General features: G+C 42.6%; 1 protein-coding gene across 4 annotated transcripts; it reads right to left on the reverse strand.

Annotated features, from left to right (window-relative positions):
• Positions 1-4,400: 4,400 nt before the first annotated feature.
• ZHX2 (zinc fingers and homeoboxes 2) lies at positions 4,401-230,190 on the reverse strand. 4 transcript variants are annotated; one of them, XM_043977624.1, is made up of 6 exons: positions 230,092-230,190; positions 177,690-177,736; positions 122,647-122,716; positions 25,550-25,735; positions 22,021-24,750; positions 5,654-5,790 (listed from the first exon to the last, which is right to left on the reverse strand). In XM_043977624.1, the coding sequence occupies exon 5, from the start codon at positions 24,545-24,547 to the stop codon at positions 22,025-22,027; it is 2,523 nt and encodes an 840-aa protein (XP_043833559.1). In that variant the 5' UTR covers positions 24,548-24,750; positions 25,550-25,735; positions 122,647-122,716; positions 177,690-177,736; positions 230,092-230,190; the 3' UTR covers positions 5,654-5,790; positions 22,021-22,024. The 4 variants fall into 4 exon arrangements, with proteins under 4 accessions (XP_043833561.1, XP_043833559.1, XP_043833560.1 ...); XM_043977626.1 differs by lacking the exon at positions 25,550-25,735 and having other exon boundaries at positions 4,401-5,790; positions 22,225-24,750; XM_043977625.1 differs by lacking the exon at positions 25,550-25,735 and having other exon boundaries at positions 122,665-122,716.
• Positions 230,191-288,358: the final 58,168 nt, after the last annotated feature.

A 288,358-nucleotide genomic window follows, 5' to 3' on the forward strand; every position in this document is an offset into this window, starting at 1 on the left:
AGCTCTGTCTGACTCTAAATCTCTCATCTTATGAAGGAGCCTAGTTTTGCATGACTAGTTAAGAAGCAGCTGTAAAGTGGTACAAATAGCATACTAGGAATCAGGAGGCCTGGCAGGATCCATAGTCTGAGCAGTCACTTAACCTCTGTTTCATCCCCTTTGAATTGTGGGGGACCAGGACTAGGTGAGCACTCATCTCTAAGGAACCTTCCATTTCTAAGATTCTATGAAAGATAATTCTTCTTCTTCTTTTTCTTCTTCTCCTCCTCAGTCTCATCTTCTCCTCAGTCTCCTTCTTCATCATCATCACCACCACCACCACATTCATCTTCTGTCTCCTCAGTCTCCATCATCATCTTCTTCTTCTCTTCTCAATCCCCATCATCATCATCTTTTCTTCTCTTCAGCCTCCATCATCATCATCATCATCATCATCATCTTCTTCTTCTCCTTTTCTCTTCCTCAGTTTCATCTTCTTTTCTTCTCCTCAATCCCCATCATCATCTTTACTTCTCTTCAGCCTCCATCATCATCATCTTCCTCTTCTCCTCAGTCTCCATCATCATCTTCTTCTCTTCTCCTTTTCTCTTCCTCAGTTTCATCTTCTTCTTTTCTTCTCTTCAGTCTCCATCATCATCAATCGTCCATCTTCTCTCTCCTTTTCTCCTCCTCCTTGGTCTCATCTTCTCCTCAGTCTCCATCATCATCATCTTCTCTTTTTCTTCTTCTCTTCTCCTTTTCTCCTCCTCCTTGGTCTCATCTTCTTCTTTTCTTCTCCTCAGTCTCCATCATCATCATCTTCTTCTTCTCCTCCTCATTCTTCTTATTATTATTGAGAGGATGGTAAGACTCCTCCCTATCTTTCCTTGCAGAATGAGCAGAGCCTATTTGATAAAAAACAAGTGTCTACAACCTGAACCAAACAGGTTAAACCTGACATATGCCAGACAAAGTCATGCCATTGCCATTGACCGCCCCCTCCCCTTTGGCCCCAGTGGAGAGAGTTCGGGAATAGCAATGGCCTTAAGACCATGGATCCTGCTTCCAGCCATACCCATCATTGTGGGAAACTCACAAAAATACCAGGAAGTAGGCTGGAAGGAACCCCAGAGGCCATCTATGTTAACCTATGCCTGAAAAAGGGACAATTTTCCCAATAAATCTTTATAAGGTCCCCCTTTAAAAACTTGTTGACAGGGAACACACAGTGGAAAGTTCATTACCTCTGAAGTCAGAGGACCTGGGTTAAATGCTGCCTCTGGTATGATGTATGACCTTGAGTGAGACCCAACTTCCCTGGGCTTCCTCAGTTTCCTCATCTGCAAAATGATGGGGCTAAATCAGATCGATCAGTGAATCAAGTGCTAGAACTGCAGTAGGGAGGATCTAAGATCAGATATAGCCTTGCTAGCTGTGTGACCCTGGACAGGTCACTTAACCTATCTGCCTCAGTCTCCTCATCATCTATAAAATGAAGATAATAACAGCATCCACCTCCCAGGGTTGTTGTTAGGATGAAATCTTTGTAAAATGCTTTGAAAATCTAAAAGAGCTATACAAATGCTAATTACCATTATTATTTTATTATTAATTATATCTCTGAGATCCCTTCTAGTTCTATGATCCTACTTCCCAAAGCATTCCATTCAATTTTTGAAAAGCTCTACTTTTTTTTTTTTTAAGTGAGGCAATTGGGGTTAAGTGACTTGCCCAGGGTCACACAGCTAGTAAGTGTTAAGTGTCTGAGGCTGGATTTGAACTCAGGTACTCCTGACTCCAGGGGGCTGGTGCTCTATGCACTGCGCCATCTAGCTGCCCCCCAAAAGCTCTACTTTTTAAGCAAGTTTCCCCTTGTATCCATCATGAATCTGTTTCATTTTAATTCCCTCCCTCTTCCCCCAGTATTCCTAGTTCTGTCCTTTGTGGGGCAAGTAGGAAGTCAAAGTGAATCCCTCTTTCAAATGATAGGTATTCATGGACTTGACCCCTTCCCCTGCACCTGAACCCTTCAGGTTCTTATAGGATGAAGAGCTGGAAGGGACCCCAGTGAGGGCGCTATTCCACTCTATGTCTGAATAGCACTCTTCTCCAGTGTACTTGACAAGTGGTCACATCCCCCCCACTTCAGGATCTCCAGTGAACCCTCTATCCACTCCACTTCTAATTATTCAGAAGTTTTCCCTTATAACAAGCCATGATCTACTATCTACTTCTCTGTAATCTCTGCTTTGTGTGTGTGTGTGTGTGTGTGTGTGTGTGTGTGTGTGTGTGTGTGTGAGAATTGTGGTTAAGTGACTTGCCCAGGGTCACACAGCTAGTAATTGTTAAGTGTCTGAGGTCGGATTTGAAGTCAGATCCTCCTGAATCCAGGGCCGGTGCTAATCTCTGCTTTTAAGGGTAGGGATTTTTGTCTTTGTATCTCAAGAGCTCAGTACAGTGCCTGGCACATAGTAGGTATTTATTTTTTGGGGGGGCAGGAGGCAATCAGGGTTAAGTGACTTGTCCAGGGTCACACAACTACTGTCTCAAGTAAGATTCAAACTTGGACCCTCCTGACTCCAGAGCCCATGCTCTATCTACTGCCTCACAAAGTAGGTATTTAATAAATGCTTGCTGATTGATTGCTCCAAGTTCTGCTCTGAGGCCAAGCAAAACAAGTTGACACCCTCTCCTAATCTGGTAGCCCTTCAAAAATTTGAAGACAAGCAAGTATGGTGCACTGTAGTGGTATCCAACTCAAATAGAAATGGGGTCTACATAAAGATCCCAGTGGGGCCCATAGTGACTTAGTTTCAAAATGTAGCATTTATGCTTAGGGGCAGCTAGGTGGTTCAGTGGAGAGAGAGTACTGTGCGTGAAGTCATCTTCCCGAGTTCAAATCTGGCCGCAGACACTTACCGGCTGTATGACTCTTGTGTTGTTCATCCTTCCTTTTTAAAGAGGACCAATGACATCATGGGGTGATGTCTGGACTTGTTCATGAATTGGATCTAAGTGAGGCAGAGTTGCACAAACAAGGAAAGTAATTTAACTCTGTTTGCCTCAGTTTGCTTATATGTAAAAAGAGCTGGAGAAGGGAGTGGCAGACCACTCCAGTGTTTTTGCCAAGAAAACCCCAAATGGTGTCACAAAGAGTCAGACATGAATGAACAACACTATCTTTGCTTCATTGTATTTTTATTCATTTAGTTAAATGTTTCCCAACTGCATCTCAATCTGGTTCAGCCCCACACCAGTGTTGTAGGCCAAATATTTGACACCTCTAGGGGTGTCTAGTGCAGTGTATAAAGAGCCAGGCTTGGCACTAAGAAGACCTGGGTTCAAGTCTTTTGCTGGCCGTGTGACCCTAGGGGTCTCTACTTCAGGGGATTTGGTTACAAAGTAGGTCCCCACTTGGATTGGTAGAGGGAATTATTTGCCTATACCAATGAAATGACAGGTCCAATCCCTATCCCTTATTATGGCCCCTAAGGAAAATAAGTGATATGGAAATATTCTATGAAACTTAAAATTTTAAGAAATATTTGAATAAAATTGCAGTTTCCAGAGAGACCTTAGAAATCCTCTCTACCAACCCATATAGAGAAAGAACCCAACATGGTGGCACATGAGGCTGATGGGGGCTTTGGGAGTTCTGAGAAACAGAGGCTAAGTCAGTCAAGTGTCTGAACTAAATTTGGCAACAATCCCATGAGCCCTGTGGAATGAGGGGTAGGACAGGGAAGGCATGAGTATGCCTAAGGAAGAACCAACTAGCCCAGGTCAGAAAAAAGGGAGTTCATGAAAACTTCTGAGCTGTTCAATAGTAGGATCAAGGCCTCTGGGTGGTCCCTGTATTTCCTGTCTGGGCAAAATAGGGAGACCCAGTCTTTAAAAAGAAAACAAAAAAACCCTATAGCATACAAGTGGACCTATTCAGCTCTTGCCTAAAGACATCAAATTATTGGGAGCCTTTTATTTCTAGAGGTGGCCCATTCTACTTTGGGCTGGGATTTTTTTTTCCCGACCTCAAGGCCAAATCTACCTCCTTGTAACTTCTATCCATTACTCCTAATTCTGACCTGGGGGCCAAATTTAACTAGTCTAATACTTCTATGTGGCCTTTTAAGTACCTGAAGATAACTACTATGTCCCTGTCCCCCCCAGTCCCTCCCTACGAATTCATCATAAGACTCAGAGAGACCCCAACAGTTATGACTCGCTTGCCCTGCCTTCAAGAGTCACTCTGGCCATAATGTCCATCTCTCTTTGTGGCCAGTCTGGTTATGGTCACCTTTGAACTTAGCTAGCATGGTCCAGTGGGGGAGAAAACAACCAAGCCCCTATTCTAAGGGACCCTACTGTAAGAGAATAAAATAAAGAAAAGCAGCAGAGGAAAAGGTTATAAAAATGTTTAGTCTTTGTTTTATTGAGTTACAACAAATGAGCAACAAGTTATAAAAGTTGGTTTTATCCACACTCCCTAGACGGTCTGATTTGTGCGGTGTGCTGAAGTAGGGGGTGGGGGTCGGGGGGAAGTTTGCCAACACAACTATTCATATTGCAACATTTACATCAGATATCTTTCATCTTATTTTTCCAAGTTAGGGGCATTTGAAAAAAGTGCACTCAGGGATCTAAAATTGCTTAAAAAAAAAAGAATAATAAACGGTGAAGGCTTATACAGAGATCTTGTCAATTATCACACCCACAAAAAGGCAGTTAAGAAAAAAAAACAAGACCCCAAACAGTTCATCTTGGTACCATCCAGGTATAAATTCCATCTTAGAAAAAAAATTCCTAAAAAACAATGGAGATTTTTCTTCCATTTCATCTTGGTATCATCCAGGTATAATGAATTCCATCTTTGAAAAAAAATTCCTAAAAACCATCAGAGCCCTTCTTCCAGTTCATTTTGGTACCAATCAGATTTGATGAATTCCATCTTAGTAAAAAAAATCCTAAGAAACACTGGAGCCCTTCCTCTTTTTATATAAAAAGGTGCTTAAAAAGGACAGGTGCATGCCATGCAGCTCTTGGGATGGTCGCTGAGGCAAGAGCGTGGCTGGGGACATACAGTAGTTAGGCAATCAGCCCCCGCTCCCAGCAGTGCAGAAAGCCTTCTATGGAGAGCTTACAGCAGGGAATCCCATGCAAACAGCTGGGAAGGAAAGGGGGCTAAGGACTGGGTTTGAGGCTGCTCTGATTATAAGCCACCTCTGGGGTAAACTAAAGGAGATTTCTCTGCACACCCCATTGGAAAATCTGCCCACCCTATTCCATACTAGGTCTAAAAAATGAAACAAAATCATGAGAATCCCTCCAAAACCCAGATGCAGATATAGTGGTTGCTAATTCTAAAAAACAAAAACCAAGAAAAAAAGAGGAAAAAAGCAAAAAATAAAACAAAACACACATTACCAGCCTCCCCCAAAAAACCTTGCAAGCGTATGATCTGTAAAAGCAACTCAAGCCGATTTAAAAAGGTAACAAAATGGCCACGTTGTACAAATCAATTCCAGTATCGCAAGAGGTTGGGGGCATAAGTAGGGGGTGGGGGAAGGGAGGAGCAATCTATTTACAAGGACCCTTTGAAAATGCAGTAGTAGGACTTTGGCACTATGAACAATTCCATCCGATGATGAGTGCTCCTTGGGGGTAGAGCCCATGGACAGGCAGACCCCAGAGCAGCTCAACTTGGAGTCAGTGGTCCTTGGTGATCTTGTCCAAAGGCAGGAAGAGTGAAGTTCTCTGCTCTTGTCACAGAGAGAGCCCCACTAACAATTGGGATCGTAGGTTTGACTGGTTTCTCTGAAAGGGAAACACAAAACACAAGGAGAAAGTTATCAGTGAGATGCCCATCATTCACTGGGAAGTGAGCTATGAAAGTGTCTTTGCTGATCTTCCAAGCTGGATCCCTTAAAGATTCTTCTCAGGAACAGGAAAAACAAAACAGTATTCAAAGACTTTTCATAGTGTCAGAGTTTGGAAGGGACCTCAGAGACCATCTGGACCAATCTGTACTCGAACATACATCCTTTCTAAGACATTGCCCACTAATCCAGCTTTCACTTGAAGATTTCTACAGAGGGAAGGAAAACTCACGAATTCCCAGGGCAAGTCATTCCACTTTTGGATAGCTCTAACAATAATAGTGGGGAGCTAGGTGGCACAGTGGATAACCAGGCCTGGAGTCAGGAAGACTCGTCTTTCTGAGTTTAAATCTGGCCTCAGACACTTACTAGCTGTGTGATCCTGGGCAAGTCACTTCACCCTGTTTGCCTCAGTTTCCACATCTGTAAAATGATCCAGAGAAGGAAATGGCAAACCACTTTAGCACCTTTGTCAAGAAAACTCCCAAACAGGGTCACAGTAAGTGTCAGATACATCTGAAATGGTTGGGAATGCAGAGCCTGGATGTCAAAATGATCTTAAATCAGGATCATAGATCTAACAGTTTAAAGAGCCCTTAGAGGTTATCTAAGCCAAGTCATTCATTTTAGGGATGAAGAAAATGAATCCCAGAGAGGTGAAGTTACTTAATTAAGGGAATCAATAGAATCTGACAGCTAGAGGATACACAGTACTGGGCCAGAGTCAGGAAGAACCAAGTTCAAATCTGGCCTTACTGGCTGTGTGACCCTGGGCAAGTCATGGCCTTTGTCTCTCTTACTTTCTTCAACTGTAAAATGGGGAAAATATTAGCATCTACCTCTCAAGGTTATTGTAAGGACCAAATAAGATGACATTTATAGAATACTTAGCACAGTGTCTGGCATACAGCAGGTGCTTAATAAATGCTTGTTGTCTTTCTTCCTTCCCCCTTGTGTGGCTGTTTTGGGTTTTTTTTTAGAAACTAATACACTTATCGTTTAATATTGTATAATGGCTATTTGTGGCGTTATATACCTCTACAAAAAACTTTAAAAATCACATCTAAACTTTATAATTGCATACAGTGGTATTTAATGTTTGTTGCATTAGGTTGTATTTCAACTTCATATCCCTAGTAAGTTGCCCAAAGCAGACACTTAAATATTTAGTGAATTACATTCAGTGGCTAATACCCATTTTTTGTTGGGTGATTTTTAACAATTATAGAATCCAGAGTTCACTTCCAGCAGAGCTAGGACAAATAGCTAAAAAGAGGATTTAGAGTAAGGACCAAAGGAGTGGACATTATTCACTTAAAGGAGGCTAGTGTTTGGCAAAGATAATAAAAGATGGAAACAGTGCTGGAGGGGCTGTGGGAAGACAGGCACATCAGTATACTGTTGGTGAAACTCTTAAGTCAGCCCAACAGTTCTGGAAAAGACTGTGGCATTTTAAAGAAAGGTCACTGAACTGTTTACATCTCAGAGAGGTGGCCTAGTGGATACAGTCTTGGACATAGAATTAGGAAGACCTGAGTTCAAATCCTCTTTCAGATACTTACTAGCAGTTTCCTCATCTAGAAAATGGGGATGATAAAAGCACCTATCTTGCTGGGTAGTTTTGAGGATCAAACATATGTCGGGTGTTACAGTTAAGGTTTACAAACTTTAATGAACTATATAAATGCTAGTTATTATTAGACACACTTTGATCTAGTGATACAATTCTTGGGCATGTATTTCAAGGAGGTCAAAGACAAAGAGTCCCATATCTAGCAAGAATTACAGCTGCACTTTTTGTGGCAGCAAAAAACTAGATACAAAGTGTGTACTTTTTTGTTTGAGGAATAGTTGAAAAAATTGTGGTTTAAGAATTTAACAGGCTATTATTACACCATAAGAAATGACACAAGGGAGAGCTAGGAGGCATAGCAGATAGAGCACTGGTTCTGGAGTCAGAATGACTTGAGTTCGAATCCAACCTCAGAAACTTACTAGCTGTGAGACCCTGGGCAAATCACTTAACTCTGAAATCCCCCCCCCCCCAAGAAACAATACAGGAGGATTTCAGAGAAATATGGGGATGACCCAAATGGCTGTATGTGGAACAAAGGAAACAACCAACAGAACAAAAGCCATTGCAGCTACCAAAATGAAAATGAAAGACATCAGAAATTGGATTCCACGCAAGATCCAGTTTTGGTTCCAAAGAACAGAAGATACAACACATTTCTGTCTTATCTGTGGAAAGATGGTAGACTATGGGTTCAGAATGTTGCATATGCTAAGTGTTAAGTTTAGCTTACTTGCCGGCCATTGTTGGAAGGGAAGACTTTATGGGACTGTGGTACAATCAACAAAAGGCATTGATAAAAGAAAAACAAAGTCGATTGAGGGATATTGTAGAGATGGTTAGTTTTTATTAGGTCCTATTTGTGGCTTCCTGTATTAGAGGTTAATTGAAAATTATTTCGAAGTGTCTCACAGATCAGGCTGGTGACTAAGTGTGAGAAATAATTTTACCTGATATTGTATCAGGAATGTTTGCAAAACTGTCCAGTTGACAGAGAGTGTTCACATATGGTGCATTATTAGCAAAAGAGGGTCTGCAGGGTACATTATCTGTGTAGGTAAAAATAACCTGTGCTATTTTCTGAAGCTCCTACAGCAGCCAAACTAGCTTAGCATGCTGCGTTCTAGCCTCTAGAGTCATTCTATCCCATTCTATTTAGCCCCAAAATGAGTCCATTCATTAAAGTATCTCTAGTCAGGAAATGGCCAATTCAAAGTACAACACTGGAGAAAGAAGGTGTGGTATAATGCCAAGAGCAATGGATTTAGCGCTAGACTTGGGATTGAGCCCTGACTAGCGAGGGGTGACCTTTACTCCTCTGTAACTCAGTTTCCTCATCTGTAAAATGAGAATACTGTTTGCGCTTCCTACTTTACAAGGTGGTTGTACAAATTAAACGAAGTAGAGTCTGGGGAAGGTTTTGGTAAAGAAAAATTTCCTAACAAATTTGTCCCAAAGTAGAATGATATGCCTTGGAAAGTAGTGAATTAGCTATGACCGAAAGAGAAAAGGCTTTAAGTGGAGGCTGGATAACTCTAGGTTTTAAAGTGTTGTAGATCAGATGTGTACAATGCAAAGAGAAATGGGCAATACTGCATATTGACTTAGAAAGCCACGTAATAATATTTGTTGTTGTTTAGTCATTTCAGTTGTTTCCGACTCTCTGACCCCTGTTTGGAGTTTTCTTGGCAAAGATACTGAAGTGATTTGCCATTGCCTTCTCCAGATCATTTGACAGATTGGGAAACAGAGGCAAACAGGGTGAAGTGACTTACCCAGGGTCACACAGCTAGTAAGTGTCTGAGGCCAGATTTGAACTCAGGAAGAGTCTTCCTGACTCCAAGCCCAGTGCTCTATCCACTGGGGCCACTGAGATGCCTCTAAAATGGATGATCTCTCTCAAAGCACCCTAAATCTAGAGCTGGTGGGTCCTAAGAGGTTGTTATCTCACAGATGAAGAAAATGAGGCCCAGGGAGGTTAGATTTGCCCAAGTTCTGGCAGGTCCTAAGCGACAGGGGTGGGGATGGAGGAACACAACTCCGAAGCCAAGTCCCCTGACTCCAGAACAAGGGTTCCTTCCATTGGACCAAGACATCAGTGTCTTGCAAAAGGAGTCTGGACAACCTTTGGAAGGTAGGATATTCTATACTCAAATGTGGATGTGTGATTTCATCTCTTTGGGAGTTCCCTCCATCTATGTAAATCAAAGGTGTCAAAATCTCCCATTAGATTGTGAGTTTCTGCTGTCTTTTGCTTCTTTTTGTATTCCCAGTATCATTACAGTGCCTGGTACACAGTAGGTGACTATTGACTGACTGCTCACTATGTGCAGCACCAAATTATTTTACTGAAGAAACTGTTCATGATACAGAGGCACACAGCTTCTGCATAGCATCTAAATCATTGGCTTTCATTCCTTCTTCCTGAGCCAAGCTCTTCCAATACGTTTTCCCCCTATCGTCACCTTTTTCTAACTTTGCACCGAAGTTACCAAGTATCAGAGTGTAAGTTGAGTTTGATTTGGAAGATTTTACCAAGTTTTCCCTAGAATTTCTCTATTGCTTTATCTTCAGCAACTGCTATTGGAGAATGAGCTGCAGTTCTTTTCATGGGGGTCTTTTTGTTTTCAAATACTTATATTTAATCCTGTAATATTTAATGACCACATCCAATGAAATAATGCTTTTGTAGTCTTTAGGCATAGAAAACCTATTCTGCTGACTCTTCTTTGCCTCTCCAGGGTGCCTGTGAATTAGCAATCCATTAACTGCAATTTCCTTTTTTCTCCGGGTTTCATTTATAGCAAGAAGGTCAAGCTTGCTATGACTCAGTTCCTCCGGCAATATGTCCACTTGTTGGACAAGGATCTCATGTTTGGAATACAAATAATCAAATTAAAATTTATTGATAGTTTAAAAATGATGATTCTTAGCACTGGCTGCTCATCTCCCCACCAGTATCCCACTGTCACTTCAGAGATGGAGTGAGGGCCATACAGGGATGAAGGCCATTATCTGTTTTTCTGTTTCGTGATGTTGCCATGGATCCTACCGAAATTCATCATCAGGTGGCCAGACCACTGATGATGAGCCTCTCTACTTTTAAACTTAGCTCTCAGGAAAATGCATCTGACTTGTTACCTGGGTGGGGGTGGGTGGGACATAATTAAAGGTCTTCCTGGCATGGTAGAACCCGTTAGGTCTTACACTTCACTGATGCAGCCCACAAAAATCCAGGAGTCCACTCTGTATGAGGATGAGGCATCAGAAGCTGGACTATATATATATATGTAGGGCAATGAGGGTTGAGTGACTTGCCCAAGGTCACACAGCTACTAAGTGTCAAGTGTCTGAGGCCGGATTTGAACTCAGGTCCTCCTGAATCTAGGGCTGGTGCTTTATCCCCTGTGCCACCTAGCTGTCCCCAAATCTAAGTTTCTTTTTTTCTTTTTTTTAGCTGGACTATATCTTTGCAAACTTTCAAGACTTGAGCGAATGTCATGACTATGAAATGGGGTTAAGTTTCCAGAGGAGGCCAGGTCACATAGGCTGAAGAAAGTAAATTATCCCAAGGCTGGCAAATACATACACAAAATCAGCCAAGAGCAGGGGTATCTTATTCTAGGATCTGTGAACTTGTGAAAAAAATTTTTTAACTGTACTTCAATATAATTGATTTTCTTTGTAATCCTGTGTATTTTATTTTAGGCCTTTAAAAAACACAATTCTAAGAATAGGATTTACCTAGTCTGCCAAAGGGGTACATGACATGGAGGAAAAAAAAAGGTTACTATTCTCTGATCTAAAGGTTCTTTTCAATATCAGATTGCATATGGTATTCATGTTTAGGCATGGAGATTCAACTAGGGCAGGGTTTCTTAAACTTTTTTTGTGTCCTGGCCCCCTTGGGGAATCAGTCTGAGGAAGGCTATGGACCCCCTCGTCAGAGTAATGCTTTTAAATGGATAAAACACAGGATTGATTACCAAGGAAACGAATTACGTTGAAATATAGTTATCAAAATAGGGAAAAACAAGTAATAATACAAAACAAGGTCAAGGACCTCAGGTGGCGAATTCCTGATTTACTTACAGGAACCTAAAGGCCTCTTCTGATTGAGACATTCGATCTAGAATTCAACTTCAGACAGGGCTGGTAAAAAGTACTAGGCAATGGCAAAGCCCAACAGAAATGGAAGTTATTATGAGGTTTAAAAGGTAGTTTGCTCAGTGTTTGCATGTGCATCTCTCCAGCCCCTTTCTGAACACCCCACATATGCATGTGCCCACCAGCTAAGCAAATCACCCTGAAATCTATCTTTTTTTGCAAACTGATTGGAAAAGTCAGTCTCTCTCTCTCTCTCTCTCTCTCTCTCTCTCTCTCTCAACCCCTTTCTGGACGTCTCTCAATGCACGGCCCCCTCTCCATCTGGCAAGTGAGTACACTTTTAGGTTTTCTGTCTCATTGTACATGGTCTGAAACAAACACTATCTTTCCATGCTGCAAACTAGCAATGAGAGAAGCTGAAAAGGGCTCTCTGTTTACCCGATCAGAAGGTCAAAAGGGAGGCAGGGGAGAAACTATGTCTGGAATGGAGTTTTTTTTTCCTCTTGCAAAAAAATCACAGATGATGTTTGTGGGTAATTCAGTGCATTAACAGCTACGCCCCTGAGTTTCAGTATTTGGGTTGTGTTTCTTCTGGGAGCTTCCTTAAAGGAGCAACAATGAATGAGTCAGGAACTACAGGATTGGGGGAGGTGAGCAAGGGGGCTGGAAGGGCTGGGAGAATGGCAGCCAGGTGCTCCCAAGGAGGCTGCCTCTTACCAAATGCCAATAGAAGAGAGCATTTGTTCTCACACTGGAAGGCTGGGCTTGGGCAAGAGCCTGTGATGGGGTTGATAGAAAGGTGGCAGAAACCCCAAGAAAAGCTGGTTTTCCTTATCCAATAGCAGCAGCTTCTATTTTTCAGAACTGAATTTTGAGAGTCTTTATATTACATTATATTGTTTCCATTGATTCTTGTAGCAAGTCTTTTTGGGGAGATAGTGTAAATATTATTATCCCCATTTTGTAGATGAGGAAACAAAGGCATAGAAAGTTTAAACGAATTACCCAAGGTCACATTGCTACTGGGAATGTGGGATCCAGCTTTTAAAAATTAATAATACATGATGATTTATTAAATAATAATATATGATGAAAATAATATGTATATTTGATAACATTATATAATCACACATAATATTTATATAGCCATTATTATGTGCTAAATTCTTTACTGCTATTATCACATATGGTCCTTATAGCAACCCTGGAAAATGGGTGTCATTATTATTCTCATTTTACAGATGAGGAAACTGAGGCATACAGAAGTTAAAGTGACTTGCTCAGGGTCACACAGCTAGTAAGCATCTGAGGACAGATTTAAACTCAGACCTGCCTGACTCCAGGCCCAGTGCTCTATCCACTGTGCCACCTAGTTAACCCTGGTCAGCTTTTATTTCCCCCCCATGCAGAGGTGTAACTAGGGCAGGGAGAATAGGACTTTGCCCCAGGTGCTGGCATGGGTCATGACTGAATGGGAGAGAGGGTCCCCAAGAAAGAGCAAAAAAGGCAGGGAGTCAGATGACAGGTTCCCCTTTCTCTCACTATGACTGCTCTCTATGTGTCTCCATCCCCCATCTCCTGCAATGCTACTTCCCCTCCCAGACTATTCTTTATATTATATTGGCATCTAAGAACCCACAGATTTCAAAGTAAGACTCACTTCCCTTTAATAAATGATTCAGGGGAAATTGAATTAAACAAGTAGCACCTGTCCCTAGAGCAGAGGCGTCGAAAACGGGTGTTATAAGAAAAACAACAAACAAAAATACACTTACCTCCAAAATAAAAATCAAACCCAAACTCTTGAACAAGTCAGATTTTTCCCCTTAGCAGGCCCGAGTTCCAAGCAGGAGATCCAAACAAGTGTGTGAGCAGAGGCCTCTGACACATCTCACCCAGCATCCCTCCTGTTGTTCAGAAAGGATCCTGTTGGATGGCTTAAAAGGCAGCTATCAGAGTCCAGGCACTTGAGGATCAAATGTGGCCACAAGGGAAGGTCTTCTCCAAGTTCTCAGTAACTGCTTAGATGGTCTCTGAAGTCAGATACCACCAGGAAGAGGAGAGACCAGAAAGCAGAGCACAGTCTCCAAGCCCACTCTCTTACCTGTAGCTGTGAGGAAGAACCTTCAGGAAGGAGATGACCCAAGGGGATGGGTAAGGATGGAAGGGAGAGAAGGAGCTCTGCATTGTCAAGTGTCAACAAAATGAGGGCATGGAGGGAGGGGTCATGGTTCTTTGAAATCTCTGTATTCACCACTGTTTAAATTTTAATGCGTCCCACAATTTTTTTTTGAGGGAGAAATATACCATTTCTTTCCAAGTCTCCCTAGTTTAACTTGGTGTGGGGGTCACGTCTATGTATACATACCTCACAGTTACAGAACTGTTGTGATTATAGAATTACAGTGGAAAGGACCTCAGCTGTCATCTCATCACCCTTATTTATCTACACAGACAAGGAAACTGAGTCACAGAGAAGTTCTGTAAATCAGTTGTGCAAGGTCAGTTAGGATCAGGGACTAGAACTCAGGTCTGTGAGTACTTGGGGCACTGATCTACCCGTATCATTATCTACCTCAATTTCAATCTCTGTAGAATGGGGATAATACTTGTCCCACTTGTCTCACAGGATTGCTTCTAGGATCAAAAGAAAATTTTTTAAGATGAAAGACCTTATGACATGGAGGACAAAGACCTAGACTTAAGAAACAGAAAGATCTGAATTCAAGATGGCGGCCACTACGGAAGTCACTGACTCCAATCTCAATGGAAATTCCTTTCACAAAGACTTTGTAATTTTTTGAATGAGAATTCCTTTTAAAACATCTCCAAGAGGGCAGCTAGATGGCACAGTGGATAAAGCATCAGCCTTAGATTCAGGAGAACCTGAGTTCAAATCTGGTTTCAGACACTTGATACTTATTAGCTGTGTGACCCTGGGCAAGTCACTTAACCCTCATTGCCCACCCCCCCACCCCCCAATGAGCTGAGCTTGATAAGGAAAACTAAGGATAACAAAAATGGGTGTGTATGTGGGGAAAAGAGGATCATAGATAATCTTTTTAGCATGGATGAGAATTTCTTTTTGTTGTTGCCAGTTATTTCAGTTGTGTCTGACTCTTCATGACCCCATTTGGGGTTTTCTTGTCAAAAAAGATTGTCATGGTTTGTCATTTCCTTCTCCAGCTCATTTTACAGATGAGGAAACTGAGGCCAACAGGGTAAAGTGACTTGCCCAGTGACTTGCACAGCTCGTAGGTGTCTGAGGCCAGATTTGAATTCAGGAAGATGAGTCTCCCTGACTTCAGGTTTGGCACTCTGGCTACCAACACCTAGCTGTCTTATGAGACAATTACAACATCCTTATATAGACACTGAGGCACAGTAATGGACCTGGAATTGGGAAGAACTGATTTTGAATTCTACCTCAGAAACTGATTAGCTTCGTGATCCCAGACAAGTTTCTTCAACTGTAAAATGGGTTAATAGGTGTTATTGCACCTACTTTCCAGGGTTGTTGTAAGGATCAAATGAAATAACATATGTAGAGTATGGTGTAATGTTAGCTATTATTATTGCTATTACCTTTCTATTTTCTTGGATAAGATGATCCTGTGGATTGGAAAGTACAAAAAAAATGAATAAAAGAAGCTAAAACCCAGGATAAGTGGGTCTCTACCTATCCTCGAGGAGTTGATTCAACAGGTCTGAATGAACTATATTTCAAGACGCCAAAGGTCATTGAGTTACTGTTTGAAAGATCACAAACAATAGGAGAGGTTCCACAGCATTAGAGAAGGAAAAATGTTCTCATTTACAAAAAGAACAGAGAGTGGTGTCTACATACTATGGGCCACTGAGCTTGATTTTGACCTCTGGCCCAAGTCTAGGGAATATTATCAGTCACACACATTCCTCGGAGCTGGAAAGGACCTTGGAGGTCATCTAGTACCACCTGGATCTGAGCAGGAATCTCAACAACACCAATGATAAATGGTCACACAGCCTCTGCCTGAAGGACTCCAATGAGGAGGAACCTCGTAGCCCATTCTACTTCTGAACAACTCCCACTGTTAGAAGTTACTCCTAAAGATTCCTAGTGAGTCACTCTTTCTGTGGCTTCTAGCCAAAGAAGCAGTCACTGAAAAGGGCACTGGGCTTGGTATTCAGACTCCTGAATTCACACCTCACTTCAGACACTTAGAAGTATTGTGATCATGGGCAAGTTCCTAAAATGCAATAGGCCTCTGTTTATTCATGTGTAAAATGGAAGGAAATAAGGAAGGAAAGAGGGAGAGAGGGAAGGAAGGAAGGAAGGAAGGAAGGAAGGAAGGAAGGAAGGAAGGAAGGAAGGAAGAAAAGGAAGGATAGAGGGAAGGAAGGAAGGATGGAGGGAAGGAAGGAAAGAGGGGGGAAGGAAGGAAAGAAGGAAGGATGGCAGGAAGGAGGGAAGGAAGGAAGGATGGCGGGAAGGAGGGAAGGAAGGAAGGATGGAGGGAAGGAAGGAAAGGAAAAGGGGAGGGAAGGAAAGAAAGGAAAAGGGGAGGGAAGGAAAGAAGGGAGGACAGAGGGAGGAAGGGAAGGAAGGAAAAGGGAAGGGAAGGAAAGAAATTAAAAGGGGAGGGAAGGAAAGAAGGGAGGATGGAGGGAGGAAGGGAAGGAAGGAAGGAAACAAAACAAACAAGCTTGTATTAACCAATTACTATGTGCCATGTATTGTACTAAGTGCCGGGGATACAAAAGCAAAAGGAAAGACAGAGCCTGCCCTGAGGAGTTTACATTCTGGTTGGGGAAGATGACTCATAAAAGGAAGCTGAAACACGAGGAGTTGGGGTAGAAATGGAGGTACTGGGCATGGCCCCATGGTTTTAAAGTCAAGGACCAGGGCCAGGAGGAGCATGAAGGCCAGCATGAGCCCTCTACAAAAAGGAAGGCCCAGGAGGAATTCACCCATGGGAGAAGGGGGTGGGCCTTATGGAGGGATATGACACAGTGAGAAGGCAATAGGGATAGTTCGATGTTCCGGGGGTGAGGGGGCTCCAGGTGCTGAAGAAAGTTGTTGTAAAAACAGGGGTTTTGAAGTCTGGAAACCAGGAACAGAGTCAGGAAGGGAATGAATGGGGGTGAAAATACTAGCGTTCAGGACTGCCTACAGGGGCTATTCTGATGAAAGCTTTTTGACAACTTTAGAACCAGGTTCTCTGACTTCAAAGACAGGGCTCCTTCCAGGATAATACAACTGACTCCCATTCCTCATGGCACACAGAACAGTAGCACCCAGCCCCAAAGTCACTTCTTACAGGAAGCTCTCCCTGATTGCTACAGTCAGAAATTATCTTTCTTGCCTGAGACTTTGCCTAGTATTTTGTACCATCTTCTGTTCTGCCTTGGGAGAGGCAACGTGCTATAGTGAAAAGAGCTCCTTACTTGGGGACAGAAGCCAGATATCTCAGACTGGGCTCTGTTACTTTAGTGATCATACAGGGAAGAAAAGGGAGCAAGTATTTAAGTACCTACTATGAGCCAGGTCAGGCAGTTAGGTGGCACAGTGGATAGAATGTCAGGCCTGGAGTCAGGAAGACTCAAATTCCTGAGTTCAAATCTGGCCTCAGACACTAGCTGTGTGACCCTAGGCAAGTCACTTAGCCCTATTTGCCTCAGTTTTAAAAATCTGTCAAATGAGCTGGAGAAGGAAATGGCAAACCTCTCCAGTATCTTTGCCAAGAAAACCCCAAATGGAGTCATGAAGAGTTGGACATGACTGAAATGACCAAACAAATGAAAGGCACTGTGCTAAGTACTTTATAAATATTATCTCATTTGATCTTCACTACAACCCATGAAGGTAAGTGCTATTATTATCCCCATTTTACAAATGAATAAAGTGAAGTAAACAGAAGTTAAGGACTTGCTCAGGGTCACACAGATAGTAAGTATCTGAGGCTGGATTTGAACTCGGGTCTTCTTAACTCCAGGCCCACCGTCTTACACACTGTATGGCTTAGTAGCTAGTACAGACAGATAATACTGAAAGAGAGTTAGGATCCCCAAAGGTCCTGACAGACTAGAACAGTGAGGCAAAGCTAGTAAGATAGAATTAAATCAGGATAAGTATAAAGTCAAACATCTGGGTTTAAAAAAAATCAACTTCATAAGCACGAAATGGGGGAAGGCATTGGCTAGACAGCAATCTGAGAAAAAATCTGGTCTGCTATATCGCTATGAATTAACACTGTGACTTAGCAGCCTAAAAAAGCTTAGAGGATCTGGAAGATGAAGTAGGGGAGGAGGCAGGGAGGAGACACAGTGTCCAGCACTTAGGGATGTGATAAGCCTCACTTATGCCGTCGTCAGACACCACATGGAATATGAGGTTCATTTTCGGGTACTAAATTGAATTTCAAGGGTGATGAGGTGGAGGTAGAGGGGATTAGATTGCTCTTCTTTGACCCCAAGGGCAAGATGAAGAAAAAGGTATAGAAGCTGCACAGGTAGATTTGGTCTGAAGGCAGGGACAGTTTCAGGCCGGCCCCAAACAGAAATGGCCTGCCTTGGGAGGTGGCCCTTTCAAGGAGGTTTTTTGAGCAAAGTCTGGGTAGGATATAGAGGGGATCCTTGAGGAAGTACAGGTGGGAATAGGGAGTCTTTGAGGTCACTTTTAAGCCTCAGATTCCATGGGTTCCTATGTGAATTCACATGTGAGGGGAGTCCCTTGGCCAGGACAAAAGGGTTACACCCTGATTCTGCCTCTGTAGGGCTAGCTTCTACCTGTCATGAATTTCTGTATTTTTCCTAAAGTCATCTTTTAGTGGTCTGGTACTGAATAAGTATATTAGTTTAGGTAGTCGCTGTCACTTTTTATATTTACACAGTCCAATCGTAAGCAATTTAATATTTCTCTCTTTAGGCATGTCTTTACTTCTACACCTATCTGCCAGGGAAAATAACAGTAAAAAAGTTTTCCTTTTTACTCATTAAAGCTATTTTATTCAGCCTATTTCTTAGAAAGGGGCAGATCTAGTCCAGATTATTGTCTAACTTAGTGATTGTCAGAGGCAGCTCGGTAGCTCAGTGGACAGAATCCTGGGCTTGGAATCTGGAGGACCCAAGTTTGAATTTAGCCTCACACACTTTATTAGCTATGTGAACCTGCACAAGTCACTCAACCTCTTCCTGCCTCAGTGTTCTCATCTGTAAAATGCGGAGAAGAGAACTTAGCTAGATTTATCTGTCTCTCTATTGATCACTTTCCAAACATTAATGTGTGAAAATTGTAGCTATTTAACCAACTCCACAAAAAATCCCCATGTATACATGTCTAAAGGAGCTGAAAGTAACAGAGGTAAGAGGAAGGGAAGCTAATGGCTTCCCTTATGGCTTATGGCTAATGGTTTTGGTTTTTGAAATCACCACCTCATTTTGATGAAACATTTTCCCCTGCTCAAGGGATCTGTGGGATGGGCTAACACTGTCTCTCTTTCTCAGGGAGATTTATCACTGACACCCAGGAGCAACCGCTGATGAAACTTAACTGCCTGAGAAAGGGAAAAAAATAATTCTCAAAGAACTCAGGCATATGCGAGGCCTGGATTCGGCTCTCACCCATGCTCTCTCCTCTGGGTCTCTGCCCCACTGGCTCTATTACTGCTCATTCACTTGATACCCATTAGCACCTACACCAGAAGGTGGACAGCGAGGAGGGAGAACAGTGAAATTCAGACTGGCCAGCTGGCTGCTAATTAAGCTGTTCTCGCAAAGGCAGGGTGGGTGGGACTGAGCCACCGGCTGGCTTCCATGTCTCTCTCTCTCTCTCTCATTCTCAGTCCTGCCCAAGTTTATTCATCAAGAGGAAGTGAGCATCTCTGGTGCTTCATTTAGATACAAACTGACATGGAGATTCCTACTCTTCTTTTTAAAGTAAGGCGTGAGATCTTCACAGCTGTTAAACTTAAGTGGTTCCCTTTTAAGGAGGTATATGGGACTTAAGAGACTAGAACAGCTCAAGCAGAGGAGTGTTCTTCCCTTCCTAGGCCTGGGCCTGCCTTGTAGTGTTTGGGCTGTAGGGAAGAAGGTGGATTTCCATCTGTGCATCCATCTCCTCTTCCCACTTTGCATCCTCTACATTCACCACCACACTGGTGATGGCACAGGAGGGACTCCATCTGCACTGACCTGTTGAGAAGCACCAGCCTGTATCTGATTCCACGAGGAAGTCCATTAGGTGGAGGGTATTATTATTATTATATTAGTAGCTATGGTTACCTCCTTCGCTTCTCCTCTTGTGGCTCCCTGGGTCTAAATTACACCAATCTAGTCTAGATTTGCAAGAGTTATGGGGTGACCAACTCATGGTAGAACATGGCTACTTAACTAGGACATGAAGCTCATACTTGGTTATCCATGCCATAGTATATACCAAATACTTAAAAAGTCTTTAAAAAACATTCTGGGTTGAAGGAAACAACTTTAAATCCTATCTAACTACCCTGGGTACTTACTCTTAAAACCACAGCATTCTCTGTCTAACAGTAGCCAACACAAAACACATATAGGATGGATTCTTAACAGCTGACATTAGAAAAGGAATGAGGAGAGAAGGCAAGTGGGACTTTATAGACTGGGCAGAGAGTCGATTTCATAGATGAATGGCAGCCACAGATATTGATTATCTTATCTTTGTAAATAAGGACATAAATTTAGCAGTCCCAATTAAATGTACATGCATGTGTGTGTGCATGTGTGTATGTGGAGGAAACACGGGGGAAAGTCCAAAGAGGGAAAGTGGGAGGGGGCAAACAAAGGGAAGATGGGGAGGGAGGAATGAAGGGGTGGGGAGAGACAGAGACACAGAGAGAGAGAGACAGAGAGAGACAGAGAGAGACAGAGACAGAGACAGAGACAGAGAGAGAGAGAGAGAGAGAGAGAGAGAGAGAGAGAGAGAAAAGAAGAAGATCTCTCTTTCTTGAACACATCAGAGATGGGAAGATTCAGGTCTAAGTTCTCTCTCTGACACATACTGGCTGGGTGATCCGGAGAAATCACTTATTCTCTAATATTACAAATTTCAAACAAGGTACCAAGTTTCCATTGATTTGGAGGGGTTTTTCTTGGGAGCTTCTAACATTCATGAAATAAAAGGTCCAGTTTTTGAAGAGTATGTATGTGTATTTTATATATACACACATATATACTTTTAATAAGAGACTAGAATATAAAATTATGTATATGTTATATCTAAATTAAAAATATATGCTTTTAATAATAATTTTAATAATCAATATATTAACTATATTTAAATCATAGGTCTGGTAGAAGATATATATATATATATATATCTGCATATATATTTATATACATTGATACTAGTATACCTACACACATTTATGTCATTATAGCTATCTCTCTATCCATCCAAATCTCAGGTCTGTCTGGTTACTAAAAGTATATGCACACACATTTATTAAATAAATATATTAAATATAAAATATTTTATATAACACATATAATTTAATATTATATAAAATATAGAAATATATTTAAATTTCACATCTGGTAAAATATAGAGAATTCCCAAAGCTTTAATAACTTAAAACAGCACCAATGCCTTTGGCATAACCTATGTGGGTAAATGTGCATATGTGTATATATTATGTATAGTATGTTTTATTTTGTTTGGTTTTTTTTTTGTTTAGTGAGGCAATTGGGGTTAAGTGACTTGCCCAGGGTCACACAGCTAGTAAGTGTTAAGTATCTGAGGCCGGATTTGAACTCAGGTACTCCTGATTTCAGGGCCGGTGCTTTATCCACTTTGCCACCTAGCTGCCCCCATTATGTTTTATTTTAAAGATGCTTAATTACTCTTATGATATACACAGATAAACTCTATATTGTAAGAATAACTAAGAACATTTAAATCACAGGTCTCATAAGATATATAATATCTGTCTATATCTCTATTGTTGTTGTGGTTGTTCATTCCATGAACATGTCCAACTCTTTGTGACCCCATTTGGGCTTTTCTTGGCAAAGATACTGGAGTGGTTTGGAGCTCATTTTACAGATGGGGAAACTGAGGCAAACAGAGTTGTGACTTGCCCAGAGTCACACAGCTAGTAAGTGTCAGAGGCCAGATTTTAACTCAGGAAAAGGGATCTCCCTGACTCCAGGCATGGTGTGTATCCACTGTGTCACCTAGCTGCCCCTACATCTCTATATTTTGATTTAAATATGTTTATTTAATATACTGATACTAGCTATATGTGTATATGAACACATATGCCTATGTACACACACATACATGCATGTGTATATATTGTACATAATCATTATTTTAAAAACTGGACACATCCCACAGTCTCCCTTCATTCATTTTACCTAATGGAAATATACCAATGGTTTAAGGAAATGACAAAAGTGCCCTCTCTCTTTTCCTCTGACTCTCTGCCTAGGAGTGATTTAGACAAGTTTCTACTTCCAAGGCTGAATTACCTGTCTAAACGTGGCCAGTGTCTTCAGTTACACCTTCAGAATCAGAATCATAATTGGTCGACTCCGCTCGACCCTCTGGTGCTGCTTGACTCCAGCTATCTGTACAGTCTGAGATGCCATCGTCCTCCCCAACCGTCACCTCTACCCAGTCCACAACATCAGATGACTCATTCTCATCACTGCCATGACCATCCCGGCTGTTACCTTCAGATCTGTCCGAAGCGGCCTCTGTTGTCTTGCCCGGCAAGGAGTCTTTGGTCTTTTCGCAACCCACTTTTGCCCTGGTCACCAGTTTGTCCAAATCCTCTTCGCTCAGCTTTTTGTGGTCCTTGAAATATTGCTGAACCAGCTCACCCCCATTTTTGGGGTTTTCAGCGAGGTGCGGTGTTCCCTTTCTCAGGACGGACTCGTTACTGTGGCCATCCACAGCATGCTGCTGTTGGTACTGGTCAATCCACTTTAAGGTTCCAGTCTTTAATGAACATCTGTTCTCTTTGAACCAACGCACAATTTCAGTTCTGACCAGACCAGTTTTTGCTGCTAACTGGTCGTACTCCTGTGGGGTAGGCCACTGGGTTCTTGCAAACGTACTCTTCAGGAGGTGAATTTGTTCCTGGTTCTTCATCATTGCCGGGGAGGGGCTGGAGAGAGAACCGGCCAGTTGGGCGCTAGAGAGCTGGTCCAGCCGAGATAAAGTACCATTGGGGACCACTACTTCTTTGCTCTTTTTGTTGGATCCCATTGAGTCTAATACGGCTTGCTCCATGCTATCCCTAAGCTTTCTTCTATCTGAAAACCAGGCATCAATTTCTCTTCTGCTCAGCTTGGTTTCTGATCTGAGCCGATCTAGTTCTCCTTGGGTGGGGAAAGAGCTTTTCATGAAACTATCTTCCAGAACTTTAAGCTGACCTTGTGTTTTTTCTTTGAATTTTTGCGGGGCAAAGTCTGGATACGCATGGTAGGAACGTCCATGCCGGGCAGCTGCGATGGCCAACTGGTCTTTGGCAAGGGACTCGCTGGTGATGTGGACGATGCCCCTTTGGCTCCGGTATCTGTGATCGCTGAACCATTTCTTGATTTCGCTCCTGGCGAGGCCGGTGACCTCGATGAGCCGGTAGACTTCTGCGTCATCAGGGAACTGACTCTGGAGGAAGCTTGCCTTCAGCTCAGCTATCTGTTCTTTTGTCTTTTTCCGATCATTTGTCGTGGGCAGTGCGGTGGGGGTTACCTTTGGTGGGGGCTCAGGAACCTGGGCCACGTGGGCCCGTTTGGGCTCTGGAGCCGCTTGGAGACTTGGTAAAGGTCTCTTCTGGCCGTGATTGGTCACCCCAGCAACAGCAAGCGTGATCGGGGAGCACGAAACCGTCGATCCATTAGTCACTTGGGTCAAAACAAGGCCGGTCTGGCCAAGGATCTGGCAAGGTAAAGCAGTCTGGATGATGGGCTGAGACATCTTGGTGGATGCCAACTGTGCCGGCAACACAGTGATCGTCTGGGGGACTGACTGGATCGTCCCATTAAACATCTTCTTCCTCGCCTCCTCTACCTCTTCTGGGGACCAGCTTATGCCATGCTTCAAGCGCTGGGTGGCAAACCAGATTCTGATGTGCTCCTCGGGATGCTTGGAGGCAGCTGTTAACCATGACAGTTCTGCTTGGGTTGGGTAAGGGAACTTGTTGAAGGAGTTAATCATGGTGGCATTGGTGTCCAGGGCACAGTTATATTTGGTACTATTTAATGGAACGGGGACCTTGGGGACAAGATTAATATTTGGTGGTAGCTGTACAGAAGGCATCACGTGCCCTAGTGAGTCTTGGAGCAGTTCGATGCCATTAAACCTTGCAAAGGCCTCAGCAGCCTCCGTCACCACCCGGGCGGTGGCGTTCCCTTCCACGTGGTTATCAGAACCACTTTCTTCTGGTTTCCTGGGTGCCTTCTTGGCATCAACTTTGGGTTTCCCCAGTTTCATGATAGGCGTCTTACTCATAGAGATCCCAGGGTCGCTGTCGCTGCTCCCCAGGTTGCCACCACTGACGGTCACGCCGTGGTTGGCTCCTTCTATGGACTGTTCTAAAACAGTTTGGTTATTGCGTTTAATCAACTTCAGCTTAAAGTTTGCCTCCCCAGGGTGGAACTTGGCATTGTGGTCGGACAAGGAGTCATACTTTTTGGTGGTGAAGTTACATTCTGCACACACATAGAGTGGGTTGAGGATCACGTTGGGATGCTGCATGTCCACATGCTCTGTAAACTCGTTCAGGTTTTGTGTAGAGTATGGGCAGTATTTACATTCATATCCCCCCTGGAGTTTTTTGGATTGGTTATCCACTGCCGACTTCACCTCCATCAATTCGCTTTCTTTGGAAGAGCTCTCAGGCTCAGCGGTCCAACCATCTTTACTAGAGTCAGGCTGGGGAGCCCCAGCTTCTTTATCTTTGCCTCTGTCAACATCCTCGGCCACTTCCTGTTCCACTACTTGAGATGTCCGGACCATACACGGAGTTGTTGATTTTCTCTTGCTCGCCATACTGTCTGGTGTGCAATGTCTTATTTAATATTTTTTGGGGGGTGCAGTAAAATGTGGGGAATGATCCAGAAGGACTTTGCTTTTGAAATGGCTTTGGCTTCCTTCAAACGTTCAAGTCTTGTGTTTACGTTTTCAGAAGGATTTCAGCTCAGAAAATGATTCCTTCCACTTCATTCATTAAACACCATCAGACCGCATTATATCTGTGGAATAAGAACAAAAGCAGGGTCACTTTCTCTTTACAATGCACTTAAATTTAACAAAAAAAAAAAATGAATAAGCATTTGAGTTGCTTACATAACCCATCCCAATTGCCATCCCAAATAACTAGGCAACCACAAAAAAAGAACTTGGGGGGGTTGGGGGTTCCAAACAAGAATAAAAAAATCAATTTTGTGGGATCAAAGGAGAAAACGGGCCCAAAGCAAGGAACAGGGATCACAATAATCATTCCGTGGCTCAGGAGAAGATAGAACAAAAAAGGATAAAGGTGTCGAACACTTCTCTTTGGAGGGATGATTTGGGGAATGATGGGGAAAGAGAGAAACATCAGGTGAGCCATTTCTCCTCTTGTGTGCCCAATGATTCTGCCTAGTCCAAGAAGGCAGAACCAAGAATGAGTGACAGCTATAAAAAGGCAATTGTGGATCTGCTGCTAGTTTGATTTTTACAATTAGCGCTATCCCGAAGTGGAAGGGATTGTTTTGGGAGGAGTATGAACTCTCAGTGGATGTGGGAATTCCTCATTCACGTGGGGATGAATTAGGTGGCTACCGGGTCCCTTGTGATTGTCTAATCTTGTGACTAACAATTTAAGGTACCTGACATGAGACATTTCCTTTGCGCCACTGACTATAGACAGAGTGCTAGGCAGCTGGAAGACCTAAAGTAAAGGCTAGGAAGCTAGGCCTCGTTGCCACCCCTGCCCCTAACTTAAGTCTCCTTGGCCTCATTTTTCACACCTGCATATTGAGGTATGTAATAAGAAACTGTACTGCCTACCACATGAAATCCCCTTCTGTTTTGGTCCAGACTTATGATTTCTCCTCTGTAATGCAGGAAGGTATCTGAAGACACTAACAAGTTAGATCATTTGCCCCTGGTCACATAGTGTCAGGCCTTGAATGTGGATCTTCATGCCTCTGAAGCCAGCCCTTTTCACCTTATGCCCTTGGGTTGTTGTGGCACCTGGGTGATACAATGGATCTGGAGCCAGGAAGATCCGAGTTCAAATCTAGCCTTAGACACTTACTAGCTGTGTGACCCTCGACAAGTCATTTAACCTCTGTCTGCCTCAGTTTCCTCATCTTTAAAACAGGGATAACAATAGCATCTATATCTTTCAGGGTTGTCATGAGGATCAAATGAGATAATATTTTTAAAAAGAGCTTAGCACAGTTCTTGGTACATACACAGTAGGTGATTAATAAATGCTTGTTCCCTCCCTTCCTCCATTTTGAGCCTTCTTTCCTACAGCTGGGAATAGCATTCTGCTTCAAGTCTTTCCCGACTCTGCTGCCAAAGGGATTTTTCTGAAGCACAAATCTAACCATATGACACCCTTCCTTACTCCAGTAGCTAGCTCCCTTATTACCTTTGGGAACAGATAGGAAGCTCTTTACAACATGGCTCCAACATTCTATTTCCAGCCCTACTGCACATTACTCCCCTCCCCACTCACTGTGAGCTAGCCAAATGGGCCTTGCTGGTTCTCACTTGCAGCAACACAATTCCCACCACCATCCCTTTGCATGCACCTTCCTCCATGCCTGGAATGCTCTCTCCTCACTTCTATTTTACAATTCCTTACTTCCTTCCAGGCTTAGCTCAAACACCATCTTAAACAGGAGGCTTTCTGGATTCTGTCTGCCCCCCTCCACCCACCTTGGGGGCTACTGCCTTCCCCCAAGTCACCTCATAACTATCTATTTTCAGACAGGTGGCGGCGCAGTAGATAGAGCGCTGGACTTGGGAGTCAAATCCTGTCTCACAAAGGCTGTGTGACTCTGGGCTAGTGACTTAGCTCCTCTCAGCCTCAGTTTCCTCATCTAATAAATAGTACCTTCCTCTCAAGGCTGCTGTGAATATCACATGATGTAACATATATAAAAGCACTCATATGTTGTTGTTCAGTTGTTTTCAGCCATGTTGGACTGTTCATGACCCCAATTTGGAGTTTTTTTGGCAAAGACACTGGAGTGGTTTGCCATTTCCTTCTCCAGTTCATTTTACAGCTAAGGAAACTGAGGCAAACAGGGTTAAGCGACTTACCTAGGGTCATGTAGCTAGTAAGTGTCTGAGGCTAGATTTGAACTAAGGAAGATGAGTCTCCCTGACTTCAAGCCTGGTGCTCTATCCACTGCACCACCACCTAACACATAATAGGTGTTTTTTAAAAAGCTTGCAGATTGATTGGTTGATCCTAGGGGTTCTATGTAAAGACACAAGAATGTATATGGCTTCAGGGCCTTTGAGGAAAACCACTTCTTTAGGTCTGGTATAGCCTACTTAATGGATGAAACAATAAATAATCACCTACCAAGTTATTTCTGTCTTGGGTGGAGGAAGTCACATTAAACCTGTGTTCACTAAATCACTCTTTGAACTCTGGGCCAGACTTGCTAGTGTCTCTAAATTAGAAAATAGCAAACTGTGTGCTGACAGAAAAAAAAAAAAAACTTCACTTAAATGAAACACCTAATCGTTTCTCATGGACTCTTTTGGTGGCAGACAAAATTAGTCTTATTCCAGTGACCAGACCATTGCCTCTCAGGGATTACAGGACATTCAGGAAAGATAACTGGGGAGTTGGATGAAGTTGGAGAAAAGCAACCAAAACATTGTATGTGGCTGAAGTAGATATATGTGTTTGTTTTTTTCTAAGAGTTTAATTTTCCATCTACGAATCCAGGTATTATCTTTCACTGGGAGATGCCTTCCACTCTACTGAGATGTCTTCACTAGTCACATCACATCTGTCTCAGGTGGCTCCTGGAGAGCTGACATTTTTTATTCCAATCTTTCTTTCATTCTGGGCAGATGGGTGGAAAGGATAGAGTTGTGACAAGAATCCGGAGAGGATCATGGTTTAGTAGAAGGAACTAGAATCAAATCTTGGTTCAAATCCCACCGAGATTTACTACCTGCATGTTTTTAGGCAGGTCACTCTACTGTCCTGGGCTTTTGTTTCCTCCTCTATAAAACCAAGGGATTGGGGAATATGGCCTCTGAGGTTCCTTCCAGCTCTAGAATCTCTGATCCAATCGACAGTCTAAGATCAATAAATGGAAGTTCTAGGAAGGTAGGGTTTGGGTCAGTATCTGATCCAATGCTGTCTCATGGGGCAGTAAGTTCTCTATCATTAGAAGTATTAAAGTGGGGGCAGCTAGGTGGTGCAGCGGATAAAGCACTGGCCCTGGATTCAGGAGGACCTGAGTTCAAATCCAACCTCAGACACTTGACACTTACTAGCTGTGTGACCCTGGGCAAGTCACTTAATCCCCATTGCCCCACCAAAAAAGAAAATAATAAAATAAAAAATAAAAGTCAGTATGGCTTCATCAAGAGCAAATCATGTCAAACTGACCTCATTTCCACTTAAAAAAAAAAAAGAAGTATTCAAGTGGAGACTAGAGAAGACCTTTTGGGAAAATTCTAGTGGGAATTCATGCGTCAGGTAGGGGTCATACCAAAAGACTTCAGGGGTACCCCTTCAGGGGCACTGTTGCCCAGAAATACATATCGGGACGGTTGTGTATTTTCAGAGTGGAGATAGGTATAAAAAAATGGAGCTTCTCTAAGTTGTTTGTTGAGGAAGCTAAACTTTCCCAACTTGGTGCTTTTTCATTTTGGTTAGGTGAAAGAAGTTGGGGTATGGGAAGAGAAGACACAGGGACGAAGGCTCTAGGAAATGTGATGGGTTAAACTAAATGTGTGTGTTAAGGTCAACCCATGCTCCTTCAGCAGGGGGCCCCTGGTAATAATATTCTCACAGAAGTCATGCTTATGAGTTCCAATGATAAACCATATGAGTACGGGATGGAGGAAGGATGTGATGTAACAGTGAAAAACAATGACAAATCTAATGATGCATTAACTGGTGCCCAGGACATAGTCCCCCTGTCCTCTGTCACATCAGAATACTCCGGAAAGCTTGGGAGGTTCAACTCTGGATGTTAATATTTTAGAAGAGCCATCACCCGTGTCATATCCTAATCAGCTGATCTAACTAGGAATTTTTATCCTGGAGAAGTCATTTCTTTTGGAGGGGGGGGGGGATTGGGAAGGGGAGAAATCATAGGTGTCCTCAGGAAACTGAAGGGCTGTAGGGCCCAAAACAGGACCCTTTGTTCTGTTTGGCCCCAGAAGGCTGGAACGGGAACAGTGGTTGGAAGCTGCAGAGAGGTCTAATGTAGGGAAAGACTTCCCCACAATTAGGGGCTGGCTCTCTACCAGTGGAATGGGGGTGTTTCCGGAAGGGGTGGATGATCAGGACGTGGTTATACTGTAAAGCATGTATTCTTTTTGTTCCTTTTCCTTTTTCTTTTTTTGTAATTTTTTTTTACATGTACGGTTATGTAAAACATTACCATGTTTGTCATTTTGTTCAAGAAAACTTGATTAAAAGAAAAAAAATGAAAGAAAATGAAAAATAGCCTGCTTCAGTCTGTTCCATCAGTATCAGTTCTTTCTTTGGAGGTGGAGAGTATGTTTCATCCATAGTCTTTTGGGATTGTCTTGGATCATTGTATTGCCAACAATGGTTAAGTCATTCACAGATCTTCATCAAACAATATTGCTTGCTGTCTCTGTGTACAATGTTCTCTTGGTCCTGCTCACTTCACTATACATCAGTTCATACAAGTCTTTCCAGGCCTTTCTGAAATCATCCCGTTTGTCATTTCTTATAGCACAATAATATCCCATCACCATCATATACCACAGCTTGTTTAGCCATTTCCCAACTGATGGGCATTCCTTTGATTCCCAATTCTTAGCCACCACAAAAAGAGCTGCTATAAATATTTTTGTACAAATAGGTCTTTTTCTCTTTTGGGGATGTCTTTGGGATATAAATCTAGCAGTAGCATTGCTGGATCAAAGAGTATGCACAGCCCTTTGGTCATAGTTCCAAATTGTAGAGCAATGTATTCTTAACCTGGAGCCTGGGAATTTAAAAAAAAATGTTTTTTCTGATAACTGCATTTCAGCATAATTGGTTTCTTTTTAAATCCTCTGTATTTTATTTTATACATTTAAAACATTCTGCAAAGGGGTCTGTAGGTTTCACCAAGCTGCCACGATGTGACACAAAAATGGACGAAAACCCCTTTGGCAGAGGGATACCTTTTTAGGAATGGGTTGGACTAGGCATCTTACAATGTCCCTCCCAACTCTGAGGATCTGTGATTCCATCAATGAAATCCCAAACTGGGCCCACAGATGAGGTCCTCGGCAAGTCCTCAATTAAAGCATCAGCTGGCTCTATCTATGGAAACTATTTTGGCCAGCAGACTGCCGAGTGATTTTAAAATTAATTCTAGGAGGTGCTTATTATTATTTGGGGCATTTATCCTCCCAGTTTAACCCACTCACACTTCCTCACCAAACTAAATTTACAAAAGGTTGACTTATAAAATGGCATAACTGAGTTTTTCCCAAGTAACCACTTCACTATCTCCTGGGTCCTTTGGAGTCTGTCCGTCCTTCCTCACTGTGGTGTTATTCTGAGAACAAGGCTTCTTCCACACCAATGACACAGGCATTCCAGCCTTGTGACATTTCTTGCTCTTTCCCCAAAGTGGCCTGCGGTCTTAGGGGCTGGAGAATATAGGCCAAAGAGCCCGACAGCCCGTCTCCAAGCAGGCGACACGTGGCTTAGCTGTCAGGATAAGGGAAATACCCCTGACATTTGAACTCTCTAATGAAGCATTTAAAGTCCTGAGACAGTGAGCAGCCAGACCTTGGAGGTGCTCGACATCGTCAGGACCCCGCATTAAGCTGAAGAAGGTCAGAACTGAGCACCCTGTACCCTAGAGGTACCTGTCAGTTCTCAGCCCCCCCAAAGGGGCAATATGCCAGATTTCAAAGCCTCCCAACCTCATGGCTTTGGAGGGGGTGCCACTTCTAATTTAATGGCTTTTCCCCGGAACTGTCAGGGAAAATAACAGCGCTGTCCGGGAGCTTGCAAAGGATCTACCCTGTCAAGATATCAAAGCCACCAAAAGGAGGCTTCTAGCTTCTTGTGGTCTTCCTAATGGACTAGTTACCTGATTCTGTCTAGGTGCCTGTGGAAGGGCAGAGCCCTGCAGGTCCTTTCTCTACCTTGTGGGGCGGGCCTCAAGAAGACACACGGCAGAGGAAGGGTACCATCAGGAAACAGGGCACCACCAGGAAGAAACCAGTGGTTCTGCCTACTGTTCCTGGCCCCCGGCTCTATTCTCATAGGAACCAAAGAAGAGGAAGTGAACCTAGAGATCATCTAAGTTCATTCCCTTCCATTTTACAGTGGAGCAACCTGAGGCCAGGGAGGTGTAAAGCACTAAGTGCCAGAGAAGGGATTTGAACCAGAGCCCTCTGACTTCTGAGTATGTTGATCTTTTTATTTCTGACCTTCATCTCCCTTATTTTACCCATGTGTAAAACAGACAGGTTTGTAACCTGTAATAAAACCACTATAAGTTGCATCTTTAGTTTTCTAAGTGTTGTTTCTTCACATGAGGATATGAGCAGGGACTGTCTTATTCTGTTTGTATCCCCAGGAGGTGGGGAAGGGAATAAGTATTTATTAAGTACCTACTAGGTACCGGGCACTGTGTCAGGAGCTTTACAAATATTATCTCATTTGATTCTCTCAAAAGCTTTGGGAGGTAGGTGCTATCATTATCCCCATCATGTAGCTGAGGGAACTGAGGTAGAGGTCACAAAGCTTGTAAGTGTCTGAGAGCATATTTGAACTCAGGTCTTCATGACTCCAGGCCCACCACTCTATTCACTGTACCACTTAGTTACAGCTTTTGGACAGCTTTAAATGTCAGGAAGGGTAGCTAGGTGGTGCAGTAGATAGAGTGCTAGGCTTGGAGTCAGGAAGACTCATCTTTCCAAGTTCAAATCTGGCCTCTGACACTTAGTAGCTATGTGACCCTGGGCAAGTCACTGAACTCTGTCTGCCTTAATTTCCTCAACTATAAGGGCAGCTAGGTGGTGCAGTAGATAAAGCACCAGCCCTGGATTCAGGAGGACCTGAGTTCAAATCCAGCCTCAGACACTTGATACTCACTAGCTGTGTGACCCTGGGCAAGCCACTTAACCCTCATTGCGCCCCCCCCAAAATTTCCTGAACTATAAAATGAGCCAGAGAAGGAAATGGCAAACCGCTCCAGTATCTTTGCCAAGAAAACCCCAAATGGGGTCACAGTCTGACGCAGATGAAAAAATGACAAATATCAGGAAGTTTTTTTTTTTTTAAACATCAAGCATGAACAGTATAGATTAGAATTCAGGAGAAATGTTTAACCTACTTAAGATAATAAACTATTTAAAGGAATTTACCACCAACAAAGGGCAAGTCATACTTTTGGAACAGCAGGATCCATCCTTAGAAGTGTTTCCTAGTCCCTTCATGCTCTTTTGACCTTTATTACACATGAGCTGTTGTGACCCTGCTCAGAACTTTGAGGACTAAAAGGCATTCCAATCACCATCATCTCACACTCACTCTCTCTCTCTCTCTCTCTCTCTCTCTCTCTCTCTCACACACACACACACACACACACACACACTCTGCCAATTGAATGAATCTTATCAGTTCACTGAAGTAGGCTCAGTCCAACCTCAAACACCTCATTGTGCTATGAAAGCACAATGGTGAGGATAGAAAGACCTAACACACCAGGGGTGTGTTGGCAAATGTTTAACAATCAGACCTATGAAAATACACAACTCACTTTTGCATTTCATCTGCATTATTAACATTTCTCCTTCACCTTAAGTCTAGACAATCAACAAAACAAAACCACTAACCCAGCCCTGATTAGCAGACTTCTGAGTTATAAATGCTCACAATGAAAACTTAACAATTGGTTCTCCTGAGTCAAAGTGAGTTGGCTCCAGCACAGCCCTTGCCTCTGGCTCAGGAGTTGGAAGACCTAGCACCAAGTCTTGCTTCTGTTACCTACAATGTGGGCAAGGTCACTTACCCTCTCTAGAATTTAATTTCCTCGTCCTTAAAATGAGGTAATTGGCCTACATGGTTTTGAAAGTCTTTTCCAGTTCAAAAGTTATGCTCCTGTGTCAGTACAGCATAAGCTTAGGAAGGTTTATTTATTTATTTTTTTTTAATGCCAGAATTAAATTAGCACAGAGTTGGAAGTTAGAAGGGACCTCAAGGTTGCTTTAGTCCAACCTGTACCTGAATAGTAGGAATCTTGAATCCAACCTCTTCCTACAAGTGGCCAACCAGCCTTTGCCTGAAGACCTCTGGTGAGGGGGAGCCCAAAGACCTCTGAGATAGCCCATCCCCACATTTGATCAGCTCGAATTACTAGGAAGTCTCCTTTCATTTGAATAAAATCTCCATTTCCACAAGGCCCATTGATTGCCAAAGAAAGCATTTCATACTTGATCCTGGAGGTAAAAGGGAGACACTCGAACTTCTTGACTAGGGGAGTGACAGAAGATGAGGAAAAGTACCTGCTAAATATCTAAGCCATGTCAGGCTTACTCACCCCTCTTCTCTTCTGTTACCAAAGTAAAAAAAAAATAGATATGTATATAGTCTCTCTCATTTGATCATCACAACAACTCTGTGAAGTCGGTACCCGACATGTCTGTTATTATAGCCATCTTACACATGAAGAAACTGAAGCTCAGAGATGTAAGTAGCTTACCCACGGTCACCCAGCTACTAAATGTCAAATACATGATGACCCCAGGACCAGAACAAATAAATTCACAAGTATTCCTCCTCAATTTAACACCACAGCATCCCCATTTAACATCTCCTCCTTCCCTAGTTTTAAAAGGTTTGGGGCCAGGAGCTTCTACTACTCTCATAAATTTTTCCTCTTTTGACACTGACAGAAAAAAAGAGTACCAAGTAGTTTCAGAGATTCACAAAGACCCTTTGGATCTCATTCTAGTGCCTTGCATGAAATCGGAGATTAATCGCTTGTTAAGAGCTTGCTGAATTTGACTTCTGAATTCAGTAGCGTGATAACAGTGACAGCAATGCCTCTTCACACTGCCACAGTGCTTTACAATTAATAACATACTTTTCCACCTGTTTGTCTTGATTTGATTCTGAGAACCACCCCAGGAAGAGTAAGTAGTATCATTCCCATTTGACAGACTAGGAAAACGAGATGTGGCCAATTTTAGAGAGATGGGGAATGATTGGGATAGATCTCAAACTCAAGGCATAGTCTCTCTAGGACCACGGTGCTTCTCACATCACATTGTATAAAACCCCATTAAACCCTACTCACTGGGATATTCTTGTCAGCTTAGTAAAGAGAAATACAAATGTATACATTTCCTGAGGCAATGACAGCAGTTCCTAAGTCTTACCCTTCTGAACCTTGAGCATCTCTTTCCCCTTTTTTGGGACTCAGTTTTGCTTATCTGTGAAATAAAAGGGTTGGGTATTTGGTGATTTCATGCTGCCTCCTTCCCTTCTTGGGGATGAGATACAGGATAAATCTTTCTAGATAAACATCTGTTTGGATTCTGAATTAGCAAAGTTGTCATAACCTAGACCTGCAACTAATTTATCTTGTCTGACCTTGGGTTAGCCCTTCTCTGGGACTCATTCTCTTTATCTGCCAAGGGTGTTGGGCATAATGGCCTCTGAGGTCCCTTCTGGATTTAAGTCTACGATTCTCTCTCTGTACAATCAGTAAACATTTCATGAAGTGCCTACTATGTGCCAGGCACTGTGGTAAGCCCCCAGGATACAAAAAAAGCAAGTCAATCAATGTATGACTGAACACAGAACATATGACTGAATTCAGCAAATGGTTCCTACTATGTGCAGAGAACTGGGGAGATATAAAACATGCATAAAAGAGTGTCCCTGCTCTTAGGTGAATCTGAATCTAGTAAAGATAATGGGACAGCATGGAATTATGGATACAGAGTTGGTTTCAGAGTTAGGAAGACCCAACTTCAAATCTGGCCTCAGACATTTACTAGCTGTGTAACTCTGGGAAAGTCAATTAACTGCTGGTCTGCCTCAGTTTCCTCAAATGTAAAATGGGAATAATAATAGTACCCAGCTGCCAGGGTTGTTGTGAGGATTAAGTGACAACTGTAAAGTGCTTATCACAGTGCCTGGTATACAGTAGGTGATTAAAAAAATCTTTCCTTCCTTTCCCTCCCTTCTCAGTGCTCTAGATAACTTTCTAAGACTGTAGTTTCCAGAAAAAGATGGCCTGGTAAGAAAAAAGCATCAGTCTTTGTAGTGTGATGGAGAGGGTGCTGAACTTGGAGGACTGGGAATCAGGAAGTTCTGGGTTCAAATCCTACTTCTGATATTTAGTAGAGGTCAGTCAACAAGCATTTATTAAGCCCTTACTATGTTCCAGGTGCTAAGTGCTGGGGATACAAAGAATGGCAAAACCACAGGCCCAGGCTTCAGGGAGCTCCCATTGGAATGGGAGAGATAACATGCTAATAACTGTACAAACATAATAATAGTTAGCATTTATATAACACTTTAAGGTTGATAAAGTGTTTTACAAGTATTATTTTATTTCTCACAATAACCTTGTGAGGCAGGTGCTATTATTATCCTTGTTTTACAAATGAGGAAACTGAGGCAGAGGTGAAATGACTTGCCTAGGGTCACACAGCAATAAATGTCTGAGGTGAAATTAGAATCCAGGTCTTCCTGAGGGAAGGTAATAGTCCCAGGCTGAAAAGGCACTATGGGGAAGTGACAATCTTCATAAGCCTCTATTTCCTCTTCTGCAAAGTGGGAGTTAATATCTCTCAGGTCTATTCTGAGGCTCTATTGAGATAGCATATGTGTACTTTGCAAATCTTAAAGTGTGCTATATGCCAGCTATTACTATTATTAAAAAGTAATAGACTTGGGCAGCTAGGTGGCGCAGTGGATAAAGCACCGGCCCTGGATTCAGGAGTACCTGGGTTCAAATCCGACCTCAGACACTTGACACTTACTAGCTGTGTGACCCTGGGCAAGTCACTTAACCCCCATTGCCCTAAAAAAACAAAACAAAACAACAACAACAACAAAAAAAAGTAATAGACTCTAAAAAAAAGTAATAGACTCTAAATGTATTAGAGAAATATGGGGAAAATGCTATTAGAATATAGCCCTCTTGAGGGCAGGTACTATTTTGTATTACTGTATTTGTAGTATTGTATATGCCCAGGGTTTAGCCCTTGCTGCCTGGCACCAAGAAATTGTTTAATAAATAAATGTCCCCCCCCCCATTCTTTTATACCTGGTTCAAAGGAAAAAATTACAACTGATAGGAGACAATGGGGGAATTAGGAAAGACATTTCCTTGATTTGAGCATTTGAGTTATGCTTGAAAGGAAAGGTACCAACCTCCCTCTCTCCTTTCATGCTACCTGCCTACACAAATACTCAGAATTATAAAGAAAGCACTTTATTAACCACAAAGTTTGCCATAAGTGTGACCAAGAATCTCTTTGAGGTAATCTCTTCAGGTAAAAGTGACCTCTGAGATTTTAGCATTCTATAGTGAGTCAGTCAACAAACATGTATTAAGAGCCTACTATGTGTCAGGCACTATGCTAAGAGCTGGGATACAAAGAAAGGGAGGGGGGAAACAGTGCCTGCCCTCAAGGAGCTCACAGTCTAATGGGGAGTCAATATATAAACAGTTATGCACAAATAAGCTATATATAGGATAAACTGGGGGTGATCTCAGAGGGAAGGCATTAAAACTAAGGAGGACTGAAAAGGTGCGAGACTTGAAAGACACCAGAGAAGATGAACAAGAGCATTTGAGGCATGGGAGATAGCCAGTAAAAACACCCAAGGGTCAGGATATCGAGTCTCTCTGGAGAACAGGAGAGCGAGTGGGAGCAGAATGGAAGAAGGCCGGAAAGGTAGGAGGGAGCCAGCTTATGAAGTGCTTTAGAGTCAGACAGAGGATTTTATATTTGATGTGGGAAGTAATAGGGAGCTACTAGAGTTTATGGAGTTAGTTATATGACAATGAATCAGTTAATAACTTTTTTCCTCACCTTAAACCACATCCCATTCTCACTATGATCTTTCTTTCCTTCTTCCCTTTCCCACTCCCCTTTCCCCACACCCCCTTTACTGGAGTGACTCATTCCCAAGACTGTTAGCCTTTTGCCCTTGCCCAAAACGAAATGAGTTCCTCAGAAGGTAGAGGCTTCCTCCTTACTGTAGGCATGACTGAGGGCCAGGACTTCTATAGAGGGAGTCCTTTAGATTGGTCTAGATAGATGCTTTGGTCCCTTACAACTCTACTGAGTTGTTAGCCATTCAAAAGAAGAAGAGTAGGAGAAATACCGTGAGGCCAAATTTTTGGAGTTTATTTTTGATTCATAAGATTTCCTCAATGCCTGAGATTTCTTTTCCCCCTCTCCTTTCAGAAAGAATAATAACTACATGCAAACATAATCACAAAGACGCACAAATCAGACTTCAGGGCTCGGAGAATGATATTCTCCTGAAAGAAAAATCCTGCTGAGACTGAAAGAAAAAAAGAAATCAATTCTAGTTTTATATGCCACATAAATAAATAAATAAGGTGCTATCAAATGTTTAAGATGTTTCTTCTCCAATTTACAATCTGTCACCGTTGGTGATCAAAACATTTAGAGAGGCTGAAAGACTTCAGGGATTTATTTTATGGACAACCCTAGAGAATCTTTTCATTTGCTCATTTTTTTCAAGCTTCTGGGCATGCTTCACCTTCTTGTGGTAGATGGAGGCACAATCTTTTCCTGCTTCCTGAGCACAGGGCAGGAGGGCACTAGGTTAGTGGCTGGGTAGTCAATATACCATCTGTTGATTGTGCCCGATAGCTTTTCCAATTCATGATGCTGAAATGGATTCTATCTACAAAGCTTGTGTGTGTGTGTGTGTGTGTGTGTGTGTGAGAGAGAGAGAGAGAGAGGCAATTGGGGTTAAGTGACTTGCCCAAGGTCACACAGCTAGTTAAGTGTCAAGTGTCTGAGGCCGGATTTGAACTCGGGTCCTCCTGAATCCAGGGCCAGTGCTTTATCCACTGTGCCACCTAGCTGCCCCTCTACAAAGCTTTCTACTCCAATGTGTACCCAGTGATCTCCTCTATGGCACACTGGACAAGTGGTCTTTGCTTGGAGACCTCTAGTGAGGGGCAACATGACAGCCCCGCCCCCTTTTTGATGGCTCATAACGTTAGGACTGACTTTCTCAGACACCAGCTTCTTTACAACTTCTACCAACTGTTCCTAGTTCTGTCTTCTGGGACCAAACAGGACAAGTCTACTCCCTTTTTCACGCCAGAAACAGGATGGATGGATGGATGGATAGATAGATATTTACTCATTGATTCATTTGGCAAGGCGATGAGGGTTAAGTGACTTGCCCAGGGTCACATAGCTAGTAAGTGCCGAGTGTCTGAGACTGGATTTGAACTCCTGACTCCAGGGCTGGTGCTTTATCTGCTGCGCCACCTAGTGCCCCCAAGGTTGTTATATATTTAAAGGCACTGATCGCCGTGCTCCCCGAGTCTTCTCTTCTCCAGGCTAAGAATCTGAAGGGTTTCTTCCATTGATCCTCATACGGCACGACCTTGGCTTCCCCTGGACATCCTCCCTAAAATGTGGTGCCCATTTCTGAATGGAGTGCTACAGATGTGGTCTGACCAGGACAACATACGAAGGTTCTACCATCTCCCTGGTCTCGTACACTGTGCCTTTCCTGATGGCTCCTGAGACCTTGTTAGCTTTTTTGGTTGCTATGCCACATTGTTCATTCAAAATGAATTTTCAGTCTACTAAAATACCCAGCTCATTTTCAGAATAATTACTGTCCAGCCACACCTCCTGAACCTTGCATTTCCAAAGTTGATTTTTTGGGGTACCCAAATGTTATGCCTGTCATTTATCCCCTATTCAGTTTCATTTTAATTGTTTAGGTCCAATGTTCTGGCCTTGCAAAACTCACTCTGTCCTCCAAGGCGGCAAGTGTCAAACTCAAATGGAGGGGGATCCTTGAGTGCAGCATATAGTCTTGGAAAACTACAAATTAACATTATCTATGTTGCACTGTATTTCTATTTATTTTGTTAAACATTCCCCAAGGACATCTTAATGTGGTTTGGGGCTGCACTGGGTGGTTCTGCCATACCTCTGCTCTGGGGGATTAGCTAGTCTTCACAGCTTTGGTTCATCTGCAAACCTGATGAGCAGGTGCTTTCAGTCATCAAAAGACCCTTAAGGTAAAAGCTCCAGTCAAAACCCAGGGAGAAATACTTCCTAGTCTTGTGGCTAACAATAAACAAGCAGGTATTAAAGTACCTACTGCACTCCAAAACTCTTGTGGTAGGTGCTGGGAATACAAAGACAAAAGTGACAGTCTGCTATTAAAGAGCTAACTATGTAGGAATGTAGAAAAGAGATATAAGGTAGTTGAGGGAATGGGCGGCTAGGTGGCACTGTACACAGAACTCTGGGCCTGGAGTCAGGAAGACCCGAGTTCAAATTTGACCTCAGGGACCTTCCTAGTTGTGGGATCCTGGGTAAGTCACTTACTTAAGCCTGTTTGCCTCAGTTTCCTCATCTGTAAAATGAGCTGGAGAAGGAAATGGCAAACCACTCCAGAAGCTTCACCATGAAAAACCCCAAATAGGGTCATGAAGAGTTGGATGTGAACAAACCAAATGAACAACAAATTTTGAGGGGAAGGCTCTAGCAGATGGTGATGTTGGGAGGAGTAGAGGTGGAGGGGATCATGAAAGGGGTTGTGTAGAAGGGCACATCTGAGCTAAGCCTTAAAGAAAGCAGGGATCCTAAGAGGCAGAGTTGAGGAGGGAGTGAAAGGCATGGAAATGAAAGATGGCATTATCTTCGAGAGAAAGGGTCAGAAGGCCATTTTGGCTGAATTGGAGTGTACATGAAGAGAAGTAATATGTAATAAGGCTGGAAAGGAAGGTTGGGGCCAGGTTGTGACAAGCTTTAAATGCCAAATAAAAGAGTTTATGGTTGATCCTTGAAGTAACAGGAGCTGGAGAAGGAAATGGCAGAATACTCCAGTATCCTTGCCAAGAAAACCCTCAGTGGGGTCACAAAGAGTTGGGTATGACTGGGAAAAAGGTCTCAACAACAACATCAAAGTGGGAATGAAGAAGGATCAGGGTCACAAAATCTCCCCTCTTTCTAAAGGAGGTCAGCAACTGGTTCTGTGTCTCACTCCTGCTCCCACACAGTAGGTGCTTAATACGTATTTAATGACTGACTGCTCTCTCACTTGGAGACTTCAATACACAGAGATGTGCTCTCAGACTGTATTCAACTTCTTAGAGTTCCATGAGGTCTTCCCTGAGTACACCATGACCCATAAAGTGTTCTGTCTGCCATGATCCAGAACTCAAATTCCTGACTACATGACTCCCTATCTGTCTTTCTGCTCACTCCACCTACACCTATCTTTCATTGTCATCACAACATCTACTTCCTCATACGTAATTCAACCATCCATCGGCTTTTCCCCTAGAATCCTTTGCCCCTCATCCTATCACCACTCGTGCCTTGTCGAGCCCCAAGGTTGCCTACTCACCCTCTGCTGAGAACTGATGGAAGGAATCCCCTTCTGACTAGATTAAGTTCAAATTTGTTATTTACCCTTACCTGGGTGCTCATGGCATGGCAATCTTCCTTGACTAATCTTTTAATACACTCCTCACACCAGCTGTTCCAGACTTTCTCTTCTCTCTTTAGGCCTTCTTTACCATCCCCCTCTTTCCCTGTCAGCAGAGGACATCATCTCCTACTTCACTGAGAAAATAGAGGCTGTTCCCCTGTGTGTTTCCTCTCTTCCTCTGATCTACAACTCAAAATCCCTCTGCACCAGCCCCATTCTCCCCTCCTTTGCTCCATCTCTGCTTTTCTCCTTACTAAGGTCACGGCCTCTACACCTGCTCTTGATTTTACTCTCTCCTCTGGTAGCTCCGCTTGCCTGTGCAAGATCACCTTTATCTCATCTTCAGCCTTCCCTCCCTTAGTATCTACAAACATACTCAGGTTTTCCCTATCTTTAAAAAATCCTTCAGCTGATCTTGCCATCCAGCAATGTAATAGATGATAATCTTACACTCCCTGCTCCCACTTCCAAAACTTCCCATTCACTTCTCAATCCTTTGCAATCTCACATCTGACCCACTACTATATGGAAACTGCAATCTCCTAGGTTACAAACAATTTCTTAATTGCAAAATGTAATAGCCTTTTCTCGGATCTCATCCTGTTTGACCTATCTGTAGCATCTGACTTAGCTGGCCATATGTTCTCCTTCCTGGGTTTTCCTGACACTGTTCTCTTCTGGTTCATCTACTGATATGATTGCCCCTTCTGAGTTTCATTTGTGGATGTTTCATTATCCATGACCCCTGACTGTGGGTGGCCCTGAGGGCTCTGTCCAGAGACACCCCCTCCCTTGGGGATCTTATCAGCTCTGACAGTTGCAGTAATCAATATGCAAATGACTTCCAAATCTACATCTTCATCTCTTATCCCTCCCATATTTGCTATCAGCAGCCTTTCGAACATCTCCACCTGCACGTCCTTGTAGGCACCTTGAACTTATGTTTGAAATGAACAGAACCAAGAGCACACTGTATACAGTAAGAGCAATATAGTTTCAAGAACTTTGAGTGACTAAGTCATTTTGACTATTATAAATACCCAAATTAATTACAAAGGATATACGAAGGAAGACACTATCTGCATCCAGAGAAAGAACTGATAAATATAAGTATGTATAGAATGATTTTACACACACACACACACACACACATTTGTGTCTAATGGTAGCCATCTCTAAGGTGAGGGGAGGGAAGTAAAACCCCAAAGTTAAATGATAACTATAGTCTATTGTATCATATTGTATCATATTATAGTTACATGATAACTATATTCTATTATATCATATTGTATCATATTATATATAGTATATATCACACTACATTATACAATAGCAAGTTATCCATAATAGATTTGCAGTTTCATGTGCAATCAACTTTTTCCCCCTTATTCTACTATGTTATGGAAATGCTTGTTTTATTTCTTAAGTTCAGAATAAAATGAAATAAAACTTTTAAAAAAGAATTAAAACAAAAAACAAGTCAATATTGTCTCCCCTAAAACTGGCTCTCCTCCAAACTCTGCTGTTTCTGCTGAGGGCATGACTATCTTCACACTGATCCAGGTTCACAACCTCAGAATGATCCACAAGTGTTTCCTCTTCCTCTCTCTTACCTACCATGTGGAATGCCTTGCCAAGTTTTTGTCACTTTCACCTTCATAATATTCCTAAATGTTGCCAGGAATGAAAGTCAAACTCACTCCTGCACACAGTAGTTTGAAGACTCATCCTCTTCTCCTTTTGAAGAAATGGGACATATGCCCATGTCCTTCTGTAAATTTAACAAAAGGGATCCACCCAAAGTGCCTTCTTGACATTACCAACAGAGCACCCAGGCTGTCCATCTGTTATTGGTCCTCTCCTGTCTGATCACCCTCCTCCCTCTTCTGGTTTTGCTTCTGCACATTATAAGCACCTAATCGGTTGCCTTTGCAGGGATATCCTCTATGGTGAGGTTCTTAAACATTTTTTGGTATCGTGGTCCCCCTTTCAGAATAATGATTTTAAATGCATAAAATACACAGGCTTACAAAAGAAATCAATAGTTATCCAAATATTTTTTTCTCATGGACCTCTAAAAATCTATCATGAACCCCTTGAGGGTCTGTAGATTCCAGGTTAAACCTCTGCTTTACTAGTATTTCTTATGCCCACCAGTCTGGATGACTTTTGGGGGCTGAATAGCAATGGGGACAGGGGAGAGCTGGCAAGCATGGTCTTTGCAAAACAACAAGAAGTGAGGGTTGGGGGGGGGCTCAGAAACCTGTCTAATCAAAATCAAAACCAAACTCCTGGCTGGTGTTTTCTTCTTCTTCTGGATATGGAAAAAAAAAAAGTGCACACCTACAGGTGCTCTAGCATCTGGGCTCAGAATTTCTGTCTTGCTCTTCATTGTATCAATTTTCACCTCTTCCTCTGTCAATTCACTTAGCAGAGATTAGCTCTTGGCCTGCAGGAAATTTGCAGAAGCCCTGGATAAGGTAGAGCCTTGTTTCAATATCAGCTTCCTCTCCTGAGGCTCTGATTAGCAGTGCCTCGTGATAACTCTGCTCCCTCACTATCGGGGATGTCTGCTGCTAATGATACATCCTTCAACTCTTGCCTTACCTACTTGGATTCTAAAAGATGAAATCTTGACCCTTAGAGCTGGGAGTGACTTCACAGATCTAACTACAGCCCAAATCAAGAATGCTGTCAATATTTTCTACCAAAGTGGCTACAGAGCCCTGACCTGAAGACCTCCAGTGATGAGAAGTTCAGAACTCCCTGAGGCAGCAATTCAATCCAGTTTTTGGACAGCTCTAATGATTAGGAGTTTTGAACTTTCTTGGAAGCTAAAATATACTTCTCTCTTTTGCTTACTGGTTCCTAGTTTTATAGTCTGAGCCCGGGAAGACTGAGTCCACACGTGCCTCTTCCACAAGACAGCCCTTCATATTCTCAAGTTCATTTCAAATCAATGAGTGTTTTCGAGTCAACTAGCATTTATCAAGTGCCTACTATGTGCCAGGCACGGTGTAGTATGTTAAGAATAGGAAAAAAAAGACAGAAAAATAGTCCCTGCTCAGAACTAATGGGGGAGACAACTGTCACAACACCATGTTCCAACTAGAAGGATACAGGATAGATTGGGAGAAGTCTCAGAGGGGAAGCTTTGGGATTAAAGAGGCTTTTTGCAGAAGGTAGGACTTTAGCTGAGACTTGAAGGAAGCCAAGGGGTAAAGATCAAGAGGGAGAGCATTCCAGACATGAGGAAGCCAGAGAAAATACCTAGAGTCAGGAGACGGAGTGTTTTGAGGGAGGAGCAGCAAGGAGGGCCAGTGTTCCTAGATTTCAGAGTATGTGGAAGTTTGCAGGTGTAAGAAGCCTAAGGTAGGAAGGGGCCTGTTTAGGAAGGTGTTTTTGTGTGTGTGTGTGAGGCAATTGGGGTTAAGTGACTTGCCCAGGGTCATACAGCTAGTAAGTGTCAAGGGTCTGAGGTCAGCTTTAAACTCAGATGCTCTTGAATCCAGGGCTGGTGCTCTATCCACTGTGCCACCTAGCTGCCCCTAGGAAGGGTTTTAAAAGCCCAACAAAGGATGTTACATCTGATCCTAGGAGCAACAGGGAGCCACTGGAGTTTACTGAAAGGGAGACCACGTGGCCAGACCTGTGCTTTAGGAAGATCAATTGACAGCTGTGTGTGGGATGGACTGAACTGGGGAGAGACTTGATGCAGAGACCCACCAGCAGTCTATTTCATTAGTCCAGGTTTGAGGCGATGAGGGCCTGTACCAGGGTGGTGGCTGGGTCAGAAGAGAGAAGAATATAGAGGAAAGATGGTATAAAGGCATAACTGCAGGGTCTGACAAGCAATTGGAGATGGAGGATAACAGAAAGAGAGTGAGGAGTTGAGGGTGAGACTAGGTGCCTGGGAGAATGGTGGTACCCTTGACATTTACCAAGTACCTGCTATATGTATGGCATTATGCTGGGCACTGAGAATATAATGACAAAACAACCTGGTTGCTGGCCTCAAGGAGGGTATATTCAAGCTAGGGGAATACAACATTCCTTACGTAAATTAATATAAGATAATTTGAGAAGGGAGAGAGTACTAACACCTATGGGAATCAGGAAAGGAAATGGTATGTGAGTTCAGCCTGCAGGAAAACTAATGAATGGAGGAAGTAGAGGCAAGAACAGAGGACATTCTAGACTGTGAAAAGGCCTGTGCAAAGACATGGAGGTGGGATAGGAAGCTAGCAGGTACAGAGGTCAGAGTGCTGGACTTGGAAGTCAGGAAGACTCGACATAAAATCCATCTTCAGACATATTACTTAAGTTATGTGTGCTTACATTTCTTCCTTTGTAAAAACGGGGATAATACTATCCTCTGCCTCCCAGGGTTGTTGTATCAAGTTTGTTGTGAGATCATCTTTGTAAAAGCATTTTGCAAACCATAACACACCCTCTAAATCTTAGCTCTTATTATATGGAATTCTGGGGCTGGGTTTGGGGCACAACAGAGAGGGCAATTTAGTTGGAACATAGGATGCATGAAGAGGAATAGCGTGAAATACCTGGGAATGGGGGCTGGAGGCAGAGTATGAGGGGCTTTTGAAATGCCTAATAAAGGAGTATGTATTTTGTCATAGAGGCCTCAGGGAATCACTGAATACTCTTCTGCAGGGAAATGGCATGGCAGCTATGTGGGGGCTGGATTGAAGGGGAAAAAGCCTGGGAGCTGAGAGATCAATCAGGAGGCTATTGCCATAGCCCAAGGAAGAGATCATAAGAGGCCAGATGAGGATGACGGCCCAGTGAGTAAAGAGGGAGGGATGGGTGTAAGAGATGGTGTGGAGGTAGAATGAGTAAGACGTGGAAACTAAATGGATAGGGGTGGGAAAGAGGAAGGAAGAGGCAAGCATGGCTCTGAGGTTGTGAGAACTTGAGTGTGTTGGGATCTTCAACAGAAATGGGTTAGTATAGAGGACAGCCAGATTCAGGGGTGAAGATAATGAGTTCCTTATTTGGGCATAATGAGTTTGAGATCTTTTCAAGAACATTCAGTGTCTGGGAGAGAGTTGGCTGAAAAAAGCAGTTATCTTTTCTCCAGAAGCGTTAGTCTTATTATCTGTGCTTCTCCCCTTTTATTTACAGGTAGGGAAACTGAGGTTCAGAGAAGCTGCCTATAGTCACTCTTAGTGTCTATGGTGGTGGAGAGTTTCATGTCATGTACTCCTCATGTGGGTCAAAGTTTAATCAACTTCCTGGAGCAGCTGCTCTTAAGAACGAGAATGGAGACACCTGAGATAGATAAGTAAGCAAGCCTTGGCATATGAACCAGTCCAGACTGAGGTTGCTGGAGAGGAACTCTCAGCAAAACTCATCTAAAGGATGCTGTGTATTTCAGAATTTGGGCAAACGGTACATCCCTTAACACACCCAGCCACCCATGCCAAATGGCCAGTTAGCCAAATACTCTGGGCTCAATGGCAAGGAGGTGCTTATGAGGTGCTTGTTCCTTTAAAGGAAGATCAAAAGACACCCAGATGTCCTGACCATATATTCCAAACCAGGAGGGATAGGAGGAAACCTGGGATTTTCTGAAGGTTGTCCTGGAAAATTTTCACAACCCAGACTAGAAACAACATTTTGATGACACCCTTTCCCCTTCTGCCTTCCCCCTCAACAGGTCCTGTGGGGATAAGTGACAAGAACTCCCCCACCCCCAATAAAACAAAACAAAAACTTGTGTTGAGTACATGGTATGGTAGGAACAAGTCATTTAACTTCTCTGTGCCTCAGTTTCCTCATCTGTAAAATGAGGAAATTGGATTAGATGGCCTTTACATTTCCTTAGCTCAGAGCTCCAAATGCACACGGTGGAAGTGACAGTTCTCAGACCACAAGTCCCTTTGGAAGGTTTTTTTGTAAGGGCTTTAGCATCCAGGGCTTAAAAACTAGGATAATAGCCTGACAGTCAAAAGGGCCTTCAAAAGCTGTCTAATCTGACCCCCTCATTAGGAAGTAATTTTGGCCAGAAGAGGTAAATAGGATGCAATTTACTTCAAGGTCACACAGGAAGTAGCAGAAGTAGGGTTGGAACTCAAGTCCCTTGGTTCTAGATCCACTGCTCATTCCATGGTACCTTGAAGCCTTCTTTCAAAGTTTAAAAAAACAAAACAAAACAAAAAACCCATCAGCACCACCAGGGGGCCAAATTTCTTATAAACTAACCAGGGCAGCATCGAGAAAAGTGTGCACAAGGTTCTCTCTCCTTTACCTCTCTCCTTCCATTCTTTGCCTGTCTCTCTCCCTCTCTTTCCCCTTTCCCTTCTGTTTCTCATCCTTTCTCTCTGCCTCTTTTCCTGTCTCTCCTCCTTACTGTCTTGCTTCTTTGCCTGTCTCCTTCCCTGTCTTCTCTCCTTTTCTCTTTCAGTTTCCCGTCCTTCCCTGTCTTTCTCCTTCTCTCTCCCCATTCTTTCCTTTTCTCTCTGTCCTTCCACCTCTTTCTCCTTTCTGTTTTCTCTCTCCTTCCCCTTCTGTCTCCTTTTCTCTTTCACTGTTTCCTCTCCTTCCCTCTGTCCCTTTCTCCCTCCCTCTCCTTCCTTCCTTTTCTCTGTCCTTCCGCCTCTATTTCTCCTTCCTGTTTTCTCTCTCCGTCCCTCTCTTTCCCCCCCTTATTTCTCCTTCCTGTTTTCTCTCTCCTTCCCTCTCTCTCCCTCTGTCTCTCCCCCTCCCTCCTCCTCTCTCGCTGCCTCTCACACAAGCAAGGTCCCAGGGCCGGCTGCCTCTACTAGGGTCCTAAGCAGCGATCCTAAGCACGGGCGTTCCTCGGGAGCCGGGCTCTCTCAGGCAGGCAGAGCGCAGAGCCTACCAGCACCGTCCCCTCTGGGCCTCAGGGCAGCCCCGAGGGGGAGAACCTTCTTCCGGGATTTGCTTTTCCATTTTTCTAAGCAACGCCTAAGCCCGGGTCCTTTTGTTGAAAATCCTGGGTCTGTTTGTTTTGTCAGTCACCAACAGTTTTCTGCCTCCTCCCCCGCTCCCCAGACAATCCCTCGGGGTTCTCTCGGGGGCCTTTCCTCGAGTCAGCACGTTCTTAGCCTCCTCTCTACAAACAGCGTGGGGAAGCCGGGGCCTCTACGGGTCAGCGGCTCGCCCCAACCCAGCGCTCTAGGTGCACATCAAAGCCCGGAGCAAACGCCAGCGCTGCCCCCTCCCCCCTTCCCCCCCCCCCCGCCTCCATTTTCCCCCGGTGGAAAATCGCAAAGGCATTGGCCGGTCCTGCCCCTCCCCCCCTCGGCTAATTAAAAATAACTGGGACAGCGCAACCGCCGTCTGAGCAGAGCCAGATTTGTCGTGGCACTCTCCGTGTCACATGGACTGTAGCAAGAAAGCATGGGAGCTCGAGGGAGAGAAGGTCAGGGCAGATTAAAAACTGCAGCAAATGTCTTCACAGATCCACCGGAATGAGGGGGCAGAGTGGGGGGGACGGGACGGGGCGGGGGGGGGGGAGTGGTGGTGCACAGCAACTCGACTGGCAGCTCGCACTGCGGCTCCCTGTTCTTGGCACCGCCGCTTCTGGGCTCCGGCCTTTCTGGGGCAGAGTCTGCCTGGCCAGAGGGGCTGCGGCCCCCGGCCTTAATGGAGTCAGGATCCCATGGACAGGTGTTTGGATGAAATGACAAGAAAAACATGGAGGCGGATGGGCAGAAGCCAGAGTCTAGGAAGCACTTAATAAATGGGAAAATGGGCCGCTTCTCCGCTTGCACCATTCACTTAGTCGGGGGGCTTTTTTTGTATACCCACCCCCTAGCATGTAGTAGGTGCTTAATAAATGCTTGTCGATGGGCTGGAGTACCGACTGTTACTGAGTTTTAACAGGAATAGTTAAAACTGCACGAAAACTTTTAGAACAACCTGTATAATTACATCCCCCCCCCACCCCAACCAGATGGCGGAGTTCATTTGATGGGGAACTCCTGGTGAGGAAACTCCTCTACCAGCAGAGATTGACACCTATTCTACAATTTATAGTCTCAGAATGTAGCTTGGGAACAGAGAGGTTAAGGGACCTCATGCAGGTTACACAACCATCTCTGTCTCTCTACATCCATCCATCCACCTATCTACCTACTTACATGGATCTGTGTTTATCCCTAGCTATCCATTTATTCATATTTGTATATTTCCCTACCTCTTTCCATCTATCTGTGCTTGTCCATCCACATCTATCTATTCACATTTATTCATATCTATCATCTATCCACCCACCCATCCATCCATCTACCCACCCATCCATCCATCCACCCATCCATCCACATCCCAAATGACATTGCAGTTTTAAGCTTATTGGAACTTATTAAAGCTTACAAGGGCAGGAAGACTTTTGGGACACCCTGTCTAGAAAGTTATTAAACAATTGCCATTTCTGCAGCCCTTGATAAGATCACAGAACGTAAAGCTGGAGGGGAAACTCATAAGCTAACACCCTCATAGTCTAACACCCTCATTTTACAGATGAGGAAACTGAGAGCAGGAGATTAAGTGATTTGTTCAAGTTTACAAAGATGGTAAGCATTAGAGACAGGGTTTGAACCCAGCTCCATAAACTCTAGAGACAGAGCCCTGCTCTGTCTAGACTCCCTTGCTCTTCTGCAGCTCTTCCGTCATCTGTGACTTGATGCATATGAGGATTCTGTCTGTTGATCCAAGTCTCAATCTCTCTGTGCTTTAGTAAAGGGTCTTTAAGAGTCTGTGATTGAAAATTCCATCCCCTTGAAGCCAACCTGGCGATGAGATCTTTCTGGAACTTAGTGAGGTTGGTCCTTAGACAACAGATATAGTTGGTCTACTGGCCTGTCCAGGAAACTCCTCCTCCCAGTTAGGACATGTGACAGCCTGGGCTTCATCAGCACAGTTCTTGAGAGCCCTGGTGTAAGCCTTTAATGGAGGACATATTTTCTAAACTATAAGTTGGTTAACACCCCCCCCCCCAAAAAAAAAAACCCACCGAAAAACAATACCCAAGGCCCAAAAACAGGAAAGGAGGAAAAAAGGGAAATGTTTTTAAACTCACGTGGGTGCACAAAGAGAATTTCTATGATGATTACAGGAAAGGTAATTTCAGATGTAAAAGGGCCCTCCGCTAAGTTGTCCTACTTATCCTCTCTCTCACCTTAAAAAACTGAAAGGATTATCTCCCACAAATGGGAACATGGTACAGCTCCAGTCTTGTTCCCAGTCTGGAAACCCTCTCCTTTATTCCTTATCTAGAGCCCTGGATGGTGAATCAAGGAAGACTAGAGTTCAAATCCTGCCTTAAATACTTACTGGCTACCAGGTCACTTAGTATGTCTGCCCCAGTTTCTTCATCTGTAAAAGGGGATATAATAGCACCTATACCTTAGAGGGCTGTTGTGAGGATAAAATGAGATGATATATTTGTACCAAGTACCATATAAACCTTAAAGCTCTATATAAATGCTAGGTATTCTTCTTTTTCTTGTCCCCAACTCTGTTACTGAATTATGATCAGTCAAAAAGCATTTATTAGACACTTACTATATGCCTGGCGTACTATCAGATTTTTTTTGAAATGGGAAATCTAGCATAGCAAAAGAAATCATGGAATCTCAGAGCTGGAAGAGGCAGAGATCATCTAGTACAACTTGTCCCTATTTAGGAATCCAGGCTCCCCTCAGAGACTTTCAGCAAAGGGGGACTCACTGCCAGCTTAGGTGGTCCCCATTCTACTTTTGCATAGCTCTGATTGTTGGAAAATTTCCCTGTATAGTGAATCTAAATGTGACATGTGGCAGCTTCCCTGAAAAGGAGGATGCCAAAGACCAGTAGTAAGCCCTGAGTTCAAATCCCAATTCTGACATTTGTTATTAGACTTATGATCATGGGCATGGGCAGCTAGGTAGTAAAATAGAGAGAGTACTGGCCTTGAAGTTGGGAGGACCTGAGTTCAAATCTCACCTCAGATGCTTACTAGCTGTGTGACCTTGGGCAAGTCACTTAACCCCAATTGCCTTAAAACATTTGGGGCCATCTCCAGTCATCTTGATGTACATCTTGCCACTGGACCCAGATGGAGAAGAGTGTGAGATTGGTGATCTTGCACAGGCCTCCCTCACTTCAATTCACTGCAAGTCATGATATCACTTCAATGTCATGGTCTTCTTTGAGAACGAAGGACAAACAACAATATGATCATGGGCAAGTCACTAAATTTCTTCTGTGGGCCCTCAATCCTGAAGATACAAATTAGGTGTAAAGATATTTATACCACCCACAACAAGCAGCTGCTGCTTGGGAAGCACTTTGTAAGGTCTCAAAACCCAGGCCCGCTGATTCTGAAGCTAAGATTCTTTCCATTCTGTCACATTGTCTGCCATCTTGTATGGTGCATCTGGTCTCACCTTCCATTTTCTTCCGGAAACCTTCCCTAATCCCCAACAGTCATAAAATGCCTAACTGTAGGCCTGATAATGTCACCCTTCTACTCAATAAACTCCAGTGGCTCCCTATTACTTCCAGGAGCAAATACAAAATGCTCTGTTTGGCATTCAAAGCCATTTACAACCCAGCCCTCTCCTTCTTTCCAGTCTTCTTACACCCCACTCCCTGACATGTATTCCGTGAGCCACTCTTGGCTATGCCATAAATAAGACACCATCTCTTGGTACTGGGCATTTCCCTGGGCTGGCCCTGATGCTCCGGATGTCCTCCTGTTGGCTTCCCTAGCTTTCTTTAAATCCCAAGTAAAATCTCACCTTCTACACAAGGCCTTTCCCAACTCCATTTAATTCCAGTGCCTTCCCTCTGTGAATTATTTCCCATTTATCCTGAATATAGATATTTTCATATATTTCTCCTTGGTTTTTCTTCTCTCTGCTATTAGGAGTTTCTGTAACAATTTAAAATGGGCTTTTCTTAATGCCACTAAGTCAACTTGAAGGAGGATAGGCTTTATTATTGCTGTATTATTAGGAGCAGAGGGGGTGACTAAAAATTAGACCGACAAATCTACAGTCCCCAGACCTCTCAGGACCAAGAGCAATTTAGAGATGCAAAAATCTGGTCTATCTGTTCTCCACCTGTCCATTTCTGCTCCTTGCTCACCACCCCAGGTCATTCATGACTCTGGCCTGGGTTGGCAATCAGAGGCACAAAGAGAGGATAGGGAATGAGACAGCAGAGACTCAGGGGCGGAAGTGGTGCCGTTACTTTGGTCTTGGCTCATCTCCCATCCCTCTGCTTCTAGTCACTGCCCCGCACAAGTGGTATGCGCTGCCTTAGGAGGTAGTGAGCTCTTCTACACTCGAGGTCTGCTGAACAATGAACAACAGTCAGGAAGATTGAAGAAGGGATGCTTAGTCAGGAGTGGGATGGGTTGGATGGTTTCTGAGTGCAAGGAACACATTTCCCTTGTTGTTACTGCTGTTGTTGTTGTTGAGTTGTGTCGCGTCTAACTTCAAGTAACCACATGGAGTAGTTTGCCATTTCCTTCTCCAGTGTGTCCTCATTTTACAGAAAAGGAACTGAGGCAAAGAGGAGCTAAATGACTTGCTCAGGGTCACACAGCTACTAAGAATCTAAGGCTGGATTTGAACTCAGAGTTCCTGATTCTAAGCCCTGTGCTCCATCCATTGTGCCACCTAGATGCCCCACATTTCCTTTACCTGGTTTTTATCTCTCTCCCTTTTATTCTCATGTCTGATTTCTTTCCCTTTTTCTCTAGTTTATACCTGAAACCTTCCCATGACTGGTGAGGGTGCCTCTCTGATGGCACTCTGGGACACTGAGGTTGCGAAGGCCCGGTCTGACAAAGTCGGTGGGGGATGCAGGGTGGGATGCTAGAGATTCATGCCTTGGGTCAGTCTCCCTCTGTGTGACACATGAAAAACTGGAATCACTGACTTCATGATGGATAGGCCTGGGACATCCACCCTGAACATGAGCAACGGGCAAAGACGGGAGCGTGAAGACATAAAAGTACTTTTACGATCACTCACGTTCATAAATCACTTTCTGACATACAAGGATAACCACTACTTTATGCAGTGCTTTTTTTGGCTTACAGAATGATTTCTTCCCAACAATCCTATGGAGTAGGTGGGGTCTTATTTTCCCCATCTTTTAGATGAGCTAGTAGAGGCACGGAGACATTAAGTGACTTGATCAGAGTTACATTACTAGTAAATGCTCAAGTTTTCTGATTCTAAGACAAGTGTTCTTTACACCAAACTACCTTCAGTACTTCTCTCCCAATAACCCTGAGAGAGACAGAGAGAGAGAGAGACAGACAGACAGACAGAGAGACAGAGAGAGAGAGAAGGAAGGAGGGGGAGAGAGAGAGAATAAGAGAGGAGGGGGGACAGAGGGAAAGAATGAGAGAGGGAGGGAGAGAGAGAGATAGAGGGAGGGGGAGAGAGGGAGAGAGAGGGGGGAGGGAGAGAGGGAGAGAATGAGAGAGGGAGAGAAAGGGAGAGAAGGAAGGAGAGAATGAGAGAGAGGTAGGGAGAGAGGGAGAGAATGAGGGAGGGAGGGGGGAAGAGGGAGAAGGAGGGAGGGGGAGAGAGGGAGAGAGGGGGGAGGAGAGAGGGAGAGAATGAGAGAGAGAGAGAGAGGGGAGGGAGGGAGAGAATGAGAGAGAGGAGGGGGGGAATATGTTTTATATCCATTTTGAGGTTCAGGCCAGATTTTTTGCATATGCAAATTGCCTGAGATCCCACAAGTGGTGAGAATAAGGCCTAGAAATAAATGTTCAAATACATGAACACAAAATGACCATACATGAAATGGCAAATTGGGTTTAATTGATATTTTCCCACCATTCTGTTAAAAGTTGAAACACACATTTTTTAAACAAAGGCCTTTTTCTCTCTGTATTCATTTTGGAACACTTTCCTTGTATCTTTCTCGGTTTTACAGCTGTCATCTTTATTGTTCACATAGTTGTAACCGGTCTATATGTTGCTATTGTTATGATTTGGCTTCATTCCTTCTTCATTTGCATATATAAATTTTGTGTCATTGTATGTACACATTGTTTTCCCCAATAAAATAGAAGCTCCTTGAGGGTGGGGGCTGTGGAGTTTTTGTCTCTGTATCCACAGCCTAGTGCTATGCCCAGCACATTGTTGTTGCTTGTTCTTTGTTCTCAAAGAGCACCCTGACATCGGGAGGTGATGTCATGACTCATGGTGAACTGGATTTGTGATGCAGGGCTGTGCAAAGTCACCAGCCTCACTTTCTCCTCCAGAGCCATCTGGGTCCATTGGCAAGATATATATCAGGACTACCAAAGATGGCCCTGGATTCTTGAGGCAATTGGGGTTAAGTGACTTGCCCAGAGTCACACAGCTATTAAGTGTCTGAAGTGAAATTTGAACTCATATCTTCCCATCTTCAAGGCCAGTGCTCTATCCATTGTGCTACCTAGCTGCCCCAGGAGGAGACAATATATTAAGAGGTTGTGGCCATGGAAGAGAAAAGTCACAAGAATGGTGAATGGAACCTATGGGGCATTTGAATAAAGCACTCAACAAATGCTTGTTGACTGACTAACTGACTGAAAGACTTTTTCTGTGTTCAACTAGGTCACAAACTGAAACAAGAGCCTGTGATTCCTTCTTTCATTAGATTGAAAACCAGAAAGTGATCCATGAATTTGTATCTGCATATCACTGTGGTAGAAGACATTATGGCACTGTGGGTAGAGAGCGGGACTGGGTAACAAGAAAACTTGGATTCAGATCCTGCTTTAGACCTAGCTGGGAGGCCCTGGACAAACCATTTCCACCTCTCTGGGTCTCAGTTTCCTTTTCCATAAAATGGGGAAATACTTGGCTGTGTTACCTGGGACAAGTCACCTAACTTCTCAGTGATACAGTATTTCCTCATGTAGAGTTCCTGATGGGTAAGGGGAATATGCTGATTTCAAAAGCTGGCTACATAAATGTGAGCTAGCGTTGGGACCTTCAGCCCATTGGACAGAAACAGAACTCAGCCATGAAGGGATGAGAGAGTACATTTCCTTTGCTGAGAGGAACTCGTGGAAGAAATTAAGAAGAGAAAGATAAAATGAGGAGGCCAAATTGGAGTCCAGGCCTCCGGGGAGGTCATTTACTGAGAGGTGACAGAAAGCACCATATGATTCCATCTGGCAAACAGGCCGGGAGCCAGCCATCTGAAACATCCTCTCTGCTCCAGGGCTCACTCCCCCGGGCAGAGAAAGGAAGCACAGGGCCCGGAGTGGAAGACAGAGAAGGCCTCGCGTCCAGTTCCAACATCTGCTCATTGTGTAACTGGTTCTATTTAGGGGTAGGATACAGTTTGGGTTTTTCTTCCAGTTTCATAACGCTTTAAAAAAAACTGGCTTGTCCTATGGTAGTGTTTTTTAAATTCTTTTCTTTTTTCTTGCATGAACTCACAGGTGATGTTGTAGTTCTTTCCATGGCAACACACTAGGAAACGGAATGTGCTTTTCCATAAGGCTCGAGCCTTGGAAGAACATGGTGGGGGGTGGGGGGAGAAAGGAAGGGGAAAAGGAAAGATGGAAGAAAAGGAGTTTTCTAAAACCTAATCTGCCCTCCCTCCCCAACTCCCCCCCCCCAATCTAATGCAAATCATAAGATGACAACATGACCTAATTATTCATTTGAAAGAGACCATGCCCCAGATGAAAGGAATCAGGTTCTGGGGCTCCCCAAGAACATCCAAATCTGGAAGTAGCTGTGTGGCCCAGGGGATAAAGTACTGGACCCACAGTCAGGAAGACCTGAGTTCAAATCTGGCCTCTTGACATTTACTAGTTATGTGCCCCCAGGCAAATGAGTTCTCTTCTGTCTGCTCCAGTTTCTTCACCTGTAAAATGCACCTATCTCCCAGGGTGGTTGTAAGGATCAAATGAGATAATATTTGTAAAGCACTTTGCAAACCATAAAAGGCTATATAAATGTTAGCTATTATTATTGGCATAAAAGGCTTCAAACTACTCTTCATTTTCTCTACAGAGTTCCCCCTCTATCAGTGCTCTTTCAATTCCAGATTCCTTTAGAGGAAAGACTAAGTATTAATGCTCTTTAACACTGCCTTCATTCATTTACATAGCATTCATCCATTCATCCATCCATCCATCCATCCATCTGCTCTCTGAAGTTACCAATAATCTCTTATTGGCCAAAACAGATGGCCTTTTTTTTCAGTCCTGACTTAAATGCTATATACTCACAAATTTATCTAGTCCCAGTCTCGCCCCTGAGCATCAATCTTGGCAGTGGTATCAAACTCAAATAGAAACAGGGGTCACTAAACTGTACATAAGGATCTTTGTGGATTGCACATTGACTTAGAAAACCACATATTAACATTATCTATGTTCTATTCTGTTATTTATTTATTTTGTTAAATATTTCTCAGTTACTGGTGAAGTGTTTGATACCTCTGGACTATGGGATATTTCAAAGTAGATGTCTTTAAAATCGACATCTTCAAAACTGAACTCATCTTTCTCCCCGCCAAACCACCCCTATTTCAAATTTCTCTTTTTATGCTGGAGGTACCATCATTCTTCCAGTCTCTTAAACCCAGAGATACACTGGTTTTTTTTGGCGGGGTTTGGTTGTTGTTTGGGTTTTTTTTTGCAGGGCAATGAGGGTTAAATGACTTGTCCAGGGTCACACAACTAGTAAGTGTCAAGTGTCTGAGGCCAAATTTGAACTCAGGTCCCTTCTTTATTCAGGGCCAGTGCTTTATCCACTGCGCCACCTAGCTGCCATGATACACTGTTGATGAATCACCTCTTCCTATATTCTCTCTCTTCAAATTGATCTTCTGACGATGTCATGTCCCCTATTCAGACAATTGTTATGGCTCCCTATTACCTCTAGGATCAAATATGAAAATCCCATTTGTCTTTTAAAGGCAATGTGGTCTCTTCCTACTTTACCTTAGCCTCTTTTACATACACTGGAATCCACTGACATTGGAATCCTTTGCTGTCTCTCCCTAAGGACACTCCATCTGGACTGGCCATTTTCACTGGCTCCCTCCTGTGCCTAAAACTCTCTCCCTCCTCATTTGCCTTTTGGTTTCCTTCAGATCTTAGCTGAATATCACGTTCTTCAAAGAGACTTTCCCAGTCCTCGTTAATCTTTGTTGCTGTTTGGTCATGTCTGACTCTTTGTGACCCCCCCCCCCCCAGGGTTTTCTTGGCAAAGATACTGGAGTGGTTTGACATTTCCTTCTCCGGCTCATTTTACAGATGAGGAAACTGAGGCCAACAGGGTGAAGTGACTTACCCAGGGTCACACCGTGAGGAAGTATTTGAAGTCGAATTTGAACTCAGGAAGATGTGTCTTCCAGACACCAGGCCCAGAGCTCTATTGTGCCACCTAGCTGCCTTTAATCTTAGTACGTTCCCTCTGAGATTATCTCCAATTTATCTTCTGTATGTCTTGTTTGTATATGGTTGTTTGCATGCCACTTACCCCATTTAAACTGTGAGCTTTTTTGTGTTTTTTTGTCTTTCTTTGTATCCCCAAGACTTAGCACAGTTCCTGGCATTACTAGGTGTTTAATAAATGCTTGTTGTCTTGATTTCATAATATTCTCTTTTTCTTCTCTCTCTTTGTTAAACAAAGAAAGGTCTCATGCCTGGGACTGAGGCAGAAGCAGGCAATGAGAGATGGTGCAGAGAAGCTAAATCAGGGAGAATGAAAAACAACAACACAGAAGTAATGAGTGTGTATATTAAAACTAGAATGTGTGTGTGTGTGTGTGTGTGTGTGTGTGTGTGTGTGTGGCAGCTAGGTGGCGCAGTAGATAAAGTGCCGGCCCTGGATTCAGGAGGACCTGAGTTCACATCCAGCCTCAGACACTTGACACTTACTAGCTGTGTGACCCTGGGTAAGTCAATTAACCCCCATGGCCCTGCAAAAAAAAAAAAAAAAAGAATGTGAACTTAAGGATCTGCAAGGTTTCCATTCTACCTCACCTGGACTTTGCACCCTTCCTGCCCACAATTCTTGTCTTGCTCTTTCTCAGTGCACTGTGAGCTACTATTGTGGGAGAGTCAACAAGCACACATGTAAGTACACAGAGAATAAATAAATACAAGGGTAGCAACTGGGTGATCAGGGAAGTCTCCTTACTGAGCGGCATGGTTTCTACTTTTAATAGAAAGTAGAGCTATATTTTGAAGAAAGAGAGAGTCTCTATGAGAAGGAGCATTAATTAAGTGCCTACTGTGTGCTGGTGCCATGCTAGACATTGGACATACAGATATACTGAAGGAAATAATCCCTACCCTCAGTGCACTTCCAGTCTAATGAAATAACTCCTTATAGTTTGAGGGCAACTTCAGTAGAAGCACAAGCTCTGGGGTGTTCTCTGGGCTCTGAGCAGCAACCCATCAGCCAATTAACAAGCATTCCTTAAGCGCTTCCTCTGTGACATGCTAGGGGGTGGACCTACTAAGTCATTTGAGAATCAGCCACTGAGTTTGGAAAGTCTATCACTAGAAGGCTGCCTTCCTACTGATGAATTTCTGCCTACATCTACTAAAGTGGAGGAGCTTATGGGTATGGGGTACAGGAGGAAGTCTCTGAGAAAGAGGGTGGAGGGAGGAAGGGGTTACAGAGCAGCTAGCACAGTACCCTGCACAATAGAGGCAGAGTACTTAATGAATGTTTCTTGAATTTCCTCTGAAAACTCTTTGAAAAGTACAAAGTGTGATATCAGGGTTGGAGTACTATTCTCATTATTTCTATATTGTTGCTTGGCAACTGCCATGATTAATTATAAGGAGGGTCCTTGGATGGGAAAATGAGGGACCCTAAATGTGGATCCAGCCTCCTCCCTGTGCTTCATTTGCTAAAACTGTCATCCTTTCCAGGTGAAATCTACACTGATTCTTTTCCTTCAGGTCCAAGGCACCTCTTCTTAGGTTTCTTTTATTCCTTAATCACTCATCTAACATTTATTGAGCCCCTATCAACCCTTTGGCACTTGGTGGCACAGTGGACAGAGTGCTGGGCTTGGAATGAGGAAGAACTGAATGCAAATTTGGCCTCAGGCACTTCCCAGCTGTGTGACCATGAGGCGAGTCACTTAACCCTGTCTGCCTCAGTTTCTTCATCTGTTGAGCTAGAGAAGGAAATGGCAGGCCACTACAATATCTTTTGCCAAGATAACCCCAAAAGGGGTTACAAAGACTCGGACGCGACTGAAATAACTGAACAACAACAAAACCCAGCACTGTGCTAGATCTTGTCAAGGACAGAGAGAGGAACTTGACACAGTCTCTGCCCTCAAAAGGTTTACAGTTCAGCTGAGGAGACAAGACTTAGGTGAAACAAGGGAACAGTGAAGAACTAAAGAATGGTGATGGGGAAGGGTCTGGAGGACGTGTCATATAAACAAAAAGAATCAAAATAACGAGCATCTGACCTGGAAAAGAGAAGACTTTGTGGAGACATGACAATTATCCTCAAATATCTATAGGGCTGATATCTGGAAGAGAGATTAGACTTCTGTGTAACTCCTGCCAAACTCTTCTGGGAGCTAGCTGTTCCCCATGCATGATATCTTTTGCTCTAGATTATTTTCTTCTTATTGTTGTTTAGTCATATAATTTGGGGTTTTCTTGGCAAAGATATTGGAGGGGGTTGTCATTTCCTTCTCCCGTGTGTCCCCATTTTACAGATGAGTAACTGAGGCAAATAGGGGTTAAGTAACTTTTCAAGGGCCTTATAGCAACTATGTTATCTAAGGCTGGATTTGAACGCAGATCTTCCTGACTCCACACTCAGTGCTCTATCCACTGCACCACCTAGCTGTCCCCTAGATAACTTAGTTTCTTTGAAAAGCACAGCTCAAGTGCCACATCTCCCATGAAGCCTTTCCTAATGCTCCCACGTTGGTGATTGCTTCCTTGAAATTATTTCATGTTATTATTTATTTATATCTATATCCAAATTCAAATCCAAATCCAAATCCATATCCATCCATCCATCCATTTGTATATTGATCTATTTATTTGAGTAGGTCACTCTCTATCCCTTTCTTCCCTGAATAGAACGTAAGCTTCTTATTAGCAAGGCCAGTTTCATTTTTATCTTTTTAGTAATAATAATGATAGTTAACCTCTAGGGCGTTAAGGCTTGCAAAGTGCTTTATATCTATTTGATCCTCTCAACAACGATGTGAAGTAGGTGCTGTTATTGTTTTACAGATGAAGTAAACTGAGTCGCTGAGCTAAATGACCTGGTAACATAACTAGGGGTCTGATGGAGGACTTGAACTCAGACCTTCTGGACTCCAAGTCTGCCACATTATCTACTATGCCATCTAATGAGCACAATGCTTGGCAGGCTATAGGCATTATTAAGTGCTTGTTGAATTGAGTTCTAGAAAACAGAACTGGGATCAATGGGTACAAGCTGCAGCAAAGCAGATTTTGTTTTGCAATAAGGATAAACTTTCTAACCATTAGGACTATCAGAAATCAGAATGCACCAAACTATGAGGTGGTGTAAAGAATTGTTATTTGAGGTTTTTATGCCTCGGGGCACACTGGCCTGGGGCTCCACAAACCGAAGGGTGCTCCACCCACTGGTTGTAGCTGTTGCCATGGTGCTGGCACCTCATGTCATCACCACTCCCACCTACATGGGCCTGGCAAAATTATAACGATTGGAAGCCTAGTGAGGGCAGTCATGTGACTGTCAGAGCGGCCATCCAATTGGCTGGAGGCTGTGTGGGGTTTTCTGAGATTGGGGAGGAGAATTCGCCATTCTAGCTGGAAGCTGGAAGGAGACAGGAGCTCTACTGCGTATTCTCAGCCGATTCCTGGGCGGTGGTATTTTTTCAGGTTGTATAATTTCCCTTTCCCCATTTTATTTCCTTTCCCTTGATCCTCCTGATCCTGTTTGTTTGGTTTTTTTTTAAGTTCGTTCTTGTTAAAATAAATCCTGTTCTGTTTTGAGGGAGGCTGCCAGTCTCCTTCCTTTCCCCAATATTGCGGCGAGCTGCTTAGCTAACACTCCCCAATTAATAATTGGTCCCCACAGTTGTAAATTTCCCATCACCAAATTTGTGGGAGCAGAGGCTGGATGGCTGTTTGCTAGAGGTTTTAGGGAGCAATCTTTCATGATGCGCAAGGTTGGCTTACATGAGCTCTCTAGAGTCCCTTCCCAATCTAAGGTTCTATGAGAATAGAATCACTTTTGTAGTAAGAAAAAAAAACCCCACTGGGAAACAAAGATGCCCATTGATGAGAAACGGCTGATCTAACTGGAGGTTAATGAATGTTGGAATACAGAATATTATTGCATTGTAATAAATGATGAATGAGGAATTTAGAGAAATGTGGGAAAATTATGGAGAACAGACACAATGATCATAATAATGTAAATTAAATACAATTAATTAAAAACAATGAAAAATTTTGGATTCCTGAGGACAGATGATGAAACACACTTCCCTTCTCTTGACAGATGTAGGATGTCTATGGAAATGTTGCACAAATTATCAGACACAGTCAGTGTTCATTCAGTCTGAGTTTTTGTCTCTGTTTTGTTATAAGGGAAGGTTCTATGGTGGGCAAGGGAGAGAGTAGTGTTTATTGGGAAAAAAAGCATAACAAAATGTGGAAAAAATATCCTATGATAAATTGTATGGTGCTAAATATAACAGAAGTTTGGAGGAGAGAGTACGGTAGTCAGAGAAGGCTTCATGGAGGAGGTGGGGTTTTAGCTGGGGTCTTGAATAATGGGGAGAATGTGAATGAAAAGAGAAAAGCAAGCCTTCTAGGCTGAATGGGCAGAAAGCCATGGTGGAAGAAATGAACATGGTGTGTTGCTACATGGCCGGCCCACCAGCAGAACATCATCATCAGTTTTAATGCCTCTGCCTCTTTATGCCCACCATATGGATCTTCATTGTTCTCATGATTCTGATTCCTTTTAGACTGCACTGTTCTTGCATTGTAGATATATTGAAGCCAGATACCAATACCAGAAGGAAAAATCAGTGTTAAAAAATGGTTTGGGTTTTTTTTTTTGGTCTCAAGGAAGAGGCTGATTATGTGTATGTATGGTAGGTAGGTGCAATGGATAGGGTGCCAGTCCTGGAGTCAGGAAAATCCATCTTTCCGAATTAGAATCTGTGTGACCCTGGGTGAGTCACTTAACCCCATTTGCCTCAGTTTCCTCATCCATAAAATAAACTGGAGAAAGAAATGGCAAACCACTCCAGTATCTTTCCCAAGAAAACCCCAAATGGGGTCATGAAGAGTCAGATGTGACCAAAATGAATGAAACTACAACAATGGGTATGCATGTGTACATATGTCTCTATATATCTATACATACACATATAAATACATGCTGCACACACATGAATATACATTGTATATGTATATATTTGTGTGTATATATGTGTGTATATACCTACCCTGTTACTGCAATAGATGTGTGACCGTAGCGATATGGGTACCCTATTTACGGGTACAAATTACAACCTGCCCAAGCTTGCCCATCCTGTGTGACTCTAAGTCAATGTGTTCCCAGAAATATGTACTAAGAGGTTTAGCAACATGCTGAGGGAAGGGGGAGGGGGTTCCTCCCACTCTCTTGAAATTGTGTGGACACCAGCGGAGCACACAGACTAGCCACTGGTTAGCTTTTGCTCTCACCACATGAGCAGGCCATTTTTTTTCTGTTTATATATTTCTTACGCATGGGGACCCACGTGCAGTTTTTGTGCTCGGGCAATTCTGTGCTGCGGTACACCCTCAGCCGAACAGAGGTAGGGAGGAGAAGAGGAAAAGTTCACCTCCATCTGCTATCTTGGCAGCTTCTGAACGTAACTACTTATTCTTGTTTATCTAGGTTCTAAGCTCTGTTGTTTCTCAGCTGCTAAAGGAGTACAAGTCTTTTGGTTTCCCTTGAAATTCAGCACCCTGGGGCAAAGCACCTAGTTATGGCTCTGAGATACATACACACACACATATCAATCACACGTATAGGTATACATACATATATGTCATATACCATACAGACAAATATGTAAAACACACACACAAAAAGATATACTAATGCCCAAAGTGGGGTGGGGGTGAGGGGGGGGAGAGAGAGAGAGAATGGGGGGGGGAGAGAGAGAGAGAGAGAGAGAGAGAGAGAGAGAGAGAGAGAGAGAGAGAGAGAGATGGATGTTGCCCTCTCAGCCCAGAGCCTCAAAAAGTACATCTAGGTAAAAAGGAAATCAGAAGAGCCTCTCAAAACAGCATTGAAGTAGAGGGGGATAAAGCAAGGGAGATGATTAGAGCTTTCCCAAGATGCAATGCAACTTTCTTCAGGTCCCAAAGGGGAGGGACGCCTCTTCACCCGGTTGTCTGTACTCCATTTTAATCCCTGAATGGTTCAAAAGCAGAGAGGCTGCTGATACCCAGCACCAGGTCGACCTTGCCCAGCAGGTAACCCAGTGATAAATCAATTGCATTTCTCCTTGTTCTCCTGCCATCCTCTTCTTTTCGGAGCCTTGCTGGGAAGGAGTAAAATGGGCACAAAGTGGAGATGAAAGGGCCTGTAATCTCTATAATAGGGCTGGGCAGACATGTTAAAAGAGAATGAAAAGCAAACAGTGGCCCATTTGCACTTCAAGGCTGGCATTCTGAAATGGGTGCAGGTGAAGAAGTTTGTCCTCTCCGTTCTGAGGCCAGGACGGGCGGGCAGCTTCTCCAGCACGGGTTTGGGTACCCACGCTGCTCAACATCACCCAAGTGGCACAGGATATGGGGACACTTAAGCGGGAAGGGTATAATAAACTACTTAGGCAGGAGGCAAAGCAGAAACCCAGATGTGGAAAGAACACCAGCCTCAGAGAAAACCGCTTGCTTCCTTGCCTGGTGCATTTTTGCAGGATGACAGATCACTTGACTAGCTGGCATAAAAGATGCTGCGAACCCCAGCTGCTCTCAGAAGCAATCTTCATTACAGTTAAACTGAGAAGTGAGGCATAGTGGGTGCAGTGCTGTATTTGGAATCAGGGAGAACGGAGTTCAAATCCTGCCTCAGATACTTAACTGAATGACTCTGGCCAAGTCACCTAATCTCTTTCTCTGCCTCATTTGTAAAATGAGATGAATGGATTTGAATTCCCCCAAGGGCCTTTCCAGCTCTAAATCTTTGATCCTATGGAACTAAGAGTAGGAAAGAGGCACACTGAGGTATGATGTCAGGAAAAACTCATTATCAATTAGTGCTGTCCAGAAGGGACAGCCTTATGGGGGATTTATGCGGGGACCACAACAGCCATCTTCAATCAATCATAAGATCTACTTATGGGCCGGCTACCTCGGGAGGTAGTGAGTTCCTCCCCACTTCAACAGAGGCCAGATGGCTACTCGCCAGGAATGTTTTTTGGGAAGAGATTGGACTAGATGGTCTCTCGGGCCCCTTCCAGTTCTGAGATCCCATAATTCTGTGAAGATTCCTCTTAATGAAACGCTAATGAAATTATAACTGCTTAAAATTAGATACCACGAGTAAATTATTAACTTACACCAGAAACCAAAGCACAAGCACATATGTCATACTATAAACCGTGGATGGGAGGAATGGAAATGGCTTTTGGGCAAACAATTATCTTGAAGACGAAACAAAGAGTGGCACTCACATACAGCCACGAGTATTTTTAGATGCTGAGGTACTCATTTTAGTTTCTGGGATAGGTTCTGGCACAGGTCTTACTTAATGTTTTCATAAACGATCTGGAAGGAATATTCAGTGAATTCTCCAAGCTTCAAGAAGATACTAAGTCCTTCTGGGGCATGAAATCATATCCTGGTGGGTATTAACTATAGAAAGCAGTGTTAAGTGGGCAAAAAAATGGCAGATGAGCTCCAGTGGTATCAAGTCTCAGGTAATGTGCCTAAGGAAAAGTATCTTGATTATGTTTTAGAAGCCGATAGGCTCTGAGCCATCAGTGATGACTCAGGAAGGGATGTGGCTAGCATGGTGGGTTGGAGAGAACACTGAATTAGACGTCATGAGACCTGAGTTTTCTCCTCAACCACTAACTGTGTGACCTTGAGCAAGTAATTTCACTTCCTCTGGGGTTCAGTTTCCTCATGTGCAAAATAAAGGTGAGGATGTTTCCTCATGGGCAAAATAAAGGGATGTTTCTTCATAGGCAAAATAAAGAAGTAAGACTGCAGGAGAATAACCATGATGGTGAGTGGCATCAAGCCCACACTGTAGGAAGAAGGACTTAAGGAACTAGAGACTTAGTGGGGCCATGGTGGCCATTTTCTCTCTCTCTCTCTTTTTTTCTTTTTTTTGGCAACAACAAACATTTATTTTATCTTTTCCAGTTACATGTAAGGGTAGTTTTTCAACATTCATTTTCATAAAATTTAGAGTTCCTAATTTTTCTCCCTCCCTCGCTTTCCTCCCCCCTCCACAAGGCATCAACAAGGTTTTATTTATATATATATATATATATATATATATTCCACAAGTGCTCTTTTTATCAGTTCTTTCCATGGGGGTGGAAAGTATGCTTCGTCATTAGTCCCTTGAGATTGTTTTGGATTATTCTATTGCTGAGAGCAGTTCAGTCATTCACAATTGCTCATAGAACAATACTGCTGTCACTATGTACAATGTCCCTCCCAGTTCTGCTCACTTCACTATACATCAGTTCATATGAGTCTTTCCAGGTTTTTCTGGGATCATCCTGTTTGTCATTTCCTATAGTACAATACCATTCCACTACAATCATATACCACAGCTTCTTCAGTCATTCCTCAATTGATGGACATTCCCTTGATTCTCAATTCTTAGCCACCACAAAGAATTGCTATAAATATTTTTGTACAATTTTCCCCCTTTTCTCTTTTTCATGATTACTATTGTCAACGGTTTCCTTCCATCCTATTCCCTTCCCCATGATATTTACTCTATTATCTATCTTCTTTCACCCTGTACCTGTTCAGAAGGGATTTGCTTCTGTCTGTCCCCTCCCCCAATCTGCCCTCCCTTCTTTTGCCCCTCTCTCTTCATGCCCTTTCCCATCTATTTTCCTGCAGGGTTAGACAGATTACTCCACCCAATTGAATGTGTATGTTATTCCCTCCTTGAGCATGGCTGCCATTTTCAATCAATCATAATATCATGGGTTTTGAGCCAGAAGAGACTCATCAGAGGTTACCAAGTCCAACGGCCTCATTTTACAAGGGAAAAGTGAGGTCTAAAGAGGAGAAATGATTTGCCCAGGATCACAGAGCTAGTAAAGATCTAAGGCAGGATTCGAACTTGGGTTTCCCAATTGCAAGTGTATCACTTTAATAACCTGTTTTACTTTTTGGGGGGGGGGGACAGTGAGGGTTAAGTGACTTGCCCAAGGTCACACAGCTGTCAAGTGTCTGAGTCAGGATTTGAACTCAGGTCCTCCTGAATCCAGAGCCAGTGCTTTATCCACTGTGCCACCTAGCTGCCCCCAACATTTTAATAACTTGTAAAGTGCCTACTAATGTGCCAGGCACCATGCTAAGTTCAGGAGAATACAAAGAATACGATTAAACAGATCCTACTCTCAAAGAGCTTTCATTCCATAGTGGGAGGATATCTGAGGAGAAAGAGGGAGAGGTAATGAGCATTCATCAGCCACCTACATAGTGCCAGGCACTATGCTAAACACTTTACAAATATTATCTTGATTAGATTTGTTCTCCTTAGCGCAAACAGAAGCAGTGAATGAAGGGCAGATTCAGGTTTGCTGTAAACTTATATTTCCTAACAATAAAGCCATCCGTGAGTGGAATGGGTTGCCTTGGGAGGTGGGAGGTTGGACCTTGTTGAAAATCATCTAGGGAAGTCTTGGAGTCTGCATCTCCATGATAGAGACAGTCTTGGGACTAGCACTGCTTCCGGTTCAGTGCCTTCAGCCATCACCTTGGGAGGCTGCCCCGTGGAGATGAAGCCTGCCAATTCTTCCTGTAGGTACTACAGCCACATCTATTGAAGATCCAGAAAAGAAGGTGATCGTCACAAGTCCTTGGCACTGTTAAATGGTGCAATATCAGAAATGGGTATGATTTTATCAGTGGCAATGACTTTAAAGATGAGGTGTTCATTACCATTTGCTTTGCTGAGGCATCCTAAGAGTGCGGGACCTTTCCCTCTGACTGGCAGGTGAAACCTTCCATAGGTGGTGTATCTCCCATTAGAATGTGAGCTCCCTGAGAACAAGGGCTGGCTTAGTTCTGTTCCTATCTTCAGTACTTGAATAAGAGCTTTGGGGCACATTTGTTCATTCATTCATTTGCCAGGGGTAGGGGAGAAGAGGTTACTGTGCCTGTGGATTGGCTTAAAGGGCCTCTGAATCATACACATTCAATCCAATTTGATAAACTTTTATTAAACACTTACTGTGTACCAGGCACTGTGCTAAGCCAAAGTCCCTTTCCTTTCTAAGGTTCTTTTATTTGATACACCTCAGCTCGGTTCCCTTGTAGCTTTAAGCTTTCATGCATCTAAGCTATCCTGAAGAAGGGGAGGTGGTCGTTGGCACACTAATACAATAAAGAGTAAAACACTTCTGTACACTAGCTATGATGTTAGGAAGACCTGAATTCAGATCTGGCTTCTGCCACTTGCCTTATGTATATATGACCAGTAATAAGTCACTCTCAACCTCTTTGATCTTCTATAAAATTCAGCTATGGGGCAGCTAGGTGGCGCAGTGGATAAAGCACCAGCCCTGGATTCAAGAGTACCTGAGTTCAAATCCAGCCTCAGACACTCGACACTTACTAGCTGTGTGACCCTGGGCAAGTCACTTAACCCCCACTGCCCCATTAAAAAAAAATTTTTTTTAATGCAGCTATGGTGAGCATCAAAGGAGATAATGTGTAGCTATGTGACCTTGGGCAAATTATTTCAACTCTATTTGTTCTTCTGCACTGGAGAAGGAAATGGCAAACCACTCTGGAATCTTTGCCAAGAAAAGCCCACTGACAGGACTGGCATACTATGGTCAGTGGGGTCATGAAGAGTTGGATACAACTGAACAACAACAATGTAGGATGAACATGCTCTTAAGACAGAAAAACTACCACAAAAAAGCTTTTGTGACTATTTGTCAGTTAGCAAACAAGCATTTATTAAGCACTTACTATATACCAGGCTCTGTGCTAAGCACTGGAGATACAAAAAAAAGGGGGGCAAGAACATTATGTTTGTTCTCCTAAAGGGGTTCCTGATCTTATGGGGGAGCTAATAATTTTTCATGCCCAAAATTGTAATCCATTCATTCAGATGCTGGACCTAAGAATAACCCTCGAAAGAGATAAGAGCAACCTGCCCCCCAGGATTTCATTAGAGTGATTTAATTTACAGGAGAGGTTTATTAGTAAAAAGAGAGGCCCACTGCCCAGGGAAAAAGAAATCAGTTTGAAATGTTTAATTAGTAAGTTTTGATAAGCAGAAAATCCACCCAGAAGCCAGTTGCCTAAGAGCCAGATTGAAAGAATAGCTGCTAGAGGCTAGGAGGAGAGGGTTCTGCTGGGGCAGCAGCACCGAATGAGGCCCAAAATGATCTACAAACTAGGCCATGGCCTGAATGGGTGACTCGAATCACCGCTGACACTTACTAACAGGGCCAGGGCACTGAGTGAGTTTCTGCCTGCAGTCTGAGCCCACAGTGCCCCTCCATTTCTCGGGGCTTTGCCCCCTAACCATCCCTGCTTATGGAAAGTACACGGTCCTTGGGCAAGAAGCTGCAACCAAGAAAGAGCACTGAGGCATCACAGGAGAGAAGATGCCTTAGGGGCTAACCCCGGGCTGAGCAAAGTCCTGCACCACCAAACTTAAAAAAAAAAAAAAGACCTTTGTTAGCACTTTAAGGTCTGTAAAATATTTTACTACATATACTTCTTCATTTGGGCCACATGCGGTGGGCAATGTAGCTTCCCTGCCATTTTACATATGAGGAGAAATTAGGTCACTCATTTAGGGTCACATGGCTGGCAAAGGTCAGAGGCAGGATTTGAAGGTAGCCCAGAGCCTGGCACATGGCAGGTGATTAATTTTTTAAAATGTCTATAAACTAACTTGATTGAATGCAGGTCTTCCCAGCTCTAGGGACAGCATTCTACCCACAACACAAGGCAGTTCCCTTAGCAAATGTCCACCCGGAGCTGACTGGTTAGGACACTATTAATCAATAGCTAAACCAGCATGTATTCAGTGCCTAGTCACTAGAGTAGACAGAGAGGGCCCAGGGTAACCGACACAAGGTGGTGTGGGAGTGGATCTTGAGGAGACCACTTCATTTCTCGGACCTCAGTTTTCTCATCTATAAAATAAGGTCAATAATACCTGTACTGCTTCCCTCAGGGTGGTGGGAAAGAAAACTTTGCAAAACTGGAAAGAAAAACAAAAAGGTGATTGGTGATGAGTCAGGGAGAAAGAGGCACTGGTGAACCTTTTAAATTTACTGGTGGATGGGAATTCTTGTCCCTGCCAATAAGGTAACAGGTCTTCAGTTAGTGATCTGTTGTCATGGAGAGCAATGGATTCAGAAATTCCCAGATTTGGATTAAAATCCTGACTGTCATTTAATACCTGAATGACATTAAGCAAATCAATTAACCTCCAAGGGCCTCAGTTTCATCTCCCATAAATGTGGGGACTAGACCGACTGGCATTTGAGGCCCCTTTCACCTCTGAATCCATGATCCTATGTTTGATTCTATGACTTGGCTTCCAATCCTAGCTTGGTCACTTACTGATTTTCTACAGAGTCTATGGCCCAGTTACACCGTCTTATTGGCTATTCCTCTCACACATGTAACACTCTCTCTCCCAACTCCATGACTTTTCAGTGGTTTTCCCCCATGACTGGAATGTTGTGAGAATTGGAGTGGCACCCCGTGCTGGAGAGATACTGTAGGGAAGCTCCGCCATGAGGAGAAGGCATGTGAAGACAAGCCAAGTGACTTTAGCGTGCGGAACTGATCTTTTCTGGGATTTCAAGTCAGCCCAGCATCTGGAAGTTACTTCTGTAGAACTACCTGTGGGACTTGTCAATCAGGGCTGCCGACCAATTGGCTTGGAGTTGTGTGTGTGGACGGCCCTGTTTCCTGTTGGAGAGGAGGCTTCTGGGAGGAGGAAGGAAGCATTGGGGTCTTTTGGGTTCCTGACCTCAGTTTGGAGAGGTCAGATGATGGGGTCTCTTAGAAATAGTTAGATTTATTACCTCTCTCTCTCCTCACCTACCTCTGATTGCTCTTAAATGAATTCTTAAAAGTCTAAACTCTTGCTCAAGCTTCTAATTTAGGGTGACCACTCATTAGATTTTAGACATCATAGCTAGAATTTTAGCCCTGGCTTCCCTGAACTCTTTCAAGACTCAGTTCAAATCCCACTTTCTGTAGGATACTTTTCTTAGTCTCTATCTCTTCCTCTGAGATTACTTCCCATTTTATCTATCTATGGATTTATCTATCTAACCATTCACCTACTGATCTATCTATCCATTTCTCTATCCATCCATCTACCCATGCATAAACACATATATGTATATATATAGGCTATACGTATGTATATCTGTCTACCTACCTACCTATCATCTCTCTCTATCATCTATCTCTCTACCTCATCTATCTCTATCTTTCCTTCCCTCCCTCCCTCCATTCCTTGCAGCATTTAGTATAGTGCCATGAACACAATGGACTGATGAATATTTGTTGAGACTGCTGCAGACTTTGGGTTACCCACCATGGACTTCCTCCCCCTTCTCCCCTAAGCACATGTCGATTGTTCCGGCTGAAAGGTTCTGTTCTCACCTAGACTGGCTTGTACAAGATTCCATGAGTACTGGGTGGTGAGGGGCTGCCTCTGAAAGGCTGAGCATGGCTGTTTGCTTACGCCACAAGCCTGGGGCTGCCAAGGCCTGGTGGACACGTCAGATTCTATTCTCTGCTTCTCTCCAAAAGATGATGTCTGAAGGACTCCCCCAGACTGTGCCTGTCACTGCTCTGTTGGGGTTGACGCCAGCTTCTACCTCAGACTGTGTGCTTACAGCAAGCACTTAAAAATCAAAATGATAATGCAAAATATTTTTAACTCACTCCACTGCTGAAGAGTCAAAGTTGTTGCAAATAGCAGACCTGTAACTGTCTTTCAAATCAGAGTTGAGAGCTATGATTCAGTCTTGGGGGTAAAGTTGAAAAAAAAAATTCAGGCCAGCAGAAATTCAGAGAAATTCCTATCGTTTCTTTTTTCTTATATACATATACAGAGAGATCTACCCCTTGATAATCCATCAGTCAATCAACAAGCATTTATTAAGCACCTACTATGTGCCAGGCAGTGTGGTAGGGATACAAAGAAAGGCAAAAAATTAGTGGGGATAATAATAGCATCTACCTCCCAAGGTGGTTGTGAGATCAAGTGAAAAAACATCAAGTCTTTATAAATGTTAAAGTGCTATGCAAATGCTAGTTATTATTATTATTATTATGATTGTATTATGTATATTATATTGTATTGCTGCATTGTCCTTAACATGGTGTTGGGCTATGAGATTCAAAGGCAGAAGATATGGTCCTAGGCTTCATGGAATTTACTTGCTTTTCTTTTCTTTTCTTTTTGGAAGGGTAATGAGGGTCAAGTGACTTGCCCAGGGTCATACAGCTAGTAAGTGTCAAGTGTCTGAGGTTGGATTTGAACTCAGGCCCTCCTGAATCCAGGGCCAGTGCTTTATCCACTGTGCTACCTAGGTGCCTTTTATGATATAGCATCAAACCAAATGGCATAGTACCAGCAATTAGAGATGAGCTAATTGTGCAGGAAAGTCAGTAAACAAAAAGGAAATGTTTGGGTTTGCAACATCAAAGGGCTTTGTGGTTCATAAGATTCCAGAACCCCACTCTTCAGTAAGTGATGTAATAATAATAATAATCAGCATCAGCATCCGTATTTATATAGTCCTTTAAAGTTTAGAAAGTTCTTTCCAGGGGGCAGCTAGGTGGCACAGTGGATAGAGCACCGGCCCTGGAGTCAGGAGTACCTGAGTTCAAATCCGGCCTCAGATACTTAACACTTACTAGCTGTGTGACCCTGGGCAACTCACTTAACCCCAATTGCCTCACTTAAAAAAAAAAAAAAGAAAGTTCTTTCCAGCCATTATCTCATCTGATGTTCTTATTGTTTGTCCTTCATTTTTGAAGAGGACCAATGTCACCATAGGGGGATATCTTGATTTGCATGTGAACTGGATTTCAGTGAGGCAGAGCTGCACAAAGTCATCAGCCTTACTTTCTCTTTTCCAGCATCACTGAAGTCCAGTGGCAAAGTCAAGCCTCCTGATGAAGGCCCTGGGATGAAGCGGATGATTTGGGGATCTAACCAAGCTCTAAGCGCTCCATAGGGCCGTCCATCTTCATGGCTGGAACAAAATGTTCTCCTCTGCCTATTGTGCAGATGAGGAAACTAAAGCTAACAGTGACTTGATTAGGGTCACATAGCTAGTAAGTAAATATCTGGGGCAGGATTTGGGTTCAGGTCTTTCTTCTGAGGAATTACTAGAATCTCAAAGTTCTGGTCCTCTTTGAGAACGAAGGGCAAACAGCACCATGATGTGTGTCTAGGGGAGTCACAAAGATTTTCAGCAACAGAGACTATATACCCTGTTCTAAGCACCTCCTCTAGTCCTTATCCTCACTGCATAGAACAATGTGTCTAGCAGCCGGTTGGCATTTAATAAATGCTTGCTGAATGACTGATTAAACTCAAAATTCTGCCTCATCTAGTATGGAACTGTGGAAAGAATGATGGATTTGAAGTCAAAGGACCCAGGTTCAAATCTAGGTTTGACCTGCATGACCTGGGCTTCAGTTCCTTCTCTGTAAAATGAAGGAGTTGGACTATCTGGCCTTTGAAATCTCTTCTGGCTCTGGATTGACGATCCTAGAATTAAGACCCCATTTTCCTTAAGGTACATTCAGGTTGTACATGTAAGCTCTGGTAGGCCCCACAAAGGAAGAAAGGCTTTGAGCACTTGGCCTGACACTGAACTGCATCTGATTATTGTCTAAGTGACATGTTTATATTTTGTATCTTCCCAGAAGAATGGAAGCTTCCCTAGGGCAGGCACTTTTTTTCTTTTTTTGGCCTGTGAATCTCTAGTTTTCAGTATAGTTCCTTGGTACATAGTAGGTGTTTAATAAATTCTTCGTTAGATTGAATTGGAATGCATTTTTAAAAGAATCCAATTTAGACAGTGTTATTTCTATGACATGCAAAATTAGCAGCAACTTTCACAGGCCAGACTTTTTGGAGTTTTTTAGTTATATGGTTAGAATTTTAACTACAAAGTCAAAATACACTGATCTTCCTGGAAGGGAAGAAATAAAAAAATGATGCTTTCAAAAGGTTATTAATCCAATAATCTCCTTAGAGTCACACCAGGTTTTTAGCTGTCCCAGAGATCAGATGGGTCACATGAATTTGACTAAGCACACTGAGATAAAGCTTTTCTTTTTTTTTAATATTAAAATGTTTTCCCCCAAGTATTCTCATTTGTTCCCTCCCACCCCTGTTTTTCTCCATTCTTTCCCTTAAGGAACAATATTCCTACCACTACTAATTCCTGGAGTATGTGTATATCCATGACACCAATGGTCACTCAACGGGAAGCACTAAGAGTAGCCCTTTGGTCTTTGGAGGAGGAGTCTCCAGTGTTAAAATGAGGGGACTACCCTAAGGAGTCATTTTTAGGACAAATAAAAGGAAGTATAGCCATATTTCACTTTTCCAGAGATTGTTAAATCGTAAAGGCAACTTAATTATAGGATTTCATCTAGTCCAATGCCCTTATTTCAATGATAAGGAAACTGAGGCCCTGGTAGGTGAGTAAATTGTCCATTGATCCACAGGTAGCAAGTGGAAGAGGCAGGATACAAACCTAGGTACTTAGGTATTTTCCACCAGACCATGCCACCTGGAAATCAGGAAACTGAGGCTTAGAGAGGCAGACTGATTTGTACTAACTTAGACAGCTAGTAAAGGGAAGAGCTGGGTTTTGAACCCAAGTTGTCTAACTCAAAATCTATGGCTTTTTTGACTCTACTTTGACTGAAATCTTCTTGGGTCTGGCTCTGATGTGAACTAGATGTGCCCTTGCATGAGTCAGCAAAAATTTCTGGGCCTCAGTTTCCTCATCTGTAAGATCTTTTGGGTTTGGCTACATGACATCTAAATTCTGATATTATGTTCTCATGACGAACTGACCAGGCAGCAAATAAATCTACAGACATATGACAGTCCCATGATATGCCCCAGGTTTCTATTGTTTCACTTTTACCTCCTTTCTTTTCTCCTTTCCTCCTCTCCCCGACCCCTTCTACCAGAGACCCCTTTGGCCATCCACCTACCCTCAATAACACACCCACACCCCTCACACATGAGTAGTTGATGGATGGCACACGGGGAACCTGCAGGGGGAATAGTAAGGCTTGTAAGTATGAAGAGGAAAGGTGGCACCAAATTTTGTGAGGACTTTTTATGTCAGACAAGAAGAATTTTGATTTTATATTGCAGACAGTAGGGAGCCACAGAAGGATCTTTAACAGGAGAGGGAGTGCCATGATCTATATGAAGGATGGATGTTGGGATGGAGAGGGGACTTTGTATATGGATGAGACAGGAAATAGTGGAGGCAAGAAGACCCCTAAGGAGGTTATCAGTTCAAGTGGATAGTAGTAATGCACTCATGCTCATGGGCTTTATTCACAGGAGAGTTCTTTACGTCTTGATTACTCGGAGCCTGTTTATTTCTATTTTAGACACAGTTCTAGCAAGTTGGGTTATGTGGCTTCCCAGCCCACAGAAGTTAGAGTTGCCAAATTATTAGTTGGAGGGAAGGATTGTTATGGGCAAGCACCTTGACAGGCCCGATAGTGAGGGAAGTAACATGTACTAACCTTAATGTCAAAGCTCATATAGATAGATGATAGATGTGGATGGATGATGGATATATGCGTGTGTATGTATAGATATGTATTATATAGGTACACATGTGTACTGTGTATATATGCCTATATATAGATATAGACATATATAGATCAAGATAGAATTCAATCTAGATCTCTATCTCTCTAGATTTCTAGCTATAAGCACATATAAATATATCCATCTATATCTATAGATCTAGTTCTAGATCTATTTATCTGGTGTCAAGGTTTATATAGACACACATACATATATTTGTATGTGCTTAATTCCCCTCTGCACAAGGGGCAGTGTGGCATAGTGGGTAAAGATACAGCCTTGGGGTCTGGAAGACTCACGATTAAGAACCATGAAAGCTGTGAGACCCTGGAAAAGTCCCTCACTGCTCCTGGTGACTCTCAGACTATAAGCTACAGACAAGCTGTTGACCTGTCTTGGATGGCATTCCACACCAGGAGTTTCAAACACTAATGAATTCCCATGTAGAAATATCCACTCTCTTCCTTCCCACAAAAAGACTCCCATTCTAGACTAGCTCCAAGAGTGATATTAGCATTCAGATCCATGTATCTCTCCCAGGGTGTAGAACGTAGGGCTTTGCACACAGTAGGATTTTAATACATGAATGCTAAATGAATGGATGGCTGGTAAGCACATTTGTCTCTTCTGCCCTGGAGAGCAAGTTCCCTGTGGAATGCCACCTGAGCCTGGGATAGCTGATTGACTGGGAGTCTGGTGACTTGGTATAAGAGTCAGTTTCCAGGCTAAGTTATTCATAGATTCCCATCTGAGATACTGTTCTGAATCCTCACCTTCATCTAACAGTAGAGGGAGTAAATATGGCCAGAGTGTACAAGAGAGAGAAATGCTGATCATCTCATCAGGAGACAGAAAAACCAAAACAAAAGAAAAGCAGGCACTAGAACTCAAAAAGAGAATTGGTTTAGAACAGGAAAAAGGCCTTAGAAATTATCAATTCCAATCCCTTCCTTTTAATGATGAGGAAGCCTTAGAGAGACGGTAAGTGATTTGCCAGAGATCACACAGGATTGTGAGTAGCCAAGGTGGGATTTGAACCCATCACATCTGACTCCAGTCTTCTGATATCTTACTTTTATCCCATATCCAATCATCCTGATGTGTATCTTGCCACTGGACCCAGAAGGCTCTGGAGGAGAGAGTGAGGCTGGTGACCTTGCACAGCCCCCCTCACTTAAATCCAATTCAGTATAAGTCATGACATCACCCTGATGTCATGGTCCTCTTTGAGAACAAAGGACAGACAACAACCTCACGTACTCTGTGACTCAGTAACACTGGCCTCTTTGCTGTTTCTCAAACGTGACCCTCCATCTCCCTAATCAGAGCATTTTCACCAATTGTCCCATACCCAGATTGTTCTCCTTTCTTATCTCTACCTTCTGGCTTCCTTCAAGTCCCAGTTAAAATCCTACCTTCCACAGGAAGCCATTCCTGGTTCCATTTAATTCTAGTGCCTCCCTAATTTATCCTGTATGTATCTTGTTTATACTTAAAATTGCTTGAATGTCTCCCCCCCCCATTGTAAGCGCCTTGCGGGCAGGAAAAAATGTTTTTTGCCTTTCTTTTTAAAAAATTATTATTATTTTTTGCCTTTATCTCCTCGGAACTTAGCACTGTGCCTGGAAGACAGGACACACTCAATAAATGTTTACTGTTTGACTATGTGAGAGTGAAGAGTAATGGGTGACAGATATGAGGTTGGGTACAAGAATGACTGGAGGGCTGGTGGGACCTTAACAGAAACAAGGGTTTTAGTACAGGGGCAGGTTTGGGGGTGAAGACAACAAATTCTATTCTGGATACAATGAGTTTGAAACCTCAATGGAATATTCAGGTAAAGATAATTAGCAAGTGACTCGTGAGTAGAATCTAAGAGATTAGTGCGCTATATATACTGACTTGGGAGTTATTGGTGCAGAGAAACATGCATTATCTCACTCAATTACATTTCCCATGTATTTATTAAGTGCCTACTATGTGCCAGGCACTGTGCCAGGTGTTGGGGTTCAAGGGACAAAACTGAAACATTCTCTGTTTCCAATCTTATATCCAACTGTAGGGACACGACATGAACCCAGATTCAGTAGACGGGAAGGATTCACAAGATTAATGAAAAGTAGGGTCAGGAGGAAGAGGGCAGTGACAAATGGAAGGATTCAGGGAGGGCACTGTGTAGACTGTGGCGGCTGAGCTGTGTCCTGAGTGAATTTAGGGATCCTGACAAGTGAAGGATGGGGATACATTCTAGGGACCGGGGATCCCTCAGGGAAAATCGTGGAGTCAAATGGGTACAAGGAACATCGAGCTGGAGTGTTTGACCAGACTGTAAGGTGCAAAAAGGAAAGTAACAGGAAGCTAAGGTAGGCAGGAGACAGAGTAGAGAGAGCTCTCAACTGCATGCAGAGAACTGTGTACTTTATCCTAATGGTCGATGGAAATTTTTGAGCAGGGGAATGAGTGACATCAACAGAGCCCGGCTAAGAATATCAATTTGGCAGCAGGGGGGAAGAGAGACTGTGAGTAGGGAGACCATTAGCAAGCTTTCTCATTTGAACCTTAGAACAATCCTTTGAGGCTGGTAAGGTGTTGTTATCCTTGTTCTACAGATAAGGAAACAGGCCCAGAGACATTAAATGACTTGCCTGAGGAGGCATGGGGGCACTAGAACCCAGGCTTATTTTTCTACCATGCCACCTGTACCAGTCATAATGTCAGCACTTTAATAAAAACAGCCTAGACAGGGCAGCTAGGTGGCACAGTGGATACAGCACTAGCCCTGGAGTCAGGAGGACCCGAGTTCAAATCCGGCCTCAGACACTTAACACTAGCTGTGTGACCCTGGGCAAGTCACTTAACCCCAATTGCCTCACTAAAAACAACAAAACAACAACAACAACAACAACAAAAAACAGCCTAGACATTCTGAAGGAGGAATACACGCAACTAATAGGGACAGCTAAGTGGTTTGGTGGATAGAGTGCAGGGCCAGGAGTCAGAAGTGCTGAGTTCAAATGTGACTGCAAAAGCTCACTAGCTGTGTGACTCGGGGCAAGCCTCTCGCTGCCTCACTTTCCTCAACTGTAAAATGGAAATGATAATTACATTTTTAACCTTCCAGGGTTGTCATAAGGATCAAATGAAATAATATTTATAAATACCTTAGCACAGTGCCTGGGCATAGCAGGTGCTTAATATTAAATTCTAATTGTTCCTCCCTCTAAGGCCCTCAAGAAGGTTCCTTGTTTGGGTGGCTGCACATGGCAACACTTGGAAAAAGCCAGTGGGAAAAACTGAGTAGGAATGTTCTCCCAATCTGAGTATACTAATAACCTTGGAAAGATCAATGGCTAAGAAACAAACAGGGGATTGAGTGGACCCATTAAAGATGAAAGGCAAACCTTGAATATTCATTGACTCTACACAACCAGATGAAGGTAACTAGAAATTCCCATTCATGGTACTATGGCAAAGCAATTGTGGTCTGTTAGGTAAATGCTGAGGTTCATAATAACAAGACCTCATTTTGTACTTAGACAGAATGGCTTTTGAGCCACAACCTTAAAGCACCTGATATTTATTAACACTTCATTCCTCATTGGAAGCATAAGGGAAAGCCAGCACTCACATGCCTAACCTTCTGGCCTCAATGGCAGCTACCACTTTATAACTTAAAACGCTTTGAAGGGAAACATTTGAATCTAAAGAGCTGCAAACCGGAGGCAGCTGGTGGTGCAACCGATAAAATGTTGGGCCTGAAATCAGGAAGACCTAGGTTCAAATTTGACCCCAGGGTTCTATTAGCACATGTGACTGTAAAACTTCTGTTTGTCTTTGTTTCTTCAACTGCAAAATGGGGATAATAATATAACCTACTTCACAGGGCTGTTGTGGGGATCAAATGAAATAAAATGTGTAAAATGTACTTTAGCACAGTGCTTGGCACTGAGTAAGTCCTTTATAAAAATGATAGCCCCCCCAGCCCCCATTAAAAACAAATCCAGGGGCAGCTAGGTGGCACAATGGATAGAGCACCGGCCTTGGATTCAGGAGGACCTGAGTTCAAATCTGGTCTCAGACACTTAACACTTACTAGCTGTGTGACCCTGGGCAAGTCAACCCCAATTGCCTCACCAAAAAAAAACCCCAAAACAAAAAAACAAATCCCCAAAGCAAAACTAAAGACCAACACATTCATTTGATCATTCATTCAAGTAGTTTGTTTATCCCTTCTGAATTCACTGATCATTATCTCATCATTTTGTAAGCACCTAAACACTATAGTAAGTACTGGGGAGATACAGAGAGAAGTCAGAATTTCGCGAAACACACTGCTCCTAATCAACATTCAGGACAATTAGAAACTGATTCCTCATTTTTAATCTCTTAGTTTGAGAACCCCAATTTTGGGTAAAAAATAGATCTGGAGTTAGAAATTAATTAATGTTTCTTCTAGGAAAATGGGGTAAATGGGGGTACATTTTTCTCATCTATAGCTACTAAAGAAAATACAACTTTATATGTGCAAGGACTCTTATTGCCTCCAGTGTATACCACAGTAATCTTAATGTAGTGGGTGCTTAAAAGATGATGGATGAATGAATGATACTTTTCAAGGTTTTAAAATGGCTTGTTGTCCTTGTCACTGCCACACTCTTCACCAAGCTCAAGAAAAAGGGACAGTAACGAATTGTGAGTGGGCCTGAATTAAATAATGAACACTTTATTTCCACCTTAATTTTTTATGTGCATTAAAGGCCCAAGCCAGATTTTCACCCCGGGAGAACCTTCTCCATATTTCACCTTTCCTTCAGTCTGAAACCAACTGATTCCACAAAGAAGTCTGGAGATGAAATGGGGGAGGGGAAGATGATGTCAGACCCAGGGTAAGGAAGGAGGTTAATAGCTAGCATTTACAGAGCACTTTAAGGTTAGCAAAGTGCTTTACTCGGGGTTAGGAGTAAATGAATGTTTCTGCTAGGAATAGGGATAAAATGGAGTGATTTTAAAAAATAATTAGCCATAAGCATTCTCTATAGCCCCACATCCCTCCTACCTTTGTTTTCTCTGATCCTAGAGAGAAAAGTACAAAGAAAATTTCCAGATTAGTTAATAATGATAGCTATGATTTATGTAGCCGATTTAAGCACTTTACATGGATTATCTATTTTGATCCTTGAAACAACATTGGATAGCAGGTGCTATTATTATCCCCATTTGACAGATGGAGAAAGTAAGACTGAGGGAGGTTAAGTGATTTGTCTAGAGTTATGTAGCTAGGGTTTGAATTCAGGTCTTCCTTACTATAAATGTAGCTTTCTATCCACTGTGGCACTCAGCTGCCCATCTCAGGTAAGAGACCTCAATCCTAGCAATACAGAGTACAGTTTACCCCTTCCACATAGAGACTTTTCCTATTTCAGGTTTGATTATTTCTTTTATTTATTATTAATTCTGATTATTGGGTTGGCATAAAAATTTTGGGGGAATTTTGCAGAAGCCACAGACGACACTGAGAAGCCCAGCAAAAGACATGGAAAAAGTTTAGAAACTCGCAAATTCATAAAATATAGGTACAGCATTATATAACATCAACTCAAATTTTACAATAAGGTACTGCAAACATGCTATAAAAGAAAAAGAAAAAATTCAGACCTCTTCTCAGGTTCAAAGGGAAGGCCAAACATTTTTTTATGAGGATTTTCTAGAACCCAGAGGGTGCCATCCCTGCAACCCCCTCGATGTGGGGGGAGGAATAACTGTACATGATAGAGCAGGTCTACCTTGTGTAGGGAAGGTCTGGAATTTACAGCATGCTTCTTAGGCCAAGCTGCCAGGCATCTTACAAAATGCCTTTCACAAAGAGGCAGGGAGAGAATCCATTACCAAACTTCTAAGTGAATGCCCTATATCTGATACTAGGTCAATGGCATCATCCTTGTATGAGATTACCATTTGGGGACAACTCAATCATACCCTTCTCACAATACCCAACTCCTTCATGTAGTCTCCTGTGGGCGAGGGACAAAAAAATGAAACTGGAGCGTTGGGGTTCAGTCTAGTCTGGATTCTCCCTCAACCAAACACACACACACACACACACACACACACACACACACACCCCTTGTAAAGACACCACAGAACTGGAACTGAAATTGAATAGGAGTCAGTCAGTCAAATAGCATTTATTAATCACCTACTAAGTACTCAGCACTGGTAACTTGATACAAGAAAGGCAAACCAAACCCAAACAAACCAAATCACAGTCTTTGCTCTCAAGGAGTTCTAAAGCTAATTGGGACGGGGTGGGGGGAACAAAACATAAACAACTATGTACAAACAAGCTAAAGACAGCATAAATCAGGGATATTCTCAGAAGGCAGGCACTTAGATTACGGAGGAGTGAGACCACCTTTCTTGCAGAAGGTGAGACTTGGAAGAAGCTGGGGAAGCTTGGGAATGTCACTGTCACTCCATCCAAGAGTCTGGAGAGGAGGCAGGGTGTAAGAACCCAGAAGGCAGGGGCCAGGTTGTGAAGAACTTTACAAGTCCAACAGAGAATCTGATAACAGATCCTGGAAGGAACAGGAGTTATCACTAGAGTATATTGAAATTGGGAATCGGGGAAGGGGAGTGATGGTCAGACCTGCACTTTAAGAAGATCAATTTGGACTGGAGTGGGGAGAGACTTGAGACAGGGAGGCCCAGGTGTGAGGAGAAGAACAGCTCAGATGACATTTAAGAAACTGTGTAGCACGTTTAATAGCCCCAAACTGCTTCCTGACACGCAAAGCCCACTGTGTAACATTGATATTCTCCTGATGAAGCTACATGGCTACAAGTCATGGAGTGTCATGATCTCAGAAGAATCAGAGTTGCCAGCGACCCCAAGGGCAGAGGAGAGAGGCATGGTGGGAAGAAGTAGACTAAAGCATATTCCCAATGATGACTTCAGGGTAAGAAGAGGGGAAAAAAGACAACATGCGAGAAATGGATAACCAGGAAATGAGGTGGGCAGGTTATGAAGGGTGAGGAATAATGGACAGATAACGTGGCTAGTGTAGCACTGGAACTCATGAAAAATTCAGTGAACTAAAGGAAAACCTCCAATAAAAGAGGTCTGCCTTTCATGTAGGATTTATAGAAAGATATGGGCCAGAATCAAAAGGGACAAGAGGAGGATCAGCCGGAATCTGTGTCCCCTCCGGCAGTATCCACAGCGATGAGATCATGGATGCACTGACAGAAATTTTTAAGCAAAGACAGATCCCTTCCTGAAAGGGGATAAACTGTAATTTAAATGAAAAAAATTCCCTCCTGAGTAGCTTCTTTCTTGTTTTTCCCTCCCAAGTTTTTGTTTTTCTACATCCAGAATTGTTAACTCTTTCATGGATTGCAGAAATTCATCAGCCACCATCTAATTCTCTGTTAATAACTCTGATATTTTTTCCATTGAAATGGAACCAAAATATCCAATTTCCTCAGTTCTTTTCCTCCCCTCAAGAATTTGGATTCTCGGGCCCCCTACTCAAGACAATGGCATCCTAATGCTGAGTCTGTGTCCAGAAAGACGGATTGCCAGAGTCCCTCACCTGCTGCGTAAGAACAAATATTTCCTTAAAGCTTTTCGTCTTTGGCCTGGTCACTTTCTTGACATAAATGGTTCCCACAGTTTAATTATTCAAAGAGAGCATTGGGTGCTGGGGAAGAGGCTCCAAAGGCCAGACAAAGAAAACAGCTCCGTGTGAGAGGGAGTGTCCTGCCACACTAATCCAGTCCCTCAGTTTTCCGTTCCATTAACAGTGTTGCACAGTAAACGGAGACAAAAATGCTCCATTAACTTTCTGAACAACACATTAAAAAAAAACCCAAACCAAACCAAACTAGATAAGGTGGAATAATGAGACAGAATCTCTCTTCTCATCTACTGCCCTCCCTCCCCCATAGAAATCACCAGGAAAGGAGGAAGCAATAAACATTTATTAAACACCTACTACGTGCCAGGCACTATGCTGAGCATTTTACAAACATTAATTCATTTGATCCTCACAACAACCTTGGGAGGTAAGTCCTATTATGATCTCCATTTTACAGTTGAAGAAACTGGGGTAGACAGAGGTGAAGTGACTTGTCCAGAGTCACACCACTAGTAAGTAAATGTCTGAGGCTGGATTTGAACTCTGATCTTCTTTACTCTAGGCCTGGCAGCACTCGATCTACTTGATATCAGAACAAAGGGGGTGGTAGACCCAAAGAGAAACTTGTTTTGTGCTTTAAGATGGAACTACCAGAGGCAGCTAGGTGGCGCAGTGGATAGAGCACCAGCCCTGGAGTCAGGAGGACCTGAGTTCAAATCCGACCTCAGACACTTGACACTTAACTCGCTGTGTGACCTTGGGCAAGTCACTTAACCCCAATTGCCTCAGCAAAAAAAAAAAAAAGAAAGAAAGAAAGAAAAGAAAAGAAAAAAAGACGGAATCACCACAAACATCATAGCTTCAGTGTTTTGTTAAGCCCTTTGGAAGAGAAGCCCAGAGCAGCTAGGTAGCGCACTGGATAGAGCACTGGCCCTGGATTCAGGAGGACCTGAGTTCAAATCCGGCCTCAGACACTTGACACTTACTAGCTGTGTGACCCTGGGCAGGTCACTTAACCCCAACTGCCTCACCAAAAAAAAAAAAAAAAAAAATTAGGAAGAGAAGCCCAGCTCCTCTTTATTTTTAAAAGAAAGGAACAACAACAACAACAAAAACCCAGCAGGACAATATATGCTATGGCTCCCAACCTCTGCAAAGAAGGGAGGTGCAGGAGAAATCAAGTTCAGGGGCTACAATTCCAGTTTGGGTTTCTGTTCTCTCCATTCATATTGTAGCCACTTTGTAGGCAGCTTGTCCCAAAAGTCTTAGTGCAGTTTGAAGCTATGAAATCCATAGCTTTAAAAATGCACTAAGACTTCTGTAACACCCTGTACTGTCTGTCCTGGTGCTGCTGCTTAGTTTATTCCATAACAGCTCATGGGTCTTTTCACCACTAGTCTTCTTGTCAGACGGCTCTTATTGTGTGACCTTGGATAAGGCTCAACACTTCTGAACCTCAGTTTCCTCAATGTTAAAATAATCAGGGAGGCGGGAAATTGAGCTGTGAGACCCTGAAGGCTGATGAGCAGTAACTTACTGAGGGTGGTAGTTCTGGATGGAAATCAACCCCCTCTACAGACACCGATGCGGGTGTTCTTAAAATGGCCTTTTTACTGTGGCTGTGGAGCTGAGCATTTTCTGTTATCTCAGGTGCTTGTGCTTCCCTGTGCTGTGTGGGGGTCTCAGGAGAACGTCTTTGGGCATTGGGCTACACTATAAGCTGCTTAGATACATAATTAACTTAGAGCACCGGGCAGTAGTAATTTTGCAAAACATCATCAGGAATAGTAGTGTCCTCCATAACATACTGATTCCTTGTCTAGTCTTTTGGGTATGACAGTCCTGTAGAGGGGAGATAATGAAACTGTGTAAAACTTACTTCACAAAGTTGTAATGTGAGTCAAAGGAAATAATGTATATGGAAGTGTTTTCCCACAGTAAACTATGTTGAATGTCAGTTATTATCAACTACTTAACTCTTCCAAGTGAGAGAGTAATTCAATTTTTTTCTCTCCTTTACCTTCTGTGTGTATATTTAAGTCTAATCTAAAACGTGACTAGCAGCTAGGTGGCACATCGGGTGGAGTGCCTGATGTCAGGAAGACAAGTTCCTGAGTTTAAATCTGGCCTCAGACACTAGCTGTGTGACCCTGGCCAAATCACTTAATCCTGCTTTGCCTCAGTTTTCTCATCCATAAAATGAACTGGAAAAGAAAATGGTAAACCACTCCAGTATCTTGGCCAAAAAACCCCAAATGGGGTCATGGAAGAGTCAGACACAGCTGAAAAACAACCAAACACAAAAGGTGACTGAGGGACAAAAATAACTGTGGGCCCATACATCAGCTTTCCTACTTCTTTTAAAAAATGTATGCAAATCTTATATACACATGTTAAGGATGGTCTTGGTGAAACCAAGAAAAACAAAAGCCAAGCTTTTGCAGATCATTTTTATTACAGATTTCATGGTCATATATTTATAGTCGCATAACTCATAGAAGCAGTGTCTGGAACAAGGGAGGTGCTATGCCTTTTCCTTGGTCAGACCACATATGAAATAATCAGTCAGAAATATAGTGTTAAGGGCTAAAATTCTAGCTAGACTGTCTAAAATCTAATGAGTGGTCGCCAATAAATTATAAGCTTTAGCAAGAGTTAGACTTAAGCATTTATTAAGGAGAACAAGAATTTGGTAAAGAGAGAAAGAAAGGCCTACATTCATCTATCTATTAAAGGGAGAGAACATTTCTAGCTCCGCTCTCCGCCACAGTCCACACTAAAAAAAAGCCAGTCAGAGCGCAAGGCTCCCCCCTTCTTCCTCCCACCAAAGAAAAGACTCATGGTCTTGCCCTCAGAGATGTTCACCTCATTTCTCCGGTAAGTCTCCAGCAGGTGACATCATTCCAATCGTTACAATAGTTAAGGTGCTAGTAGGCACCCTGCTAAATGCTCAAAAGAAAGGTAGAAACAGTTCCTGCCCTCAAGGAGTTCCCATTTTAATGGGTGAGGCAATGTGAATGCAAACAGGGCTATCTATCTATCTACATATGTATGTATACATATATATACATACATATATATATATATATATATATATATATATATATAGAGAGAGAGAGAGAGAGAGAGAGAGAGAGAGAGAGAGAGAGAGAACACGAACACGAGAACGAACGAGAACACAATCTGAGAAAGGAAGACAGAATCTAGGATTTGGGCTGTGGTGTAAAGGAAGTCAGGGAAAATACCAGGCAGAAGCAGTGGGGAAAAGCCTTTCTTTCCACTTTAAGAAAGCCTATGACAAGCTACAGCATGTCCGAAGCAGTGGGCCCAGGACTGTGAAAGGAGCGGAACTCACTGTTTATGAGGATTGGGTTGAAGTAATGGGGGATGTTTAGCCAAGGGAAGTAGAGAAATTGGGGTGGGGTGGGGGCACAAGGTGGGGAGGAGAGAAGGGCCGAGAAAGCTGTCTTCCACTATTTGGAGAGCTGTCATGTGGAACAAGGGATTAGTCTTGTTCTCCTTGGCCCCAGAGGGCAGAACCAGGAGCAGATTTTGGCTGTGTGTCAGAAAAAAATTTCCTCACAATGGTGCCCGCTTAGTTCTTCCTCACTGAAGGTAGGGAAGCTGCTAGCTAGGAGTGCTGATGTTATAAGAAACCCCACTGGTATCTAAGGGAATTTGCAATTAAATTAGGTTACTTTTCTGCCACTGGGAAAATGGCTGGCTAGTGAGGGGGGGAAGGGAGGTTAAGACGGTGCCTGTGCCCAAGAGGGGACCTGGCTGGTCATGGTGTAGTGTGGACTCCATTTCCAGGGAGGAGTTGAATTAAGTAACCTTTAAAGTCTGTGATTTTGTAATTTTTTGATCTGTGGATCATTTGAGGCAGGTGGCAATTCATTCTCTTTTCTTTTAGAATTTTTTTTTACTGATATCTTTTGCTTTTATATCACTTTCCTTTTGGCATATATTCCTCTCTCTCCCTGTGCAGTGAGAGCCTTGCTTGTAAGAAAGGATGGAAAAAAGCAGTTTAACACAACCAACCAAGTGTCTCAATGGAATCTGATAGTATATTCGATGTTCCACACCCACAGCCCCACACCTCGGCAAAGACAAGCTGAAGGTGTCATTTCTGAGATATTCTTAAACCTAGATCAGTCATTTGAATTATACTGCCTTCTGATGCAGGAACTCACTTCTTTCACTTTCATTTTCCTTCCCGGCCCCAGAACAAAAGATCAAAGTGAGTCCTAGAGAGGTGATTTAATCCTCAGACAGAAGGGGAAGCTCCTTTGTTTTTGTCTCAGAAACACAGTAACCGGCACCCAGCTGGGCACCGACTAGGTGCTGAGTGAATTGAATAGCCCAAGGTCAGCGCAGGTAGTATGGAGCAGAGTCATGATTCAAACACAGGTCTTCTGCCTTGCACATCCAAGGCTCTCTTCATAGCATCAAGGTAATTAACAGCTGTTGCTGAACTGAATTGAATTTCCCCCCCACCCCCTTTATCCCCAGGCAACAAGTAGGGGGGAGAAAATGGCAGAGCTGGCAAGCAATCAACAATTGTTTATTAAGGGGCACCTACTAAGGGGCAGCTAGGTGGCACAGTGGATAGAGCACCAGCCCTGGAGTCGAGGACCTGAGTTCAAATGGGGCCTCAGACACTTGACACTTACTAGCTGTGTGGCTCTGGGCAAGTCACTTAACCCTCACTGCCCTAAAAAAAAAAGGCCTACTAAGTGCCGGGCCCAGAAAATATAAAAACGAAAAGGAAAACAATCCTGGAACCCAGTGAGTTTACAATTTGACAATGTGTGCACAGAGAAGTAAATCCAAGGTAATTCGGTGGGGCATCAGGGAAGGCTGCCTGTGCCATCTGAGCAGAGGTTTGATGGGGACAAGGAATTCTAAGGTGAGGAGGAACAGGACTCCTAGCAAAAAGGCCAACCTGGGCAAAAACAGAGTAAGGAAATGGAACATGGGGGTAGGGCTGGTGACTGACAGACAGGGGAGGCGTACTGGTTCCACACCTTTGTACCTTGCCAGTGACACCTCCTGTCTACCTAAATGAGAGCACAAGTGCTGTTATTAAGCCACCACCAACAATAACGGTGTTAATGAATTTCAGGCTGATGAAATGCTGATTGCAGGGTAGGGGGGAAAATCAAGAATGAATTGATTATAACTAATAAATGATGCTTGTTCTTTGGGAAAGGGATGAAAAGAGCTGGGCTGCTGCCTTTGGTTTTGTGAGATTTCTTTTCTGCTGTCCCTGATGCTCAAATTTCATTGATTGACCCAGAGTCGTCACAATTCCCAGTTTTGTCTGGTCTAGGAGGAGAACCAGAGGCCCGTGAAGGTGGGATAGAATCACCAGCTGAACAAGGCCCAGTGTTCTGGCTCACAGCTTTATTTATGAACAACAAAGGCTTCTATAGACAGGATGGCCTTAAGCAGAGCTAAGCAAATCCAATTATTCTGGAAATACCCCCTGCAACACCTGTTTTCTAGGCTTTTCCATAGCATGCTTTTCAGTGTGTGGGAACAGAGGGAAATTTTCTCTTGGAGGACATCATCTTAGCTGCCCCCCCCCTATTTCTGGGTAGCCATTTCCCCACTGGCAGAAGGGTAACCTAATTTAATTGCAAATTCCCTTGGACCCCAGTAGGGTTCCTGTAATATTGTCTTCAGTTTAGGAGGGTACAACTTTTCTTTATTGGCTAACTCCAAAGAGTACATTTTAAAGGGACACAGAAAGAAAAATGGGGAGATTAATAATAATCGACACAGATAACAAAGTACTTGATATAGCTTATTCCACTTGACTTGATCCTCCCACAACCATCTTCAGGAGGTGTTATCATTATCCTCATTTTAACAGATATTCGAACACCTGTTGGAGAGTAATTTCAACTCAATATAATTCATAATAATAGGATCGACTGCCACTTACATAGCATTGGAAAGTTTATAAAGTGCTTCATATGCATTATATCATTTGTACTTCCCAAGGTAGGTGCTATCTTAAGATACCCATTTTCTAAAGGAGGAAGCTGAGGTTCAGAGAAATGACATGACTTGTTCAAGGTCATAAAGCTATTACATTCACTGTTGATGATGGGGGCGTGAAAGGAATGGTCAACGCAGAAGCCCTAAAATCCATTTGGGATGGGCAGCTAGGTGGCGCAGTGGATAGAGCACCGGCCCTGGATTCAGGAGTACCTGAGTTCAAATCCGGCCTCAGACACTTAACACTTACTAGCTGTGTGACCCTGGGCAAGTCACTTAACCCCAATTGCCCCTCAAAAAAAACAAAAAAAACAAAACAAAAAACAAATAAAATCCATTTGGGACATTAGAAAATCACGTGAAAACTAGAAGCATTCGAAACATCCAAACGCACAGATATTAAACAGAAAAGGGAAGAAAAATAAAAGCTCAAAGTTCTATAACTATTTGTTAAAAGTGTATTATTTAGGTGCCAGGTGTGGGGGTAGTACAAAGACCAAAATGAGACGATGCTTGCCCTCAAGGGAGGGAGGGAGGGTGTGTGTGTGTGTGTGTGTGTGTGTGTGTGTGTGTGTGTGTGTGTGTGAGAGAGAGAGAGAGAGAGAGAAGGAGGGAGGGAGAGAGAGAGAGGGAGGGGGTGGATAAGGAAGAAAGAGACAGGCAGAGAAGGAGAATATGAGAATTAATCAGCAGTGTGATAGGCAAGCCAAAAAAGTAATGGGATTTTTGTCTGCATTAATATCTAAGAGGGAGGCGATAGTCTTGCTGTATTCAACTCTAGTCAGACCACACCTGGAGGGTTCGGTTTGGGGCACCACATTTTAGAAAGACCTTTGACAAGCCGAAGGCTATACAGAGGCAATGACCCAGTGTGATTAGGGGACAAAAAACCCAAGTCACATGAGGTCCTGATTTAAAGAACTAGGGCTTTTAGCCTGGTGAATATTTATTCAGGGTGAGGTAGGGAATGATAGCTTTCTTTACAGATTTGAAGGGCTATCACATGGAAGAGCAATTAGACCTGTTTTGTTTGGCCTCAGAGGGCAGGACTACCAGGACCAATGAGCATAAGGCAGAGAGCCAGACCTGGGCTCAATATGAGAAAAAAACCATCCTATTTTCTCTTCAAAAGTAGAATGTGGGCAGCTAGGTGGCACAGTGGATAGAGCACTGGCCCTGGATTCAGGAGGACCTGAGTTCAAATCTGGCCTCAGACACTTGACATTTACTAGCTGTGTGACCCTGGGCAAGTCACTTCACCCTCATTGCCCTGCAAAAAAAAAAAAAAAGTAGAATACATTTTTCTTGGATGTAGTGATCTCTCCATCACTAGAGGGTCTTGGGGGTGGTGCAGTGGGGCTTCTGCTCTGGTAAGGGGGTGGACTCAATAACCTGTGTCATCTAAGTTTATACAGTATTTTCTTCACAACAACCCAAAGAGGTAAGTGGCATAAGCTGCATGAATCCTGAAGTTAAGAGGAATTAATAATAATAATGATAATGATGATGATGATGAAGACGAACTGGGTAGCTGGGTAGCACAGTGGATAGAGCACCAGCCCTGGATTCAGGAAGACCTGAGTTCAAATCTGGCCTCAGACACTTGACACTTACTAGCTGTGTGACCCTGGGAAAGTCACTTAACCCCAATTGCCTCACCAAAAAAACCACACAAAAAACCAAGAAGAAGAAGAATTGCCTCACATCTACATAGAGTTTTACACATACCAACACTGTACCTAGGTAAGCACATATACTGTTACTCCCATTTTACAGATGAGCAAACAGAGTCCCTAAGAAGTTAATACGACTTCCCTTAGGCCACCCTGTAGTGTCTGGGGCGGAATCCAACAGGGATTCAGAGTAGCACAGTGGGTAGCAACCCACCACGTCAAACTTTATTCAGAGTCACACAGCCAGTGATGTCCATGTCTTCAGTTGCCATGTTTTCTGCCTCCAAGTCTAATCTTCTGTCTTTAGGTTCTGGGACTGCTGCACTTTCCACTATACCCTCTCTGAAGAACCCACAAATCCTCCCTCTAGAGCCAACACCTCATTCCATGGAGCACTTGAGGGACCAGAAACCACAAGGATGTTATTTCAAGTTACTTTTGAGGGAGAAGCATGGCAACTTTCACGTTTCCAGCTTTTGAATGGAGCAAGTTCTTTCCCCATGTCCAGCAGCCCTTCTTTAAGAAGTAGGGTTGGTTTCAGCACTGAATAGGGATGGGCAACTTTTGATCAAAGCTGCCTAGAATTATGACACCCTCTCAAGACAGAAGAGAACTATTTCCTTAAAAAAAATTTTTTTTTGGCAGGGCAATGAGGGTTAAGTGACTTGCCCAGAGTCACACGGCTAGTAAGTGTCAACTGTCGAAGGCCGGATTTGAACTCAGGTCCTCCTGAACCCAGGGTCAGTGCTTTATCCACTGTGCCACCTAGCTGCCTTCTGCCTCTTAGTCTTCATATCTAAAATCATGGGACTGGACTAGATAATCTTGAACATTTCTTTCAGAGCCTATGACTTCAGCCCTGTTCTCTTTATCCACCTTAGAAATAAATAGTGACTAACTTGCAATTACAATGTTGGAGAAGGAAATGGCAATCCACTCCAAAATCTGCCAAGCAAACCCCAAATGAGGTCATGAAGAGTCAGACATGATTGAAAAATGACTGAACACCACCACACCAAATACTTACTTAGTATTTGCTGAACTCAGACATTAGCTATGTGACCCTGGGCAACTCACTTTACTCTGTTTGCCTCAGTTTCCCCATCTGTAAAATGAGCTAGGTGGTACAGTGGATAAAGCGTTAGCCTTGAAGTTGGGAGGACATGAATTAAAATTTTACCTCAGACAAATACTAGCTGTGTGACCCTGGACAAGTCACTTAACCCCAATTGCCTCAAACATCCAGGCCCATCTCTAACTGTCCTGATGTATATCTTGCTACTGGACCCAGATGGATCTGGCAGAGAGAGTGAGGTTGGTGACTTTGCACAGCCCTCCCTCACTTAAATTCAATTTACTGCAAGTTATGACATCACCCCAATGTCATGGTCCTCTTTGAGAATGAAAGACACACAACAACAACAACAACAAAATGAGCTGGAGAAGGAAATGTCGAACACTCCAGTATCTTTGTCAAGAAAACCTCAAATGGGGTCATGAAGAGTCAGACACGACTGAAAAAGACAACTGAACAAGAACAACTGCTAAGCATAAGACTGTCTAAGAAAAATGAAGGGGCAGCTAGGTGGCCACAAGGGATACAGTGTTGTTCTGGGAGTCAGTAAGTCATGACCTTAAATTCTGCTTCAGACACTTACTAGCTGTGTTACACTGGGCAAGGCATTTAATCTGAAGCCTCTCTTTCCCAATCTGTAAAATGGGTATAATAATGATACCTACTTCCCAGGGTTATTGTGAGGATCACACAAGATAACAGGTAAAGGGCTTTGCAAACCTCTGAGCAGCACAAAGGCTAGCTATTGTTATTATTACTATTACTATTATTATTATTATTATTAACAACAACAACGCCAATAATAATAATAATGAGCTTTGTCTTTGTCCAGGCACAGATAAGCTGCCACTCCACTGACTGGGGTAAAAATAAGGCAGAATTAGGTAGCATGTATTATTCATCTATCCTTCTCCAATTATTTCTCATCTCCCTTCTTCCTTCCTGTTTCTTTTTACTGCCACATGACTAAAGACCAAGACTTGCCCAAGTCATACATCCATTATTCCCAGAAGTGAGTTGGGGTGAAGCAGCTGACTGGTTCTTCTTTCCCTAGGCCAAAAGTGTTAAGTTCTAAACCTGAGCCTTAAAAGGAAAGAAATCCTAAATATTAGTGCTTCATTTTAACCACATCTTAATCATTCCTCTCTATTTCTCTCTGTTCCTACTCGAATCACTCCTTTATTCTCTATAGAATGGTAGTATAGAGAAATAATAGGAGTTTTAGATTTCAATTAATTTGCCTCCTGTTGCCGTGTAACTCTGGATGGGTTACCATTCTTTAACTGAATGAGATTAAGATTTTTTTTTTTTAAGTAGAGTGAACTAGCAATGAACCAAATTCCTAAATTTGCATAATTCCATTGAGGTTCTGGGATCTAGAGTTGTAAGAAACATTTATATATCTTTTACAGTTGAAAAACTGGAGGGTCAGAGAAGACATGTCCAAATCACATATCCCTTATTTCAGGATGAAAAGAGAAGAGAGAAGTGATGTAGAATTCTAGCACTGACTTTGGAACTATAACCATAATGTGATAAAGCACTGTCAGCTTCTGGAATGGGACAAAAAAGGGGGAATCAGTCCCTTGGGAAGCTCAGAAGAGCAGAGAAATAGAGAAAGAACATGCAACTTCAAATCTGATTAGAAGCTGCTAAAATCAGATTTCGAGTTAGTAAATGATAGTTAAAAACACCCCCCCCTCCTATTTTTTAGGGCAAGTATGAAGGGTTGAGATGAGTTTAATTAAACTAATTGCTTAATTAAGCATTTTTAGGTCACAGTTGTATCCTTCAAGGTTAATGCAAACCTGGGTTGAAACCTTCATTAGGTGATTCACAAGAGGTTTTTTTTGGGGGGGGAGCAGGGGCGGGGGTGGGAGAGAGAAGGTGGGTTCAGATTTCAGTTAGATATTGTAAGAGTACGCATCTTCTTCACAGCTCTCTGGAGGGCTTTAGCAAGAGAGGGAGGGATCATAGGATCATAGATCAGGACTGGAAGGGGTGGCAGAGCTGGGGCAGCCTTAGGTAGTAGAAAGCACCCTACACAGAATCAAAAGACTTGGGTTCTAGTCCTGACTCATGTCTTAATTAGAGGTATGACATTGGGCAAGACTGCAGTCAGTCAACGGCAAGTGTTGGATTTGAAGTCAGGAAGATTTGAGTTCAATTCCTTCCTCTAACACTTCTTAGTTGTGTGTGGTCAAGTCACTTAACCTTTGTCAGCCTCAGCTTTCTCATCTATAAAATGGGTAGAATAATAGCACCCACCTTACAGGGTTGTAATGGGGTTTCAATAAGGTGATATTTGTAAAATGCTCTATAAGCATTAGCTATTATTCTTATCCATTAGATAAGAATTATACTGGCATGTTCACCTCATGGGATTGTAGTAGGGATCAAATGAGCAAATGCATAAAAACACTTGGGGAACTGTGTGGGAGTTCTTAGTCAATGAACATTTATTAAATACCTATTATATGCCAGACCCTGTCCTGAGTTCTAGGGATATAAAAAGAGGCAAAAGATAGTCCCTGTCCTCAAGGAGCTTACAACTGAATTTGGGGAGAAAGAAGCAAATAAAACAAGCTATGTTCAGGATACATAGGGAATAATCAACCGAATGTAGGCTCTGGGATTATGAGGGGTTGGGGAAGGCTCTCTGTAGAAGGTGAGATATTATTTGGGCCTTAAAGGAAGCCAGGGAGGTTGGTAGTCAGAGGGGAGGACCAGGTATGAAGGAGAGCCAGAGGGAATATCCCGAGCTGAGAGATGAAGGATCTTGTTCGTGGAATAGTCAGGAGGCCAGTGTCACTGCATGGAAGAGGACTTGGTAGGGAGTGAGGTGTAAGAAGACAAGAAAGATTGGCAGGGCCTAAGTTATAAAGGACTCAATACCAAACAAAGCCTAGGTGAAATCAACAGGCCTCGGCAATAGGTTGGAGGGGTGTGTGTGTGTGTGTGTGTGTGTGTGTGTGTGTGTGTGTGTGTGTGTGTGTGTGTGTGTGTGTGTGTGAGAGAGAGAGAGAGAGAGAGAGAGAGAGAGAGAGAGAGAGAGAAAGAGAGAGAGAGATCTAGGATGACTTCTACGTTGTGAGTCTGAGGGACTGGGATGGTGGTGATGCCCTCTACAGTAACAGGGAAGGTAGGAAGGAGAAGGGTTTTAAAAAAGCAAAGATAGTTAATTTTGTACTTAAGGAGTTTAAGATGTCTCCTGGATATCCAGTTTGAAATGCTGATTGGAGAGCAGCTGAGAGAATGGGGTGGGAAAGGCAGACGTGAGAATCATCAGCATAGAGATGGGAGCTGATGAAATCACCAAAGGAAGAAGTATAGAGGGAGAAGAGAAGAGGGCCCAGAACCCTGAGGGATCCCTGCAGTTGGAGACCGTGATCTAGATGAGGATCCAGCTAAGGAAACAAAGATAGGAGGAGAAGCAGAAGAGAAATGTTGTCCTGATGGGTGGCTCTGGCAAGTTACCAGTGATGCTCCAGTGCTTGACACACAGTAAGTGCTTAATAAATGTTGGTTGTGGCTAGTGGATTGACAACTTTTGTCACAAAGTGGAAAAAAAGCAACCATTCCAAATATTGAAGATATTTATGACCAGAAAGGGAGGTGGGCTAGTAGTGTGATAAGAATGCAAGAAAACACGCCCAAGATTTTAAAAGAGCCAGACCCGGTTGGCTGAGTATATCTTTTACACAATATTCTTGCAAAGATAATAATCATCCAATAAACGATTTATTAAGTGCCTACCATGATACCTGGACAAGAATGTGGGTGCACAGAAGGAAAACCCACAGAGGATAAGATCACGGATTTGATGGAGTAGCCAATGACCACAGCAATAGGTGTGGAAGGCTGGATGGGGCAGCATGAACAGAACTGATCTTTTCTTTTCTTCTTCTTTTTTTTTTTTTTTTTTGGGAGGGGCAATGAGTGTTAAGTGACATGCCCAGGGTCACACAGCTAGTAAGTGTCAAGTGTCTGAGGTCAGATTTAAACTCGGGTCTTCCTGAATCCAGGGCCAGTGCTTTATTCACTGCGCCACCTAGCTGCCCCCCAGAACTGATCTTTTAAGTGAAGTTCCTTCTCACAGGAAGTAACACTCTCTGAGTGACCAGGCTCCAGGATTTACTCAAAGTAGCATTGGTCATAAGGCGATAAAATAGTTCTGGTGCTTATAAAGAAGACAACATTTCCATCTGAGTCAGTATGGCCCAGTGAGCTTAAGCTAACTTGGTAAATTTTATCGCCTCTGAGAGTGATTTCCTATGGTCTGAAAAGGGCAAGTGATATGTTTAAAACTTTCTTATAATTGCAAGTCAGGCTTTTTTCCTTTACTCTGATTAGAACATTTTCTCTCCTTAAAAGTGTCCATCCATACGGGATGCCCCTGGTTCATAAATTTGGTATGATTATCTTTTTAAAAAAACATCAGACAGAGAATGAGAATACCTGGGTTTCCAATCCTGGCTCTGCCGCTATTCTGGTGCATTGCCTTGGACAAATGACCTAACTTCTCTTAGGCTCCGTCTCTTTATCTGTAAAACTGATAATGCCAGCCAGGCTTCACTTTTTTTCATGGGGCTATGCCTGGCACAGAGTTGGCACTTAATGGATGCTTGTCAATTTGACTTAATTACAAGAGCTGAGAGATATAAAGATGTACAGAGGATACACTTTCTGAGATAGGAGCCAGACTAAAGAACTGTATGAGTTGTGTTACTACTAATAAAATCAATATATAATAGTATTAATCCCTCCCTTCTATCCAAGTCGTATTCCAATGCTTGTGTAAAGCAATAATAATCTTGGGTTCTCAAAAGGTAATTCCAGGGGATGATAAGCTGTGGGCAGAATCTACTATGCTTGGAATGATCCACACACCATCTCTGTGATAGACTGCGGCTACTGTCTGAAGTCTACCAAGCTGAGAAGAGAGAGGCTCATCGATAGGTTGGCTACTAGATGATGGATGCTTTAAGCATGGCAACCTATCTATCCATCAATCAGTCAATCAATAAGCACCCACTCTGTACCATGCACTGTGGTAGGCAATGAGGATACAAATATAAAGAACCAAACAATCCTCAGCATCGAGATGGGAATTAAAGCCCTGGGAGCAGATAAGAACACTGAGTGAAGCTGTATAGTGGGAGAAGAGAAGAAAGCCCAGCACAGAACCCTGAGGGACACTTACAGTCAGAAGGAATTGTAACGATTGGAATAACGCCACCTGCTGGATACTTACTGTAGAAGAGTTCTGCCCATGAAGGGAAGGTCTTTGAGGGCAGGACCAGGAGTCTTTTCTTCAGGAGTCAGGAAGTGACGCGGACTAGTGGGAGGAGGAAGGAAGAGACTGGCGCTCAGTCTCGGGCTCTTTCCTTTGGACTCTGGTGGAGAGCGGAGCTAGAAATGTGCTCTCCCTTTAATAGATAGGAATCTAGGCCTTTCTCTCTCTCTTTACCAAATTCTTATTCTCCTTAATAAATGCTTAAAAGTCTAACTCTTGCGCTAAAGCTTATAATTTATTGGCGACCACTCATTAGATATTTTAGACAGACTAGCTAGAATTTTAGCCGTTAACAGATGGCTGACCACGAAGAGGAAAGCTAACCCTCAGTCTTCTTCTAATCTTCTGGTTGGGTAAGAAATTTCCCCTCCCTCTCCCTTTAACTGCTAAGTACTGGTGTACTGGCTGTGTTTTCCTTTAAATTTTTTCGAATGGACCTTTTAAACTCCCTAATTACCCTATTTTTGATTTTAGTCTGTTTAACCAGACAAATGGGAGATAAGATCATGTTAATGCTTTGTTTTTGTGGATTTTCTATTTTTCTTTTTATTTTTGTTAAAAGAGCCAGCAACTTACTCACACAAGGAAATATCTCTCCCTCTCCCAACCATGCATTTTCAGAGAAACCTGAAGAGATTCCTGCAGCTTTTCCCAGTTCTAACACTAATTGTTGCTCTAATTTTGCATGCCTGGAGGCAATGACCCACCCTCTAGAAGCTTTTAATCCCCTAGCACCTGGAGGCAAAGTGGGGGAAGAGGAATCCAGGCCTGAGTTCAAAATCAAGTCTGATTCAAATTGCTCTGGTCCCTCCCCTCCTCTCCAGACCCCACCCTCTACTCCTCCTATGGCCAAGCCCATAGCTTCCCCTGCCTGGGAAGTCCAGAGATCTGGTACGCATGCTCAACTTTTTCTACCTGCATTTGCAGCTTCAGGCTCAGCCCTTCCCCGGCCTGGCTGTGCTTCTGAGACAACCTTAGAAAACCCTTTAAATTCCAGATATGCTCGATTTGTTCATAATTTTGCTAACCTGCTTTTGTCTTTAATTAGTAATCTTATAAAGCATTTGTATGGTGAAAAGACTGACAGACAATATAGAGGGGTTAAAGAAGAAAAACTTAAGCCGAATAAGAATGACAATCATCAACATAGTTCAAGACTCCGCTTCTTTTGCCATGGAAGGGTATATATTTTACAGAAATGTAGAAGTCAGCAGCAAGGTATTGATATGAGTATTGGGGATTTTAGATATCGGAATCAAAAGTGTTCTGAATTCACTCAGAGTATTAATGTCAGTTCAGAGGTTACATAGGATTTCTATGCTATTACATATACATCTTGAAATTAATGGTATGGGTTTATTTTCATAGAGATTTTCATGCATTTGAGATTGTGTTTTATACTTAGTTTCTAAAACAAGGAGAATATTTGTAAAAGCTTTTTATAGTCATGTGATCAAGTTTATATTTTATAATAGTCTTATTAATATTAAGTTCATATTCATTTAGATTTCCTTAGTTTGAATTTCATTGTCTTTTATTGTTCCATGTGTATTTTCTTCTATTCATTTGTCTATCTAATTTTGAAACATTGCAAGATGGTTTTGATTTCATAATACAATGTTAATTCTAGGAGTATTGTGCTCCCATATTCTGAGTTGTTTGTTTTTGTTATTTTTTCTCAACTGATTATTTGATCAAACTCTTTGAAGCATTTCCCTGGCAAATTGGTTGCCATGGCAAGTGTAAAGAAGTATTATTTTTGATAAGCATATTCAAAAAAAAAAAAAAGAGGGGAACATTTGTAAAAGTTTTCTTTTTTTCAAAAAAAAAAAGTTCTTTGAGATTCTGTTGTGCTTTAACTTGTATTTAAGTATGTTCTGATTTTTCACAAAAGTAATTGTATACTAGGTAAAAAAAAGGGTATTATTTGAAAGTGTTGCATAATTATATATTATATTTTGAGTCAAGATGTATTCACATTTTTTGCAATCATTTATTATCCTCAATTTTAAATCCATATGAGACTTGGATTATGGGAACTTATCATTTAAGACATTAATTGCCTTTATTCTGAGTTATCAGATGCCAGTTGGCCAAGATGCCATCCAATCACAAGAGGAATACATGCAAGAGCAGACACTGAACTGTCACATGAGGGGAGACATGCACGAAGTCAAGGTATGGCCGAGGGAACGGCTTTTGACAAATGTTGAGGTTGGATTCTCTTGGTTTAATATTTTATTCTCTTTTCCCCACAATATTGTACAGATGGCTGGAAGTATTCATCCCACCCATCTCACTTCTACACCTGGCTTCTATGCTCCCTCCTATATGCCTGATGCCATGGACATCTCAATCCCATGCATCTGATTAAGTCTGACTCAGTTTCTTCCAATATGTTCGGTGGCATGGACATATATTCCATCCACCTATTTTAAGCCTGGCATACTGTATGGGCAGTACATATTGCTCAAGTGTGGGAATGCTCATATCCCATCATTTCTCTGTTCTTTTATGGTAACCCCCATAATTATCTCAGGTGTCATGATAAATACAGTGTTGAATTTGGCCTTGACACCTGTTACCAATTATATTAGATTTTTTAATTTCTCATAATGGCATGAGGATAATTAGGCAGATGATGCAAAAAGTGATGAAACAAAGATAAAAAATTATTTTTAATAATTAATATCGTAGCAATTGTCTTCTCAATTACCCTCCATAAGGGGGGGACTATAGTAATATTATAATTTTAAAGAATGGTTCAATTTTTGTTTTATTATATGTTTCATGTGTAACAACTAAGATTCTGAATTCCCTTAGACATGTTTTTGAGAACTTTCATTGTTTGATTTGATTATTGACAAAGCTATTTTAAAGTTGTGTTAAGCTCAATTTTGTAGGAAATTTTCCTGGCTGATTACCAGCATCCACACATCAACCCCTGAAAAGACTTCCATTCCACGACTACACCTAGAGGACATCTGAGAAAAGACTTTCAGAGACTTTAAATGAACAGTTTTGATTTGTTGTTTTTGTTGTTTTTTTTTCTCTTTCTGTTATAATATACACCATCTGTAACATGTATTCTCTGCAGAGGCCCTCCCTTTGCAAGACTAATGTCAAAGCGTCGGTTCATGAGGACAAAAAAAAAAAAATCGTCCCTCTGAACAAAACTTTCCTCTCTTCCTTTTCTATATTGTTGTTCACATATTATTAGTTAGCAATAGTTATTATATTCTTTTTACTGTTCCGTCAAGGAAACATTTTGTTTCTTGAGGAACAACAGGGGGGACTGTAACGATTGGAATAATGCCACCTGCTGGATACTTACTGTAGAAGAGTTCTGCCCATGAAGGGAAGGTCTTTGAGGGCAGGACCAGGAGTCTTTTCTTCAGGAGTCAGGAAGTGACGGGGACTAGTGGGAGGAGGAAGGAAGAGACTGGCGCTCAGTCTCGCGCTCTTTCCTTTGGACTCGGGTGGAGAGCGGAGCTAGAAATGTGCTCTCCCTTTAATAGATAGGAATCTAGGCCTTTCTCTCTCTCTTTACCAAATTCTTATTCTCCTTAATAAATGCTTAAAAGTCTAACTCTTGCTAAAGCTTATAATTTATTGGCGACCACTCATTAGATATTTTAGACAGTTTAGCTAGAATTTTAGCCCTTAACAGAATGATCTAGATGAGAATCCAGCTAAGGAGACAAGTAGCTTACCTGCTAATGAAACTAAGAAAAAAAAACCCAAAATGGCAGCCAGTCCCTGTGAGCCTCCATCCTCCTTTCCACTGTGATGTTAGGGGAGGAGGAGGAGTTGTGGTGGTGGTGGTAGCAGCAGCAGTAGTAGTAGGAGCAGTAGTAGTAGTAGTAGTAATAGCGGCAGCAGCAGTAGCATTAGTAACAATAAAAATGACAGCTATATTTGTATATGGCAGTGGATAGAGTGCTGGGCCTAGAGTCAGGAAGACATCTTCCTGAGTTCAAATCTGGTCTTAGACATGTACTAGCTATGTGACCTTGGATAAGTCACTTAAGCTGGTTTGCCTTAGTTTCCCCATCTGTAAAATGAGTTGAAGAAGGAAATGGCAAACCACTCCAGTATCTTTGCCAAGAAAACCCCAAATGGGGTCATGAAGAGCCAGACAAGACCATAAAATGACTAAACGACACTTAACAACATTTGTATACTGCTTTATGGTTTACAAACACTTTAAAACAACCTTGGGAGATAGGTGCTATCATTACCCCCATTTAGTAGGCGAAAAAACTTTGAAGTTAAGTGACTTCCCCAGGGCAGTATAACTAGGAAATGTCAGAGGCTGGATTTACTTGAAAGAAGGTAGAGGTGGTAAGAATCACACAGTTTTTAGATCATTCAGTTGTAAGTACTCAGTGTGAGATGTGTCCAATGACCAATGAGTTGATATAACATCTAACTTTAAGAAGTGACTTTTAAAATGCTATATAGCCCTTTAAGGTTTGCAAATCACTTGATATATATTTGTATATATAAATATATGTATGCATATATGCGTGTATGTATGTATGTATGTATGTATGTATGTATATATCTAGCTATCTATCTATGAAAGGCTACTATGTGGCAATGGTTAGAGCAAAAGACTTAAGAGTCAGGAAGACCTGAATCTGAATCCTTTCTCACACACTAACTGTGACCCTAATAGTTACTTAACCTCTCTGTCCCTCGGTTTTCTCATCTTTAAAATGGGAAAATCATAGCCTCTACCTCCACAGGGTTGTTGTGAGGCTCAAATGAGTTAACATGTGTAAAGTGCTTTGCAAACTGAATTTTTTTAAACCAGTTCTTATGATTATTTAGTCCTCAGAACAAACCTGTGAAGTAAGTTCTGTGATTATTCCCCTTATTCCTTGCCCCCGGTTTTTAAGATGAGGAGACTGAGTCTGAGAGGTCAGGTGACTTGCCCTGGGTCACACTGCTGGAAAGTGACAAAAATCTGAAATGAGTTGTCCCTGAGTTCAACTGTAGAACTCTAGCCACTATGTCACCTAGCACATATATGACTGGAAGAATTGAACCCCATCAGATCAGAAGACAAAAAGGAACTGTCAGTAAATACAAGTCAAATGAAGTCAAGTCAACAAGCATTTATTATTTATCATGTGTCCAGTGGTCACTGTGCTAAACCCTGGGGATATAAATAAAGCCAATAGAATGACAGTCCCTACCCTTAAGGAGCTTGCATTCTAATGATGAGAAAACAGCTTATAAAAGAGATCTGAAAAGACAAGGGAGGAGGAGAGAAAGGTAGCCAAATATGTGCAAAGTAGAAAAGTCTGGACTGAAGTGAGTTCTGGTTGGCCAGGGCACTGTCTCAAGTGAACGTTCTGGGCAGGGACTCACCAGCGGGAAAAGGGGTCCAGCCCCCAGGCCCACAACTCACCAATTTTCCCAAGGCAAACAAAGGAGTTGATAGAATTGCTTTCACTGTTTGCCAAGAGACAACAAGAAACATCTCATGGGACAACTGGTGCTCTCTTTCCTTGCAGAGTTCATAACCTAATAAGCAAAGGCAAAAAAAAATTGCCATGAAAGTAACTTCAGCTTGTAGCTAAGGACTCAACATCTGGGGCATCAGATGAATAAGTTAGAGAAATTCACAGAAGAAACAAAAGATAGTCTAAAATTAGTCAATGTAGACTTCAGTGTTGGGTGACTTACAATGTGAAGGTCAGCAGGAGAATACTTAATTTCCCTGAGTCTCCTGTGGTGCCCAACTTGGGGTGGGGGGGCAAGCCTTTATAAAACTTGAAGAGAACACTGTATACAGTAACAGCAATACTGTTTTAAGAGTGACCTTGAGTGACTAAGTCACTTTGACAATTATAAATACACAAATTAAAGGACATATGGAGAAAGATGCAACCTACATCCAGAGAAAGAACTGATAAATAGAAGTTTGTATAGAATAATTTTATATATATACACACACACGTACACACACACACACATATGTATAATCTGTATAAATATATGTGTGTATGTATTTGTGTCTAATGGCAGCCATCTCTAGGATGGGGAAAAGGGAGGGAGGGAAGGAAAAAAAGGAAAAAAAGAAATTTTCATGTTAAGTTTATTGTATATATAGTGGGAATAGCAAGTCGAACATGGTAGATTTGCAGTTTCTTGTGCAATCATCTTTATGGAAATGCTTGTTTTGTTCTACGAATTGAAAATAAAACAAAAAATTTTAAAAACCCTTAAAGTGCTATACAAATGGTTTTTTATTATACATTGGCACCTTTCTTAGTAAAGTCAAGCAAAACACTCTTTTGGGCAGTAGAAACACCTCACATGAAGGGATAACTTGATGTAGATGTTAAACCCAAACTCTATCCCCTCAATCTCGCTCTGTATTTTGTGATTAAATTATATACACACATTTTTATTTTGTTTGTTTGGCGATTTTTTTGGGGGGGGGGGAGCAATGAGGGTTAAGTGACTTGCCCAGGGTCACACAGGTAGGAAGTGTCAAGTGTCTGAGGTCAGATTTGAACTCAGGCCCTCCTGAATCCAGGGCTGGTGCTTTATCCACTGTGCCACCTAGCTGCCCCACATTTTATTTTTCAGCAAAGAACGTAAGCTCCTCCAGGGCAGGGCTGGCATGTTTTGTTCTTTGTATCCCTACCTCTTAGAAAAGTGCCCCATAATGTTGCAGGTGTTGAATAAATACTTGCTGAACAACTAAGGAATGAATGAGAGATGAGTGTCATTCTGGCAGAGGAAGCCCCAGCTGGGCTCTGAATGACTCCTTGCTCTCCTGCAGTTTGATTGCTAGCCATGAAGAATTACAAAGCAAAGTTTGAAAAACCTACAGTATGCTATGGCTTTGATCCTGCCTTACTGTCTGAGCCCAGATTTTGGCCGGTGATCCCTTGTTTCTCCAGTTCCCCTCTCTCCCTGCTTTTGTGAGCCATGAGAATGGCTAGGGAGCTGTCCTTTTATTTTCTACGTGAACATGCAACGCTTTTCTTAAGGGAGTCCTGCATTTCAAATGCTGGCATTCTCTCATCGTGTTCTCTTCCTCAATCTCCCTAAATCAAAATGAATCTTCAGTCTGTCTTTATAGGAGTAGATGGAAGATTAGAGCAGGCTAGCCAATCTGGAGCCAGTCCCTTTTACACCTTTCCTTACCTCCTCCAAATCAAGATAATACACTTGAGTCTTTTTCATCAATATAAAGTGTTTTTCTCCCTCTTTCGTAAAATTTTAATTGATATTTGGGATATAGTTAATAAATAATAACTAACTTAATAAATACTTTATTATCAACATATCTTTATTTCCAAATGTATTCCTTTCCACCCAAAACTAGAGAGCCACCATTGTTTTTTGTTTGTTTGTTTGTTTTTTCCGGGGGAATGAGGGTTAGGTGACTTGCCCAGGGTCACACAGCTAGTAAGTGTCAAGTGTCTGAGGTCGGATTTGAACTCAGGTACTCCTGAATCCAGGGCTGGTGCTTTATCCACTGTGCCACCTAACTGCACCCCCCCCTCTTTTTTTGCAGCTAGGTGGCGCAGTGGCACTTGACACTTATTAGCTGTGTGACCCCCGGGCAAGTCACCTAACCCTCACTGCCCTGCAAGACCAACAAACAAACAACCCCCCCCCCAAAAAAAAACCCTAAACAAAACAAAAAAAGAGGAGAAAACGTTTTCATTTCTGAGTATATTCTTCTCTCCTCCCAGAGCCAACTCTTGTAAGAAAGAATTTTTTAAAAGCAGGAAAAAAAGTCATGAAAAGTAACCAACACATACAGCATCCTATTTATCCTGCATATAGATTACTCTGCATATATTTGTTTGCATGTGGTCTCCCTCAACAGATTGCAAGCTCCTTGAGAGCAGGTGCTGTCTTTTGCCTTTTTAAAAAAAATTCAGAGTGCTTGGCACATAGTAGGCACTTAATAAATGTGGATTGATTGATTTTGAGTTCCCCACCCCATAGCCCCTCACTTGTACAAAGAACAAAGGGAGGTACATTTTTTCTTCACTCTTCAATAGGGCCAAGCTGGCCCTAGACCCCTTTTTAGCATGCTCCACAGCTATAAAAGGCAGGCTGGGGCCTGGAGGGAATCATCTTCCCTTTTGAATATTCATCACATCAGGAAGGACAGGAGGCCCCACTTAGAAGGGAATCGGGCCTGGCCTCTTAAGCGGTGCTGGACAGGCTGCCAGTGTTCCGGGCTACCCTGGCAGGTGGGGGAGTCTCGTTTTCCAAGTTGCCGCCAGCCCTGAAGGAAATAAACATGATTTCTAGGCTCCCTCAGGCAGACAAGGGTGAAATGAGTAGATCCGTGTACAAAGAAATACTTCATGATGCTATCACACTCCCCTGTCCTCATGTTGCAGTTTTGACAATTCAAGGTTTGGGGGGTGGGGGAGGGAAGATAGACCCTCAATTCCTGGGTGGAGCAGAGGACTTGGGTTGAATTTCCTTTGTGCCCCATGAACACTTACATCTCCTAGCAGCTGATGAATAATAGTGATTGGTGTGTGTGTGTGTGTGTGTGTGTGTTTTGAGAGGAGAAGGAGGAGAGCCGGGAGGGACCCATGGTTTCACACCAAAATGTAGAGCTTAAATATCCAGCTGCCCCCTAAAAAAACCTACCCCTCAAACCTCAACAACAACCACCACGACAGCCCCTCCCCAAACCCCCCAACCCTTTGTAGCTGTTGCTACTCTTACCCTGGATGGCCAGAAGCATAATTTTCATTAAATATTAAGGAGCTATTTGTTAAAAATCATGTTGCCATGGTAACCAGGGAGAAAAAGTGTTTTTTTGGGGGGAGGGAGGAGCTGGCACTGCTGACTCACAGCATATTAATCAAGAAGAGCTTGCTATTATTTAATGAGTACCCCCTGGAAGGCCTGCCAGTAACAATGCGCTTGGATACTCGAGGGCTGGGGCCCTACAACTTGCAGCAGCCAAGAGAAGGGCTCTCTTGCAGACACCCAAATACTAGCCTCCCTCCTCCCTTGGTGCTGTCTGTGTTTTCTGGACCCCAGCTTTCTCCACTTCCACCTCCCTCCCCAAACTTGAGAAGAGAGTACTTTTGTCTGGGAGGAAGCAGCAGCTAGGGAGGAGGAAGGGGGAGGGGAGGAGAGTCTCTGATATTTTTTAAATTTTTAAATGTTTTTTTACAGCTCTGCACAGACTGAGGTTTTTTTGTTTGTTTGTTTTTGTTTTGCCTGAGGAGAGAATGGGACTGGTAATCACCACGGGGAAATGTCCCGAATGCTGTTTTCATCTTTAGCAAGGGCTTTACTCAATACATCTTATTCCTTTGAAATAGGGTCTCCAAGCCCAGGACTCTGTCCACTGCTCCACCCAGTTGTCAACCCAGCCTGAAAGAGATCGTCATTCTCTGTTGATTTGCTGGAGAGGACAGAGCTTACTCAAGGATCCTGGAAAGAGTTCTTTCATTTACTCAGCTAACGCCTACAGAATATAAAATTTTACTATATTTCCACCACCTAGACCAGAGGTAGTCTCCCATCTGCAAAACAGGAGAAAATGAGAGCAGGAAAACCACCCAAAGCCATCATTCCCAGCACTTCAAAGGTAGTATGAACTCTTCAATGATGCAGATCACCAACTCATTCATGCCTGCATATACTGTCTGGCCTTGTCTGTGTCCTCCCATATAAATATGACACTCAACAGGCTGGGGCCCTTCCTCCATCTACATCAGAGACTCCTAACCTGGGCTCAATTGGTGGTTCCTAACCCCCTTGTGAGGGGAGTGGAGGGAAGAATGGGGGGTATCTATGGATAGATTCCAAGGGGGCCTGTGAACTTGGATGGGAAAAACTACATCTTTATTTTCAGTAACTTCTAACTAGAAAATAACCTTTTCTCCAGTGATTTACAAACATCATTCTGAGAAGGGATTCATATTCTTCACCCCTACATTATACAAGGGGTCCATTATACAAGAAACCTGTCATCTAGATCTTCTGACCAATGGATGCACCTTCCATTTATAGGCTCTTGCTCTCTGAGTAGCCTTTCTTTCTTTCTAATGCATTTCTCTGATATTACACTACTATCTATGCTTTCCTCCTTCCCATTCCACTCACATATTTGGGGGGGGCGGGGCAATGGGGGTTAAGTGACTTGCCCAAGGTCAAGTGTCTGAGGCCGGATTTGAACTCAGGTCCTCCTGAATTCAAGGCCAGTGCTTTATCTACTACACCACCTAGCTGCCCCCACATATTTAATTTTTTTTTAATTCCATATGAGACTCTACTCTTGAGGATACAGAAAAAGATACAAATGTCGCTTGTTGATTCAATCATATCCAATAAATATCTACTGAACATCTATGGCAAAGCATAGTGTTAGGCACTAAGGGGGAGACAAAGGAATTGACAATTGAAAATTATTTGGTAACCTAACTGAAAAGGGAACAAGGAATTTGTGGCTACTGGCCTCAAGGGTCATAGATTAAGGGCCTTATTCAGGTCCAACCCCCTCATTTACAAGATAGACTGAGTAAAGTTAAGTGATTTGCCCAGCTAGTGTCCTAGGTGGGATTTGAACTTGGGCCTTTTTAACTGCAAGCCCAGCATTCTATCTTTTGTACCACCCTAGCTTCCACCTTGTCTGCAGACTGTCAATGCTAGGAGAGTGGGCAGCACTCAAGAATCCTGGGAGAATTTCTTTTATTCGTTCAGTTTGTGCCTACAGAATGTAAACTTCACTGTGCTCTCAGTACCTAGATCTCTCCAGCTCTAGGTTGCATCTCATAAGGTGCCTTCCTATTTATCATATGACTAAAGGGAAAAGAGAGAGTGTGTGTGAGACTCTTCTTCCAACCCCACCCATAGCAGTGTGGTTAGAAGGAAGTTTTCCTGCTTATAGTGGCAAAAGAATGTGTGTGTGTGTGTGTGTGTGTGTGTGTGTGTGTGTGAGAGAGAGAGAGAGAGAGAGAGAGAGAGAGAGAGAGAGAGAGGGGTTCTTACTGATTAGCATGTGGTCATTAAGAAACAGTATGTTGTTATCCTGTATGTCTATTCCTTTAGCACCAACAAATATCCACTAAATCTTTCTTGAGTACCTAGCTACTGCGTGCAAGGCACTGTGCTGGCCTCAGTGGGGATACAGAATTCAATCTGACAAGCATTATTAAATGCTTATTACGTGCCAGACCCTGTGCCTGGGGGTTGGGGCTACAGAAATACCCCTCCTTAATAGTTCCTGCCCTCAAGGAGCTTCCCTTCTGGGGAGGAGAGAGGAGCAGCTCACACGGGCAAGTATAAATATGAAATGTTCCTCTGTACCTTTTAAGCATCTTGCAAATTAGCTGCAGAATAATTAATGATGGTGATAACAGCTCCCACTTCTAGACCAAAGCACCTTATTCAGCGGTGTAAGCATTCCAATAACTTAATTCAGCAAGAGCATTTCCTCTGTGCTTGGTGCTGGGACCAGAGAGACAAAATGGGACACAGCCTGTGATTCAGAGTGTACATTTGGAGGGGAGGGGAAAGGAAGGGAGACATTTTGTGTGTGTGTGTGTGTGTGTGTGTGTGTGTGTGTGTATGTACACAAACATGCACATATATACATATACACACACATATATACGGATGTGTTAATATTATATATATGTGTGTAAGTGTATGTATGTGTGTAGGGGAAAACAACAGATAATCTGGGGAGAGGAAGTGCTAAGAGCTGGAGGGATCAGGCAAGGCCACAGCCCCTGAGCTTAGCCTTGAAAGGAAGTAAGGATTCTAAGAGGTGGAGGTGAGAATGGAGAGAAGAGAATCAAGAAATGCAATGTCCCACAGAAGCCTAGCAAGCGGGGCGACGTGGGCTGGGAAATGGCATTCAGTAGTGGGGGAATAATGTGAAATCAGTGTGGCAAGATCCTAAAGAGCTTTCTGAGTCTAAAAGAGGAGTTTGCATTTTATCCCAGAGGCAGAGAGAGAGGGATTGAAGCTATCTGAGTGGAGGAGGAACACGGTAAAACTTAGGATCTTATTTTAAGTGAGAGCTATGATAGTAGTTAGATAATGCTTTAAGGCTGCTGCAGCACCATTCAATCAAATCAAGCACTCACACTTTGTTTTCACTGGACTGTCAAGATAAACCTGAATGGTGGGAACACTGATTCCCATTTTCCAGATGAAAGAACTGATCCTCAAAGAGGTTAAAGCAGCTAGGTCAGGATTACAGAGCTAAGGTTGGAGGGGACTCCAGTCTCTTCTGGCTGTAGGTCCCATACTCTGCCTACCACACCAGGATGCTTCCTTACAATTAACTGGGGAAAAAGCTCAAGCTTGGCCAACTTTAAAGGTTATTAAGGAGACTTAAAGTTCCGGGATGCTAAAGGACTTACCCAAAGTTCCAAAGGTAACAAAGCCAAGCAGCTTCTGATCTCTACCATGCCCTTCATTCCACCTTCCCAACTGGAATGCCTTTGCATTTACTCAGGAGAGATTTTGCATATATCTATGGGCAGGCCGTTTCCTCCCCACTAGAAGGTACGGAGCCTCAGGGCAGGGACTGGTTTGATTTTGTCTTTAAATCTCTAGTGCCTGGCAAGGTACCTGGGACATACCACATAGTCACTAAACTTATTATACTGCCAGGTTAGGGACTGAATTTTGTTGTGTCCCCCCGCCCCCACCCCAATCTGGCACTCTTTCCATTTAGTCTAAGCTAGTAAATGTTGTATCTGCAGTTGATGAATTGGAAATGCACAAAGCTGAAGCCAGAGAACAATGACAGCGTGTATAATTGAGTACTCACTTGTATAGGAGAGATCAGGAAAAGTTCAGAGGGGGAGAGATTAAAGTGAGCTAGGGGGGTTATAAGGGAAGGTCTTCCTGGAAAAGGTGGGTCTGAACTGGGCCCTGAAGGAAACCTTTAATTTGAAGAGGGTCAGAAAAATGGGATGGGGAGAAGAGCGGCTGAATGATGCTACTTTGGGGGTAAAAAAAACCCCCAAACCCCAAAACCCAACAAACTGTTGAAAATCTCTGTTTGTTATTACTCCATCCCTGCTCCACCCAATAGGCATAACCCAAGTCACGGTGTGTACTGCCAGTCAATTCCCCCTGTTGCTGTGAGGCATCCGCCCAGGTCTAAAGTCTGCCAAACCCTTGGATCAGAGCCTCTCATCTTGGACAGTGGGAGACAAGGGAGAAGAGATGCACTATGGGAGCGGGAGGATTTAGCCTGCTGAAGCAGAGCAAGGGATAGGGGGAAGAGAGGTTAGGGACAGACCTGTGACTTCATTAGTAGGGGGAGCTCTCAGGTAAGGAAACTCCCTCTTCCCTGTAGAGTGATACCCTGCAGATTGAAAATCATGGCCTTTTAGCGAGTTCTCTAGAACACTCAGGGCCAATAAATGAAAGAGCTGGGACTCAAACCCAGATCTTCCAGGCTCGGAGGCCAGCTCTCTATCTGCTATGCTGTGGAGGAGGCGTGAACTTAGAAGACCAATGTAATTCAGAACACAGATAAATCGAACCCTCAGTGAGTCAGATCTTCCCCATTCTGGGTCCTCTCAAACAGATCTCTCCTTAATCTATGAGTCAGTCAGTCAATAAATATTTATGAAACACCTACTATGTGCCAGCACAATGCTGAGAGCTGGGAATACAAAAAGAGGAAAAAGACACTCCCTGCCCTCAAAGAATTTATAATATAAGCGTGTATTAGGTGCTATCTCTGCCCCTTCCTCCCCGACTTCTAGGAAGAAGCAATGGGCAACAAAACCACATCATTAGCAGGAATTAAAGAAGCTATTGGTCCCAGTATAGGTTATAAATTCCAAAGGGGGTCAAAGACAGAAAGGTCCCACATAGACCAAAATATTCAAGCAGAGCTTTTTGTGGCTGAAAAAAAAAAAGAAAGAAAAATTATGTTCTCATCTACTGGGGAATATCTGAACAATTTGTGGTATGTGAACGTAATGGAATACCACTGTATGTAAGAAATGATGGCTGTGGAAATCAGAGAAAAATGAGAAGACCTGCATGAACTGATGAGGGAGGAAATTAGCAAAACTAGGAGAACAACATAGACAATGAATCCGTTAATGCCAGTAAAACCAAATACTAAAAGGCAATTGAGCACTGATGAATTATGACCAATCTTAGTCCTGGTGATGAAAAAACTATCTTCTCACATCTCCAAAGAGGAGAAGAACAAGGGTAGTTTTGCTTAAATGTTCTTCACTGTTACAAGAGGGTTGGGGGTGCTGTAGAAGTCATAAAAACCAGAAGGTATCAGTATAATTTGCTTTAAAAAGAAACTGAGGCCCGAGTATGTCCCAGACTCAGTACAGAATCACCTCAATCTACCTTCTCTCCACCTGTTTTTACAGAACTAGGTCTTTCACCTCTGCTGTTCAGCATCATGATCCATATTACAATGCTTTAATTCATCTAAGTCTTAATCAAATTCATGATTGGTAAAGCAAAAGGCAAACTCATATTTTGCAAAGGTTTGCAACAGCTACAATATGTAATAACCAAAATACCTCATTCCCCAGAATCCTATTTAATAGACTTTGTAATTAACTTTTGATTGTGTACCCGATGATTATGCCCACATACTAGGGCCCAAGACTAGTACATATTGAGAGTGTGAGAAAATAATGGAGTTCTATGAGACCCAGAGAGCCTTGACTGTTCTTTCTTAAGGCCAGCCCAGTGTCAGAAGAATTTCAAAGGAAGTTAAATTGCCTTAAGACCACCCTCAAGTCATGTCAATCAATGGATTTGAATGTTACTGGCCAATTAGCTTGGATCAAGGTGGAGTGACCCACCTCTACCTGAGACAGGTGAAAAACCCTCCAGAGGGGTCTCTCACTCTCTTTTTGCATGCTCTTGCCTCTCCCCACGCTGCCCTCTGGGTCTTGCTCTCTATCCTAGGTGCTCCTCCACAAACTCTATGATCAAGATAATGTGTGCCTACTTGCAAGTTTCTTGAACATAACTGTGTCCCATCTCCATGCATTTGCATTGACTAAACCCCATGCCTGCAATGCTCTCTTCCCCTTCACTTCCATCTTTCTAGTTTCACTGGCTCTCCCTTTCTGCAGAATGCCTTTCCTGGTCCTTTCATTCCAGGTCCTTTGTTTCCAGAGATGGTGAGTGCTCCTTCCATTGTCATACTTAAAATCCATTTGGACCAGGTGAAACTAACTCATGTAATGGGAGGCATCATGTACAATGGAAAGATCTGATTCTAGAATCTGAGAAGGACCTGGGCTCAAATCCTACTTCTCATGTTTACTAACTGTGTGATCTCAGGCTAGTTGTTTAACATCCATGGGCCTCAGTTTCCTAAAATGCAAAATGATGAAGTTGGATTCAATATTAACTTCCGAGATCCCTTTCAGCTCTAGACAGATGAATCTGTGACTTAAAGTAAGGAGAGGGCAGCACGGATCAGTGTATAATCAAATGCCAAACAGTGCGGTGTAGATGAGAAATATTGCGGAGTTCAGTGGGAAGGAGAATTTGAGAAGGTTTCACGGAGGCAGAGGGGTTGCAGTTGACAGCCTCTGAGACTGCTTCCAGCTCCAGGATTAAGAAGCCTTTTTGTTGCTGTGTGTGTGTGTGTGTGTGTGTTTCCTCCCAATGTCTGAAAATTCTCTTATACTAGAGTAAGGGCTTCTCTTGAAAACTCTGGGCCCTTTGCCTGGAAAACAGTCTCCTTTTCATTTCTTCTACTACATAAAGTTGCAAAGTCTGCTTGTGAAGTCAGGAGAGAATTGGGTATGAATCCCACTTGTCACACTTTTACCAGCTGTAGACCAATGGGCAAGTCTGAACCTTGGTTTCTTCAACTGTAAAAGGTGAGTGCCAAGTGAGATCATATATATTGATAATGTATATATGTACATATAGCACTTGTAAAGCTTAATACACAAAATAAACATCAGCTATTATTATCATGATTGGAGGCAGTAGGGTGACTCAGTAGATAGAGTGTGGGGCCTGGAGTTAGGAAGACCTGAGTTCAAATCTGGCCTCAGATAGTTATTAGCTGTGTGACCTTGGGCAAGTCACTTAACCTCTGTTTGACTTAATCTATTGGAGAAGGAAGGATTTGTCAAACCACTCCAGGAGCTTTGCCAAGAAGACCCCATGAACAGTATCAGTGTGATACAGTCCACAGGGGCAAAAAGAATGGACACAACTGAACAATTATAACAATTGTGATGATGATGATGACCACGACAATGTTTGTTAAGTTTATGGCTTGCACACCACAACTACTGAAGTGAAATTCAAGTACTAAAACTTAATAACATTTTGGCATATTTTAAAATATTTTTGTTGATATTTATTTTTATGTGACTTTTTTCTGAAGATATCTTTCGCACCCTTTCCCCTACCCCTTATAATAAAAAAGGAAAAAAGAAAAAAAAACAGTTCAGTAAAGCTAATAAATACACCAATTAAATCCAACAGCATATGCACTGTTCCACACCAACAGCCCCCCACTTCAGCAAAGAAGGGAGAGAAGTACATTTTTTCTCATCTCTTCTTCAGGGACAGTATTTAATTCGATTTTCAAGGCCTTCCTTCAGAGAAAAGCAGCATTAAGCACTGAGATCACTCTCAGTAAAGTGGAACGAATGCCTACTCCCCCAGGGATGTATTCTGCAATATATTACAAAAGGATTCGTCCCAGTAGAGGTCACCTGGGTATTGTGGAATGAGCCTTAGAGTCAAGAGACCTGGACTAGAATCTTGGTTCTGACACTTACTAGCTTTAGGACCTTGGGCAAGTCACCTGCCTGAACATCACTTCCTCAATTGTAAAATAACAGGAAGATAATGCCTCTATTTATTATCCACTCTAGGGTTAATGTGAACAAAGTGCCAGTAGGCTTTCAAGTGCTTTATGAGTTATTGGTATTTCAGTTAATTACTTGTTAATCAAGCAATCAACAAGTGTTTATTAAGAACCTAATATGTGCCAGGCAGCAGTTGTGTTAGGATAAATACAAAGAGAACCATCCCTATTCTCAGAGAGCTTACATTATAATCGGGGAGACCACAAGAAGCAGAGATACACAGATATAGAGAATAAATACAAATAAATACAAGGTAATTAGGCAAGGAGGGCAGGCACGCCTGGGGAGATCAGGCAGGTTGTATGTAGAAGGTGGTTCTTGAGATGAGTCTGGAAGGAAGCCAGGAATTCTGTGAGTTGAAGGTAAGAAGGGAGCACCTGCCAGGCATGGGGGCCAGAGCATCTTCATATGAGAAGAACAAAGAGAAGACCAGTTTGGCTGGAGTGCAGGAGGGGAAGAAGTGGACAGGGCTTTAGAAGCTAAAATAAAAATGTCTACTTGATCCTTATGACAACAGGGAGTCACTGGAATTTAACGAGAAGGGCTGGTCACATCCACTTAAGGAAGATCACACTGATAGCAGTGATGGGGAGAAACCTGAGGCAGATTGATCAATGAGGAAACCATTGGTGAAGGCCTGAACTGAGACGGGAGCTGTAAGAGTGGAGAGAAGAGCTCGGACTGTCAAGGTGCTATGAGGCCGGCCATCTCTTCATTTCCCACCAGACTTCACTCCTCTGAATTCTATCATGTTCACATGCCAGGTACTTTCTCCCCACCCCACCCCCCTTTTCAGGTTCCTTTTATGTGCTTCCTTCCTCAATAGAATGCAAGCTTCTTGGGCAGCTAGGTGGCACAGTGGATAAAGAACTGGCCCTGGATTCAGGAGAACCTGAGTTCAAATCCTGTCTCAGACACTTGACACTTACTAGCTGTGTGACCCTGGGCAAGTCACTTAATCCTCATTGCCCACAAAAAAGAAAAAAAAATGTAAGCTCCTTGAGGGCAGGGGCTATCTTTTATTTTTTTCTTTTTTTGCTTGTATCCGTGTTCTCAGTGCTTAGCCCTGTGCCTGACACATAGTTAAATGCTTGTGAGGATAGAAGAAGCAAGATTTGGAAGAGACCTCAGTAGTCAAAATCCAACTCATTACCCAAAAGGAACCTTGATTATAGACATATCTGACAAAGGATCACTCGACCTCTGCATGAAGACTTCCAATAAAAGAGAGCCCGCAGGTACCTGTGAGCTGCTGGGTTTTTGTAAGAGAAAGCCTACTCATGCTTCTTGGTAACTTGTCCCTGTTGCTGCTGGTTCTGCCCTCTGGGGCTCACCTGAAGCTCAAACCTTCTTGCACATGAGAAACCATCCAGTCCTTACTTGTACACAGCTGACACCCCTCACTCAGCCCCAGTCTTCTCTTCTCCAAGATCCTCAGCTCCTTCAACCGATCCTCTTACGCCATAGACTCCCAGCCCTTGATCACACTGGCCACTCTTGTGGATACTCTCCAGCTAATCAACTGAGCACAGCACTCCTCCACACAAGCGGCACTTAATAAATGTTCATTGACTGAACAATGGAATAAATATAGGATCCTGAAAAGGCCACTAAGCCTGGCTGTTTCTGTAAGATCTCATTAATTCAGACTCTGCTAGTTGCAATGGCCTAAGAGACTGGTTACCCACTTAAGAAAGTCACCTGTTGCTTCTCAGAACTCTAGACACCATTATCTGTAATTGCAAGATGTGACAGCAGTCAGGGTAGGTAAGTCCTGCTTAACCTTGGGGCTGTGAGAGGCTCATTGAAAATCATTCTTGACTTTTCAGCTGGAGGCACAAGTGGATAGAGCTCTGGGCCAGGACCCAAGGAAGATGTGAGTTCAAATCCATCTTCAGATACTTAATAGCTATGTGACCTTGGGCAAATCACTTAACCTCTGTTTGCCTTAGTTTCCTCAACTATAAAAATGTGGCTAATAGCCCCTACCTTCTAAAGATTTTTTTTTGGCTGGGCAATAAAGGTTAAGTGACTTGCCCAGGGTCACACAGCTAGTAAGTATCAAGTATCTGAGTCTGGATTTGAACTCAGGTCCTCCCGTATCCAGGGCCAGTGTTTTATCTACTACACCAACCAGCTGCCCCTACCTTCTAAGATTTTTGTTAAGGCTAAATGAGATCATATTTAAAAGGAAAAAAAGGGCTTGGTCCAGAGCTTCGCACACAGTAGGTATATGGATAGTTTGTTCCTTCCTCTTTTCATCAGAGCAACACCTTTACTTGGGGACAGTGGCTCAGTGGCGCAATGGAGCACTGGGCTTGGAATCATGAAGACTCATCTTCCTGAGGGCAAATCTGGCCTCAGACACTTACTAGTGGTGTGACTTTGGCCAAGTTACTTAACCCTGTTTGCTTTAGTTTCTCATTTGTCAAATGAGTCGAAGAAGGAAATGGCAAACCACTTGCCAAAAAACCCACCCAAATGGGGTCACAAAGAGTCGGATGCGACTGAAAGGACTCAGCAACAACAAAAATATTGAGCGCACCCCCCACGCTGACTGGAGGGGGTCATCATCGCCCCCTGGGAGCTGGAAGAGACTTTAGATGTCATCAGGTCTAAGCCTTTTCTTTTCTTTTTTTTTTACAAACAAGGAAACTGAGCCTCAGCAGGTGAGCCATAAGGTCACCCAAAGAAATGGTGGGGGCCAAACTGAAACCCACTTAGGGCCTTCTGACTCCAGGCCCATGTTCCTTGCACTAGGAGAGTTCCATGTACCTGAAAGCAATAAATATTTATCTGCTGGCAAAAATATGCCACAGTTCAAGTTGGCCCTCCTCCCAATTAGCATAGATTGACACTTTCTCCATTTGGAAAATGGGGCCACTGACACAGGCTCTGCAGATGTCAGGAGATTCATGGAGAACAGCAGATGTTGGGGGTGTGCACTCGAGGGAAAGGAGGCATTTATTAACGGTATTTATTATGGGCACATGGACTCGAGGCATAAATGGAGAGCTCTGCCCTCATCTGTCGAACCCAAGTGATAGGAAAAGGATGAAAGTCCTCCTCCGCCTCCTGCCACACTTCTCTCTTCCCAGATGGCTCTGCTGGCTTAACCCTCACTTTGCTCTCAGCATGGTAATGGGTATTTGAGCCTCCTCTCTTACTCTGATAGTGAGGCAAACGCATTGCACCCACCATCAACGAGGCAGCGGAGGCAGGATCACCTGATTTTGAATTCTGCTTCAGATATTTACCAGCTGTGTGATCTTGGGTGAGTCATTTAAACTCTCTGTGCCTCGGTTTCCTCCTGTGTAAAATGAATGGGCTGGATTCAGGGGTCTCTAAAGGTCCTTTCCAGCCATGATCCTTTGAGTTCCTGAACATTACTTCAGTAACTCAGCAAATACTTATTGAATGGGCTAATTCAAGGAAGAATAAGACCTGGACTCTGCCCTCAGGGAGCTCACAGTCTAAAAAGATTGTGGGAGAATCAAATTAATCAGATGCTTATATAATAACAAGGGTGTTGTGAATTCTCAAGTAAAGCACAGAATCCTTCAAGAAGCCAAGAAATCCCACTCCTCTAATCTTCTGTGTACCTTGGCCAGGTTCTTATGCCCCTAGGCAAGTCCTGTGGTTTCTGTCTGACTCAGTTTCCCTATCTGTAAAATGGAGATGATCATAATAGCACCAACCACCCAATATTGTTGAGGATCAAGTGGCTTAATATTTGTAAAACATTTTACCAACCTTAAAGTGCTCTATAAACCACTAGCTATTATAATTGTTACCATGTCCCTTCTTCCAGTTCTAAAATGGAGTGAATTTGGGGGCAGCTAGGTGGCACAGTGGATAAAGCACTGGCCTTGGATTCAGGAAGACCTGCGTTCAAATCAAGCCTCAGACACTTGACACTTGCTAGCTGTGTGACCCTGGGCAAGTCACTTAACCCCCACTGCCCTGCAAAAACAAAAACAAAACAAACAAAAACAAACAAAAAATAAAATGGAGTGAATTAGTAAGTTTCATAGAGTAAGTTTACTTCATGAGGTGCTCTATGAGTCAGCTTTTTCATAATTTCCTTACTATCCTTCTCCCTCATTCATTCCTAAGCCTTAGTATAGAGAGGGTCTTCCCCATCCTCTAAACCTGTTAATGGCTCCCTCTATCCACATTTCAAAGCCTGTTTCCTACGGCAAGTCTTCCTCAAGTTGGTCCTAACTTAGAACATTATCAAATTTGTGAAATTGTTTAGGGTCTTATAATAGACCCTTAGAACAGAAGACTTATAATAGACTTTTAATAATTTGTTGTAGTTTAGTCATGTCTGACTCTCTGTGACCTCATATGGGGTTTTCTTGGCAAAGATACTAGAATGGTTTGTCATTTCCTTCTTCAGCTCATTTTTGTGATTGGAAAAAACCTGAAGTAAACAGAATTAAAGTGACTTGCCCAGGGTCACATAGCTGGTATCTGAGGTTGGCTTTGAACTCAGGTCTTCCTGACTCCAGGCTCAGAGTTCTATGCACTGTACCACCTAGCTGGCCACCTTGAAGAGGCACCCTAGAGCTAGAAGGGCCTCAAAGGTCATCTTCCCTCTAGCCTGTCCTGTCAAACTCAAATCACTAATCTGTACATAAGGATCACTGGGGGCCACATACTGACTTAGTTTTAAAATATATTATTATCTATGTTTTATTATATTTTTATTTACTTTGTTAAATATTTCCCAATTATATTCTACTCCAGTTTGGACTGTACCCAGGAGTGTTGTGGGCTACATCTGGCAGGCTGTATGTTTGATACATCTTTTTTAGAACAAATGATTCATTTTACAGATGAGAAAACTGAGGCTCAGGCCTCCCTGGTTAAGTTAAGAACCTTATCCAAGGCCACACTAGGAGTAAGCATCGGAGGCAGGATTTGAACCCAGGGCTTCTGGTTCTAGGACTGTGTCTTTTTCTGTTGTACCATGTTGCTCAGCTCAACCATCTATTATCTCTGTGTGACCTTGGACAAAAGTTCTCTGGGCTCCAGTTAGATCAAAAGACCTCTAAGTTCCCTGTAGCTCTTACTCTGTGATCCAAGGATCTGACATTCCTCTCTTCATTTTCAGGGTCTTGAAGAACATGGTATATTCTTCTGGATACTCTAGACTATGCATTCCTTGAAGGCAAGGACATTTAATTCACCTTCTTTAGCACTGTCTCCTATCCTCCTCCCATTTCACCCTGTACTCTGAGGGATTTTGGGGGGGTGTGTGTGAGAGATGGGGGTGGGAAGAGAGTCCAGATCTGTGTTTCTGTCCATGTAGGGAGCTCTTGGTGCTGAAACTAATCCATCAAGGCAATTCTACCGCTTCATCTTAAAAAAGGGGTTTGGGGGGGGCAGCTAGGTGGCGCGGTGGTTAAAACACTGGCCCTATACTCAGGGGGACCTGAGTTCAAATCTGACCTCAGACACTTGACACTTACTAGCTGTGTGATCCTGGGCAAGTCACTTAACCCTCATTGCCCTGCCTAAAAAAAAGAAAAAAAAAAGAAAAGTGGGTTTTGACCAATTTTGTCTCAAAGACCCTTTTGGCAAGAAGTCTATAGACTTTTAATGTTTTTAGATGCAGAAAATAAAATACACAGGATTATAAAGGAAACCAATTAGATTGAAAGATAATTATGAAATATATGTCTATATGCATATACACACATATATGTTAAAATTCACAGAGCTCAGGTTAAGAACCTCTGAGTAAGAGTTGCCGGGGGGACTGAGAGGTTAAGTCAATTACAACACATTTATTAAATGTGTTTTACTATGTTTACTATGTGCTAGGCACTATGCTAAACTCTGGGGATACAAAAGAGGCAAAAGACAGTTACTGCCCTCAAGGAGCTTAAAATCTCCCAGGAGGGAGGAGACAACAAACAAATATGTACAAACGATATATACAGGATAAAGGGGAAATCATGAACAGAGGAAAGGGACTGGAATTAAGGGGGATTGGGGAAGACTTCCTGTAAAAGAAGGGATTTTAGTTGGGATTTAAGATGGAACTTGCGAAGCTAGTAGATGGAGTTGAGGAGGGAGAACATTCCAGGTGTGAGTGACAGTCAGAGAAAACACCTGGAGCTGAGAGATGGCGTGTCTTGTTTGTGGAACAGCCAGGAAGCAGTGTCACTGAATAGTATAATGAGGGGAGTAGGTCTAAGAAGCCTGGAAAGGTAAGAGGGGACTGGGTTGAAGGGCTTTGAATGCCAAAGAACATTTTGCATTTGGTCTTGGAAGCAATAGGGAGCCATTAGAGTTTATTGGGGGAGAGGGGTGGATGTGAAGGTGAATTTTTTTGGGGGGGCAATGAGGGTTAAGTGACTTGCTCAAGCTTGCTCACACAGCTAGTAAGTTTCAAGTGTCTGAGGCTGGATTTGAACTCAGGTCCTCCTGAATCCAGGGCTGGTGCTTTATCCACTGCGCTGCCTAGCTGCCCCCTGAAGGTGATTTTAGGAAAATCACTGAATGGAAGATGGATTGGAGTGGGGAAAGATTTGAAGCAGGCAGACCCACCAGGAGCTGCTGCAGCAATCCAGGCATGAGGTGATGGAAGCCAGCCTTCCCCATGAGAGAAAGTGGTGAATTTTAGAGCTGCTGCAAAGGTAGAATTATCAGGCCTTGGCAACAGCTTGGATGTGGTGAGCAAGAAACTGTGAGGACACCCAGGTTAGGAGGCTGATGGCCTGGGAGGATGGTTGAAGGCCCTTGCCCCTGGTCACTCAGGGAGTATACGGTGGAGGCAGAACTATCTCGAACCCAAGGCCAGCTCTCTGTCTGCTATGTCATGTTCCTCAGACACACTTGGTAAATATTGATGAGTTATGGCCAATACATGGGAATAAGGCAGTCAGAAAGCAGAGCCGCAACAACAAAGGGACCCCTCCTCTGCTCTCCTATTATTTGGCTCCTCTGATCCGAAAGGGGTGTCTCTTCTGCTTCACTTCCCCATTTGTGCTGCGGGGTGTGCTTCCTCCCGAGTGACGGAGCCATCCGATGCCTGGTTGCCAAGCTCTGCCTGCCAGGTTTCACTCATGCGTGCACCAGCCTCCCTGATTCCTCCTCTCGTGAAGTGGCTTCAGGTACCTTGGCAACCCAACAACAGTGTAACCACAGCCCTGTTTCCCCTTCTGGGCCCCCAGAGCTCTAGGCTAGGCTTATCAAGAAAGCCTCATCTGAGGTCTCTGTGGCCAGAGCCTGCTCAGCGTGGCTCCCTCTTTCTCTGCTGTGGCTCCCCTCTTCTTCCCTGCACCAGAGGCAAGCCTTGAAGGCAAGGCCATCTGTGTATCGACTGAAAGCTGGTATGAGTATGAGACACCAGCTGCCTAGACTCTTTCCCTGACTCCAAGAGGGTCGAAAGGAGCCGAATCGCTCTTGTTGGACATATCCAGATGTCTTAGGCACACACTCAGAACCTACCATCCTTATACTATAGAAGGACACAGACAGTTGAAGCTAGAAGGGCCTGCCTTGGTCACTTCCAGCTCCAACATTCTGTGCTTCTAGAATACAAGGTCAGCCACTGTCAGGGAAAGGAGGTCAAAGTCAAGTCATTCAGTCAGCAAGCATTTTCTGAGCATCTACCATGTGCCAAGCACTGTGCTAAGTGCCTGCTCCCAAGGAGTTCATGATCTCCCAAACAGCAGATAGGGCGTGCATGACAAGGCACCAGTAGTGAGGAACCACTGGCCTTGCAGTCAGAAGACCCAGGCTTGACTCTGGGTCCTCATACTTACTAGTTTTGTGATATGGGCAAGGCATTTAACTGCGTTGAGCCCGTTTCCTTATCTGTAAAACAGAGAGAATAATACTTACACTAACAGACCTCACAAGGTTGCTGTGAGGAAAGCACTCTTGTGGGCTTGAAAGGGACTCATGATTACTATGACTAAATACATTTCTGACTAGTTTTATCAAGTTTTATACACAGAATTAGCTTTGTCGTTGTTCAGTTGTTTCAAGCATGTCCAACTCTTTGTGACCCCATCTGGGCTACTCTTGGCAAAGATACTGGAGTGATTTGCCATTTCCTTCTCCAGCTCATTTTACAGGTGGGGAAACTGAGGTAAACAGGGTGAAGTGACTTGCCCAGTCACATAGCTAATAAGTGTCTGAGGCTGGATTTGAACTCAGGTCTTCATAACTTCAACCCTGGCACTCTACTCACTGTGCCACCTAGCTGCCCCTAGAATTAGCTATCAGAGACAAAATAAGAGTCACAGTCACAGAAAGGACCACAGAGGTCAGCTGGTCCAAACTCCCCTTTGTCCAACATTTTTATCAGATAACACCACCACCACCACCAACAACAACAACTTTGGATCAGGATCTAAGATTTCATCAATATAGGGAATGCCTGGTGTGAACTGATAGAGATTGGCAATTCAACTATAATTTCCATTAGCAGTGAGTTGTCTTGGGTAATGAAAGACAATGACTTATCCATAGTCATCCAGCTGGTATATGCATGAATGAGGTCTTGGACCCAAGTCTTTGTGACTCCCAAGTCTGATACTAAGCCAAGATGCTTCTCAACAGTAATAATAATTATAGCCGACCTTTATAGAAAGCTTTACATATATTATCACACTTGATCTTCACAACAACCTTGTGAGTTGGAAGCATTATCTCTACTTTACAGACAAAGAAACTGAGGCAGACAGAGGTTAAATGACTTGCCCATGGTCACACAATTTATTAAGTGGTGGAGGTAGGATTCAAATCCAGGTCTTCCCATCTCTGAATCCAGTACATTTCCCTACTCTAGCACACTTTCTGAGAAGGCCCATCGGGCATCTGCTTCAATATTTTCAGTCATGGGGAGCTCACTCTTTCACACTTATTCCATTTTTGGACAGTCCTAATAGTTTAAAATTTTCTCCTCATAGAAATTTGAGAACTGTCTCCCTGTAACCTCATGCCCCAGTTCTTCTCCCTTTGGAACCACACAGAATAAGCCTCATTTGTTCCCACATGCTAGCCTTTCAAATAACCACTCCCCAGGCTAAGCATCCCTAATTCAAGGGTTTCTGGGCTTCTGTTGGGCTGGTTAGTTAGCTTTGTTCCCTGGTCAAAGACCACATCTCTTTCCTTGGTCATAACAGGGAGGGGAGGGAGAAAGGATGGACAGGTAGATCAATGCAAACCTATCTCAGAGACGACAAAACTCCGAGAGCAAAACCCTTCCACGGGGTGGGCCACCAATGTTACTAAGCACACAGAGGAGAGCTCTATGGGTCTACAGCTGGGAAGGAACTGGTTATTTCCAGTGAAACTGAAAGGCAATGTACCGCCAAGAACTGTCCCTGAGTGTCTGACGATGCCAGAGTAGGGAATCCCCCACATCCCACAGTTTTAAGAATGACCAAAGACCAGACATGCCATTGCCACAGACAGATGTGTCCAGCTGTGGCGGGCCTGTTTTTCAGGGTAAACACCTCCTCATAGACAACACCTCAACTAAGGGAATTTTTCCTTTTTGCTTGACACACCCATTTCTTTTCTCCTATTGAAATCCAATCCAGGCACCCTCTACACTCCCAGCAGACATCACCCCACGTTACTCACTGGTGCTGTATTGCTTACATCCTGGGAATCTTCTACGATTTGACTCTGGGGACACCAGTGCGTCAGAGATCTGAAAAGGAAAGAAACTCGATATTAAAACCCGTTTGGGGTGTGTGTGTGTGTGTACACATGGACAATAAGTATCGAATGGCAAATTCTGCTCTCTAGGAGTCCTGAGTCACCGGGAGACAAAGCAGGGTGGTGAGGGGAGAAGGGAAAGATGGCAAGAAAGCATGATGTAGCACAGGACCTGGAGTCAGGAAGACCTGAGTTCAAATCTGGCCTTTGACACTTGCTAGCTGTGTAACCCTGGGCAAGTCACTTCACCCTGTCTGCGTCAGTTTTTACATCTTTATTATTATCATTATTATTTTTTTTTTGGCAGGGCAATGAGGGTTAAGTGACTTGCTCAGAATCACAGTGTCAAGTGCCTGAGCCTGGATTTGAACTCAGGTTCTCCTGAATCCAGGGCCAGTGCTTTATCCACTGTGCCACCTAGCTTCTCCCTTTTTTCTTTTATTTATTAATGTATTCATTCATTCATTCATTTATTTTAGTTTCTTCATCTTTAAAAGGAGCTAGAGAAGGAAATGGCAAACCATTCCAGTATCTTTGCCAAGAAAACCCCAAATGGAGTCACGAAGAGTCAGATACAACTGAAAACAACTTAACAGATATGTATATATACACATATGTTTGTACATATATATGTATATACACACACATACAGAGTATATCAAATATCTCAGTGTAGTTTAAAGTTTCAATAGCTTAAAACTGCACTGAGAGGTTTGGGAGTATGTGTGTGTGTGTATGTGTGTGTGTGTGTGTGTGTGTTTGTGTGTGTGGTCTAGACTGATAATTTCATCAATAGGAAGAATTCCCTGGGTAGTAACTCCCTCCAGCTCTGCAAATCAGCAATTTATCTATAATTTTTTCAGAGTTGCCCCGGGGAACTGAGAAGTTAAGTGACATATCTATGGACACACAGACAGCTGCTACATAATAGTTAGGGCTTGGGGGCAGCTAGGTGGCACAGAAGATAAAGCACCGGCCCTGGATTCAGGAGGACCTGAGTTCAAATCCAGCATCAGACACTTGACACTTACTAGCTGTGTTACCTTGAACAAGTCAATTAACCCTCACTGCCCTGCAAAAAAAAAAATACACAGTTAGGACTTGAACCCAAATCTGGTTGACTTCAGGCCTCAGGCCTTACTCCGCTAACCTCCACTTCCTTATAAATGGCTGTTATTATTCTTTGTGAAGCCCCAAAGTGCCTGTCCCAAGGCCTCTTCCATGGCAGGTTCTCAATAATTTCATCTGGATGGATGAGTACATTTTTAGGCAGTGTGGCCTATGGGTCAGACAGGTGTATTTTAGGGGGGGGAAAAAGCCCTTCTCAAAACTTCTAAAACAATGCCACGTATGCAACTGCCTATTCTGCCAGCTCTCCACAAAAGGGTCAGAGAAACTTTCCTAAGAATGAATTAACCAGTCAATAAACATTTTCTAAGCACTGAGGATACAAGGGGAAAAGCAAGATGAGTCCCTGTCCTCAAGGAGCTTACATTCTAACAGAAAGAAACAACATGCACGTAACAGGGACATACAAAATACAAGAGAGTAGATGGAAAGTGACCTTAGGGGAGAAGGCACCAGAAGCTGGGCCAGAAGAGACCTCCTAAAGCCGGGACTCCACAGAATGAGGAAGATGGGATTCTGTGCCTGAACTCTTCCCCACTGCCTCCTCCCGTGGAGAGAGCCCAAATCCCACATCGTGCCCTGGTTCTGACTTTACTGCTATGACTGACAGGGGGTGATCTCCAGGTACCCTTGTGATTCCAAAGCAGACGGCAGCCAACCTCCAGTTTCAAGTTAACATTCTGAAGGATTCTTGGAAGCAAATAAAAGGCCAGGGCAGACCACCCAACACAGGTACACATACTCCCACACAGTCAGACATGTCCATGAGAACATGGGCATCTGTTGGGGGCGTGACAGTGTGATGACATAAGCCCAATTCGGCCCAAACTTTCAAGGGCAATCAGTCCCCAGGTGAGTGATGAGACAGGGCTAGAGACCACAAAAGGGAGGCACACCCCCAAACCACAGCCTCAGCTGTGGGATTAGTTGTCCAAGCAACTAGTTCTCTTAATGGTTTGGAGAGGGCTCCAATACCTAGGGACTGTTGGACATTGTAGAAGTCACTAAAACTCCTGGGTTCCCACAACATGAAAATAAAGATAAGACTCAAATTAGCTACTTCAGAGGGTTGTTATGAGGAAAATATTTTGTGAACTTTTTGTGGGGTAGGGGAAAGTCTGGATTTATGCTTTAATTAATGTGGGTGAATTCCTAGTAAGGAAATTCTATTCACTGATGCAGATTGCTATCTCCTCTGAAATTAAGATTAATTAGCTTTTTTTCCTTTCTTCTTCTTTTTTTTGGTAGGGCAATGAGGGTTAAGTGACTTGCCCAGGGTCACACAGCTAGTAAGTGTCAAGTGTCTGAGGCCAGATTTGAACTCAGGTACTCCTGACTCCAGAGCCAGTGCTCTATCCACTGTGCCACCTAGCTGCCCCTCTGTTGGTTACCCTTAACATGGTTTAGCCTGTTTGCTGAGATGGTTTTGCTGGGGTGTGACCACTGCACATGCTAAAGCTTCTTTCAGTCAGAGGTGAGAGCTGGGTGACAGGTGGACACCAAAGGTAGATGAACAGCCCCGAAAAGGGCTCGGCAAGACCTCACACATTGAAGACTTTTGTCCTGCCACTGGACTTCAATGACTCTGGAAGACAGAGTGAGGCTGATGACTCTGGGCAACTCTGCCTCACCAAAATCTAATCCATGCATGAGTCAAGACACCACCAGTGACATCACTGGTCCTCTTTGAAAACAAAGGACAAACAAGAACAATAATAAGGAAAATGTGAGGTAGCAGTCATCAGCAGGTAATTCATAAAGGATCCCAGCACTTGGAGCTACTGGGAGATTATCTAACCCAACTCCCTCTTTTTACAGGTAAGAAAACTGAGGCACAGACAGAAGTAATTTGCCCAAAGTTATGCAAGTAGTTTAAGCAGCATGGTGAGGATTTGAACCCAAGTCCTTGGATACATTCCAGTTCCCTCTTTACTATACCATAGACATCTCTCTTTTCTTTTTCTTTTTTTTAGTGAGGCAATTGGGGTTAAGTGACTTGCCCAGGGTCACGCAGCTAGTAAGTGTTAAGTGTCTGAGGCCGGATTTGAACTCAGGTACTCCTGACTCCAGGGCTGGTGCTCTATCCACTGTGCCATCTAGCTGCCCCCCATAGACATCTCTCAGTCCATGAGGGACTGCCCCTCTGGAACTTACCATCTGTAAGGGCCAAATTTAGTATGGGGAGAGTTAATTGGGTGGCTCGCTGTAATATTGGGGTAAGAAAGGAGATTAACAGCCTCTTTCAAAAAACAAAACAGGGATTATTAATGAGAACAAATTTAAAACACAAGTAAGGTTAACAGAACTAGGGACAATAAAAAAGGGAATAGGGGAAGGAAAAAAATATGACCTACAAACTCACCACCACCTGAAATCAGCAGTTCCAAAGAGAACCAGCTGTGTAGCATCCCTCTCCCTCTCTTGTGCATGCCAAAGTCCAGATCTCCTCCCTTCTCTCTCCCAGAAGCCCCCTCTCCCACAGGAAACACACACACAGCCCCAAGCTAATTGGCTGGCAGCCCTGATTGACAGGGCTCTACAGAGACAAGTTCCTGGACGCCGAAGACCACCTGACTTGTCCTCACCAGGCTTCTCGTCATGGTGGGGCTTCCCTACAGTATCTCTCCAGCAGGGGCGGTATTCCAATTCTCACACTCTTAAATCTTGGCATTTATTATGCACCCAGAACTAATGTTCCAAGGATGGATATTGCTATTCTTCAATAAAGAATCCAGAAAATGGCAAGTTGGAGACTAAGAATTTGTTGGCAATAAGCCAGCACTTACTCACTAGGGAAGGGAGCCCCCCTGAACAGCCCCATATGTCCCCCTCCAGATATAGCCCTAAAGTAAAGAAGAGGATATTAAGCTATCATAGCTCAATGCCCATATAATAATTTTTGTCATTGCTGTTGAGTCCTTTCAGTTGTGTCTAACTCTCTGTGACCCATTTGGGGTTTTCTTGGCAGAGATACTGGAGTGGTTAGCCATTTCCTCCCCTAGCTCACTTTACAGATGAGGAAACTGAGGCAAACAGGGTTAAGTGACTTGCCCAGGGTCATGCAGCTAAGTGTCTGAGGTCTGATATGAACCTAGGTCTTCCTGACTTCACACCTGATGCTCTATCTACTGTACCACCTCCCTCCCTCCCCCCCCCCACATAATAATGGCTGCCTTTTACTTACATACCATTTACAAAACACTTTACAAACACTGTCTCTTTTGGAATCAACAAACATTTACTGAAACCTGCTACAGAAGCAAGGTACGAGACATACAGAGAAGAAGAAGAAAAAAAGGCGAAGTTCCTGCTCTCAAGGATTTCACGTCTACCACAACAAACAGTTATGAAGCACAATCATTCAGCGGGAAGAATGAAGGCCTCTGTTGCTCATCCTGAAGTGTGGGACTATGAGTGTAAACTCCAGGTCATCCCAAACTACCTGGGTGACCTCGGCCAAGCGACTTAACCGCTCTGGGCTTAGTTCCTCATTATTGGGATGGGAGAAGTGGAAGAGATGACCCCTGACTTCCCTTCTAAGACCAGATCCATGATCTGGACAGCCTTAGGTCCGCCCTGAGGATGCGGATGTGTTATCTGATGGCCAGGTGGTCCAAGGAGCTGAGGCATCATACCTTTAAGGCACAAAAATGCTACAATTTTCACCATTCAGGGTGGATATCTTGCTAAAATGTATTTCACACACTTACCATTAGGTCAGCCATGCATATACGTGGATGTCAGGCCTTATAATCTGTTATTGTTCCCCTCTCCTCACCCTGTATTTCAGAGTTCTAAAGATTACTGCCCTCCTTCCAGGATTAGGGGGTGGGTAGGAGGAATAAATCAGGCCTGTGCTGGAGCCAGCTCAGGAGGGCCCATTGTTAAATTTTCAGTGTGAGCATTTATACCTCTAAAATCAGCAAAGGCTAAAAATCAGGGCTTGACTGACTGTTTTATTGATTCCCTCGACTTAAGAAAGTGATAGAGAAAAATGTTAACAACTTTGATGAAACTTCAAAAGTGTGTTGTGGGTACATTTATTCCCTCCTCCCTTCTTTTGCCCTTCCCACTGAGTGCTGGGCCTGGAGTCAGGAAGACTCATCTTACTAGCTGTGTGACCCTGGGCAAGTCACTTCACCCTGTTTGCCTCAGTTTCCTCATCTGTAAAATGAGCTGAAGAAGCAAATGGCAAACCAATCCAGTATCTTTGCCAAGAAAACTCCAAATGGGGTCATGAAGAGTTGGACACAATCTAAAACAATGACCGAGCAATAACCCTTCTGGGAGCCAGTTGTTAAACATTCACCAGCATAGTCCTTAATAATTCACTAAACCACAGAACCCCATTCTGAAGGTCGAGTTATATTGGTTGGTAATAAATGTAAACAAACCTAATGCTCTATATTTAGCAAGCCCTAGAATGGGTGTCTTCTCCCACCCACCCTAGCCCATTGCCATCTACTTTGCCATATGACATCTCCATTGCCTTGCCCTGCCCCACTCCCCCAACTTTCTAACGTCTTGCTCAGAGAACAGTAATCAAACAGTATTACTAATGCATCTGGAAAAGGCATGAAAAACAATTATTTTATAGTTCCAAAGACCAAAACTCTCTTCCGTGGCCATGATTCCCTGTTGCTCCCCCTAATCAAATACAAGTTCCTTGAAGGCAGCGATTGTCTTGCTTTTGTATTTGTATTTCCAATGTTTAAAACAATGCCCATCACATGGAAGGTGTTTAAGAAATCATTCATTCCAAAAAAAAAGAAAGAAAAAGAAATCATTCATTCATTCATTCATTCATTCATTCATTCATTCCACCTCCTGAATCCAGGGCCGGTGCTTTATCCACTCTGCCACCTAGCTGCCCCTATCCATGTTTTTCTAAAATTAACAGGCGTGTAATTTCTTATAGCACAGTAGTACTCCATAATGGTCATATACTATTCCCCAAATGATGGGGATCCCTACAATGTCCAGTTCTCTGCCACCACAATGTTCTGTCTGTTTGTGGAGGAAATCTGGAGAGACTAGGATTTTCTGACCTACTCTGCCATCTTCCCAGAATCCTCCTCACCTATCCATATCCATGCACAGGCAGACCTCCATGCCCTGAAATGCACTCCCTCTCCTCAACTTCTGCCCCTTAGAATTCTTGGATCCCTTCACAGATCTGTTCCTGTGCAAATGCTTTTCCAGATCTCCTCAGGTGTTTGTTCTTTCTTCTCAAATCATCATGTATCTATTTCTCTAGGTACGTGTTGTATTTGCCTATAGAATATAAGCTCTTTGAAGGCAGGGATCGCATTTTTTGGTGTATGGTTGGTTTTGGTTTTTGTATCCCCAGCCCTGTGCAAAGAACTCTGAACAGAGTAGGTGCTGAACCATTATTTGTTAGATTGTTTTGGATTAAACTTTCCTCCCACCTCCCTTCTTTTCCTTCCCCTCTTGGGCTGGTGATGGTAATCAGTCAGTCAACCTACTATGTGCCAGTCACCATGCTAGGTGTTAGGAATACAAATATAAAGAATGAAATAATCCATACTCTCAAAGAGTTTATCATCTATGAGGGGAGACAAGAATTATGTGTGTGTACCTACAGACTATCAAGAGACTATATACAAAGTAGTTAAACATAAAGGGTACACTTGGAGGAAGGGAACATACCTGTAGTCAGGGTAAAGTCTCTGAAGAAGTAGAGAAAGACGCCTTTGAGCACCTGAATGAAGGAAGGTGACAAGATATACTCTACACCCTGGGGGCACCGGCTCTAAACTTCTGAGGGCTTTTTCATATATGAATCAGTGACTGGGAGGGGAACAAGAGAGGCAAGACCAGGGTCTTCAAGAGCATGAAAGACGGCAATATTTCTCTAGTGCTAAAGCTTTTCAGCAAGGCCAGAATCATGAAAACCAGCTGGGCTCCTGGCCTCTGTTTTAGCCATCCCTACACACAAGTTACCTGTCAGTTCAGGTAATAAAATAGAAACCTGAAAGGAGGAAATAAATCAGAAAGAAAGGAGGAAACAATTCTCTCTCACCCAAAAAATACAGTTGCTTAGTAAGCAATAGATCAAGGAAGTGGAGGATGAAAGGGCCCGTATAATATAACTTTGATCAGGAAAAGAAACTTTGGAGATTATCCCCTCCAGTGCCCTCATTTTAGAGATAAGGAAACTGAGGCCCAGAGACTTAAAATGATGGGGAAGCAACGAGGTGGCACAGTGGTAGAAAGATGGACCTAGAGTCAAAAAGCCGTCGTTGCTGTTCAGCTGCTTCAGTCTCGTCTGACTCTGTGACCTCCTTTGGGGCTTTCTTGGAAAACATACTGGAGTGGTTCACCATTTCCTTCTCCAGTTCATTTTAGAGATGAGGGAGGCAGACAGAATTAAGTGACTTGCCCAGGGTCACACAGCTAGGAAGTGTCTGGGCAAAGCACTTCACCTCTCCTGCCCTCAGTTTTCTCATCTGTAAAATGGGAATAATAATAGAACCTACTTCTCAGGATTGTTGTGAGATATTTGTAAAGCGTTTTGCAAATCTTTTTTTTTTCATTTTTAATTTTTTTGGTGGGGCAATGAGGGTTAAGTGACTTGCCCAGGATCACACAGCTAGTAAGTGTTAAGTGTCTGAGGTCGGATTTGAACTCAGGTCCTCCTGAATCCAGGTCTGGTGCTTTATCCACTTCACCACCTATCTGCCTGAGTTTTGCAAATCTTAAGGCATTATGTAAATGTTAGCCATTATCATCAGCCCAAGGTCATATGACTAGTGAGTGGCAGAGTCATAATTGGAATGCAGGTCTTTGCAATCCCAGTCAGGGTTCTTTCTATTACTACTTCTAATCCAGAATTTTTTTTTTTTTACACCCTCTGAATGACTGGGAAAATGGCTGAACTTATTATCAAGGCCTCCTCCTTGACTGTATCAATTTAAAAAAGCTGTTGGACAATCTAATTTATTTGGGACTCAAGGATTCTCCTAGAATACGGGGTCCATACCTAAACCTAAACTTTCAGCTCCCTAGAAATCTGGATCTAGTGATGCCCTTGGCAGATGTGGAGGGTGATGGACGCTTCTCTGATTAGCTCAGTTTGCTGATCTCAGAAGCCTTCCAAAATCTAAGCAAATGAGCCCCTATCAAAGGAAATAAGAGAGCTGGTTAGCTAAGTTCATGGAGTTAAAATGCCCCCTCCCCAAATAAAAAACTAAGGTAATGAGGAAGCAAAGTTTTCTGTAACATCACAGGATTTAGAGCTGGGGGGAGGGCACGGGGTGGTTCTTGTAGGTCATCCAGTCCGGCCCATTTTACGGAAGAGGAAAAATGAGGCCCAAAGAGAGGGCAAATATGCATGACAAGTGCTTTGTAAACCTGAAGGGGCAATATTTATGACGATGTCCTAGTAACAGAAGCAACTCAAGAAAACATTGGGCACATCCTGCTGAAATTTGGTGTCTTAATTGAGACCATTCCCCAACCTCGCCACCTTGTCTCTATTTTTCAGAATCTTTGTTCGCCATATAATATTTTTTTCTATTCTACTACGTTATGGAGTTCAAAATCAAATAAATAAAATTTTTTTAAAAGTTCAGTTGAGGTGCCCATGTACCCTGGGAAGCTTTTGCTGATCTCTCCCAGTGGAAAGCATTCTCCCCCTCTTCAAATTGCCCTAGGTTATTATGGATCTCTTGTTGCTCCCCTTTACAGATATATGGTCTGTATCTGTATGTATATCATAATCTCCTCCCCTCCTCCCTCTGTCCCAGACCCTGTTTCTGCACCCTCCCTTCTCCCCAGGAGTATGCTGCTAAATCCTTAACTACTGGCTCTCAGAAAAGCATGACACACCTTCAAGTTCATCTATTATCATTAACATTTCCCCCATCACTTCCTTAAGTCTAGACAATCAACAAGAGGATAAATCAAGTCCTGCTTTGTAGGGCTTGCTGATTTTTTTCTGCCCACCCCCTCCTGTCCTCAAGTTCAAGCTGGCTCTAGCACACCTCAGACACTAGCCATGTGGAATTTAAGTTTCCTGGGGGCAGGGAATGGTTTTGTTTCTGTCTCCAATACCTTGCACATAGTAGGTGATTGAGAACCATTTGTTAATGTGGCCTGGAAGAAAAGCTGGGAGAAACATTCAAGCTGATGAACCCAAGGGTTCTTTACTAATCTAAGGATTGTCTAAAAAGATCATACACACATATATACACACATGAGGAGAGGAGAGGAAGGGAAAAGAGGGGAGAGGAAAGGAGAGAGATTTCAAAGGCCATTAAGGCCAGTCCTCTCTTCTGCCCATTTTACAGGTGAGGAAAACTGAAGACCTCCTATGGCAAGTGACTTGCCCAAGCTCATAAAACTAGTAAGCACCAGAGGCAGAATTGGAACCCAGATGTTCTAATTTCAAAGTCACGGCTTTCTCCTTGTTGTTCAGCAGTTTTTTAGTCATGTCCAACAGTCCATGACCCCTTTTGGGGTTTTCTTGACAAAGATATTGGAGTGAGTGGTTTGCCATTTCCTTGTCCAGTTCATTTTAGAGATGAGGAAATGGAAGCAGAGTTAAATGACTTGCCCAGGGTCACCCAACTAGTAAGTGTCTGAGGCCAGATTTGAGCTCAGGTCTTCCTGATTCCAAGTCTGGTGCTCTATCTATGGCAGCACCTAGTACCTCCTGCCCCCACTCCATTCCCCTGGTACATAGAAAGCAGTTGATAAATGCTGACTTGCTGTCCATACATCCAGATGGGGGGGGGGAGTATAGCTTTTTGCTAGAATCCCTAGGGCTGTGTGATCCTTGAATGTGTCAACTGGTCTTTTCCTTCTCTTCTGTTTCCTTTCTTTTTAGAACTGTGATGGGAAGATCCTTGTGTGTGGTGGGGGGGGCATGAGAGTAAAGTGACTTGCCCAGGGTCACACAGCTAATAAGTGTCAAGTGTTTGAGGCCGGATTTGAACTCAGGTCCTCCTGAATCCAGGGCTGGTGCTTGGAAGATATAGGCTTTTTCATTCCAACAAAGGGTTTTAATGTAGTTTTTTTTTTTGCACCCATGCTGTTGATTGCTAAATGTAATAGTCTGATCATGACGCTGAATAAATGTGTCTTTAAAAAAAAGATACAAGCTTTTTGTCCTGTGGTACACACTGATCACTGTATGGCTGGCATAAGAGTTGTTGTGGTCGAACAATTCACTACCCCATAACCGGCTTAGGTGGGCCACTTAATTTGACGTCAGCAGGCGCTTCTTAAACCTCTACCACATGCCAGACACCGCGAAGTAAAAGATAAAAATAAGATGGAGCTTAAAATTCTACTGGGAGAAATCAACATACACACAGAAAAATAAATATACAACTTAAACTAAATCATTTGGGGAGGCTGGAGAAAACATGAACAACCAGAGAGATTAGGAGAGGTCTTTTGTAGTAAATGGCACTTTGACTTGAATGAAGTCAGAGATTCCAAGAGGTATAAGTGTAAAGAGACTGCATTTCAATCAAGAGCTCAGACTAGGCAAAGGTGCAGAGGTGGGGATGTTGGGAACCTCAGGAAACAGACATACAGTTCACCACTCTGAAGCCTTTCCAAGCCTGCAAGAGCTTATGTTGCACTTGGCAGAGCCTTCAAGAACCCAGGCTCACTTCCACATGAAGATAAGGCATCACTGGAGAACTTTGGTTCTGGGTACACAGTAGATGCCTAATTAACACCTAGAGATTGATTCATCCCTATAGATATACAACCTAATAGGAAAGATTAAGGAGTTGTTATTTTTTTTTTCAACCAGACGTATACCGTTCAAATGTTTCTGTAACATTCTTCTTAGGCTACTCCCCCACCCAGCACTGGGTGTCCAGAGGGTGGGTGCTAGCTTGTTTTCTAGTTGAACCCTATTATACCTTCCTGACTATTCCCTACTAGACTGCCTCTACTGGCACCATCATTTCTACCTCTTCCTTGTGGTCATATGGATCACAAGGTCCAAAGAGACCCCTGGGACTCAGGCCTCCACCTCCATTCCTAGCTCTTTGATGTACTGTCTCCCCCCACTAGAATGGAAACTCCTTGAGTCCAAGGACTTGCTCAATTATATCTGCACCCCCAATTCTTTTTTTGCGGGGCAATGAGTGTTAATTGACTCGCTCAGGGTCATACAGCTACTAAGTGTCAAGTGTCTGAAGCCAGATTTGAACTCAGGTCCTCCTGAATCCAAGGCCAGTGCTTTATCCACTGCACCACTTAGCTTCCCCCATGTACCCCCCAATTCTTAACACAATGCCTAGCACATGGTAAGCTCTTAGAAAATGACTGTATGCATGTATGCATGTATGTAACTGTCTACCCATCTGTCATCTATCTACCCATCATCTTTATTATCTATCTCTCATCTGTCTATATCTATTCAGCCATCATCTACTGCTCAACCATCCATCCATCTATCATCTTCCTCTCATTAATCTATCCATCTACCATCTATCTCTTATCTGTTTATCTATATCTATCATGCATCCATCATCTCTAATCTACCCAGACATCTCTCATCTAGCTATCTATCCATCTATCTCTCATCTATCTACCTACCCATCCATCATCTATCTCACATGTATTTGTCTCTATCTATCCATCCATCAATCATCTATGGATCATCTATTTCTCATCTGTCTGCATAGGTAATTATTCAACCATCATCTATCTGTTCTTCCACCTATCATTCATCTATATCTATCATATACCATCTATCTATCCATCTACCATCTACCTCTTATCTATCTATCCATCTATCTATCTACATTCTATTTCCAATCTGTCTATCCATCCATCATCTAAATCGATCATCTATCTTGCATCTGTTCTTATATATCTACCCATCTATCAATCATCTATGTATCTATCTCTAATCTGTCTGTCTATATCTATCCATCCATCTATCATCTACCTCTCATCTGTATCTACCCATCTATCCATATCTCCCATCGGTCTTTCTACCCATCCATCCATCCATCCATCCATCCATCCATCCATCCATCCATCCATCCATCCATCCATCCATTTATCAGAGTTCCTGAGACCTCAAGTACTAAGAGATTTTCCAGACTTTTCTACCTTGTACTAATGAATGATTCTCTTATTTAAATTACAGCACCTTTCTTAGACCCATTTTTGTATGATAGTTTGGGGGTTTTTGAAGTCAATATGTATGAGAGCATAAATATCCTGACTCATAGTTGGAAAAACCCATCTCTCTAGCTAACTAACACATTCCAAATCTGTCCAGTCACACGAATTGAGCAAGAATGGCTTGCTCAATTGGGTCGTTATGCCTGAGCTGACATGTATTTAACCAGCAACTCTGGATTGCTTTCTAGGCCTATTATATCTCCTTTTATCAGAAAGACAGAAAAAATTTAAATTAAAAAAAAAAGACAGACAGGGACTAAATTGTGGTGGGATTGGGGTGATGTGTAAAAAGACAATGGACCTTGGTGTGTCCTCAGCTTTATACAAAACAAGTATAATGTAAGGGGGTTAAGAGAATCAGCATGAACTCTATGACCTTTGAACTTAGGGCAAGTCACATAAACTGGGACTCCATGACCTTTGAACTTAGGGCAAGTCATATAAAATGGGGATAAAACATCTACTCTTTGCCTACTTCACAGGGCTGGGGTGTTTTGGTGAGGATCAAATAAGGTAACATAGGGAAAGTGCTTTATAAACTCTAACACATTATATACATATAGGCTATTGGTACAATTCCTGAAAATTGGCAGGTAAATTAAATTTCTATAAAGTAGACCAGGCTTTAAGTGCACAGGGCAGTTGCTATTTAAAGGACTCTCAGAGTAAATTTTTACTTAAGAGTGAATACATTTGGGGGCGGCTAGGTGGTGCAGTGGATAAAGCACCAGCCCTGGATTCAAGAGTACCTGAGTTCAAATCTGGCCTCAGACACTTGACACTTACTAGCTGTGTGACCCTGGGCAAGTCACTTAACCCCCATTGCCCTGCAAAAAAAAAAAAAAAAGAGTGAATACATTTAATGGATGACTTTTGTTTTGAGATCACAGTCATGTTAGAATTTTCCCCCTTTCAAAGAACCCTCCCCTGTCCCTATAATACAAAAAGCAGTGACACAAAACCAATAGACACAATGAGTATCTCACAGTATCTTCTGTGATTCTTTCTTGAAGTGACAATAGTTTTGTGGTGAGAATGGTACTTATCTGTAAAATGGACACTACATGATCTGAGGCCCCTCTCAGTTCTTGATCTATAATGCTATGATTATATGATCTTAATTTATCTGTTTCTACAATCAAAAGATAATTCTGCTAAATTATAATGACCAGGATTTGCCTCACAGAGGCACTATGAGAAGACAGCTCCTCTCTGCTTCTTTTTAAAATTTTTTTAATTTTGGGGGGGCGGCGGGGCAATGAGGGTTAAGTGACTTGCCCAGGGTCACATAGCTAGTGTCAAGTGTCTGTGTTGGGATTTGAACTCAGGTTCTCCTGAATCCAAGGCCAGTGCTTTATGCACTGTACCACCTAGCTGCCCCTTGTCTCTGCTTCTTTGCAGAAGTCAAGGACCAAGGGTAGATAGATCAATAGACAGACATAGACAGACCAGTGTGGAACACTACATATATATTAGATGTTTTTTGAAATGTGGGTTAGTTTTGCTGGGAGGAGATGGGGAGATACACTGAGGAATGTAGATGATATTAAAACAAAAGATAAAAATTTATTTTAGAAACATCTTTTTTTAAAATGGAGGCTTTTATGATTTAAAAATAAATTTAAAAAAAAGAAAAATGGAGGGCATACCTTTATTATATGAGAAAAAACCCTCCCTCTGGGGTTCTGGTGTCCTCAGCAAAAGTGAAAACTGCCTAAGGATTAAATTTCCTAAAACTCAAAAGCAAATTTTTTATAAACTGGAAGAAGAAAATGTCTCAAACAAACTAATGGGATTCTCCAATCGACTAAATTAATAAGACTGTGCATTTAAAGGTGGAAGAGACCTCAGAGATCATTTAGTACAACTCTCTTACATTTTACGTATGAGGAAACTCGGGTCCAGAGAAGAGAAATGACCAGAGATCTCAAAGGCAGAGAAAAGTAAAGCCACACTACTATTAGTAGGGGTGTCGGGTGTGGTTTGTGCAACACAGGGCCAGAGCCTGGTTTTGTGAGTAACTAGTTATGTAAACCCATAAGGCAAGCCACTCGACATTTCCGAACCTCAGTTTCCTTATCTGTTAAATGGGGCTGATGATCTTTTCCCTTCCTTCACTGGCAGGGCTATTTTGACAATAGAGCCAAGGAGATAAGAGGCGTGAAAATGCTAGGGAAAAGTAAAAGCTCCTTGGAGTGTCTGAATGACTCACATTAACACCCCACCTCTCTCTACCCCCCACACTGTAGGCGTTCAGTACATATTTGCTGAATGAAGGAATGAATGAACAACTGTAAATGTTTGCTGAAAACTCTGCAACTAAGATCCTTACTCCTTTGTAGCCTCTTTTTGTGATACTCTCCTCCCCACCTCCAGGATGCTTCCTACTGTGCTGGGCCCACGACTATTGCTTAATGCTCAATTTGAGTAATTGCAAGTAATTAATCTTAATATTTAATTGGATGGAGCACTGAGCCTGGAGTCAGGAAGGCCTGAGTTCAAATCCAGCTTCAAACACTTACTAGCTGTGTGACCCTGCATAAAGGCATACTTAACTCTGCCAGCCTCAGTTTTCACAACTATAAAATGGGAATAATAACAGCACTTACCTCTCAGGGTTGTTGTAAAAATCGAATGAGATAATATTTGTAAAGTGCTTAGTACAAAGACTGGAACACAGTAGAAGCTATAGAAGTGCTTATTCCCTCCCTCCCAAATGAGGCTAAGGTGCCAATAATACTCAACAATAAATCAGCAGTTTTGATTGGTGGGTTCTTTCCACACTCTTTTTGTTGTTTAGTCATTCTCAATCATGCCTGACTTGTATCACCCCTTTTGGGGTTTTTCTTGGCAAAGATACTGTGGTGGTTTGCCATTTCCTTCTCCAACTCCTTTGACAGAAGAGGAAACTGAGGCAAACAGGGTCAAGTGATTCACCCAGGGTCAAGTGATTCACCCAGGGTCACACAGTGACCCTTAGATGCAGTGTCTAAGGCTGTATTTGAACTCATGATTTCCTGACTACAGCCAGGGCACTCTATCCACTGTGCCACCTAGCTTTATTCCCCCCAAAACTGACATTTACAGAGTGCTTTAAGGCTTATAAAGTCTTTAGCATGTTATTCCAGTTGAGCCTCTCAATAGTCCTGTAAAGTAAGATTGTTCCCATTTTACAGATGAGAAAACTGAAGATGAGAACAGTTAAGTGATGGTCATCAGGAAGATTTGAACTTGGGTCTCCCCCTCTCTCCATAAGACAATACTGTCTGCCACAATGGTAGGTTGGGGTCATAGCCACAGCTAGAACCCTGCTCTCATACCCCCCATTCAGTGCTACTTCTACTATGCTGGGTTAGTCTTCACAATCTCTTACAGCTCTAAAATTCTACATGGCTTTAAGTGCATGGTTAGGGGCCTGAAGGCAGGAGAAGGAGAGGAAGGTGTAGACAGAGGTATACTGCTCACTGTTCCCAGATACCAGCTCAGGATTTATGGGTCTCAGGACAGGGAAAACACTGAGAGGGGACACAGAAGTGGTTATCAAACTCAAATAGAAATGGGGGCCATGAAACCTTACCCAAGGATCCCTGCAGGCCACACATTATTTTTTCACTTCATAATATTTTACATGTAAAGATATTTTTCAACATTCATTTTCTTAAGATTCTGAGTTCCAAATTTTTCTCCTTCCCTCAAACCTCCCCAAGCCAGCAAGCAATCTGATACAGGTTATATATTACAGTCATGGTAAATATATTTCCACATTAGTCGATTGTGAGAAAAGAATCAAAACAAAAGGGAAAAACCAAAAGAAAGAAGAAACAAAAAACAACAAATAAAGTGAAAATGGTATGCTCGGATCTACATTAAGACTCCATAGTTCTTTCTCTGGATGTGGATTGCATTTTGCATCATGAGTATTTTGGAATTGTCTTGGATCATTGTATTGCTGAGAAGAGCTAAGTCTGTCATAGCTGGTCATCATACAATGTTCCTGCAGGCCACATATTAATTTAGAAAACCATATATTGACATTATCTATGTTTTGTTGTATTTTTATTTTAATACATTTCCTAATTATGGGTTTGTTTGTTTTTTTTTGCGGGGCAATGGGGGTTAAGTGACTTGCCCAGGGTCACACAGCTAGTAAGTGTCGAGTGTCTGAGGCCGGATTTGAACTCAGGTACTCCTGAATCCAGGGCTGGTGCTTTATCCACTGCGCCACCTAGCCACCCCCCTAATTATGTTTTAAAATGGTTCTGGCTGCACTTCCAATGAGGGCTGTGTGTCCCAAAGCTTTGGTAGAGTGGATAAAGCAATAGATTTGGAATCAGGAAGACCAAGAGTCAATCCTGACTCAGATACTTAATAGCTGGGTAACCCTGGTAAGCTAACCCTAAGCGTTAGCTTCTTAAGGCCTCAGGGCTGTTGAGGGTGCTTTGCAAACTTTAAAGCTTTTTAAGGTCATTTTTTATATTATGGGTCTATTTCCCTATTGGCTTCAAACTCCATGAAGGCAATATCAAGATCTCAAGGATTTGTATCATTCTTTGCACACATAAAGATGATCAGATCATGGATTCAAGACCAAATGAAAATATTAATTGCTCATGGGTAAGACGAGCCAATATAACAAAAATGACAATCCTACCTAAGTTTATTTATTTAGTGCTATACCAATCAAACTATAAAAAATATTTTATAGACCTAGAAAAAAAATAAGTTCATCTTTAAAAACAAAAGTTCATGGATACCATGGAAATCAATGAAAAAAATACAAAAGAAGGTAGTCTAGCACTACCATATCTCAAACTGTATTATAAAGCAGTACTTATCAAAACAATCTGGTACTCGCTAAGAAACAGAGAGGAGGATCAGTGGAACAAAACAGGTACAAATTACACTATAGTAAATGACTGTAGTAGTATGGCAGAAACTAAGTATAGACCAACATCTCATACTGTATACTAAAATAAGGTCAAAATAGGTACATGATTTACACACAAAGGATGATGCCATAAGCAAATTAAGAGAGTATGAAATTGCTTATCTGTCAGATTTATTGGCAGAGGAAGAATTTAAGACCAAAGAAGACACAGAGAGTAAAACAAAATGTAAAATAAATCATTTTGATTATCTTAAATTAAGAAGTTTCCCTTAAGATTACAAGGGAAGCAGAAAACTGGGAAAGAATTTTTGAAACAAATCTCTCTAATAAAGCACTCATTTCTCAAATATATAGAGAACTGAGCCAAATTTATAAAAACACAAGTCATTCCCCAATAGATAAATAGTCAAAGGATATGAACAGCCAGTTTTCAGAAAAAGAAATAAAAGCTATCTATAATCATATGAAAAAATGCTCTAGATCACTATTGTAGAAATGCAAATGAAAACAACTCTGAGGTATCACCTCACACCTATCAGAGTGACAAATATAACAAAAACAGAAAATATTGGATATTGGAGGAGATGTGGGAAAGCTGGGACACTAATCCACTGTTGGTAGAATTGTAAAAAGATCCAACCATTCTGGAGAGCAATTTGGAACTATGCCCAAGGGGCTATAGAATTGTGCAAACCCTTTCATTCAGCAATAATACTGCTAGGTTTATATCCCAAAGACATCCCCAAAAAGAGAAAAAGACCTATTTGCACAAAAAATATTTATATCAGCTCTTTTTGTGGTGGCTAAGAATTGGAAATCAAAGGAATGCTCATCAATTGGGGAATGGCTAAACAAGCTGTGGTATATGATGATAATAAAATATTATTGTGCTATAAGAAATGACAAGCAGGATGATTTCAGAAAGGCCTGGAAAAACTTGTATGAACTGATGTATAGTAAAGTGAGTAGAACCAGGAGAATGTTGAGCACAGAGACAGCAATATTGTTTGATGAAGAACTGTGAATGACAATGATCCAAGACAATTCCAAAGGACTAATGACGAAACATATTATCCATCTCCAAAGAAAGAACTGATATTGATGGAACATAGATTGAAGCATGCTACACTTTCATTTTTTCTTTTATTTAATTTTCTCATACAAAATGACTAATATGGTAATGTTTTACATAATCATACATGTATAACCTATATCTGATTGCTTACCACCACAGGGAACGGGGAGGGGGAAGGAAGGAACAAGGGATAAAAATTGGGAACCCAAAACTATAAATAAAAATGTTTATTACTTTTTTAAAAAAGCTAAATGAGACTTTAGTGATACTCTGGTTTAACCCTCGAACTTGTACAAATAAGGAAACTGGGGTATAGTTGGAGTAGTGACCTATCATTAGGGGATTTACATTTATAATAACTAAACTGCTCCCCTAAGAACTCCATGGCATGTCACGGTGGCATGGAAGTGACACTGGGTTCTTGAAGGCCACGTTGGAGGAATATGCACTTTGCTAGGTTCTAACAACCTGGAAAAGATTTCAAATAGAGACCTTTAAAGGCGTCAAGGTGGTGCAGTGGCTGGAATACTGAAAGTGGAATCAGGAAGTCCTGTGTTCAAATACAGCCACAGGCAATTTGTATGACCCTGGGCAAGTCACTTAACCTTTGCTTTAGTTCCCTCATCTGTAAAAATCATAGCACCTACATTTCAGGATTGTTCTGAGGATCAAATGATAATAACTGTAAAGCCCTTAGCACAGTGCCCGGAACATATTAGGTGCTATAGGAATGTTATCCCACTCTCTCATTGTCATAGAATTATTCCCATTTTATAGATATGTACGAGTATATGCACATGCTCATGCATATGCATGTGCACACATGTGCACACACACACAGAGCTAGGGGCAGCTGGGTGGCACAGTGGATAGAGTGCCAGTCCTGAAATCAGTCAGATTCATCTTCCTAAGTTCAAATCTGGAGTCAGACACTTACTAGCTGTGTGATCCTGAACTTCACTCTGTTTGCCTCACTTTCCTCATCTGTAAAATGAGCTGGAAAAGGAAACAGCAAATCACTCCAGTATCTTTGCCAAGAAAACCCCAAATGGGGTCATGAAGCGTCAGACACGACTGAACAGTAACAAATACACACACACATCTGTAAAAGGCAGATAATAATAGTACCTACCCCCAGGGTTGTTGGTTGGATAAAATCAGACATATATATGTACATATGTTAGTTATTAAGTATGGTCCCATTTTCATCTCACTTCTACTTCTCAGAATCCCTTGTTTCCTTCCAAACTCAGCTCAAATGGGACTTTCCATAGGACACCTTTTCTCTCTTGCCTGATAAGGCTGCCTTTGTTTCCAGTACAAAATTTTCCATGCGTTATTTTGCCTGTCTTTTTATGTAGTTCTTGTTTTCTCCTCATTGCTACCTCTCTTGGCCTTCCTACATGTTATTTGGCTTACTTGGAATGTTTAAAATGTAAGCTCCTTGAAGGCGGGGATAGGCTTTTGTCTTTTTGTTTCTGTAACCCCTGTATTCAGCACAGTGCCTTTCACACAGTAGATGATTTAAATGCATGGTACCTGGTGACTGGACAAGCTACTTGCAGAGAGGCTCATGGGAGGAAGGCTGGGGAAACCACAACCCAAACGCCCAGGAAGACCCTTTCCTAAGGTGCAGAGAGAGCTTGTGAACTGCTTTAAGGATGCATGTATTTATTTCAGTGAAATCACAGCTCCTAGAAAGTACTGACCTGAGTATTTTATACTGAACCTTTGCCCTGAAATAATGATCGGGAAGACCGTGTTAATGCTGATGGACTCAGGCTCCAAAACAAAACAAAACAAAAAAAAATCCTAGACTGACTCAGCAGTTGAACTTTGGGGAGGAAGCTCAGATAATCTGATGATGCCATCTGGACTCCCCTGGCTTGGCTTCCTGGACCTTCCACAGCCTTGACCTTGCCCTAATGCCATAAACCCCTGTCCCACCTGAGTATTCACCCCCATGCAGGCTGTTCTTGCTGCCCTCCCACACTTTCCCCATGAGGCACGCTAGTTCCTAGCTCTCTGGGCCTCCTTCCCACCCTTTCCAAATTCCACTCATCTTTCAAAGCTCAGCTCACATTTTCCCATCTTGAAGCTTTCCTTGATCATTCTCATCCGAGCTGGGTTCTCTTTTCTAAGGTCCAATAGCACTGACTGCCCCGCCCTTTTGGCACTTGGGTGACTTTGCAAGGCAATGAAGGCTTAATTAACCGTTTCATGTATGTCTTCCTCATCTCCCCAACCGGACTCTAAGTTCCTGGAGGGCAGGTTTCTTCTTCATCTCCCCACAGAGCCTACTGTGGTACCCTGGACACAGCAAAGGGCCTAGCTTGGAATATCATCTTTCCCGGAAGTTCCCAGTAGACTTCCTGGACAGGGAGTCTGATCTGAGTTCCTGTCCTCATTCTGTCAACTTTTCTGTGGTCCAGCTTCCTCATCTGTAGAATGGGGATAATAATCTCCCATCCTGCCTCTCTCAAAGGGATACTGGGAAGATTAAATGAATTAATGGAAGGGCTAGAGCCCTTGGAGAAAATATCTATTAGGCACCTACTATGTGCCAAAAGGAAGTCCCAAAAGAAAGTATGCCTCCTCCTGCCCATACCCCTGCGCATCAATGATCACAGGGCATGAAAGTTACTTGTAGGATTTGATGAATGGGCATAAACACTGGCTTTGATACAAGTTTTGCAATACCCTTTAAAAAAAGTCTCGGGAAAAGATTTCTCAGCTCCCTAACCAGTCAGACTTCATTTGGCCAATGTGAACTCCATCCTGTGCTTTGGAATTCAAATAGATCTGGTTATTTTCATTTTATAGCTGCTGCTAGTGGATGCTGGTTTCCTTAAAGGGACCCTGGTGGGATGGAGAGCCTCAGGAAAAAAGAGAATTCAGTGGTGTCCCTGCACTCATAACAGTCACTTGGAAATGTGCTGTGCCAGGAGCTAGGGTCTGCATTTAAAAACAGCTTCCACTTTTTCCATGTTGAAAAATCCTTTGGCTTGAACACCCGGGTCACACTGATGGAGCCTTGAGAAACCCCAGGAACGGTGTGATTTGGTTCACTGACCATTCTGCCGGCAAACTGGAAACCAGCCCCAGAGAAATGATTACTGTTCCTTTTAGTCCCCAGGGGGCTTTAGAATGGTGACCCGTTTTACTGGTTGATAAATAAACATTAGGAAGACAGATTCAATCCGATTCAATAATAAACATCTATTAAGTGCCTTCCAGACACAAAGCCCTAGGAATACAAAGAAGGCAACTTGATATGATGTCTAAAGTAGAGGAGCTGGGGCCAGCCAGAAAGACATGGGTTTGAATCCTGCCTCAGATAATTACTGTTTTCTCTCAGACTCGACTTTGTCATCTATAACATAGGGATATTATTAGTACCTACCTCACAGGTTGCTTTATTTTATTTATTTATTTTTTTGCAGGGCAATGAGGGTTAAGTGACTTGCCCAGGGTCACACACAGGTTGCTTTAAAGATCTAATTAATTAATGTACGTAAATCATTTGTAAAGTGGTTAAAGGGCATTATCATCATCATTCAAATATGAAGGGAGAGGATATGACTTACACACATCTATGGAAGCATGGTGCAGTTTGAGAATCAGAGGTGCCAGGTTCCAATCCTGTCTCTGCTAATAATCACTAACTGCATGACCATGGACAAATCACTTAGACCTTTCTCGGCCTCAGTTTCTCCATGTGTAAAATGAAGGAGTTGTACTAGATGATCTCGAAGGTCCCTTCCAGCTTCCAATCAATGATCTTATGAAGTATGTATGATAAAAGGAATTCAGATAAAAGGAACGGTGGAATATGGATGCTGAGTGGACCATACTATTTCTTTTGTTTTTGGTGCTGTTGTTTTTCTTTTTTGAGGTTTTTCCTTTTTACTCTGATTCTTCTCTTATAACATGACTAATGCAGAAATATGTTTAATGTATGTATGTATATATATAAAACCTATATCAGATTACCTGCTATCTAAGGGAGGGGGGAGGGAGGGGAATGAGGGAGAAAATTTTGAAATTGGAAATCTTATCTAAACAAATGTTGAAAACGAAAATTAATTAATTAATATATAAACAAGCAAATGAACAAGCAAACAAATAAATAAATAAAAATTTTAAAAAGGGATTCAGACAAAATGCTCCAGGGATTGGGGTAGGGGGTTACTTTGGGTGATGGAATCAGGAGACCCTCTTCGGGTCTGAACTTTGAAGGGAGGGAATAATGTCCAGAAACGGAGATGAGGACAGAGTGTACTGCAGGACTGGGGGGAGGGGAGGGGCGGCCATTATGCTGAAAGTAGGAAACTGTGGTACATTAGGCACAATTAATAATAATTGTAGCTAGCATCCATATAGCAACTTGAAGGTTAGCAAAGCAGTTCATAAATATTGTTTTATCCTTACAGCAACTCTGGGAGGTAGGAATTATTAACCCCATTTTACAGATGAGGAAACTGAGACAGAAGTTAAGTGATTTGCTCTAAGTCACACAACTAGCAAGTATCAGGGGCAGGATCTGAACTCAGGTCTTCCAGGTCCAAGGCTCTGTGCACACTGCTCCACCTTGCTGCCAGTTCAGCTAGATTCATAAAATGAGTGAAGGGATATATAAATAAAGCTGGAAAGGTGGGTAGACACAGAGGATAACTGCCCCACCTCTTCCCTAAAGCTATATTACTATTCATACCCTTTGACTCAGAGATTCTACCACTGGAATTACATCCAAAAATTGCCCCACCACCACCAAAAAAAGACTCATGTGTATAATAATGTTCAGGGTAGCATCATTTGCCATAAAAAAGTAAGAAACAAAACATTCACCCAATGAGTAGATATTGGCTGAACAAACCCAGGAAAAGAATGTGATAAAATTTTGCCCCTTCAGAGGGTATGGAGAATATGAAGAATTCAGAGAAACATGAGAAGACTTATATGACCTGATACGGAGGAGAATATACAGACACGACTACAACCATGTAAATAAAGTCAATTACTTAACAAGCATTTATTAAGCACCTACTATATGCCAGGCACTGTGCTAAGCACCAGGGATGCAATGAAAGGCAAATAATAGTCTGTGACCTTGTGGAGTTCCTGACATACCACAAACATTTGCCAATAAAATGTCTACAGGGTAAATCTGAAATAATTAACAGAAGGAGGGCATTAGAATTTAAAAGGGAGAGGGAAAGACTTCCTGTAGGAGCTGGGATTTTTATCTGAGACTTGAAGGAAGACAGTAGGTATAGATGAAGAGGGAGCATTCCAGGAAGAGGACATCCAGGGGGAAGCAACAAAATTCTGGCTAACTACAAGTCAATGCAAGGACCAAGGTATCAGAGTTAAAGGCCACAGCCTTCCTTTTTCTTAACAATCAAAATAAAACTGTTTTCTTGAGCAATGTAAGCTGCAAGGAGATGTATTTGGGTATTTGTTAGAAGTGTCGATTAAAAAAATTTGGGGGGGGGGGAAGAACTCCATATCCTATTTGGTTGCTCAGTCATTTGGCCATGTCTGACTCTCCTTAACTCTGTGAACCAACTGTCCATGGGGTTTTCTTTGCAAAGATACTAGAGTGGTTTGCCATTTCCTTCCCTGGTTTTATGAAGGCAGGGGTAAAGTAAAGTGTCTGAGGTCAAATGTGAACTCTGGTCTTTCTGATTCCAGGCCCAGCACTCTATCCACTGTGCCACTTACCTGCCTCCTACCTCTTATAAAGTGTCATATTTTCATCACCTGAAAACAGATCACAAGGGCACAGATTTCAGGCTGGAAGGGGCCTTGAAGATCAAGTCCAACTTGTTGACTCAACCAGATGAGTCAACTGGGGCCCAGAGAGGCAAAGTGACTTGCCTGAGATGACAAGGGCAGCAAGAAGCAGACTTAAGATTCAAGCGCAGGTCCTCTAAACTCCAGTTCTTTTCCTACCATCATCTCCTATATGCAAGGTGCTTTGTTTGACACTAAGTGAAATAGAGAATTGAGTAAGGCTTCCACTGCTGACTCATCCCTAGAGTTGGCTGGGGTGGGGTTCACTCTAATTGTTTGGGGTTTACAGGTATAATCCCATTGTGGTAAAATAATGGAATTTGGCAGACATCCAGGGGCCCCACCTGATTGATTTAGTATTGTTTGAATTGGGTGAGAATGAGAAACTAAGTACCTACTTGGGAATGATTGAATATAGGCCACACCTGGCCTGGCCTGAGTGCCATATACTGCTGACTTCAGCAGGGGGACTACTCTCAGCCATGCAACTTGAAGGAACTCCCTTTTCAGGGAGGGAGAGAAAAAGTAGAAAAGGGAATGCTCACTCGGAGGAACTCTCTCTTTCCTGTTGGTGAGCTTCTGAGAGTGGACTGGAGAGGGGCTGCACAGCTGACTCTCATAGAAACTACGGACCCCAGGTGGTGAGTTAATAGAAACAAGGCCAGCTCTTCAAATTAGCTGAGCTGGAAGCAAGTTTGGGGATTGAGTCAGTCTTTGCTAGAGCCAGGGAGCTTATCCATTTTTCTCTTCCCCTATTCCCTTGTCCATGGCTCTATTAACTTCACTTTTGTTGTATATTTTATTCCCATTAATAAAACCTGATTTGTTTGTGGAAAAGAGGCTGTTAATCTCCTTTCTTATTAGCCTGGGAGAAATAACTTAAAAAGGCAGTTTGGAATAGAGGAAAGTTTGGACTCAGAGGTTCCTCATTATTTTCTGAACCCCAATATTATGGTGAGCCACCCAATTACCTCTCCCCATATTAAATTTGGCCCTTATACGATGCATGTCTTCTCTTTCAGAGTGTACCCCTAAACTGATCAAGGCAAAGAGCACCATCCCATGAGCAAACAAAGCCTGGCATCTACTGATGTAGAGAAATTAAAATGCAGTGAGAGCCATAGGAGACTTATAAGCAGGTCTCTGCTAAATTTTTAGCATCAGTATTTACACCCTGGAAATCAGTAAATGCTACAAATTGGGGCCTGAATTATTGTTTGAGTGATAGTCTAGACTTGAGAAAATGTTAATAGCTAGGTGGCATAGAGGATAGAGAATCAGACCTGGAGTCAGGAAGGGCTCAGTTTAAATCCAGCCTCAGTAACTGTGGGAGTCTGGGCAAGTCACTTTACCTCTGTCTGCCTCAGTTTTCTTGACTGTTAAATGGGGATAATAATAGCAGCTGTCCCTCAGAGTTGTTGTGAAGTTAAAATGTAAAGCACTTAGCACTGTGCCTGGTACATCAATGCTTAATTAATGCTCATTTCTTTCTCTTCTCTTAATGCAGATTAAACTTCCAATTGTGTCGTGTGTATGTATGTGTGTGCCTGTATATTTGGACAGTCGGTAGTTAAATATTTACTAGTACACCCCTGTGTACTATGAGATCAACAAGGTGAGATCATTTTTGGAGGATCAGGGGAAGCATGAGAAGAGGTAGAAATCAGGGAAGGCTTCAAGGAGGAGGTAGCACATTAAAGACATATATACATGGGAGTTGGTATGAAAACAGAGGGCAGGGGAAGAATATAAGTGCATGAGGGGTTGTATGAACCAAGGATCAAGATTAGCAAAAGAATCTGTGAAAATCTGAACATATTAAGTTTCAGCCAAGGGGCAGCTAGATGGCGCAGTGGTTAAAGCACCGGCCCTGGACTCAGGAGTACCTGAGTTCAAATCCGGCCTCAGACACTTGACATTTACTAGCTGTGTGACCATGGGCAAGTCACTTAACCCCCGTTGCCTAAAAAAAAGACAAAAAAAAAAAGTTTCAGCCAGTCTCTCCCTCCCCCTCCTCTACACCTCCCCATAATACTTCAGGTCTGAAAAGATAAATATACTCTCACTCCTCTCTTCTTTTTGTCTCTCTGAAAACACCCCATTTAGAATATTTAATGAAGAAATTCCATAGGATTTAGGGCCACAAGGGATTCCAATTTATTTCCAGATTTACCAGTCTAACCCCATTTCACAGATGTACAAAACTTAGGCCTGGAAATTTCAATAATAACCATTGGTGGGGCAGCTAGGTGGCACAGTGGATAAAGCACCGGCCCTGGATTCAGCAGAACTTGAGTTCAAATCTGGTCTCAGACACTTGACACTTACTAGCTGTGTGACCCTGGGCAAGTCACTTAACCCTCACTGCCTCAAAAAACCCCAAACAAACAAAAAAAAACCCCAAACCATTGGCACTTGTAACTGCACTTTAAAGTTTTGCAAAACACTTTACATACATTTTTCTCATTTAAGCTTAACAACCCTTTGAGGCAGGGACTATAGGTATTCCCATTTTAGAGATTAAGAAATAGTCTGGGAGAGTTTATATAGTAAGAGGTTAAGTCTTCATTTTCTTTTTTTGTGTGTGTGGGGCAATGAGGGTTAAGTGATTTACCCAGGGTCACACAGCTAGTACGTGTCAAGTGTCTGAGGTCAAATTTGAATTCAGTTCCTCCTGAATCTAGGGCCAGTGCTTTATCCACTTTGCCACTTAGCTGCCCCCAAGACGTTAAGTCTTAAGTTAACACTTGCCTGGGTTCAAACATCCAGTAAGGGTCAGAGGTTAACCCAGGTTTTCCTGACTTCCAGCCCAGGGTTCTGTCCACTATGCCAAGCTGCCTTTGAATGTCCCTAGGTAGGGACAGTTTTCAAACCCAGGTCGGTTCCCTTCAAATCCAGTGTATTTTTCCCACTACCCCCAGAGTTCCTGGGGAACAAAGAAGAGGAGAATTAAAAAAGAAGAAGAAGAAGTTCAAGTCAGCTGAAAAATCTTGAGAATGGCAGGGTCAGGAGTCAAGACGAATGAGCGCTGCATGTGAGAAGCCCTTTCAAAGTGGACCTCGAGACAGCGTGACAGTGACTAATGATGCCTACGTCATGGCCCCTGCCAATGACAACTGAAAGGGAGACATTGTCTGTCAGTCACAAAGCTGTCTAAAAGGCACCGACTGTCCAAAGTATGGCCATCCTGCTGGCAGGCCTTCGCCCATTCAGCCTGGCGGCACACACGGCCATTCTGACGGGTCGTGCACAGGCACTCGGCCTCAGCTGGCCTCATTCTCCCCCTCCCCCATAATACTCCAAGCCTGGAAAAATAGTCACACACACATACACACACATATTCTCTCTGTCTCTCTTTCTGTCTCTTTCAACCAAGATCAAGGTATAGCAATGTTGACTGGTCGTGTGCTCTCACAAACACACCCAAGCTTGCTTATCCAAAGAGATTTAGCAATGGAAGGAACCACAGAAGTCATACAACCCAACCATCTTCATTTTGCAGGAAGGAAACAGACCTAGAGATGGGAACTAATTTGCTGAAGGTCATGGGTAGAAACTAGCAGACATAGCATTCACAAGATGATCAACTTAGAGCAGGAAAGCATCTCAGAGGGCCACAAAATCCAATCCCCTCATTTTACAGATGAGTAAATTGAAGTCCAGGCTGCTGGATATCACTGGGCTTGGAATCAGGAACATCTGTGTTTGAATCCAACCTCAGGACTTACTATTGATGTGACCCTGGGCAGATCACTTAACCTCTATGTCTGCCTCAGTTTCCTCATCTGTAAAATGGGGATAATAATAGTATCTACCTTTCCTCATCTGGAAAATGGAAATAATAATATGGTAATAGAATAATTCATAGTATATCATTAAATAGATATTTGCATAATATTTTATGTAATATATAATTAAGTATGCAATATAATCATAATAATAGCACCTACTTCCCAGAGTTGTTGTGAGGATAAAATACGATATTTGTAAAATGTTTTGCAAACCTTAAAAAGTTACAGGAATTGCATACCCTTTGACCCAGCAATACCACTTTTGGGTCTTTTTCCCAAAGAGATCATGGAAGGGGGAAAGGGACCCACATGTACAAAAATATTTATAGCTGCTCTTTATGTGGTGGCAAGGAATTGGAAGTTGAGGGGGTGCCCATCAAATGGGGAATGGCTGGACAAGTTGTGGTATATGAATACAATGGAATACTATTGTGCTGTAAGAAATGATGAGCAGGAGGAGTTCAGAGAAACCTGGAGGATCTTACGTGAGCTGATGATGAGTGAAATGAGCAGAACCAGAAGAACACTGTACACAGTATCATCAACATTGAGTGTTGACCTACTGTGATGGACTATATTCTTCTCACCAATGCAATGGTACAGAAGAGTTCCAGGGAACTCATGATAGAAGAGGATCTCCAAATCCAAGAAAAAAAAAAAAAGAACTGTGGAGTATAGATGCTGATTGAACCGTACTATTTCTTTTGTTTTGGGTGCTGTTGTTTTTTTTTTCTATTTTAAGGTTTTGCATCACTGCTCTGATTTTTTCTCTTATAACAGGATTAATGCAGAAATAGGATTAATGTTATTATGTATATATATATATGTGTGTGTATAGATATCTATATCTATATGTATATAGATATATAGATATAACCTATATCAGATTACCTGCTGTCTAGGGGAGGGGGGAGGGAGGGAAGGGAGAAAAATCTGAAATTGTAAAGCTTGTATAAACAAAAGTTGAGAACTATCTTTACATGTAACGGAAAAAATAAAATACCTTATATGTAAAAAAAAAGTTACAGGAATGCTAACTATTACTAAGTGATTTGTATATGGTTAAAAAGCTAGAAAGAATTTCTTTTTCTTTCTTTCTTTCTTTCTTTTTTTTTTTTGGTGAGGCAGTTGGGGTTAAGTGACTTGCCCAGGGTCACATAGCTAGTAAGTGTTAAGTGTCTGAGGCCAGATTTGAACTCAGGTCCTCCTGAATCCAGGGCTGGTGCTCTATCCACTGTGCCACCTAGCTGCCCCTTAGAAAGAATTTCGACAGGTAGCGATGAGAACAGAGTGTATTGAAGGAATGGGGGGGGCATATAAATTGATGGAGGTAAGATCAGATAAAGTTAATCAGTCAATCAATCAATTATCATCGTTATTATTATAGCTAGCATTTATATAGATCTTCCTGCCTCTAAGTCCAGCACTCTTTTTGTATGCTACCAGTCTGCCTCTGAAACCCGGGTCTTCTCTGATTCCCCACCCAGTTCTCTATTCTCTGCTGACACTGAAGTAGTTACCTAAGGAGGGTTGGCGGGGCTTGGAAGGCAACAGACTTAATTCCAACAAGGACATCTTTTTTGGGGGGGGGGCAGGGCAATGAGGGTTAAGTGACTTGCCCAGGGTCACAAAGCTAGTTAAGTGTCAAGTGTCTGAGGCAACATTTGAACTCAGGTCCTCCTGAATCCAGGGCCAGTGCTTTATCCACTGCGCCACCTAGCTGCCCTAAGGACATAATTTCTTTTCTTTTTTTTGGTGAGGCAATTGGGGTTAAGTGACTTGCCCAGGGTCACACAGCTAGTAAGTGTTAAGGGTCTGAGGCCAGATTTGAACTCAGGTACTCCTGACTCCAGGGCCGGTGCTCTATCCACTGGGCCACCTAGCTGCCCCCCTGGACATCATTTCTAAAAACAGCTTAGAAACTTCTTGCCCCCAGAGGACCGAACTAGGAGCAATGAGTAGAAACTGTAAAGAGGCAGTTTTAGGCTTCAGGTAAGGAAAATATTTCCTAACAACTAGAGCTGTTCAAAAACAGAATGGGCTAATTCAGGAGGTAAGGGGTCCTTTCCCACTCTAGGCTCACAGACCCTAGAGTGGAAAGTGATCCCAGAAGCCATCCACTCCAACCTATTTGTTGTTGTTCAGTTGTGTTGATACCTTTAACATCCCCCCCCCCATTTGGGGTTTTCTTGGCAAAGATACTGGAGTGGTTTGCCATTTCCTAATCCAGCTCATTTTACAAAGGAGGAAACTGGGGCAAACAGGGTTAAGTGACTTGACCAGCTAGTAAGTGTCTGAGGCTGGATTTGAACTCAGGATGAGGAGTCTTCTTCACTGCAAGTCTGGAGCCCTATCCACTGAACCAATTAGCTGCCCCAATCCAACTTATACCTGAATATAAATCCCCTCTACCACAACCTGAGACCTCTCCAATCAGGAAGAATTGGCTACTATCTGAGGAAGTAGCCCACTCTGCTTCTGGTTTAGCTCTACTGATTAGGAAGTCTTTCCTTCAATCAAAAGTTGGGTAACCACTTGTCGGGTCTGATGAGTTGGCTTAGATGCTCCATCTAAGAGTCAATGGCTCTCCTCTAGGTAATTTTTTGATGTTTCCAGAACATAAAGGATAATGATCACAACCACCGAGGATACTCAACAGAAGCTGCCAAGAACTCCAAAAGTCAAGTTCCAAAACATCTCGGTCAATGGCAATGTTGCTAGAGTGGAGGTGCAGCCTCCCACTCATGACTCTGAAGAGGAACGGATGTTTAAGTTATGGTATATTTGCTTAAAAAATAAAAACGATCAGACATGCCAACTGACTGAATGAGTGCCTGGTACTGGAGTGGATATTCACAGCAACATAAGACAGTGCTGAGGGTCTTCATACTTCAGGTGGGTCTAGAATAGATATTCAATTCTCTGGGCCTTAGTTTCCTCATTGGTAGAATGATGGAGTTGAACTTGATGACCTTTAAGGTCCTTTCCCACCCTAAATCTCTGGTTCTATCAATTCTAAGGTACCTTTCAGCTAATTTATATTCCATGATTGCATCATATGGTCCTTGCCCTCAGAGAGCTTCGAGTCTTAGAAGAATAAGGCAAGATTACCATGTATAAAACAACATTCGGGGAGCAGCTAGGTGGCGCAGTGGATAAAGCACCAGCCCTGGATTCAGGAGGACCTGAGTTCAAATCCGATCTCAGACACTTGACACTTACTAGCTGTATGACCCTGGGCAAGTCACTTAAACCCAACTGCCTCATCAAAAAAAAAAGTCAGTTTAGGGGGCAGCTAGGTGGCACAGTAAAAAAGGAACCGGCCCTTGGAGTCAGGGGGACCTGAGTTCAAATCTGGCCTCACTCACTTGACACTTACTACCTGTATGACCCTGGGATAGTCACTTGACCCTCATTGCCCCACAAAAAAAATTTCAAAACACTCAAAACAATACAGAATATGATTAAGGGGGAGAAATCATGGACCCATAGAGAAGATCTCAGTGGTCAAAAAAATTTGCAAGCAGTAGGTAGGTAGGAGGGTAACAACCCCACCTTGGTGGTCTATCTGCCTGCTTAAATACCATCTCTAAGCACGGGTTACTTTTTCACCCCAGACTTGATTCAGACTCATACCAGGACAAAGGTGACTTGAGGTCTAAGCCTACAGTTAGTTAAAAGAAAAATGAGAAGTCCCAAGAAATGCTAGCAGGTAAAATGTTCAGGGGAGAATGGGAAAGGAAAGTTACAAAGTGGCTGAAAATTTAGAAGGTAGGCCTCCCCCCTACTCCCCTATTCCCCATCCTGCTTCTTTTGTGAGGATGAATGCAGTGAATTGAGGTGACTATCTATCTGTCTTTTTGGCAGCAAAATACTGCCCAGAGCAGCATTCTTTACAAAAATCCCAGTAGGTGATGGGGTAGGGATAATCACTGGCCAAGACAGCACACAGTATAGTATTTTCTCTGACCTCAAAAGTCAGAGTTTGAGGGGCAGCTAGGTGGCGCAGTGGATAGAGCACTGGCCTTGGAGTCAGGAGTACCTGAGTTCAAATCCAGCCTCAGACACTTAACACTTACTAGCTGTGTGACCTTGGGCAAGTCACTTAACCCCAATTGCCTCACTAAAAATAAAAAAAAAAAGAAAGAAAAAAGTCAGAGTTTGAGAGAATATTTTAATATTCCCAAAGGCCTGGTTTTCTACCACATTCTCCTCCCCCCTCCCCCTTGGGGGGGTCTTCTTTTTCCTCATTTTGTTGAGTAGCACAGAAACAATAGGGTGATCTTCTGGGGAAACTTCATTGCAGGAATAGCTAGACAGAGGTGAAGGGAAGAAGCAAGTTGGGAGAACCTGTCAGAGGAGGAGCCAGGAGAGAGAGAGAGAGAGGGAAAGAGAGTTAAAGAGAAAGAGAGAGAGAGAGAGAGAGAGAGAGAGAGAGAGAGAGAGAAGGGGAGGGGGGTGAGAGGGACAGAGGGAGAGGGACAGAGGGAGAGGGACAGAGGGAGAGGGACAGAGGGAGAGGGACAGAGGGAGAGGGACAGAGGGAGAGGGAGAGGGAGAGAGAGAGAGAGAGAGAGAGAGAGAGAGAGAGAGAGAGAGAGAAGGGGAGGGGGGGTGAGAGGGACAGAGGGAGAGGGAGAGAGAGAAGGGGAGCGGGGGTGAGAGGGACAGAGGGAGAGGGAGAGAGGGAGGGAGGGAGGGAGGGAGGGAGAGAGAGAGAGAGAGAGAGAGAGAGAGAGAGAGAGAGAGAGAGAGAGAGAGAGAGAGAGAGAGAAGCAACACATCAAGGAGTTTAAGGGGACAAAGCGGGAGAAGCAGAAAAGAGGTAGCTGGATTCCTCTGCTAGGTGACTCATAACCCTGTGGTAGAACTAGAGAATAAAGCCTTGGCCCTGGAAGGACATCAATAAGGCCTGTCTGGCCATTCCTTGTATACAGGTAGGTGGTGCAGGGGATAGAGTTCCTGGCCTAGAGCCAAGAAGACTCAACTTCCTGAGTTCAAATCTAGCCTCTGACATTTACTAACTGTGTGAGCCTGGACGAGTCATTTCACCCTGTTGGCCTCAGTTTCTTCATCCGTAAAGTGAGCTGGAGAGGGAAATGGCAAACCACTCCAGTATCTCTGCCAAGAAAACCCCAAATGGGGTCATGAAGAGTCGGACATGACTGAAAGAAAGGACTGAACAACAACAGAGGCCAGTCCTTGACTTCTATCCCCAGCCTCCAGTCTCTGCTGCTATTGAAACCAATATGGTTTATAGGCATCTTTTCAAGAACATGCTTATCACACCAAGCAAAGTCAAAGGCTTACAGATGTCAGGGTGGCAAGGAACCTTACAGGTCATTGTGTCTGACACTCCCATTTTATGGATGAGGAAACTAAGGCAAAAGAAGGGAAGTATGTTGTCCAAGGTCTCACAGCTAGTAAGTATATAACTATATAAAATAAATAAGGTATAATGATAAAAATAACAATAATAATCGCTAACACTGATATAAGTGCTTTAAGGTTTGCAAAGTTCTTTATATATTATGTGACCTAATTTGGTACTCACAACATCCCTGGGAGTAAGGAGCTATTATTATTCCCATTTTGCAGATGAGGAAACTGAGGCAGGCAGAGGTTAAGCGACTTGCCCAGGGTCACACAGCTAGTAAGTGTCTGAATCTGAACTCAAGTCTTCCTGCCTCTAGGCCCAGGGCTCCATCCACTGCACCCTGCTGAGAGCTGTGCTAATAGAACGTAAAACACTGGATGCTCTAAACGTAAAATACCAGTTATGTGGCTGTTTGTGTTCTCCTGGCTCATTCTCCCCCAGAGCCCTCTGGCTCTAGTTCCTACAAACCCAGGCCTAGTCTGTCTGCCAGGTAAGGTTCTCTTCCCCCTTTCACCCATGTGATCAGTGATGAAGTTATTTTTAAAACCTGTGGCCAGGGAGGGTCAGATTACAAGGCTGGACCTAAAAGGGAAGCTGAAAAATGCCCACTCCTAGCTCCATCACAGATCTTAGAGCTGAAAGGGACACTCAAAGAGATTATCTGTTCCATCCCTGTAACTTCAGGCAGTGCATTCTTACCCCATTTTACAGATGAATTGACTGAAACTCAAGGGGAATTGGATGTCCTGCCTAAAACCAGGTACTTAATAAGCAGCAACGAGAAGGCAGAATCTAAGCCTCATCAGTCTTTTTCTGATGTCAGGCCAAGACTTACTTTGGTCTATGGAGGGACTTAGTGGATACCATGGTCCTACTGGGGGCTCTGCCAGCCTCTCAGGTGAATTATCATCTTGGGGATGAGACCATCTGACCAAAGCCACCACTCTCCTCCCATGGCCCCATTCCAGACACTAAAAGGAAGCAGACTGAGCTCAGTACCCTCGAGGCATTCATCTCTTAACAATCTTAAACATGATAGGCCCTGGACAGGTTGGGGGTATCTGAGGACACACTTGTCACGAGAGAGATGGGGATACCATGTTGCTCCCCATTCACATCAGTTCAGTTCTTAGGAACACATCAGGGTGGTACTGAGGTGGAGTGCTAGCTAGCTGGTCTTGGGAGTCAGGGAGAGCAACTTATGATATTGTGTTGACACCTGGTGTTTTTAAGTCTTCTGTTTGTCTCTCCAATAAGTCTGGTAACTCTTGGGAATACAGACTTCTTCTGTGACCTTATTCACCTTTCTGGTTTTCTTATCTATAAAATGAGGAGGTTAGAGTAGATGGGAGGCAGTGGGGAATCGTGGATGGGGCACTGGACTTGGGAGTAAGTAAAACCCGAGTTCAAATCCCACCACAGAAATTTCCTAGTTTGGGAACTATTCCCAAAGTGCTATCAAACTGTAACTCGGTCTGTATCTATATAAGCTGAAGTGAGCGAAATAAAGCAAAACCAGGAGAACACTGTATAAACTAACAGCAATATTGGAATGAGGATCAGCTGTGAAAGAATTAGAGGCTCTGATCAATACAATGATCCACAACAATTCCAAAAGATGAAAAATACTACCCACTTCCAGAGACAGAACTGATGAACTCTGAGTGCAGATTGAAGCATATTTTCCCCACTCTCTCTTGCTTTCTTTTTGTTTTTTTTTGCAATGAGGCAAATATGAAAATATGCTTTGCATGACTCCAAATGTATAATGGGTATCATATTGCTTGTCTTTTGAGTTGGTTGGGGAGGGGTTGAAGAAAGGGAGAAAATTTCTAACTCAAAATTTTTAAAAAGAATGTTAATTTTTTTAATTAGAAAAATTTTTAAATTACAATAGGAATTACTTAGAATATTTTTTTAGAAAAAGAAAAAGAGGGGGGTAGCTAGGTGTTGCAGTGGATACAGTACCAGCCCTGGTCTCAGGAGGACCTGAGTTCAAATTTGACCTCAGACACTTGACACTAGCTGTGCGATCCTGGGCAAGTCGCTTAACTCCAATTGCCTCACGAAAGACAGACAGACAGACAGACAGACAGACAGACAGACAGACAGACAGACAGACAGACAGAAAGAAAGAAAGAAAGAAAGAAAGAAAGAAAGAAAGAAAGAAAGAAAGAAAGAAAGAAAGAATTACATTAAGTATCAGTCACCATTTTTATCAAGGATCTGATGTACATTTAGTAATCTATTAAATCTCCAAAGGATTAGGACTATCATTTTAGAGCCAACAGGGACCTTAAAGGACAGTGAGTCCAACCCCCTCATTTTATAGTTGAAGAAACTAAAGCTAACTGAGTTCAAATGACTAGCCCTGGGTCATGCAGCTAGTGTCTGAGGAGGGTTTGAAATCAGGGCTTCCCAATTCCCAGTCCAGTAACCTGTCCACTAGTCTCCACTGCCCATCCTCTAATACAGACCCAGAAAGTTGAAGTGTCTTGACTAAAAAAATCACACAAAAGAAGTATAGGAATTCAGTCCACATCTCCAAAGAGTTATTGATCTTAATGGAGAGACAAATGAAAGACTTAAATGAAAACACAAGATATTATAACAATAAGAACTAAAATCTCTGCAGTGCTTTGGGGGTGACAAAGTCCTTCCCTGTCAACAGTCCTGTGACCATTTTACAGATGAAGAAATGTGGGCTCAGAGAGGCTATTTGATTGCCTGTGGGGCCAACGGCTACCAAGAGTCCGAACCAGGATTCAACGTATACCCAGAGGGTATTTCATAAGGGGGAGAACCGTGGGCTGGCATAACCAGAAAAGGAGCTAAGCTGAATCCTGAAGAAAGGGTAGGTTTTGGATGGACACTCTACCACTCAGCTACACTGGCCTATTTACAGTTCCTCCAAAACGACATTTGATCTCCAGACTCTTTGCCTTTGCCCTCTCTGTTCCCCATGACTGGAATGTTCTGCCCCCTCACTTCTGAGCCCTTCACAACTGGTCCCCTTCCTACCTTCTCATTTTCTTAAATTTGACTCCCCTCCACTCTATGATCCAGCGATACTGGTCTTGTCATCCCTCACACTTGAGATTCCCTGTCTTGACTCAATGCCTCTTTACTGGTCATACTGCATGCCACAAATGCTTGCTCTCGCTCGCGCTCTTCTCTCTCTCTCTCCCTCTCCCTCTCTCTCTCTCAAAATAAATGTATTATTTATTTTTAACAACCATTTAAAAATTGTTTGAGGTCTGAATTCTCTCCCTCTCTTACCCACTGAATGCTCTCTGTTCTTAGCTCTGCCTCAGCTTCCTTCAAGACTCAGCTCAGGGGCAGCTAGGTGGCACAGTGGATAGCACACTGGCCCTGGATTCAGGAGGACCTGAGTTCAAATCCGGCCTCAGATACTTAACACTTATTAGCCATGTGACCCTGGGCAAGTCACTTAACCCCAACTGCCTCACCCCCCACCCCCAAAAAAGACTCAGTTTGAATCCCACTTTCCTTGAGGGGCCTGTCATAACAACCACTCCACTTATTTCCTCCCCCCTGCCATTTCCTTTCCTCTAAGATGATCTTCCATCTACTCTGTCTATATCACGTATATACTTCATTATTTATACATTAGAATTTATTCATTAGAATGTAAGCTCCTTGAGGGCAGGGACTGTTTTTTGGTCTTTCTTGGTGTCCCCAGTGCTTAGCACAATACCTTGTATGAAGTATACGGTCAATAAATACCTATTGACTATTGACCAACTGAATAATAATACTAGTAATGGTGGGTTCCTGACCACCCTCTCCCTGTTTTCCCAAGGCATCCCACTTTTCTATGAACAAAATTAGTCTGGGGGAGAAATTATATTGAAAGTATGGGGTTGAAGTAAAATAAATAATCCTCTTCTAAGGCACCTCCTTCCTATTCCCCAACCCTTGGGGAACCCAAATCTATGGGCAGTATCCCTCTGTATGTATGGTGAAGAAAACAGATCACTGGATTTTTGTGTGGGAGGAAGATATTACCAGCATAAGACTTTCTGCTTCTGTGACAGGGAGAGATGAGGAAAAAAGAGGAGGGAGACTACAGAAGGCCCACACTTCATGCCTTTTAAGGTAGTGTTTGCCTGAATCCCCAAAGACCTCTTCCTCTGCATGGGAAGGATGGGTTAGAAATTTTTGCTGTTGAAGAATATTTACATTTCTTTTCCCTCTCTGATTATTTCCTCTCCCGAATGATGTTTTTGGTTAAAAGTCCCCCAGAACTCTACTCTGACTTCTCACCAAGGGTACTCTTCACTCAGGAACAGTCTGTCCCTTTCCTTTGCCAACCTTGCCTCACTGGGACACTCTATCTCCACTGGGACCTCTACTCGACTTGAAGAAAAGTCCAGGGGAAAAGGAAGAGAGAATGAAAACAAACCAGACCCAGGAAAAGTCTGCAGTGATCAAAATCATTCACTCTGAAATACGAAAATCATTTCCCAAGTGGAGAAATGTCAAAAGGAAATGACATCCAACTTGACAAGCTGGAAATTTTAATGATGAATGGGAGGAGGTGGATCTTAGTACCACTCCAATCCACCACTGAATTGCAGTGGCCTTGGTAAGGAGCTGTCTCCAAGCAAGGAAGTTTCTCCTTCCATCCTTCTCAACCACTTTCTCTGGAAGTGAGGAAGAACTTTGAACACCAGCAAAGTAAGCACATTCAAGAGAACAATTTACAAAATGATTGCAATGACATAAAGAAAAATGGCATTGAAAGACATCAGGATTAAGTACAAGGTCCTTGACTCCAGATGAATGACAGAGAAACATATCTCCTGTCTCTTGGCAAAGAGGTGGTGGGTTATACAGGTGGGGAAGAACAAGGTAAACATGGGCAGAAGTGATACCTGTTTTGTTTTGCCTAAATGCATTTCTTTGTTTTAAGGGAGGCTGCTATGGGTAGTGCCACTGCTAAGTGAAAAATGTTATTAAAAGGTATCCGTAAGATATTAATTTTCAAAAAAGAAAATGAAAGGGTTGGCCTAATTAATCCATAAAGTCCTTGGATGAGTTCTAAATCATCTGTTCACAAATTGTATTAACAAATTAGTCATGGCTTTTCATGAACATAGAGAATTCTCACAGCATTTTAAGATGAGAAAAAGAACTTATTAGTGCTATTAATATTGATTTTTAAAATGAACCATTAAAGATTTTTTACTTTGCTTTTTAAAAAAGAGCAGGAAATAGTCTTGGAATTAGAAAGGAATTTAGAGGTCACCTAATCGAATCTACTACCTCGGGCCTTTTACAATACCCCTTATACCTAGCTATGGGCAAGCTGGGTGGTGAAGTGGATAGAGTACCAGGCCTGGAGTCAGAAAGATTCACTCATCTCCCTGAGTTCAAATCTATCCTTAGACACTTACTAGTTGCATGACTCTGGGCAAGTCATTTAACCCCATCTGCCTCAGTTTCCTCATCTATAAAATGAGCTGGAGAAGGAAATGTTAAACCACTCTAGTATCTTTGCCAAGAAAACCCCCAAAATGGGGTCATGAAGAGTCAGATGTGATTGAAACGACTAAATGACAACACCCAGCCACTTTCTGAAGACCTCCAGTGATGGATGGATGGATGGATGGATGGATGGATGGAAGGAAGAGAAAATGAAATCGCATTTATTAAATTCCAGGCCTGTTGCTAAGCATCAGAGATACAAAGACAAAAAGTGAGATGGTCTCTATTCTCCAAAAGCTTACATGATAGTAAGGGGGTATTACAAGGCCAAGGAAAGGAACTTTGGTCTGGGAAGTCACAAGAATGGTGGAGCCACAGGTAGTCACTGATATAACCTTTTCGGAAACAATGGCCGTGTTGATTTGATTACTGTTCCCAAAGCAAAAGCTGGAAAGAGGAGAGAGCTGTGGAGAGGCGGACGTACTCCTGAGGGCTGAGAGTGGGGTGGTGAGATGTTTAGAATGATCGATGTGAAACATGGTCTGGAACCAGTTAGGTCTTGTTGAGTTAAGGGAATTTTTACTCACTCACTAGTCAGTTAAGCTGGGCAGGGCAAAGTCCCAAGCTGAATGGGTTAACTCACTCAGGGACAGAGGCTGGGTCTCTGGTTCAAATGTAGTTATTTTAGATAAGAAATACGGGCATGAGGGCTGCCCATTCACATTTTAGAAAGGCCTAATTGTTAAGATAGTTCTTTCTGAAACTGTCCCCCAAATCTCTCTATATTATAAGGTCTACTATAGCCAAAGGCAGCTAGGGGCTTTCTTCTAAAAGGATGGAGTTGGTCTGGAAGACCACTAAAGTTTGCTCTTACATATACTATGATTATATATAATATATTACTACTATTTAGATTTAAGGTTTGCAAAATGCTTTACAAATATTTTATTCTCAAAACAACCCTGAAAGGTATATGGTATTATATCTCCATTTTCCAGATGGAGAAACTGAGATAGATGGAAGTTAAACTAGGTTAAATTATGAGGCAGCTAGGTGGACAAAGTGCTATACTTGGAGTCAGGAAGACCAGAGTTCAAATCCAGCCACAGCCTGGGCAAGTCACCCTTCTATAAAATGGTGATGGTAACAATAATAACTACTTCACCGAGTTATTGATTTGATACACCTCAAGGAAGTCGTTGTATCGAATAATTTAATATGTGTAAAGTGTTACATAAACTAGTTTTTACTGTAATTACTTGTCTAGCTAGTAAATGTCTGAGGTGGGGTTTGAACTCAGGTCCACTCACTATATCGCCTAGCTGCCTGGTAGGAAGTCTCTGGCCTTTCAGATCAACTCACAGAACAGCAGAACTCCTATTACTGAAGTGCTAGGAAAAGAAACCCTTTTCTACCCTCTCTCCCTACCACTAAACCCCACCCCCAAACCAAAAACAATTCCACCACCCAGTTCTCTAGCTGGGAGAATTTAGGTCAGGACACAATTTTTGTTTATGGGTTTATCTGGGTTAATATGTCCGGTGATTAGGTGGCCAGCTCATCTCATAAAGCCTTCTTCAGCAAATTATAACTAACAATTCTGAGAACAGAAAGTAAATTCAAACAAAATCATACTTCTCTGGAATGGCCTTCGAGGCTCAGAATCCACAAGGACATAGATGTTGTTGTTTTTAAATGTGTTCTCAGATCACAGGGCAGGAATTTGGTTGTAGCTGTCCTTGATTCATAGAATTCAAAGATTCATAGACTATTAGAGCTGCAAGGGACCCTTAGAGGTTATCTCGTCACGACCCCCCCCCCTTCCTATTACCAAGGAGGCTGGGCCGAAATAGTGTTTTTATGCCCATAGTGCTCACAGATCTCCTTAAAAGCAACCCTCCCTTAACTGTTATTAATCCTAACACACCAATATGACAATCAGAGGCTCACAGACCTAGAGCTGGGAGATATCTTTGAGGTCACTGAGCACAATTTCCTCATATTATAGATGGGGAAACTGAGGATTTTTGGCGGGGGTTGTCTGAGGCTGAGCAGTATCTGAGTTAGGATTTGAACCCTGCCTCCAGTCAGAGGCCCAGTTTATAACCTGTGTGACTTTGGACAAGTCCTTTAAGCGCCTTCAGTTTCCAAATCCATAAAACAAGACTAAGACTGAGACTACTAGCCTCTGAGGTCCTTCCAGCTCTATCCGTGAGCCTATATAATCTTGTTTCCTTCTAATAAGAAGGAAATATAGGAATGAAACCTCACACCCACAGGATGCAACATTAAATGACTCTTTGTTACGGAGATATGGACAAAGTGGAAAATATTTGTGGTCAGGGACATGGAAGGCTGGCTACAGAACTGCTTTAAGGCTTCCCAGCAGTGTCACTCCCGTTGTGCATGGATTCTGTCATTCTGACTCCATCCTATTGTGCTGGAGGTTAGTTGGATTTGTGGATAATGGCAACCTACAGGTTTTCTATTTATTGGAGCATGTCCCCTTTGCTTTCTTCCATCTCAGAGCATTTGGAAAATGAGAAATAAGTATCCCGGACACAAGGTTAATCGATGGCTCCTCTCCTCCAAATCCATTTAGCTTTGGACTGGGGCCCTGGGGTTATCTGTTGGATTCTGGTAGCTGGGGATCTGGGAGGGGTTCAATCTGAAATGGAACTGTCTCCAGGTGTTTTCATTTTACCCAAGGTGAGGCGGTCAATTACCTTTTTTCCAAGCTTCAACTCTACAGCTCACCATTAGAAACTGACTACATTATCTGTTAGCAAGTGCATCCTGCGTCTCCAGCAGAGATGGAAATTAAGCTGTTTACTTGGCAGTGTCCCAGGGGAAAAAATGAGGTTCTAACAAGGTAGAATTTCTTAAAAGCATTTTCCACCCCACCCCACCCCCCATGCCCATCCTCCATCTATCTCCGTCTTCTCAGAAACAAAAACAGCAAACGTGAGTTTGCAAAATTAACTCAGCTAAAATTCACTGGGACCAGTTCTGACCACCTAATGCATACCAACTACAGTTTCCCAAGGAAACCACAAAGGATTGGCTCTGTTTCTTTCCTGGAGGCTTTCTGGCCCTTTGGTTTGCAAACAGAACTATCCCATTAAGTAACTTTCCATGCCATAAATGAGTTTCCAAGGTGGGCTAGAAGTCACATCCCCATCTGGAGTATAGGGCTCTGGAACTTTATTTCTAGTGATTCTGTTAAATTCTCCTCTCCCAGCAGGTATTCCTAGATTAGGCAGCTGAATGGTGCAGGGGATACAGTACTAGACTTGGAATCAGAAAGACCCAAGTTCACATCCTATCTCTAACACTTAACAGCTGTGTGACCCTGGGCAAATCATTTCACATCTCTGTTTCCTCATCTGTAAGATGGGATAATAGCAGCATCTCCGTCAGGGTAACAATATGTAAATGTGTATAAATATGTAAAATGCTTTGTGGGCCTCAAAGTACTAAACGTTATTCTAATTAAGTGAGACTTGGGGTGTGGGGGGTACAAATCGCTCAATCTTTCTTTGTCAAGGTCTCTTAAGTTTTAAATGTGAGCTCAGAGCACTCTGTGATAAAGAATTGTAAACAAGATAGATACTTATCAATTTGAGTGAGGTTTCTTAAACCTTTTTAGAAGTCAAAGACCCTTCTGGTAATCTGGTAAAAGCCTATGGATGGGGGGCAGCTAGATGGTGCAGTGGATAGAGCACCGGCCCTGGAGTCAGGAGTACCTGAGTTCAAATCCGGCCTCAGACACTTAACACTTACTAGCTGTGTGACCCTGGGCAAGTCACTTAACACCAATTGCCTCACTAAAAAAAAAAAAAAAAGCCTATGGATGAGTTCTCAGAATAATGTTATTCAATGGAAAATATGTAGGATTACAAAGGAAACCAATTAGACTGTGGTACATCAATCAAAATGTTTGGGGTGGGGGGAAGCCCCTGACCCTAGGTTAAGGAAGCCTAAACTAGAGAATGGCTGAGGAAACTAGATTACATGAGTGTAGGGATGAAAGATTATTGGGAATAAGGTGTGTAGTACAGTGAAAAGAGTTCTCACTCTGGGTTCAAATCCCACCTTTCCCCACCTGTGAGAACTTGGGCAAGTCACAACCTCTCTAGGCTGGATGACCTCTGAGATCCCATCTGGTTCTAGATTTATCAATGATCCTATGAATGAGGAATTCAAAGAAACCCAGAAAGATCTGTATGAACTACAAAAGAATGAAAGGGAAACTGAAAAGAATAAGCTATGTAGATTTCAGCAATGGAAATGAAAAGATCAGTCAAAGGAAGATGAAATCAGAGTCGCTGAAACAATCAATGACAATTCCAGAAGCAGATGCTGACAGCACACCTCTGTCCTCGAAGAAGAGGCACAGGGGACTTCGTCAGACAGGACATTGTATATACAGTGTCAGAGGCAGTCGCTGAGTATTTCTGCATAATGGTTCTTTATTATAGGGGAGGGTTGAATGGAGGGGGGCAAGGGAAGGGGCAGAAATGACTGATATAAAAATGAAAGGCTTCAGTAAAATGTATTTTCTTTGAGAAATGTGGGTTGAGTCCTTGGCCCCCTGGCCTCCTCACTCTACGAATTCCCCTGGGCCCAGTTTCCTCATTTGCAAGATGGTGGGATTGTACTCTGTGGTGGCCAAGGTCCTTGCTAGCTCTAAGGGCATTCAGGAGACACCCCCTTGTAGATTTCTCCATGTCTTTGCCCCTCTTGTTCCCTCAGGATCCAGGACAGTGCCCTGAATGCCAATGTGAGATTGGTGTTTACTGCCTTTAACTCAATGCTTTTCCTCTCTCCCCCTGGCCCATCTTTGGTCATCTGGCTTCTCAAAACCTGACTCAAAACTCACCTCTTCCTCCTGCCAAATCCTCCTCTGATCCCTTATGATTCTATGCCCTCTTCCTTATTTTTAAATTGTGTTTGATTATTTTGCATGCCTTGCTTTGTTGTCCCTGTGAACGTCCTCATTATTTTTGCCCATCCTGAAGTACACTGTAAACTTCAGGAGGCCAGATCATATAGCCAAAGAAGAAAGTGCTTCTTAAAGAAGAGCCAGGAAACTAGTTCTGGTTCCAAGTTTAGCCACTAATTAGCTGACTGTACTTGGACCATCTTTGGAAAGCTTTCTTAAGGCTTCTTAAAACAGGTGGTATTTGAACTGGATCTTCAAGGAAGCAGGGGGGGGGGCCTGGGGGGGGTCTAAAGAGTGGAGATGAGAAGGGAGGGAATGCATTCCAGGTATGGGGGACAGTCAGGACAAAGGAAGGGAAGAAGTGCTGTGTTTGAGGAACAGTTAAGAGGGCAGCTAGGTGGTTCAGTGGATATAGTGCTGGGTTTAGGAAGATCTGCGTTCAAATCCAGCCTCAGACACTTACTGGCCTCGAGCAACTTAACCCTGAGGTCTAGAGAGGCAGGCTCAAGATCATGAAAAAAGGAAAGAACTGGAAACCAGAGCCCCTGATTCCAAAGACACCTCCTGCTCCTGAAGTCAGGTGTCCTGGGTTCTGGTCAGCAGGGCTTCCCCTCCACCTCGAAGAAGGTGAAAAGAGTTTCCTACACGAGCCAGGCCTGCTTAGCTCCCTCCCTGAGTTTTCCAATTTCTTGGGATACTTCTGTAGAATCTCAGTGACTGAGACTGGGAACCAATGGCTTGGTGATCATTTGCTGTCTTGTTTCTCTTTCCTTGGAGGCTGAAAAAAAAATCCAACTAGCTCCTCAATGTGGCAACTGGGTCCTAGATCCACACTGAATCTGTCCAGCCCTGGATCATATGACTTCTAAGATCTCTTCCAGTTCCCAAAGTCTGTGATACAACTACTGGCCAACCAATATTTTAATGAACCTCTCTTTTTTTTCCTTCCTTCTTTCGGAAAGTCACAACCCTAAAAAGGTCGTGGATCTATAAATACACAAATATGCTTCACAAGGTTCCCCCACTAGGACCCTGGGGGATCCTACTTTAGGGGAGCCACACCAAATTCCCTGATAATCTTGTATTTGTACAGCCTTGATCCTTCGTGTGATCTCCCTCTATTTCCACATCAATCCAGAGAAAAAGGAAAAGAGGGCAGATAACAACAATGACAACTTATATCAGGTTATTTAAGATATACACATCACTTAACATATAGTATCTCATTTGATCCTCTTAAGAACCCTGGAAGGGAAGTATTAAGTGCTCCATCTTACAGATGAGAAACTGAAGCTCAAAGTCGTTCAATGATTTGCCCAGGGTTTCCAGGACTAGTGAAAGGCAGAGCCTCAAAGCCAGGAATGCCTAGGCTCAAGTCTGCCTCTATGGTCCACATACTGGCTGTGTAACCTTGGGCAAGTCCCTTATGAGGCAGCCAGGTGGCTCAGTGGATAAGCACTGTTCCTACAGCCCAGACCCAAGTTCAGATCAGGCCTCAGACACTTACTAGCTTTGGGCAAATCACTTCACCTCTTCCTGCCTCAGCTTCCTCTTCTATAAAATGGGAGTAATAACAGCACCTATCTCCCAAGGTTGTCGTGAGGATCAAATGAGACAGTGTTTGTCAAGTGCTTAGTAATACAAACCTTGAAGAACTATAGAAATGTTAACCATTGTTATTTAAGCTAGGCAACCGTGGGACTGTAAAGTGCAGGCCTACACTGGCTATCTCCCCATCTGGCCATGAGATCCCAGCTCTAGTCTTTATCTCAGTTTTCCTAAGTGTCAGAGGTTGGATTCAAACCCAGGTCTTCCCAACTCCAAGCCTCGTTGCTCTATCCACTATTCCATGATGTCTTTATGAAGATGGGGCAGACCTTTGTGATGGAATAGGCTGCCTTCAGAGACAGCAGGCTTCCTAGCTGGCCAAGATTAAAGAAGGGGGGGAATTTCTCCTTCACATGCTCATGCCTCTGGGATCCCTGGTCTCTTCCCTTTTCTCTTTCTGGGTGGCCCTTCTCCCTCACCCAGTTCCCTGAGGTACAATCCATCCACAGGGCATGACTTACCCTACAAAACAAGGGCATCTCAGGCTACAGATTACCCATAGCCAGGTGAGATCCTGATAAATGATCTCCTGGCACTCAATTAGACACAGATTTTTAAAAAAATATTCTCTTCCAGTCACTGGCTCCAGCTCTAGCCCCAAACACTGCAATGACTCTTTGTTCCCCTTTTTTCCAAACCCAGGCCCAAGCTGAGAATTCTCTGTCAACTTCCTAGGTCCCCAGAGATGTAGGGGTCTTTTCACTCTGTCTCACTGCCATCTGAGCCTATGACTCAGCCTGTACATGTCCCTAGAGGCTTATCCCCAACGTTCAAGACCAGCTTTTCCTTTGTTGTGGGTACTTGGCACCTGACTCAGTTTCTCTGACTTGGGTGGGCTGTCCTGAAGTATACCAACAACCCACAGCCTACAATGCTTTTCCCCGTCCTCTCTTGCTTTTTGGTTTTAATGCCTTCCTAATGTGTTATTTTAATGTTTTAAAGGCCTTTTAGGTCATTCTGGGTTCTCTCCCTATTTGGTTTTCAGATTCCCAACCCCCCCCCCCAAACGTCTCCAAATTGCCCCTTTAGAATCCACATCTAGTCACTCCCAACCTACCCACAGGGTTTGGCTGTTTCTCCTATCAGTCAACAAACATTTATTAAGCACCTACTATATTCAGGGCACCATCCTAGGTGCTGGGGATACAGAGACAAGTGAAATCGTACTTGTGCTCAAAAAGCTTACATTCTAATGGTATAACATGTAATAAATACAGACAGGATATTAAAAATAAATATAAGGTAATTTGGGGTGAGGGAGCAAGAAAGAATCAGGAAAGAATCCAAAACAGAGGTACCTTGGCATCCTCTTATTTTATTGCCTAGTATTTCTTCTTTGTCAATACCAAACAACAACTCAACATCTCCTGACTGTTCATTAGAACAATCTGGCTGGAGATACCCCTCTGATCCACAATGCATCAGGAGCAGCGTTTTCCCCTCGGCCCTCTGTTTCAGAGCGACAGTGGGCTCACTTCTACTTCCCCTCTGCTCCTACCTGAGCGACCTACTAGGCCATTCATGCCACGTAAGGCCACAGTTTCACCAAGTTAGATCCAAGGGGGCCTTCTTCTAACTGCATTTGATAGTACTTCCTGTGCCCTGCTTAAAATCACCCCCACTGTAGTTATAGGGCTGAGCTAGAACCACTGCGAGCAGTGGGTCACAGGAGACAGCAGGTGGGGGTGGGGGGAGGGAAGGAAGCACCAGCTACTTCTGTCAATCATTCCTGTGTCTCCTGGGTACTTTCGGTTCCATCAGGGCTCACCCAGGGGATCTATCTTTATTTAGCAGTTCTGTCATTTTTATTTATATCTGTGCAAACTCAGATCATGTTAACTAGAGAAGGGATGGGGGGGGGGAGGTGGATGGGACATTTTTTGAATGAAACTGTGAGAAGGCGCCTGCTGACTTTCCTTTTGGATGGCTCCTAGCAAGAAATCAGAAAACCCTAGCCACACCTGAAGCCCCTAACTGTGGTTGTAAGCCATTATCAGGTTCTCCGTGTCCGTTTGCCTACATTTTTTTTTTTAGGCCAAAAGCCCAAACAAAGCATCTCTTCCTTCTCCTAGGTTCGGGCAGGCAGCTCACTCAGCATGTGCTCAGTGCTGCCCTTGCAATCACCAGCCTCACATACCCCTGCATCCCCCAGATGATGCCCTAGGCCTTGGCTGCCACCGCTTCAGAGACACTCACCCGGCTCACAGAGCCTACTTCCTCCAAGCAGATCTGGGCACTGCCGCCTTGAAGAACACAGCCCAGGCTTCAACTCCATTATCAACTGAGACTCCCAAGGATCTGATTTTGGCTTACTTACAGTATGCAGAGCTGTAGAAAGCAGGGTTGATGCACATTGTATTTTGACTCCTGTCTTACACTGGGCCTTAATTGATTGTTCCGGAGCCCCTCCCCCAGCCCTCCCACCCTGTTCCTCTCGTGAAAGAGGGTTTTGAAAGTAAGATGGGAAAAAAAAAATCTCAGCTGGAATCACGTACCAGGGGCAGAAAATGAACTGCAAGCTTTGCTACAAAAACTAGGACAGGGTTCTCTTGAGCAAGTCTCCAGGTATCGCTCAGACGGTAACAGGATATCATGGTCCTTAAAATATGCACACGCTATTACAATGTCTCCTGATTAAGGCCGGTTTGCTGCAGTGCTTCATAAATTTCAGGCATTAACTGGGAATTTCAAAACCCGGACAATTACTAGCCTTTCAGGAGGAGGACCCTTTCTGAAGCTCCCGGGCCATTCATTTAATTCATTTTCCAGCTTCTTTTTTAATGCAAAGTATGCTAATATGTTTCAGAACTGCCACTAGGAAATCCTCCTGGAAACTTGGGGGGGGGGGGGAGGGCTCCTTTTCTGCTGAAGTTGACAATCAGAGGCTAGTGGCCACTGGGCGCGTCAAGAATAATGGTCTATTCTCCCCCCAGTGAAGAAAAGGGGGCCCAACGCCATGAGATTCAAATGTTTCTTTGTGGTCCCCTGGGCAGCATTACCCAAGAAAAGGTGCAGCCACCCTCCCAGTCACACATGGGGAATAATGGGCTCTATTCTCCTCAGTGTCTAAGTTCCCTCTATGGTAGTAAGTTATGCAGTTGGGGTTGCTTATTAACTCCTTCTGGCCCTGGGGGATAATTGAGGTGAAAAGGAAGAAAATGAAAGGTGACATTTACTAGAAATCTGAGGAAAAATAGATACCTGCCATGTGGTACCTGACAGATTGCAGGTCCGATCTTTTTGCTTCAGTTTCTCCTATTTGGATTGTGGTAATAATAATGACGTTGGGGGTCTGCCTCACAAAGGGGTTATATTAACTAACCACTACCCCAAGCACTACCTTGGTTCTCTCCCACCCAAGTTCATATCTAAGCATCAGTTAATTGGAAACTGAATCAAATCTATTCCATCCATCCATCCAACAAGTGTTTGCTACTTCAAAGTTTTGCTACGTCAAAATGAGAGGCGGCAGGGTGTACTTAGTAACAAAGGGCTGGAGCACTTGGGGATCAGAAAGACTGAGATTTAAATACTGTGTCTTGACATATTAGCTGTGTGGCTAATGATAAACTACTTAATCTAAGGGCTCCTAGCAATTCTCTCAGACCATAAATTACACCTAAAGCCAAAGAGATTTTCCAAAGTGGGAATCCAAAATCAATCATCCCTAGGCAGATGAAATCACAGGTAAGGCCTTCCTCCCTCCCCATATCTAAATGTACCCAGAAATGTATTAGGCTGGGAAATGGGACAGTCAAAGAAATATGAGATCTATCCTCAAGAAGTTTTCACAAGGCCCACAAAAGAACCAAATATAAAATGATAAATATTATCCATGTCTTGTGGCAATGACACGAGAATCCATATGGTAGAATGGATAGAGTACTGACCTTAGAAAGACCTGGATTCAAATATTGCCTTTGACACTTAGTAGCTAAATGTTGAACCACTCAGACTATAAGTTAAAGAGAGGGTGCAATCTGCCTCAGTGGACAGAGTTTCCATACAGATGAAATCACACAGAGGACTTAAAAGAGACATGGAGTACTACAGGATAGCTAGGTGGTGAAGTGAATAGAGTGCTGGGTTTGGAATCAGGAAGACTCATTTTCCTGAGTTCAAATCTGGCTTCACCCATTTACCAGCTGTGTGATCTGGCGAGTCACTTCACTCTGAGATTTAGAGCGCTACCAACCTGTTGAGAAAGATATTGCAGGGAAGCTCTGCCATGAGGAGAAAGCATGTGACTAAGAAACCATGTGACTTTAGCATCTGGAAGTGACCTTTTTTTGGGGTTTTGAAGGTCAGTTTGGCATCAGGAAGTGATGTTTGCTCGTGGGTCCTGTCAATCAGACCTACCAGTCAATTAGCTTGGAGCTGTGCATGTGGACAGACCCGTTTCCTGTTTCACAAGAGGTTCTGGGAGAAGCCACTGAGGCTCGGGCTTTCCGGTTCCTGACCTTGGTTTGGGGGGGTCAGATGCGGGGGGTCTCTTAAAGATAGTTAGATTTTTACCTCTCTCTCTCTTCACCAACTTCTGATGCACTTTAATAAATACTTAAAAGCCTAAACTCTTGCTAAAGCTTCTAATTTAAAGTGACCACTCATTAGATTTTAAACATCATAGCTTGAATATTAACCCCTTACATCAGCCTGTTTACATCTGAAACACAACAAGAAGAATGTCCCAGAGGAATATTCAGGCCAACCACCTGTTTTTGTAGATAAGGAAAGAAAGGTCCAAGGAGATCCCACCACTTACCGAAGGCTACAAAATTAGCCTGTGCCAGAGCTGGGACTAGAATTTAGGGCCCCTGATTCCAAAGCCAGATCTGCTTTGTCCTGCTTCCCCACCCCCACCCCAACATTCCATAGCCATTAGGACCAAGTGCCAAGGCAAAAGCACAAAAAAGACCACAGGAGAGGAGAATCAGCTAGAAGACCAGTGTAAAAGGTACACAGGCTCTGAGGAATGAGGTTTACCACCTGTGTAACCACAACACATACCATGGTACCCCTGGTTTTCTCATCTGCAAAATGAGGGGACTAAACTGTCCATGAGGTTCCTTCTGGTTCTAAAGCCATGATCTTATGAGGATTTTCCCAGTGTATCCTGGCTCATGTTCTTTCCTCTGACTGAAAAGTCCTCTCTCCCACTCCCCCTTTCATTTCCTAAATAGCCATCAAAGGCCAAATAAATTGTCACCTCCTCCAGGAAGGATTTCCTCTCTTCTCCCCCTCCTACCGCCACCAAATGCTTCCAAATAAGCACCTTAGGTCTGCCTGCCTCCCTTCCCCCTCCCCCCAATACACACAGCACTTAAGTTTTGCATACTTAGCATGAATGACAATGAATTGAATTAATAGGAGGAAGGAAGAGTGTCCAGATTCCACAAGACTGACAGAACCTCAGAGTTGGACAGGGCCTCACCAGCCATCGAGTACAATCTGTACTGGAATAGGAATCCCTTTACAGCATATTCATTCAGTCTCTACTTGAAACTTTTCAAGGAGATGGGCCCCACTACCATCGGAAGCAGCCCATTTCACTTACAGACAGTTCTACTTAGGAAGATTTTCCTTATGTTCTGCAGTCTTATCCCTCTTCCATAGGACATCCCTTCATAAGCCCTCCCTTCCACAAGTTCTCTCTTCTCCAGTCCCTTCAGCCAATCTTTAAATGTCATATTCTTGACGTCCTTGTCAGCATCCTGGCCCCTCTCAACTTATCACATCTTTCCCAAAACATTGATCAATGACTATCCTCTGGGGTTCAGTTACTCAATCCATTCTGAATCTGTACTCTCATCTAGCCCACATCTCTCCATCCTGTCCATGAAAACATCAGAGAAACCTTTCAAATGCTGAGCTGAAGTCTAGGCAAACTATATTCACAGAAGTCTTACAAACAACCTTATCAAGGAGAGAAAAAAGATTAGTCAAAGAATTGTTCTTGATGGAGCCATGCTGGTTCTATTCGATCACTGTTTCCTACTCTGGCTATTCATTAACCACCCCTTTAGTAAGAATACTCTATACAACACAGCCAAACCGTTGGGTTCTCTGCTTCTTTCATCCCGCTGTCCAGGTTCCACCCAACAAATTAGTCACATAAAGGAAGAAGAAAGGTTCTAGGCTGCTATGTTGAAACCCAGAGTGGTTCCACCTACCAAGGCAGTCACCAGAGCAGGGTTACCCAAACCTTCTCGGGCTGCAGATGCTGGCAGAATAAGAGCATTCAGGGCACCATCTACTACCCTTGCTCCCACTGACCACTGCATCAAGAAGCTCCAGCTGAATAAATGGGAAGAGCAGCATGGACTGGGTACAACACTAGTGAGGGAGACGATGAGGTAAGGTGTGGATCAGGGGAGGAAACAAAAGCACAGGTGGAGCCACACGGGAAACAGTCATGTGATCTGAGGCCCACCTGGAGGGTGAGACAATCTAAAGACTGCGGGCTGGACGGCATCTCAGTTACAGGCCAGAGTTGAAGTGAGTTGGCCACAGTCACCCAGTTAGTTGGTGTAAAAGACAGAATTCAAACCTAGGAGCAAACCTAGGACTTTAAGTTCAGTGCTATTCCCAGGACACTAAAATTCTTCATCCATTCATCGGATATTTATAAAATGGCTTTTTTTTTTCCAAGGCACTATGAAAGGTGTGGGGAATCAGTCAATCAGCAATCAGCACCCATTTGTTAGTTGTTTACCACTGCAAGTGCACTGTGGGGACAGGGTTTGGAGGCAGAATGAGTGTCTGCCCTAAAAGTGCTTATACTCTATTGGAGAAGACAATTTGTACATAAATGATAATGGTAAGGTCCAATGCATCCAAATTTAGCATCCTTATGCTGGACCATGTTGCAGTAGTTTTCTTTGCCTTGGATTCTTTTGTACATGTAAAGCAGAGACAAATAAGGATTACAAAGAGGGTTTTTTTTTTCCTCTTATGATGTTGTGTGAGGATAAAATTGTGAAGTCTTTTGTACATTTTATAAATCTTAAGGCCTTCTATATAGGAAAGAATGCTGGCTTTGAATTTTGGAGGAGTTGTGCAGTGGTGTCAGACTCTTCATGACCCCATTTGGGGTTTGCTTGACAAAGATAGTGAAATGATTTGTCATTTCCTTCTCCAGCTCATTTTACAGATGAGGAAACTGAGGCAAACAGGGTTAAATGACTTGCCTGAGGCTGCACAGCTAGTACAAGTCTGAGACTAGATTGGAACTCAGCTGTTCCTGACTCCAGGCCTGGTATTTTATCCACCGTACCACCTAGCTGCCCTTGATTCAGGAGACCTGGATTCAAATCCTTCCCTTCTCACTGACTACCTTGTGACCCCAGCTGGGGCAAGTCACTTAACTTCTTGGGTCCTCAGTTTCCTGTAACATCAGGATTTTACACAGCTTCCAAGATCCCTTCTAGCTCTAAACCCAGAACTGGTGAACCAAAGAAATACTGGCTTATCAACACTCTTGTTTCTGTGGTCACATGAATCGTTAGTCAGTCAATAAGAGAGTTAAGTCAGCTGGTAAGATAAGAGGAAAATTCAGCATCTGAATCCCCAAAGCAAATTCTGGGGCCCAATCCAGAAAGCAGAGTTTTCACGGAAAGGACAACCCTAAGAAGACACTATTAATATTCTCCCCACGGAGGACCCCAGTGGGCCCTTTTATAAACTTTTATAAATGCTAAGTCCGGGTGGACCACTCCCCCACCCTCAATCCACAAGGCGAAAGTATCACTCCTGGGCCTTTGGTCACTCAGCTATCCCTCCCCCCCCCCCCAAATAAACTTGCTTAGAGAGAGGTTATGGGGGGAAGGGTGCAACTCACAATGGATGCTTTGCTTTGGTCAGAATGCAGCACAGAGCTTTTAATCTGATGGTGCAGTGAGAGGCTCAGGCAAGGCAGGCATCCAGCCATCAGGAAAACAAGGGCCTCGATTGCCTCAGGGCCAGGGCTAGGTTCAGCCTGCCCAGGACACTCCCTGGACCCCTAGGAGTTTGGGGTAATCCTCTTCCCAAGGTTGAGCAGATGCAGGGCCTGCCTTTACAAGGCTGTGTTGGAATTTACCTACAACATACCTTCAAAGCCTTGGCAAAGAAGACAGTGCTAAATATTACCGCTAGCATAATACAGCAATTGGAGAGCACCCTGTAGCATTTCCCAGATGAAAATGGGGATATTTGAAAGAGTTCCTCTCCTTGTCCAGCTCCGAAGGTTATGGAGAAAGAGGAGTGCTGTGTGACCCTGGGCAAGTGACTTAATATCTCTGGGTCTCAGTATCCTCATCTGTAAAATGAGAGAACTACACTATGTGTCCTCTACAATCCCTTCCAGTTCTAAGTGCAGGATACAATGATTTCTCTGATCCCTGAGATTCTATGATACTACAATTCCTCTCCTAAAATCAAAACGAAAGGGGCAGCTAGGTGCACAGTAGATAAAGCACTGGCCCTGGAGTCAGGAGTACCCGAGTTCAAATCTGGCCTCAGACACTTGACACTTATTAGCTGTGTGACCCTAGGCAAGTCACTTAACCCCAACTGCCTCACCAAAAAAAAAAAAAATCAAAACGAAAAACAATTGCAATTCAATTTCTAACATCTATCACTTTAGATTTGTCCTATCCCAGAACTGTCTCCCCAGGACACTGTTGGCTAAGTTGCAGTCCCTTCATTTCCTTTTTTTCTCTTTTTTTGGGGGGGAGGGAAAGAGTGGGAAATTTGAGGGTGGTGACAGCAATGCAATATCTTTTGTTGGCTTCCTGCTCTCCTCCCTAATATCTTCCAACACTATTCCCCTTGAAGTTTGGGGTATGCTAGATTTCTAGCACTGTACTCAAGAGGACCAGAAACCCAAGTTAGGGAGGAGAAGGAAGGTGGTAAGGGAAGAAAAACCACTTCAGAAATCTTCCAACACCCCATGTCCAAAACCAATGACAATGATGAAAACCGTATGCATCCCAATGGAAGCCACATGCCTTGCAGCCCAAACAGATGCATGACCCAAAAGCAGAATTTGTGAAAGAGATCTAAGTGCTAGCAGAAGAGCAGGCATCACCCTTTCCAGGAGTCTGCTATCACCCAAGCTTTTTTGCTAACCGCCCCCCCCCAAAGTCTTTAGGGCCAGGACAATAAGAAGCCAGGGTTGGAGAGCCAGGCAGCAATCTGGAGCAGTGATATCAGCAGGAGGGAAAGCAAACAAGGCTTCATGGGTCCCAGCAGAGTCAATCACACCCCCTTTCAGAATTCCAAATCTCCCTTTAAAATTTTAAGACCTCTGCAAGTTTATCCAAGGTTCCCTTTCATGGGTGCACATGATGGATAGTTTTTTACGGTTGGGGGTTCTCATTTATTTATTTATTTCAGACTGCCATCCAAACTCATTATCTTCTGCACACTATGAGAAACGTGCTGGGATTTACTGAGGAGATGGTGTGTCTCTGCCCTGGCTCTGGGAGAGACATGAATGGACTGAGAAATCCTTTGGGTAAAAGGCTGGTGGGAGGAGGCGTTTGGGTAATCATGGTTTGGACAAGAAGTGAGAATATGAATTAGGAAGTTTGGGAAAATAGGAATGGTGGAATGTGGGACAGGACGACCCGAGGCAGCCCCTCTAAACCCACTCTATAAGATTAGGAATTTCTTTGGCCTCTTTTCTATGTCTGGAGAGATTAAAAACTTAGTTTTAAAATTTTAAAAAGTAAAAATTTTCTTACCTGAGGAGTTTTCCTCTCTCACTCACAGCGTTTGGTAAAGTCTTTTCCTATTAATCAGAAAACAGTACATTAATTACTTCTCGGCCAGCTCCTTTCTCTCCCAACTCCCCTCCCTAGCTCGTTCAATGTCAGACTGAACAAGTCTGAGGCCCTTTGGGTGACAATCACACAGAGTTGGGAATGGAAGGCATGGTAATTCTGCCTGGGGGTCTTTGTACTGGCCATTCCCCATGCCTGAAATATAGCCCTTCTTCACCTCTGTCTCACAGAATCTCTGCCTTCAAGATGAAACTCAAATACCACCTTTCCTCAGGAGCCATTCCCAATTCTCCCCAACTGCCAGGGCCCTTCCTCCCAAAATACCTTGCATTTATCTGGTATTTATTCTGTAAAATGTTTATATATGTAATATATATGTACGTGTTACAACAGGCAAGCTCCTTGAGATTAAGGGAATGTTTACTTTATCCTGACAGTGTCTGGCATGCAGTAGGCACTTAATAAGTGCTTGCTGACTGATTGATTGATTGATGGTGATACTTAAGTGTTGGAGTTACCCTCCTACACTCTGATATGTCATACAGTGGGAAAACCCCTCAGCTTTGGCGTGAGTAGAGACCAGGGCTTAAACCCTGCTTATGACACATACTAGTTGTGTGACCACGGGCAAGTGGCCACCCTTCTGAGCTTCAGTATCTGTAAAATGAGGGAGATGACTATAATACTCACCTTTTTTAGCACTGTTGTGGGGACCAAATGAGATCATGCAAGAAATAGTTTTGTAAATCCTAAAAGTGCTATATGGATATCCATTTATTCATTAATTTTAGAGCTAGGAAGGATCACAGGAATCCCTCTAGTCCAACCCCCTCATTTTACAGATGAGGAAAGAGAGAGGTGCAGAAAGATGAAGTTATTTATAAAGTCACACAGATAGGGAAGTGTCAGAGGCAGGATTTGAACACTGGTCCTCAGATTGATTTTTTTTCCCCCCTCTCCACTGATATTTTTTGGGTAGTTAACCAGAAGTATGCTTTTTAACAGACTATAAATAAGCACCTACTTGCCGGTGTCTACAGGGTTAATGGGGAAGTCTTTTGCTCCTAAAAGAGGCCTACCAAGACCCTAGCAAATCAGTAAATTACGGACTCAGTAGGGCTCAATCACACCCATCCAGCAGCATACAAAGCCCATGACAGCCCAGCTGAACATTCTGCTCTCTCAGTGGGGGTTCTGAGACAGGGAGGTGAACAGAATACATCAACCATGGCAGACCACTTGGGAGAGGGAGGTCTGAGAGCAGAACTTTTTTTAAAACCCAAGATTTGAATAATAATGGTAATTTTTTAAAAAATGTATTATTACTATTAAACATTAGATCACCCCTTATTTTTGCCAAGTGTTTTTCAATTGTTTCCATGCTGACACTTGCTATGCATACAAGCCAGACCTCTGTTCCCCTCTCCCTTCCCCCACTACCACTTCCCCCAACCCCTCGCCACCCCCAAGCTCCAATTGCTGGATTAATAGTCACCCAGAGGCAGACGTGAGAAGAACTGGGAGAGAGAGAACTGGGAAGCCAAGGCAACAGCAGTGGGGCTTTTTGCAAACAGATATTTTCTGCAGACTCTCAGCTTTGATTAGCATAAATTAAGGAAATGGGCAAAAAGAAAAGTTGCTAGTCTTCCCTCCCAAAGAAAGCCTTGAGGTCTGTAACCCGAAGCCCCATCCCTGGGTGAACTGGGCCCAGGAATAATAATGAGAACTCACTCTGATAGAGCTTTCAAGTTTACAAAGTGTTTTCTTTGCTCACAATTCCGAGAGGCAGAGAGGGCAAGGATTATCTGCCTCCCCCTTCCACTGGTAGAGAAAAGGGTAGGGGGACTTGCCCAGCTAGTGAGTTTTACTGTCCAAACTCGAATCCAACTCCTAGGAAGAAAGGACAAGTAGAGAGGTGGGAAAGATAATCAGTTCTAAATGACTTTATATCAGAGGATTATTGCAAGAGAGTTGCAAGAGTCCTCGGGAACTATTTAGTCCAACTCTGACTCCTTTGACAAAGGAGTAGGTGAAGGCCCACAGATGGTCAAGTGATTTGCCTAAGGTCACAAGGGCAGTAAGTGGCATAGCTGGATTTGAACTCAGGTCCTGTGACTCCAAGTTTAGAGTTATTTCTACTGTACCATACTGTAACATATAGCATAAACTATATGAGATATGTAATTATATTGAAATGTATTATAAAAATATGAATATATTATAAATAGGCATGCATATCTAATTAGTTGACTTAGAATCATAAGATCTGGATTCAAGTCCTTGACCTATGACTACACAAATCAATTTACTCCTAAAACTGGGAGATAACAATAGTCATACTACTTCTCTCCAAGTTTTGGAGGCAGTTAGGTGGCTCAATGGATAGAGTTAGGTCTGGAGTTAGGCGGGTCTGAGTTCAAATCTGGCCTCAGGTACTTACTAAATGGGATTTACCCTGGCCATGTCACTTAACCTCTGTCTGCCTCAATTTCCTCAGCTGTAAAATGGAGATGTAATAAGCATTACCTACCTTTCAGGATTGGTGTGAGGACCAAATGAGATTTTTGTAAAACCCTCAGCACAGTACTTGGCAATGTTTGGTTATTCAATCCTTTTCACTCATGTCTGACTCTGTGACCTCATTTGAGGGTTTTTTGAGCAGAGATGCTGGAATGGTTTCCTTCTCCAGCACATTTGATAGATGAGGAAACTGAGGCAAACAGGATTAAGTGACTTGCCCAGGGTCACACAACTCATATGTATCTGACTGAACCAGGAAGAAAAGTCTTCTTGACTCCCTGTACTCTATTCATTGGGCCACCTAGCAGGTGCCATATAAATGTTATCTGCTATCTTATCATCATTATCATCATTATCACCACCATCGCACAAACCTAAAAGCACTAGATAAATATAAGCCACGAATTATTTTCCTTATTATGATGATTATTCTGACTTGGCCTAGGGAAAGTAGAATATCACTACAAAAATCTCCAGGGAAACATATCTAAACTTGATTTCCATTTCTAAAAGTCACTTGTAGGAAAGATCTACATTGGAGACAGATCAGTTTGTTCAGAAAATCAGTTCCCAGTCTTTTCAGAGGATGAGGACTCTTTTTTAATGTCAAGATATTTCTGAGACCCACACATTGATAGTACACTTATTTGTACTCACTGATTGAGAAAATGCATTGCTGGGCATGGAATGCTAGTGATAAATTCAGAGGTCCCTAGGAAATTCATCACCTACAGGTTGGAAGCCACTGGTCTAGAAGTTTATTATTGGAGTTCTTCCCCTGAGGTTGTCAGGCTACATGATGGCTCTTTGACAGGAGATCTAGTGGAAGGAATTCCTGCTTCATATGGTGGTTAGACTATCACACTGGACCCAGATGGCTCTGGAGGAGAGAGTGAAGCTGGTGACTTTGCACAGCTCTGCCTCACTTAAATCCAATTCACTTGCAAGTCAAGACATCACCTTTTTGATGTCATTAGTCCTCTTCCAGAATGAAGGAAAACAGCAAGACTATCAAAGAATTACAGGATTGGAAGGGATCTCAATGGACATGCAATCCAGCCCGTGTCTAGACTAGAGTCCTTTCTACTTCTAGCTTTTATGTGAAGAACTCCAATGAGGAAGAACCTGCCCATTCATTCCACTTGTGAACATTTCTAATTTTTGCCCAACATCCACCCTAAATTTTCTTTTTCTGTCCATCACTCCTAGTTCTGAAATATAGGTACCAACAGAACAAACCTGATTCTTCTTCCAAATGACAGTCCTTCAAACACTTCTTGAAGATATCTAATATTCCTGCAATTTTTTCCCCTCACGTAGGCTACACATGTCTAGTTCCTCAACCAATCTTCACATGGTAAAGACCTTTGGGCCTCCACCATTTTGTTTGCCTTCTTCTTGTGACTCCCCAATTGACCCATGTCCTTCCTAAATGTGATGTCAGTTCCATCTAGACACAATACTCCACATGTGGCCTGGCTGGATTAGTTTTTCATCTAGGTTTCTTAAATTTTATGGTTCTAGTGAAAAAAGAAAGATTTGCTTTGGGCCTGAGGAAGTGTCCTGTGGCTCCCCCTCTGACTACTCCAAACAATCCATCCTTTATAGATCACAGACTTTAGAACTAAAAGGGATCTTAGAGGCAGCTGAGTCCAACCCGTTCACTTTGAAGATGAGGAAACTGAGGTACAGAAGAGTGAAGTAACTTGTCCAGGTTTATACAGCAAAGAAAAGGCCAGATTTGAGTCCAGAACTTCCATATCCAGGGCCCTCTCCATGACAGGACACTGCCTCTCTAGACCTAGCCCAATCCTTTCCTTCTCTATGATGTTTTCCCATTCTAGTCATAGTAATCTCACCCAGATAAGTATTAGGAGTATAAATTAGCCTAAGAGTATAGGGCCTTACCATCTGTCACCCTCAGCTGGAAATTATTCACACGCTCCTCACCAACCTCTCTTGTACCATCACCCTTATCCCATCATTTCATTTTTCAATATCAGGCCTGCCCAACTCCCTCGGTAATCTCTAGAACAGAGAGGGTGTCTAAGAACATCAATAATGACCAGCTTCTACTTAACTGGATCACATGGTTGCAATCAATTGGCATTGTCATCATCTCCTGTGTTAGTAACTGGTGGAAGGAGGTACTTGAACCTGGTTCTTCTTCCTTTTCCTAGAAAAGAGAATCTATCTATTCTACTTGATCCCCAGAGGGCAAAATCAGAAAGTGAAAGGTAAGCAAATTCCTCTTTACCAGCAATAACTTCCTTAACAATTAAGAGCTCTCCAAAAAAGTGAAAAAGGCTGCCTGGAAAAGTAGTGAGTGAGCTTCCTGTCTTTGAAGCTCCTCAAGCAGAGATGCTGTAGGAGGGGCTAAGGTCCAACTAGAAGACCTCTGAGGCCCCTTACAGCAGGACTTCAGGAAATGCCTCTTAGGCGACTGTCTGGGAGTGACCTCCCAGGTCCTCAGTTTCCATCTCTATAAAATAAGGGGATTGAGTCAGATCTCTAGGGTCTCTCCCAGCACTAAGGTTCGGATTCCTGTGTGGAGATTCCACAAATCCGTGCTCCCCCTCACACCCACGCTGACCCCACCCCTTGCTAACTCCCACACCCTGCTTTCCTTCTTTCTAACAAGCAGAGCACCCACCTGGCACACTGCTCTCTCATCTACCTGGTACTCAAGATGTCTCTCTGGCCAGGGAGATCACAGTAGCAGAGCATCTACCTGGGCCTGGCCTCAGGCCTGGCTGGGCTTCCCTAGAGGTCTGTCTGCCAGGTTCTATTGGGTCCCTCTTTTCATCTTGTGCTTTCTCTCTTCCCCCTCCCTTACCTATGGAGCTGTAATTCTGGCTCTATGGAGGTCCTGATCATTTCTACAGTGACCACTTGCGATGTGACAAGCATGGGATTGTGACTTCAGCAGGAAATAAAGCAGCAGGACCCGATCAACTCCTAAGCAAGGCAGATCCTGTTTTGATGCGAGCGTCCTCGGCACTAAAACAAAAACAAGTTCCTCCCCGGGTGGGATGTGGGCACCAAGTCTCAGTCTCAGGCCACATGCGAAAGCAAAGTTCTAATCTGATTCGAGAAGCTAAAGAAACTAAGAGGGCAGGGTGACACCCGAACCTCAAGGCACAGTCACACCTGGGTGACACTTGGGTCCTGGGTTATGGCAAGCAACTCACTCTGACTAGAGAAATGCCCACCAAACCAAAGGAAAAAAGGTTTTGTTCAATTTGATTAAAAAATTAATTAATTAACTCTTTTTAAAGGGAAAAAAGGGAAAGTTCTGTGGGTTCACATACTCTCCTTTCTGCAACTTCAGATCTTGGGTTTAAGTTTTGGATGAGAGAGTGGAACTGATTCAGACTTTGTTCAGCTGGGGCCTCTGACAAAGGCCTCTGAGTCACTGTGATTGGCTAATTATCCCTTTCAATGCCCAACTCAATAATGATTAGAATTACTTGACAATGGAGAACACCCAGGCCAGGAAAGCTTCTGTTATCTACGTGAGGCTCCACAGAACAGCAAGCAAGCAAATCAAGGCAAAGCTGACACACAAAAGAGGGAGTCACAAGCCCTCAGACGTTCCAGGCCCCAGTCTGGCCCTAGAAAGCTATGAGAATGTGAACAAATCTCTGTGCCTTCCCTTCCACACTGGTAAATTGATAAGGTTGGAGACCAAAAGAGCTGGCATTACAAAGTGCTTTTAAGGTTTGCAAAAATGCTTTCCATAGATAATCTTCATTTGAATCTTTATAACAATCCTCTGAGAGGCCTAGAACAGGTATTATGAGGAAACTGAGGCTGGCTTCCCTGAGGTCACACTGCTAACCAGTGTCAAAGGCAATGCAGAAAACCTGGCTTCTCCCAATTGAAAATTCAGGCTTTGTCCGTGACTGCCACAAGGAGACCACAAACTCACCTCGAACAAAAGTCTAGGCCGGGCTTCTTAAACCTTTTTCCACTCAAGACCCCTTTTCGCCTGAGAAATTTTTTATGCAACCCTGGGTATGTAGGTATATAAAATGGGTATACAAATCAAACATTTACTGCCAATTTTTTTTGCCACCCCCATATTCAGTTACTCGACCCCATATGGGGTCTTAACCCCCCAGTTTAAGAAGCTTTAGTATAGGCCTTGCAGATGTTCCTATTTCAATCAAACCAGATATTTTTCACTTCTTAAATGGGAACCTCCTTGTAGTGGGAAGATTGGATGCGGGTACTAAGTGCCAAGGATGGGGTACAAAATTTAGATAAGATATAGGGGGATTTAACTGAAGAGCCATGACTTAGAGGAAGAAGGGGCCTCAGAGACCAATTTAGTTTATCCCCATCATCTTTCAGATGAGGAAAGAAGTGCAGGAGGGGAAGGGGTTAAGTGACTTGTGTAAGTAGTCAGTTAAATCGTATAGTTAGGATTTGAAAGCAGGTCCTCTGAGTCCAAATAGAATGCTTTTCCCACAGTATCACACTGTGCACATGTCTCAGTGAGATACTGTAAACTCACCGATCCTGTCTTCATCTTTGTATATCTTGGTAGACAGTGACTTTTGAGATTGTGTAGTAGGGCACTCCACATTGCATACACTATCTGCTTATTAAGGGTCTTCTAAATGAATGAATCAATGAACAGAGTACAACCAGCCTGGCAGGAGCATGGGAATCACAGGTAAACAGAAGGAGGTCCGGTTGGAAAGGTAAGTTGGGAACACATAATAGAATTCTGGTACATGTCACCGCAATGGAAGGAAAAACAACTGAACTTAGAACAATGCAGTGAGCAAGAGTGGACTTCAGAAGATGGATGGGGCCACAGATATCTCTTCCTCTCAGTAGAAAGGGGGTGGGGGGGGGGGGGGACTACAAGTAGAGAATGAAGCACCCATCATCAGAGATATAGTGAGCCTCTCTGGATAGAGAGCCCTCAGAATCAGGAAGCTTGTCATTTATGCTTTGTGATTCCATTTGGGGTTTTCTTGACAGAGATCCTGGAGTGGTTTGTCATTTCCTTCACGAGCTCATTTTATAGATAAGGAAACTGAGTCAAATGGGGGTTGAGTGATTTGTCTAGGGTCACACAGCTAGTAAGGTCTGAGGCAAATTTGAACTGAAGAAGATGAATCTTCCTTAACTCCAGGCACGACACTCTATCCACTGGGTGACCTAGCTGCCCCAGCTATCAGGAAGGCCCAAGTTTCAAATCCACCCTCAATACTAGCTGTGTATGACTGCACAAAGTCACTTAACATCCGTCTGCCTCAACTTCCCCATCTTTAAAATGAGGATAATAATAGCATTTACCTCCTAAGGTGGTTGTAAGGATAATACAAGAAGGGCGGCTAGGTGGCACAGTGGATAAAGCACCAGCCCTGGATTCAGGAGTACCTGAGTTCAAATCCAGCCTCAGACACTAGCTGTGTGACCCTGGGCAAGTCACTTAACCCTCATTGCCCCACCTCAATAATAATAATAATATTAATAATAATAATAATTAATAATACTGTCAGACAAAACTGATATTCTGGTTTGTTTTGCTTTAGCTGTATCTTCCCTTGTTACAAAGGAGGTTTCATGGAGGCAAGGGAAAGGAATCATTGAGAAGTAATAGTAATTTTAAAAACCAATAAAACATTTACTTTTTTTCTTAAAAGACCTGATATTTGATTTAGGGTATCAAGACAACCCAAGCTCTCTTGTATACCTTTTAAAACTCACAGGGGAAAAACCTATCCAGCCGGAGTTAAAACTCAGAATAAAGTCTGCCAGTATAAAATTGTGCTTTCTCATCTCCCTCCCAAATGTACTCCTCTGAAGGTCTAATTATAGTGACTTCTATTTTCTTGTAAATAATCACATCTGTCATAACTGATTTAAATGATCCAAGATTCTGAGTTGGCAATCATGACATCCTGAGCCAATGTGTCAATTTCCCCAAACAGGCTGTGAGCAAAAGTTGCATGAGATGGAAGGAGGGAAAAAAAAAAAATGAGTCACAGTCCTATAGATGGCAGAGAGACCAATATGTGCATTTTCACAACAGCAACATCAACACAAACTCTTCAACGTGGTGCATGGGTGTCATCCCATCTGCAATCTATAGCAACACAAAACTTACATGCCAGCACCAGCAGGGGGAAAAATCTTAGTGGAAAGCCACTAGGAGAAGTTGGCGGCTTGAACATTTATTGGGTCTAAACAGAAATCCTGCTAATATTCCCATTGCTTTTTATTCTGGTTCTTGGAAAGTAAGAAGGAATGACTGTTACACATGATTCATTGACTACTGAGTCTTAGAGGCTAAATCCCAAATTTAAGAAATTAACATGTAAAGAGACAGGTCTTCAAATCCATGGTTATCACACCTCTGCCTCCTTTCTAATTACCCTAACTAGATAGAAATAGCTGTATTGTAGTCAGAGATGAGATGAAAGGTGTTTGTTGGGGAGCCCTGTTATTGGGGATGGGGGAGGGTGGAAGGAGACTTTTTTTGCTTGGTCTAGACATTATATCGTGGGTGTGGGGAAAACTCCCTCCAGTAATCTGGACTGACAGTGCATCTGTTACTTACTGTTTTAGAGAGTTGCCTAGGGCACTGAAAAATTACTTGCCTTGCCTCTGGTCACTCAGTAAAGAGGCAGGATTTGAATCCGAGCCTTCCAGATTCCAAGGACAGCTGCGGCTGCTCCAGAAGGAGAAATATTTTGGGGTCCAGCTATGTAAACTTATAGTTGCCAGAGGAAGAGTAATAAGACAGGAGAATCACAGCCTCAGGTCACCTTACAAGTGCAGTCAAGTTAACAAGCATTTATTAAGCACCGATTATGTGCCAGGAAATAGGCTAAGTGCAGAAAAAAAGAAAGGCAGAAACAGTCCCAGCTCTCTTGGAGCTCAGTCTGTGGAGGGAAATGACATCCAAACAATTATTCACAAAGATGGATAAATTAGAGATGATCTCAGAGGGAAGTCTCCACAAAACAAAGGGAAAAGAAACCCTCTTTGGCCCCACCCACTCACAGCTCTTGGCACAAGATGCAACAGAACTTGCATCCAGGTGACAGAATTCTTGGGATGGAGCTAGACTTGGGGGTCTGACTTCTCCTTACTGAGAGAGTCACCATGGAATAACAAGACTTTTATACACACTTGCTTGGCAGGCTGTCCGCAATCCTTTCACATCTTCCTATTAGCATGCACACAAAACACATGGGGTTTTTTTAGGCCTTCCCCTCTTATGGTCAGAAGTAGAGAGAAGAGATGAAGTAGGAGAGTGTCTGTCTAATCTAGGGGATAATACAGTTTTAGCATTCAACTCCCCCACCTCTTTACACCCATGTTTCCAAGTCAGAAGGAAAACTGGGAAAATTCAAAGCAAAATGGAATTTCAGTAGCCTCAGGGAAACTGCCTGGGAATCTCTGGTGGAGATGTATTTTTTCCATTAGACCATGTAAAATGTCAGAGTGAAGTACATTATCTAGGAAGGTCATAAGAACAGTATTCACTCACAATTTCTATGGCATTTTTAAGGTTTGCAAAAGGCTTTCCTCACAATAAACCGGTGTGTTAAGCTTTCAAATATCATTACCCTTGTTTTACAGATGAGGAAACAAGTTCTAAGAGGTCAAGAGACTTGACCTTGATCATATATTAAGTACTGGAGGCCCAAAATGAAACTGAGGCCAGGCCTTTCCCAGGACTCTGGGCTGACATGGAAGGAAGGTGCCAAACTGAGGGCTTAACTTGAAAGAGTCAATTTCTCTTCCTCTCACTTTTTGCTTCCACCTTGATTAATCCAAGAATGTCTCCAAATAAAACTGAGGAGGGCAGCTAGGTGGCGCAGTGGATAGAGCACCAGCCCTGGAGTCAGGAGGGCCTGAGTTCAAATCCAGCCTCAAACACTTTACACTTACTAGCTGTGTGACCCTGGGCAAGTCACTTAACCCCAATTGCCTCACTAAAAATCAAAACAAAAAATACACACACACAAACTTAAACACAAAACTTAGTCTAATATAGGTATCCCAAATGTGGGTAACAGTTTTTACACTAAATTCTAAACTGAACAGCATTGATTTTAAAAGCTGGAAGGGATCTTAGAGGTCACTGAGTTGAACCCCCTAACAATCCAAATTTGACTATATGTGAAATGTTCCCAACTCAGTGATTTAGACATCTGTCACCCAGAGTGACTTAACAGTGGGAAACTTCCCATTCTGCCTTTTGGATAATAGGGTCAAGCAAATGTCACCAGAAGCTCTGCTGTGACCTATGGGCCTTAGTCTTGGGCATCTTTTAAGTCAGGTATTTTCTGGTGCTCTAATATTCATTCAGGTACAGACAACACTAAAAGGACAGGGTCTGAGTGGTTGCTGTTCCAAAACTGTGAATTAGTTCTGCCTACAATTACAGTTACAAAGTATGACCTTCATTTGCTAAATGATGACTTTAATTTTCTTACTTTTCCCACTACCAGCACTGATGGTGTTCCCCTCCACCTCCACCCTCAGTCCTCCAGCAGAAAGGTCAAAACCACTACACCCTCTCCTCCTCCCCCCCACCCCAATGGTTTTCTATGCTCTGCTCCTTTCTGGAGGCAGATGGATCTAATGGATAGTACACTAACATGGCATATTGGATGTGTGCTGGGCTTGGAATCTGAAAAGATCCTGGTTCAAATCCTACCTCTAACACCAACTAACTATGTGCTCCTGGACAAGTTACTTAAACTCTTTCAGTGTTGTTATGAGAATCAAACGGTAAAACTGAAGTACTTTGAAAAACTTCTAGTCCATGCATTTTCTAGTTTTTAACCAATACTAAGATTTTTATGACTGCTGCAAAATTTGGTGCTTGTAATGGCTTTTCTTCCCTTATTTCATTATTCCTTCACTGTTGATATTCTAGAGTTTTTGTTCCTCCAATTGATTTTTCTTTGTGTGTGGTTTTGCTTTTGTTTTTGTGCGGGGCAATGAGGGTTAAGTGACTTGCCCAGGGTCACACTGCTAGTAAGTGTTGAGTGTCTGAGGCTAGATTTGAACTCAGGTCCTCCTAAATCCAGGGCTGGTGCTTTATCCACTGTGCCACCTAGCTGCCCTATGCCAGTTGATTTTTTTTTAGTGAGGCAATTGGGGTTAAGTGACTTGCCCAGGGTCACACAGCTAGTAAGTGTTAAGTGTCTGAGGCTGGATTTGAACTCAGGTATTCCTGACTCCAGGGCCGGTGCTCTATCCACTGTGCCACTTAGCTGCCCTGTCAATTGATTTTGGGGGGGCAGGGCTATGGGGGTTAAGAGACTTGCCCAGGGTCACACAGCTAGTAAGTGTCAAGTGTCTAAGGCTGGATTTGAACTCAGGTCCTCCTGAATCCAAGGCCAGTGCTCTATCCACTGCGCTACCTAGCTGCCCCCCCACAATTGATTAAAAAAAATTTTTTTTATCTGACATTATAAAGGAATAAATTTACTAATTTAATTGATGTAACACTAAAACTGCAGGTTAACTTTGGTAACATTATCACTTTTAAAATATTGTCATAGTTCAACCATGAGCATTGTATATTGCTCCCCATATTTTTAAAGGAGTATTTTGTAACTGAATCTACAAAAAAGAGTATAGTTTGATAGACTGACTCCCAAATATTTTATACATTTTGTCATTATTTTGAATGAGATTTCTCTTTCTATTACTGCCTTTTGGATTTTGTTATTATGAAGAAATGCTATTGATTTTGTGGGCTTATTTTGTAGCCTGAAACTTTGCTGAAAGTATTGTCTCCATTAGTTTCTTTGCTGATTACCTAGAATCTTCTAAGCACATATCAGCAAGTAAGGATTTTTTTCCCTCTTCTTTCCCTACTGTTATGCTTCTAATTTGTTTCTCTTGTCTTACTGCTACTGTTTGCATTTCTTTTTTCTTTCTTTTTTTTGAGGGGTAATGAGGGTTAAGTGACTTGCTCAGGGTCACACAGCTAGTAAGTGTCGAGTGTCTGAGACCGGATTTGAACTCAGTTCCTCCTGAATCTAGGGCCAGTGCTTTATCCACTGCACCATCTAGCTGCCCCCTGCTGTTGGCATTACTAGAATTAATTAACAGTGACAAGGAGAGTAGGCATTCTTCCTTTATTCCTGTATTTACTGGAAAAACCTATAATGTATTTCCACTGCATATGATACTTGCTTTTGGTTTTAGATGGATACTATTTATGATACTAAAAAGAGATCCCACTATACATATAATATACAGGTTTTAGCATAAATGGACATTGTACTTTGTCAAAGGCCTTTTCTATATCTCTTGAGATAATTATAAGGTTTTAGACCTTTTTGTTTTTGATACAATTTATTTTGTTGGGTTTTACCCCCAATGTTGAACCATCCTTGTCTGGTATAAATCCAACTTGATCATAATGGAAAGAATTCTTGGATGAATCATTGTATTCTACTTAAAAGGATTTCATGTAAAATTTTTGAATTAATATTCATTAATGATATCTTGGGTCAATAGTTCTTTGCTTTATCTTTCCCTAATTTAGGTATGAAGACTATATATGTCTCATAAAAGGAGTCTGGTTTATAATTAACAATAATTTGTGTAGTACTAGTATTAATTGTTCTTTAAAAGCTTGATAGCATTCTGTTATAAATCCATAATAACAAAGAATTTTTCCTTGGTAGTTATTTTAAAGCTAGTTCTAAGTCTTTCCCCCAAGATTTGACCACTTTAGATCTCTATTTGGAATTCATTCTGTTAGTTTGGGTATTTTATATTCTGGAAGGTAACTTTCCATTTCTTTTTTGTTTTGTTGGCATATTACTGTGCATAGTATGTTCTGATAATTTCATTTTTGTTTCTTCTAGTTTTGTTGCGATTTCATCTTGCTCATTTGCTCTTTTACTGATTTGATTTTCTGCCCTCTTCTTTTTAGTCAAGTTGGTTAAAGTTTTGGCACTTGTTAACTTTTTCAAAGTACCAGCATATTGACTTAGAAAACCACAAATTAACATTATCTAAGTTGTACTATATTTTTATTTATTTGGTTAAATATTTCCCCAATTAGATTTTAATCTAGTTCAGCTGCCACTGAATTTTGCCTGCCAGCTTAGAGCCAGACCCCCGAGAGTTTGACACTCTGTTGTGAGCAACCGATTGTGCCTCACCTTTAGATGTATCAGTTTATTAGAAGGTAATGGTAATAGAAACACTGCCAAGGGTAAAAATTTTCTTGTCTCTCACATCATAGGATCCAATCCTTCCCAGTCCTCCCTTGATCATTTCTTTCCCATTTGCAATGTAGTATCCTCTATGTCCTCTTACCCTTTTGGATGCCAAATGCCCGCCAAGAGTTCCAAAATTCCCTTCTACTAAGCAAGATGTTGTCCATGAACATATACAGTCTCTCATAAGAAGTGGTTTCCCTGTGTACCAACTCCCCAGAGATTCAATCCATTGCAAAGTCCTCATCTCCCATTACCAAATATATTTCTTCCCATGGGAGGTCTCGTCATTGGGACCCTTTTGTTCCAATGGGTTAAGATGTCCCTACTTTACCCTCCTAGTTTAGTTCTTCCCTGTGCCACCTCTCCCATCCTCCAGTAACTTCTCTTCTTGCCAAGAGACAGACTTATCTTCCCTTTATTCTTTACCTATTGCCATAAATAGAGTACATCAATCAATTAGTATTTATTAAGCACTTAACTATGTGTGAAGCACTGTGCTAAATTCTGGGAATACAAACATAAGTAGGAAGAGAGATAGTACCTGCCTTCAAAAAGCTTATATTCTAAAGGAGGAAGACAAGACCTAAAGGAAACCTGCAAGGGGGTGGGGGTGGGGCAAAGATTGTGCCAGAAGGGGCATAATAGAGGAAGTCTCGAATTCGTGATTGAATGGACATGGCTGGCTAGCCTGGGTGGCCTCCTTAAATGAAATTCTAGGAGAAGCCAGCCATCCAATCAGCAGGAGATAACCAAGGGGTGACAGTATTTCCAATTGTGAATTCCAGGGGTAGAGTGAGCTTTCCAGGATGAAAATCTAGGGCTTATGGATGATAAAGGAAGTCCAGAGTATAATCTCCCATGAACATCTACATTGGCCCAGGTGTGTGAATCACTTGTCATGCGCTATGTGGCAAGTGCTATGAGGTCAGCTCCCTCCTTCACTTCCTGTCATCCTCCCATGCTTCAAATATAGTGCCAAAATATACGCTGATTCAGCTATAAGGTGGGTCGTGGGTTTGAGACCATGGTGTTCCAGGCCTGTTACTCCACTGTCACTTCTATTTTTTTTAATTATGCTTTCATCCTTTACTACCTTGTGCACTTTTAGAAAAAAATCTATTCATGAATCCACTGTTGTTTAACCCAAATAGGTGCTCTTGTCTTTCTATTTTTTTTCTTTTAATAGTCTCTAGATATGATAATTTATTCTGTTAATTATTCTTTCCTTGGAAGATTTATTTAGTTACTTGTCTTGTGTTTCTGTTGTTTGGGTTGCTGGCAAGTCAAATGATCTGCTTGTCTGATGTGTGGTAGAAATACTTCAAATGCTTCTTTTATTGAGCATCTATCTTTTAGATTTCATTGCTCAAGTTCTCAAGGTACATCATTTTGAGCTATTTCTTGAATTCCCTTTGCTTTTCAGAATACATTTTCCCATCCTCTTCTGGGGTTTCTGACAGAGGCAGGATAGTCTCATGTTATCCAAATTTCTTTTACTTTATGTTTGAAGGTCTTCTTCCTGGTTGCTTCAGGATGTGTTGCTTGTCAACAAAATTATTAAATGTGACTACTATGGGGGCAGCTAGGTGGCACAGTGGATAGAGCACAGGCCCTGGATTCAGGAGGACCCGAGTTCAAATCCAGCCTCAGACACTTGACACTAGCTGTATGACTGTGGGCAAGTCACTTAACCCTCATTGCCTCCCCCCCAAAATTAACTACTATGTCTTGTAGCTTGTAGCTTGAAACACAATTTTGTTGTTGTTTTTCCCCATAGAAGGGACCTGTGTATTCTTTTGATTGGCATTTTGTTTTCTGTATTCAGAAGTTCTGGGCAGTTTTCTTGTATCATTTCTTGCATTATGTTGTTTAGGTTTTTTGACTTGTCATGTTTTGGGGATGTCTCTACACATCCTGTCTCCACAATAAATGCATTTTGCTTTGATGGAAATAATAACTTTTTAACGTTCCTGCTTTTTTGCTTGTCTTCTTCCAGACTGTATTCCCAAACAGTTGTTTTCTAGTTCATTTCTTTGGAGACACTTGTCACCGTGAGCTCATGTTTTTTTCTGTTCTGCTGTGCATTTCCTGTTTTGCTACACAGGCCATAAATTCTGTCGTTACTTCTCTCATACCTTATTTCAAAATTCTGGTTTTTCTCTCAAACTGTTTGGGAATATCCTTTTGATGTTTCATGCCCTCTTGGGAATCCACAGGGTTTAGTGTTTCTTCAGGTGTCCTTTGTCTTATAATCTTTATTTAGAAAAGGTTTGTAACTCATGTACGTTTAGTAGTCCCCTTCCCTTCTAATTTAGGATCTCCTCTACTGAATTTATCTGTGTTGTATTATAGGTTTTTAATGGATTTTTCTTCTTCCTGAATTTTCTGGTGGCTTTAGTCTTCTTTCCCCCTATGGCTCATAGTCTGACTTCCTCCCACTTTTGATAGTAGTTTTACCCCTGGGATTAAACCTTGAAGCTGTCTTCGATTCCTCCCATGTTAGGGAATTTAATTTTCCCCAGTCTTGGTCCCGTCCCTAAGTAGCTTCTGGAGTAAAAGGGGTGATTCCAGCTGGATTGCAGTCCCTATTCATTATGAAGCTGCTAGATGGTGCAGTGGATAGAGCACTGGCCCTGGAATCAGGAGGACCTGAGTTCAAATCCAGCCCTCAGATACTTGATACTTACTAGCTGTGGGACCCTAGGCAAGTCACTTAATCCTGATTGCTTCAAAACATTTGGGGCCATTTCCAGTTGTCCTGGTATGTGTGTATATGTGTGTGTGTCTGTGTCTGTGTGTATACACACACATATACATATGTCTGACAGTCTATGTGTGTATATATATCTTACCACTGGACCCAGATGGCTCTGGAGAAGAGAGTGAGGCTTGTGACTTTGCATAGCCCTCCCTCCCTTAAATCTAATTCACTGCAAGTCATGACATCACCCTGATGTCATGGTTCTCTTCAAGAACAAAGGATGAACACCAACAACCTTATTCATCTGGGCTCAACACAGCTTTGCATGCTGGATCCCCGCACCAGTTCCCTCTAATAGTTAGTTCTTCAATTAGGATGAACCAGCATCTTCTGCTTTTCAAGGAATCAGGGGAGGGTGAAGCGGATGTTCTGGGAAAAGTTTTTGCAGCCTTGGGTCTCCCTAACTCAGGGACCACCCAAGAAGCAGGAAATTAAAATTCAATCCCTCCTCTTCTTTTCCTCCCCCTCTATACAGGCAGAGTTGAGGTCAGTTGCTTGTAGTAATAGGGCACAGGGAGAAGAGCAGGGATAGGGTTTGCTGGCAGAAACTTTAGCAGGAGGGAAGTCTCTGAGTGGGCTCTAAAGCACCAGCCTATGAGTCACAAGTTGGTTTGTTTTCCCTGCTGGAGCACGGAAGTTAGTAGCGGGTGAGTGTTAAGTGAATGCCTTAAGGTTTGGCATTCTTCGCTCTTAATTCGTATACACGGCTGCTACCTTGTTAGGCATCTTGCTTTCTTATCCTGTGGAAACAGCTGTAAGTGTTCTGCCTCTGGCACTTAATTCCTATGTTGTTTTTTTTTGTTAGTAGGGACTGGAGAAAACATCTAGTCCTCCATCTTATTGGTCATGTGATCAACAAGAAGTCCCAAACCCTTCATTTACAGATGAAAAAAAAAAAAAAAAAACTAAGGCACAATTTTAAGTAACGTGCCCAGAGTCACCCAGTAAGTGTTGGAGACAGGGTTTCAAAAGGTCAAAATCAGCACCAGATTAGAAGAAAGGATAAAGATGAGAAGACACTGAATGCAATTACTACTGTAGCTCTAACCTGACCTATCCAAATATGCTACTGAGGCTAAATATTGGAATATGGATTCCAATATATGGAAATTTTTGAATATGGAAATATGGAAAATTTTGAGATATGTCACCTTAGGTAAGTCGCCTTAATGTCCCTAAGTTTCAGTCTGTCCTTCTGTAAACTGGTGAATAAGACAGATAGGTGATGAAATAGATCAAGTACCAGGCCTGGAATCAGGAAGACCTGAGTTCAAATCTGGCCTCAAATACTTACTAGCTGTTTGAACCTGGGTAGATTATTTAATGACATTTGACTCAGTTTCCTCATCTGTAAAGAGAGCTAGAGAAAAAATGGCAGACCACTCTAGTATCTTTGTCAAGAAAACCCCAAAATAGGGTCACAAAGAGATGCAACTTAAACAATTGAACAACAGGAGAAGGGGAGGGTTTGGGGGGAAAGATAAATGAGTTTTGTTTTGGATATGTCGAGTTTAAGATGTCTACCGGGACATCTAGTTCAAGATATCTAAAAGTCAGTTGGAGATGTGAGATTGGAGGTCAGCAGAGAGATTGGGTCAGGGAAAAAAATACATCTGAGCATCATCAGCATAGAGAAGGTAATTAAATCCCTGGGGAGTTGATGAGATTACCAAGTGAGGAAGTATAAGAGAGAAAAGAGAAGGGGGCCCAGGACAGAAACCCAAGGGATACCTGCAGTCAGAGGGTAAGATGTGGATGAGGATCCAAGAAAGGAAGCAGAGAAGGAGCAATAAGACAGGGAAGAAGAAAACCAGGACAGAGTGGTGTCCCAAAAACCTGGAGAGATGAGAATATCCAGGCAGAGAGAGCAATCAACAGTGTCAAAGGCTGCAGGGAAATCAGGGAGAATGAGGGTGGAGAAAAGGCCAGTGGATTTGTCAACTAAGAGATCACTAGTTACTTTGGAGAGATCAGTTTTGGTGAAATGATTAAGTTCAGAAGCTAGTCTGTAAGGGGTTAAGAAAAGAGTGAGAAGGGAGAGGGTAGAGGCACCAATTCTAGATAGACTTTTTTTTGTGAGGCAGTTGGGGTTAAGTGACTTGCCCAGAGTCACACAACTAGAAAGTATTAAGTGTCTGAGGTCGAATTTGAACTCAGGTCCTCCTGAATCTAGGGCCGGTGCTCTATCCACTGCACCACTTAGCTGTCCGTTAGATAGACTTTTTTTATTATTTCTTTTTTTTTTTGTGGGACAATGAGGGTTAAGTGACTTGCCCATGGTCACACAGCTGGTGTCAAGTGTCTGAGGCCGGATTTGAACTCAGGTCCTCCTGAATCCAGAGCCAGTGCTCTATTCACTGTACCACCTAGCTGCCCCTTAGATAGATTTTTTTTTTTTTTGCTGGGCAATGGGGGTTAAGTGACTTGCCCAGGGTCACACAGCTAGTAAGTGTCAAGTGTCTGAGGCCGGATTTGAACTCAGGTCCTCCTGAATCCAGAGCCAGTGCTCTATCCACTGCGCCACCTAGCTGCCCCTTAAATAGACTTTTAAAGGACTTTAGTAGCTATACTCTGGGCCTCAGTTTACTCATCTGTAAAATGATTGAATCATACTAGATTAACTTTGAAGGTGCCTTACCCTCCAAAGTATTCTATCACATACATATGTGTAAATTATATCAATATACTTGGGATCAGATATTGCCACATGTTAAGGCACAGACTAACAAATAGTGGGAAAAGCACTGGGTTTGGAGTTGGAACATGGGTTCAAAATCCAGGTCCAACCACTTATTACCTTTGTCAACCTACGGCAAGTCACTTAACTTCTCAGGTCCTCGTATGTAAAATGTCCAAGCTGGGGTATATAGCCTCTGATTCTGAGTCTATGATCTGGCCAGAGGTGAGCAGTTCCTTAGTCAAAGGAATGGAAAGGAAGGATTTGAGTTTTTACTCCTTGAACATAAGGGAAGAGGTCGTCTTTCCACTTCGGCCCTGAGCTAATATGGCTTTCAGGTTCTTGTGCCCCATAACACCAAGGCTGCAAGCATTAGGACAGGAAGGGCGTGGAGATGCGGATGGGGGAAGGGTGGGATGGCACAAAAGCAGCGCAAGCTTAGGGGACTCCTCTTGCAGTTCAAACACCTTCTGTCAGCCAAACAACTGCTTTGCATAAAGGCCACAACCTTCCTTCATCTCTATCTCCCCTCCTTCTCCTCATAGGCACAGACATAAACATACCCCAGAAATATCAATTGGGGGCCCAGTCTCTAGGAAATGCCTTCTAGCCTCCTTTAGCAACTGGGAAAAAAAGTGATTTCCCAAGATAAACAGGGATACACAAATTCAGTAAAACAAATCCCCACATTCCAGTGGAAAGAGGGAGGGCTGGAAGGATCTCTGGGTCCAGACTCAGGCCCTCCCCACCAGATGAGCCATTAACTTTGAAAGCCAAGCAGCCCTGAATTGGTAAATGTCCAAGTGCTTTCCCTGCCCCCTCCCCTCTTTACTGTAAATCAGTTTTCAGCCTAAATCCCAGGAGCTTTAGCAACATGCAGGCAAAATAACTAACCTTTTCCCCCTGGGAAAATAGTCAGAGAACACCCGTTTGCTCTATATTTCATAGCTTTCCTGAAGTAACAGTGGAAAATCTCCAGGGTTCATTTCCATTTTAAGGGTCACGTTCTCCTCTCACCCCAGTGGGAGTCCAGAGCCCTGGGTTCAAAATCCCTTCTCTTCCATTTAGGATGTTAGATTTTGAGCTGAAAGAAGACATAGAGATTCTGGACCCTCTCATTTTAGAAAGGAGGAAATTAGGGTTCAAGAGGGGAAAGAGCCAAGATTGAAAAACATAGTTTCATTACAAATATGATACTCTTTCCACTATGATACATCTGCACTAGTCATATGGCTGTCTACTGTGTGACTTCTCGCAAGTCGACGCTCCTCGGCCCTCAGTTCCTTCATTTCTAAAATGAGGGCTGGATTACCTGCAGTCCCTTCCAAGCTCTAAATACATAATCCTTAAATACTTACTGAGGAAAAACTGGCCAGGGGGGAAATAGAACACTTAGCATAGAGTCAGGAAGACCCGAGTTCAAATCCAGCCTCAAACACTAGCTGTATGATCCTGGACAAGTAATTTCACCTGTCTGCCTCAGTTACCTCAACTGTGTAATGGAGATAATAATAGCAATTCCCTGAACCTCCAGGGATGTTGTGAGGATCAAATAAGATAATACCTTACAGCTCTTAGTCCAGTGCCTCGTACACAGTAGGTGCTATAGAAATGCTTGTTCCTTTCCCTTTAAAACCCAACTGCTATATAAGATATACACATATACACATGCATATGCATGTGTGTATTTCTACATACATGTATATATGTATATTTTAAAAGCTGCTCCAAAGTAAGTATTTGGATGGTGTTAATGAAAGCACAGATAATCTTCATGGTCAAGTGGAAATAACTTGAGACCCAAAGTCAGAGCAGACCTGGATTGAAGTCCCACCTATAACACAGCCTTACTGTGTAACCCTATTTGGTCAACTAAAAGTCACTCAACCTCACTGAGGCCACTCTCTACAAGTTAGAGATGGGCTGAAATCTACATTGTCAGAAGGGGTGCCAATGCTGACAAAACCACAGGTCTTTGACTTTATGATGATGATGATCACTTATGTTGCTGGCAGAAAGGAGAGAAATGGAGAATTATGAATGGCTTCCTTAGATGAAAAAAGGAAAGAAAGGGGAAAAAAGCAGCTGCTACATTTTAATCAGCATGGTGGGGGGTTGGGGGGAAGAAGAGCAGGGAGTGGCTAATAACTGGCTTCTCTTCCCTTAGTCCTAAATCACTTGCCTCCTGAAACTGAAATATTACTCAGTGTTCTCCCAATGAACACAAATATGAGTCCATATGTCAAACCTCCAGTCCGGGAGGAAGTGTCTTCTAACCCACACTTATAAAAACTCTATAACAAACAAGGGTTCATTAAGGGGAGACTGGAAGTAAATTTTTATTTAAAGTTATGGTTTTATTAAACCTATAATTCGCCCAAAGTGCTTGAGAATTTAACAAAGTGTGTAATGAGCAATAAATTTAGGAGAACGTCTCTCCAAACCTAGGACAAGGAGAATTTCTAACGGCCTGGGCTTGGTGATTTTAAAAAAAACAACAACAACGTAGCATCTTATATTCATTAAACAGCCTGATTTACAGGGTTCAATATCTATTTAAGTTGCACCACACTGAAACTTGGCATACAAAATTTTAGTCCAGATGTGTCTTTTTGGCTGGTCAAGTTTGGCACACCAACACCCACATGCTGACGAACAAAAGATTCCCAAACATCTAACTTTCTCTGCTCATTTTACTTTTGTGTGTGTACCTGCACATGTACGTACACCCATGTGTAGACACGCATGCACATGCACACTTACTTTACAAAGTTTGGGTTGTTTTATTTACTAGATTCACATGTCCTCTACAATCCACTGACCTCCAGAGGCCTCTGCTCAAGAAAATAATGTGAGTTAGTAGTTCCAGTAATGGCTTGAGCAGAATAAAAACACGATTTTTCTAAATGCTTGGTAACTACTCCTCTTGAACTGAACTTGAAGGGGAAGATCTTTATTTGATCTCTAGACTGGACCTGGGGACACAACTTATGTTAGAAGACACATGGTGGGGGAGGGGAGGACAGACAAACAGCAGGTCATCCAGAAACAACAACATGCCCGGGAAGATGGGAGGGTTTGGCTGACACTAGTCCAGCTCCTATGGTGCAAATGACTCCATTGTGTTGTGCAGGCCCCAAGGAATAGTCCTGGGGAAGAATGTCTCCCGACTGGTTTCTCTAGGAGAGAAGGAAGTGTGACAGGCTGCTGGAGGAGGCAGCTGATTTCCCTGCCTACCCTTGTCTGAACAACTGGGAAGCTGGCATAACCCGACAACCCTGGGCTGGACCCCACAAACTCATCAGGGAAGAGCTGAGAAAATGTACCAACATCACTGCCTTCTTTCCAGAGTGGCAGAGCTGTATGGGATTGTTGCTTTTACTACTGTCAGCCTTGTTTGTGTGGGTCACTTTTTTTTTTAAAGTGAGGCAATTGGGGTTAAGTGACTTGCCCAGGGTCACACAGCTAGTAAGTGTTAAGTTTCTGAGGCTGGATTTGAACTCTGGTACTCCTGACTCCAGGGCTGGTGCTCTATCCACTGCACCACCTAGCTGCCCCTGTGTGGGTCACTTTTGCTGAAATGTTTTTCTCTTTATTTTTTTTTTCAGGTAGGGGAGAAAGGAGGGACATATTCAGAAAAAAAGATTATATAAAGATACAAGATAGCAATTCATTTTTTTAGGGGAAAAGAAAATATGTACCACTGGATAAGCATTCCCAAAATGGTCAGACTTCTGGCCTACATTTACCAAAATAGTGATAGTTGCATTGCTTGTGGTGCTACTTTTGCACAGCAGAGAAGAAATAAGGTACAGTCAGTTCTGTTGTGACACCTGTTTAGAAAACTCCAATTTGTCCCAACAAGATTGATATATTAGGGAACATTTCCAGCATAACTTGAATTTCAAGTTCGCTTCTGCTCAGCTTCTTGAGAAACACCGAGAGGACACGGAAAATTGCATGGCTTTGAAATAACTCAATCTGTAATCCTTCTGATGCCCACTTCCATAAGCAAACTTTAGGTCTCGGTCAAGGTAAAGGACCATATTTATTGTGTATCTTCTGGTGCGGCAGCTGTGAGCATAGAAGGGCTGGTCCTCAACGCCCCCACCCCCTTCTGCCATGACTTCTGGCCTCCAAGCCCAGAGTTATGGCCTGTCCAACTTCCTGTATCGCCTGGAGCCGAGTCTGAGCAGCAGCCCAAGGCCTCCGACAAGGCTATTATTAACTGTAGTATTTATGTATCTCTTAACCATTTAACATGTATAAAAGCGGGCAAGTGTTTTAAACAATTAGGCTCCTATCTTTTTCTTTTATGTGTCATTTTGAGCATTGTTCCCCTAAAGTCTATGCCCCCCCACCCCCGCCAAGCTCTATGGCTTTTTGTTTCTTTTTACTTTTGGGATTTTATGTAGTTTGGTGCTTTTGGAGAACTCAGACCTCTTGTTGTAGCAGAACGGTCTGTAGGTACTCATCGACTATGGAGTGCTTCAACAAACTGAGGTATATCAATATAACAGAATATTAGTGGAAAGTAAGAATTGATAGATATGGGAGATTTGTATGAACTGATGTGAGTGAAATAAGCAGAGTGATATATACAGTAATTACAGTAAAAGAAATGTTTTTTAAAAAACACAAACCACCATAAAGAAGCCAACCTTTGGTCACCAACTCTCAGCAGAGAGACTACTAGTAAAGGAAGGCCTGGGGAATTAATATTTTGTGCACCGTCAGACAAGGTCACTGAATCAGTTTTGAGTTAACGGATTTTCTTTGTTACAAGGTTTCATTGTTACAAGGTTCAATACTAGGGTAGGGGAAAGTTTAACCTCTGGAAATGGCTCTAATGTCCAAAAAGGTATCAATAAAATTTATCTTCACAAAGGAAAGGAAAGAGGAAGTTAAAAAGGAAGACAAGCTGAAATTAAACATCACAGATAAATCCTCCTTCTGCCCAATGAAGGAGTCACTTGATTTGAGAGATAAAGAATAACTTGGAATCAGGAAGATGTGAGTTTGAATCCTGTCTCGGCATTTACTAGACGTGGGACTCAAGGCAAGTCACTTAGTTCTCTTTTGCCTCAGTTTCCTCATCTGTAAAATGAGGATAATAATACTTCCAGGGTGGTCATGAGGATCAAAATGAGATAGCACACTGTGCAAGCCTTAAAGCAATAAATATGAGTTTATTATTAATATCTGCTCCACACCTTGAAGTATTCTCTCTTACATAGTCTTAGTTTCATCCCCCAAACTTGACTATAAGCTTGATAAAGGAACGGGGCGTTTTTATACTTTATATGAGTAATCATAGTATCGTAGGGTTTGGAAGTTGTAAAGCACATTGAGGATAATTAATAATTAATGATATTATTAATAAAAATTAGCAACAATAGCTAACATTTGTATAAGTCATCCAAAGGATTAATGGGCAAAAATTCTTTCATGGTGCCTTTAAAGGTAAATAATTACCAAGAATATTATGAGCAGTATATAAAATTATTCTGAGGGACTCAGGACACATTTTTTGTTGTTGCTGAAAGGAGTTTACATAATAACAATAACAAACATTGGGGATCACGGATGTGACTCAATCTTCTCCTTTTACTGAGGATGGAGAGGGAAGAGACAATATTTCTCTCCATAGAAGCTGGCCCAGTACTTTGCACAGAGTAAAGGATCCTTTACTTTCAATAATAACAGTTATACTTAGGGCTTTAGGATTATCCGGTTCAAGATTAGGGTTATAGATTTACAGCTGCTAGAAGAGAATTTGGAGATTATCTTGTCCAAAACCCCTTATTTTATAGATGTGGTCCTTGGTCAGCTCTGCCACCTGCCATCTATGTGACTTTGGGCAAGTCCCTTAACCCTACTGGTTCTCAGTTTCCTTGCCTTTTAACATGGCCAGTATGCTTAAAAGGCCGTCTCTAAATGCATGATCCTATTAAAAAAACATGGTCCGGGGGGCAGCTAGGTGGCACAGTGGATAAAGCACCGGCCCTGAATTCAGGAGGACCTGAGTTCAAATCCAGCCTCAGACACTTAACAATTACTAGCTGTGTGACCCTGGCCAAGTCACTTAACCCCAATTGCCCCACAAAAACAAAAACAAAAACAAAAACAAAAACAAAAAACAACAAAAAAAAACCATGGTCCAGAGAGATTCTACAGGTAGTACAGTCAGAATTTGGAGCCAGGTCCTGTTCCTTTTCAATTAGACTAGGCTGCTTCCACATACTCTTTGGACCCTTGTAACAAGCTGGGTGAAGTAGGGAGTGCAAGTATTACCTTGTCTAAATTACAGGTAAGGAAGGTTGCAGGCTTGGGCAGAATGTCAAACAGCTGAGTTTAAGGCGGCAGATACAGTATTCAAACTTGGCCCTTCTGACTAGAAAGGCCAACTCTCTTTCCACTGTGACCACACTGCTTAATAAATGCCTGGGACTGACTGGTTCCAAAGTCCATGCGTGTGAAGAGGGCCCTGATTGGCTGGAATGACTCACACCTGCTACCTGGGACACCCTCTTCCTGACTGGCTGCCACTATAAAGGGTCCTAAAGTCACTGCTCAGAGGAGCAGCCCCTCAAGAGACACTACACTGTGCAATGGGACAGTCTAATCAGCATCCTGACTGGGGAGCTTAGCTAGGTTTGCAAAAACGCTTTACAAATATTATCTCACTTGATCCTCACAACAACCCTGGGAGGTTTTCACTGTTCAGTCATTTCAATCATGTCCAGCTCTTCGTGGCCCTATTTGAAATGTTCTTGGCAAAGATACTGGAGTGCTTTAACATTTCCTTCTCCAGCTCATTTTACAGATGAAGAAACTGAGGCAAACAGATTAACTGACTTGCTCAAGGTCACAAAGCTAATAAGTATCTGAGGCCATATTTGAACTCAGGAACACTAGTCTTTCTGACCCCAGGCCCAAAATGCTACCTGGCTACCCTTCAGCTGAGACAGGGAGAAAGCCAAGTGACTAGTCCACAGTCAAATAGCCAGTAAGCGTCTGAGGCCTCATTTGAACTCGAGTCTTCCTGATTAGATGTCTAACACTAGCCAATGCACCAACTAGCTCCAGGTGAGTTCAATGGACAATCAATTCTCAATCAGGGACTCGTGGATTATTCATCATCAACACTTCCCTAGATAATTCTCCCTACAACCTGGTACACTGTGTGGTAAAAATTATTTGTGGGGGCGGCTAGGTGGCGCAGTAGATAGAGCACCGGCCCTGGAGTCAGGAGTACCTGGGTTCAAATCCGGCCTCAGACACTTAACACTTACTAGCTGTGTGACCCTGGGCAAGTCACTTAACCCCAATTGCCTCACTTAAAAAAAAAAAAATTATTCGTGGTTTGGCCCTCACAACTGCTAACCACTACTCCTGTCTACATACTCCAGAAAGGCAAGCTCAGACTCACAGAATCTTGAAGCTGGAAGGGACCTCAGTCATTCTCATTTTAATCTATAAGAAGTAATTAGGGGGGCAGCTAGGTGGCACAATGGATAAAGCAGCAGCCCTGGATTTAGGAGTACCTGAGTTCAAATCTGGCCTCAGACACTTGACACTTAACTAGCTGTGTGACCCTGGGCAAGTCACTTAACCCTCAGTGCTCACCAAAAGCAAACAAACTATACTTATACAAAGGAAAGCTTTTTTTCTTTTTTTGAGGGGAGAAGACTTACAGGATAGTGACAGTGATACTAAAAAAAAGGGGGGGGGGGAGAAAAGAATATCCATGAATGATTTTTTAAAAAAAACAGAAGAGAGTAGATAGATGTTCAGAAGGGGACATAGATCGGGCAGTGATGGAACTAACAAGTGAAATTTGAATTCTGTAAAAATAAAAAAGTTACACATTGTAGGGGAAAATGAACAAATGGTATGTTACGGTTCACAATCTCATATACAAACCCCCTTTTTTCTTTGTGTAATTTCAGTGTTCTCATATTGGTGTTTATTAAGTTCAAAAAAAAAAAAGAAAGGAAAAATGTAAACCTGAATGCAATGTAAAATATATATATATATATATATTTTTTTTTTAAGACAAAAGGTCTTAAAGTCCCCCAAAGAACTATTATTTGACCTTGGTATCATCTAGTGCCCCTCTTCCCCTCAATAAGAGTGCATATGGAGAGTTGGCTGCACATCTAGAATATACCCTCTTCCTCACCTCTTAGAGATCTCTCACTTTCTTCAAGTTTCAGCTAAGGGACCACTGCCTTCTGGAAGTCTTTCCTGGTCTTGTTAGCTGTTAATGCTCTCACCCTCCTTAATAAATCACTTCAATCACTGAGCCAATCAATCAATAAACACCTGGGAGGAGGAGGGGATATTCATCAACCCCTACTATATGTCAGGCACTACTAGGCTGAGCATACAAATATTGCCTCACTTAATCCTCACAACAACACTTTGAGGTAGGGGCTATTATTATCCCCAGTTTACAGCTGAAGAAACTAAGGCAAGTAGAAGTTAAGTGATGTGCTCAGGGTCACACACCTAGTATCTGAGGCCACATTTGAACTTAGGTGTTCTGACTCTAGGCCCAGTGCCTTCAAGGAGCTCCCATTCCATTGAGAGATAATATGTACATATATAAATATGGATAAAATGTATAGAAAATAAATAGAAGGTCATTTGGGGGCAGCTAGGAGGTTCATTGGGCAGACTGGAGTCAGGAAGAAACCAAGTTCAAATCCAGCTAACTTCCACTGGTTCTTACTGTGTGACCCCTGGGAAGTCACTTAATCCTGTTTGCCTCAGTTTCCTCATCTGTAAAATGAGCTGCAGAAGTCAATGGCAAACTACTTCAGTATCTTTGCCAAGAAAAATCCCAACAAGGGGTCATGAAGAGTTGGACACAACTAAAAATAACTGAACAACAACAATTTGGGGAAGAAGGAACTAGCAGCTAAGGAAATCAAGAAAAGCCTCATGGAGAAGGTGGTGTCTGAAATGAGCTTGGAAGGAGGCTAGGGATTCTCCTGGAATTATCTTTCTACACTCATCTGTTTTCTTTTTTTCTTTTCTTTCTTTTTTTCCTTTTTGTGGGGCAAAGAGGGTTAAGTGACTTGCCCAGGGTCACACAAGTGTCTGAGGCCGCATTTGAACTCAGGTCCTCCTAAATCAAGGGCCGGTTCTTTATCCACTTCGCCACCCAGCTGCCCCCACTCATCTATTTTCATATTACATCCTCTGCCCCACCCCTCTGTAATGTGAGTTGTATACCAGTACCTAATAGGGTTCTGTACACAGTAGGTGCTTAATAAATGTTTGTTGGATTGGCCAACTAATAACACAAATAACAATCTGCATTTGGAGGTCATCCTTCTTGCCAAAGATTCAAAGCACTCCTAGAATCTTGAGTCAGAAGAGACCTCGGTGACGACTGAGCCCAACCTCTGTCTGTACAACGGGTCTTTCATTAAACATTTTTGATGGGTAGCTGCCCGGCTTCACTGATTGAATACTGCTAGGGATGGAGAACTCACTACCTTTCGTAACAGCCCTTCTCTTGCTGATTGTTAGGAAGTTTACCTTCGAACAAGTTGAAATCTATCTCTTTAACATCCACTCATTGCTGCTAGTTCTGCCCTCTGGGGCAGGAGAGAATAAGGCTAACCCGTCTGGTGTACTTAACTTGAAGATGATAATCATATAACAATGTAACAACAAGAACTAACATTTATATACATCAAGGTCTGCAAAACATTTTATAAATATTATCTCACTTCATCCTCATAACACTGGGATGTAGGTATTATTATTTCTTATGGTTTTTTGTAGGTATTATTATTATTTCAGTTTTACAGATGAGAAAACCAAGGCAGACTTGTGGAGGCAGCTGGTGGCACACTGAATAGGACTAAACAATGGACTTGGTGTCAGGAAGGCCTGAGATGCAAAAGCTATCCATACTAGCTGCCTGGCAATAGGCAGGGTATTTTACGGTCTCAGTGCTCTCCAAGATTATAAACTGCAGAAAAGGTGCCTAACATGGGAATCCTAAGTCCAGTCTTCATCCTCCTTTTTTTGTTGTTGTGTCCTTTCAGTTGGGGTTGACTTGGCAGAGATCCTGCAGTGATTTGTAATTTCCTTCTCCAGCTCATTTACAGATGAGGAAACTGAGGCAAGTGGGGCGAAGTGACTTGCCCAGGGTCACACAGCTAATAAATGTCTGAGGCCAGATTTGAACTCTAGTCTTCCTTGACTCCAGGCCCAGCGGCGCTCTGTCCACTTCACCACCATGTTGTTCCGCCTGAGCTCAAAACCCTGTGACAAGTTAATGGTCTCCATTCAAGGACTTAAATTCTAAGTCACACAGTCAGCCTAAAAACATCAAGGTGAGAATGAGTTCTGAAGTTGACATGGCCCTAAGCTATGGATGAGTCCCACAAGCCACACTACCTCTCCTAACTCCCCCTGTGGCCCTAGTAAAACATTCGGATTTGAGCCAAGTGCAAAACATCCCTTTCTGGTTATTTCAGCATACAGGACTCCAAGCAGGGAGGTCCAAGCTTAGCATAAGTTTGCTCTGTGTAATAAACATAATGAGAAATTTGGGATGGTACATCCCTGCCAAGCATCACTCCAAAGCTGGCCTCCAAAATCTTGGCAGGAATTTTTTTTGGGGGGGGGGGAGGGGGTGGCGGTTTGCAGAAAAGTGGAAGGAAAAAAACAAACAAATCCATGAGTGGTTATATTATAGTGGAGATGCAGACTAGCCTATGTGTTCTAATTCAGTTTAATTCAATAAATATTTATTAAGTAGCAACTATGTATTTGTGTCATCTAACTTCCACTGGGCCCTTACCACAGCAAGGCAATCCATGTATTCCTCCCTGAATGATTCCCCACCTCTCTTCCAAACAGCTTTTCTCTCTCGTCAAGACCCACACTTCCATGTTCTCAGCTGAGAATCTCCCCTCTTACTTTAGCAAGAAAAGGGAGATCATTCACTGTGAGCTCCCTCCTCTCTTTCCTTCTCTCCATGTGAAAAGCCCTTTATATTATCCTCCAAGTCTTCCCTCCACTCTGCCAGTCTCTGCCAACCCAGTGGTCCTTCTTTTTGCCAAGGCCAACCACTGTACATGTGTCCTTGATCCCATCCCCTCTCATCTTCTCCAACAGCCTCCCCCTATTATCATCCACTGCCTTTAACCTTCGATTCAATAAACATTTTGTCAGGCGCCATTTTTAACATGCTAAAATGGAATCACCTTCCCCCACAAACTCAACCCTTCTCCAAAATGTCCCTATTGTTTGCTGAATATAGCTGTTCTCTCTCAATCTACTGGCTCTTTTTTCTGCTGCCTACACGCTCACATCTCCTCCATCCTTAAAAACCTTCAGTAAAGGGGCAGCTAGGTGGCGCAGTGGATAGAGCACCGGCCCTGGAGTCAGGAGTACCTGAGTTCAAATCCGGCCTCAGACACTTAACACTTACTAGCTGTGTGACCCTGGGCAAGTCACTTAACCCCAATTGCCTCACTTAAAAAAACAAACAAACAAATAAAAAACCTTCAGTAAACCCTATGATCTCCTTAAACTATCAGCCAAACTCTTAGAAAAGCTCTCTATATTCCTTGCCTCCATTTCCTCTCCCATCACTCCTCAACTCTTTCTAATCTTCATTTTCCCAAAAGCCCTTTATATCCCACCAACTGCCCTGCTTGGCTTTTTTTGACTCCTCAAATATCATGCTTTCCCCAGAATGAGCTCATCATCATGGAGGCTGCTTGAACTTTGGTACTCAATATCTCTTTAGGACACTCAGCTGCTTCTCCCCTTTTTGGAGAGTGGAAAACAAGCAAACAAAAACCACTCCCCAAACCTCCCTTTATGTGGACCACAGAATTTCCAACTCTTCATTTCCCACCAGCTCTTCAGCTTGGTTTTGACTACACAAAGGACCTGGCCCCAGGCCTGGGGAACCATCTGCCTCATCCCCTCCCTGCTCCCTATAACCCTTTTCAGCTTTGTGTACTTTTGGTCTCCATTAGATTGTAAGCTCCTTGAGGATAGGGCCTATCTTCTTCTTTTTTTTTTTTGTGAGGCAATTGGGGTTAAGTGACTTGCCCAGGGTCACACAGTTAGCAAGTGTCAAGTGTCTGAGGCTGGATTTGAACTCAGGTCCTCCTGACTCCAGGGCTGGTGCTCTATCCACTGTGCCATCTAGCTGCCCCAAGGGCCTATCTTTCCTTTTCTTGTTTGTATTTCCAGTGCCTACTGTCTTTCAAATTAGCTTGCCAACTTGACTAGAAGGGCTCTCTACAAAGTAAGCAATGATCTCCACATTGCCAAGGCCTTACCCTGCTTGACCTATATGCGGTACTTGCCATTGCTGACCATGCTCTCCTGTAAACTCTCTCTGGATTTCCATGACGCTGTTCTCTTGGTTTTCCTCCTCCCCACCTATTTGACCATTTCTTCTTAATCTCCTTTGCTGGCTCATCATCTGTATCACACTCCCTATCTGGGGGTATACTACAAGGCTCTATACTGGGTCACCTTCTTTACTCTGCGAGAATTGGAATGGCACCCCCTGCTGGAGAGATACTGCAGGGAAGCTCCGCCATGAGGAGAAAACATGATTTAGAAGCCATGTGACTTTAGCATCTGGAAGTTGGCGGGTATCTCGAACTTGCATCTGTAGAGCTGCCTGTTAGTTCTGTCAATCAGGGCTGCCAACCAATTAGCTTGGGTGTGTGTGTGTATGTGTGTGTACAGCCCTGTTTCCTGTTGGACAGGAGGCTTCTGGGAGGAGGAAGCATTGGGGTCTTTTTTGGGGTTCCTGACCTCGGTTTGGAGAGGTCAGATGCTGAGGTCTCTTAGAAATAGTTAGATTTTTACCTCTCTCTATCTCCTCACCAGCTTCTGATTGCCCTTTAATAAATTCTTAAAAGTCTATACTCTTGGGGCAGCTAGGTTAGAGCACTAGCCCTGGAGTCAGGAGTGCCTGAGTTCAAATCCAGTCTCAGACACTTAACACTTACTAGCTCTGTGTGACCCTGGGCAAGTCACTTAACCCCAATTGCCTCACTAAAAAATAAAAGTCTATACTCTTGCTAAAGCTTCGAATTTAGGCGACCACTCATTAGATTTGAAACATCATAGCTAAAATTTTAGCCCCTTAAAACCTTCTAGAGGCAACTAGGTGATGCAGTGGATAGAGTGCTGTACCTGGAGTCAGAGAGACCTGAGTTCAAATCCAGCCTCAGACACTTACTAGCAGTATGATCCTGGGCAAGTTACTTTACCTCTATCTGCCTCAGTTTCCTTAACTTGAAAATGGGGACAATAATAGCACTTCCCTCCTAGGGCTAAGGATCAAAATAAGATGCATAATAGGCAGAGCATTTAACACTTAGTTCCTTCCTCGATGTCCTCAGTGACTCCCATCACTTTAATATTCATCTGGTTTTGTTTTTTTTTTCTGCTGCTACTGACATTTCACACTGCAAACTGGATCATTGCAGACCATATCTGGGTGGAGGCAGGCCACTTGGCTCTGTCTTCATCTTCATCCTCAGATATTTTCTACCTTCTTCCCCTCAAGCTCTGAGAGCTGAAATCAAATCACCACTAACATTGCTTTTAGCAAGGTGCATCAAGTGGATATCTCTATTTTTGTGAACACAATCAATCCCCCTTCCCTGGCTACCACTTCACCATCTGTGTTTTCTCTCCCATCAGAATGAGTTTGTTGGGGGAAGGAACTATTTTATTTTCCTATTTGTACCCTCAGCATTGAGCACAATCCTTGGGGATACAGTATTTAAAAATTAGCTCTTCAAACCCAACCCCCAGTCTCTCCCTGTAGCTCCAATCCAGTATCATCAACTGAGATGGCCTGCGGATGATCTCAAAGTCAACATGTTGACAACGGAACTCATTTTCCCCTACAAATTCATCCCCTCTCTCAAACATCTCTATTTCTGTCGAGAATACAATTATTCTTTCTTTCTTGGAGTTAAGAAGACCTGGGTTTCTTTCTTTCTTTCTTTCTTTCTTTCTTTCTTTCTTTCTTTCTTTCTTTCTTTCTTTCTTTCTTTCTTTCTTTCTTTTTTTGGTGGGGCAATGAGGGTCAAGTGATTTGCCCAGGATCACATAGCTTCTAAGTGTCAAGTGTCTGAGTCCAAATTTGAACTCAGGACTTCCTGAATCCAAGGCCGGTGTTTTATCCACTGTGCCACCTAGCTGCCCCCTAGTCTCCCAGTTTCTTAACCCAATATTGCTTTGACCCTGTGATCTCCTTTGCCCCACATTTGAAAGCAGTTGCCAGACCATGCTTTGACCTCCTCAACATTTCCATCTTCTCTCTAGACACAGAACCATCACCTTGGTTCATCACCTCTTGGGTGGACTTTTGCAATGACCCTAATTGGTCTCTTTGTTCCAAGTCTTTCCTCACTCCAATCCATCCTCCAGATAGCTGCCAAAGGGATATTCCTTAGGTTCACATCTGACCACACCGGTCCCTAACTCAGTATACTCCAGAGGGGTCCCTACTACCTCTAGGATCAAATAGACACTCCTCTGTTTGGCCCTTCACAACCTGTCCTGTTCCTACCTTTCAGGTCTCTCTTACATCTTCCCCCCCATATGCACTATCTAGTCGGGTCATAGTCTGTTCTTCACAAGTGACCCTCCAACTCCCATTTCTGAGCCTTTACACTGGCTGCTCCTCATGCCTTCAATGCTGTTCCTCCACAACCTTCACCCCTTGGAATGCCTGGTTTTCTTTAAGAATTAGCTGAAAAGGGGCAGCTGGGCAGCTAGGCAGCTCAGTGGATAAAGCACCGGCCCTGGATTCAGGAGGACCTGAGTTCAAATCCTGTCTCAGACACTTGAAACTTACTAGCTGTGTGACCCTGGGCAAGTCACTTAACCCCCATTGCCCCATTAAAAAAAAATTAGCTGAAAAGCCACCTTCTGCAGGAGGTCTTTCATGGACCCCTGGTTCTTAATAATTCCTTCTGTTCCAAGGTAACCGTATATCTTTTCTGTAGGTGTTTTGTATTCCTAGCACAGTGCCTGGCACACAAGAGGGCTGTAACGATTGGAATAACGCCACCTGCTGGATACTTACTGTAGAAGAGTTCTGCCCATGAAACGAAGGTCTTTGAGGGCAAGACCAGGAGTCTTTTCTTTGGTATCAGGAAGTGACGCGGACTAGTGGGAGGAGGAAGGAAGAGACTGGTGCTCGGTCTCGCGCTTTTTTTCCTTTGGACTCTGGTGGAGAGCGGAGCTAGAAATGTGCTCTCCCTTTAATAGATAGGAATCTAGGCCTTTCTCTCTCTTTACCAAATTCTTATTCTCCTTAATAAATGCTTAAAAGTCTAACTCTTGCTAAAGCTTATAATTTATTGGCGACCACTCATTAGATATTTTAGACAGTTTAGCTAGAATTTTAGCCCTTAACAGGGCCTTAATTAAGTGTTTGTTAATAGGACAAGAAGCCTCCAGTACTCTTTGGGCTATATAGTAATACCTAACTTTTCAGGTAATAATCAACCCACGTCCTAGAAACTCAAAGTCTTCCTTATAAAAACTCATCATACCAAAAGGCAATGTTGGGCAGAGTATACTAACCAAGGAGGTCTTGGAACCTAAAGACAAAAGCATGGAATTAGTTTGTATTAGAAATGTTCCTGGTGTGCTTAAATCTACATTTCTCTAGAAATCTTCTTCCTTTAACTTGAAAAAGAAATCTTCCTCCCTTCTACTCCTTAAGTGAAGGGCAAAACAACACACACACACACACACACACACACACACACACACACACACACACACACACACGCGCGCACACGCACACAAAATTCTGAGGTGTGTAAAGAATTGTTATTTGAGGTTTTTATGCCTTGGCGCACACTGGCCTGGGGCTCTGCAAACCACACGGTGCTTCACCCACTGGTTGTAGCTGTTGCCAGGGCTCTGGCACCTCACGTCATCAAAAATTATAATGATTGGGGGGCAGCTAGATGGTGCAGTGGATAGAGCACCGGCCCTGGAGTCAGGAGTACCTGAGTTCAAACCCGGCCTCAGACACTTAACACTTACTAGCTGTGTGACCCTGGGCAGGTCACTTAACCCCAATTGCCTCAACAACAAAAAAAAATAAATATAAAAAATAAAACAACTAGCTAGCAAATAAAATTTATATTAAAAAAAGAGTATCTTTGCTAAGAAAACCCCAAATGGGGGTCACAAAGAGTTAGACACAACTGAAAAGAATGAACATCAGCAACAACAGAAGTCTAGGGTTCTGGAGCAGATCCAAAATGCTGACTACTTGTGTGACCTTGGGCAAATCACTTCACCTGGACTTGGTCTCCTTATGTGTAAATTGAGGGAACTGGCCTAGTACAGTGCTGTCAAAGTAAAATACAAAACACATCCCGAACCACATATTGACTTAGAAAAAACACAAATGAACACTATATACATTGTATTATATTTTTACTTATTTGGTTAAAACATTTCCCAATTACATTTTAATCTGGTTCAAGCAGCACCCTGGAATTTTGTAGGCCTGACACCTCTGGCCTTGATGGCCCATGTGATCCCTTCCAGTTTTAAGTTCAGTAATCCTGTGAAATACATCATAAAATCCCTATGCTCAAGAACCTTATGATCTAGATCAATGGTTCTCAAACTTGGAATCCACAATAAGTCCATGGAAAGATTCCAGGGTGTCCGTGAACTTGGATCAGAAAAAAAAATAGATCTATATTTATACTAACCTCTAACTGAAATTTAGCATTTCCTTCCATTATGAATGCAGGCAACAAACCACGGCAGTACTGGGCTTCACCGGACCACCAAAGGGGTCCAGAACACACACAAAGAGATGAGATTCCCCTGGTATAGATGGGGCGCCAACACACACACACACACACACACACACACACGTAACACAACAATTAGTAAGTAATACCAAACAGGCACCATCAATGCCAAAATGTACCGGTAGTACGGATAGTGAGTGCTAGAGGCACGCCACACTGGGTCACTGTGATTGTGACTGTGTGCGCACCTCACAATGAGGTGATGGGAAGGAGGACTCTAGGCGCAGGGAGTCCAGGACTGTCAGTGAGCCTTCTGTAGATGGAAGGTATTAAGTATTTTAAAAGTGATAGCACCTATGATCTTTAATTACAGGCCAAAGGGGAGAGGGCTACCCCAGCCTCCATTATTCAGAGAAGTGGGTCAGTCCACCCAAATGCTGGGAATCGAGGTGGCTTTTTAGGAGCAAAGCACCTACTAGCCGGCACTCCTCCACCCAAAGGACAGACGACCATTGATGGGGTTGCTGCTTCCACAGGCCCAGATGTCTTCAGGCGTGACTCTCTGAACAGGGGCCCCTTCTTTTGGCTACCTCTCACTCAGTCAATCACCCTACTCTGGCCTCCCTTCAGAATCTGGAACCGAGAGTGACTTAGGCAGCCCTACAGAAAACTGCTGGGTCAGCCTTGACCCAGCCTTCAAGTTTGCAGTCCCAGAGAAGTCAACGGTCCTGCCTGAGTCACTGGGTAAAATCAGTAACGGACCTTGGAAATCAGCCCGGATCTCCTTAACCCAGGGCACTGTTCTAACAACCAGCTGACTCTTCCAGCAAGAAGTCCCAGATACAGAGTCCAAAAAGCAGACTGTGACCCCACTGTTGGGACTGTGGACAGTCTGCTTTCTGAGCCTTGAGTACTGACTGTATGGAGAAGAAAGGAAGGTTCCTGGGGTCCCCACCTCTCCCGGACATGCTCTTGCCTGGACACAGATAGGCAAAACCCACCCTCCATTACTTAGGGCTGGAGGGAGAACAAGTTAATTAAAAGGCAAGACCACAAGACACAGTGGAGACTGAGAGTCTGAGACATGCTCAAATGGGTCTTCACAGCTGCTGCTCCTGCCAAGGGGAGCTGATGGAGTATAAAAGTAGGAGATGCCTGCACTGTGGCAGGCTGCCTGTGGGCTCAGGGGCACAGATGGCTGCTGATTCTGCCTCCTACAAAGTCTGGGGTGAAGCTCAGAAATGACCGCTAACATTCTGATAATACTTGAAGGTTGCCAAACCCTTTACATACACAATCTCACTGGGAGCCCCACACAGGTAAGTACTATGGTATTATCCCCATTTAACAGAGGAGCAAACTGAGGTCAGGATAAATTGTGGGTCTGCCCAGAGGTCACACAAGGTCATATTTAAAACCCAGGTCTTCCCTGAACTCCTTGTCTGAAAACTCTTTCCACCATGCCCTCAACCTCTCAGAAGTACACCCCTGTCCACTCTCCCTATTCCTCTGTATGATAGTTTGGAACATTTCATATAAAGTCAATTTTTTTCAATATATTATTTATTGGTGTGGCTGATTTTTTCCTCTTCTTCTTTTTCAAAAAATTGTTCTAAGGGATAGCACTCTGTTAGGGGGAAAGATATGGGTGCAGGGGCCATGTAAAAACAAAAGATAGGAATGAAAATCAGCTTTTCAAACAGCAGACTTATCTTTTAGGTATGTCAATTAATCAACAAATGGGTAGTAAGCACCTACCTAGTCCAAGGTGCTGTCTTAGGTTCCACAGAAGACAGAGATGAACCTGTGATTTAATTGGTACAAGGGAATTTCCAGGTAAAGGAACTCCAAACCAGATGTAGGTGAAAACTCAAGGGGCCACTCAACTGTACATAAGGATACTGACTGGTTGCATGTTGGCTTAGAAAAACCACAGGTTAACATTATCTGTGTCCTATTGTATTTTTACTTAGTTTGCTAAATATCTCCCAATTATATTTTTGTTTTGTTTTGTTTTGGCGGGGCAAAGAGGGTTAAGTGACTTGCCCAGGGTCACACAGCTAGTAAGTGTCAAGTGTCTGAGGTCAGATTTGAGACTCAGGTCCTCCTGAATCCAGGGCTGGTGCTTTATCCACTGATTCACGCAGCTGCCCCCTCTCCAAGTTGTATTTTAATCTGGCTCATGCTGAGGCACTTGGGGGCTCAAGAAGAAGGTAAAATGACTTGCTCAAGGTCATGCAACCAGGATATGCCACTCTTTAGCAGCTATTGTACCCTGGCCTCTCTGTGGGATAGGCGCTTAGCATAAAAAACCAGTCCCTGTCATTGAAGATGTAGAGAATTCATCAGCCATTCAATCGATCAGCAAACACTTATCAAATGCCTGTTCTGTGCCAGGCACCGTGCTAAGTGCTGAGGAGACAATGAGAAAGATGAACCAATCTCCCCTCCCAACCAGCAGAAGGCATCTACCCAGGGAAAGTTAAATATCAATGCACAGTTATGAGATAATAAATCACCCACTGAGCGGGAGAGATGCTGAAGGCCATACTGGGCAATAAGGATGGTCAAAGGGGTTGAAATCATGCTACATGAAGATCAGCTGGAAGAAACAATGCCATGAAAACCTGTAGCTTGGGTGGGAAGAAACATTTATAGGGGTTGTTATATATGGGTGTGGGGCAGCTAGGTGGCACAGTGGCTACAGTGTTGGGTCTGCAGTCAGGAAGACTTGCCTTCCTGAGTTCAAAACTGGCCTCAGACACTTACTAGCTGTGTGACCCTGGGCAAGTCACTTCCCCTGTTTGCCTAGTTTCCTCATCTGTCCAAATGGGCTGGAGAAGGAAATGTCAACCCACTCCATTATTTTTGCCAAGAAAACTCAAAATGGGGTCAGGAAGAGTCCAACATGACTGAAATGACTGAACAAAAACAATATATATGGGGTGAGGCTCGCAGATCTGGGAGTCGTAAGAAGAAACTGATGAGAGTAAGAACCTAGGCCCGAAGTTAAGAAAGGCATCCCTAACCAGCTGGGTGAGTCCTGAACATCTAACGTCTTCCTTTGTGCCAGGGACTTAAAGCACTGAAGACACAAATAAAAGCAAAAAAGTTGAGGTCCCTGCCTTTGAGAAGCACACATTGTAATGGGAAAACTATGTAAATAATGAGCAACATTCAACATATATACAGAGTAAATGGATGGGAACCTCAGAGGAAGGCACTGGCAGTGGGGGGAAGGGGTTGGAATGTAGGGAGAGAGGTGGGATTTGAGCTGATAGAAGGCAAGGAGACAGGTGGACGGTCCTGGAATTCTGCATTCTAGACTTGAGGGAGACAGTCAGTGAAAAGAATCCTCCCAAAGTTAGATGTGTAATCAGCTGGGGTTTTTTCTATTTTACTGTTATAGAAATGATTGCTTTATTCTTAAGTTCAGAATATAAAATATTTTTTTTAAAGTGGCAATAGGTTTACACTGGGAGGGTAGCCAAGCAAAGGCTGATGAGGACCACCTGCTGGGACAATCGCAGAGGGGGACGATGGTTTAGGTATGCTTTGGCCTAGGTAGGTGTCTTAGTTTCTACTTCCAACTCTGAAGAAGAGATCACTTCCAATGTCAGTTTGGAAGATGGAGAAGTCATTCAGTTGGGCTGGTGGGGAAAATTTCATCAAGAAGGCAGGGTGTAAAACCGGGCAGCAAAGGGTAACTAGCCAAGTGGGGAAAAACTAGTATCAACCAACTTGGAAGCAACAACCAGGTCAAGAAAGTAGGCCTATTACCCATCTCTCCACTCTGATTTTCCCCACGCATACCACAAATCCTGTACAACTTGGTAGGAGGTCTGAGAATTGTTGTCACTGAAAAATTTGTCACCAGATAACCTGGGCCTTTCAAATTAGCAAAAGTAGGTCCTGACAGTCAACCAAGATTTGTAGGGGAAAGCCTCTTGGCATGGAGTAGGGTCTGCCAGAGGTTAGGTCAGCAGAAGGAAGAAAGGGAGGGGAGGGAGGAAGGGAGGAAGGGAGGAAGGGAGGAAGGAAGGGAGGAAGGGAGGAAGGGAGGAAGGGAGGGAGGGAGGAAGAGAGGAAGAAAGCATGTTATTACTACATTCGAAGCCCAATGCTAGGCACAGGAGGAATGTGTGGAGGGGTTAGCCCCTGCTTTCAAGGAGCTTACATTTTAATGGGGAGAGACAGCACATGTGAGAGAGATTCAGCGATGAGGCAAATGGAAAGGTCCTGTTGGTCCTTCAGGCTAAGCAGGGAAGAGCAGGTGCATCTTTTTTTAATGCTGTTTTCACTGTAGCAAATCCTATCTGTTCCTGTTGTTGAATCACTTAACAGTGGTTAAGATGCGCCATCAGAACAAGACAAAAAGGGAACCAACCTGCCCAGAACAACATAGTTGGCTCATACTATGCACACCTATGTGTAGGGACCTGCAAAGTGCAGGAAATTCTGCTGTTAATAGGAGTTCGAGTCACCTCCTACTCCACCAGAGTCCTATTCTGATGGCTCAGCAAGGTACAGAGGTACGAACCCTAATTCCTTTTTCCTCCCTCAGTTTCTTTTCAAAGAAAATTGTTCATCTATTTTGTTCTCACACCACCTTCATTTTTGCATCTATTCCCCATGGCTAATCCATTGAGCCATCTCTCATAACCCTACCTCCACCCCCAAAAAGCAAATTAAGAGAAGGGGGGGAGGACTTCAGCAAAGACAACCAACAATCAAGTCTGACGGCATACAGCTGGATTCCACATTTGTAGTGTCTCACCTCTGCAAGGGAGGAGAGGGAGGAGTACCTTTTCATCTCTTCTTCAGAGACAAGTCTGGAGTGACTCTGGTTCCTGAAAGTGGAGCCAGTGAAATGCAGGGTCTGGTGGGTCTTACAAGTGAGAGGTGGGGAAGTATACTGCCCAGAGTCCTGGATGCTTAGGAGTCACAGAGACCAGGGTCCAAATGTGTTCTGATACAGGCAGTCAAGGTGGAGCATGGGAAAGAGAATTAGGTTTAGAGTCAGAAAGACCTGAGTTCAAATCAGGCCTTGGATATTTACTAGCTGTATGACTCTGGGTAAGCCACCTTGCCCCTTGTCCTGCCTCAGTTTCCCATTGTAAAATGGGGGTGATGAAAATAGCACCGACCTCTCAGGGGTTGTTGTGTGGATCAAATGAGATATCTGTAAAGGGATTAGAGAGAGTAGGTGACTAATAAATGCTGCCTCCCTTCCTCACCAGTAGTTACTTAATAGGGGCCACCTAGGTGGCACAGGTAGATAGAGCTCTGGTCCTGGATCAAGAGGACCTGAGTTCAAATCTGACCTCGAGACACTTACCAGCTGTGTGACCTTGGAAAGTCACTTAAACCCCAATTGCCTTAAATATCCAGGGGCCATCTTGAGTAAATCCTGATGTATATATTGCCACTGGACCCAGATGGCTCTGGGAGGAGAGGGAGGTTGGTGACCTTGCACAGGCCCTCCTTCACTTAAATCCAATTCACTGCAAGTCAGGGAAATCACCTCCCGATATCATGGTCCTCTTTGAGAATGAAGGACAAATCTAAAGGTACTTAATAAATGCTTCTTCCCTTTCTCTTACCAGGCAGGTAGGGTCCCAGGGAGTGTAGGATTTTTTGGCCACAGCAACTTATGAAACAGATTGGGGGGGGGGGGCGGACATAAATGTATATGTCACAACTTGCATCAGTGGAGGGAAGTGAAATCACAGTGAAATCACACCTCTCTGCAAAGTACATTAACTAAATCATAAACTAGGTCTAATTTCAATCTCAACTTGATACTTGGTTCCCTGAATTTACAACTGCGGCCCAGGAGACAATAAAGACCACTCACAATATATTGCTATGTTGACCTAAGAGCCCTTTCTCTCGGAAACAATATAAAACAGTCAGGATCTCCTGGTTTTTGGCATAAGTTCACGGCACTCTTCGAATCCAATTTTATTACACCAAATTCCCCTGAAGAAAACAGCAGGCAGTCTTGCAGCATGAAACAAAAGCTGGGAGCTCTGATCTGGAATCAGGCCCTCCCCTCTGGGATTCCTGGACCTGCTCCTAGGCCAATGGGCTTCCTCCCGGCTCCCATTTGTCAGGTCCATAACTCTCCACCTCAAAAAAAAGAGGCAAAACTAACCTTCCTGCCTCTCACTACTTCCAGACCTCCCCCTCTGCCAGCATTTCAGGGGCCTCTCTGGCTTCCCTTGAAATTCTTTTTTTTTTTTTTTTTTTTTTTTTTTGGTGGAGGAGATTCCATTAAAACGTGCTCATGGCCTGGGGTGGGGAGTCATCACAGCTGCCTCCAATTACTTGAAAGCCTGTCCATCGCTGGAAAGGGGGGTTAGACTAGTTTCTGCCTGGTCCTGGAGGGCAGAATCAGGAACAATGCGGAGAGGGAAATTCAGGCTTAACAACAGGAGGGCAAGCTCCTGACAATGAGTAGTCCTTGAAGGAGAGTACGTTGAATTGGGAGACCCCCCCTCACTAGAGGTTTCCAAGCAGAAGTGATTTTATTCATAGATCAAGAATTGGAATGAACCTCAGAGTGCATCTAGTCCAATTTGCAGATGAGCAAACTGAGGCCTGGAGAAGTTAAGAAACCTCCCTAAGGTCACATGGGTAGGATACAAATCCCAGTCCCTTGACCGTCAAGGTGCTGTTTGCATTGTATCACATTCCCTCCTGAGGCCCACTTGTCAGAAAAGCTCTAGACTGGATTCCTGTTCAGGTTGGGTTCTAGATCCTTTCAGTTCCAGAATTTTGAGGTCTATGATCATAGCAGCCTCCTGGCCTGCTCACAACAAGGTCTCAAAAAGGTAAGTTTCAACAACAAAGGGAAAATGAAAATGACTTGGAGATTCCTTTCCTCCCTGCCCTCTTTCCCTGTCCCTTGCCCTAGTGTTCCCTGAGTGATCCAGTGGGCACTCTCCAAATACAAACTAGGGCCAGGGGTGGAGAAGGTGGTCTGGTTCTTTGGCCAGCTTTGGCAGTGTTCATATATTTAAAGAACAGCATGAAGGTAATATTGACTGAAAGGAATTCTACATACCATTTAACTAAATGGCTCTACAGCAGGGGAGATCTATAGACTAGAAGCATTATGATCCAAGGGCTCTCAATTACAGTGATCTTCTCTTACTGTATAAAAACACCAACAGAGCTGGCCATTTCCCCTCCCTCCTCCACCACCGTCCAGCACCCCAATCTTCAGGTAATTGTACTAGTCAGTCAGGACCCTGGAGACAGCTTCAAAATAGGGAGGCAAGAAAAGACCATTCTTCTATCTACTGAGAGACAGCGAGGCACCTGTGAAGAGTGCTGGACCTGGGGTCAAAGGAGCTGAGTTCAAATCCTGAATCTTCCATTTACTGTGGACAAGTCAATTACATAATAAAAGTGAGGGTTTTTTAAGGTTTGCAAAGTGCTTTACAAAAAATCATCTCATAATTTGGAACACAAAGTTTTAGAAAATGACATCAAAAGTTGGTTTTACACATAATTTGGGGAAAAAATAAAATTCTAAAAAAAAAATCATCTCATTTTATCCTCCCTGACACCCATGGCAAGTAGTAATAGTAACAATAACACTAGCTAACATTTATATAGCACTTACCCAGGTGTTATGTTAAGTGCTTTACAATCATTACCTCACTTGTTTCTTATGACAACCCTGCATATAGTAGGTGCTATTATATGTACGCCCATTTTTACAGATAAAGAAACTGGGCAGACAGCTGGTTAAGTGACTTGCTCAAGGTCACATAGCCAATAAACTCCTAATGTGGATTTGAACTCCAGGTCCAACCACCTAGCAGCCTGAGTCATTTAAATGTATCTCTGCCTCTTTCCTCATCTATAAAAGAAAAGGGTTGGATTAGGTGGCTTCTAAGTTCCCTTCTAACTAATGTACAATCCTCTAATAAGATTTGAAAAAGTCCCTTGTTTAAACATATGAGTTTTAGGATTTAGAACCAGAAGGTGCTCTTTGCCCCAAACCCCTCATTTTACAGAAGAGGAACCCAAGGCCCAGAGAGGTTAAGAGATTCCCCACCCCCCTCTGAAGTCACACACAGCTTAAGGAGCAGCCCTAGAATTCAAACTCTGGCTCCTCATTCAATGTTCTTTCCACTACACCCCACTGCCTACTAGAACTTGCATCCAAGGCCATTTGCAAGACTTTTTAAAAGCATGTTTGGAAAAAGTTCTGCTTCTTTCTGCTCCATTTCTCTTAGGTGTATAACAGGAATGGTAGGTTGGAGAGGAGGCTGATATGAACATACAGCAGGAAAGCAGGGGTGTGTGTGGCTCTTCACCTCCACATAGAAGGGGGACCAGGGCTGTGGCAGGATGGGGCCAGGTAGAGGTGACATCCACAGGTGGCAGAGTAGAAACTGTTTAATGGGACTTCTGTCCTCAACACAAACATGTTGCATTCCACATATTACGTAGACCTTTGTATGATAAATGAAAAAGCTACCAAAATCGGTTTCTGCAGACACTGTCTAGTCCAGAAAGAGGCATTCCAGCACACTACAAATGACCTGGAGTTCAGTGTTAACAGTAACTCCCATGAACTTCCATCCCTGGCTCTCGACCAGAGCCACAACTAGTGTGGAGCCAGTGGAGCTTTTGCCCAGAGAATGGACCCGAGGTGTAAGCGGTACATTCCTCTCCCCAATCCTGTGGATGCTGCTCCAGTCACATCAATGCCCCCAGGATCTAGTCCCTATTGGAAGCCTTCTCACAGCAGCCTTTTTTGCCCTGAATCCTGTAGGAACAAGGTCCAAGCTCTTGGAGAAACAATTTGATATTATTACATCTTCTGCACAACTAAATGTGCCTCAGGTGCCCTAATGCCTACTTCTGAATCTGCTCCCTGCTACAGTCTACCTTCCAACCAAATTGCCCTTTTCCCTTTTGGTTGCCTTCCTTAATTGAAATCTGGTCTTGGACACTTACTAGCTGTGGGCAAGTCACTTAACCCTGTTTGCCTTGGTTTCCTCAACTGTCAAACAAGCTGGAGAAGGAAACAGCAACCACTCCAGTATTTTTGCCAAGAAAACCCCAAACAGGGACAGGAGAAGTTGGGGACACAACTAAAAACAACAATCCCTGTCTTGGTGATGTTTGCTCAAAAAGCTTCCTATACCTAGCATGTCATCCTCTTGAGCAGCTGAATTCTCACCCTATTTTTGGTTAAAGGGCAATGCCAATGCCACTTGCTCCAGAAAACCTTCTCTGACACACTGTCTAATAACTCTTCTCTGTAATAACTACAGACATTAGCTTGCCTCTCAAACAACTTTCTTCCCTTTCCCCTTCAGTTCAGGCTATTTTGGTTTTTTGATTGTTTTTTCGTAGCTCTCTAAAATACTTATGATGTATTACTTCTATCACCAATTGGTAGCACATAGTAGGGCACTTCATAAATGCTGATTGTTGGATAGATCATAGTTATCTACCATGTCTTAACCTCCCTCTATGCCAGAAGGTCCGGGAGGACGAGGACCAAGTCTTGTCTAAACTTTGTCTCCTGGTCTTTATCCAGTGCTTCGTACAGAGCAGGTATTTACTTGATAAATAATTGTTGAAATGAATTATTTTTTTAATACCCCATAATGTAAGCCATCCACAGATTGTCAGAGCTTAAAAGCACTTTGGAAATTATCTAGTCCGACACTTTCCTTTTGCAGATATGGAAACTGAGGACCAAAGAGGTAGACTCTACTGGCCACTAGTGATCCCGTCTCCTGACACTATGCATGTGCGCAAGTACATTCCCAGAATATCCTCTATCCTCTTCTCGACTTCCAGAGCCCTTCTATTCCTTCAAGGCTTAGTTTTGGTTATCATCTCTGGCTTCTTCCCCATCCAACTTCACCCTCCACATTCATTGTACTTTTCTTCCTTATTAACCTGACATTAACATTTGTATGTGTACATATTTTTATTCCCAACCTCAACAGAGTGTGGATTCCTTGAGGGAAAGGTCTGTGTAACTAGCACCTGGGACAGTGCCTTGCACATGGTAGGTATTTTAATAAATAAATCTGTGTTGAATGGAATTGAAATAATTTGTCCAAAGTCGAGTTGGTTTGCGGCTATCCTTCATTCTAGGAGAGGACCAAAATGACACCACTACGTGTCACTGACCTGCCTATGGCTGGTCATATCAATTCCAGCTCAGAAGTTTCTATCACAGGTCCGGTATAGTCTATATGAGTATTTGAGTGGACCAAGGTCAAGGAGAGTATTGGGGAAAGAGACAGGCAAGAAGACCAGCTTTCCTGATGAAATGTGTCACCCTGAGCAAGTAACTTCTGGGCCTCAAATTTCCTCTGCTGTAAAAAGACAGGGTTGAACTAGATGGCTCTAAGAATCCTTCCAGCTTTAAATCAATGATCCTGTGATTCCCAGACCTCCTCACCCACTATCCCTATTCATCCATCTGCTTCTAAATTTGAAACACTGTGTCTGTACTGGCAAAGTATATTGTGTTGAAAGGGGAAAATTAAGCTTGTGTTTCCTTTCTCTCATTTAAAAAAAAAAGATGCACCCTCCCTCCCCAAAAGGGGACCTCTCTCATCAACCAACAGAAGTCCACAATTTTAGCAGGTGGCGACTCTGCCCACAAATAACAGGATTCTGTTTGATTGAGGAGCAGTCCAGAGTTCAGACCACAGGCCTAGAAGATGACTCTGTTCCCTATTTGACAGAGAGGCATGTCTTGGGTTTGGCTCCAGCTCCTTCAGACAAACTGATTATCCTCTCCTACTCCAAACCAAACCCACCCACTTAAGAAAGACCTCCATCCCTATCCAAGAGGTCAGCATTCAGGGTGAAGGCGTTCTGGAAACACTGCTGCAGAGTAAGAGCTGATATTCATATGGTGCTTTATGATATTATCTCATTTGAGCCTTAGAACAAGAAATGAGAAGTAGGTACTATTACCCCCATTTTATAGATGAAGAAACTGAGTTTCAGAGAGGCCCACAAGTCACACTACTACTAAAGACTGGAACTGGGGAATCCTAATGACCACATTACATTACTGTATATTGATCCATTTGCATCAACGGAGTGAGCATCCTTTCACTACTCGATTTGTTGCTACATATTGCAAAGAATGGAATATAGTGCAACAAAGTTTAATCAGGGCAAAGGATTTTAAAATACAAATTAAAGGGAGGAGGAAGGTCGGATCAAAAGGGGCCTTGGAGGCTAAACTGAATGACGACATGACAAGAGAGGTTATTTGCAAAATATCTTTCAGGTCGTGCACATACTAAATTCCTTGCATACCTAATGAGAGCATCCTTGGTCTTAAGAGAAATGTAACATTTCAGGAAGGTTCCTTCAGTGGCTTAAGGGCTGGAGGGCTGCCTTTGAAGGTCAGAATGACCTGGTTTCAGCCCTCTAAGAGACACATACTAGCTGAGTGGCCTGGCTAATTCACTTAACTACTCAGTGCCTCCATGGAACTGTTAAAATTGAGCTTCTGATCTGCAAAGGTAAAAGTTTCCATCACCAGTGAAATCCCATCTGGACCCCTTCTTCCTCCCCAAGGACCTTTCAGCGTTCTTTCCACCTGCAGCATTTAAAGAAAGATGACTAATCCAGCCTTTTAAGGTGCGACATCGCAAGCATGAGCACTGGGGGGAAAAATCCGTGGGGAAATGTTCGAAATTGTAACATCATACGTGTTCAGAAATGGGGTGGGTGAGGGAGAAAGAATAGCTGGGCATCCTCAAAAGAGTGGCCTGCCTGGCTTTTCCCATGACACAGCACATCGAAGGTCTCCTTAACGATAAATCAATGCCTCATGTTTATTTATTCTGATCCTTTGTTCTTGACTCAAAGAACTGGCTCAGATTTCACGCACCCAAAAAGTAGAGTTAAGTACCACAGTACAACTGCATCATTGAAAGAAATCCACAAATAGACTGGGAGGGCCAGAAGGGGCCTGGCAGATCACCTAGTCTGACACCCCCCCACCCCCTCAGCTTAAGAGGTTCAATGATAGGAATTAATTTGCCCAAGGTCATACAGGTAGTAGTAAGAAGAAGGTCAAAACCTCTTCCACTACACTTCTGGGAGGTAAAGTAATGGAGAACCATAGATTGTAAGAATGAAAGGGTCCTCAAACACCATCTAATTTAGGGGTTCTTAACTTAGGGTCCAGGAACTTGGTTTTTTTTCTTCCCAAAATACTCTGATCATTGTTTTTGGCTTCTTTGTGTTTCTGTGTGTTTTATTTTGCGAGTTCCAAACCATTATTGAGGAGATGGGGTCCACAGGCTTCACCAGGCTGCCAAAAGGGGTCTTTGAAACAAACAAACAAAAAAAGGCTTTGAAGGACTGCCACTAGGTCTTTCCCCTCATTTAAGAGCTGAGGAAGCTGAAGGGATCTGCTGAGGGTCACAAAGCAAATCTGGTGGCAGGGCCACTCCTAGAATCTGGGCCTCCCAGCACCTCATCCCCTTTTTCTTCCATCATGCCATGCTGCCAGACACTTTCTAGCATGTTCAGCTCCACCAGCACTATTATCAGGGAAGAGCAGATTGTTACCAACTGTTAAAGCCTGACTAATACCAAGCACAAAATACTTGATGGAACCCACTCTAAAAAAAAGGAACCATCCCAGTACCTGGTCCTCCATCCTCTACTGCCCTCTACCCCATCTTCCCTTTGGTCCAAGGTACCTAAGCCTGGATCTGTCCAAAAGCTACTGGAGGGAAAAGCAGGGCTGGACCAGTACTAAGAGCTAGCATTTAATTGTGACTTAAGGTTTACAAAGAGCTCTTCCTCCCTTAAGCAGGCTGGGTACATTCTCCTGATGTCTGGCTACTAGGCAGAGTATCTGGAGGGAGGGGGAGTTAAATACAACTACTATTCTCTACTCTCCTACCTCCTCCTCCTTACTAATAATGAGTTGTGGAAAAAAGTGGAATGGTCTATCTCAGGCTATAAGGGGGCTTTCCCACCACTGACATTCTTTAAGTAGAGACTGAATTGGCCACTTCTTGGGGACACTGTAGAGTGATTTCCTATGAACTTAAGGGCTAATCTCGGTGGTCTCCAAGGTCCCTTTCAACTCGGAGGTTTTGTGATTCTCCTCCTAGATGTCCACTTTCCAAATTCCCCAGTCTTCAAGATATATGGAGCCATCAATGAATGCATCACACTATTAGCAGGAAGAAGTTAGAGAGGAAACTGGTAGGGTCAGATACTCCAAGGCATGCAGTTGTGGGGGACTTTGGAGTAGCTGAACCAACAGCTTGCCCAAAGGTGAAGAGGCAAATGTGGTACAATGAAAAGAGAGCTGACACTAGAGTCCGAAGGGCTGTTTAATTCCTTCTTGTGACGAGCATTACCACTATGACCTTGGACACTACCTCCCCGGGCCTCAGTTTCCTTATCTGTAAAATAAGTGTGTTAAACTAAATGACTGACCTTTGGGGTTCCTTCCAACCCTATGATTATGATATTATGAAGAAAAAAAAGACACGTATTTCCCCTTAGCATCAACTAATAAGTATTTATTGTGCCGGATGCTAGGGACACAAAGCTGGAAAATGAACATTCCCTGTCTTCAAGAAGTTTACATTCTATGGGGGGGGGGATGCAATAACAAATAATAATTTACACATTGTGCTTTAAGGTTCACAAAAGGCTTTGCATATATTTTCTCACTTAGTATTATTCCCATTTTTTACAGATTAAGGGGAAGGATGGTTAAGTGAATTACCAAGGAAACTACACCTATTTAGTGAAGCTGACTTCAAATTCCTAGCACCATTATGCCTCAATACAGGGTGACAGGGGAAGGAGGGAGGTGAAAAGAAAGGCAAGGCCTCGTGTTGAGAAAAGTAGTATGAAATGTTCAGTAAAAATACTACCATAAACTCTGTATTTCTGTAGAGTGAATACATTTCCTTTGGACAAATACAGATCTGTGTGTTTGAGTTTTTTATTTTGAATGGGGACTAATGTTTTTGATTAACAATAAAACCATTGGTCTCCTGAAGTATTCTCTCAGGTAGAGGCCCAGCTGATGTTACATCTGGTCAGAAGCAAAGTTACGTTTGTCAATTGAGGAGCAACCTGGGAACACTTGAAGAGGACAAGAACATTCCTGCAGACAGACTACAAGCCCAGTTTTTGTCAGTGGCAGATATCAATTTTGGGTTGTTTGTTGTTTGTTGTTTAACAGTTGTTTTTCTAGTTCTCTAATATGATGTGTTTATATCCACCCATTTATTAAATGTATTTTGTCACTTAAACCAACTCTATGTCAGTTCTACTCAACTGCATGCAGAGTCCATAAATCTATTTTCAATATTAAATATGCCACTTTACAAGTTATTTATTCCAGTTGGTTGACATACAGTGCTTTGTGGCTTTACTGCCCCAGGACTGGGCTGCTCAAACTGATTTCCTTTACAGACATAAAGTTACTTTCAGGCTGAAATCATGTCAGAGATCTCACCCTCTACTGTTCTGCATACATTTCAATGCTTAACATGCTACCGTTTTGGGGGGGGGGAGGAGGTTCACTCTGGTGCTTTCCCTACAAGATGCTCAGGAGTTAGCTACCTGAGAGGCTGGATAAGAAACAGCAAACAAAAGAAGGGGCTGGCACAATGACCTCTTGGGCCTGGGAGGCACTGCTGGGACCACTGGGGCCCAAACCTGGGCAGTCACCCTTTTAAAAGAGGGGCTCTGCGATAGGCTAGATTCTTTGGTTCCCCCCACCTCCTCCACAAAAGAAAATGCACACAAAAGGTCTGACGACTACCAGGCACAAAATACTTGATTGAAACCCATTCTAAAAAAGGAACCAGTCAGGAAAGGGTTGAGGGCAGAGACCCCCACTCGGCTTTGAAGTCAATCAATCCAGCAAATCACAACTTTCCTTCCTGTGAACCAAGTTTTCTTCCCCGCCTAGACAACAAGCCTTCTCCTTCCAGACTTCAGTCACCGACAATTAAAGGCACAGCAAAAAGGGGAGAAAAAAATAAAATAAAGGAAGGGGGGTGGGGTGGGGGATACATGTGATATTTGTTGTTTAAAACTTTCTGCTTGTCTTCTGCAAAACGGTTAGAAGGGGACGTTTGCAAAGCTGATGGAATAACAAGTACTTGGAAAGCAGCAAAGGAGTTAGTTAACAGCAACTTTGATTACCTTTGGTGGGGGGGCACTTTTAAAAAGCACCAGCTGAAGTTGGAAGGAGGGGGTTATAAAGTTAAACTGGGAAAATGAGGAAGAAACAAATGCCGGTCTAGGGGCAACTCGGGTCTCTCCCACCCCCCCTCCACATGCACCACAACCTTCTTTCTCTACTACTACATACACACCCCTCTCTGGGTGCCACCTGAGTTGGTAACAGTGACAGGGTCCACTGACCATGTATCTGTTGCTGTGGCTTCCTCTCTCTCTCAACCCCCCCCCCATCTCCTTGCTGCAACAACCCACCGCGTCATGCACGGTTCTTGCCACCACATTACGACAAATCGTCACAGGGAAAGGGGTGAAAAGGAAAAAAAAACACACATACAACACACATAGAAGCGTGCAACCTATTTAACTATTAAAAACATACACAGACACACAGACACAGACACACCGCGGAGATCGGGTCAAGTCCCCGCCGAGCCTCGCTTGCTGCACAAAAGACCCGCAGTTTCCCCAGGACTCAGGAGTGGGGGGGGGGGGGGGGAACGGCCGCGGCAGGAATGAATAAATAAATAAATAAAGCCAGCAAGAGTCGCGTCTACGTAACGCCCTGTCGAAAGCGGACGCCATATTTTTTTGTGGCTTATGTCGACATAGGGAAACGTAGACATGTTTTTTCTCTTCCCCCCTCCCTTCCTCCTCCTCCTTTTTCCCCCCATTACCCAAAACTTGTCAAGATTTGGAGAAAGAAAAAAAAAATCAATGTCCACCCAACCCCCTGCTAGGTCTTGCTCCTAATAATAATAACAATAATAAAAATTTAAAAGCCAAACCCTCCTCCCTTTTGCTTCTCTTCTCCCCCCCCCCCAACTCGTTTTTCAAAAAGCCGGCCAAGTCCCATTAACAAAACATTTTAAGGAGCTGCTGCTGCCGCCGCTGCCGCTGCTGCCGCCGCCGGTGGGAAAGTTGGGTCTGAGTCGCCGGCGATCGGAGGTGCTCCTGGTGCAGCGAGCAGTTAGAAGTGTGCGAGATTTCAGCGCCGGGGAGGAAAGGAGGAAGGAGGAGGAGGAGGAGGAGGAAGGAGGAGGAGGAGGAGGAGGAGGAAGGAGGAGGAGGGAGGGGGAGGGGGGGCGCCGCTCGGCCGCTGCGAGGGGAAGCGAGGGGGGAAGTTTCTTACCTTGCACCGGGGCTTTGGAACGCGGAGACACGGGTTTGGAACGCGGAGACACTGCGCGAACGTTCCAAAATGGAACTCTGGCTGTTTCTACACCCCCCCCCCCCAACAACCACCACCACCACCACCACCAGCCACCCCCCTCCACACACACACACACACACATACACACTCACACACTCACACACACCCACCGGTCCCCCACTCCACACCGTGGAACCGAATCCGATTCTGTGGTTTAAAATGATACTAATTAATAAGAATACCCTAAACGGGAAGACGGTGGCACCCCCCCCAAAAAAAAAAAGGAAAAAAAAGGGGGGATAAAAAAAAATCCCTCGATCAGTGGGGAATCTACGCCAAAACCCACATGATCTCTAACGTCAGCATGCGTATTTGCATACGATACCACCACCAGCTCTTCCACCCGGGTCTCGTATTCCGCGGAAAGTTGCAAACTGAAATTCTTACCCCTCTAGAGACGCTTCGCAAACATATATATATTTTTTAAGAGGGAAAGAAATATCCCTAAACACGCGCTGTTTATTTGCAATTAGAGGAAGGGGGGTGGTGTGAAGAGAGGGGAGGAGGAGGGAAATTAACTTAAAAGTGTGATCTCAGTAACGGACCCGGTGGAATTTCTGCGAGAAGTGTAGAGCGAGATCATTGAATATTAAGTAAGGCTCGGGTGGTGGTGCATCCCCGCAACCGGACAGTGTGCGTCTTGTAAGAGAAATGTCCCTTTTCTTTATGAAAAGTTCAAGGTGTCACTGATGAGCTCGGCAAACTGTTGATCCAGACCACGTGGAGTAGAGATAGAGGAACCGGTGAGAAGCAGGGAAGAGGCAAAAGCCGAGTTGCAGGAAGGATGCAGCTACTGGAGCAGCTGCCGTCGCCGTCTCATAGATCTTTCCTTTTGGGATCGAAACCGCCTCAGACCCTGGAGTGGGTGGGTGGGGAAGGGGCGTAGAAGGCAGTTAAATCTGCTTGTGCTCAGGGCTCCCTCCGCTTTGTGCTTTGATTATAAAGAAGAGGAAAGAAAAAGAAAAAAACAAAACAAAACAAAACAAAAAACACAGGCGAGACATTTCACGTTTGCAACTGTTGACGGGGGCTGAGGGAGAGGGAAAGGAAGAGGGAGAGGGAGGGGAGACTGGGAACTCGCTTACATAACTATCCTTCAAAATTAGGTCAAGTTAACCTGGGAGTTTAACGGGGTTTCCCTTCTCCATCTGCATTCCTGATGCCGGTTGGAGATCTTAGCCTTCAACTTTTTAAAAAATGAGAATTCTGCTCTTTACTGAAGGCGAGACTTCGTGGGCTTCAGGAAATGCATACTTCTGCGGCGATAGAAAAGTCCTTTTTACGTGAGAAAGTGATATTTAGAATTGAATATTTTTCCATTCATCCTCTGCTCTCCCTCTAACAGAAACTTTAGAGAGTTTGCCCCTAGACTTCTCTCCGGAGGTAGCTTGAATTAAAGTGATCCAAAGAGGAAAGTTCAGATTGGTATCTTCTCACTGAGCTGCTCTTGGCTAGAGTAATATATACTGGCCAGCGGCTCCTAGGGTGACCAAAAAGAGGGGCATTCTTATTACAGATCCAGGGCTAGTCATTGGGTCCAGCTACTGACTGTGTAGCGTCGTGGGGAGAGGCTTTCAAATTCCTTCCCTGTTGAGACCAGGATGATTTGCCAGTTTATCCTGTGGAGAGGGGGGTGGCATTTTCCTTGGACAAACAAATGAAAAGATAAAAATCCAAACTTTAGCACCTTGTGCATGGATGGATTTGGGGATGAGCAATGTATGGGTGATTTGAAGAAACTTAGAAGCAGACAGGAAACTTCTCAACACATAATGAATTACTTCGCATCTTCAAAATCTGTAACATGCATATTGAAAATGCACCACCCTCTGCATTAATTCCAATAGGCTTTAGAGTAGTACTTCTAAATCTTTTTTTTTTTTTGGTGGCACAGACCTCCTTGGCAATGGGGTGAAGCCTATGGACCTCTTCTCAGAATGATGTTCTTAAATGCATAAAATAAAATACAGAACATTACAAAGGAAACCAGTGTATTGAAATACAGTCTTGAAAATATTAAAAAAAAAAACCAACAACAACAGCAACAACAAACAAGTTCCGGTGATCTCAGGTTTAAAGTTACTCTCCAGATATGGTGGCCAAATGATCAACAAGTCTGGATCCCTCATTTTGCAGATCAGGAAAACAGGCCTGGGATAAAGAAGTGACTTATCTGGGGTTGCCTAGGTAGTAAGTAGCAAAGTTAGGATTTGCAGTTACATTACAGTGCCAGGTTGTGGACATATTTACAAATGAGATAGCATTTATTAGGAGTAGCCCTAATAAATTGAATGTAGCATAATTAATAATAATTCACATTTATATAGTTGTACATCACAAATACAAAAAGCATTCCCATCACCTATCTTATTTTAGCCTCACAAACAACCTTCGAGGTAGGCAGTGGTTATACTATGGGTATTTTATATATAACAAAACTAAGGCCACAGAAGTACAATGATGCATGCACCCAATATCTCGTGGTTAGGAGTGTTAGAGACTGGACTTGAATTTGAGTGTCCTAAATCCAAGTTCAACGTTATTTTCATCAAAGCAACTAAACTCAGTTCTATTGTCTTTGGGGAGCCTAAAAAGGTAATTGAGTAGTGGCCTTGTCACCCCTAGTTTGGGGCATTCAAACAAATGCTAGCTATGAGGGTGAAAAATGTGATTAGTAAACTGAGTGCTGTGGTTCTGTTATTAGTTCTGGATGTTACCAGGCAGCTGGGTGACCTCGATTAACCTCTCTGGGCCTCAGTTCTCTCATATGTAAAATGAGAGATTTAAATCAGAGAATTTTAAACTATAGATGTCCTCAATTTTAAAGTGTCAATCCATTCTTATTACCAAAAACAGAGTATAGGTCACTTGAGATCCAGTTTGCAACAGAAAGGTCACTGGTCCAGGGCTAAGGAGATCTGGGTTCTAGTTCCAGATCTTATCTGTGTGGTGCTGGGCAAACCATTTCATTTCTCAGAGCCCCTCTTACTGTTTTACCTCATAAGATTATACAAGAGAAATAAGAAAGCATCTTATCCATTTTGGATGTTAATGTAAGTACAAGGCATTTTTTATCATGATCTTCTTCCTCATATCAGCAGAGATTATTTTCACACATGTTGAGAGTATCACCATCTTCCTAGGCACTCAGACCTTTGACTCCTCTCTCAAAAACTCTACCTTATATATACATCCAATCAGTTGGTAAAATCTTGTTGATTCTGCCACCCAACATCTCACATCCATCCAGCCCCTTCAGACAGCCACAAACGCTAGGATCAAGCCCTCATCTAAATTACTGTAATAAGACTCCTAGATGATCTCTCTGCTTTGCGTCTCTCTCTTCTCCCATCCTTCCCCCAAGAGCCTTAGAAAATAATCATCCTTAGATACAGGTCAACCAGATTACTCCCTCACTCAAAAGCCTTCAGTGCTTTCCTGTTGTCTCCCCCAACTAAGAGTGTTCTCCACATCTGCAGATTTTCCTAGGGCACTTTGTATCTCTCCTTGGCTCCAATATTAATCTATTTTGTATCATACTTATCTGTGTACACACCTTTATTTTAAGAGACTAGGCTGCTTGAGGTCAGGCGTTGGGTCAATTTTCTTCTTCATATCCCCAGTACCTAGCAAACAGCACTTAATATTTATCAAATGTTGAATGACCAAAAATGTTCTTTCTGGCCTCCTCTCCCCCCACTCAACTCCTCTAGGGCTTTTAAGAAGAACATTAAACAAAATCCTAGATATGCAAAAGACTGTAAACATTAAGTTCTAGGTAAGGAAAAAATTTCTTCACAATCAGGAACGTCCAAAAAATGTCCTAGGAGGTAGTGGGGTTTTCCCTTTTAAGGTTTTAGGCAGGAAGAGTTAGATAATCCTTTATCTGCTTTGTCATAGAGGGTTTCTGTTCAGGTAGGCATTGTTTTGATCCGAACTTCTTAACCCTTTTCCACTCTTGACCCCTTTTTTGCCCAAGAAATTTTTGCATGACCCCAGGTATATAGGTATCTAAAATAAGCATACATAACCATTCACTGTTTCCAAATTTTTCTGCAACCTCCTCCCCCGCCCCATTCAGTTACTTGACCTCCACAAGGGGTCATGACCCACAGTTTAAGAAGCTTTGGTTTTGATGACCTCTTAGTTACCTTTCTACTCTAAGATTCTAAGTTTGGTCTCCCTGCCTCAAGGCTCTTACTACTTCTAATCCCCCTCTCAACAGACTGAAGGCAGAAGTCCTTCGGTGTCACATCCCTGATCCACAGCCTTTGGGGCTCTCTGATACTCCTAGGATCAAATATAAATTCCTTTGTTTGGCATTTAATACCCTTCACAACCTGGCTCCACCTTAGTTTTCAAGCCTTCTGATAAATTACTCCTCATGACATACTTTTCCATCACCCAAACTATGTTGTAAAAGGCCCAGTTGAGAGATCTGTATTCTGCCACTCACTAGCTATATAGCACCATCTAAACATGAATGAGGACATCATTGATAATAATTTATATCCATAAAGTGCTTTAAAATGTTCTAATCACTTAAAGCTTCACAAGAATCCTGTGGAATAGGTAGTACCAATATCATTGATAATATTGTTACTATTTTAAAGATGAAAAAAGCTAAAGCACATAGAGGTTAAGTGTCATCCAGTTAGGAAGCTCCTGACAGGATTTAAACTTAGTTTTTCTGACATTAAGATCATTGCTCCTTCCAGTGGTTCTCAAAGTGTGGACCCTAGGGGCTCCTGACACTTTTCCAGGGGGGTCCTTGAGGGCAAAATTATTTTCATAACAATAATAAAATATCACTAATATGGTAAATATTTATAGCTATAACCCACATTAACAAGAACTCTTTGGAGAGTCCTCATTAATTTTGAGAGTGGAAAGGGTACTGAGATCAAAGAGTATGAAATTCACTACATTACACCAACACTGTCTCTCTTTTGCTATTAGGTAGTGGTACACTATGGAGGAATGTCCAATGGGGAAGCTGGTTGGTTGGGTGGATGAATGGTCAGAATACCTGGTGGTAGGAAGGTGTCTGCCTTATGTGTGCATGGGTCTTGTCCAAGATATCTTAGTTCTTTTCAAAGAAATCATTTAAAACATTGGCATTGTGTATGAGGTTACTGAAAATATTGGTAGACATAAGATTTTTAAAAATGTGTTCCAGTAATATTTATTGAGCATCCTTTACATATTCAGAGCTATGTTAGTGGACATAGAAGACTCCAAAGAAGGATAACAGACCTGGCATGTAGATGTGGGAGAGAATAAGTATCGAAAGTGGGATATGAACGCCCAACATTCAATCTACTAAACCACATAAAAAGGTAATACTTAGCTGGGAGAAGAGAAAATTCAGCGGGAATAAGAGCTGTTTTCAAGTATTTGAAGGGTTGTCAGTGGAAGAAGGATTCAACTTGTTCTTTTCGTCCCTAGAGAACACAACTGGAAGCAATGGAAGAAAATTGCAGAGGTATATTTATCTGGATGTAAAGACACACTTCTTTTTTTCCTTTTTTTAGTTTTCAACATTTATTTTTATAAGATTTCTAGTTCCAAGTTTTTTCCCTCCCTTCCTTCCTTCCCTCCTCCCCAAGACAGCAAGCAATCTGATATAGGTTATATATGTACAATCACATTAAACATATTTCTGCATTAGTCATTTTGTGAAAGAAGAATCAGAACAAAAGGGAAAAGTCTCAAAAAAGAAAAAAAAGTAGAAACAGTATGATTCAATCTGCATCCAGATTCCACAGTTCTTTTTTCTGGATGTGGAGAGCATTTTCCATCATAAGTCCTTTGGAATTATTTTGGATTGTTGTATTGCTGAGAGGAGTTAAATCTATCATAGTTGATCATCATATAATGTTGTTGATACTGTGTACAGTGTTCTCCTGGTTCTGCTCATTTCACTCAGCATCAATTCATGTAAGTAAAGACACACTTCTTAACATTTATAGCTACCCCAGTGTAATGGGTTGCTCTGGGAGAGACACTGACTTTTCCCTCCATGAAAGTCTTCAAGCAAAAGCTGGACATAACTGTCCAGGAATGTATTGTGTGCGTGTGTGTGTGTGTGTGTGTGTGTGTGTGTGTGTGTGTGTGTGTGTGTGTGTGAGAGAGAGAGAGAGAGAGAGAGAGAGAAAGAGAGAGAGAGAGAAATTGACAGACAGAGAGACAGAGACAAAAAGAGATAGATACACACAGAGAGAAAGAGAAATGGAGATTATTGTTGAGTTTGGGCTGAGCTGATTGGACCCTAAGATCATTTCAATCTTTTAGATTCTCTGTGATTCTCTCTTTATATGAGTTTATATTAAATCTGTGGTATAGGCAAAACTTCACAAGCTGGAAGCTGGACTCAGGAGGAAACTGAGGCATAGAGGAGTGGGACAAACACAGTTTTTTGAACAGTAGAATGTGTATAGGGAAAGGATATGGAGGACATTCCGGCATGGAAACATCATGAGCAGAATCTTGGAGATGGATAGGAGCAAGACATGTTCCTGGGAGAAATATTAGACTAGTTTGGCTAGTGTTGTATAAAGAGAGTAAAAGTACTGTCAGGATTATATCCCAAAGAGATCAAATATAGGAGGAATAAGACCCATATACAAAAATATAAAATATAACACAGGTTTTGTTTTGTTTTGTTTTTGCAAAGAACTGGAGACAAATCAGGGGATCCACAAACTGGGAAATGTCTGAACAAATTGTTGGATATGAATATAATGGAATATTGTATCATAAGAAATGACAAATATGATGGACATGGTAGCACTTGCCACTATAGTCTCTACTGTTGGTGGATTGAGCTTGGGGGTTCTGAGCTGCTATAGGGTCAAGTATTAATAACGTGTTGGCAATCAGTTCAGTGCTGGTGTTGTGAGCCCCTGGAAGTAGAGAACTAGCTGACTGCCTAAGTAGGGTGAACCAGCCCAGGTAGGAAAAGCAGAGCAGGTTAAAGTTCTGTGCTAGTCAGGATTGGGATTGCGTTTGTGATTGGCCACTGTACTTCTACCCCAATAGAGAAAGAAACAGAGAGGAGAGGAGAGAGGAAAGGGGAAAGGAGAAAAGAGGAGAGGAAAGGAGAGGAGAGGAGAGGAGAGGAGAGGAGAGGAGAGGAGAGGAGAGGAGAGGAGAGGAGAGGAGAGGAGAGGAGAGGAGAGGAGAGGAGAGGAGAGGAGAGGAGAGGAGAGGAGAGGAGAGGAGAGGAGAAACAAATATGGCATATAGAGAAAACTGAGAAGACCCAAATGAACAGATTGAGAGTTGAAGTATTCAGAAACAGCAAAACAACTTCCACAATGTCCATAGTATAAAGGAAAACAACAATGAAAACCTTTAGCACTCTGATCAATTCGATGACCAATCACAAGGCTTCTGAAGAGTAATTATTAAGTATGTTTTCTGACCTCTTGTCAGACAAGTAATGGACTAGAGGTGTTGCATAAAACATACATTTTCAGATATGGTCAATGGATTTATTTGTTTTTGTTTGACAACACTTATTTGTTACAAGGGAGAGATTGTGCTGGGTTGGGGAAGTGAGTTAGTGGGTAGTGACAGAAATGGGAAAAAAAGAGGAAAAAAGAAAAATCGGTGAAAATTTTGCAAAAATCAAAGAGAGCAAAAGGAAGTTCAAAAGAGGATCCAGTCAAGCAGGACAATTTTGTTACACATTAAATTGAATATATAATTTTTTAAAAGCACCAGCTAACAGAAGTTCACAGCTTCACTTACAATCCCCTTTTTATTATTTGTTCATATTTATTGACATTTAAGTTCATGATAAAAGAAAAAAAAATTAAAGAAAATAGTGGAAGGTCATACTGTTTCCTCTGCCTGTAATGGTTTTTCCCACATTGTCTAACATTTATCGAAGTGTTCCCTAATCCCCTCAGGAGTGCTCCCTCCAGCCTCTGAAATAATCTACCATTTTGTACCTTTGACTGGACTTATTGTATGTAGTCTATCTACTTTTTTAAAAATACAATTAGCATTATATCCATCATATGCCCTCTGCTAGATTGTCACTTCTAAGAGGGCAGAGGTTATCATTTTTTTAACCACTCCCATCCTATAATTTAGCTTGGTATCTTTAGCATAATAGGAACTCAATGAATACTTACTGAATTAATGAATTAAAAACAGGTTGGAAGTGTGAAAGATTGCTCCAAATTACTAACATTAAGGGAAATACAACTCAAAACAAATGTGAAATTTTGCCTCAAACCCTTTAAATTGACAAAAATGACTGAAGATGGGAAGAATCAATGTTGGAGTGGCTGTGGAATGATAGGCTCTCTAACTGTTAGGGTGGAGCCATTACATTTGTCTAGGCATTCTGGAAAGCAATTTGTAACTATGCTGTTTTTTTTTTTTAAATGACTAGGGGGCAGCTAGGTGGCACAGCGGATAAAGCACTGGCCCTAGATTCAGGAGGACCTGAGTTCAAATCCAGCCTCAGAAACTTGACACGAGCTGTGTCATCTTGAGCAAGTAACTTAACCCTCATTGCCCTGAAAAATAAAAAATAAAAATAAATGACTAAAACTAAATGCTATATACTTATAATGACAAAATCTGGTCCTGAATAAGAGAGAAGAAAATAGTTTTTATTTTTCTTCTTTCTTTTTTTTTTTAAATTGGGGAGGGGGAAGTGAAACAAAAAGAAAATGAAATGCTTGTTAATTGAAAATAAACAGGATGAAAATAAAAAGGATTACAAATTCACCTCCTTCCCTTATTGGCTTATGTGGGAAACTATGGATGGGAATAATTTTTTATATTTCAGAATTGGTTGACAAGTAAGTTAAAACTAAACTGCTTCCTTCCCAGCCCATCTTGAAAAAATTTATTTGGTACATGAAATGGTTCACTGAGTAGGAGACAGGGATAGCAAAAGATAGAAATAATATAAAAATAAAAAGATATTGGAAGTAGAATGTATAAACATTTGAATGAAAAGATAATGAATCATAGAATTTCAGATTTGGAAGAAACCTCAAAAACCATCTAGTCAAACCAGTCCTGGAAGAAAGCATTCCCCAGCTATAACATACCTGAAAAAGACACTGCTCAGCCTCTGCTTGAAGACCATCCCATAGAGGTAGCATATATATACTTCCCCTGACAGAGAGCTCATTACCTCCCTAGGCAGCTTATTCCATTTGTACATAGCTTTAGTTGTTAGGAAGTTCTTTCTGACCTGGAGGCTAAATCTGCTTTTATACAGCTTCTATCCCTTCCCCTTAGTTGTGCCCTCTGAGAACAAAGCAGAACACGTCTAGTATCTCTTTGACTTCCCTTCATATATTAGAAGACATGTCCTATCTAAATCTTCTCTTCTCAGCTCCTGAATGGCATGGTCCTGAGGCCCTTTAGCATCTTGGTCACTCTCCTTTTCATGGTTTCCAACTTGATAATGCTTCTCCTAAAACATAGTTGTTAGAGGGAAGCACCCCAAATGTGGCATAACCAGGACAAAATACAGTAGGACTTTCAGCTCCTTCGTTTTGGACTTGAGATTGCCTTCCACTTACTTTTATATCTAAAAGTGCCATATGATTAACACTGTTTAAGATTATATACACCTTTTTGACTGGCGTATCACACTATTCATCATTGATTTGTATTCCACTAAAGCCACCAGATCTTTTTCAGGTAAATTGCTGCCCGGTCCCAACTCATGTAAAGTTGTCTTTAAAACCCAAATTTAGGACTTATCAATTACCTCCATTTATATTTCATCTTGTAAGACAAAGACAAAAGCATGGCACAATCTTGTGAGAGTAGATTTGTTTGCTAAAGCTCAGAATGAATTCCGGCTGGTGTGGAAAGGTAAGGACACCAAACAAAAAAAATTTTAGTCAACATTAGGGGAAAGAGAGTCAAAGATTATAGGAGCAAAGTCAGTCAGAACTGCTGTCTTTCAGAGAGATTTAAGTTTTCAGTATGGGCATTTACACCTTGAAACCTGGCAGACAATATAAATCAGGGCATGATTTTTTGTTTTGTTGATTGTCTAGACTTAAGAAAGTGATGGAGAAAATGATAATAACGCAGATTAAACTTTAAAGTATGTCAAATGTACATTTCTTCTCCCCCCCCCACACACACCCCCACCAGGTGAGAGCTGGTTGTTAAACATTTATCAGCATACCAATGGACAGGACAGCTCCTCTGTCGAGAGGGTAACTAACAGTAAAGAGAAAACAGAACTAATGCTCTTGGTTTGCTTTTGTCTTTCAGCTGGAAGGGAAAGAAACAAAAATGGCAAACAAGGAATGGAAATCCAAGATGAGCAAAGAGATAATAACAAAGCTGCCTTTGGGGAATTTGAGTCACCAGGCCAAGATGAAATTCACCTTTGGGTAACAAGAGAACTGGAAAATTATTTCTGAGCTGTGATCAGTGATCCTTGAAAGATGATGGAGATCAGAAGAGAGGAAAGGAAGGAGCATTTATTAAGCACCTAGTATGTTCCAGGCATTATGCTAAGTGCTTGACAAATACGATGCCATGTGATCCCCCCAACAACCCTGGGAAGGTAGGTTGTATTATTATCCCCATTTTACAGATGAGGTAACTGAGAGGTGAAATGACTTACTTGTGAGGGCAGATTGGTGGCACAGTGGATAAAGCACTGGCCCTGGATTCAGGAGGACCTGAGTTCAAATCTGGCCTCAGACACTTGACACTTACTAGTTATGTGACCCTGGGCAAGTCACTTAACTCTCATTGCCCCGCAAAAAAAAAAAAAAAAAAAAAAGACTTACTCATGATCACACAGCTAGGATCTGGGGGCTAGTTTGAACTCATGTCTTTCTAATTCCATACCCAGAGCACTCTATCCACTGCCTTTCTCAGCTACCTCAGAACTAGAGGTTCTACAGAATAGGAGATGGACAAATGTCCTGATTCTCAACAAAGGTGGGCCACTGGCGGTGCCTTTTGAAGGAAGCTAAGGATTTTTTTTTGTGAGGCAATTGGGGTTAAGTGACTTGCCTAGGGTCACACAGCTAGTAAGTATTAAGTGTCTGAGGCTTTATTTGAACTTAGGTTGGCCTGAATCCAGGGCCAGTGCTCTATCCACTGCGCCACCTGGCTGCCCCTGGGAAGCTAAGGATTTTAAGAGACTTTATGAGGAGGGAGCTTATTCTAATCATGTTAGTTCAGACTGCAAAGACACAGGAAGGAATTGGGCCATCAAGTTCAGAGCACAGCAAGCAGGCCCATTTGGTTGGAAGGTTGTTTGTCCTTCCTTTTTCAAAGAGGACTAATGACTTCCTGGGGTAATGTTTTGACTTGCACATGAGTTGGATTTAAGTGTGGCGGAGCTGCACAGAGTCATCAGCCTTGCTCTCTCTTCCAGTCATTGAGGTTCAGTTACAAGACAAAAGTCAGTATGACTGGGGATGGCCCAGGATGCAGTGGATAACCTTGGCATCTTTGATGTCTGACCAAGCTCTAAGTACTCCAAAGAGCCTGCTTCAGTCACCTTCATGGCCTTTGGAACAAATTGTTCTCATCTGCCCATTCCACTAGGGGAAGTCTTCACGTGCCTGGGGTAGACATCCTCCTAATTCACCGATGGGTTTGATACCTGTTGGTTACCCTCAACCTTGTTTAGCCCATCTGCCGAGACAGTTTTACCAGGATGTGGTCACTTTGAATGCTACAGCTTCTTGGAGGCACGGGTGAGAGTTGAGTGTCAGGTGGGCACCAAATGTGGATGAGCTCAGCAGCCCTCACACCAGAGGTGCTACTCTTCACTGAATACCCCACACACCTACTTTGGTTGGAATGCAGAATGTTTGAAGGCAAAAAATGTGAAATAAGCCTAGCACGGTAGGCTCAAGTCACATTGGGAAAGGCTAAATCATTATAATAATAACAAAATAATACATTTTAATGTATGTTTCCATACTACAAACTCCTAATCTCCAAGACAAATGGAACAAAAAAGCTTTCAAAATATAGAATTCTAGCAGAGGAGGTCAAAACTCTGTGAGAACAGGATGAGATGCATATATATCATCCCTGTTGTCTGTTACTGGAATTGCACCAATGATGATCCTAAAGAGAATGAACTTATATCCTAATGCTTTTATTCAATTCTAAAAGTAGTTATTTTATCCACCTGTGCAAGAGTTTAATGTACAGACCATTAAATATAAAAATATAATAGCCTGATACTGACTCGTTCCAGAACTTTGTATCTGAATCCCATAAAAGATGAAAATAAAATGATGATAACAATAATGGCAATAACTTTTAGATTGGATGTTGCCAAATACTATTATTTGGTAACTAAGTACCAAATAGTCATGATGTCTCAACTCAGTGGAACAAAAGATTTCAAAGCATAGATGTCTTGCTGAGAAGATCAGAGTTTTGTGGAAATACTATTTGTTTTTTTTTTGTTTTTTTTTTTTTTAAGTGAGGCAATTGGGGTTAAGTGACTTGCCCAGGGTCACACAACTAGTAAGTGTAAAGTGTCTGAGGCTGGATTTGAACTCAGGTACTCCTGACTCCAGGGCTGGTGCTCTATCCATTGTGCCACCTAGCTGCCCCATCGTGGAAACAGTATGAGGTGCAAATCATCCCCAGCACCCTATTTGCTATAAGAGTTGTACAGGGGATGCCTTCAGTGAGCCTGCAGAGGGTGGGAATATATCCCAGGACTTTTCGTTCAAGTACAAAAAGTTATTTTACCCGTCAGTTAACAGAATGTTAACTATAAACGGACAATACCATGGCAGTGACTTGTTCTAGTAATATTCCTTTCTGAACTCCATCAAAAGAGATGAGAATGGGTTCAACAACCACCACAACAATTGTCAATCAACATTTATTAAGGACCTAGTATGTACCAGGTGCAGTGGATGGAATGTCAGGCCTGGAGTCAGGAAGACTCATCTTCCTGAGTTCAAATCTGGCCTCAAACACTTACTAGCTAGGTGACCCTAGGCAAGTTACTTAATCCTGGTTGCCTCCATTTCCTCAGAAGAAAATAGAAAACCACTCCAATATCTTTGCCAAGAAAACCCCAAATGGGGTCATGAAGACTCAGACATGACTGAAAAATGATGTAACAACAAAAATGTGCCAGGCACAGTGCTATTTGGGGATAGAAATATGAAAAAGAAAAACAGTCCCTGCCTTCAAGGAACTTGCAGTCCAGTAAGGAAATACATCACACAAAAGGAAGTTAAAAAGGGGGGTCAGGAGAGGGGAAAGTCCTTGCAGTAGGTGGAACATCATGAAGTTCAAAAGGAATACAGCCAGTTGGTAAATGAAACTAAATACTAATATTTATATTGCACTTTAGGGTATGTGAAGTGCTTTATAAATATCTCCTTTGATTCTCAGAACAACCCTGGAAGGTCAGTCCTGTTATTATCACCTTTTTACAGATGAGGAAACTGAGGCATAGGGTAAGTGACACACCCATGGTCACAGGGTTGGTAAGTGTCATCACAAGATTCAAACCCAGATCTCTTGACTCCAATCTCAGGAAGTAGAGGCCCTTTAGAGGTAGGGAATAGTAGCCTTGCAATAGGAATCTCTGCTTCTAACTAGCTATGTGGCCTCCGGCAACTTACTTAACCTTTTTGTGCCTTGGGTCCTTCATCTGCAAAATTAGTTAGTAAGACTTCAAGATCTCAAAGGCTAGTCTTCCTCTAAATTCTTTAAGTCCATTCTATTTATTCAGTTTGACCAATTCAGATCATTAAATAGCTGCTATTTGCTAGGCACTTACAGAAATAGATAAGATATAGGCCGGGCCCTCAAGGGGCTTACATTCTAATGGGAGGAGAAAGACATGAACACAAATACTCATAGTATAAGACAAAATGTGGCAAGTGCAAAGGAGAGGTCTAGGCAAAGTGTGATGAGAGATATGAAGTGGGAGAGACCCTTTTCAGCAAGTAGGAGAGATGGCTAATAAGGAAGACTTCAAACCTCAAAGCACTAAATAAATGTTAGCTGTTACTATTACTATTATTATTCACTCTAATGTTCTCCCTGTGGTGCTATATGCCTGCAAACCCCCTGTGTGGTAATACAATTGCAGTCTCTGTGTACTAAGAGATGTTTGACAATCAGCTCTCCAGAAAAAAAAATGTACCCAACAGCACACTTTTACATTTAATCTGCATTATTACCATTTTCTCCATCACTTTCTTAAATCGAGACAAGCAACAAAATACTAAATCAAGCCCTGATTTGTAGCATTTGCCAATTTCTGAGGTGTAAATGCTCACACTGAACCTTTAACAATTAACTTCAGTCAGATTTGGCTCCAGCAAGACCCTGGTTGTGGGTCACCCAAAGGGTAATGGAGAATGGCAAGCTTCAGCAGACTGCAACTAGGAATTGTTTTTGTAAGAGAAGAGATGTAAAGGATGCCCAGGGGAGATGTATATGTAGAGTGAAGGGAACTCTGCAAGTGGCAACTCCCTCTACCTATGTGGATTGCAGAATTTGTAACACCTCAGGGAGATAATGGGGCACCCACTGGAATTTCCTGGAAGCCAGATCAGGAAACTACAGCATCAGTCTAAGACTGTTATGGGGGTTTTGCCTGAGGCACAGAGAGTACAATTCCCTAACAAGGTCACAAAACTGGTAAATGTCAAAGGTGGGATCTGAACCCAAGTCTTCCTGACTCCAAGCCCAGCGCGCTATAAGCTGCATCATCTCAGAGAGATATAATCTTGTGGGGGTGGTGGAAGACTTGAGGGGGATAGGAAAAGAGACTGATCCTATAGCGAGAGGGACGATCCCATCGAATGATCTGGGTGTGCAGTTGGTATCCATATCTTATCAGGGAATCCAGAGGATGGCTCCCAGATTGTTGGATGGATCTTCTGTGAAGGGTTTGTGGAAAGACCAGGACAAGAGCCCCACAGGATGAGGAGGCATGAATGGGCTGTGATGTGGACCATTGGAGGGCATATCCGCATGGGGGAAGATCACAGATCCCTTGAAGTATCCACAGACTTTTATTTGGGGGGTGTAGATATGTGTCAGCTGTAGAGATACTCACAGGCGCACACAAGGTTTTAGCTGTGGCCTTTGAAACCTGACCAAAGGAAAGAAAATCAGCATTTCAGATGTCTGCTCTTTCAGGCCTTACCACAAAGCCTTTGATTAGCTCTCTCAGCCCTCGAGATGATGATGGCATTATCACTGCTGAGGGGCACCCCTTGCCCCCAGTGCACAAACACGGGGAGGGCTAGGGATGCAAAGGGGTTGACTGGCCCTGTGGGAGAAGAGCCACAGGTACTTAGCATGTCAGGGCTGCCTTTTGTTGGGTCTTTGACAGGTTTGTAATTCACTGCCCTTTAGAGAAATAAATAAATCTTTCTCAGGGGACAGCCAGCTTTCTTGCTGGTGTCATACTGGTCTCTGAGCTTAAATCATGCTTCTTTCATGCCAGTTTGAGGCTCGAGTGGTGTGTGTGTGTGTAGGGAGGAGGAGCGTTTGTGTGTCCATTGCGTATCCTCTCAAATATGTGCCCGAAACAAGAAATGTAGGTCAAATAGAGTCTCCACACTCCATCCTGCCCCATCCTGTCATCTTCCCTAGGCTGTTATTCCTACTGAGATCACTTAGAGCCTAGAGACTGAAGCTGAGAAATGAGTTTAAATCCCCAGGAGGACAGATCCTTCTCTCCTGATGTCACCACCATCCTGCTTCCCTGCAGGCTTGGCTGGGAGAGGAGTGTGCTTAATGCTTTGGCCCACAGACAGATAAGAAACAAAAGGCAGGAGGATGGGCCTTGGTGCCTTCCCCAAAAAGATCCCCTGGAATCTAGTAGGCAGAGGTTCCTGTGGTTAGAAGGGAACTAACTGCACAGCACTCGCCTCTCCTGAACAAATGAAATGGGTCAAATCATCCTTAAATCTGAGGAAACCCTTAGTTGGGCACATCTTATTTTCTTCCTCTTTAAAGCAGGGATTGCCATGATGGTGTGTGGAGATAAGTAACAGTTAATAAACAATCAATCAAGAATGAATAAACAACTAACAATAAATTAGTAACAATGAATAAACAACCAATAAATAATAACCAACGAACATCTCATACATTAGTAACAATTAATAAAGGTTTGGAAAGGCTTGGTATCCTTGCCATATGAGGATGATGGGTGTTTAGCCTGGTTAAGAAGGCTAAGTGGGTATGCTCACAGGCTGTCCCATGGCGGATGGATTAAATTTATTCTGTTTGGTCTCAGTGTGTGAAACTGGAAGCACTATGAGGGAATTTCAGAGAGGGAATTGAGGCTTGAAGGAAGGCAAGATCAGTATGAACCAATGGTCTGATTTGGCAGCCAAAGCAACGAACTCAATCTTGAACTTTATTAGTAGGGGAATCAAGTCTGGAGAAAAGGGGATAGGGTGATCCTCCCTCTGTATTCTTCCCTAGTCCGTCTGCATTTCATTTAGTTCTGGATGCCACATTTTAGGAAGAATGTTGACAAATTAGAGTGGGTTCAGAGGGAGGAGATATGGATGCCGAGAGTCCTGAAGACTATGCTACAAAAAGGCTGAAGGAACTGGAGAGACTTGTGTTTGGCCCCAGAGGAACAGACTGGCAGAACTAGTTGCAAATTATAGAGCTTCCTTCTAAGGAAAAAACAAAAACCTCTCTATAATTATACTTATCCAGAAAGGGAATGGGCTTCCTTCATAGGTAGTAAGTTTCTCATCAGTGGAAGTCTTCAAATAAAGATCAGATATTCGCTTGTCATGGATCATAGAACTAGAGAAGCCATTGAGTCTAGTCTCCCCGATTCTGTAGATGTAAAGAATGAGTCACAGAGAAATGAAGTGTCTTGCCCAGGACCTGAGGTAGTATTTGAACTCAGCTCTTACTGCCTTCAAGACCAGTGTCCTATGCATGATGCTGTCTATGTTGGATATTAGAGTGTATCCTTGCTTATGAGGTCTGTGAGGTTCTGTAATTCTGTGAAATTGGAGTAAGAATGAGGTTTGGGAGAGGCCTCCAAGAGGGGCCTACAGTCAGTCAATAAACATTTATTAAGCACTGTGATAAGCATTGGAGATACAAAGAAAGATAAAAGACAGTCCTTGCCCTAAAGGAGTTTACAAACAACTATGTACACATCTGACCTTGACCCTTGGGGAGTGATTTAGGATGAAGCTAGTAGGGGATGGGGCCAAGGGGGAGGCTTCTATCTGGTGGAGGAAAAGACCTGATCTTTACCTGCATGAAGGCCGCCCACTCTCACCAAAGGAAAGGGAAGGGGAATCCGAAGAAAGGGAAAGGGGCAGTTCCCTATCTCTTTTCCTCCTTTTATACATTCACCCTTTTGTGGCTTTATTTCCTTCTTAAAGGTTCCCTTTGATGGTTAATTCCCCCTGGATCAAAGTGTTGGGGGAAGGGTCTGTATGCTCTTCCCTGCCCTAATCCTCTGGTGGTGGTTTAGATGTGACTGTTCCTCCATATCATTTAGAGGGCCAGTTTGGGCATACATATGATAAGCACAGGGGTAGGTCACATAATAATAATGATGGTAACAATACAGATTGTTTCATTTTTTGGCACAGTGCCAGGTATGAAGTTGGCACTTAATAAATGCTTCTCGATTGATGTTAGCAAAATGTGTTACATATATAGCCTTACTTGATCCTTGAAACAACCTTTTAAAGAAAATGCTACAGGCATTTTTAATCTTCATTTTAAAGAGAAGTAAACTGATACAATTTAAGTGAGTGGGGGCTAGGTGTGGCAGTGGATTAGAGTGCTGGGCCTAGGGTCAGGAAGACCTGCGTTCAAATCCAGCCTCAGACACTTTCTGGCTGTGTGACCCATGGCAAGCCACTTAACCTCTGTTTGCCTCAGTTTCCTCATCTGTAAAATGGGGATAATAGCAGCAGCTACCTCCCAGAGTTGTTTTGAGGCTCAAATGGAATAAGATTTGTTAAATCCCTAGCACAGTGCCTAGTACATAGTAAGCACCATATAAATGTTAGCTACTAGCTATTATGAGTGTCTTGCCCAGGGTACATAGCTGATATGGTGCCTGAGGTGGGATTTTAACTCACATTCTTCCTGAACCCCAAACAACACTCTATCCAGTCCCAATTTCAAGAAAAGAAATTATACTCTGAATGAAGCTTTGCAAAAAGACTATCTTTTGCCAAACCACGTGTCTCTATTTTGATTTGGAAAATACTGTCACAAAAGCCATTGGTTGCCAAATCCCATTCTCAAAGATTCTTCAGAAAAGGGGTTTTTGCATCCGGACCTAATTTAAATGTGTTCCAAGTAGATGCCTTTTGTGTGTAGACTTTCTTTTAAATAACAGCAATAATAGCACCTTACACTAGAATAGTCTGTCCCAGTTTACACAATGCTCTCATGTGCATTATCTTTTTTCATCTAATCTCCATCCCTTTGAAAAAAGCAAGGGAATATTATTGTTTTCTTTTATATAGGTGAGCAAACCTGGACCTGTCTAAGGTCACCCTGCTAGTAGGCAGCAAAGCTGGGATTGGAACTCAGGTCTTCTGAGTCCAGGTTTAATCATCTTCCCAAGACATAATAGAAAAAATGATTAAAATTTAAAAAAAAAATTGCTTCTAACGAAATGTTTTTGCTTGAGTTTCCTGCTAAGCAAACAGAAGTGAAGAAAGAGAGATTGGAAGCTTGCCCTGAGTCACCAAGGGAAGCTGACTGGGGGGCCCTTTTGCAAACATGGAGTGTTGCAGATACACTTAATAATAGTCATAACGGCTTAGTGGGGGAGAAGGGAGCAGGAGGGGGAAGGAAGGGAGTACAGAACCAGCTTGGCTTCAGGCCCCCTCCGTATATGTGTTCTTCTCTGAGAGGAAGCGGGGAGCAGTTGACTTTTGTTTTCACCAAGTTCTTAGATCCCTGAATGTCTGTCTCTCTTTTGCATAGTTTCCGGGCAGTTAGTCACAAGTTTCCTCACTGGGCTAGTAAATGTTTTGGGGTTTTTTTTTGTTTTTGTTTTGTTTTTTGGTGGTGGTTATTGTTTAGTTTTTTCCCTTGTCCTTTCAGAAGATTCCTATTTGTTTTTCCAGAGCAGGCGACAGGTCTGAGGAGAGAAGGCCAGCAAGAATGAGGCCTAGCTGAGGCTGAAGGCATAGCCCTCCTTACTTCATTCTGCTCCTCTTCTGGTTTCAGACTTGCTCTCTCTCATGTCCCTGTGCCACTGCCCATCTGTGACCAGCTCCTTTCTGGGTGCCTTGTTGTAGCTGGGCACTCCCCTAATCAGCCGAGGCTTTTCTGCAGGGCCCGTTGTCTGAGCATGTCCTACCTGGCACAGATAGGAGGCTTTCCTAGAGATCCGGAGGCCTCTTCCCAGAATCTGCACTGTAGAACTCTGCCCTTGGCTTTCCCCTCTCTCCCCCAAAAAGGAGATAGGAAGCCTTCCATCTAGGTTTGAAAGTCCCCTTTCTTCCAAGAATTCTCCTCCCCACCCCCAGCAACTAAAAGGAAATAGATAATCCCCATTGCTAGGAATTGTTGGAAGTGGATCGCCAATACACTCCCCAGTCCTCCCAGTCCTTCCCTGCCCTCACCCCCAGCAAAGGACTTGAAAAAAATTCTTTTTATTTTTTAAAAAGCTCAATTTAACACTCATTGAAATGAGCATTTCCATATGCAAAGTAGAAGAACAGGGATATGTATAGCTTGTTTTTTTGTCTGCTGGGCTCTTTGACAACCTGTTTACCTCTAAAATGCAAGTGAATTAGAGTTAATGGAGTCTGGAGGAGTTTTGTTTCGAAATTTGTGACACCCCAGGTGATAATAGGACACCCACTGGGATTTCCCGGAAGCCAGATTAGGAAATCCCTGCATATCAACCAGCCCCCTGGCACCTCCTCCTCCGGTGTGGGGCTCTGAGCTGTAAGACTAGCCCAAGTGGCTCCAGACCACCCACAGGTAAATTGATCATTCCTGGAAATCAACATACCGACTGATGGAGCAGACCTGAGGCGGATGTATAGAATCTTTGACTTGGGAGGGAAGTAGTTAAAAAAAAAAAGGAATCACAGAATTTCAGCATTTGAAGGGACTGCACAATAGCAGCTGTCAAGGGTTTTACTTAAATGGAGACTCCTTGTACTTGAAACCCTCCAAGTGGTCATTCAACTTTTGCTTAACCGTCTTCTGGAGAGGGGAAGCCCAAAGCAGCCTTTTCCTTTTCTAGACGTCTCTAGTTGTTAAGATCTCCCTCACATCCAGGCTCAGTTTTCCTCTTTGAAACTTTTATCATTCTGGTTCTAGAACCTCAAGGTCCTAGTTCTGATCCTGGTTCTAGGTTTTCTAGGACCAAAGAGAGAAAGTCTGATCCCTCTTTCATTTGCCAAAGCCTCCAAATATTTTAAGACCTATTTAGGATACTACCCAAGTCTTCTCTTCTCCAAGCTAAACATTCCAAGTTCCTAACAACTGACCCTCATATGAGGTAAAATGGAGGCTCTTTACCATCTTTCCTGCCTTCCTCTGGCTACTCTCCAGCCTATCACTGTCCTCCCTAAAATGCAACGACCAGATGTGGAGTCAGGAGGGCAGAATACAGTGGGACCATCACATCATTCCTGGACAGACACCATGCCTCCTCAGTGCAGCCAATTGCTCTAAATGGGATGTTTATGACAAACACCAGTAAACCAACGACTGAACAAAACATTTTTTAAAGGCCCCCTGAGAAGTCCACAAGCATACACACACACACACACACACACACACACACACACACACTCATCATTCATTTATTAATTCCTTCAACAACCATTTACTAAGTGTTTACAATGTGCCTACATCTGTCCAGTTCTTCCATTCCTGCACAACACTCTCACTGCCTGGAATTACTTCTCATATCTTAACTTGAATCCCTCTTGATACAGCCTTGCCAATCTATATCTGCTTTTCCCCCAATCTGCATATACTTTTTGGGGGGTCGGGTGTGATATGGTGGGAAAATGGGGTATGGGTTGGGGTAGGGGATGGGGTTCTTAGGAATTCCTTGATGATATGGTGGGAAAATGGGGTACGGGTTGGGGTTGGGGTTCTTGGGAATTCCTCTTTAAAGAATTACACCCTCTTGCACACAAAACGTAGTTAGAATAAGGTGATAGTTTATTTAGGAGCAAGGGAAGGGAAGGGTGGGGGGAGGGAAACCATGAAAGAAATCCTTGGACTTTTCATGGGGAGATTTGGCATAAAGCACATGGCTCAGAGGTACCAAATCTCCTCGAACAGGAGACTGGAAGGTACTTTTATAGGGGACTGATGGGGGTGGCCCATATGCCCGTGAAAAGTTCCTTTAGTGAGAGAGGACTATCCCCCACTGGTGGTAACTGGGTGAATTGGGTGAGGAGTGGAGGACCATCCCCCACTGGTAGTGACTAAAGGAATTGGGTGAGGGGTGGCAACAGATCCCTCTTCAGAACACAAAGGCCGAAGCCACACCCAAATTTATCTCCCCAGGGTAAGGGAGACCAGAATGAAGGGTAGGAATCCGAAGCTAGCTCAGTCCAATTTGGTTCAGCTTATCTCTCTAGGCGTTATCTGTCCTCTGGTTTAGTTTCTCAAGGAGAAGATTCCTTGGTGTGCCCCAGAGAACTTCTGGGGTGCTCTGCACCCCATGACAGGTGGGAGGCAATGGGAGTGACTCATCCAGGGTCACACAACTAGTATGTGTCTGAGGTGGAATTTGAACTCTGGTCCTCCTGATTCCAGAGCTGGTGCTCTTTCTACTTAGCCATCTAGCTCTATAAACTATAAACTAAACCCCACTTCAATCTCCTCTTCTCCAGCAGCATGGTATAGTAACTAGGGTGGTAGGCTAGGATTATAGAAGCCTGGGTTCAAATCTAACCTTAGACACTTCAGAGCTGACTTTAGATGAGTCACTTAACCTCACAGTTTGCTCATCTGCAAAGTGGGAATAATAATCCATGCATTACCTACTTCCCAAGGTAGTTACAAGAACATATTGCAAACACTAAAATGCCATCAAAATGAGTTATTTAACTTTCCCATAGGGAATAGGGAAAGCAACAAACATTTATTAAGCAACTACTATGTAGTAGTCACTGTGCTAAGCATTTTACAAATATTACCTCATTTGATCCTAACAACAACCCTGGGAGGGAAGTGCAATTATTATCTCCACTTTACAGTGCTCTATGCACCTTGATACACAGGGCAGCTAGGTATCAGGAAAACCTCAGTTCAAATCTGGCCTCAGACACTTACTAGTTGTGTGATTCTGGGCAAGTCACTTAGTCTCTGTTTGCCTCAGTTTCCTCATCTGTAAAATGGGGATAATAATAGCATCTACCTCCCCAAACTGTTGTGAGGATCAAATGAGGTAATACCTGTAAAGCACTTAGCACAGTGCCTGGCACGTAGTAGGTGTTATGTAAATGTTAGCTATTATTATTATTTTTTAAAAATTTCCTTGCTGTCTCAAATTGAGGCAGTATAAGGTCTCAATTTCTAGTTATTTTTGTGGCTCCATTCTAAACCCTTTCAAAAGCTTCTACATCTTTGACTAACTGTGGAATATAGAACTAGACCCTATGCTCTAACGAGGGTCTGACTCTTGAGTTCATGTAAGGAATGCTTCATGGTGATGACAGATCTCTATTTATATGCCCCAGTATCATGCTATTGTACAAAAGGCAAATGTGATAATGGGATGTACAGTATAAATAGAAATCTGCCTAACTCATGGACAGCTAGTCAGTCACCATGATCCTTGGCTAAAAGAATCCACAGGGTCAGAAGACCCTCAGTCCTGCTCCTGGTTCTACCACTATGACCTTGGGAAAATAATTTTAAATTCTCTAGCCAGTTTCCTCATCTGTAAAATGGGGGAATCAGATGATTTCTAAGTTGTCTTCCAGGTGTGGGAATTCTGCATTTCCCCCCCGGCCCCTATTTCTATGGCTCATGGGTTGTATGAGTACTTCTATGACTAGGAGAAAAAAAAGAGAAAGAAGAGAGCAGTCGTATAGTGAGATTTAGTGGTAACCAATAGACAACCTATATTCTGGAATAGGGTCAAAAGAGTGTAAGGGGGACTTCCTGGGTGGAGCCAAGATGGTGGAGGACAGGCAGTGACTCCTTGGAGCTCTCCCCCAAATCCCTCCAAATCCCTTCAAATAAGGCCATAAGACAATACCTAGAGCAGCAGAACCACAAAAGGACGGGTGAGATTATTTTCCAGCCCAAGATGGCTTAGAAGGTCAGCAGGAATGGAACCTAACCCTGAGGTCACGCTGACACAGATCCAGTTCCAGGCAGACTGAGCCAGAGAAAGAGACCTTCAGAGTCTCTGAGTTGGAGGCAGCACTGGATTCTTTTGGAACTAAGCTCACGGTCTGGTGAGAGGGCTGAGTGGTTGGCTAGGGGGAGATTATAGGGGTCTCTGCTGGTACTGAGGTGGAACTCAGTGGTTTTACCCCTGTTGGGAACCAGGAAGCAGCCTTGAGTGGCAGTGGCCCAGGTGGGAGAGGGGTGTAGGCTCGCTGGAGCCATCAACCCTGTGAAACAAAAATTTTGTTTTCTGGTTGAAGAGCAAGTAAGCCTGGGGTTATTTTCAGACCAGAGCGCAGGACAGGTGAGTGAAGAACCTGTTCCTCCTTAAATTATACTACCTTGGACCCCCTGAAACTTGGGACAGTGCAGCCTAGAAGCAGTGCCCCACTTTAAGAAGGAGTTAAAAGTCAAGTAAAAGATGGGCAAGATGAGCAGACAGAGAAAGATGCGAACCATAGAAAGTTTCTTTAGTGACAAGGAAGATCGAGGTGCACCCTCAGAAGAGGATAGCAGTGCCAGGGCTCCTACATCCAAAGCTTCCAAGAAAAATGTGAATTGGCCTCAGGCCATAGAGGCACTCACAAAGGACTTTGAAGATAAAATAAGAGAGGTAGAGAAAAAATGGAAAGAGAAATGAGAGAGATGCAGGAAAGACGTGAAAAAAAGGTCAACAGCTTGAAAAGCTATCTGAAGAAAATAATTCGCTAAGAATTAGGGTTGAACAAATAGAAGCTAGTGACTTTATGAGAAACCAAGACACAATAAAGCAAATCCAAATGAACAAAAGAATGTAAGGAGGGGCCACTTGGGATATGGAGTAGATCCCCTCTGATGAATTGATGGTAGTACATGGAAGAGAGTCCTATAGGGTAAGTAGGCATGAATGGGGAGCATAGAGGGGTCCAATTTGGTTGGAAAGTAAAGGAATTCAGGCAAGGCAGTTAAGGTATAGCCAGAAAGGGAGTTGAAGCTAGATTGTGAAGTGCCCGGATCAGGAGTTTAATGCTTTATTCAATAGGCAATGGGAAGCCACTTTAAAAAAAAAAATTGAGTAGTGACATTATTGTGGCATTATTGTGAGCAGCAGATTGGTGAAGGGGGCTTTTAGTCATTAAGCATTTTATTAAGTGCCTACTATGAGCCAGGCACTATGCTAAGCCCCAGGGATACAAAGAAAGGCAAAAACAAGCAAACAAACAAAAAACGATCACAGGCCCTGCTCTCAAGGAGCTCTCTGTCTAATGGAGGAGACAAAATGCCAACAAGTATGCACAAACAAGATCCAGACAGGATCAACAGGGTAGTCTCAGAAGGCACCAAGGTTAAGGAGTCACAATGGGAAAGACTTCTTGCAGAAGGTAGGACTTTAGCTGAAGCAGAGATGAGGAGGGAGAAAATCCCAGTTATGAGGGACAGACTGTGAAAATGTCAGGAGTGAGGAGATGGAGTGGAAAATCTAGGAATTTGCTTAAATGCAGGAATCCTGGGAAGGGAGTAAGAGGCCAGATTATGAAGGGCTTTAAAAGCTAAACAGAGGATGTTGTATTTGATCCTGGAGTTAAGAGGAAGCCATTGGAGTTTGTTGAGTTGGGGGAAGGCATTGGGGGAAAGGGTGACATGGTCAGACCTTAATTTTATAGAGATCTAAGTGAAAAGTTGGAAAGAGCACTGGCCAAAGCCAGGAGACCTGGATTCAAATCCTTCCTTTGATATGTATCACCTGTGTGACACTGGGCAAGTCACTTCCCCTCCCTATCCCTCAGTTTCCTCATCTGAAAAATGAGGTGAGTTGAACTAAATTGTCTATGAAGTTCCTTACAGCCCCAAGTCTGTGATCCTATCCATCTATAAGATGAGGGCCTGGATGAGGATGCTTGCAGTGGAAGTTGAGAGGAGGGAGATGAATGCCAGAGATACTGTGGAGGTAGCATTGATCTTCTCTTTGGCAGAAATGTTAATTGAAGGGACATGCCTGACCTGGACAGCAGGACTTGAGAGGGTATTAAGAATACCTTTTTTTTTTTTTTTTTTTTGGTGAGGCAATTGGGGTTAAGTGACTTGCCCAGGGTCACACAGCTAGTAAGTGTTAAGTTTCTGAGGTCAGATTTGAACTCAGGTCCTTCTGAATCCAGGGCCCGTGCTCTATCTACTGAGCCACCTAGCTGCCCCAATCATCCTTTGTTCTTGAGGAGGATCAATGATATCATGAGGGTGTTGTCTTGACTTACTTGTGAATTAGATGTAAGCAAAGTCATCGTCAACCTCACTCTCTCCTCCAGAGTCCAGTGGCAGGACAAAAGTCAAGACGACTAGAGATGGCCAGGGATGTGGTCGATGATCTCATAGGCATTTAATCCATATTTGTTGCTTTGGAGTGTTGGACCTGACTTTGTAGTTGTTTGTAGAGGCAAACCACATCCACCTTCTCCCACTTCCTCTAGTCTTCACTCCCTCTTATTGAATCCCCACCTCTTCCAGTGGCATCTCTCTATTTTCCTATACTCCAGCTGGTGTCTTCCTTCTGCACCTCCCCTTGCACCCCCAAGCTTCCCAGGGCTGCCCTGGAGAATGTCCAGTCCTTCCAGTCTTATGTTCTCCGAACCCCTGAATAAAAATTTATTCATAGATTTTTTCATAAATTTAGAGCACAGTATCAATTCCAAACTTCTCATTTTATCACTGAAGAAACTATTTCCCAGAGAGATTAAGTAATTTGTTTATGGACAGAGTACAGAGCAGTCAGGATTCAGACCCAGCTCCTTGGGAAGCACTTAATAAAAGCTAATTGACACTAAAAAAAAAAAAAAAAGGGGCAGCTAGGTGGCGCAGTGGATAGAGCACCGGCCCTGGAGTCAGGAGTACCTGAGTTCAAATCCGGCCTCAGACACTTAACACTTACTAGCTGTGTGACCCTGGGTAAGTCACAACCCCAATTGCCTCACTAAAAAAAAAAAGCTAATTGAGCCTGACTACAGATCCAGCATCCTTCTCATTCTATCACACTGATATATCTTGTTTGTCATTGTGTGGCAAGTTGTTGTGTTAGGTGCATGAGGGATACAAAGAAGTGTGAGACCTATTCTTTGCCTTCCACATGCTTATAATCTAGAAGAAAAATAGGATTCATCCATCAACAAGCATTTACTAAGAGCTTACTTTCTATGTGCCAGGCACTGTGCTAAGCACTGGGAATATAAATACAGGCTGAAAGACAGTTCCTGCCTTCAAGGAGCTTATAATCTAATGGGAAAAGACACATAAAAGGCAGCTGAAAGGGAGAGGGGAGAATGATGGCATCCAGAGAGGAAATAGTAGTGAAAATTGAGGATGAAGCCTGGAGAGAAATGAGACCTGGCTAGCCTAGGAGCCCTCCTTAAGTGGAGGTTCTGAGAAGAGCCCTCCATCAGAGGGAAAGGGCAAGGATGGAGGGTACTTTGTGTGTGATTCCAGGGCTGGAGTTAGTTTCTAGGAAGAAGAGGTTTCTGGAGCATTGGCAGAATAAGCCTGGAATGTAGATTTATGTGCAAATCGTTTTATCATAAGGCAATGGATGAGAAGTGTGCTATGAGTGGTACCTACAGTAAGTGGGAGTGTAGAGAGAGCACCTCCTTCTGTTGGGATCAGGGAAGCTTCATGGAGAAAGGAGACTGACCTGGGTCTTGAAGGATAAATAGGATTTTAATAGTTTGGAGATGGGGGCAGGATAGGAATTCCAAGGGAGGGGAATGGCAGCAACAAAAGTGGGAAGTCAGATTTGTTTTCGGAAAGGCAAATAGAGCAATAGAGATGGGATGGAGGGCTTGTGAGGGGGAATGATGGGTGATAAGACTGGAAAAATAAGGCAGGGAATTATATAGAGAACTCCGACTTTATCTTGTAGCCTATGAGGAGCCATTGAAGGTATGATAGTGGCATTTGGGAAATCTTCATCTGTCTCATTGCGCTGCATGAACTGGGCTTCCCTTTAAGTCCCAACCAAAATCCTGCCTTCTTTAGGAAGCCTTCATTAGCATCTCTCTCTCTTTCTCTCTCTCTCTCTCTCTCTCTCTCTCTCTCTCTTTTTCTTTTTTGGTGAGGCAGTTGGGGTTAAGTGACTTGCCCAGGGTCACACAGCTAGTAAGTGTTAAATGTCTGAGGCCGGATTCGAACTCAGGTACTCCTGAATCCAGGGCCGGTGCTCTATCCACTGCGCCATGTAGCTGCTCCTCTCTCTCTCTTTTTAAAAGAACCTATATATTCTTTTTTTTTGTTTTTGTTTTTGTTTTTTGCAGGGCAATGGGGGTTAAGTGACTTGCCCAGGGTCACACAGCTAGTGTCAAGTGTCTGAGACCGGATTTGAACTCGGGTCCTCCTGAATCCAGAGCCAGTGCTTTATCCACTGTGCCACCTAGCTGCCCCCCTTAGCATCTCTTAATTCCAGTGCTTCCCTCTTTTTAATTTTATTTCCCATTATATATGTATATACATATGTATGCATGTATGTATATATTTGTTTGCATGTTGTTTCCCACATTAGATTCTAAGCTTCTTGAAGGCAGGAACTGTCTTTTGCCTCTTGTATTCCCAGTGCTTAGCACAGTGTCTGGCACATTGTTGTTTAGTCATTCAGTTGTGTCTAAATCTTAGTGACCCTGTGGACCTTGGAGTTTTCTTGACAAACATACTGGAGTGGTTTTCCATTTTCTTCCCCTGTGGATTAAGGCAAACAGATGTTAAATTACTTATTCAAGGTCACACAGCTAGTAAGTGTCTGAGACTGGACTTGAACTCAAGTCTTTCTGACTCTAGGCCCAGCATTCTCTCCACAGAACCATCTAGTGGTCAACCTAGCATATAGTAGGTGCTTAATAAATGTTTATTGAATTGAATTGAACAGGAAAGTTCTTTGAGGCCAGGAGAGCCCTCATAAGGCTTTTTTTTGTTTGTTTTTTTGGTGGGGCAATGGGAGTTAAGTGACTTGCCCAGGGTCACACAGCTAGTATGTGTCAAGTGTCTGAGGCCGGATTTGAACTCAGGTACTCCTGAATCCAGGGCCAGTGCTTTATCCACTGAGCCACCTAGCTGCCCCAGTTTTTTTTTAAAAATGATAATCCAGGTGTGAGCTGATAAGGGGAAAGAACATAGATTTGGAATAAGGTCTCTTACATCTCTAACATATACATGCAAAGAAATAACAGCCTTCTCCCTTACTTTCTCCACCCTAGTTGCCATTATCTGGTTTTGAAAAGGGAAACATTGTTCTGTAATGAAAAGAACATGGGTTGTCAGGATGCTTATATCTCAATCTATGTGGTACAACAGGGAAATCGGTGTGATACCCAAGAAGAGCCCTAGCTCAGGACTCAGAAGACCCAGGTTCAAATTTCACCTTTGCTGCTTGCTACCCTTATGACTGTTACATCATCTCCCTGGGCTTTAGTTTCCCTTTCTGTAAAATGAGGGAATTAGAATAGATAGAGCTGAAGTTCTTTCTAGATCCATGATCCTTTAATCCTATGAAGTAATTGTGTGACTTTGAGCAATTCACTCTCCTTTATTGGGCTTCCATTTCCTCATGTATAAAATGAGGCAGCTAGATTGATCGGTTTCTATGGCTCCTTCCAGCTCCAAATACTATAATCTTATGTGGGGACCCGTTTGCCATCATCTGCAAAGGTCTGGCCTCTGAGGAACCTGGTTTACTTCTGTTGCAGAACCACCAGAGGGCAGTCAAGAGACCCCAGCCAACATTTTATTACCTCCACATTCAGAGATGTCAGACATGGGGCCCCTGATTGGGATATATGTAACAGAACAAATAAAATACAACAAGACATAGACGTTATTCATTTGTGGCTTTCTAAGTCAATATGCAGCACTCAGAGAACCTTACATATGCTTCTGAGTTTGCTAGCACTATCCTAGAGGGTTGAAAATGGGGGACAGGGGCATCAAACCATCTCAACCACCACCTCCCTCAGTCTCTGGTGGAGACAGTCCAGGATCCTGAGTCCAAGGGCTCCTGAAAATCATCTCCCACCAGACCATGGGTCCTAGGAAGCAGTCCTTGTGGAGATGCAACCTGGCATCTTCCTTGAGGCTGCTGTTGTCAGTTCCTATAGACCCAGGAAAGGAAGTTTTCACTCCCGAAGCCCTTGACACCATCATATGTCTTAGCATCAGAAACTGATGTACTTACATTAACGGAAGTTACCTTAAAGAAATTATATTAAAGCATTAGCCCCTGTTTTGTTGTTGCACCCCTAAGGATCATAAGTTCGTTCATCTGACTTGCAGTCAGAACCTCCTACATATGTTGTCTTCCCTATTAGAATGTAAACTTACTTCCAAGTCATTCCCAAATTGAGAATGGTCAAAGGATATGAACAAGCAGTTTTCTGATGAGGAAATCAAAGCTATCTATTGCCATATGAAAAAAATGCTCTAAATCACTATTGATTAGAAAAATGCAAATTAAAACAACTCTGAGGTACCACCTCACACCTATATCAGATTGACTAATATGACAAAAAAGGAAAATAATAAATGTTGAAGAAGCTGTGGAAAAATTGGAACACTAATGCATTGTTGGTGGAGATGTGAACTGATCCAACCATTCTGTTTTTTTTTTTTTTTTTTTGGTGAGTCAGTTGGGGTTAAGTGACTTGCCCAGGGTCACACAGCTAGTAAGTGTTAAGTGTCTGAGGCCGGATTTGAACTCAGGTCCTCCTGACTCCAGGGCCAGTGCTCTATCCACTGCGCCACCTAGCTGCCCCCAGATCCAACCATTCTGGAGAGCAATTTGGAATTATGCCCAAAGGGCTATAAAATTGTACATACCCTTTGACCCAGCAATACTACTTACTATTAGGTCTTTTTCCCAAAGAGATCATAAAAAAGGGAAAAGGACCCACATGTGAAAAAATATTTATAGCTGCTCTTTTTTGTGGTGGCAAGGAATTGGAAATTAAGGGGATGCCCATCAATTGGGGAATGGCTAAACAAGTTGTGCTATATGAATGTAATAGAATACTAGTGTGCTGTAAGAAATGATGAGCAGGCAGATTTCAGAGAAACCTGGAAAGGCTTACATGAACTGATGCTAAGTGAGATGAGCAGAACTAGGAGAACATTGTACACAGTTTCAATAACATGGTGTGTTGATCAACTGTGATAGACTTGACTCTTCTCAGAAATACAATGGTCCAAGATAGTTCCAAAGGACTCATGATGGAAAATGCTCTCCGAATCCAGGGGGAAAAAAAGAACTATGGAATCTAGATGCAGACTGAACCATACTATTTCCACTTTTTTTGTTTTTCTTTTTTTTTCCCTTTTGCTCTGATTCTTCTACAACAGCATGACTAATTCAGAAATATGTTTAATGTGATTGCATATATATAACCTATATCAGATTGCTTGCTGTCTTGGAGAGGGGGGAGGGAGGGGAAGGAGGGAGAAAAATTTAAAACTAGAAATCTTATAAAAACAAATGTTGAAAACTATCTACATGTAACCAGAAAATAACAAAATACTTTTATGATTAAAAAAAAGAATATAAACTTAAGATCAGGACTGTTCTGGCTTTTTGATTTGTATCAGTTCTTAGCCCTGTAACTTTCTACATAATAAGTTATCAAATCAAGAAACATTTAAGTACTTACTACATGCCAGACACTGTGCTAAGTGCTAAGGAAATAAAGACAGGTAAAAATCAGGCCTTCCTCTGAAAGAGCTCACAAACTAATGGGGAGACAGTATAGATAAGATAAATTGGGGAAGCTAGGTGGCACAGAATGGATAAAGTGCCAGCCCAGGAGACAGGAATGCTCATCTTCCCAAATTCAAATCCAGCCTCAGACACTTACTAGCTGTATGACTCTTAACCCTGTTTGCCTCAGTTTCCTTATCTGTAAAATGAGAGGGAGAAGGAAGTGGCGGCTACTCCAGTATCTTCCAGGATCTTTGCCAAGAAAACCCCCAATGGAGTTGTGAAGAGTTGAATATGACTGAAAAATTACTAAACAAAAAAAATTGGAGAAAATCTCAGGAGGAAAGCATTAGTAATAAGGGGAATCAGGAGAGGCTTATAATAGAAGGTAGAATTTAGCTGGTACTTGAAAGAAACCAGGGAAACCAGGAAACAGAGGAGGGATAGCATACCCGTCATGGGGGACAATCAGGTAAATGCTTAGAATTGGGAGATAGCACCTTCTCCAAGGAACAGCAAGGAGCCTAGTGTCACTGATCTATAGGGATGAGAAAGGTTTAGGAAGACTAGAAAGGAAGGAGGGGACCAGGTTACAAAGGGCTTCGAATGCAAAACAAAAGATTTTATTTTTGTTCCTGGATACCACCTATTTGATAAAACCTCCTCTGATTCTGCCAAATGGAAATGATTCTCCCTCTTTTAGTGTCTCATACCACTCTACTTAATTCCTTCTGTCAGTTTAATCACATTCTAGCTTGTATTATAACTATTTGTTCACGTCTCACTCTTTCCCTGCCACCCCATCCTTTTTACAGATTATAGCCTCCTTCAAGGCTGTGTCCCCTCATCTTTGTTCCTTTACCAACTGGCAAGATAAGAATAAAAATAAAATTTACATAGTGTTTACCATGTGCCTGGTATTGGCACTTTATAATCATTACTCACTGGATCCTTACAACAGCTCTGGAAGTCCAGTGCTAAGATGCCTTATATAAAATAGAAACCCAAAGAATGTTGCATGGAATTGAAATGCTAATTCATTAGAGAACACCCTGTGCAGCAACATTGGACTTTTTAGTTCTCTCTTCCCCTTGCATTCCTAACTGGGAGTATTTGTAAGTGGGTTGTGATCCTCAAGATCATCCCACCCCTCTTGAGCTTTATTTATTGATTTTTTTTTTAGAACAGGAGGGATCTTAGAGTTCATCTAGAACAACTCCATTGTTTTTTTGTTTTGTTTTGTTTTGTTTTTGCGGGGCAATGGCGGTTAAGTGACTTGCCCAGGGTCACACAGCTAGTAAGTGTCAAGTGTCTGAGGCCGGATTTGAACTCAGGTACTCCTGAATCCAGGGCTCCACCTAGCCGCCCCCCACAACTCCATTTTTATAATGAAGAAACAAGTGATTTTTAGGTTTCTGGTTATAGGTGCTATTTCTCCCTTGCTTCTTTTGCTACCTGAAACAGGCTTCTTCAACTGCTTCCTATTTTTCCCATCCTACCACAGCACAAAAGCATATTTTTTCCCTGATTGATCAAGAGAGTTTGGCATTGCCAGGTAGATGTTTTGTTGTATAAGCAAGAAAAGGACCAAGTAACCAGTCAGCATAATTTCTCCATGTGCCTCATGCCACTCATTTCTTTCACTTCAACTATACTTGTCTCTTGTTCTTTGTTCTCTCTGGTTAGTTTCTCTTTCTTGTTATTGTTTATAATTTAACCATAACTGAATTATTCAATCAGAAGGTGTTTTATGCTACAGTTTATGTGTGAGGCCCTCAGGAAAATAAAATAACTTGTACTTGATTAAAAAAATAACACACACACATACACACCCTGAAAGCATCCCACAGTCTTTCTAAAATAAACTCTCTTTCCTTATTAGAAGAGATGATCGATATTCCTTTCCCCGTTGGACATCTTGTTCTGTTTCATACCACTCTAATTAGAGCAAAGCCTAAAACATAAGTAATTAAGAAGAGGCAGGATTCGTGACATTTTCTCATATCACCTACATTTCATGAGCCCATTCTCTCAGCCAATATGAACTCAGGTTGTATTTTCATGGCAGAAGGCTTTAACTGCTTAATTCCTTGCTGGTGTCTCTGAAGAGTATTTGCTAACATTTCTAGATTCTGAATCCTGAATATTTGGGAGCAAAATATGAATCTGTCCTGCCATACTCTGAACCAGAAAGATGATGGGAATTGATTTTCTAGGCTTTGAACTTATTCGCCTTGGTTTTCTCATTCCAGTCAAGCTCAACTACATGTGTTACCATGAATATCAGCTCACCCAGTGTCAAATTTGGCAAATTTGCAGTGGCATCTTCCTGCGGTGGAGAGACAAGCTGACTCGTGATCACCATGAGGAAGAAAATTTGCACAGATACCTCCCACGCTGTCTGGGTCAGGTGCTATGTCATCAGGGAATGAAATTAGGGAATAATGAAGGATTCCTAAATCCTATGCATAGGCTTATGCAATGGGCATCTGAAGAAGAGGTTGTGTGTGTGAGAAAAGAGATATTGAAAGGAGCAAGAAAAAGTACAATCACTCTCAAACTCACTAAAATATGTAAGAGAGTAGAACAAAGATCAATAGATATCTGAAAATGGAATGAACTGTCTTGGGAGGTTCTAAGCATCAAGCTTCCTTCTAATCATCTAAGCTGAAAGCAATTCTGGAGACCATCAAGTCATTCCTGTACAAGAATCATCTCTACAAGATACCCAGCAAATGTTCATTCAGCCATTACTTGAAGACCTCCAATGGAGGAACAACTCAATACCTCCCAAGGCAGCTCATTGTACTTTTAGGTAGCTTTAATTATTAGGAAGTTTTTCCTGACATCTACCATCAATCTACCTCTTTGATGACTTTTACCCATCACTCTTAGCTCTGCCCTCTCAGTCCAAGAAGAAGGAACCTAAGCTTTTTTTCACATCACAGTCTTTCACATACTTGGAGATAGTGTCCAACTCCCACCTGTTATTTCTCCAGGTAAAACATCCTCAGTTCCTTCAACCCATCCTCATATAACATGATATTTGTTAATGTTGTTGCCCTCCTCTGGGTGAACATGTTCAGAATCTAGAAATGATGCTAGCAAAGGCTCTTCAGAGACACCAGCAAGGAATTAAGTAGTTAAAGCTGTCTGCCACGAAAATACAATGATCTGAACAAAGATCCTCTATAGCACATGGCTTTCCATTGTGTCCATAATTAACTTAAAATGTAATTGGGAAATATTTAACAAAATAAATAAAATATAATAAAACATAGATAATGTTAATTTGTGGTTTTCTAAGTCCTTGGGGATCTATTTCTATTTGAGTTTGACACCACTGGTCTACAACTTATAAATGTCTTTCTTAAATGTAGTATCCATAACTAATCACAATTCTCTGGATGTAGTCTGGCCAGAGCAGAATACAGCAAGACTATCACCTTCCTCAAGATGTAACTAGGGTGGGCAACTAGGACTTTGTCTCAGCGTGTGAAATTTAGAAGGGGCTAACAACACTTGTACTCCTTCAGCAGGTAGAGAGAATGGAACTTACCCTCTAGTTAGTAAGAATAGTTTAAATAGTCAATACATACACAATAATACATAACATCTTTACTAGATGGAATACTTCCTATTCCACAAAGGTAGCTCCCTAGGTGAACTGCTTCCCATCTTACCCCACCTTGGTTCCTTCTCCCTGGTGGTAGCTCAGGGGGAAGTGCCTCACAGTAGTACCTCTCAGGTTTTTTTTTTTGTCCTTAAAATAGGACAGTGTCCCACAGTCATTACTTATCTACCCCTCCTCTCAAACTGAATTCATCTTAAAAAGTTGATTTAAGGGTTTCCTATTTGCTGTTGGGCACATTTTGTGGTGTTTGCCCCAGATGCCAGAATTGTTCTGATTACTCTAGTCCTAGAGATGGTATTTCTCTCAAGGTAACCTAAGATCATAGCAGTTTCCTTTTCTTCTGTGTGATTGCTGTTAACACATAATAAATTTGTAGGCTACTGAAGCCGGTCAAACTGCTGTCCACACACATCTTACCTGGCACATACTTGTTAAATTGATTTTTTGAACCTAAGTGAAAGGCTTTGACATTTATCTCCATTAGAGTTCTTATTCTAATACCTGATGTTCTAGCCTGTCAAGATCCTTTTACGTCTCAACTCTGTCATTCATTGTGTTAGCTAGCCCTCCCAACTCTGCATCAACTCCTTCTGAAGAGGAAGAACAATATTGAATCCATCTTGGAGCAATCTTGACAATTAGAACCAACATGACAGGCACATTTTTATGAAATCACATGGGTGCTTATGAGGCAAAATGTTTTAGAATGTAAAACATAGATATCACATTATGAGAATGTAAACAGAAACCGCAGAATGTCAGAAATCCTCCTTGTCATTTTCCCATTATTGCTTACTCCATTCCCCCTTTAAACCAATAAATATGCAAAGTCGTGCCGTGTAGCCCTGGGTGCAGTACTCAGGACTATCTGACCCTATTAACACTTGTGGATAGGATGATGGGCCTGGAGTCAGGAAGACTCATCTTTCTGAGTTCAAATCTGGCCTCAGACATTTACTAGCTTTGTGACCCTGGGCAAGTTACATAACCCTGTTTGCCTCAGTTCCCTCATCTGTCAAATGAACTGGAGAAGAAAATGATAAACCACTCCAGTTTCTTTGCCAACAGAATCCCAAACGGCATCATGAAGAGTCAGACATGACTGAAACTACCTGACGACAACCCTAACCCTATTCTGTCAACATCTCCCCTCAATGAACAAACAAACCTCTCCTTCCAAAACCAACCAATAAAACCTCAGAACCCTACCAGCCCTGAGCTTCATCTCCTGAGAGTGTTGCTAGGTGATTAATTGCCTTGATGATCTGTGATAAACTAATTTGAGTTAAGATGTTAGTGGCTAAGAAGAGCTTAATGTGGTAGTGTTCCTAGTGATATTTGCATTTTAAAGGGGGAGTCTCTGGAATTAATCCCTACTCCCCTATTCAAAAGTCTTATCTGTGGATTTAAGTCCAAGCTTCATAACTACTATGGGCCAGGCACTGTGACATAAAAAGACACTGGGCATAAAAAGACAAAAGTCCTTGCCCTCAAGAGACTTCCATTTTCGGGGTGGGGGTGGGGAGTATGTAGGAGGCAGAGAAGGAATAATCTTGAAATAATTGACATTGATATAGCGCTTACAAATTTGCCAACTACTTTACTCATGTTCTTTCATTTGAATTTCACAACAACCCCATAAAGGCAGATCCTACAGCAAATATTTTTCTGATTTTTTTCAGATGAGGAAACAGAGGCTTGTTGACTTACCCATGGTCTCATAACTAGTAAATGTCAAAGGCAAGAGATGATTGCCAGTCAGCCAGGTAGTAAGTTAATAAATATTAAGTGCTTACTATGTGCCAGGTAGGATGACATAGGAATAGCTAGTGATGTAAAGTAGATGGAGGTAATTGGAAAGGGGAAGGTAGTATTTGTACGAAGGAGACCAGGAAAGTCCTCTTAAAGAAAGTAGAATGGAAGCTTAGTGTTGAAGGAAGCCAGGGATGGATGCTATGCATCAGAAGTGAGGGGGCAGGTCATTCTGGGTATGAGGGATCTCCAGTTTGAAGGGAGATGGAGTGGTGTGTTTGAGGGACTGCTAGTAAGCCCTTGTCACTAGATGGTACAACGTGTGCCATCTAAAGGCTGAAAAAGTAGGAAGAGACCAGGTTTAAGGAGCTTTAAATGCCAAACTCATCTTCCCACTGCTCATGTTATTCTCCAGCTCAGGCTGCTTCTCTAAATGCAGTATGTTCTGGCTGTAACATGCTTCCTCAGACTAATTTCTCATCATTCCCCTACTCGAAGTTATGCTTCAGCCAAGTTCACTGCTCCCAGAACAGGACCTTGTCTCCTTTTCAAACCCTGGAGCTCACCTGAGTCTGATTCTGTTTCTGGTGTATAATCTAGACCACCCCATGGCAAGAAAACACCAAGACTAATTTAAGTCTGTTAATTAAGGTCATAGCTCTGAAGCTAGACAAGCTTATAGATGTCATCTAGTCCAGGGCTTTTTAAACTTGTTCCACTCTCTACCCCCTTTTCCCCTAAGAAATTTTTACATAATCCCTGGGCATATAAGTATATTAAATAGGCATACATAATCTTTTTCTGTTGCCGAATTTTTTCCAACCACCACATTCAGTTATGCGATTCTATTTGGGGTCACGACCCACAGTTTAAGAAGCTTTGATCTGATCCAACCCCATAATTTTACACATGGACCAAAGAATATGAAGGTCACATAGGTGCAAAATGCCAGAGTGTGAATCTGAACTCAGGTCATTTGGTTTCAAACCCAGTGCCATCTTCACTGAACCACGATCTTGGAAAGATTATCTGATGTTAGTGATGCTGAAAGAGAAATTCCTGTGGCAATTGGGAGGTTGGAAGAGATGATCTCTAAATTCCCTTCCACTATGAGGACGTGGCCTCTTATGAATGAGGACATAAGCAGGCTTTATTTCATATGTGGAAAAATCAAAATCTAGGGAATGATTTCTCTGTGGACATGTAGCCATCCACTCCCAAAGCCTCATTGCTCAGATCTTCTAATTCCTCAATGAACAATTGTCACAGAGCAAGGTCACCCACCTTCCGATCCAGGTAACCTGGTTTCCCTACCCATAGGCACTCAAGTAGTGTGATTGGAGGTTTAGCAATGTGTGCAATACTGTTGCAGCTTCATTGTATACAAGGCTAGCACAGCAATCTATGTGGAGGGATAGCCCACTTGTAACTAACCATGCTGAATTAAAACCTGATATTTTTCTCCCCCACTTTTCCCTGATGAACATTTAATAACCCCCGCTCTCAGAGAGAAAGCTGTTTGACTGCCTGATAATTATGCAGATTAGACTCTCTCAGGGCACCCTTTCTTATATGGAACGTCTCGAATAGCACTCTGTATTGAATACTGGTACATCAAGCGCAGCATTTACACTCCCAGTGATGCCATTATTTTAGGAGCATCAAAAACAGAAGGAGCATTGACTGCCCCAGCTTCAGGAAGCTGTAACATAGACTGTGGGCTAGTTGGCTTCTGTGGTCCCTTCTGATTCTGGGATGATGTGGATTCTGGTTGTGCCTTCCTCTTTAGGAAAGGAAGCTAAGCAGAAAGGCCTGTGAAAGAATAATGTCTCATCTCCCTAAAAGGGATTGTGTTTTGTGGAGGCTAGAGTGGATTCCAAGGAAAAATGGTTAGAGACAGGATAATTTTGCACCTTCTTCCTTTCTTTGCCAAGGTGGCTGTCTATGGGTGAGGAACATTTCACAAACTGTCAGATTTGGTATTGCATTTGTTAGTTTTACTGAACTTCTTTTTGTTCTCTCTTTTATTATTCTTCGTTATGAGGGAGGACTCTCTGGGAAGGAAGGGGGGGGGTGTCTTTTTTTTTTAAGTCATTGACCTTCTTAGGGAATCTTTGGATCAATGGAAGCAGGTATTTTGGTCACTTTCTTAGCATCATTCCTGATTGCTTTTCATAATGGCTCAGAAATCTACCCATAGTGCATTTGTGTGCCCATCTTTCCATAACCCTTCAGTGAATGCTTGATGATCAATTGGTGGACATATTGCTCCAAAATTCCTCCTAGCTTTGCTCTCCCTAATTGCCTTCCTTTTGAGCAGTGACATATAGTGGGAGGAGCATTCACCTGGGAGTCAGGAGAAGAAATTTTGGGCCAGATTCTGCCACTTTACCACCAATGTCCTGAGTGACTTTCTATGAGATGTTTTACCTCTCTAGGCCTGGTTTCTCATCTGTAAACTAAAGAGACTAGACTACACAATATTAATGTCTCTTTTAGCTCTAAGATTATATGAATGATTGTACTAGAGCACAATCAGAGGTCACCTAGTCCAACACACATAGTCACAGAATTTCAAAGTTGGAATTCAGTTCAATCCATACCAAAAAAGTAATCAAGAAAATTATATGTAGAACAATACACATAGAACCAATGCTATACTCAATGGGACCGGGACACTATATCATTATAACATAACATAATGTAGTGTAACACAATGCAGCACAGCGCAACACAACATAATATAATAAAAGAAATATATATCGTATGGCATGACATGATATATGATGTGATATAATATAACATAAAAGGAGATAGTATTTACATTTGTAAAACACTTAGCAGAGTTCCTGGCACTAAGTAGGAGCTATATAAATACTTATTCCCTCCCCTCTCCCTTCTTCCTTTTCCCTTCCCTACTAAGGGATTCCTATTCTCACAGATCAAGTTCAGTCCTATGCTAGCCTGGCCTCTGAAGAAGGGGATCAGGGCCATTTTTCTTGAATTCTCTGAGTCTTTACATCCCCACCCCCGAGCCCTGGTGAAAATCACTTAAAGCTAAGTTTGGCTCATGCCAAAATTCTCCCCCAAATGGGATAAAAGTACTTCATATCCAGTTGAGATAAGGTTCCTCTCTACAAAAGAAAGGCAAAAAACCATAAAAGAGTATAAGTGTCCCACGGTATTTTTCAGCTCAGAAGTCCAGGTCACCTGGACCACTGTTGTTGCCTAGAATGGAAAAGGGAAATCTGGGTATAGGTGAGCTAAAGTGGGAAGATAAATCAATCAGCAAACATTTATTAAATGTGTACCATGTGCAAACTGTTGCTAGGCACTGGGGAAAAACAAAGAAAAGCAAACTAAGTCCCTGTTCTTAAGGAGCTTTCATTCTAATTGGGGAAGACAGTACCTCTCTCTATCTCTATCTCTATCTCTATCTCTATCTCTATCTCTATCTCTATCTCTATCTCTATCTCTATCTCTATCTCTATCTCTATCTCTATCTCTATCTCTATCTCTATCTCTATCTCCATCTCCATCTCCATCTCCATCTCCATCTCCATCTCCATCTCCCTCTGTCTCTGTCTCTGTCTCTATCTCTATCTCTATCTCTATCTCTATCTCCATCTCCATCTCCATCTCCATCTCTCTCTGTCTCTGTCTCTGTTTCTGTCTCTGTCTCTATCTCTATCTCTATCTCCATCTCCATCTCCATCTCTATCTCCTCTATCTCTATCTCTTTCTATGTTACACCTCTAGGGTCACCTCAAAAGCTTTCATTAACACTGGCAGTTGGGATCACCAGAGGATAACAGATCCCTTTTCCCCTTGGAATTCTGGGGTTAACCCTGAGGGGCTGATGATTCCAGTACTGTCAATGAAGAGCCCCCACTGGCATACCTCCCGTTTATTTTAAGTTAGAATCAGTATATTGTAAGAAGAGTTGACATAAAACACCGCCCCCCCCGTCTGCCAAAGCTTGGGGCACATGTTCCCACAAGTATGAACAGAGCTCAGGACAAGTAGGCTCAAACCCAGAACACCAGTGGTAGCGATTAGTATAGAGAACATATGTGGCCAAAGGAGTAGATGTACAACTCCATTTTACTAGAAATTTTTCCCTGATTCCATAGATAGATTCCATAGAGAGATAGACTTTTTGATTCAAGGGGTCACATGCCCTGATGCTGCCTCTTCCCCTTAGGTGGCTACATTTTTCTTTTTGTTGGTGTCTCTCTGTGTTCCTGGTTGGATATATGGTCTTCTATAGGTCCACTCTTTCAGATGATGGCATGATCAATGGGGGAAGGAGAGGTGGGGGTGGGGGTGGGGGGAGGTGGAAAAATCTCTCATCCCTAAGATTTCCTCTCAGGGATTTGGCTCTAAATAGGACTTCAACTCCAAAATTGAAAATTTCCACTTCTGGGTTGGAATCTTCTATACAGAATTATAGAGAAATCAGATTGAGGCATCAATTTCCCAAAGCATGACTGTAACAGACCAACTCAGGTCATGATTCTGATATAGTGGGTTACGGCACTGGGTCCAATAGCAAGGCAGCAATAGGTATGAGATTTGGGTAATTTCCTTGACCCAAACCCAACTCAGAGATTGGAGCTAACACCAATTCCATGATTTACACCCCAGACTCTAAGCTAATTTCATTTTAGTTTGGAAAGGTCTAAGTGGCCAAGATGACACCCAAGGGAAAGAGCTGATTGAAACCCTTATGCCCCAGAGGAGTATGTTTGGAAGGATCTTCTTTGAGCTATTATTATTATTTATTGCCCAATTGGTCTCCACAGCATGAATTGCCTGGATTAATGTGGGGCAGTGGATAAAGCACTGGGACTGAAGTCAGGAAGACTCATTTCTCTGAATTTAAATGTGGTCTCAGACACTAATGAACTGTGTGTCCCTGGGCAAGTCACTTAACCCTATTTGCCTCAGTTCTTCATCTGAAAAATGATCTGGAGAAGGAAATGGTAAACTACTCCAGTATCTTTGCCAAGAAAAATCCCAAAAATGAGGTCACAAAGAGTTGGATATGACAGAAACAACTGGATAACAGCAACAACAAATTAGTTGCTGTCTCTTCTCTCTTGTTCTCCCAAGTAGCTAATGCCTTTCTGACTATCTGTCTTAGACTATCCCATTCAGTGCCTGATTTATGAAGGTTGTGGAAAGATCACTGGTTAGAAAAACTGTGTTCCAAACCCAGCTCTTCACCCACCTGTGGCGCGGCTTTGGCTGTGTCACATGACCTCTTCGAGTCTCAGTTTCCGTGTCCATAAAGAAAAGGATAAAAACGTTTTCATTTCTACCTTCACAGGATTTGTTTTTTTTTTAAAATAGGATCAAATAAAATAATATATGTGTAAGTGCTTTGTAAATGTAAAACAGCACGTAAATGTAAGCTGCGATTATTACTATTTGGTAAAAAATGCCTCTTGAGCCTGGATTGAAAAGCACCATTAGAAAAACCAGGTATCTTTATTATTCAAATTCACCCGAGACTGCACGGAGCCAACTCATTTTAATGTGTTTTTCAGCAACACAAACCAGCAGGAAGTCCTATTTCAGTGATTAAGATTTGGAGAGGGAGAAATTCACTGAAAGAATTTCAACTTCTTTTTTTTTTTTCTGGTTAGGGGCTGCATGGTCCTAACTCTTGAAGCTATAAAGTGTGTGTGTGTGTGTGTGTGTGTGTGTGTGTGTGTGTGTGTGTGTGTGTGTGTGTGTGTGTGTGTGTGACAAAAAACAGGCCAGACATTGCCTTCTGGGAATTTACATTCTCCTGGGGGAGATAAGTTAGATATGGATAAGTTTAATATAGAGTCATTTGAGAAAGGAGAGATCACCAATGACTGGCTGAATTAGGAAAAGCTTCCTGTAGCTTGGAGCAGGAAGTCCATGAGCTGATCTACCGTTGGAGAAAGCTAGGAATTTTAAGCATCAGTGGTGAGGTGAGAGAGTATACATATGTATCTGTGCAAACGCTGAAGCAGGAAGGAAACATAAGCCAGTTTTGCTCATGTGCAGAATAGAAAGGGGAGTAATATGGAAGATGCTTGAAGGGTAGTTGAAACCCAATGGAGCTTTTTTTTTTTTAAAGTGAGGCAATTGGGGTTAAGTGACTTGCCCAAGGTCACACTGCTGGTAAGTGTCAAATGTCTGAGGCCGGATTTGAACTCAGTTCCTCCTGAATCCAGGACTGTGTTTTTTTTTTTTAGTGAGGCAATTGGGGTTAAGTGACTTGCCCAGGGTCACACAGCTAGTAAGTGTTAAGTGTCTGAGGCCAGATTTGAACTCAGGTACTCCTGACTCCAGGGCCGGTGCTCTATCCACTCCAGGACTGGTTCTTTATCCACTGTGCAACCTAGCTGCCTCACAATGGAGCTTTAACTGAAAAGGTGAGGCTTACTATAGTAATAGGGAGCCTTTTTTTTCAAATTAATAAAGTATTTTTTTTCCGTTACATGTAAAGATAGTTCTCAACTTTTGTTTATACAAACTTTACAATTTCAGATTTTTCTCCCTCCCTCTCCTCCCTCCCCCCTCCCCTAGACAGCAGGTAATCTGATATAGGTTATATATACACATACACACACACACACACACACACATACATAATAACATTAATCCTATTTCTGCATTAGTCATGTTATAAGAGAAAAAATCAAAGCAATGATGAAAAACCTCAAAATAGAAAAAAAAACACAACAGCACCAAAGACAAAAGAAATAGTATGGTATGGTTCATTCAGCATCTATACTCCACAGTTCTTTTTTTTTTTCTTGGATTTGGAGATCCTCTTCTATCATGAGTTCCCTGGAACTCTTCTGTACCATTGCATTGGTAAGAAGAATATAGTCCATTACAGTAGATCAACACTCAATGTTGATGATACTGTGTACAGTGTTCTTCTGGTTCTGCTCATCTCACTCATCATCAGCCCACGCAAGACCCTCCAGGTTTCTCTGAACTCCTCCTGCTCATCATTTCTTACAGCACAATAGTATTCCATTGTATTCATATACCACAACTTGTCCAGCCATTCCCCAATTGATGGGCACCCCCTCAACTTCCAATTCCTTGCCACCATGTAAAGAGCAGCTATAAATATTTTTGTACATGTGGGTCCCTTTCCCCTTTCCATGATTTCTTTGGGAAAAAGACAATAGGGAGCCTTTGAAAGCTTTTGAACAGGGGACTGGCATGATCAGACCTGCTTTAAGATGATTATTTTGTTAGCCATAGTAGTGCAAAGGAGTCCAGATGAAGAGCAACTGCACAGGGATAGTTTTGAACAAACTTTACTGCTACTCACAACAGGACTGTTTTTTTTTAATGTAGAATCACATTAAACATATTTCTGCATTAGTCATGTTGTGAAAGAAGAATTAGAACACAAGGGAAAAACCTCAAAAAAGAAAAAAAAACAACCAAAAAGTAAAAACAATATGGTTTCAATCTGCATTCAGAATCCACAGTTCTTTTTTCTGGATGTGGAGAACGTTTTCCATCATGAGTTCTTTGTAATTGTCTTGGATCATTGCACTGCTGAGAAGAGCTAAGTCTATCACAGTTGATCATCACACAATATTGCTGTTACTGTGTACAATGTTCTCTTGGTTCTGCTTACTTCACTGAGCATCAGTCCACTTAAGTCTTTCCAGGTTTTTCTGAAATCTGGCTTCTCATCATTTCTTACAGCACAATAGTATTCCATTACATTCATATACCACAACTTGTTCAGCCATTCCCCAATTGATGGACATTCCCTCAATTTCCAATTCTTTGCCACCACAAAATGAGTAGCTATAAATATTTTTGTACATGTGTGTCCTTTTTCCTTTTCTGTGATCTCTTTGGGATACAGACTTAGTAGTGGTATTACTGGATCAAAGGGTATATACAGTACCATAGTCCTTTGGGCATAATTCCAAATTGCTCTCCAGAATGGTTGGATCAGTTCAAAACTCTACCAACAATGCATTAGTGTTCCAATTTTTCCACAGCTTCTCCAACATTTATTATTTTCTTTTTTTGGTTCATATTAGTCAATCTGATAGGTGTGAGGTGGTACCACAGAATTGTTTTAATTTGCATTTCTCTAATCAATAATCATTTAGAGTATTTTTTTAGCAGGACTGTCTTGATGAGTGACCTCCATTCTCATGCTGGGCAGCACCTAGGAGAGGGAGAATGGGCGTGAAAAAAAGGAAGAAAAAAATTGGTGGCATGGTTTCCACACTCTAGTCTAATGTCCAGAGTTTCCCAAGGGATCAAACTTATAAAGAATTGGGGTTTTTTTGCAGAGCAATGAGGGTTAAGTGACTTGCCCAAGGTCACACAGCCAGTAAGTGTCAAGTGTCTGAGGCCGGATTTGAACTCAGTTCCTCCTGAATACAGCACCAGTGCTTTATCCACTGTGCCACCTAGCTTCCCCCAAACTTATATAGAGTTTTAAACACAGAAGCAGCATAATGCCAACAGACTGGCATGCTATACATAGGGCCAATGAAGTCTTTTCTAAATTGCCTAATAGAGTGAGGAATAAGGGAGAAGGACATGGGGAATCTAACCCTAATTGTGCCAATCCGGCAAGAGACTGAAGGAGGTTAATGAGCAGTCTCTTTCTTTATTAGTCTTGGCATACATGCAATCTAGCGAGCTGGGGCTGTACTAGTCAAACCAGTTTTCACTGGTTAACATTGGCTCTGTGAAGGAGAAATTGGAAAAGGGAGAGACTGTAAGCCAAAGGTTCAACAAGGAGGCTCTTAGAATAAATAGTCCAGGGGAGAGGGGATGAAAGCTGTATGAGAGGAGAAAAGGAGAATATGAGAGATGTTGTGGAATTGCAATTGGTTGGATGTGTTTGGGCAAGAGAAAGAGTATAAAGGATGAATTCCAAGGTTTCAAATCTGGGTGACTGGAAGGATATTGATTTTCCAGTGATATCCTAATCTTAGGATCGATATTATTAAATTGGGGGTGTGTGTAAGAAAACCAAGGAAATAACCAGAAGGCAGAGGAAGTCCCCCAACTCTAGAACCAGTGTTCTTTCCCTTATACAATGTTCCTTCCTTTACGTTTGGTGTCTCCTGTTGTCCAGACTTAAAACATATTATTTCCTACAGTCTGCATTCAAGCCGAATTGGCCTACTTTCCATCTCTGGTCTCCATTCTTTGCATAGGCTGATCCTCAGGCTGGATTTCACTCTTTCCTCAACTCCACCTCTTAGACTCTTTATTCACCTTCCAAGCTCATCTTCAGTGTTACATTATCTATGATGCCTTTTCTGATGCCCCAGATGCTAATGCTCCTCCCCCAAGTGACTTTGTATAAGTAACCTAGGCTCAAAGCCCATTTGCCTAAGACTCTTCTGTTGATGGAGATTGATTTCTTAATGCTGCAATTCCATGGCAGTTGGTGAGAGCTTGGTAGAGGAGAGATCTTGGTCATCTGGACTTCTGGCTAAGTGGCTCAGTGGATAGGGCTCTGGCCCTGGAGTCAGGAAGCTTTCAGTTTAAATCTGACCTCAGATATTTACTAGCTGTGTAACCCTGGGCAAGTCAATTAACCTCTATCTGTCTTAGTTACTCCAACTGTTAAAAAAATGGGAATAATAATAGCCTCTACCTCACAAAGTTGTTGTGAGGATCAAATGAGATATTTGTCAATCACTTAACACAGTGCCTGGCACAGAGTAGGCCTTTGATAAATGCTTGTTCCCTTCTCCTAGTTTAGAGAGAGAATACACATGGTTCTAGATTCTCTCTATATATAATTATAATGAGAGATCCTTGAAAGGAAAGAAATACTCTAGGAAGAAGCTGACATGTAGAAAAATCAGCACCTTGATTATGTCCCTATCCCCCAGTTACTTCACTAAAAAGATTTGGGGGAATTTCTTCATGTGAGATTTATGCCTCTCCTCCTCTCCCCTCCCCTCTCCCTTCTTATTTCTCTTTCTTTCTCTCAGCTGAGATACCTTGCTCCTAGTGAAAGAGCTTATTCGCTCTGTGTACTGTATGGTATATTCTCATCTGTATACCTTCTTTGATTTCTGTTCACTATTACCTTGGATATATGGGTTTATTTGCTACTTGCTACATATCATATGGTCTTTCAAGAATTGGCATTTGGTGGGAGGAGTCAAGCCTTGGATATATAGCTTGGGCCATTCCTTCCCTCTTAAGGGACAGCAAATAGGAGCTCAGCTTGAACCTACAATTTTCCCCCAAACCTACAATATTTAGGGGAGGTAGATAGATATAATTCTAGTCTGATATCCCCTCTCTTTGAACAGAGTAGAGTAGCTAGGTTCTAGTGCCAGTCTCCTACTTCACCTCTTGGTTAGAATCAAAGACTCCCTTGGAGAAGGGTAGGTGGAAGAGACACTGGAGATATCTCTTTATGCCTCTCATTAAGCCACATCTTGACAGACCCATGTAGGCACATATAGCCTACATGGTCAACACAACACAGGCATCCTAGCAAATATAGTTTGTATTTATTCATATGTATGTATGTTCACCTTGAAAGAATGTAAACTTCTTAAAGGTAAAGTTTGTTTCATTTTTGTGTGTGTATTTGTGTCCCCAGCAGCCAGTATGGTACCTGACACACAATCAGTAAATAATAAATATTTATTGATTGATTCATATTTTATCTTTTTATTGATAGTGATCTATCTTTTAATTTCATATTCATATCTGAATATATTTCTGCCCCATCACCTATTCAGGGGGCCATCCTTTATAACAAAGATTAAAAATAAAGAAAAAGGGAATTTAGCAAAAACAGTGAACTTATTAATTGATTTATCAAAGATACTCCTAATCATGCCAGTCCAGAAAGAGACTAAAAGGGGTTAATGCTCAGCCTCTGGCTTGTTAGTCTTGATATACATGTATCCTAAGGAGCTGGGGCTACATCAGATAGAAAATTTTATTCTCCATGACACATAGACACTTAATTTGTGATAAATGAAGTTCTTTAAGAATTGAAGTTACTGACAAGTTACTCATCTCCTTTCAGTGAAGGGAGTTTCCCTATGAGGCGTTCCCCTGAGTTGATGAAATCAAGGATCTGAACTAAAAAGGCAGGTTTTAGGTGTTATAATAAAAGCTTCATATTTGCAGTGCTTGGCTCATAGGAGGTTCTTAATAAATGCTTGTCGATTGATTGATATAATCATAATAATAGCATCTCACATTTCTATATTACTTAAATAAAACTCTTTCTTCATAACAACTCTGTGAGGTAGATAATGCAAGTGTTATTATCATACCCATTTTAAAAATGAAAAAATGAAAGTTCATAGGAAAGCAATGACTTATCCAGGGCCATAGACGTTAGCAGTCATAATTTGTTCTCTCAAGACCTGGCTTTTAATTTCTGGCTTTGATATCTCTTACCTTTGTGACCTTGGGCAAGTCATTTCTTTCTGGGCTGTTGTTCCCCATATGCAAAATGAGAGGGTTAAACTAGATGGTTCCTATGGTTTCTTCCAGCTTTGACTTTTCATAAACCTCACCTAGGACCACAAAGGCATTGTTCTGACTTTGCTAATGAGTATGTATGTATATATGGATGGACAGGGCCTCTGGAAACACCAAAGCAAAACACCATGGATTCTTTTAATGTTTCCTGTGCAAGGCAGAGAAGCTGACTCTTTTTCTTGAGAGAGATCACTTTCTTGGGTCCTGCAAATTTAAGGTGGAGTTCAGGTGAATGGTGCACAATGGACACTGGGATGGGTTAGAATGGTTTATTGATGCTCATAGTCAAGCACAGCCTAGGAGGGTATGGACAGATACAGGGAGGGACAGAGATACATGTGGCCTCCCTTGTCCCTACTGTTCCTTGGGGCAACATGCTGGGTGATAAGGTACACCCCCTGGTGCAGGTAGTGAGATATACTCCCCAGTTGAAGGTTCGGAGTTGATAGTCATAGGCTTACATAGGGTTCTTTTCTTCTTTTCTTCCTTCCTTCCTTCTTTCCTTCCTTTCAATATTGGGGTTAAGTGACTTGCCCAGGGTCACACAGCTAGTAAGTGTCTGAGGCTAGATTTCAACTCAAGTCCTGCTTACTTCAGAGCCAGTGCTCTATTGACCGAGCCACCTAGCTGCCTTTACATAGGGTTTTTCAAACTGAGAGTCTGATATGACAGTTGTCATCAGTGGTGAGGCCATGGGGATAGGGAGCCTGAAGAAAGTCTCTAAAAATTAAATAGAAAAGTCTACTCAGGATGAGGAAGTTGGAATTATAACTTTATTTCCTCATCAAGCTTGCTGTAATCCTAACTAGAACTGGGTGCAGTTTAAGCTGTAAGTATACCAGAGTTGTAGAAATGGAGACAATCCAGGAAAATGGGACCATAGTGTCTGACTATTCACTTAGAAGATAGTGGCGGCCTCCCAGAGCACCCTCAAGAGCAGCATCTCCTCCCTGGTCACTAGGAGGATGGTTCACTAGAAAGCTCATTGAAGTTTTAGAGCTGAATCTTGGGCCCAAGTTTCAGCACTGTCACTTGGGGGACTTTAGGCCTCTATAAAATGAGGGGGTTGGGCTAGATGACCTCTGAGGTCCCTTCCCGCTCCAGGTCTAGGATTTTACCAATGCAACTCTGGACCATGATGCCCTTGCTTAGGCTGAGGGCCATCTGCTCAGAGGGAAATCTTCCTTACATTCAGAATGTTGGGCTCCTGGTCTTACCTCTGTCTTGAGGACTTTCAGCAACACTGAGATTACCCTTTGGAGCTTTTCAGAAGATCTTATGCTTTTTTAAAAAAGCTTCTAGTAGAAGGTGGGATTTTAGTTGAGATTTATTTATTTATTTTAATTAAAATTTTTTTTTTCCAGGGCAATGGGGGTTAAGTGACTTGCCCAGGGTCACACAGCTAAGTACGTGTCAAGTGTCTGAGGCCAAATTTGAACTCAGGTCTTCCTGAATCCAGGGCCGGTGCTTTATCCACTGAGCCACCCAGCTGCCCAGATCTTATGCTTCTTACTCACCCATTTCTCTTTCCATTTCCTGCTTAAAAAGGTAGTCTGTTTCCTTGCCAAATCTGACCTCACTCTTTGTGCCCCGAATCTCCTCCTGTATCCTCTGGCAGCTTGTCCCTACAATGATCTCCATCTCTCTAGTTTTCAATTTTCCCCTATCTTCTGTGCTGTCTGCAAACACTGCCACAGACAGTTCCCTCATCCTCAAAAAACCCCTTCACTTGACTCTACCATCCTTTCAAACTACTGTCCAAAATCTGTCCTCCCTTTCACAGTCAAAACTCCTAGAAAATGCCATTTACTCCTGAAGCTTGTATTTTCTTTCCTCTCATGAGTATCCAATCCCATTCATTTGCTGTCTGGCTTTGAACCTCATAATTCTGCTGAAAGTCCTCCCTCCAAGGTTACCAATGATCTCTTAATTTCTGACTCCCCAAAGCCTTTTCTAAGTCCTCATCCTTCTCAATAGCAGTTCACCTCTGCAGCATTGGATACCGTTGACTCCTAGATAATATTTTCTCCCTGGGTTTTCACGACAGTTTCTTCCTCATTCTTCTCTTAGAACTCAGGCTTCTGATACTCAGCCAGGATTCTTTAGTTTCTGTTACATTGTGCTGCCAAGGAGAGGGAAATTTTCTGGTATTAAAGACATGTGCATATCAATCAGTCAAATCAACAAGTCTTTGTTAAGTGCTTACTATGCATCATAGCCAACATTAGGCTTTTGGGCTGCAGGAAGATTCAGCCCAGCTCTGATGGGAGTATTGAGCAAGTCCCTCCACTTCCTGACCCTCCCATCTCCTCTCTGAATACCAAATTGGCTCCATCCCCTGACCCCATGGCCGCCAAGCTGCTGAGAAACAGCCACATAAGCATTTACCGAGGTCTCTGCCAGGCAGGTTTTTCCAGGGTTTTCCTCACACTGGACAGGTAGAAAGGAATTTTAATTGTCAGGTCTTTGTGCTGTAGCTTAGGCTGGGAGGAGGGGGTGGGACAGAAGCCCTCCTCACTTGCACCCCTCCCCTTCTAGTCTGGTTTTTGATGAGGCCCAGTATGGATCGAGAACTGAAACACTCTGGGACTTCAAAATGTCAGTGGCCTCCATGCAGAATGTAAAACACAAGGCATAATCAGTGCTTAGCTGCTTTGCTGTTCCCCTGCTTGGCATGGAAGAAAGGAAGGCCAAGATGAGGGAGGGGTTCAGAGCCATGGCTTCTCAGGGCTGAGAGGGCTCAAGACACAGTCCCATATGGTTGGGACTACTAAGTATTTGAAGGCTTTAGTTCTGAGGGATGCCCAACAGTCTGGTGGACTGCCAGTCTACTAATTTGGCAGGTCTCGATTTTTAAAAAAAACACATTCATTTAAAAAATTTTGAGTTCCAAATTCTTCCCTCCCCCATTGAGAAGGCAAATGATATGGTGTCTATTATACATGTGAAATCATGCAAAACATATTTCCATATTAGCCCATGTTGCCAAAAAAAGGCAAGAAAAATATCGTGGAAAAATATGTTTCAGTCTGCATTCAGAGTTCATCAGTTCTCTGTCTGGAGGTGAATAGCATTTTTCATCACAAATCCTTTGGAATTGTCATGGATCTTTGTATTGATCTAAATAGCTAAGTCTTTCACAGTTGATCACTGTTACACTGTTGCTGTCACTGTGTGCAATGTTCTGGTTCTGTTTGCTTCACTTTGCATCAATTTATATACGTGTTCCTAGATTTTTCTGAAACCTTTAAATTCATTAATTAATGCTCATTGTCCCTGGTTTGCTTATAGTTCCTGAAACCATCTTGAGAAAGACTTGATTAAAGAAATATGATTGCAGGTTCCGAGGTCTGGAAAGAGTGATAATAATGGCTGATATTTACATAGTACTTTCATCACATTATCTCATTTAACCTTCACATTGACCCTAGAAGGTAGTTGACATTATTATTCAATTTTGCAGATGAGGAAACTAAAAATCAGAGAGGTTAAGTGATTTTTCTATAGTTACACAATTAGGAAGCAACAAAAATGGGAATGGAACCCAGGACTTCATTATGAGTCTAGTTCCATAACACAAACATTAAAATATAATTGGAGGGGCAGCTAGGTGGCACAGTGGATAAAGCACGGGCCCTGGATTCAGGAGGACCTGAGTTCAAATGTGACCTCAGACACTTGACACTTAACTATCTGTGTGACCTTGGGCAAGTCACTTAACTCTCATTGCCCCACAAAAATAAAATAAAATATTGAAAAAATAAATAAAAATACAACAAAACAAAGATAACATTCCATTTTAAAATTAGTGTCCCCTGTTTCTCTTTGAGTTTATCACCACTGCCATACAACACAATTCTGTTACCTCTCTAGGTAGCTTTGGAAGTCATCTAATTCAACCCTTACTTGGCTAGGAATCACCTCTGCAATAGCAGAGACAAGTATGGAATGGAGACAAGTAGCCTCCATTCGAAGATCACTCTAGGGATTGGAAATTTGCTATGTTCTGAGACTGCCTTTCAGTTTTACACTTTGGGATAGCTCTAATTGTGTGGAAGATTTCCCTTATGTTGAACTTAAATTTGTCTCTATGTCTGTAAGTTCCACCCATTGCTCCTAGTTGTGACTTATAGGACCAAGAAAAACACATCTGACCCCTTCATATTTTTGAGAGACAGCAGAGGCAGGAAGTGGATTAGAATCTCAGTTTTTCTATTCATTACCTGTGTGACACAGAGCAAACCAATTCATATCTTTGTGCTTTGTTTCCCTCATCTGTAAAATGACATGGTTGGACTAGATGGTTTCTTGTTGCTGTGGTTGTTGTAGTTGCTATTGATTCTTCTTTTTTGAAGGAGACCAAGACCAATGACATGACAAAAAGTGATATCTTGACTTGCACATCATTTTCTCTTCCAGTCATTGAAGTCCAGTGGCAAGACAAAAATCAGGACAACTGGTGATGATTGGGGAGGCAGTGGATGACCTTCTCCTTTCTAAATAAAGGTCATTTAAAACAATTCTGATTCCCAAGATCTAAAATTCTATCTATTTTGAATTTGTGGGAAAAGAATCTGACGTTTAAAGCTAGATGTTGCACAGTGAGATACTAGATTGACTTTATCAAGGAAGAAGGAAACAAACATTTATTAGGTGCTTATTATATGCCAGGCACTGAATATGTTAAGCATTGGGGAAATAAATACAAGCCTCCAGGGACCTTACATTCTAATTAGAGATCCAGAGAAGTTAAGCAATTGCCCAAGAACCCACAGATTTATTATACTCTATGTTAGTTTGGCCAGTCACCTAGGTGGTGCAGTAGTTAGAGTGCCAGTTCTGGAGTCAGAAAGGCTCATCTTCCTGAATTCAAATCTGGCCTTAGACACTTTACTAGCTATATGACCCTGGGCAAGGCGCTTAATCCTGTTTGCCTCAGTTTCCCCATTTGTAAAATGAAGTGGAAAAAGAAGTGGCAAACCACTCCAGTATTTTTGTCAAGAAAATCTCAAATGAGGTCACAAAAATCTGGACACAGCTGAAAAAAGACCGAACAACCACAAATACTTTGGTCCCTGGTTCTATAGGCTCTGGGTTTGTGCTGTACCAGTTGCTGTTCTCAAAAAAAGGTAACCTTGCTGTCAACAGAACTCAGCACAACTGCCAACAACACAAAAAGGGAGCTGAAAGTTGGGGGGAAGATAGGTTCCCCTATCTAGAAGTCAGGAACAAGGCCAGGAAGCGAATGAAGGGAGACCAGTCTGAGTTTCTCCATAAGATGAGACTCCAGGAGGAACTCACCAATGGGAGCAGGGGCAGGCCCTACAGAGATATTCTAAGTCAAGAATGCTGCCCATTCAAAAGTGAACAGGCAGCCTTTCATCACCGACTTTTATTTCATTCTGTATTCAAGATGGGAAATCCATTTGTTGGTCTTTGATGTTCAAGAAGGTAGATAGATGGGGGCAGCTAGATGGTGCAGTGGTTAAAGCACCAGCCCTGGATTCAGGAGTACCTGAGTTCAAATCCGGCCTTAGACACCTGACACTAGCTGTGTGACCCTGGGCAAGTCACTTAACCCCCATTGCCTGCAAAAAAAAAAAAAAAAGAAGGTAGATAGATGGGCCTTTGGTAATAGAATAGAATGTATATATTGAATGGGGCTAAATTCCTTTGACTAAGGAGAAGTAGCCCTTGTGGACCCAAATATCAGCATGGGATGGGAGAGAAAGGAATTGGGAGAGGGAGTCAGATTGAGAACGACAATGAGAGAGAGGGGCAATATGGTGGATAGAACTGGCGTTGGAGTCAGGAAGATCTGGTCTTGTCTGTGAAGTACCCTTATTGTGTGACTATGGGAATCTTAAAATTATAAATGTAGGACTTGTAGGGACCTTAGAGATCATCTAATCCAGTTCCCTAATGTTACTGAGGAAGAAACTGAAGTCCAGAGAAGTTAAGCGCTTGCCCAAGACCTCGCAGATAGACACGTGACCCAATATTTATTATATTATTATAGCCTGGTTCTCCAGACACAGGGTTTGTGCTATACCAGTTTCTGTTCTCACAGAAAGGTATCTTTACTGCCAACAGAACCACACAAATGTGGTAGGAATCTAGCAGAAGCCCAACGCTGGAGCTGGTATTGAACCATTAGTGACCTAAGGAGAAAGTGACTGTGGAGAATAATACCACTAAAGCAAAGTAGGAGACAGTATGGTATAATCACTGAATTTACAATAAGAGATATGGGTTGAAATTCCTTCTCTGTAACTTACTACCTGTGTGGCCTTGGGGAAAACAGTTCCTCTGCCTAAGACTCTTCTAAAACAGGAAAATGAAGGGTTGTTCTAGATGGCTTCTAAGGTCCTTTCTAGTATGATATGCTCAAAGGCTTCTGTTGCCCTCTAGTGGCTAGTTTCCAGTCAAGTGGTTCAGTGCTCTGACCAATGGGCCACACGGTCTAACATTTGCCTAGTGTGAATTGCCCAAGTATGAAACTAAGCAACTCACAGTGCCTGTCTATAAGGGATAGAAACAGATATGGTTGTGTGAGAGAAAGAGAAGCTCATAAAGAATTCAGGGGAAGATATAAAGTCAAGGTGCCAACCTTTACTTTGTTTCCCTGCTTTTAACTTTCTTTTAAAAATTTATTCTTTTTTCTTTTTTTTCTGGAATGGATTGTTTAATTAGACTTTGAGATTTTTGCAAAGCAAATTGATCATAAACATTGCTTTTTATAGAGAAATTTTCATGAACTTTGCCATCATTTTGGCTTAAAGTATTTGCTGGCAGCCATAGAAACCTAAAGGTGCCCAATAGAAATGTTCTCTTGTTTCTATGGCATTGTTGACAATAAAAAGCACGAGGTCATTACTGTTTCATAATTTTTTTTCAATGAACAAAAAGTGCATTTTCTCTCCCTTCTATTTCTCCCACCCTTAATTTTAGATGAAAGAAAAGCAAAACTTTTGTAACAATTATGCATAGTCAAAGAAAAGCAAATACCCTTGTTGTCCATGTCCAAAAATCAGTCTCAGTCTTCACTGAGTCTATTACTTCTCTGTCAGGAGGCTGGGTAGCATGTTTCATCATGAGTCCTATGGAATCATAGTTAGTCATTGCATTGATCAGAATTCTTAAGTCTTTTAAAGTTGTTTTTACAATGTTGTTATTTTATAAATTGTTCTGGTTCTGGTCACTTGACTCTGCATTAGTTCATACAAGTTTCTCAGGTTTCTCTGAAACCTCTCCTTCATAAATTTCTTACAGCATATTAGTAATTCCATCACATTCATACAAATAATTTGTTCAGCCATTCCCTGGTCAATGGGCACTCCCATAGTTTCTAGTTCTTTGCTACTACAAAAAGAATTGTTATAGATATTTTTGTATGTGTGGGTTTTTTCTCTCTTTGATCTCTTTGGGGGTAGTAAGACCTACTGGTGGTAGGAAGAAAAAAAATGCAGTTCAGCAAAATCAACTAACACACTTATCATGTCTGGCATTATATACAATATTCTATGCTTATAGTCCCTCACTTCTACAAATAGGGAAAGTGAAGCATCTTCTTCAACTACATTCAGAGGCCAGGCCTAGTCACTGGTTGTTGTTCAGTTATGTCCAACTCTTTATGACCCCATGCACCATACCACATCAATACTGTCCATGGGATTTTCTTGGCAAAGATATTGGAGTGGTTTGTTATTTTCTTCTTCAGTGGATTAAGGAAAACAGAGGTTAAGTGACTTGCCCAGGGTCACACAACTAGTAAGTATCTGAGGTTCATTTTGAACTCAGCTCTTCCTGATTCTAGGCCCAACGTTCTATCCACTGAGCCACGTACCTGCACCATCTAACCATTTACATCATTGTAGTATTGTGTGTGTATTGTTTTCCTGGTTCTGCTTACTCCACTTTTCACCAGTTAATATAAGTTTTCCATGCTTTTCTGTATTCATCATATACCCCATTCTATATAGCATACTAATGTTCCATTACATTCATGTAAACCAAATTTGTTGTCATTCCCTAATTGATGTGCATATGCATGGTGTTGTAAATAGTGATAGATTCAGAAGAGGAAGACGGGTTCAAATTCCACCTTTGTCACTTACTAGCTGTATAACTCCTGGGCAAGTCATTTAACCTCTCTGAATCTCGGTCTCCTCACTGGTAAAATAAGGGGATTAGAATAGATGCCCTAAATATCTCTTATGTCTCTAAATCCATAATAAACTTTGTTTCCAGTTCTTCTAGTGCAGTACCTTATATATAATAGGCACTTAACAGTTTGTTGAATTGAATTAAATTACATCTGACAGTTCCTCAACGATTTGAAGATAGGGTCATGGTTCCCCTGAGACTTCTTTTCTTCAGGCTAAACACCACTGGGTTTTTTTTTAAACTGGCCTTCAGATGAAATGGTATTGAGTCCCCTCACCATCCTGGCTGCTCCAATTCATCATTGTCCTTATTTAAATGTTCTATGCAGATCTGAACACAATCCTCTAGATGCCATCTGACTGGGGAAGGGAACTGCCACTTTTCTCTTCAGGGATCCTATGCTTTTATCAATGCAGACAAACATCGAATTAGCTTTGGGGGCAGCTATGTCATACTGTTGATTCATATTGAGCTTGTCAGAGCTGGGCTTGTATGGATGCTTGACCTGCTGGTGACCATTAAGCAAACATGACATACCAGGTGGCCAGGGGTTTCATAGAAGCACTTTGGAAATCATCCCTGTGGTTAGCTGAGGTCTGAGCACATGGTTAGATCAATAAAGACTGCAGGGTATGGCGGTACTACTAGAGGAATCTTCCTTACGCACCCAGAGACAACTTCCAAAGCTCTTCTGGCTGGAGAAGGACTTCTTGACCATGTTGTGTATCATGGACCCCATTGGAAGACTGATGAAGCCTATGATCTCCCCACAATATTTTGTAAATGAAAAAAAGTACATGGGATTATAAAATAAACCAATTATAGTAAATATATATATAAATGTATATAATATATATCAAAATAGATTTTTAAAAGTTTAAGCTGTTCTTTTTTCCTTCTCTTTTCTTTTTCCATTCTTTCTTTCTCTTTTCTCATTTTCTCTTTACTTTCTTCTTCCTTTTTCTTCCTTTCTCTTCCTTCCTTCCTTCCTTCCTTCCTTCCTTCCTTCCTTCCTTCCTTCCTTCCTTCCTTCCTTCCTTCCTTCCTTCCTTCCTTCCTTCCTTCCTTCCTTCCTTCCTTTCTTCCTTCCTTCCTTCTTTCCTTCTCATTTATTTCTGACTATAACAATTTTCTTCCCCTATCCAGTTGACCCTCCCTTATAAAAAAGATTTTAAAAAGGGGAAAAAAAGCAGCTCAGCAAAACCGACTACCTTACTGATCACACCTTTTAGAATATTTCATATTCTACACTTTAGTCCCCTACCTGTGTAATGCAGGAAAGGAGACTGAAAAAACATTTCTCAATTTTTCTCCAGGGACATTCATTTGAATTATGCTACCATATGTGTGTGTGTGTGTGTGTGCATATATATATATGTATGTAAGTATGTATTGTGTGTGTTGTTGTTGTTGTTCAGTCTTGTCCAACTCTTTGTGACCCCATTTGGGGTTTTCTTGGCAAAGATACTGAAGTAGTTTGCCTTTTCCTTTTCCCACTCACTTGATAGATGAGGAAATTGAAGCAGAGTTAAGTGACTTGCCCAGGGTCACAAAGCTAGTAAGTATCTGAGGCCAGATTTAAACTCAGGTAGATGAACTTTCCTGATTTCAGGCCCAGTGCTCTATCCACTGTACCACCTAGCCGCCCCATCTCTACTTTATATTTAAGAAAAGTGAGGCCCCAAAAGACCATAGGGCGATGCATCCAGAGATGGAAGGCTCATCTTCCTGAGTTCAAATCAAGCTACCCTTAGACATTTACTAGCTGTGCAACTCTGGGCAAGTCACTTAACCCTGTTTCCCTCAGTTTCCTCATCTGTAAAATAACCTGGAGAAAGAAATGGGAAACCACTCCACTATCTCTGTCAAGAAAGCTTCAAATGGGATCATGAAGAGTCAGACACAACTGAAGTGTCTGAAAAGCAAATCAACAACAAAGAGATCCAGGTAAAGTACTATGAGAAACCTGAGGAGGGAAAGATTGTTTTTACTGTTATGTTTGAGATGGGGTGAGGGTTAGAGATGCATAGATAGAAGGGAAGGGGAAGGCCCAAAGGGAATGCCCTGAGGGAAAGAGAAAC

This window comes from Dromiciops gliroides, chromosome 1 (genome assembly GCF_019393635.1).
Source record: "Dromiciops gliroides isolate mDroGli1 chromosome 1, mDroGli1.pri, whole genome shotgun sequence".
Lineage (NCBI taxonomy): Eukaryota > Metazoa > Chordata > Mammalia > Microbiotheria > Microbiotheriidae > Dromiciops > Dromiciops gliroides.

What these genes read in the sequence shown, in the direction of transcription:
- ZHX2 (XM_043977625.1), bottom strand. Translation starts at nt 24,547, where the DNA reads ATGGCGAGCAAGAGAAAATCAACAACTCCGTGTATGGTCCGGACATCT.